The sequence below is a fragment of the Pristiophorus japonicus genome, chromosome 13 (assembly GCF_044704955.1).
Source record: "Pristiophorus japonicus isolate sPriJap1 chromosome 13, sPriJap1.hap1, whole genome shotgun sequence".
NCBI classification, from domain to species: domain Eukaryota; kingdom Metazoa; phylum Chordata; class Chondrichthyes; family Pristiophoridae; genus Pristiophorus; species Pristiophorus japonicus.
The window spans coordinates 107,729,534-107,984,135 of NC_091989.1; the positions used below are offsets into that span (position 1 = coordinate 107,729,534).

At 45.0% G+C, this 254,602-nt stretch overlaps 2 protein-coding genes and 1 pseudogene across 7 annotated transcripts; 2 read left to right on the top strand and 1 right to left on the bottom strand.

Annotated features, from left to right (window-relative positions):
- Positions 1–4,630: 4,630 nt before the first annotated feature.
- On the top strand, positions 4,631–62,031 carry rfwd3 (ring finger and WD repeat domain 3). Of its 5 annotated transcripts, none has more exons than XM_070897848.1 (13): positions 4,631–4,658; positions 5,435–5,780; positions 28,646–28,854; positions 31,328–31,413; positions 44,600–44,827; positions 45,451–45,542; positions 49,516–49,630; positions 55,280–55,508; positions 56,218–56,368; positions 57,667–57,843; positions 58,425–58,639; positions 59,202–59,419; positions 61,529–62,031. In XM_070897848.1, exons 2-13 carry the CDS (start codon positions 5,437–5,439, stop codon positions 61,670–61,672), a joined length of 2,208 nt encoding a protein of 735 aa, XP_070753949.1. In that variant the 5' UTR covers positions 4,631–4,658; positions 5,435–5,436; the 3' UTR covers positions 61,673–62,031. The 5 variants fall into 5 exon arrangements, with proteins under 5 accessions (XP_070753949.1, XP_070753947.1, XP_070753946.1 ...); XM_070897846.1 differs by lacking the exon at positions 4,631–4,658 and adding an exon at positions 4,668–4,709; XM_070897845.1 differs by lacking the exon at positions 4,631–4,658 and adding an exon at positions 4,736–4,960.
- A 31,319-nt stretch (positions 62,032–93,350) lies between these two features.
- On the top strand, positions 93,351–231,232 carry glg1a (golgi glycoprotein 1a). Of its 2 annotated transcripts, XM_070897849.1 has the most exons (27): positions 93,351–93,813; positions 154,506–154,538; positions 155,519–155,605; positions 156,295–156,510; positions 172,495–172,680; positions 187,626–187,697; positions 196,505–196,688; positions 197,707–197,921; positions 198,676–198,797; positions 199,799–199,900; positions 202,046–202,199; positions 206,903–207,040; positions 207,663–207,749; positions 210,690–210,752; positions 210,977–211,090; positions 212,131–212,219; positions 213,194–213,311; positions 214,088–214,180; positions 217,844–217,981; positions 221,243–221,366; positions 222,938–223,080; positions 225,160–225,261; positions 225,391–225,498; positions 228,867–228,987; positions 230,087–230,193; positions 230,808–230,971; positions 231,080–231,232. In XM_070897849.1, exons 1-27 carry the CDS (start codon positions 93,352–93,354, stop codon positions 231,147–231,149), a joined length of 3,612 nt encoding a protein of 1,203 aa, XP_070753950.1. In that variant the 5' UTR covers position 93,351; the 3' UTR covers positions 231,150–231,232. The 2 variants fall into 2 exon arrangements, with proteins under 2 accessions (XP_070753950.1, XP_070753951.1); XM_070897850.1 differs by having other exon boundaries at positions 222,938–223,095; positions 230,808–231,171.
- LOC139279041 (forkhead box protein F1-A-like) lies at positions 142,279–143,222 on the bottom strand (annotated as a pseudogene).
- Positions 231,233–254,602: the final 23,370 nt, after the last annotated feature.

The window sequence follows — 254,602 nt, forward strand, 5'->3', positions numbered from 1 at the left end:
AAGTGGAAATTGAATGGACAGGCTGCAACGAGAAGGCATCATCAAGCCGGTGGAATTCAACGAGTAGGCCAGTCCGAATGTCCCGGTACTTAAAGAGGACGGCACGGTCAGAATTTGTGGGGACTATAAAGTAACAATTAACCGTTTCTCGCTGCAGGACCAGTACCTGCTACCCAAAACAGATGACCTATTTGCGACCCTGGCTGGAGGGAAGACGTTCACCAAGTTGGACCTAACCTCAGAGCTGGAGGAGTCTTCGAAAGGCCTCACTTGCATCAACACGCACAAAGGTCTGTTCATCTATAACAGATGCCCGTTCAGGATTCAGTCGGCCGCGGCAATCTTCCAACGGAACATGGAGAGCCTGCTAAAGTCAGTTCCTCGCACCATGGTTTTCCAGGACGACATACTGGTTACAGGTCGGGACACCATTGAGCACTTGAAGAATCTGGAAGAAGTTCTTAGTCGGTTGGATCACGTGGGACTCAGGTTGAAACGCTCAAAGTGTGTTTTCCTGGCGCAGGAGGTCGAGTTCTTGAGAAGAAGAATCGCAGCAGACGACATCAGACCCACTGACGCCAAGACAGAGGCCACCAAGAACGCGCCGAGACCACAGAACGTGACGGAGCTGCAGTCGTTCCTGGGACTCCTTAACTATTTTGGTAATTTCCTACCTGGGTTAAGCACCCTGCTAGAAACCCTACATGTACTACTGCGCAAGGGAGACGACTGGGTATGGGGGAATTCACAAGAGGCTGCCTTTGAGAAAACCAGAAATCTGTTGTGTTCAAACAAACTGCTTGTCCTGTATAACCCTTGTAAGCGATTAGTGCTAGCTTGCGATGTGTCGTCATACAGGGTCGGGTGTGTGTTACAACAGGCTAACGAATCGGGGATTTTGCAACGGTTTGCTTATGCGTACAGGGGTTTGTCCAAGGCCGAAAGGGCCTACAGCATGATTGAAAAAGCAGCTCTTGCGTGTGTTTATGGGGTAGAAAAAATGCACCAGTACTTGTTTGGCCTCAAGTTTGAGCTTGAAACTGATCACAAGCCGCTCATATCGCTATTCTCTGAGAGAAAAGGGATTAACACCAATGCCTCTGCCCGCATCCAAAGATGGGCATTCACGCTGTCAGCATACAACTATGTAATCCGCCACAGACTGGGCACAGAGAACTGCACTGATGCTCTCAGTCGGCTACCATTGCCCACTACCGGGGTGGAAATGGCACAGCCTGTGGATCTGCTCATGGTAATGGATGCATTTGAAAACGAAAAGTCACCCGTTATGGCCCGCCAGATCAGGACCTGGACCAGCCAGGAGTCTTTACTGTCCTTGGTAAAAATCTGTGTCCTCCATGGGAGCTGGACCAGCGTCCCAGCGGAGATGCAGGAGGCAATTAAGCCGTTCCACAGGCGCAAAGACGAAATGTCCCTGCAGGCGGACTGTCTGTTGTGGGGTAATCGGGTGGTCTTGCCCAAGAAAGGTAGAGATACGTTCATTTGTGAACTGCACAGCACCCACCCAGGCATTGTAATGATGAAAGCCTTAGCAAGATCCCATGTGTGGTGGCCCGGCATCAACTCAGATTTAGAGTTATGCGTGCGCCAGTGCAACACTTGCTCTCAGCTGAGCAATGCACCCAGAGAGGCACCACTAAGTTTGTGGTAGTGGTCCTCCAAACCATGGTCGAGGATCCACGTGGACTATGCGGGCCCATTTCGAGGCAAAATGTTCTTGGTTGTCGTGGATGCTTACTCAAAATGGATTGAATGTGCAATAATGTCTGTAAGCACGTCCACGGCCACCATTTAAAGCCTACAAGTCATGTTTGCCCCGAATGGCCTGCCTGATGTCCTAGTCAGCGACAATGGGCCGTGTTTCACCAGTGCTGAATTCAAGGAATTCATGACCCGCAATGGGATCAAGCACATCACATCTGCCCCGTTCAAGCCTGCATCCAACGGCCAGGCAGAACGGGCAGTTCAGACCATCAAGCAAAGCTTGAAATGCGTATCAGAAGGCTCCCTGCAGACCCGAATGTCCCAAGTGCTGCTCAGCAACCCCACCAGATCCTCTACTCACTCACCAGGGTTCCCCCAGCCGAGCTGCTCATGAAAAGGATGCTCAAAACAAGGCTCCCTCTTGTCCACCCTGATCTCCATGATCATGTGGAGGGCAGGCGGCATCAACAAAGTGTGTACCATGACCGCCCAAATTTGTCACGCGATATTGAGGTCAATAACTCTGTGTTTGTACTCAATTATGGACATGGTCCCAAATGGCTCGCTGGCATGGTCATAGCCAAAGAGGGAAGTAGGGTGTTTCAGGTCAAATTGGCCAATGGACTAACGTGCAAAAAACATATGGACCAAATCAAATTACGGTTCACCAACAGCTACGAACAACCCGAAGAAGACACCACCAACTTTTACCCTCAAACACACACACAAGTGGCAACCGACATCATGGTTGACCACGAAGCCGAACTCAACATTTCCAACAGCCCGAAGAACTAATCAACTCACCCGCACCCGCATTTGTACTAAGGCGATCGACAAGGGAGCGAAAAGCCCCAGATTGGCTCACCTTGTAAATAAGTGTACTATTAACTTTACGAGGGAGTGATGTTATGTATTTAACCCCTTGCAACCTGTATCACACTACCACCAGAGGGCCTACCTGTTGGAGTCCCAGGAGATCCCAGCATCCTTTGGGAGCACTGTATATAAGCAGACCACCTACTTTGGGGTTTTATTAAAAGGAGCTAAGGTCACACTTGCTCATTGTTCACAGTACTCAGTTTCATCCTTTATTATAAGTGCATCAATGATGATGATGATGATGTTTGTGGGAGCTTGCTGTGCGCAAGTTGGCTGCCGTGTTTCCTACATTACAACTGTGATTACACTCCGAAAGTACTTAATTGGCAGCCACGCACTTTGAGACGTCCTGTGGTCGTGAAAGGTGCTATATAAATAGAAGACTTTCTAACTAACACAAAAATAATATATGTGTCTAATTGTATAATTAATTTTGATACAAAAAAATACTTCTTGTGTTGTGTTAGTCCCGTGTCTCTACAGACGACAAACTGATCCTCCTTGGTGACTTCAACGCCAGAGTCAGTAAGGACACTGACCTCTGGGGAGGCGTGATCGGCAGAGAGGGGATAGGTAAGAGCAACTCCAGCGGTACCCTGCTCCTGACAAAATGCCTAGAACACGACCTTGTCATCACCAACACCTTGTTCCGCCAGAGGGACAAGTACAAGGCCTTGTGGCAACACCCTCGCTCCAAGCACTGGCACCTGTTTGACTACGTCATTGTTCGAGCGAGGGATTGCAAGGACATGCGCATCACCTGTGCCATGACAGGAACCGACGACTGACCACGACAGCCGTGGATAACCAAAGAAATAAAGGAGAATATCAAATTAAAAACCAATGCGTATAAGGTGCCCAAGGTTAGTGGGAAACTAGAAGATTGAGAAAATTTTAAACGACAGCAAAGAATGACTAAGAAAGCAATAAAGAAAGGAAAGATTTTAACCTACATATCGATTGGTCAAATCAAATCGCACGGGGTAGCCTGGAGGAGGAATTCATAGAATGCATACGGGATTGTTCCTGACCCTGGTCACCTCACCAGCCACAGCCCTCTCGTCCGACTGCCACCTAAAACCTCGGTCGTGGAGGTACGGATTCCCGAGCAGCGGCTCCTGCAGGACAGCCGCTACTCCAGCCGGTGGAAAGCTGCGCTTGGTGGAGACTTTGTTCCAGACCCTGGTGAGTTCCTTGTAAAAGACAGGCAGCTCCTGGGCGGCGGTTCTGACGCCCCCCAAGCTCACAAACAGGAGCTGCGTGTCGTAGTTGAGGCCTTGCTGCTGGCGGAAGAAATACGTCGCCAGCACACGCCACCTCGGAGGGGGCTCGACGTAAAGGTATCTCTGCAGGGTCTGAAGACGGAAAGTCGCGAGCTGGGCGCTGACACACACCAACGACTGACCGCCCTCCCTAAGCGGGAGACTCAAGACCGCGGCAGAGACCCAGTGCTTCCTGTTGTTCCAGAAGAAGTCCACCAGCTTCTTCTGTATCTTGACGACAAATGCAGAGGGGTCAAAGTGACCAGCCGGTACCACAACATGGCGGCCACCAGCGCTCGACTAGCGCTCGACCCCTGTAGGACAGCACCCGGAGCAGTCCTGTCCAGCGCCCTAGGCGAGCGGCGACCTTCGCCTCCAGCTCTTGCCAGTTCGCCGGCCAGGCTTCCTCGTCGGGGCTAAGGTAGACTCCTTGATAGAGGAGATGGGTCGTGCTCCAGGCAAAAGGCCTGAGCTCCTCCGGCAGGGAGTCCACCCGCCACTGACCCACCAGGAGTCCGGAACATTTCTCCCAGTTGATCCTGGTGGAGGATGCGGGCCGAGTAAATCTCCTGGCACTCACGCATCCTCCGCAGGTCAACGGGATCCTCTCCCGCGAGGAGCACGTCATCGGCGTAAGCCCCGACCCGGCCACCACAGGAGCATCGCAACGATCAGGTGGTGTTGATTGACAGGACAATCTGAAGCCTGATTGGACGCTGAGCTTTGATTGACATGTGAGTTGGTGCGCCCATTGGCTAGCAGTGTGGCGGATGGGCGGCGGCGAGCGGGCCTGTAAGTGGCGCGGATTTTCAGTTGGAAGCTGAACGCAAGGAGGTGGGGGGGGTGAGTTTCGGGTTTGAGGCCTCGTGCTGGGACCGGGACCTTGGTCTGGAGTGGACTGTGAGGCGCGGATCTAGTTGTCACCGCCTCGGCGTTCTCTGGCTTTGCCGACTCGTTGTTACGTAAAGTGTTGTGAGTGCGGCCTGCGGATCCCCGAGCTCGAATTACAGCGGGTCCGGAGCCAGGAGCTTGGGCCTCTCGGCGAGAGCCTGCCCTTATCTACACACGGGAGCGATGGTAACCTGAGACTGCCGGTAAAGGCGGCCGGGTACTGGGCACCAGTTAGGGGGGGAAAGGCTCAGGACTTTCTCTCGGAGTATGACTAAATAAACCGCCTACCAGGGCAGGCCAGAGTCCGTCCTCCCTTCCTTCGCAACCACCCCCCGCCCCCCGCTTTCTTCGACCCCCCCCCTCCGCTTCCTTCGCCCCCCCCCCCCCACCCGCTTCCTTCGCCCCCCCCCCCACCCGCTTCCTTCGCCCCCCCCACCCGGTTTCTCCTCAGCCCTACTAACTGCTATCAGTGTCTCTTACTATGAACCATTCATACCTTTACTTGATCATTTTTTTGATTAATTTGCCCCATCTTCCCCCCTCTTTTTAACTTTGTTGATGTCCTGTATAGTGGGTTTCTCAATTTAAAAAAAACAGGAGTGTTACAATCCTTGTAAATGTTCCACATGTAATGTCACTCCAGGGAACTGGCTGACCTCTGCTCCCTTCTGTCCTAGGAATGGCTCAGGAAGTAATCGATGTGGATATGCTGCCGGAGGAGGAAGTTGTTGCAACACATTCGAGCCTCCAAGACCCAGTGACTGTGCACCCAGGCACTGTCGGTGCACTCAGTGACGAGGAGTCAAGGGGACCCTCTGTAAGTGCGGCCCCTCCAAGTGCTCACAGCGGCGGGCTGGAAGCGGCGTTACTAACTGAGGAACTTCAAAGACTGCAAGGCGCACTGAGAACCGTGGCCCAGCACTTCTCACTTGGGCAGAGACCTGGGCACCAGCGCAGGCAGTTGAGGTGGAACGGCCGCCGTCAGCCGGGCGCAAGTGCTTCCCAGAGATCGGCATCATCCAGGTAACCTATGAACCTATACTAAGTGACAAAGGAGTTGAAAATCCAGTTGCTATGATGTGATTTATCTAATGTTGAGCATCAGATTCACATTAATTGCTTTTACTTCAATGCTCCTTTGGCTGTGTGAATCCACCGATGTTCTGAACTCTCGATCCACTACTGCACTTGGTAGTACTGCAGAATTAGAGCATACAGCCCTTGAGTCTGCTCCGATATTCTAAGAGGTCATACCTGATCTTTGACCTCAACTCTATTTTCTCGCCTGAGTTGACCTGGCTGAATGGGCTACTGAGCTGTAAATATGTCTGATTTTGGAATCCCTAGGAATTTGCCTCCAGATCATTGTATGGATAGTTGACGAGATCTGGATGCCACAGGTTGATGTATTTTTGTCTATACTGCTCAGAAACTTGCTGTCTCTATCACCCTTCTGTGTCACACAGGTTCAACCCAGCAACTCCTGCCATCAACAACATTTGGGACAAGCAGTCTTAAGGGTGGAATTAGTCATTCTGAACAACACAGTGAACTCTAGCATTTAAAATGACTCTTCTGTCCAGGCTGGGTTGTGTGTAGATTAGAACCATCCATCTATGTTCAACCAGCAGGTTAGAGGGTGAAAAATCGTAATTCGATACTTGTGAAACCAATATTGTAACTGGGACTACAATGGTGGTTAATATTACTAACCCACTTGCTTTGCTTTTGAGTGTTTTTCCTCAGTAAGTTGTTGTGGAAATGGAATGCACTGCCTAATATGGTGGTGGAAGCACATTCAATAGTAACTTTCAAAAGAGAATGAGATAAATACTTGAAACGGAAAAAATTGCAGGACTATGTGGAAAGAGCAGGGGAGTGGGACTAAGTGGATAGGTTTCAAAGAGCTGGCACAGGCACAATGGACCGAATTTCCTCCTCCTGTACTATGATTCTAGTGAACTCTAATAGGTTGGAGTGGAAGGGGAAACTTGTGCAAAATGGGTGGGGGGGGGGGGCAAAGGAGAGCGAGGGAATGTTTTTGAAATATCGGTAGTAACAGCGCTGGAATGTAAAAATGATATTTAATAGTAAAAGCTGGAAATACTCAGTGACAGAAAACGGATTCGTATTTAGTTTGGGACCCTTCCTCAGAACTCTGCCAGATATGAAGGGCCTCGCCTGAAACATAAGCTTGACCTCTGTCAATTACTGATGGAGCCGCTATGTATTTCCAGCATTCTCATTATTACTTTAATCACCATGCACATTAACCATGTGGCATCCTCCAGCTCCTCTGTGGGAGTATCTGTAGGGGTAAAAGGAAGGTTCTCTCCCTCGGGGTGGACTACCTGATGTAGATAATCGATACCTCGCCCTTTGCCCTCTGTTTAACGACCACGGAAGTAAACAAACGAAACCTCAAGTTTAATCGGCTTTATTTCGAGCAATGCAAGGGAGGGTTCGGTCGTGGAACCTTCCAACTACATGAGGTTTCGGGTATAATTTATACAGGCTTTGGAGAGGAGCTACCCTCCTACAAAATCATCGATAGGTCTATTGCTATCAGCCGAGTTACATTGATTTGTCGAATCATATCAGACTGGTTGAGTGGTATATGCAACTGTCCATCTCCCATCATTGTGTCGTTCCATTATTTTTCCTCTGCCACAGTCTGCATGTCGCCTAAAGTAACTGTTCTCAAAATACTGGCTTTCTTATCTCTTCCTCAGAGACTTGTGTGTGTTACTAAGGTTAAGGATACAGTTTTAATGCATTATAAGTGTGCTGTACTACATAAGCAAGTGTTACATACATAGGCAATTTCTCAGACCGCCCCTAATACGGATTAGTTCACCACCTTCAGTAATGTGTTCTGACCACCTTTTCAGTCTGCTCTTTTTCCTGCTATAATTTGTCCCTTACAATTCCCCCCTTGGCTGTATGTCCAAGATAGGCCATTTCCCAATTAATTCCACATAGGTGAGCTTCCAGGGTTGTCCTTTCGCTTGGGTAGCGCTACTTCCCGAGCTGCAGGACCTATCTGTTGGCTTTCCATCAAGATTATACTAAATAAGTCCGTTCTGCCAGACTGTCTAATTTCCCTTTATTCAATGTTTTAACTATAGTACGGGCTAGGGCCTGCCTCTTACATTGGTTACACTTCTTTACAGGATAATACTAGCAAGATGAGTTCCCTTGCACTACAACCAGTACATTGAGTCCAGCATAGTTCATGTATAAGTCCTTTCTAGCCAACATTTTCTCGGTGTGCGAATTATGCCCCGTCTGGGGTATCCTCTGTTTCTTCTATCTTTCCTCCACTTGGGGTCTTCACTATTCTGCCGAATTTCTGCCCTGCCTGGGGTATGCTCTATGTTGTCGAACGGTGTCCAATTCAGTCGAGTTTGTTCCTCTTTCAGTTCGAGTATCGGTTTTCCTTGCGGCCTAATGGCCTTCGCATAACCTCCTCGGGTAATGTCCATCATCGTCCTGTCGATGGTTTCCTCCTTTAGTTCAGGGGTTATAATAAACCCGTTTATATCTGTCTCATCAAGTGGAGTAAAGCAGAAGTCAATATCCATAATGGTGTATGAGGTGTTCCTTTCTTCATTTCAGTTGCTGTGGTGCTCACACATCAATCTCCATTTCCTCATGGAACAGCGATAATTTAGTAGTCCTCTGTTAGGGGGGGGTGATACTCAAGGTGCACCTGTCCACTTGGTCATATCCACAGTCATCTTTGATCATTCGTAGTGGACCTCGACATAAAGCAACTTGGTTATTTGTATAACAATCATCTATGCTGAGACTCTTAGTACTGTTCTCTTCAGTTACATTTCTGGATTGTCATGGTACCGCACGCGAGTTTCTCCTACATTTCTCTCCAAAAATCCTTGTAAGGTTCGTGTTAGGGCGTCAGCTCGATCATATATAGTGTGTCCCGCCGCATATCCCACACCTGCTATTTCTAGTATCCCTCTTTTTTTTCCCCGATCCTGCTTTTTACCTGACCCTCTTTCCACATTAAACTTCATGGTTTTTGATTCAGGGCCTTTAAGTGCCCACAGGGTCAGATTTTTATACAGGCTTATAGTGTTTAACCTGCAGAAGTTGGGGGATGGTTAAATTTGATAAATTTAGGAATACAGTAATTATTTGCTAGCGTACCCCGAAGTGTATCTTCTTGGTCTGCCATATCAATCCCCCTTTTGTCCCAGCGTTCATAGTTGGACACGTTTGTGGCGCTGGGGGTGTGGTGATCGGAGCCCTGGTAGTGCTCACTGTTGCTAAAGTAATGGGTGGGGCCATGTTGGTGGGTCTGTCTCTGGAGGTATCCCTCCACCACCATTCATAGATGTTGAGTGAAACCTGCACCCCTTTCCCCTGGGGGCAGTATCTTTGTCCTTCCTGATTATAAAACACACCGTGGTCTTACTGGTCTGTATTACTGGCCCATCCCCAATGTTGTTTCGTTTCCTTGTTACGTTGTTTTATGGCCATTATTTAAGTCTACTGTTGCTCCGTCCATCACCATCAGTGTTTTTGATTCTTTATTACACTAATGTCGCCAGAGTCCCTGTAATACAGGCCTTGCCGTTCCTCAGTCTGATGTTCTTGATATGAGGCTGCGTTACCTTACGTTGTTTCCACGAGCACTAGTCCTGTATATATAAAAAAAAACCAATATTTCTCGGTCGTCGGCGGTTAGTTAGTGACCATGCTTTTTTAACTGGGTCCAGTGTTTCCACTTGCCGATACTCCTTTATAACTATGCAGGCGCACATGTCCCTTGCCATCCTCACCATCACATGATTGGTCCCTTTGGGGTGTTTGGACCTTCTGTCCTTGATTACTTGCTGATCTCTAGCCTGTGCTTTTAAGTCATGTAACTGCATAGAGAGTTCCATCACAAACCCCCTGTCTTTATAAGGTCCTTCGTCCTTGCTTCCTGTAACCAGGACTTCTGGCATTCTCATTGCCCTTCCAGTCATTAGCTCAAAGAGTGCCATTCCTGTCGTCCGAGCTTCATCAGTACTCTGGGTAACATCTCTACCCACCCTTTTCCAGGTTCCTCGATTGTTTTAGCTAGGGCTGTTTTTACGGTCCTTTTCATTCGTTCCACCAATCCGGAGGATTCCGAATGGTATGGGATATGGAACCTTTGCCTAATCCTGAGTAAAGCGCAGGCCTGTTTCATCACCTTCCCTGTAAAGTGGATACCTTGATCTGAGTCCAGCTGTAGTGGCATTCCTCATCGGGGTATTTTGCGCATGTCATGCACCTTCTACAGTGTACCTCTATATCTCTACTTATTCCCTTCCACCACCAGCATCTGGACATCGAACTTGCCTGTATGGACATACCTGTGGTATAAATTTAATAGGCTCCCCGGATGCATTCCGGGGCCACCACATTCCCATCTTTCCTCCATATCCTGTTGAACCCTTGTTGGGCCCCTCTCTGTTTCCACCCCTCCTTTTCCTGTGGAGTAGCTTCTCCCTGTACCTTAAGCATCTCTACTTCCTCAGGCCCGATTGTACATGCTCTGACCTGGGCTTCCCCGGCCAGTGTACCTGTCTCCGCCACCCGCTTGGCTGCTTCGTCTGCCCATGCATTTTTATGTGTGCTTTGACCTTTATGGACATACTCCTGGGGTAGGAGGGAGGCGTCCACTAATTTTTTAACAATCTCCTCATGTTTAATCGGCCCTCCTCCTGAGGTCACATATCCCCATCTGCTCTAGGCTATCATATAATCATGCACTACTCCAAAAGCATATTGACGGTCTGTATAAATGTTTACTCTTTTTCCCCTAGCCAGCCTCAGAGCCTCAGTGAGAGCCACTAATTCAGCCACTTGAGCTGATCGACCCCCCCCCCCCCACTCCTACCGTCCTTCCCTTTTGACCTGTCCACTGCTATCTACCACTGCCCATCCAGTCGTGGTGTCCCGTTGATCGATCTACATATACATCCATGTCTGCCTCCTCAAGCAGGGTTTCACTCGCCTGACTACTTCCCTCGTCTTCTCCTATTGGGCTACACTGATGCTACTCTCCCTGCGTAATGACCTGCAAGGTTGTTGCAGTGGTCTTTTTTGTTACCGTCCCGTTTGGAGGGGAAGAGTATTGCTTCCCACCTTGCCCTTCGTGCGTTGGATACCGTTTTTAGCCTTCCTATGTTAAGCAATTCTACTAAGGTATGCTGGGTATGTGTCCCGACATTACTATGCCACTGGCTTATGCCTGTCCCCATGTAATAATCTTTACTGTGATGGGTATAGATGTGGAAGGGCTTATTCTGGTCGGGTAATCCCAAGGCTGGAGCACTTGAGAGGTTGTTTTAACCTTACAACCACAATTTCCTGATCTCGACATTTCTGCAGTAGTTGAATAGCCCTAGTACCTGCCTGACCCCTTTCACGGTTCCTGGCCTGGGTATTGATCGAATTGCTTCCTTTCTGTCCTTAGGCATCTGTCTCTTCCCTTGTGATATTATGTATTCCTAGATATGTTACTTCGCTGCTCCTCACCTGCACCTTCCTAGAATTTATTTTTAATCCTGCACTCTGTAGAGCCCCTAATATTGTAGTTAAAACTAGTACGTATTGTTTTGTACTGGAGGCAATAAGTATATCAGCCACATACTGCAAAAGGGTGTGCACTTCTTTGCCAGTTGGGGGGGCCTCGCCCTCCTACGCCGCCTCCCTTATTGCAACTAAAACATATCGGGAGCTGTGCAGGGTGTGTCTCCTCCCCCTTCGTCTCTGCTGCTATTTTTGCTATCTTCTCCCTTTGTTCTGACTTTAACTCCTCTACGTGTTCTGCCCATCCCAAAGTTTCATCATAGTTATCCCCTATCTTAAATCCTAACTTAATTATCTTTTGATGTGCTCTCCTAGTCCATCTTTAAACATTTTCAAGAATGCTGCATCATTTTTGTCGGTCATCCGCCCAGAGTGGACTTTGTAGTTAATTCGTTTTTGTTCCCCGTACTCCCCTACCCTTTCGCCTGTCTTTGAGTCGCATTCAATATTCTATTCCAATTGGTTCTAATTGGTCCCCAGCTTACATCCCGTATTTGAGGAATTCCAATCTTAGCTTCTAACTCTTGAATTTGTTTTTTGAGTATCTATTTATTTTATCTGTCCTCTGTAACAGGCGAGTATTATTACATAGGCTTGTTCTGTTTAATTCTTATTCTGACTATCCCACCGAGTCTTTTGGCTGCCATCCTTCCCAAATTAATAATATGCAGTATAAAACAGCTGTCACTGGAAAGGGTTGACTCCTTTTACAGGTTTGTAAGAAGGCCTGATATCATTTCGTGACTTCGTGTAACTTTTTAAACCTTTCCCGATACCAAAATTTTTTTCCTAAGCCTTTGTGCCTTCAAAACTTGCTTAGAAATTAGGAATCTGCTAAAACAGCAGAAATCATTAGTAAAGCTGTCATCGGGAAAGTAGCATTTTAGATTAAACTCCAATTGTTTCTAAACTTCCAATTTAAGTACTTAGCAAAGATTTAAAAAAAAAATTGATTTAAAACGTGACCACACATTTTTAATCGCTATTTTGTTTACTGAAATCCAATTCAAAATAAAGTACTGGCAACTGTGGCTTATTTTCCTTAGCTCTGTTTTGATTATGATTTACAATCAGGGAAACTGCCACACTTTATACATTTTCACACAAGCTATATACATTCCAGCATTTTGTTTTTAAGGTCCTGTTCACTGAGCAAATCTTGTGTTTTATTTCTCTTGGCACAAAAGCTTTCATGCCAGTTCCATCTTTTTTAAGAATTCAAAATTCAGCAACATTTTCGAATTCCCAGTTTTTTTTCTTTGCTGAGTTTGCATAGCTTAGATCTTTTCCCCTCGTTATTTTCAAACGCTCTCCTGCTTGTTTAGACTGTTCGGGACTTTTTCTCTAAGCACCATCCATTTAAATTTTTTCTTTACTGCAATGAAACTTTCTCGTAATTTAAAATCATTATCAACATAGCGTCTTTTATCTCTTTTCCAATAATCACACTTTGAAACAAAGCCGAGATTTCACTGAAAATTTGGCTTTCATTGGTTAATTACCCTCCAATCAAACCAATATCTTTTTTCACAGCCAATATTAATTAGTATCTCTTTCCTAATTAGTCGTTCAATTTGTTTTCCTTTTTAGCAGTCTAGTTTCAAGGTTGCGTCTTTATCTTTTGATTAAAAACAAGCTGTCCTTTGAGAATTCAACAGTCAAGCTTCCACGTGAATACTTTCACTTAAAGACAGACATTCACACCATCTTATCCTAAAGGGTTGATGGTGGATAGGCAATGGCAAACATTTAAAGATCACATAGATGAACTTCAGCAATTGTACATCCCTGTCTGGAGTAAAAATAAAACGGGGAAAGTGGCTCAACCGTGGCTAACAAGGGAAAGTAAGGATAGTGTTAAATCCAAGGAAGAAGCATATAAATTGGCCAGAAAAAGCAGCAAACCTGAGGACTGGGATTCAGCAGAGAAGGACAAAGGGTTTAATTTAAGAGGGGGAAAATAGAGTACGAGAAGCAGCTTGCCGGGAACATAAAACTGACTGCAAAAGCTTCGATAGATATGTGAAGAGAAAAGGATGAGTGAAGACAAATGTAGGTCCCTTGCAGTCGGATTCAGGTGAATTTATAATGGGGAACAAAGAAATGGCAGACCAATTGAACAAATACTTTGGTTCTGTCTTCCTGAAGGAAGACACAAATAACCTTCCGGAAGTACTAGGGGACCGAGAGTCTAGTGAGAAGGAGGAACTGAAGGATATCCTTATTAGGCGGGAAATTGTGTTAGGGAAATTGATGGGATTGAAGGCCGATAACTCCCCCGGGGCCTGATAGTCTGCATCCCAGAGTACTTAAGGAAGTGGCCCTAGAAATAGTGGATGCATTGGTGATCATTTTCCAACTGTCTATCGACTGGATCAATTCCTATGGACTGGAGGATAGCGAATGTGACACCACTTTTTAAAAAGGGAGGGAGAGAGAAAGCGGGTAATTATAGACCGGTTAGCCTGACATCAGTGGTGGGGAAAATGTTGGAATCAATTAAAGGTGAAATAGCTGCGCATTTGGAAAGCAATGACAGGATCGGTCCAAGTCAGCATAGATTTATAAAGGGGAAATCGTGCTTGACAAATCTTCTAGAATTTTTTGAGGATGTAACTAGTAGAGTGGACAAGGGAGAACCAGTAGATGTGGTGTATTTGGACTTTCAAAAGGTTTTTGACAAGGTCCCACACACGAGATTGGTGTGCAAAATCAAAGTACATTGCATTGGGGGTAATATACTGACGTGGATAGAGAACTGGTTAGCAGACAGGAAGCAGAGAGTCGGGATAAATGGGTCCTTTTCAGAATGGCAGGCAGTGACTAGTGGATTGCTGCAGGGCTCAGTGCTGGGACCCCAGCTCTTTACAATATACATCAATGATTTGGATGAAGGAATTGAGTGTAATATCTCCAAGTTTACAGATGACACTAAACTGGGTGGCGGTGTGAGCGGTGAGGGGGAAGCTATGAGGCTGCAGAGTTACTTGGACAGGTTAGGTGAGTGGGCAAATGCATGGCAGATGCAGTATAATGTGGATAAATGTGAGGTTATCCACTTTGGTGGCAAAAATGCAAAGACAGAATATTATCTGAATGGTGGCAGATTAGGACAAGGGGAGGTGCAGCCAGACCTGGGTGTAATGGTTCATCAGTCATTGAAAGTTGGCATACAGGTACAGCAGGCGGCAAAGAAGGCAAATGGCACGTTGGCCTTCATAGCTAGGGGATTTGAGTATAGGAGCAGGGGAAGGTCTTACTGCAGTTGTACAGGGCCTTGGTGAGGCCTCACGTGGATTATTGTGTTCAGTTTTGGTCTCCTAATCTGAGGAAGGATGTTCTTGCTATTGAGGGAGTTCAGCGAAGGTTCACCAGACTGATTCCCGGGATGGCAGGACTGACATACGAGGAAAGACTGGATGAACTGGGCCTTTATACATTGGAGTTTAGAAGGATGAGAGGGGATCTCATAGAAATATACAAGATTCTGAAGGGACGGGACAGGTTAGATGCGGGTAGATTGTTCCCGATGTTGAAGTCCAGAACCAGGGGACGCAATCTTAGGATAAGGGGTAGGCCATTTAGAACGGATGAGAAACTTCTTCACTCAGAGTTGTTAAACTGTGGAATTCCCTGCTGCAGAGTGTTGTTGATGCCAGTTCATTGTATATATTCAAGAGGGAGTTAGATATGGCCCTTGCGGCTAAGGGGATCAAGGGGTATGGAGAGAAAGCAGGAAAGGGGTACTGAGGAAATGATCAGCCATGATCTTATTGAATTGTGGTGCAGGCTCGAAGGGCCGAATGGCCTACTCCTGCACCTATTTTTTATGTTTTTCAGCAACTTAATCGCAAACACTTTTTCGTCTGGGTACCCTTTTCGTCTCCTTTACCAGATTCCGTGTACTGTTTCCAAGCCTTTTCCCTGTTAGCTCTTATACCCGGGACCCTTTTTGATTCATATCTCAGAGACCACCCCCCCCCCCCCCCCCATTGGTCTTCATTTTATCCCACTGGCCAGTTTTCCTCAACATCCTGGGTTCCCACCCCTCTTTTTAGATTGAATTCCTTTTTCAGGAAATACACCTATCCCCAACCTTGATTTTCGCCTTTCCGTGGTTCGCTATAACTTCTATAGATTACCCCCTTCTAATTCTTATACAGATTACCTCCTTCCCCGTCAATGCTACAGCTGCAGGTGGTACAACAACATACTCGCTGCCATTGCTAGCTGTCACATCATCCAGGTCGGAGGGTCTGCACCCTGCTCGCAGCGCCAATTGTAGCAGTAAAAGGAAGGCTTCTCTTCTTCGGGGTGGACTCCCTGATACAGATAATCGACACCTCGCCCTTTGCCCTCTATAATGACCACGAAAGTAAACAAACAAAACCTCAGGTTTAACCGGCTTTATTTCGAGCAACGCAAGGGAGGGTTCGGTCATGGAACCTTCAAAAATACATGAGCTTCGGGTATAATTTATACAGGCTTTGGAGAGGAGCTTACCCTCCTACAAAGTCAATAGGTCTATTGCTATCAGTGGAGTTACATTGATTTGTCGACTCTTATCAGACTGGCTGAGTGGTATATGCAACTGTCCATCTCCCATCATTGTGTTGTTCCATTATTTTCCCTCTGCCACAGCCTGCATGTCGCCTAAAGTAACTGTTCTCAAAATACTGGCTTTCTTATCTCTTCCTCAGAGACGTCTAATCAAAATTGTAACTGCTGACTATGTGTTACTAAGGTTAAGGATACAGTTTTAATGCATTATAAGTGTGCTATATCTATATAAGTGCTACATACACGGGCAATTTCTCAGATGTCCCTAATATTGATTAGTTCACCACCTTCAGCATTGTGTTCTGACCACCTTTTCAGTCTGCTCTTTTGCCTGCTATAATTTATCCCTTACAGTGTCCCAGTCACATTGCATACTTTGCAGCAACAATTCAGTGCTGGGTGTTCGCTCCCTTGTGATGGCAGTGTAGACTGAGGATACTTTGATAGATTTGGATCACACATGCTGTTGGGTGGTGCTGTGTCTTCTGCAGCAGGCAGAACTGTTCTTTGCCAGCATTGGAAACAAAATCTTTTGCTCCATTCTAATTTCCCCATTTCTGGTCCGTTTGTTTCACTTTTGTTACTGTAAATGGCAACTTTGTGTTGTGCCGATTCTTGGCTTTGCGTTATCGGCAGATCTGGGAACTTTCCTGCATCTGTGAAGTAGATGATGCATCTGTCTTGTTTGCATATGTTATTGTTGAGTCGGTATCTGGAACTGGTATGATTTTCCATGAATGTTTTGATAGTGCCTACTCCTGCTGTATTTAAGTGTTCGAGAATGATTTATTGATACTATTGCATCTCGATGGAGTTGCTCAGGAATTGATATGGATTGTGACCATGATCTCTGTCCTGTTATTGGAGATAGACAGTGTTGTACTTTGGGAGAGTGTGATGGCAGGACACGGTCGTGTCGCAGTGATTTGTGTCTTCCAATGGGAGGGAATAGGGGGCCAGGATTGAGAGGATGAGATGTATCTGTCCCACCCCGCATTTGATGGTATTCCTGTTCTTGCGGTGGATGTGGAAGCATGGATCTAACTGGGACTCTGGTGCACAGGAGCTGCTGACATGCGTGCTGGTGAGAGAAATTATGGATTAGCTCTTTGGATGGAGTGAGGGTAGTGGGGGTGGAAAAGATTTGAGGAGGGGCACAAAAATGAGGGAGGGAAAGAGGGAATTTGAGTTTGGAGCAGCATGGGCCTCCAGTTGAGTAGGAGTATGCAGTTATCACATCTTAAAGAGAGCTCTGAATATATTCAAAACAGTAATGTGGCTTTAGCAAAAAAAAATTATTACAGCTTGTGAGAATTTGGAGCTTTTTGGACATTTTGAATAGAAACATAGAAAATAGGTGCAGGAGTAGGCCATTCGGCCCTTCTAGCCTGCACCGCCATTCAATGAGTTCATGGCTGAACATGCAACTTCAGTACCCCATTCCTGCTTTCTCACCATACCCCTTGATCCTTTTAGTAGTAAGGACTACATCTAACTCTTTTTTGAATATATTTAGTGAATTGGCCTCAACAACTTTCTGTGGTAGTGAATTCCACAGGTTCACCACTCTCTGGGTGAAGAAGTTCCTCCTCATCTCGGTCCTAAATGGCTTACCCCTTATCCTTAGACTGTGACCCCTGGTTCTGGACTTCCCCAACATTGGGGACATTCTTCCTGCATCTGACCTGTCTGAACCCATCAGAATTTTAAACGTTTCTATGAGGTCCCCTCTCATTTTTCTGAACTCCAGTGAATACAAGCTCAGTTGATCCAGTCTTTCTTGATAGGTCAGTCCCGCCATCCCGGGAATCAGTCTGGTGAACCTTCGCTGCACTCCCTCAATAGCAAGAATGTCCTTCCTCAGGTTAGGAGACCAAAACTGTACACAATACTCCAGGTGTGGCCTCACCAATGTCCTGTACAACTGTAGCAACACCTCCCTGCCCCTGTACTCAAATCCCCTCGCTATGAAGGCCAACATGCCATTTGCTTTCTTAACCACCTGCTGTACCTGCATGCCAACCTTCAATGACTGATGTACCATGACACCCAGGTCTCGTTGCACCTCCCCTTTTCCTAATCTGTCACCATTCAGATAATAGTCTGTCTCTCTGTTTTTACCACCAAAGTGAATAACCTCACATTTATCCACATTATACTTCATCTGCCATGCATTTGCCCACTCACCTAACTTATCCAAGTCGCTCTGCAGCCTCATAGCATCCTCCTCGCAGCTCACAATGCCACCTAACTTAGTGTCATCTGCAAATTTGGAGATACTACATTTAATCCCCTCGTCTAAATCATTAATGTACAGTGTAAACAGCTGGGGCCTTAGCACAGAATCTTGCGGTACCCCACTAGTCACCGCCTGCCATTCTGAAAAGTGCCCATTTACTCCTACTCTTTGCTTCCTGTCTGACAACCAGTTCTCAATCCATGTCAGCACACTATCCCCAATCCCATGTGCTTTAACTTTGCACATTAATCTTTTGTGTGGGACCTTGTCGAAAGCCTTCTGAAAGTCCAAATATACCACATCAACTGGTTCTCCCTTGTCCACTTTACTGGAAACATCCTCAAAAAATTCTAGAAGATTTGTCAAGCATGATTTCCCTTTCACAAATCCATGTTGACTTGGACCTATCATGTCACCTCTTTCCAAATGTGCTGCTATGACATCCTTAATAATTGATTCCATCATTTTACCCACTACCGATGTCAGGCTTACTGGTCTATAATTCCGTTTTCTCTCCCTCCTTTTTTAAAAAGTGGGGTTACATTGGCTACCCTCCACTCGATAGGAACTGATCCAGAGTCAATGGAATGTTGGAAAATGACTGTCAATGCATCCGCTATTTCCAAGGCCGCCACCTTAAGTACTCTGGGATGCAGTCCATCAGGCCCTGGGGATTTATCGGCCTTCAATCCCATTAATTTCCCCAACACAATTTTCCGACTAATAAGGATTTCCCTCAGTTCCTCCTCCTTACTAGACCCTCTGACCCCTCTTATATCCGGAAGGTTGTTAGTGTCCTCCTTAGTGAATACCGAACCAAAGTACTTGTTCAATTGGTCTGCCATTTCTTTGTTCCCCGTTATGACTTCCCCTGATTCTGACTGCAGGGGACCTACGTTTGTCTTTACTAACCTTTTTCTCTTTACATATCTATAGAAACTTTTGCAATCCGTCTTAATGTTCCCTGCAAGCTTCTTCTCATACTCCATTTTCCCTGCCCTAATCAAATAAACCATCAGCAGGCTGGGGTCAGTACGTGGAAGTGTGATTGGTGGATGAAAGTAACAAGTTGCATTTATATAGCGCCTTCAACATAGTAAAACTTACCAAGGGCTTCACAGGAGCGCTATCAGATAAAATTTTACACCAGGCCACATGAGATGGTAGGACAGATGATCAAAAACTTGATCAGAGATTTACGTTTTAAGGAGAAGCGAGAGGCTTTGGCTTCACTCTCCTGAGTCAGAAGGTTGTGGGTTCAAGTCTCACTCCAGAGACTTGACCACAAAAATCTAGGCTGACACTTCAGTGGAGTACTGTGCTGTCGGAGGTGCTGTCTTTCAGATGAGACATTAAATTGCTCCCTCAGGTGGATGTAAAACATCCCATAGCACTATTTTGAAGAAGAGCTGGCGAGTTATCCCCGGTGTCCTGGCCAATGTTTATCCCTCAATCAATATCAATAAAAAACAAATTATATGGTCATTACCACATTGCTGTTTGTGGGAGCATGCTGTGCACAAATTGGTTGCGGCGTTTCCTACATTACAACAGTGATTGCTGCTGTAAAGCATTTTGGGACATCCTGAGGTGCTATATAAATGCAAGTCTTTACTTTTTAAGGGGAGGAATTCCAGAGATTTGGGCCTAGGCAGCTGAATACACGATTGCCAATGGTGGAACTCAGAAAATCAGGGATGCACGAGACCAGGATATGAGTGCAGAAATCTTGGCGGGTTGGAGGGGTTTACTGAGATGTGGTGAACTGAGGCCATGGAGGGGTTTGAACAAGAAAAGCAGAATTTTAAAATCGAGGTGTTGCTGGACCAGAAGCCAAAGTAGATCAGCGAGTGCCCGGGTGGTGAATGGGAGTTGGTGTAAGTTAGGTTATGGACAGCAGAGTTTTGGATGAGCTCAAGTTTATGGAGAGTGGAAGATGGGAGGCCAGCCAGAAGTGCATTGGAATAGTCGAGTCTAGAGGACAAGGGTGAGGGTGTCAGCAGCGGGGCTAGGGGGCAGGGATGCACCAGTGCAAGGTTGGGGAGGTACTCAGCACGTTTTCTTAATAGCTGGTGCATGAATGTTGCACGGTGGTGAGAGAAATTCTAAGGTGAAATGGTATGGGAGCAGTGGGAATTATTAAATAATGCAAAGTAGGAATCTAATCCAGAGTCGCTGTATTGAGTGTTTTTGTGGGATTGATTATTTGAATGTGATTGGTTCCCAGTGATCCTCCAGTAACGCTCGAGTACTACGTCACATGGACATGCTTTCACAAAGACACGCGATTTTTAATATATGCGTGTGTTGTGTTACATCGTGGCTGACTGTAGGGGTGTGCATCTTTATAGGGCAGTGGGCTGGATTCTTATGATGCAACTAGCGAGTGCAGTGTCTGATAAAGGATGCACCTTCCTGATAAACTTGGTGTGAGCGTGAAATAGAAACTGCTTTTCTCATGTATTGTACGTGCGCACCCTTCGCTCGGGTCGCTTTGCCCTTTTTAACTCTTTGTCTCCCTTTCTTAATCCTGTTTTTGTGTCTCTGCGGTTGTGTGCGGTGCGGCACAGCAGGACTCGAGAGTGGATAAATTATAAAGACGGACAGACATGCATTTCAGTAGAGCCTTTCATGACTTCAGGACGTCCCAAAGTGCTTTTGAAGTGTTATAATGTAGGATGGTTTAACGACTCATAGAATCATAGAATGGTTTCAGTACAGAAGGAGGCCTTTTGGCCTGTCGAGCCTGTGCCGGCTCTCTGCAAGAGGACCTCAGCTAGTCCCACTCCCCTGCCCTTTCCCCATAGCCCTGCAAATTTTTTTCCTTTGGGTGCTTATCCAATCCCTTTTAAAAGCCATGATTGAATCTGCCTCCACCACCCTTTTCAGGCAGTGAATTCGAGATCCTAACTACTCACTGTGTACAAAAGTTTTTCCTCGTGTAACCTTTGGTACTTCTGCCAATCACATTAAATTTGTGTCCTCTGATTCTTGACCTTTCTGCCAATGGGAAGAGTTTCTCTCTATCTACTCTGTCCAGACCCCTCATGATTTTGAACACCTCTATCAAATCTCCTCTCAACCTTCTCTGCTCTAAGGAGAACAACCCCAACTTCTCCAGTCTATCCACATAGCTGAAGTCCCTCATTCCTGGAACCATTCTTGTACATTTTTTCTGCACCCTCTCTAAGGCCTTCACATCCTTCCTAAAATGAGGTGCCCAGAATTTGACACAATACTCTCGTTGATGCCAAATCAGTATTTTATAAAGGTTCATCATAACTTCTTTGCTTTTGTACTCTGTGCCTCTAGTTATAAACCCCAGGAACTCGTGTGCTTTTTTTAACCGCTTTCTCAACCTGCCCTGCCACCTTCAACAATTTGTGCACATATACCCCCAGGTCTCTCTGTTCATGCACTCCCTTTAGAATTGTACCCTTTTGTTTATATTGCCTATCCTCCCATCTTTCTACCAAAATGAATCTTTTGCACTTCTCTGCATTAAATTTAATCTGTCTCGTGTCCGCCCATTTCACCAGCCTGTCTATGTCCTCTTGAGGTTGATCACTACCCTCCTCACTGTTCACTATACTTCCAAGTTTGTGTCATTTGCAAATTTTGAAATTGTGCCCTGTACACCTTAATATATATCCAGAAAAGCAGTGATCCTAGTACCGACCCCTCGGGAACACCACTGTGAACCCTCCTCCAGTCCGAAAAACAACAGTTTCACCACTACTCTCTGTTTCCTGCCACTTAACCAATTTCGTATCCAGGCTGCCATTGTCCCTTTTATTCCATGGGCTTCAACTTTGCTGACAAGCCTATTTTGTGGCACTTAAACACCTTTTGGAAGTCCATGTACATTACATCAACCGCATTGCCCTCATCAACCCTCTGTTACCGCATCAAAAAAGTTAGTTAAACATAATTTGCCTTTATCAAATCCGTGCTGGCTTTTCTTAATTAATCCACATTTGTCCAAGTGACTATTAACTTTGTTCCTGATTATCGTTTCTAAAAGCTTCCCCATCACCGAGGTTAAACTGACTGGCCTGTAGTTGCTTGCACCCTTTTTTGAACAAGGGTGTAACATTTGCAATTCTCCAGTCCTTTGGCCACCAGCCCCAAATCTAAAGAGGATTGGCAGATTATGTCCAGTACCTCCGCAATTTCCACCTTTTATTTCCCTCGGCATCTAGGATGCATCCCATCCAGTCTTGCTGACTTATCTATTTTAAGTACAGCCTGCCTTTCTAGTACCGCCTCATCAATTTTTATCCCATCCAGTGTCTCAACTATCTCCTCTTTCACTGACTGGCAGCATCATCTTCCTTGGTAAAGATAGATGCATAGTGCTGATTTAGTACTTCAGCCATGCTCTCTGCCTCCATGCGTAGGTCTCCATTTTGACCCCGCTTGGCCCTACCCCCTCCTGCTACTTTTACTATTTATATGCCTATCGAATATTTTTTTGATTCCCTTTTATGTTCCCTGCCAATCTGTTCTCATACTCTTTCTTTGCACCTCTTATTTCCTTTTTCACTTCCCCTCTGAGCTTTCTATATTCAGCCTGGTTCTCGCTTCAATTCTCATCTGAAAGACGGCACTTCCGAACAGTGCAGCACTCCCTCAGCACTGGAGTGTCAGCATAGATGCTGTACTCAAGTCCCTTATGTATAAGCGCCAACTGCCAGAACTTGGATTTTTATTGCAACTTGTATTGTGGGGAAAAACCTCAGTGTTGTAAGGTTGAGGGAGAACAAATGAAAGAGAAAATGAGTAAATAATAGACACCAAGCCACGCAGGGAGAGGGGAACAAAAGGGTTGGCCCAAAATATAAGTTTTGAGACGGTATTTAAAGGTGGAGAGAGAAATCATAGAAATTTACAGCATGGAAGGAGGCCATTTCGGCCCATCGTGTCTGCGCCGGCCGACCAAGAGCTATCCAGCCAAATCCCACTTTCTAGCTCTTGGTCTGTAGCCCTGTGCACTTTAAGTGCACATCCAAGTATTTTTTTTAATGCGATGGGGGTTTCTGCCTCTACCACACATTCAGGCAGTATGTTCCAGATCCTCACCACCCTCTGGGTGAAGATGTAAATTCCTGGATTCTTTTACCTCAATCTGGTTCAGTAAAATTACTGAGTCGAATACCTCTTGTGCTTTGAATAAAGCAGTCTTTATTTTACCGGCCGGTAAGACCTATCAGACAGAAGATATACTCTCTCGATAGAGCGTACACACTCCCTACGGATAAGTGAAGTTACATCGTAAAGCGACAACAGTTATACATTCTCGGCAAAAGATAACAAGATAGGGCTAGAGTGACATCCTAGTTCAACCTATCTCTTTTGGTCCCTCTTTCCCTTTGTCCACTCATAAGCCGACCTAAGTATGGTCTGATTTTAAACAAAGACCTTCTGTTAATGTTTCAGGTTAATAACATGATTTAATAAGACCTTGAGGTTTTTCTGCAAGCTGTGGGTTTTGTTTCAATATGTGTTAGTGTTGTAACATTTCGCAGTCTCGAGTCCGAGATGTCATGGCTATTCCTCCATGAATTGTTTGTTAGCTTATACTGTCCCTATACAATTCCCACGTTCTCAACTTCAATCTCTCTATACATTTTAAACATTCACATTGATATTTCCCCTCATATCTCCTCTAAACCTCCCCCAGTTACTTTAAATCTATGCCCCCTTGGTTGTTGACCCCTCTGCCAAGGGAAGCAGGTCCTTCCTATCCACTCTATCTAGGCCCTTCATAATTTTATACATCTCAATCAAGTCTCCCCTCAGCCTCCTCTGTTCCAAAGAAAACAGACCCAGCATCTCCGATCTTTCCTCATAGCCAAAATTCTCCAGTCCAGGTAACATTCTTGTAAATCTCTTCTGCACCCTTTCCAGTGCAATCACATCTTTCCTGTAATGTGACCAGAACTGCACACAGTACTCCAGCTGCGGCCTAACCAGTGTTTTATACAGTTCAAACATAAACTCCTTGCTTCTTGTATTCTATGGCTCGACTAATAAAGGCAAGTATTCCATATGCCGCCTTAATCTCCTTATCGACCTGGCCTGCTACATTTAGGGATCTGTGGACATGCACTCCGAGGTCCCTTTGTTCCTTTAAACAGTACCACACTGAAAAGTGTAATGTGTAATCCCTTGCCTTGTTAGACCTCTAAGTGCATTACCTCACACTTATAGAAACGTAGGAAATAGGTGCAGGAGTAGGCCATTCGGCCTTCGAGCCTGCACCACCATTCAATATGATCATGGCTGATCATGCAACTTCAGTACCCCATTCCTGCTTTCTCTCCATATCCCTTGATCCCTTTAGCCGTAAGGGCCACATCTAACTCCATTTTGAATATATCTAACGAATTGGCCGCAACAACTTTCTGTGGTAGAGAATTCCACAGGTTCACAATTCCGAGTGAAGGAGTTTCTCCTCATCTCCTTCCTAAATGGCTTACCCCTTATCCTTAGACTGTGACCCCTGGTTCTGGACTTCCCCAACATCAGGAACATTCTTCCTGCATCTAACCTGTCCAATCCCGTCAGAATTTTATGTGTTTTTATGAGATCCCCTCTCATTCATCTAAATTCCAGTGAATATAAGCATAGTCGATCCAGTCTTTCTTCATATGTCAGTCCTGCCATCCCAGGAATCAGTCTGGTGAATCTTCACTGCACTCCCTCAATAGCAAGAATGTCCTTCCTCAAATTAGGAGACCAAAACTGTACACAATATTCAAGGTGTGGCCTCACCAAGGCCCTGTACAACTGCAGCAAGACCTCCTTGCTCCTATACTCAAATCCTCGCTATGACGGTCAACATGCCATTTACCGTCTTCACTGCCTGCTGTACCTGAATGCCAACATTCAGTGACTGATTTACCATGACTCCCAGGTCTCGTTGCACCTCCCCTTTTCCTAATCTGTCACCATTCAGATACTATTCTGCCTCCGTTTTTGCCATCAAAGTGGATAACCTCACATTTATCCACATTATACTGCATTTGCCCAGTCGCCTAACCTGTCCAAGTCACCCTGCAGCCTCTTAGCATCGTCCTCACAGCTCACACTGCCAACTAGCTTAGTGTCATCTGCAAACTTGGAGATATTACATTCAATTCCTTTGTCCAAATCATTAATGTATATTGTAAATAGCTGGGGGCCCAGCACTGAACCTTGCGGTACACCACTAGTTACTGCCTGCCATTCGGGAAAAGGACCCGTTTATTCCAACTCTTTGCTCCCTATCTGCCAACCAGTTCTCTATCCACGTCAATACATGACCCCCAATACCATGTGCTTTAATTTTGCACACTAATCTCTTGTGTGGGACCTTGTCAAAAGCCTTTTGAAAGTCCAAATACACCACATCCACTGGTTCTCTCTTGTCCACATTATTAGTTAAATCCTCAAAAAATTCTAGAAGATTTGTCAAGCATGATTTCCTTTTCATAAATCCATGCTGTTTTGGACCGATCCTGTCACTGCTTTCCAAATGCGCTGCTATTACGTCTTTAATAATTGATTCCAACATTTTCCCCACTACCGATGTCAGGCTAACTGGTCCATAATTCCCTGTTTTCTCTCCCTCCTTTTTTTAAAAAGTGGGCTTACATTAGCTACCCTCCAATCCATAGGAACTGATCCAGAGTCATTAGAATGTTGGAAAATGACCACCTATGTGTCCACTATTTCTGGGGCCACTTCCTTAAATATGCTGGAATGCAGCCTATCAGGCCCTGGGGATTTATCGGCCTTCAATCCTATCAATTTCCCTAACACAATTTACTGACTAATAAGGATTTCCTTCAGTTTCTCCTTCTCGCGAGACCCTCGGTCCCCTAGTCTTTCTGGAAGGTTATTTGTGTCTTCCTTAGTGAAGGCAGAACCAAAGTATTTGTTCAACTGGTCTGCCATTTCTTTGTTCCCCATTATAAATTCACCTGATTCTGACTGCAAGGCACCAACATTTGTCTTCACTAATCTTTTTCTCTTCACATATCTATAGAAGCTTTTGCAGTCAGTTTTTATGTTCCCTGCAAGCTTCCTCTCATACTCTACTTCCCCCTCCTAATTAAACCCTGTGTCCTCCTCTGCTGAATTCTAAATTTCTCCCTGTCATCAAGGTTGCTGCTTTTTCTGGCCAATTTATATGCCTCTTCCTTGGATTTAACACTATCCCTAATTTCTCTTGTTAGCCACGGTTGAGTCACTTTTCCCCGTTTTATTTTTACGCCAGACAGGGATGTACAATTGTTGAAGTTCATCCATGTGATCTTTGAATGTCTGCCATTGCCTATCCACCGTCAACCCTTTTAGTATCATTTGCCAGTTTATCCTAGCCAATTCACGTCTCAGACCATCGAAGTTACCTTTCTTTAAGTTCAGGACCCTACTGAATTAACTATGTCACTCTCTATCTTAATGAAGAATTCTACTATATTCTGGTCACTCTTCCCAAAGGGGCTTCGCACAACAAGATTGCTAATTAATCTCCTCTCATTACACAAGACTCAATTCAGTCTTGTCCAGATTGAATTCCACTTGCCACAGTTCTGCCCATCTGACCAGTACATTGATATCTTCCTGCAATCTGCAACAACTTCATTATCAACCACACAGCCTATTTTAGTGTCATCTGCTTACTTAATCATACCCTCAACATTCAAGTCCAAGTCATTGATATATACCACAAAAAGCAAGGTACTGAACCCTGCGGAACCCCACTGTATACTGCCTTCCAGTCACAAAAACACCTATCAACCATTACCCTTCCTGCCTCTGAGCCAATTTTGGATCCAACTTGCCACTTTGCCCTGGATTTTACTTTTGGGACCAGTCTGTCACGGACTTTTATCAAAAGCTTTGCTAAAATCCATATACACTACGTCATACGCACTGCCCTCATCAACCCTCCTGGTTACCTCCTTGAAAAATTCAATCCAGTAAGTCAGACAAGACCTTCCCTTAACACATCCATGCTGACTGTCCTTGATTAATCCATGACTTTAAAAATTAAGATTTATCCTCATCTTCAGGATTTTTTCCAATAATTTTCCCACCACTGAGGTTAGGTTGACTGGCTTGTAATTACTCGGTCTATCCCTTTCTTCCTTTTTAAACAAAGGTACAACGTTAGCAGGCATCTGGCTCCACACCTGTAGCCAGGGAGAACTGGAAAATGATGGTCAGAGCCTCTGCTATTTCCTCTTTTGCTTCTCTTAGCCTGGGATACATTTTATCTGGACCTGGGAATTTATCCACTTTCAAAGCTGCTAAGCCCGTAACACTTCCTCTCTCTCTGTTTATCTCAATATTTCACACACCTCCTCCCTCATTGCAAAGTCTGCATTGCCCCTCTGTGAAAAAAGATGCAAAGTATTCATTAAGAATCATACCCACATCTTCTGCCTCCACACACAAATTTCCTTTGTGATCTCTAATAGCCCCCACTCTTTCTCTCATTATCCTCTTGCTCTTAATGTTTAGGAGGCATTTAGGAAGGAAATTCTAAATGTGTCGGTCATCGCAGCTGTCGATCTACCAGCAGTGGTGGTAGAAAGGTGGAGGGCAATTCACACAAGGACAAGAATGTACGGCTGGAAAAGGTTGCAGAGATAGGTTTGGCTGAGGCTGTGAAGAGATTTGAAGATGAAAATATTCAAACTGGTGCACTGGGGAAACAGGGTGTCAATGTAGATCAGCAGAGATGGAGCAGTGGGCATACTGGACAGCCTGCTAGTAGCTGAGGTTTGAACAAGTTGGAGTGAATGGGAGGCTGGCAAGGAGGACATTGGAGAAATTGAGTCTCGAGGTAACACCAGCCTGGAGAAGGGTTTTGGGGTAGTGAGGCTGAGTTTGACGATTAATAGGTTGTTGTGGGGTTTGAAGTTCCCTTTGCAGTTAAACAGTATGCCAAGGCTGCTTGGTCTGATGGGCCTGAACATGTGGCCAGGAAGGAGTCTCATCTGTACCGAGAGAGTGGAGTTTAAGGCGGCGGCATTGATCATGCTTTTGCTACTGTCCATTTCGAGGAAATTGTAGCTAATCCCAGCAGATGGGGCCTTGGGCGACAGGTAGAAGGAACGGCACTGGGACACCGATGGCTGGGCATGTTAGAATGTTCATGGCGCTGCTCTATACTGGGTTGGTTGTCTTGTTGCTTGCACCCTGGGGTTCAGTTTTTGTGAGCCTGGTAATCAATTGTTCCAAGGTAGGCTATCCCCACACGTAGAGAGAGAGTTGCATGTCAGTGCATTGCACTCCTGCTCACAAGAGTGCCTGTGTATCTTTTTAAGCTTCCAACTGTCAGCGAAGCCCTTTCTCAAAAAAATGGAGCTGCACTGATTTTTAATAAGAGTGGGAAGCTGGTCGGATTTGCCCCACCCCCCACTCTGGGCATGTGGGTTGGACATTTCCTCCTGCCTGCATCCGGTGAGCGTGGAATGTAATTTACATGCAACCCTCCTACTTGCAGGTCTGGAGCTCTGGACAACTACTTCCGGGTTAACCGGCAGCAGCGCTCGGTATCGGTCAGATTAGCAGCCGAATATGGAGAAGGCGAGATGAGCAGTGAAGATTCCAGCACCGATCTGAGCACTGATTTCAGTGATACCGAGGAGAGCGGCAGCAGCACAGAGATCGAGGATGATTATGAGGGCGACCAGTCTGCAGCAGCTTCGTCAGGTGGGTTAGAGAGCTTCAGTGAGGTGTCATTAACACCGATCGTTTCACTTTATTGTTTGCAGGATAAACCCCAATGAATTAAACCTACTTTTATCTTTGTTGGTGGTGGGGGTGGGGGGGGTGTCAAATCCCTCAAACTTTCTTCTGTGTTTGCATTCTCTCTGACAAGCTGGTTCCCAGGCTCAGAAATTGTGCAAGAGTAGCCTAGGTACAACTTTACCTCTGATTTTCTTTTTCCCCAGCGGCTGGAGGACATCTGGGTCGGAGAAGTGTGAATGAGGTGCTGCAGCTGGTCTCGATGTTCCCAGAACGCACCACCTTGCAAGTGTAGCAACAGGCTCAATGTCATGTCTGCTGCACAGGGTACAATTGTTTTCCAAACTGGGAGAGTCTGCCGAATGTCTATATTTAACATCTTGTTTATGAATGAATGGGCATTAAATTTATGCTTTAAAAATGCCATTTACTTTAATCTATTTGAACTGTTATGTGCAGGATCGTACCTGTGGCACCACGAGAGCATGAAAAACAATTCAAGCACGCTTAAAAGCCATTTGGTTCATAAGAAATAGGAGTAGGCCTCCTGGCCCCTTGAGCTGTTCCGCCATTTAATAAGATTGTGGCTGATCTGATCATGGATTCAGCTCCACTTCCCTGCCTGCTTCCCATAACCCTTTATTCCCTTTATCATCAAAATGGAACACGCCCAACCTAGCATCCAACTCCAATTTGATTGCTCTAAAGTCATCTTTCCAATATCTAATTCAATAAATTGTTTCAAACTTTTAGCATCCTTTTTAAGTCAAGATTTTTTTTTAAATTAACTCTAATTTGTTTTTCAATATTTATGCCCTTTAGTCCTCCCGATATATCCTGATTTATCTTGCACTAATATTCTGGTTTCATTGTGTACTATATAATATTTCACATACCTTGATGAGATTCCCTGTAGCCACCTTCTCTTTAGGCTATAGCTTGTGCCATATCTATCTTGTAACTGTTTTCCACTGGGAATGATTCTCTGCTCTGCACCCTTTCCAATACCTGCATGTTCTTTTTGAAATATGATGACACAGTATTCCCAAGTGAGGCCTGAACTGCATGCAAGCCTCAGTATTCCCTCTGTAGACTTGTACATCCCAACTTTCTAATTGTTTTTTTAATTGCTTCTTCACCTGGTCTTGACATTGAAAGTGATGCGTCTACAAAGACCCAGGAGTAATTAAGTCTACCTACCAATGCTAATTCTGTCCCCTTCATGTTATGCCGATGTTCCCTATATTTCTTCCAGTTTATGTTCATTAACAGTGAATCTATTGGAAAAAGTTACTTTGTTTTCTGTGAACTGCTTCGAGACAGCCTGAGGATGTTAAAGGTGCTGAATACATGCAAGTTCGGTTATTTGTCTTTCAATATCTAATGTTTTACCTTTTCACTGATAATTTGTATTTACTATTTGTAAGTGAGCTAGATTCTTAAAATAATTACAGCATCCTCTAGCTATTGCTCTCCAGATTTTAGTTTTGTCTGTAAATGTAACAACCTTACAATTGGTTTCTGCATCTTGGCCATTGATGTAGCTGAGAAACACTAATTCCTGTAGTGCTTCACTCAGCCCCATCCATCAATCTGACCTTACCCCCCCCCCCCCCCCAATGGGGTCTTTTCTTTGGAATTTTTAAAATCCAATGTCTTGTTTCAGTCAGGTTCCCTTCGCTTCAGCTGCAAATGTATTTGTCATATATGTGTGCTGGTGCCATTACTTTGCCTTGTGTTGCTTGCACCAGATCCATTTACACTCGAAGCTGAAACAGGGACATTTGATGCCTTTAAAGATGAGCGAAACTCCAAAACATTATTATTTGATTGTGACAGTTAAATTGAACTAACCCTCTGCCCCCTCCCCAATTTATTTGGAGAATTGCTTTTAAAGTTGCAGTTAGATCTTTTGAAGTTAGATCTTTTAGTGACCTTGAAGCCATCAAATTTTCGTAACAACCCACTGGTCCGCATGTGTCCTGTATGGAAGGAAACCTGTCATCCTTGTCTGGTCTGGCCTATCTGTGACATCAGTCCCACATCAATGTGGTTGACTCTTAATTGCCCCCTGAAGTGGCTGAGCAAGGCACTCAGTTGTATTAGGGCAAATAGGGATGGGCAATAAATGCCGGTCTTGCCAGCGATGCCCACATCCCGAGAATGAATGTTTATAATATTTCCATGCTGATACCTTGGAGCGCATGTTTTTTGTAGTGGAGTGGATTCTGAAGGTGTGCCCACATTCACTCCCGTTTTCATGAAAGCAAGTGGTGTTTGTTCAGTCTTTTAATAACGAACGGTGCTGAAACTTGCAGAATGGGTGCAAGCACATTTTTATTTCTGTGTCCATTCATAACCCGAACTGTTGAAGCTGTCACTTCCTTGTACACTCGAAGATTTGCCATAAGTTGCTGTCTTTCCTTTGCTTTTGCAGCTCCTGTTAGTGCACCAGTGCCAGTTGACCCCACACCAGCCCAGAGTGTCGAGGATGAAGACGCACAGGCTGCACGTCCTGAGCAGGTCGGGCATTTGAAACATTGTAACAGTCTTCTCCCGCTAACCCCCTCAAGTCTATGCTGAGCTCTCTCTAACTCATTTTGATCTGGTTGAAAGTTGGCCTTATCCTAGATTGTTGAGGGTTCAGTGGCAATTGACTGGAAGTAACTGATAGGAAACGAGCATCCCTGAGGCAAAGAAAAGGAGAGATTGATAGATTTTTGTTGGGAAGGGATATGGTACCAAAGTGGGTAAATGAAGTTAAGATGCAATTAAGCCATGCTCTAATTGAATGACAACACGCTCAAGGGGCTGAATGGTCTACTCCTATTCCGATGTTCCGAGATTGAATTCTTTGATAGGACTGCGTGAGATACGAGGTTGATTCTGATCAGTATGTGCTCTCTCTCTTTGATGTATTGATACTCAACAGTTATCTCAGTGTGTGTAGAATGAATGGTGGCTCAAAAATGCAGCTCATTGGCATTCCAGTGTTTTCAATTAGCCCACCAATATTTAGTGGACTGAAAAAAAAGGGTAGGTTGAATGAGCAGCTCTTTGTGGAGTGGCTGACGAGGTCTGGGTATTTTTTGTGTGCGTGTGAACTGAAAGAAGGCAAGGGCGGGGTGGGGGAAGAGAGAATTTAATTGTGGGGAGGCAAGGCAGTGAAAAATAAACTGATGAAGCTGGTAACTCACGAATCTAAAGGTGTTGGCCGTGGCTCAGTGGTAGCTTTCATGCCTCTGACACACAAGATTGTGGGTTCAAGTCCCACTCCAGAGACTTGAGCACAAATATCTAGTTCAAGGGCGAGTAGGCATTGTCTATAGCTGGGCATTTTACTTTTAAGTGCATTCACTGCTATCCACTTGGTTTATATCTCTCATTATACATGCCAGCATCCTTAAATCTTGAGCTAAAATGGTTTGTATGTAATATTGGACACATTGATAAAAGCAGAGGTGGCAAGAATATAAGAATTACGAGTAGGCCATTCGGTGAGATCATGGCTGGTCTTCTACCTCAACTCCACTTTCCTGCACTATCCCCATATCCCTTGATTCCCTTAATATCAAAAAATCTATTGATCTCCATCTTGGATATACTCTGGGGTAGAGAATTCCAGAGATTCACCACCTTCTGAGTGAAGCAGTTTCTCCATCTCAGTCCTAAATGGCCAACCCTTTATTCTGAGTCTGACCCCTGGTTCCAGATTCATCATGCATGGATTACTCTAAGCTTTTGGTCGATAAATTGTTGACATAGGATTTATCATCATCATCATCATAGGCAGTCCCTCGGAATTGAGGAAGACTTGCTTCCACTCCTGAAGTGAAAACTTTGGTGGCTGTACAGTCAAATACGAGAGCCACAGACTCTGACACCGGTGGGACAGACAGTCGTTGAGGGAAGGGGTGGGTGGGACTGGTTTGCCGCACATTCTTTCCGCTGCCTGTGCTTGATTTCTGCACGCTCTCGGAGTTGAGACTCCAGGTGCTCAGCGCCCTCCCGGATGCACTTTCTCCACTTAGGGCGGTCTTTGGCCAGGGACTCCCAGGTGTCAGTGGGGATGTCGCACTTTATCAGGGAGGCTTTGAGGGTGTCCTTGTAACATTTCCGCTGCCCACCTTTGGCTTGTTTACCGTGAAGGAACTCCGCCTAGAGCACTTGCTTTGGGAGTCTCTTGTCTGGCATGCGAACTATGTGGCCTGCCCAGCAGAGCTGATCGAGTGTGGTCGGTGCTTCAATGCTGGGGATGTTGGCCTGGACGAGGACACTGATTTTGGTGCGCCTGTCCTTCCAGGGGATTTGTAGAATCTTGCAGTGACATCGATGGTGATCTATCTCCAGCGACTTGAGGTGTCTAATGTAAATAGTCCATGCCTCTGAGCCATACAGGAGGGCGGGTATTACTACAGCCCTGTAGACCATGAGCTTGGTGGTAGGTTTGAGGGCCTAGTCTTTGAGCACTCTTTTCCTCAGGCGACCGAAAGCTACAATGGCGCACTGGAGGCGATGTTGAATCTCCTCATCAATGTCTGCTTTTGTTAAGAGACTCCCGAGGAATGGGAAATGGTCCATGTTGTCGAGGGCCGTGTCGTGGATCTTGATGACTGGGGGGCAGTGCTGTGTGGCAAGGACAGGCTTGTGGAGGAGCTTTGTCTTACGGATGTTTAGTGTAAGGCCCATGCTTTCGTATGCCTCAATAAATACGTCGACTAAACCCTGGAGTTCAACCTCAATGTGTTCAGATGCAGGCGTCGTCCGCGTACTGTAGCTCAACGTCAGATCTTGGACCTGGCCTGGAGGCGGCGAAGGTTAAACAGCTTCCCACTGGTTCTGTAGTTTAATTCCACTCCAGCAGGGAGCTTGTTGACTGAGTTGGAGCATGGCAGCGAGGAAGATTGAGAAGAGGGTTGGAGCGATGACGCAGGACAGGCCGGAACGCCGCACCGCCATAGTTGCCTGGGAACTTTGACGCTTTGACATCGACATCACCGCCCTAAGCAAAAACCGGCGGGCAGGAGAAGGCCAGCTCAAGGAACAAGGTGGAGGTTACTCCTTTTTCTGGAAAGGAAAACCAGAGGAAGAACGCCGCCTTCACCATCAAAAATGAGCTGGAGGTTGTGGAGTTAACGAACGCCTCATGACTCTTCGACTCACCCTATCCCGGAACCAATGCGCCACAGTCAACAGTTCATACGCCCCTACACTCGATGCAACGGATGAGACCAAAGAGGGTTTTTATTCCAATCTCGAAACATCCCTGTCCCGCGTCGGCAAACTGATCCTCCTAGGTAACTTCAACGCCAGGTTGCCCTACCCCCTCTGGGGAGGCGTGATTGGCAGAGGGGGTAGGGCAAGCCAACTCCAGCGGTAACCTACTCCTGACAAAATGTCGAACATGAACTTTTCATCACCAATACCCTGTTCTGCCAGAAGGACAAATACAAGGCATTGTGGCAACACCCTTGCTCCAAACACCTGCTCGACTATGTCATCGTCCAAGCCAGGGATCGCAAGGATATGCGCATCACCCGCACATGGCAGGAGCTGACGACTGCTGGACGACCACCGCCTAATCCGATCCATCATCGACATTAACATAGCCCCAAAGCAGAGGGGACTACAGAAGCAGTGCCGCAAAAAAGTCAATGTCGGGGCACTTAAAGACCCAGCTAAGAGAGCCCTATACAGCCAGTGCCTCACAGCTAACCTGGCGTGCCTTGATACTGAATGCCCACAGCGCTTGGTCTACCCTCCATATCCAGTGCCTACTGTCGAAATCTCGGCTCTCAATTTAACTAAAAAAATATGAAACTCTGACACAAACAGCTTGGTAGATGTCCCTTTAATAGATTTACTTGCTGCAAGGAAAAGTTTCACTAAGTCAAAGGTTCAGTGAAGACTTCCACAGAGGTACAAAATCACATTATCTTTATACAGGAGAACAAACAAAGAAATTATGGTTCCATCACGTGTATCAGTTCTGCCCTTGCGATCAGCAAATACAGATAAGGAGTTCTTCAATCACTTAATTAACATTACATCCTTGTTTTAATTCTTTACATATCTATACAGCCTTTATCCAATACTTCTAAGGTTTAGCACAGCGACAGTTACTAGTGGGGAGTATAATTCTAACAGGACATTCTGTTAGGGAGGGTAAATTCACGGTTCCTTCGCTCACACAGATGGCTCCTGCCTTTCTTTAATTAGCTATCAGTCAAGGTTAGTATGTTTATGCAGAAACAGGCTGTCTGCTGCAGGGGCTTCTGGGAGAACCGAGACTCCATTTTGTTTTATTACAAAAGGGTACATTTAACAAAGTGTAACTTCTAAAAGTAAATTTCAACATTCCCCCCTTTTGTCCTTTACAAGGGCAACTTAATCCATTCTAATCTTGCATAGTCTTTCTATTTCCATTTCCACACAAGATCCTTGAGTAGTTGTTGCTACCATAACCCTAGCAGTGGCCTCGATTGGTAACACTGTTTTTCCCAACCTGACGCAGCAACACTTAACTAATACAAACAAAAGGTATAGGGCAAAGGTTTTCAGCAAGAACATGATCAAACCCTGTACCAAGGATTTTCCCAGGGATCCCAGCCATCCGGATACCCAATTCCACGAGGTGGTACCTCCCTGACCAATAGTTTGTTTGTACTCTCGCCCTCTTCCTAATATATTCAGCTAGATTGCTGATCTCTTCTGAATTATCCGGGATATACGTACAGCATTATTCACCAATTAACGTGCATGTCCCTCCCTCCTTGGCTGGGAGATAATCTAGGGCCATACGATTTTGGAGAGCCACCGTTCGAATGGCTACCATTTTGTCATTTACCCTTTTCGAAGGCCTGGGAAGTTGTGTTGGCTACTGATTCTACTAAATTAGCCAGTTCCCGTAATTGCCATTTGTTCGATGCTATTCCATAGGATGGTATCATTACCTCGACTATTTCATTTAACCATGTCAAATCCCGTTTAAATCTATGACTTCCATAGAGTCTTTGTTGTCCTAATAAAGGGTATCACATATCCTAAATAACAGGACCCCGTCCAGTTGGCTGATAACCATGGGTAGGCTTTATGGCCACAAATAAAGTAAGTGCAATTATAGGACGTCAGTCTCTGGTCCTTCCGTGCCATCCATACTCGAGTGGTCTCCCCGTCCCACCTTTTACCTGAGGTTTTATTAAGGACCATAGTTCAGTTAAAGGTTGCTATCTATCTTCCGTCCACGTGAATTGTCATGGCTTGCCATTTAGTCATTTAGGGACACTTGCTGTGTCCCACTTCTGGTCCTTCAGTTTCATCACTTACTAAGCATATTATACCTTCAGGATTTCCTTTCCCACGGTATTACTTAGGAAGGGGGCTGACGGCTATTACTATAATTTGGCTGATACCATCCCTGGAAGGTTGTAAGATTATATCCTGCTGACCTCCATTCTGTTAGATCCTTTGTTTCTGACACCTTGGTTAGGTTTGTCCTATTTTGCACTATTAACCACTCTGTCATTTCTGATTCATTAAAGGGGATGGATCTTAGGGGACAGGTCCCCTAAGATCCGGAGTGGACAGGTCCATGGGAACATATCCAACAGTCAGACAAGTTTCTTTCTTGAGCATACTTATGACTCCGTGCCATAAAAACATTTTCCTGTAGTTCCTTTTGTTTGTGTTTCCGTACCCCTGGTTCTGTCAATGACACAAGGCACAATCCTGTTGAGCACAGCACTATCAGTCCCCATAGTCTATACAGTTCCTTATTCATTCCTCCTTGTCTGGTGCCCTTTTGCAATGGAATGCATGGATCCATGTTGGTCTTTTATCTTGATTGCAGTATTAGTTGTCAGCAAGACCTGGTATGGTCCTTCAAATCTCGGTTGTAGGCTGCTTTTTCTTTTAAAAATTTTGATGTAAATGAATTGTCCGGGCTCCAGATTATGACACTTCCCTTCTGTTGGTTCGACTTGGGCTTCTTTTACCTGTGAATGAAAGCTGGAAATACATTTGGTTAGTGCAATACAATAATTCAACATATTTTCTTCCATTTTATGGATATCCATTTGTTTTACAGTAAACCGTGCAGTAAAAGCTAGTCATTTGGGACGTCCCATAACTATCTAATGCGGTGACAGGCCTGCTGTTCTGTTAGTTGTAGATCGCATTACCATCAAGGCTAAGGACAGCAGTTCTACCCATTTTAGTCCAGTGTCATTGCATAATTTCGCCAGCTTATTTTTAAGCATTCCATTATATCTTTCAACAAGTCCAGCTGATTGTGGATGACAACTGCAATGAAAACGTTGGTTGATCTGTAATGCTTTATACATTTCTTTTATAACAGTTCCCGTAAAATGTGACCTATTGTCACTAGAAAGCTTAGCTGGAATTCCGAAGCGTGGTACGATTTCTTTTAACACAAATTTAGCGACAGTAGTGGCATCGGCCTTTTTACATGGAAAGGCTTCAATCCATCTAGAGAACACATCTACAATAACTAATACATACTTAAATCCCATACACATAGGTAATTCAATAAAATCCATTTGTAAATGTACAAAAGGCCCCATTGGATTTGGGTGGGAGGCAGATTCTACCTTTTCCGTTTTACCTGGATTCATTGTCTGACAGGTAACACAATTTTCACAGATTTGTTTTGCAATTGCCGAAATACCTGGTGCATACCAAGTTGCCAAAATATAATCTGCCATCCCCCCCTTTGTATTATTTGTATTTATTGTTGGATTACAAAATGTCAAATATGGTAATAGTTTTTTTTTTAAATTGAACTTCTCATTTATGCTTATAGTGATTCACAGATCACAGAATGCAAAGTACTTGTTTTATAATTGTGTACCCAACTTCAAAGCTGAACATCAAGAACTCCAATCTTTTGCTCTGTAACTGATTTTATGATAGTGTCTCATAAATTACAACCTTTTAAGCTATAGCTTCTGGCACAGCAGTTGTGTAATTTTATTAAAAGGCTTCCAAACCCAAGATTTTTTCCAATACACTCAAAATGTTTATCAAGGACAATCACCTGAAATATCTCAAAATCCCAATTCAAATATTGTCCGCCAATCTTTTATTTAAAAATCATCTAACCGAGCTAGAAGCTTTCGCGTCAAGGTTTTACACACAGGAAATTGGGAGCGTACTCCCCCAGCCTGCAGCCTCGAGAGACCCACATAGGCTTTTTTTTTTTAAAAAAGGTATTACAGCTTCCCTTCCCCGTTCTTTTTATGTCTTTCAACCCAATGTAATCAATGATTGTGTGTCTTTTTTCGATAAGTAAGTGAGCGTGTCAAATAGATTCTCCTTTTTTTTTAAACCCAACGGGACCATGTCTTTTATCTTTTGCTCAACAAACCTATCCTTTGTGCATTTCCTAGCTCCGTAACTTCTCATCCGAATAAATCCACGCCTGCATTTCTAACTTAAAATGTAATTCAATAAGGCTGTCACTTTCTTAAACTTCCCACATACAGGACAACACTACGGAGGGTTAAAAAAAACCTTCACTCTGTTTGGAAAAAGTGGGCGGAGCTAGAACAAACAGACAGCTCCACCACCCTTCCAAACAGGCTATTGGACACATGAAAAATCCATTCCGCAGTCAAAAAAAAAATCTCACAAGCACTCATTCAAAGACAGACACACTCTCAAAAGTCTCTCTTCATTCAACAAAGTTTATTGTTTGGCCAGCTCTATTTTTGGATCCATACTTCACTATCAGGTTCTTTTTTTTTCCTTTTCTTACACATTGATTTACTTCCTCTGTTAATTTTACGTGGGCTCGAAAAAATCGGAACCGAGGCCTTTTTTTAAAAAAAAATTAAAATTTTTGACCTTGTTCTATCTGGGTCTCTGTCTATAATTCATTCCTCTAAGATAAATGAACCATCGGGTGGAAATTACCTGTTTTCACCCTTAGTCTACTTTACCCATTTTGTTTTAGGTGATCAATTGAAGACTGACAATTCTGGAGCATAAAATGGGCTGGTGTGCCCTTTGGTGGTGTTTTACTTGCTCCGGCACCCATTCTGGATGATTTAAGATTTTTCACAATTTCTGATCTCTCAATCTTTTTGGTCAATGAGTTCTCCAAGCCCACTTCTCCTGGCCGTTACATGGCCTAAAAAGGCTCTTAATTCGGGCTCAGTCTGGGTGTTTGAGATATGCTGACATGAACCGTAGTTGATCAATCAGTTACTGTTTCTTTTCTCAATCAATTTTTGTTTTTCCGAATCACAATTTTCCCTAGTGACTCTTCCCGTTTCGTTAATTGCAATATCGCACAACAGTACTGAACACAACAGTATAACAAGAACAATTAAGACAAACAACATCCACGCGGGTATACAAATCATAGCCTTAAACTCTATCTAAACATATAGTCAATTCTCAGTCTGCGTTGTACGCCACTACAGACTGAGTCCTTAACTTATCTAAAATGGTCCTATCCCATAAGGACTCTCTTAACGTCTAGTCCTATCCCACAAGGACCCTGATCCTATCCCACAAGGACCTCCTCTTTCGATCGATAGCACTCTTTTTACCTTAAACTAATGAAGATCTCCCCGGGCTGTTTCCAGATCGGATATTTTCAGGATCAGATCCCTTCTGCCTACAAGCTGAGAAGGAAATGATTATAAAAATAACTTTAGCTCTTAAATGTCAAGTCTCGTAGATCGCAGTACCTCCACTGTGGATAACAAATTACATATGCGATTCAACAGTAAAGAGACCCTTTGCGAGCAAAAGGCTCATCTTATTCTGGCCAGTTAAGCCCTTCACTGAAGAGGCACTATTTCCGCATCCATTCACTCACAGAATAGAGGGTAAGCGATCTCGGTGGAACCTCCAAGAAGTAACTGTCGAAATCTCGCCTCTCAATTTAACTAAAAAATATGAAACTCTGACACAAACAGCTCGGTAGATGTCCCTTTAATAGATTTACTTGCTGCAAGGAAAAGTCTCACTAAGTCAAAGGCTCAGCGAAGACTTCCACAGAGGTACAAAATCACTATCTTTATACAGGAGAACAAACAAAGAAATTATGGTTCCATCACGTGTATCAGTTCTGCCCTTGCGGTCAGCAAATATAGATAAGGAGTTCTTCAATCATTTAATTAACATTACATCCTTGTTTTAATTATCTACATATCTATACACCCTTTATCTAATACTTCTAAGGTTTAGCACAGCAACAGTTACTAGTGGGGAGTATAATTCTAACAGGACGTTATTTAGAAACATAGAAACTAGGTGCAGGAGTAGGTCATTCGGCCCTTCTAGCCTGCACCGCCATTCAATGAGTTCATGGCTGAACATGCAACTTCAGTACCCCATTCCTGCTTTCTCACCATACCCCTTGATTCCCCTAGTAGTAAGGACTTCATCTAACTCCTTTTTGAATATATTTAGTGAATTGGCCTCAACAACTTTCTGTGGTAGAGAATTCCACAGGTTCACCACTCTCTGGGTGAAGAAATTCCTCCTCATCTCGGTCCTAAATGGCTTCCCCTTATCCTTAGACTGTGTCCCCTGGTTCTGGACTTCCCCAACATTGGGAACATTCTTCCTGCATCTAACCTGTCTAACCCCGTCAGAATTTTAAACGTTTCTATGAGGTCCCCTCTCATTCTTCTGAACTCCAGTGAATACAAGCCCAGTTGATCCAGTCTTTCTTGATAGATCAGTCCCGCCATCCCGGGAATCAGTCTGGTGAACCTTCGCTGCACTCCCTCAATAGCAAGAATGTCCTTCCTCAGGTTAGGAGACCAAAACTGTACACAATACTCCAGGTGTGGCCTCACCAAGGCCCTGTACAATTGTAGCAACACCTCCCTGCCACTGTACTCAAATCCCCTCGCTATGAAGGCCAACATGCCATTTGCTTTCTTAACCGCCTGCTGTACCTGCATGCCAACCTTCAGTGACTGATGTACCATGACACCCAGGTCTCTTTGCACCTCCCCTTTTCCTAATCTGTCACCATTCAGATAATAGTCTGTCTCTCTGTTTTTACCACCAAAGTGGATAACCTCACATTTATCCACATTATACTTCATCTGCCATGCATTTGCCCACTCACCTAACCTATCCAAGTCGCTCTGCAGCCTCATAGCATCCTCCTCGCAGCTCACACTGCCACCCAACTTAGTGTCATCCGCAAATTTGGAGATACTACATTTAATCCCCTCGTCTAAATCATTAATGTACAGTGTAAACAGCTGGGGCCCCAGCACAGAACCTTGTGGTACCCCACTAGTCACTGCCTGCCATTCTGAAAAGTCCCCATTTACTCCTACTCTTTGCTTCCTGTCTGACAACCAGTTCTCAATCCACTTCAGCACACTACCCCCAATCCCATGTGCTTTAACTTTGCACATTAATCTCTTGTGTGGGACCTTGTCGAAAGCCTTCTGAAAGTCCAAATATACCACATCAACTGGTTCTCCCTTGTCCACTCTACTGGAAACATCCTCAAAAAATTCCAGAAGATTTGTCAAGCATGATTTCCCTTTCACAAATCCACGCTGACTTGGACCTATCATATTACCTCTTTCCAAATGCACTGCTATGACATCCTTAATAACTGATTCCATCATTTTACCCACTACCGATGTCAGGCTGACCGGTCTATAATTCCCTGTTTTCTCTCTCCCTCCTTTTTTAAAAAGTGGGGTTACATTGGCTACCCTCCACTCCATAGGAACTGATCCAGAGTCAATGGAATGTTGGAAAATGACTGTCAATGCATCTACTATTTCCAAGGCCACCTCCTTAAGTACTCTGGGATGCAGTCTATCAGGCCCTGGGGATTTATCGGCCTTCAATCCCATCAATTTCCCCAACACAATTTCCCGACTAATAAGGATTTCCCTCAGTTCCTCCTCCTTACTAGACCCTCCGACCTCTTTTATATCCGGAAAGTTGTTTGTGTCCTCCTCAGTGAATACCGAACCAAAGTACTTGTTCAATTGGTCCGCCATTTCTTTGTTCCCCGTTATGACTTCCCGTGATTCTGACTGCAGGGGACCTACGTTTGTCTTTACTAACCTTTTTCTCTTTACATATCTATAGAAACTTTTGCAATCTTTCTTAATGTTCCCTGCAAGCTTCTTCTCATACTCCATTTTCCCTGCCCTAATCAAACCCTTTGTCCTCCTCTGCTGAGTTCTAAATTTCTCCCAGTCCCCGGGTTCGCTGCTATTTCTGGCCAATTTGTATGCCACTTCCTTGGCTTTAATGCTATCCCTGATTTCCCTTGATCGCCACGGTTGAGCCACCTTCCCTTTTTTATTTTTACGCCAGACAGGAATGTACAATTGTTATAGTTCATCCATGCGGTCTCTAAATGTCTGCCATTGCCCATCCACAGTCAACCCCTTCAGTATCATTCGCCAATCTATCCTAGCCAATTCACGCCTCATACCTTCAAAGTTACCCTTCTTTAAGTTCTGGACCATGGTCTCTGAATTAACTGTTTCATTCTCCATCCTAATGCAGAATTCCACCATATTATGGTCACTCTTCCCCAAGGGGCCTCGCACAACGAGATTGCTAATTAATCCTCTCTCATTACACAACACCCAGTCTAAGATGGCCTCCCCTCTAGTTGGTTCCTCGACATATTGGTCTAAAAAAACCATCCCTTATGCACTCCAGGAAATCCTTCTCCTGGAGGATTCTGTTAGGGAGGGTAAATTCAAGGATCCTTCGCTCACACAGATAGCTAATTAAAGAAAGGCAGGAGCCATCAGTCAAGGTTAGTATGTTTATGCAGAAACAGGCTGTCTGCTGCAGGGGCTTCTGGGAGAACAGAGACTCCATTTTGTTTTATTACAAAAGGGTATATTTAACAAAGTGTAACTTCTAAAAGTAAATTTCCACACTACTAAGAGACACTTGGTCACTCAATCAGAAAACTGGTTTGATGAGCATGGTCAGGAGATCCAAGAACTAATAGATCGCAAGCGCAGAGCATTTCTGAGCCTCAAGCAACAACCCAACTCGAGAGCAGCAAAGCAACACTACAGGCGGCTCAAGGATGAGGTGCAACAAAAAACCCGGGACCTAAAGAACAGGTGGTGGATGGAGAAAGCACAGGAGACACAACAACTGGCCGATGCCCATGATGTGCAAGGATTCTTCATCGCAGTCAAGGCCACCTACGGTCCAAACTCCCAAGGCCCCACTCCACTGCTGGCCAAGAACGAGGAAACACTCAGCAAGAACACCGAGGCAGTCAGGGCCCACTGGAAGGAGCACTTCGAAGATCTCCTCAATCGCGACTCTACTCTAGTGTTCTCGACTCCATCCCGCAGCATGCGACCCGCCACTACCTCAGTGAAACCCTAACGTTGCACGAGATAGGAAAAGCCATATGACAGCTCAAGAACAACAAGGCTACGGGAGCGGATGGAATCCCTGCTGAGGCGCTAAAGTATGGCAGAGAGGCACTGTTGACATGGATACATGACCTCATCTCTTTCATCTGGAGGGAGGAGAGCATGCCGGAAGATCTGAGATGTAGTGATCGTGACCATCTTTTTTTTTTAAAAAAAGGGGGACAAGTCTAACTGCGGCAATTACAGGGGAATCTCCCTGCTATCAGCCACTGGGAAAGTTGTCGCTAGAGTCCTCCTCAACCGTCTTCTCCCTGTGGCCGAGGAGCTCCTCCCGGAGTCACAGTGTGGATTTCGTCCCCTACGGGACACAACGGACATGATCTTTGCAGCGCGACAGCTGCAGGAAAAATGCAGGGAGCTGCGCCAGTCCTTATACATGGCCTTTTTCGACCTTACAAAGGCCTTTGACACTGTCAACCGTGAGGGTCTATGGAGCGTCTTCCATTTCAGATGCCCTCAAAAGTTTGTCAACATCCTTCGCCTGCTCCACGACGACATGCAGGCAGTGATCCTTATCAACGGATCCATTACAGACCCAATCCACGTCCGGACCAGGGTCAAACAGGGCTGCGTCATCGCTCCAACCCTCTTCTCAATCTTTCTCGCTGCCATGCTCCACCTCACAGTAACTGTTGTAATGAACGCTCCTGAAGATTAAACATCAGGATATGGTTACTGCTGTGATGCGTCGGTCACCTTTGCTTACTTTGCACATATCAAAAGTTAATGGGGTGACCCAATATAGTCAATTGTTTAAAAAAAAAAAGTAGTTAAGAACAGAAAGTGAGCCCCTGGGGTCTGTTTAGAACTGATCTGTTCCTTCTCCTTAGGCGGTCCCTCGAATCGATCTGTTTAGGTTTACACTTGTTGTAACTTGAGTGAAAACTTCAACTCGCTCAATCTGTTTCGAGCTGTGGACTAATGTTGTGAGTGGTACCTGCTGAAACAAGGTCTTGAAGCGGCTATTGCTATTAATCCCCCTGCATTCCAGTGGCAACATCAGACTTCCTGTTGTAACTCCAGGACTGTCCAGAGAAGCATGGAAGGCGAGACAGTTTCGAACATGGAAAAGCCCTTGTGTTAGAGGTGGGAGGTTTAAGGATATTTGCACATGTAATGAGCCATCAATAAACTTACCCAATGAGTGCTGCATCTATAATTAAAATATTAGGAAGGTATTCCCCTACATTGTGCATCACGTACCGTACAAGAGAAAAATAGGTCTGTAATGGGGGTTCAGTTGGGTCTATGTGACTAACGGAATGCTTTACCTTTAGGGAAGCCCAGCCTCGCACTCAGAAGACACAGCAAATGTGAAAGAAGATGCACCAAGCGCAAAGGCCACCAACGCAGCCTCCGATGATGAAGGGGATACGTGCTCAATCTGTTTCGAGCCGTGGACTAATGCAGGAGAGCACCGTCTTGCTGCTCTGCGGTGTGGCCATCTCTTTGGGTTTACTTGCATCGATCGGTGGCTGAGGGGACAAGGAGGAAAATGTCCGCAGGTAAACTGGCAGCACGGTTTTGGGGGCGAGAATCAATAATTCACATTTTTTGTTTGTGTTTCACTAACGAGAGCTGCCCGAGTGACTTGAACTAAATGAGGTTGGTCGGGAGTTGGTTAAAAACTTTTTGTTCTGATGGGTTTCACTGCATTTCAGCCGGGACGGTGAATTTATGGAGTGGTCAGTGACACTTGAAACATGGTCTGAAGGCCACTCGTGCTCGCCTGCAGCCACCAACAAACCTGCCGCTCCACTTAATTCAGAGCCCACCAACTGTGGGAGGTTGCAGGAGAGAATATTTTGAGGGAAAAGGGATTCTGAGTTTTGATTTTGTTTTTATGGTGTGAGTGGCCTTTGATGTATGTATTCATAGTTCCCTGAAACACAAATCCAAGTTCACCCTGAGATCTGGAAACAGCAGTGGTCACCATGCCAGTGTCATTGTCAGTGTTGGGAATGGAGAAGTGGCAAAGGAGATTTATAGAGAAATGATGGGGGGGAGAGACACAAGAGTTTGTGAATTCTCCCCTGTCAAATTAAAAGGTTGAATGAAAATTGAAACTGTTTTATAACTGACTGAACAAAACCTGTGCTGGAAGCCTGTCTGTGTTTGGCTTTTGCAGTGTAATAAGAAAGCTAAGCGGTCAGATGTGGTGTTGCTGTATGCCCGAGCACTGAAAGCTGTGGATACCAGTGAACAGGAGCGATTGAAGAGGTATACACTAATTACATGCCAATACTTGTGACTCTAATTTCTTGTTTCTCACTTTCAAAAAACAAAACACTGCCTTACTTCAGTGGAGGGAGTTCTATGCACCATTTAGGTTACAAAGCTGCAATGGGGACGTGCTCACATTGCAGAGAGTCCAAGGAAGCTCAATAAGAATGATTGAGAAAGGTTATTAAAGTTTAATATCTGCAGCCTAGATGTGGGCACCGTAGTGTAGTGATTATGTAACTGGACTACTAATCCAGAGAATGAGTTCAAATCCCATCATGGCGGTTTGATAATTTGAATATTCGAAAAATGGTATCCATTTAAAAATGACCATGAAGCTGTTAAATTGTCACATAAAGTCAACCTGCCGTCCTGTCTACGTGTGACTCCAGCAATTGACTCTTAGCTGCTCTCTGAAGTGGCCAAGCAAACCACTCAGTTATTACCACATTTCCTGTGTGCCAATTACTGTATATTAGATTGTGTGTGTGTGTTTTGTTTTCTCCCTCTCTTTCTGCCCCCCCCCCCCAGCCCCGGTGTTTGTGTTTCTGTAGTTGTACAGGAAATAGATGCTGGCCTTACCAACGTCGCCCACATCCTGAGAATAAATTTAAAATAAAGCCAAGAGAGAAGATGGTTAAGGGGCCACCTCATAGCATGCAAAATATGAAATGGCTCAAATAAAGGAAATCAGTGAATATATTGGGGACCGGAATTTGCTGGAGCCAGTGTTTCAGGCCATTTCCTCCAGGAAGGTGATCGATGCCTGGGCTTCTGCTGATGTTATGCTGACAGCTAGCATGCACTTGCACAACCAATAGGGTTGCAGAAGACTTCTGCTTTAAGCAACCTAGGAAGCTCAACATAGAAACATAGAAAATATGTGCAGGAATAGGCCATTCGGCCCTTCGAGCCTGCACCACCATTGGATAAGATCATGGCTGGTCATTCCCTCAGTACCCCTTTCCTGCTTTCTCCCCAACCACTTGATCCCCTTAGCCGTAAGGGCCATATCTAACTCCCTCTTGAATATATCCAATGAACTGGCATCAACAACTCTCTGCGGCAGGGAATTCCACAGGTTAACAACTCTGAGTGAAGAGGTTTCTCCTCATCTCAGTCCTAAATGGCCTACCCCTTATCCTAAGACTCTGTCCCCTGATTCTGGACTTCCCCAACATCGGGAACATTCTTCCCGCATCTAACCTATCCCGTCCCGTCAGAATCTTGTATGTTTCTATGAGATCCCCCCTCATCCTTCTAAACTCCAATGTATAAAGGCCCAGTTGATCCAAAGTCTCCTCATATGTCAGTCCGGCCATCCTGGGAATCAGTCTGGTGAACCTTCGCTGCACTCCCTCAATAGCAAGAATGTCCTTCCTCAGATTAGGAGACCAAAATTGAACACAATATTCCAGGTGAGGCCTCAACAAGGCCCTGTACAACTGCAGTAAGACCTCCCTGCTCCTATACTCAAATCCCCTAGTTATGAAGACCAACATACCATTTGCCTTCTTTACCGCCTGCTGCACCTGTATGCCAACTTTCAATGACTGATGTACCATGACACCCAGGTCTCATTGCACCTCCCCTTTTCCTAATCTGCCACCATTCAGATAATCTGTCTTCGTGTTTTTGCCCCCAAAGTGGATAACCTCCTATTTATCCACATTATACTGTATCTGCCATGCATTTGCCCACTCACCTAACCTGTCTAAGTCACCCTACAGCCTCTTAGTATCCCCCTCACAGCTCTCACCGCCACCCAATTTAGTGTCATCTGCAAACTTGGCGATATTACACTCAATTCCTTTTCTAAATCATTAAATGTATATTGTAAAGATCTGGGTCCCAGCACTGAGCCCTGCGGCATCCCACTAGTCACTGCCTGTCATTCTGAAAAGGACCCGTTTATCCCGACTCTCTGCTTCCTGTCTGCCAACCAGTTCCCTATCCATGTCAGTACATTACCCCCAATACCATGTGCTTTGATCTTGTGTGGGACCTTGTCAAAAGCCTTTTGAAAGCACATCCACTGGTTGTCCCTTGTCCACTATACTAGTTACATCCTCAAAAAAATTCCAGAAGATTTGTCAAGCATGATATCTCCTTCATAAATCTATGCTGACTTGGACCGATCCTGTCACTGCTTTCCAAATGCGCTGCTATATCATCCTTAATAATTGATTCCAACATTTTCCCCACCACTGATGTTAATGAGGCCTCAAAGCCCCAACCTTCTCCAGCTTCCCTGGGGTTTCCTAGGTTGCTTAAAACAGAAGTTTTCTGCAACCCCATTGGTTGTGCAAGTGCATGCTAGCTGTCAGCATAACTGCAGCCGAGGCCCAGGCACCGGTCACCTTCCTGGAGGAAATGGCCTGAAACACTGGCTCCAGCAAATTCCGGTCCACTTAAATCTTGGCTGTATTGTCGAGAAGCCCTAACGGAAAAAAAGAAAGACTTGTATTTATGTAGCGCCTTTCACAACCAGGAGACATCTCAAAGTGCTTTACAGCCAATGAAGTACTTTTGGAGTGTAGTCACTGTTGTAATGTGGGAAACGCGGCAGCCAATTTGCACACAGCAAGCACCCGCAAACAGTAATGTGATAATGACCAGATAATCAGTTTTTTTGTTATGTTGATTGAAGGATAGATAATTGGCAAGGACACCGGGAATCACTCCCCCCTGCTCTTTGAAATAGTGCCGTGGGATTTTTTGCGTCCACTTGAGAAGGCAGATGGGGCTTCGGTTTAATGTCTCAACTGAAAGACGGCACCTCCGACAGTGCAGAACTCCCTCAGCACTGCACTAGAGTGTCAGCCTAAATTCACGTGCTCAAGTTTCTGGAGTGGGACTTGAACCCACAACCTTCTGACTCTGAGGCGATTGTGCTACCCACTGAGCCACACCAACACCTGGTGTGAAACAAAGTGTGTCCCTATAGGGAGTGAGGGGGAATGCTTCACCTCTAGCTACTCTCCCACAAGCTCAGAATGGAATGAAAATAAGACCATTCAGAAAGCTCTCGTCACTTTCTCCTTTTCCTTTTTACTGCGATCTTGCAAATATTTTCTAAAACGGCTTCTTCCTCTCCTGCCCTCCCAACATATTGGAAAGAAAGGGGGAAACGTACTGAAATCAGGAAAGATTAATTCTAATTTAACTCTTGGCTTTTTAGTCGGAATGCTGCTGTAAAGTATTGTGGCACTTTTCTCTCCATCCCAAACCATGCATAATGCTGGCCTGAGAATGTGGCTATAATCTGTTTCCAAGTCTCTGGCAATGTTACTCTGAATCTGACTCCTATGGGTGTTACATTGTGGAGAGGGAGACTCCTTCTTTTTCTTCTCTCTGTTCTTTCCTGCATGGGGTAAGAGTCTGCCCTCCATTCGCCACCTTCCTTGCAGTGGCCAAACTATGTTGGGTACCGAAGCTAGTCACTTGAGTCAAATAGTTGTGGATTCAAGACGGCCCCCCCCCCCCCCCGGGACTTGAGCTCACAATCCATGCTGACACTCAGGAGGGTGCTGCATGGTGTCCTGTTTGATGAGATGGTAAACCGTTGCAAGTCAATGTAAAATATCCCATTGTACTATTTCAAAGAAGGGCTGGTGCGTTCTTCCCGGGATCCTAGCCAATATTTATCCCTCGACTAACATCCCTAGAACAGATGAAATGGTCATTATCACATTGCTGTTTGTGGGAGCTTACTGTGCGCACATTGGCTGCCATTTTTCCGATATTAGTGACTACTTCAATAAGTACTTCATTGACCGGAAAGCACCTTGGGATGCGCTATATAAATGAGTTATTTCTTACTGAGTACAAAATATTGAACGGGTATTATATTGAGTGAGGTCTGCCGATTCCCTCGCAGTTCCTGTACCGTGTTTTCCATTTTTCACTTTGGGATTTCATTGAATTTTGTCCCTTTGCCTTCACTTCTCTCCTCCTTTCTCCTGGGCAGTGATCTGGAGAAGGAGCAGATGTTGCGCCGGAAGGCAGAGCTGGAATCTGCGCAGTGTCGTCTCCAGCTGCAGTTCTTGACTGACGAGTGCACCAAGTTACGTAAACAGCTGCAGGTAAGGATCAATCTACTGCAAATCCGCATCAATAAATGCAGAAAACTGGCTCTTTACAATTGGATTTTGTGTGTGTTTTCTATTTTTCAAATAGTGTAACTGTACATTGTGTCTGTACCTGTGCATGCCAATTGCTGTATATGGATTCTGTGTATATATTTCCCATTTGTACTTCTATATTTGTACAATAATCACCTGGTTGTAATGGTCAATCCGTCTTTGCCAGCACTGAAACCCATGTAAGAACATAAGAAATAGGAGTAGGCGTAGGCCATTTGGCCCCTCGAGCCTTCTCCGCCATTTAATACGATCATAGTTGATCTGATCATGGACTCAGCTCCACTTCCCTACCCGCTCCCCATAACTCCTTATCCCCTTATCGATTAAGAAACTGTCTATCTCTGTCTTAAATTTATTCAATGTCCCAGCTTCCACAGCTCTCTGAAGCAGCGAATTCCGCAGATTTACAACCCTCAGAAGAAATTTCTCCTCATCTCAGTTTTAAATGGGCAGCCCCTTATTCTAAGATTATGCCCCCTAGTTCTAGTCTCCGTTATCAGTGGAAACATCCTCTCTGCATCCTCTCTTGTCAAGCCCTCTCATGATCTTATGTTTCGATAAGATCACCTTTCATTCTTCTGAATTCCAATGAGTAGAGGCCCAACCTACTCAACCTTTCTTCATAAGTCAACCCCCTCATCTCTGGAATCAACCTAGTGAACCTTCTCTGAACTGCCCTCCAAAGCAAATATATCCTTCCTTAAATATAGAAACCAAAACTGTACGCAGTATTTCAGGTGTGGCCTCACCAATACCCTACATAACTGTAGCAAGACTTCCCTGCTTTTATACTCCATCCCCTTTACAGTAAAGGCCAAAATTCCATTGGCCTTCCTGATCACTTGCTGTACCTGCATACTATCATTTTGTGTTTCATCCACAAGTACCCCCAGGTAATGCAATTTTTCTCCATTTAAATAATAACTTGCTCTTTGATTTTTTTTTTTCTGCCAAAGTGCATGACCTCACACTTTCTAACATTATACTCCATCTGCCAAATTTTTGCCCACTCACTGAGCCTGTCCATGTCCTTTTGCTGATTTTTTTTGTGTCCTCCTCACACATTGCTTTTCCTCCCATCTTTGTATCGTCAGCAAACTTGGCTACGTTACACTCGGTCCCTTCTTCCAAGTCGTTAATATAGATTTTAAATAGTTGGGGTCCCAGCACTGATCCCTGTGGCACCCCACTACTGTTACTGATTGCCAACCCGAGAATGATCCATTTATCCCGACTCTCTGTATTATGTTAGTTTGCCAGTCCTCTCTCCATGCTAATATATTACCCCCAACCCTGTGAACTTTTATCTTGTGCAGTAACCATTTATATGGCACCTTGTCAAATACCTTCTGGAAGTCCAAATACACCACATCCACTGGTTCCCCTTTATCTACAGGCAGCGGAAAGAGCGTGCAGCAAACCAGTCCCACCCACCCCTTCCCTCAACGACTATCTGTCCCACCTGTGACAGAGACTGTGGTTCTCGTGTTGAACTGTGTAGCCACCTAAGAACTCATGCTAAGAGTGGAAGGAAGTCTTACTCGATTCCGAGGGACTGCCTATGATGATGATGATGATTTATCCACCCTGTTCGTTGCATCCTCAGAACTCCAGCAAATTTGTCAAACATGACTTCCCCTTAATAATTCCATGCTGACTGCCTGACCAAATTATGCTTTTCCAAATGTCCTGCTATTGCTTCTTTAATAATGGACTCCACCATTTTTCCAACCACAGATGTTAGGCTAACTGGTCTATTGTTTCCTGCTTTTTGTCTGCTTCCTTTTTTAAGTAGGGGTGTTACATTTGCAGTTTTCCAATCTGCTGGGACCTCCCCAGAATCCAGGGAATTTTGGTCAATTACAATCAATGCATCCACTATTCCTGCCGCTACTTCTCAAGACCCGAGGATGCAAGCCATCAGGTCCCGAGGATTTATCCGCCTTTAGTCTCATTATCTTACTGAGTACCACCTCCTTAGTGATTGTGATTGTGTTAAGTTCCTCCCTCCCCTCCCCCCCCATAGCTCCTTGACTATCCACTGTTGGAATATTGTTAGTGTCCTCTACTGTAAAGACTGATACAAAATATTTGTTCAGAGTTTCTGCCATCTCCATGTTCCCCATTACTAATTCCCCGGTCTCGTCCTCTAAGAAACCAACATTTACTTTAGCCACTCTTTTCCTTTTTATATACCTGTAGAAACTCTTGCTATCTGTTTTTATATTTTGTGCTAGTTTACTTTCATAGTCTATCTTCCCTTTCTTAATCATTTTTTTAGTCATTCTTTGCTGGTTTTTAAAAGCTTCCCAATCTTCTGTCCTCCCACTAGTGTTGGCCACTTTGTATGCCCTTGTTTTTAATTGGATACTGTCCTTTATTTCTTTAGTTAGCCACGGATGGCTCTCTTTTCTCTGTGATTCTGTATCTGTGTAGTTGTGTTTCTCAACTGTAGGGTTCAATATTATACTTCTAATCTTGCACTTATTGAGTAAGAAACCTTCATATCTAGATAACTGCTGCGCTTAACAGTGAGCTACAATTAGAGGCACACTACTTTTAATCTGCTCGTGTATATAAAGCCAAGACTGGCATCGTCTAACTGATGCTTCAGGCTATTCTGTATGCCAGGTGTTTTCTGATCGCTCTGTATGGTTCCGCTGAGTGCTGCTCTCCTAACACTCTGCTGTGTAATACAGGGACTCGGTGCAAATCTGTGGGATCGACTCCCATGTTTACTTTGTAGGAACATGCAACCTTAACCCAGCAGCAGATGGTTCGCAGCAAGCTCGGCTCTACATTCTTAATGCAGCTACGGTTCGCTTTTACTCCTGTACTATAAAAGTACCTTTTAGATTTGCTGCAGAATCCCAATGCTCCCCCTTCCCCTCCCCCCATTTGTCTGCCTGAGCCTCAATCCTTGCTTCCCTCCACCAGCACAAGTAGAGGAAGTTTGGGCGAAATGTCTGCTACCTGGTGAGGTTTGCTATGTGGAGAATGCGTTGGATGTAAACAACTGGTTGGTGTTGCATTCAACAAGTGCCCCTCGTCAGCAGTTGAATGTCAGTACTCACGTGTTGAATCAGACTCTGACATATCGATCAGTCAGAAATAATGATTGAATTTTTTGTTAAACTCCATCATACGAGATGCACTGAACATTGAATTCATAGGTGTGTGAGTGTTGTATGCATGTGTATATCTATGTATTAAATTCGATCTGTGGATGTAGTTCTCTCTGTATTAAATTGTCTCTGGATGTAGCGATACTGAATTGTCCCCGTGGGTGGTGCTCTCTTTTTGAATTGGCTGTACAGGTGTATACCAATGAAAGAGTACGAAAAGGCCACCATACCCGCCCCATCCAGATTCAGTGCCAGCACCTGCAGCATTTACTTTTCCCCCGCGCTGCACAATCTTCAGGGGGAGGAAAAAAAATAGGGAACCTATGGCCAGTTCATAAAATAGTCGGGGTAAATTCCCCCTAAGGTAATGGAGCAGGCTGCAGGAGAGCGCGGTCGCCCATTACTACTCAATGGCCCCAATTTTGCGGTCAGTGGAGAAGGGATACCACTGATCTGGGGGGGGAAACTGTGTACACAACTTTAGCAGGCTCTAGAGCGCAGATTTCCTCTTTGACGTCCGTTTGAATTTGGTGTCTTCTACGTGTTATCTGTGGCATCAACAGTGCAAGCAGCAGGTAGGCTGGTCAACCAATCAGATTGAACAATTCTCACAGACAGCAAAGCAGGGAATATAAATCACATTTAAATCATTGCGCAGAAAGCGAAATAAAGAGTGGAGCATACACATGGGATTATGGGAGAAATGCAAATATCAGAACAAAGACCGTCATAAAATATAACTCGTTATTTTATTAAAAGTCTGCAATTTTTAAATGTTCTGAGGAAGGAGACTCCACACTTGTAAAATTTATTTTTTAGGGCCAAAAAGGTTGTTCAGTAACTCTGACTTAGTACGCCAATGTTATCAGTTTTACACAGTAATAACGGCAAGTGCCAACAGCCTTGCCATTATTATTACCGCAAATTATAGGCCATAATCCCAGCTAACTTGAAGTTTACACTCTAACTGGCGATGGCATCCTCTCAGTAGTTTGTTCTCGCCTGTTTTGCTGGTCTGTACCATGGGGTGATGTCTAGCTGCAGACAGAGCACTTTACCCTAACACTGCCTAACTATTTTAAATGTGTACTCTCTAGTTTTACCATTCCTGTCCATCTCGACCTATTCAACTAGACTGTATCCAAACCAATCCAATCCCTTCATTTAAAACAAGCTTCCATCGTCCCCTTATTCTATGATTCTCTAAAGTAAATAACACTAAGGCTGGTATCTTTCAGGTTGCCCTGCTCGGCACATCTAGATGCTCTGTATCCTTTGCCATGCCTGGGGACTGAGACTAGACACAATACTCAGTTGTAGATGTATCAAAGCCTTGCGTAGCCTCAGTAAACGCTCTTTGTATCAATTCATCCTAAAACTTTTTTCCTGTAGCCACGTTACACTGCCTTTATAAAAACCAGGAATGATCCCTTCGCGCTTGATCTGTTACTTTAAATGGTATTCCTGCATGGTGTAAACATGGCTGCAGTCTCCCCATCCCAAATGCTGCACTAAAGGACAGTCACATTTGAGTCCACTTATCTAAACTGACCTGAAATCTGTTGATTTTGGTCTAAATTACTAACCCTGTGTACGTTTTCTGTAAATGTCGAGTTGATAAATGATTGTTTCTCTTCCCCCCCCCCCCCCCCCGCCATCAAATTATTATTCAAAATCATAACAGCAGTGGTCCCAAACACTGAGCTTTCTGGAACTCAACTCATGGCCATACAAATGAGAGCAGGAAGGAAGTGATCAAAGCTGCGATAGAGAAATTAAAATCTCTGTGTGTAGCTCTACATTAAATTCCCTGTGTTTGTTATAGCTCTATGTATTAAATGCCCTGTGTGTGTGTGTAGCTCTATGTATTAAATGCCGTGTGTGTGTGTAGCTCTATGTATTAAATGCCCTGTGTGTGTGTAGCTCTATGTATTAAATGCCGTGTGTGTGTAGCTATGTTTTGAATTCAATGTGTGAGAAGGATTGGAACTAATCCAGGTAGAGACAAAGAACTTGCAAGTAACATTGAGGCAATAATTGAGAATCATTTAAACCACAAATGGGCTGGAGGGCAGAGACAACAGGATTTCAAATGAATCTGCGCATAAACTAGAAGATAGCAGCTGGTGTGTCGAGTTTCCTCCACATGTAGCTGTATTTTGATTTTTTTGTCACTGTATCTTGAGTCCACTTATCTAAACTGACCTGAAATCTGTTGATTTTGGTCTAAATTACTAACCCTGTGTACGTTTTCTGTGTGTGTATTGGATTCCCTGTGTCTATGTATTTAAAGTTGCATATTAAATCCTGTGTACATATGTATAGCCATATACTGAATAGCCTTTGAATATTGCTATATGTTGGATTCCCTCTGACTGACTATATTGGACTGTGTGTATGTATGTAGTTGTATATTTGGACCCTTTGCGAATATGATGCTGAATTTTCTGTGTTGCTACTGCAGGAGCTGAGATGTCTAATCGCCAAGCACGGTCCAAGTGCTTCGCAAGGCCCCTCCAGTTCCCATAATTCCCTTACTGGTCACTCCAGCTTCAGTCAAAGCCAGTGCAAGTACCAATTTGAGAAAGGGATCATGGTTTCACAGAGTGGGAACTGTCGCGTCATGGCGTACTGCGCTTCGATGAGCTGTCTCGTTGTGTCCCAACCTTCTCCCCAAACAACTCTCCTACCTGGTAAGCTTCAGAGGGGTTTCTACAAAACCACTAAAGTGTTGACCATTATGTACATTACAGTTCACAAAAATCAATCTCCTCGCTACTTTATCATTAAATATCTCACTTTAATTTTTACTCATTAATTTCCCCTAATTTGAGGCTTCTGTTTTCTGTACCAGTCCCCTCTCCCTGCCTTGATCTCTTCCCTGCTGCTTTCGGTGTTCTTGGTCCTTTCTTCCCTCAGCATTGAGATTCTGAACTATGTAGATCTTGCTGTATGATGGATGATCTGTGTGTAAGGGTATCAGTATATTACAAAACCTTAACTGAAGATTGTAATTGGATCTTTAAGTGGAGTGTATATGTTGTGATACGCAAGGTATCGCAATTGTGTGGGACAGGCTCGATGGACCAGATAGTCTTTACCTGTCCGTCATTATTCGTATGTTTGTATCTTTACACCCAGCTCATAATGGTCCTGTGTACAGAAGATCTGTGTCCTTGTTGTACTTTCCAGACATAATCATAATATTTATTCAAAGCATTTCTCCTCAATAATTTGAGCACTTTCTGCAGTTTAACTCCAGAAATTAGCCTATTTTAGACACCAGCTTTGTGTTTAATGGCAGGAAGAAGCCGAGTGTGTGTAATTCACGTTGCAAATTAAGGTAATTCCTAACTGATCAATTTTTGCCACCCGGGCTCACTTTGTTTGTCTGGTACACAGGGTGTGGCGTGAAGAAGATCAGTGGGGTGAACTTCCGCAGCACCCAGTACGTCCCGATCCATTCCAAACAGATCCGAGGCCTGGCGTTCAGTGACCGCTCAGACAGTGTCCTCCTGTCTGCATCGCTGGACAACACCATCAAATTAACCAGGTAAATGGGTATCGAGCTGCAGTGGCCATTGTGGCACGGAGGAGAGGAATCGAACCATTGACGGCGCAGTTTGTACTGTGTAGCCATCCAGACAAATGAACAAGGCTCTTTGTTGGGCAGTGCCTATTAACTCCTTTTAGGAGTTGAGGAACACGGCAACATCAAACCTATTCAGATATGTTGCCCTGAGGTTCTCCTTTTTTCTACATGTCTCCTGGCTGCCTGGGGTCGGAGGGAGTGGGGGAGAAATAGGACCCTCTGCACACTTGTGATTTGACTAAATCAATTGGTTTGGACTTGCTGTTTTCACCAACAATAAAAGTTACCACTTTCAGCTTCCAGGACCCCTCTCTATTCCATCTCCATGCTCTGGCACAGATGGGGTTGCGCATGGCCTGCTCCCTGGATGTTTTTTTCCCCCTCACCAATTTTTCTCCTCTTGAAGGTGTTGACTCCTTGCTGGAGTCTGGTTCTATGGGCAGCCATCACTCGCCAGTACCTCACCTATGTGGCTGCTATGTATATGTGAGCCTCGACAGTCAGTCAGATTATTTGACTGCCAACGAATCACAGCTAAGCATGGTCCTCACCCACACATGCACTTCTGTAAGGAGTTGCTGGTAATTAGGAGCAGGATCCCTGGTTGCTCCTTTCCCTCCCAGGTCAGTATGGCAGGTAAGTGGTTATGGTGCTGGACTTGCAGTCCAGAGGTTGAGTTCAAATCACACCATGGCAAGATGCGACATTGAATTCAATAAATCTGGTAATGTGTGGGCACCCCAAAAATGGACACAAAAGCTGCCAGATTGTTGGACAGTAATGAGCCAGTGGTTTTTTACATCAGTAAGAGATGCCTGCTCTGGCCAACATGTGACTCCAGTGTCCCATTCTACATGATTGTAATGTCCTCTGAAGTGTCTTAACAAGAAGTTGCAAAAAAAAACAATCCCTAGAAGGCCCACCACTCTCTTCTTGACTTGGGAAGGTATTATTGGCGCTTCTCATCCCAAGAAGAAATTGTAACTCGGGGCTGCTCATGCCAATTGTAGTGCCCCAGTTTGAAACTGGCCAGGGCTCAAAGCCAAGTACTTCCTGGTCTTTACGATCCTGCTACTCACTGGCTATACTCACTAAGGAAAGCAGTCCAGAATTACAGCTATGTCTCACCAACTGAATTGAATTGTTTTGTGGCAAAAGTGCCAGACCCCCAGCAGCATTCCCAAGATGTTTTCCATTCCTCACCCTGTACTTGGCTTAAGCTGCCTGCAAAATGACCCTGTTAATTGCTATCTCTGCAGTCTGATTGCCAACACCGTCGTGCAGACGTACAATACTGGTCGCCCTGTCTGGAGCTGCTGCTGGTGTTCTGATGACACAAACTACATCTATGCTGGGTTGATAAATGGGTCCATCCTGATCTACGACATGAGGGACACCACCACACACGTTCAGGAGCTGCCGCCACAAGGTTCCAGGTGTGTGTTTTCAGTCCATTGTGGGGTTTTACATTTTACTGGCGTGCTTGACCAGCTCCCCGGGCGGCAGCAGCAGGCACACAGAGGTCTGGATCTCTCAGGAGCTGATGGTGTGGGGCTTCTTCTAATGGGCTGGGTGGGAAGTCCCACCTGCAATTTGCTCAAATATCCAGTTGTGTAACTCTGCTTTTTTTTAAACTGTCTGAAGGCTGGATTAAAGGATATATATGGTGTATTGTACAGTGATTGATGGGGTCAGGGATTGGAAGGTGGAAGAGACTAGGGCACCTGTACCTTTGAATAACTATTCACAGACGTCACATGACTGACACACATTGTATCCTAGAAAAATTGTCCCTCACATCTGTTCTATTTTTCTTAGGATCTGCCTCAGTTATTACTCCTTAGAGAGTTTTCTGATCTATGTATAACAACTACTGGCTGCATTAATAGTTGTGATTCTCTCTCTTGCCCTCTTCCTCTCTTAATGCAATGCTGGATGTAAATAGATTTTAATTCTCTCTCGTGAATGGTACAGATTATAACACTTTTTTCCCCCACTTGTACATTTAAATGTTTAGGTGTCCAGTGACGTCACTGTCCTACCTCCCACGTATGGCGTCAACAGCATTTCCTTGTGGTGGTCTGGTGGCTGGTACTCTGGAGGGGGGCTGCTTCTGGGAGCAGAAATCCACAGACACGTACAAGGCACACCTACTGCCCCTGGAGGTTGGGAGCTGCACAGATATACAGATCGAACCCACGATGCGACACTGCCTCGTTACGTACAGGCCAGGTAGATGGAGCAGCGTTTGGGAGGGGAGGGGGGCGGCTGCTATTGAGTGCCTAATGGAACAATGTGGGCAGTCTGACTTGGCTTGCAAATCCAAGTGACCGATCAGAGTGGCTGCAAAACTGTGGCTCCAGTTTGAAAAGATTAAGGGCAAAGTTTCACCGCCTCCTCTTGGAAAAGGTTGTGCGTAACCAAATCATACAGACCAGACGGCCTGGGCTCAATTCCCAATCTGTACGATGTTACCGGATTCTATCCAGGGTGTACTAGGCTGGCACGATTGGCTTCAGTGCCCTTGGGTGAGGAAGGGTAGAACCAGGCTGGGTTGCATAATCGTGAAAGCTGTCCAGTCACCTTTGATCAGGCTCCACATGGCTTGCCAACACTCTGTGTCTAGGCTCACGCACGAACATTGGCCACTTTCCTGGTCTTGCAGGGCTGCTGGGGATTGGGGAGTTGGATCTCGGCAAACGTCCTTGCCTGTAGGAGGGGAGAAGTTTGTCTGTTCAGAATTAAAAACCATTTCCAGTCTTGAATGCAATATTAATGTTTTTTTTTAAAAAAGGTAAAACCCACAGTTCTTTACGGTGTGTGGTGATGGAGCTGTCAAGTAGTCCCTGCCCGGAGTCACTCGAGAGCCTCATCTGCACATGTTACCCAGTGCAGACGTTCAATGCGGGCCCCACGTGTAAACTGCTAACCAAAAATGCCATTTTCACCAGTCCGGAGAAGGACGGCAGTGTTCTGGTGTGTGCTGGGGACGAGGCGACCAACAGCGCTATGGTAAGCGATGGAGATTCTTTATAACCTACAACTGTGTCATCGGCTGCATTTTGGATATCGACTTTATCCTGTCTTCCTTGAGGTTCTTTACTCAGTCTTGCTCCAGGAGTGCAGCATGACTGCTGCTTAGGTTAATGGGGACAAATGTTGCATTAAGTTCTAATGTATTTAGTGCACAAATCTGGTAAAATGATTGAAGTAAAATTGTCCCAAAGATAGGAGAATACACCACTGTGCAGCGTTGTTAACATTTGGTTTTCTCGACGTGTAATGTCCCAGGAGGAAAGGGCAGGTAATCGATTAGATTCTGCAACCAAGCCGGTGGGATGCACCAGCATGGGACCCCCAGCTAATTTTCCTGAAACTTGAATGGGTAGTGATTGCTAATGAGCCTGTGCCCTACTGCGGTGCACTGCAGGATGCCTGTCTGCTTCGCGGCACTTGATTGTCAGCAGCTTTAGTTTACTGGCGCGGTACAGCTGCCGTGAAGACTGGTGTGTCTTCGGGCTGCACTACAGATAATGCCTACTCATGGTGCCTTTATGAATACAGGTGTTCAGGGTTCACAGATTCTGCACTACACCTGTGAGTGCAGTGCATGCTGAGTGGCTTGTTGTGCATCATCTGTCTGTGACTTGATTCTGACTGCGTTGATGCCCATTTTACTGGTTTCTGGTTTGTGCTTTTGGATGTGCATCTGAGTTCAAGCCACATGGTGGCAGCAGGTATCCTCATTTGTGTTGAAGTTTCTGTTGTGCCCAATGATGATGTGGCTATGAAATGAGTACCCTAGTCGTGGGTAGCAGTGTCCAGGGTGTGTGGTACCTTCATCCTCTAATTATAACTGGAGTTCCAGACTCCAGAGCTGAACCCAATTTAAAACATTAGTCAAAGCTGTTTTGCTTCGATCAACTTGACTTGAACTCAGACTTTGCGTCATGGAAAAGTGAATCCATTTCATTTCCACTCCATTTGCTGCCACATGCAGTTTAGCGAAGGAGTCTGGCTAGTTTGATATATTTTTTTCCCTAAGGTTAGCTAAAGGTGACCTTTAACCTATGACCAAGAGGCACGGGGCATATGTGTGGGGGTTGTGCTATTGCATGGAGGACAGCTGTATGTGCAAGGTGGAAAGTGTGGGGGGTAGGAGAGGAGAAATGAGGGCTAATGCTGGATGAACAGAAGGCTGCTTTGTGAACATGTGGGTGGGAGGAGGAATAAGGGATTGTGTGAAGGGTGCGTGTCTGGGCACAGTCTCGTGTCCCGTATGTCGGCCTTTCTGTTTCAAAAATAAAATGCTGGATATGCACAACAGAGATCTCGGCATCTGTAAAAGGAAACAAAGGGGTCATCTATGGACCACACACCCTTATTGGAACATCTGAATGTGTTAACTCACTTTCCTCTTTACAGCTGATGACAAGCCTGCTGTGCTTTTCCAACGTTAATTTTTATTTTAGTTCCTGGTATGTGTGGGTTTTTTTTTGTCGTCCATCATGGCTCAGTGGGTAGCACACTCACCTTAGACAGAAGATTGTTGTTTCAAGTCCCACTCTAGGGACTTAAGCACAAAAAATCTAGGCTGACACTCCAGTGCAGTGCTGAGGGAGCACTGCTCTGTCGGAGATGCTATCTTTCGGATGAGACGTTAAACCAAGGTCCAGTCTGCGCTCTCAGATGGACATAAAAGATCCTGTGGCACTATTTCAAAGAAGTGAAGAGATTTTATCCCCAGTGTCCTGGCCCTCAATCAGCAGATTATCTGATCATTATCTCAATGCTGTCTATGGGAGCCTGCTGTGCGCAAATTGGCTGCCGTGTTTCCTAAATTACAACAGTGACTATACTTCAGAAAAAGTACTTAATTGGCCGTAAAGCGCTTTGAGATGTCCGGTGGTCATGAAAGGCGCTATATAAATTGAAGTCTTTTTTTTACCTCTCTCCTCTTTGCAATGTACCACAATCATGGGGGTTTTGGAGGTGGGGTTATTGGTGGATGAAGCAATTAAAGACACATGCACTGATTGTTTGATGATCTACGGTAAGCCTCTGTTCAGTTTCCATCTGAAGGTGCCCAGCCTTGTAACCTTTTCTGTTGTCTTGTGGCAGGTGTGGAATGCAGGGAGCGGCTCCCTCATCCAGAAGCTTCAAGCAGACCAGCCAGTACTGGATATCTGCCCCTTCGAGGTGAATCACACCAGTTTCCTGGGAACCTTGACGGAAAAAATGGTCAAGATCTACAAGTGGGCCTGATGGTGCCTCTGTTCAAGCGCTTGCTGTCACGGACTCACGAGAATTGGAAACCTGTGGCTCGAATCTGGTGCTGATGTCGTAGATGAATTGCTGCACTGCACCTGGGTGGGAAACAGCACATTTTACACAGGCCCAGCTGTCCCCACATGTGCAGCTTGATTGATGTGACTGATCTATCCGAGCTGCCTCCTGGTAATCCATCAATTTTCCCTTCTATTGTAAACCACGGCCTTTATTTAAATGTAATGATTAGTTACCTGGCATTTCCAAATGTTTGCTGGTTTCTGACTAATGCTACTGCTGTTTCATATTTGTGACATTTCCAGCAAGATTGTCTTTGAATAAAAGCCTTATTTCTATGTCTCTTTTTTCTTATTTTTCCTCTTGTAGATCCTCGCGTGGCATTCCCTAGTGTTCTTTGCCTCTATTAATGCCTATCTGTTATCCATTGTCAGGAGACCCCTGAGTGGTCTGCAGTGACACCTCCACCCCAGTGTATATCTTTTCCCTTTCCTCTATTTGGGGGTGTCTAGGACCTGAGCTGCTAATCTCCCCTTTACTGACTCTTTCAATAGGCCGACATAGAGCGAGCTCAGAGTGTGAGCAATGACTCTGATGAACATTGTGTAATACTCCTGTGGGCTGGCCCACTGCACTGTCACTTGAAGCCACCCTTTTTTTAAAAAAAAAATCTCACCCGTACAGATCTGTGGTCTACGGGGTGATGGAGGAGAGAGGGTTCCAGCCAGGGAACTGCAGCAAATCTGCAGAGGGACAGCGAGGTCGCACGGTATACTGCGTAATGCCTTAACCTCTTAATTTATGTGGGGTGGAAAAATTGAATGACTTGATTTTTGGTTGTCTATTTTGATTGGGTAATGAGATTTGCATAGAGAAACACAGGTTTTATCTAGCTGTACAAGACCATAATGTCTCATTCAATAATTCTATGGTTGAGGGAGGAAGTCCATGACTGAGTGTATGCACCCAGGAAGGTTACCAGACTCGAAGGACCAAAACCGGCTGGTCTAATTCAATGCAGAAAGCATTGCCCTCGGGGTCGCTGGTGAGTGCTGTGAAAGCCGATACCTGGAGCTGTACTAATTGTGTACCTGAATGGGAAGTATGTATCTGCTGCTCATGTGCAATTCAAACTTTCATAGTGTACATAAGTGTTGTTTTATTACTATTAAATTGAAATAAAGAAATTAACAAAGTGAAATCTTTATTCTTTGTCCACCCACCAGCTGCATATTAAGTGTTGGCTAAACATTAGTAGCACCTCTGTATTGGAGCCTGTAATGTGAACAAGATCCATGTTGTGCCCGAGTTGTCAGCTGGGTGTTCTGACTATTGTCACTTTCCACTTGGGGGCCAACTGAGCTTTGGCGAACTAGGGTTGAAGTTTTCCAATTGCCCACGGCAACCAAATACCAGTCATATTTTCAATATTGGAAACTCTTGACTTTTTTTTCCTGTGAATTTTATGTTAATTAAAGGAAGAGCTCATCTGAGATGCATTTCCATGATTGGCCGAACTGTTGTTACTATTGTGGCTCACATGTGAATAATGGCCATGTGGGCAAGGTACTGAAGGTTGGAAAATTGGGATTAAATGAAGGCAATATTTGGGGTTATGGGGCAGGTTCTAGGGAGGATTACAAAGGAGGTAACACCAGGAACATTCTCTGAGGTTAGCCAAGTGGCCTTGTTCCTGATTATTCACAGGATTGCACAGAATTTATAGCACAGAAAAAGGCTATTTGGCCCAACTGGTCTATGGTGGTGTTTATGCTCCAATTAACCTTATCAGCTTTTCCTTCTATTCTTTTCTCCCTCCTGTACTTATCTCATTGAATTCATCTATGCAATTTGCCTCAACCACTCCTTGTGGTGACTAGTTCCGCATTCTAACCACTTTCTGGGTAAAGATGTTTCTCCTGAATTCTCTAGGATTTATTAGTGAACATCTTACATTTATGGCCCCTCATTTTGGATTTCCCACAAGTGGAAACATCCTCCCTGTCTACCTCATCAAGCTCCTTAATTTGAGGACTTCTATTGGGTCACCCCTCAGCTGTTTTCTACAGGAAAGAGTCCCAGCCTGTTGAGTCTTTGCTGATGGGTATCACTTCTCAGTTCTGGTATCATCCTTGTAAATATTTTTTGCACCTTCTCCAGTGCCTCTCTCAATTTTATAATATGAAGACCAGAACTGTGCACAGGTACTGTATCTAAGCATTACTGCTGATGATGGAGCAGAGTCTATAGGGAACAGCAGTAAGTATGCAGGGGCATTAGGAGGTACTTGTTCGGATAGGGTCGAGTTTTAGACAAGTAGGGATTTTTAAATGAGAATTTTGTGGAGTTGATTCATTGACAAAAAGAAAGACTTGCATTTACATAGTGCCTTTCACAGCCTAAGGACATCCCAAAGGGCTTCGCAGTCAATGAATTATTTTTGAAGTGTAGTCACTGTTGTAATGTAGGAAACGTGGCTGCCAATTTGTGACCAGATAATCTGTGATGTTGATTGAGGGATATAAATATTGGCCAGGACACCGGGGATAACTCCCCTGCTCCTCTTCGAAATCGTGCTGTGGGATCTTTTGCTTCCATCTGGGAGCAGACGGGACCTCTATTTAACGTCTCATCTGAAAGACAACACCTTCGACAGTGCAGCACTCCCTCAGCATTGCACTGGATTGTCAGCCTCGATTTTTGTGCTCAAGTCCGTGGAGTGGGACTTGAACCCACAATCTTCTGACTCTGGTGAGTGTGCTACCCACTGAGCCACAGCTGACAGATGACAAAAAACACAAATACCAGGAATTAAAATAAAAATGAATGTTGGAAATGCACAGCAGGTTGTCATCAGCTGTAAAGAGGAAAGGCGAGTTAACACATCAGATGTCCCAGCAAGTGAGTGTGATCCATAGATGGTCCCATCATTTCCTTTTGCAGATGCTGAGAGACCTGCTCTGCATATCCAGTTTTATTTGAAATAGAAAAGCTGCTTACCTGCATACGGGGCACCACAAGACTGTGCTCAGTCACGCACCCTTCACACAATCCCTTATTGCTCCTCCCACCCACATGTTCACAAAGCAGCCTTCTGTTCACCCGCCAGTGCTCTCATTTCCCCTCCCCTACCAAGAGATTTGGTGGGAATCTGACAATATTCTGGAGATGGAGGGGTAGTATTTTGGCAGTGGACCAGATGTGGGGTCATCAGTCCAATGTGGGGTTAAATAGGCTACCTGAATGGGGCGGGGCGGGGGCAATGGAGAGTCCAAGCCAAAAACTATTGGAAGATGAAAAGGGATGACGAGTTTTGTTAATTTTGAGACACAGGAAATTCCAACTAATGTAGAACATTGTCGGTCCGGCTGCTGGAAAGTACAGCAGCAATCTTTTGAGCTTACTGTGGAATGGTGAGTTATTAATGGAAAAGCTTGGAAGGGATCGTAAGCTGAGCACTTACTGGGACTTTAAATACCCTCCCAAATCCAAGGTCAGTCTGTCCCAAGTGTTTACAATTTCTTGCAAGCTGTACATAGCAGAATTGGAGCGCTGTAACACAGACCAGTCGCACAATGCTAAGACCTGGAGGAGGTCAGGCACTGCAGCTGTATGTTGACTCATTTGAAGCTGGTCAGCAGTACTCAAACACTGGCTGGGAGTTTTCACCGATAATTATATTGAGCCAGAGCACAATACCCAAGCTGCCACTGTGTTTTCAGGTGATCAGATTAGAGTCAGAGGAGCAAATTCTATTTTATGTCAGTGCTAAATGCAGCCTTCAGGAGCCTCCTCAATCTTCTTGACCTTATAGGTGAAAGCTTCCAGCCACTGTTCCAGTACTGCTGACTGGCTTAGAATGAATCAAATGACAGTTGCAGTGCCCTCCTGCCTTCAGGTCTCATTATTGTGACTGACAAAGGTAAACTATCTCTTCTCGACCTGTCTGCAGCCTTTGACACGGTTGACCATTCCATCCTCTTCCAACGCCTCTTCACTACTGTCCAGCTGGGTGAGACTGCACTTGGCTGGTTCCATTTTTATCTGTCTCATAGTAGCCAGAAAATCACCTGTAATGGCTTCTCCTCCCACTCCTGCATTGTTATCTTTGGTGTCGCCCAAGGTTCTATTCTTGGCCCCCTCCTATTTCTCATCTACATGTTGCCACTTGGCAACATCAGCCAAAAACCCAGCGTCAGTTTCCACATGTACGCAGAGGACACCTCTCCACCACTTCTCTTGACCCCTCTGCGATCTCTCAATTCTCAAACTGCTTGTCCAACATCCCGTGCTGGATGAGCAGCAATTTTCTCCAATAAATATTGTTTTTGATCCCCGCCACAAACTGCGTTCCCTAGCCGCCGATGCCATCCCCCTCCCTAGCATCTGTCTGAGGCTGAACCAGACTGTTCGCAACCTTGGTGTCATATTTGACCCTGAATTGAGCTTCCGGCCACACATGCGTGGCATAACTAAAACTGCCTATTTACACCTCTGTAACATCGCCCGTCTCCGCCCTTGCCTCAGCTCTTCTGCTGTTGAAGCCCTCATCAATGCCTTTAAAACCTTTAGACGACTTTTCCAGCGCACTCCTCGGGTAGAATGTGGGATGCTAACTATGTAAACTTGAGGTGATTCAAAACTCAGCAGCCCATGTCCTAACTCGCACCAAGTCCCGCCCACCCATCACCCCTATGCTCGCTGACCTACATTGGCTTCCGGTTAAGCAGCATCTCGATTTCAAAATTCTCATCCTTATTTTTAAATCCCTTCATGGCCTTGCCCCTCCCTATATTTGTAATCTCCTCCAGCCCCACAACCCCCCGCGATGTCTGCGCTCCTCTAATTCTGTACTCTTGAGCATCCCTGATAATCATTAACCTCTCATCCCTGATCATTAACCTCTCTCTTTCTCTCCCTACCTACCTCTCCCTCCCTACCTACCTCTCTTTCTTCCTTTAAGACACTCCTTAAAACCTACCTCTGGTCATCTTTTGGTCATCTGCCGTAATTTCTTGTATGGCTCGCTGTAAAATGTATTTGTTTTAAACACTCCCGTGAAGCATCTTGGGATGTTTCACTATGTTAAAGGCGCTATATAAATACAAGTTATAGTACTCCAGGTAGATCAACAGTTAGAGGAGGGTAATTACCTTCATGTGCAGCAACCGGTCCTGTCAAAAGGGAGCGTTGATAACTAGTCATGTGTCCCATTTTCATCAATGGGTTGCATGTCATCATATATCAAATTAAGCACATGTCACATTGACCAGCCGCGTTTACAGGAGCAGCATGGATGTATGTGAAAGCCAAAATCTCTCGAGTGAGAAGAAGCTGAATGGTTCAACTTGTTCTCCCTGGGGCGAAGCCAATAGAGACGAGATATGAATCATGTCCTTGAAATGCTAAAATGCATGAATACCAACTGCTGAGCAAGTTGTAGAATTGAACGATCAAAAGAATTAGAAGACATTACTGCAGAATTGAAGAGGCTCAATCCAATGGCCTATATATTTTCCCCAGAGCAGTAGTTCCATTTGATTTTTTGTACAGCTTCAAACCCCTTTGACTAATCCCCTGTAACTGTTCATAGTTCCCTGTAAATCCAATCCCATTCATACTTCCAATTGCATATTGTTACTGTGTCCCATTGTCCCTCCCTGTTCCTACAATCCTACAACAGCAAATCCTCCTTGTACCTTATCTCTTGTAGCTTATATTTTGATTTCCTGCCCTGTACTTCATCCACCACCCCCACCTCAGCAGTTGTATCCCATTTGTGCTTCTCTCTCCTGTGACGACTCCACCTATGGCTCGTTTCTGCTCGACAATGGCCGTTCCCCACTTGTGCCTCCCTTTTGTCTGCACTGCATTAATTCCTCCCTTGTGTTGTTCTCATGTTCCCCTCCGCCCCCAACCTTTGCCCATATCTCTCTCACTGCCGAATCATAGAAATTTACAGCACAGAAGGAGGCCATTTCAGCCCATTGTGTCCACGCCAGCCAACAAGGAGTTATCCAGCCTAATCCCATTTTCCAGTTCTTGGTCCGCAACCCTGTAGGTTGTGGCACTTCAAGTGCACATACAAGTACTTTTTAAATGTGTGAGAGTTTCTTCCTCTACCATCCTTTCAGCTAGTGAGTTCCAGACCCCCACAACCCTCTCGGTGAAATAATTTCCCCTTAACTCCTGTCTAAACCTTCGACCAATTACTTTAAATCCATGGCCCCAGGTTGTTGACCCCTCTGCTAAGGGATATAGGTCTTCCCTATCCACTCTATCCAGACCCCTCATAATTTTATACACCTCAATAAGGCCTCCTCTGTTCCAAAGAAGACAAACGCAGCCTATCCAATCTTTTTGCATAGCTAAGATTCTCCAGTCCAGGCAACATCCTGTAAATCTCCTCTGTACCCTCTAGTGCAATCACATCTTTCCTGTAATGTGGCCAGAACTGCATGCAGTAATCTAGCTGTGGCCTAATCAGTGTTTTATACAATTCAAGCAAAACCTCCCGACTCTTGTATGGATGTTAGATGAAGACTGTGATGCTCCACAACAGGCTGTCTGGAATTTCATGCGAGAAATGGTTCCTTGGGCAAGGCACTAGAGGGCAACTTGTGCTTGTAGGACAGTATCTCAGTAAAGAGTCTCCGCCTTCAGGAGCTATAGAATCATAGAAGCATACAACAGAGAGGGAGGCCATTCGGCTCATCAAGGTAAGGATGATATTCAGAACGTTAAAGGGTGGGAAGAATTTACAATGGAATTTACCTGAATGACCCACTGGGAAAGAGATTGTTTGGAAGGAACTCCAAGTCTGCAATGGCAGATGGAGTTCAATGTGGGCAACAATTATGGGGTCATCCACTTTGGACCCAAGAAAGATAAATTGGAGTATTTTCTAAATGGTGAGAAACCAGGAACTGCAGAGGAGCAAAGAGATTTGGGAGTCCAAGTACATAACATAAGAACATAAGAATTAGGAACAGGAGTAGGCCATCTCGCCCCTCGAGCCTGCTCCGCCATTCAATAAGATCATGGCTGATCTGGCCGTGGACTCAGCTCCACTTACCCGCCCGCTCCCCGTAACCCTTAATTCCCTTATTGGTTAAAAATCTATCTGAATGTATTCAAGTCACAGATAATGAGCTAGCCTCAACTGCTTCCTTGGGCAGAGAATTCCACAGATTCACAACCCTCTGGGAGAAGAAATTCCTTCTCAACTCGGTTTTAAATTGGCTCCCCCGTATTTTGAGGCTGTGCCCCCTAGTTCTAGTCTCCCTGACTAGTGGAAACAACCTCTCTGCCTCTATCTTGTCTATCCCTTTCATTATTTTAAATGTTTCTATCAGATCACCCCTCATCCTTCTGAACTCCAACGAGTAAAGACCCAGTCTACTCAATCTATCATCGTAAGGTAACCCCCTCATCTCCGAATCAGCCTAGTGAATCGTCTCTGTACCCCCTCCAAAGCCAGTATATCCTTCCTTAAGTAAGGTGACTAAAACTGCACGTAGTACTCCAGGTGCGGCTTTACCAATACCCTATACAGTTGCAGCAGGACCTCCCTGCTTTTGTACTCCATCCCTCTCGCAATGAAGGCCAACATTCCATTCGCCTTCCTGATTACCTGCTGCACCTGCAAACTAACTTTTTGGGATTCGTGCACAAGGACCCCCAGGTCTCTCTGCACCTCAGCATGTTGTAATTTCTCCCCATTCAAATAATATTCCCTTTTACTGTTTTTTTCCCCCAAGGTGGATGACCTCACACTTTCCGACATTGTATTCCATCTGCCAAACTTTTGCCCATTCGCTTTACCTATCCAAATCTCTTTGCAGCCTCTCTGTGTCCTCTACACAACCCGCTTTCCCACTAATCTGTGTCATCTGCAAATTTTGTTACACTACACTCTGTCCCCTCTTCCAAGTCATCTATGTATATTGTAAACAGTTATGGTCCCAGCACCGATCCCTGTGGCACACCACTAACCACCGAAAAGAACCCATTTATCCCGACTCTCTGCTTTCTGTTCGTCAGCCAATTCTCTAGCCATGCTAATACATTTCCTCTGACTCCGCGTACCTCTATCTTCTGCAGTAACCTTTTGTGTGGCACCTTATCGAATGCATAATTTAAAGCCATAGATAGGTACAAAAACAATCAGAGAAGCTAATGGAATGCTGGCCTTTATCTCAAGGGGGGTTGGAATACAAAAATGAGGAAGTTATGCTCAGACCTTATCTGGAATACTGCACTCAGTTATGGGCACAGACAGAATATATTGGCCTTGGAGAGGGTGCAGCGCAGATTCACCAGAATGATTCCGCAGCTTAGAGGGTTAAATTACCAGGGTAGGTTGTATAAACCTGTCTTGTATTCCTTGAGTATAGAAGATTGAGGGGTGATCTGATCAAGGTGTTTAAACTGTTAAAAGGATAGGATAGATATAACGAACGATTTCCTCTGATGGGGAAATCAAAAACAAGGGAACATAATCTTAAAGTTAGAGCCAGGCCTTTCAGGAGCAAAATCAGGAAGTACGTTCCACACACACGATGGGAGAAATCTATCTCTCGCCCCCAAAAGGCTGTGGATGCTGGGACAATTGGAGCTTTCAAGACAGATAGGTAGATCTCCTCTCTCGGATACTGTGCCCTCCCAAATCCCCACCCCAATCCTTCATTACACTTCGACCTTCCTACTCTCCTGCCACTGTCCCAGGCTTGACTCCTCTTAAGTAAGCTGACAACTTCCCTCTGTACCTATCTTGGCATCCTATGAAGGGTCCATCAAGGTACTCATCACTCCCTCCTTATGAGCAGCAACCCCAACTGTCCCATCCTACTCTCTTGCCGACCTTCCCGTCCAGCGTGCTCACATGGGGCTAATCTTGCCAATCTCCTTCCCATCCAATTTAATCCCACAACACTGACCCAATGGGCACTGGCAGTGGGGCAGCCATCATCGACCCTCTTATCTCAGGTCGGGGCTATAAGAGCTGGAGCAACCCGAGAATCATCATGGTACCCCCTGATCTAGGAGAAAATGCCATCGTCAGGCCGGGGCTATAAGAACTGGAGCTATCCACCGCAGGGAGCAGTGCAAGCCGTTCCAGAAGTGCGACGGCTTCAAGAAGAGTGACAGGACTGACATCACTAGAATCCAGGTCACGGATTGGAGCATAGGTGGGATCATCGGCGGGATTGGGACCCAGGTGCAGGAGGAGAGGCGGCGAGAGATTATGGCAGAGGAGCGGTGAAAGATTGGGATGCAGGCGTGGTGTGATCGGGGCTGAGGAGAGAGTTTGGGGAGGTGGGGGCGTGGCCCAGGACCAGAGGAGTCGAGCAGCAGTTGGGTTGTGGCCCAGGAGTGGTGGGATCGAGGAGCGGCAAGGTCGGAGTCGAGGAGCGGTGAGGTCGAGGACCAGGAGCGTCGGAGTCGAGGAGTGGTGGGGTCCAGGACCAGGCGTGTCGGAGTCGAGGAGTGGTGGGGTCCAGGACCAGGAGCGTCGGAGTTGAGGAGCGGTGAGGTCGAGGACCAGGAGCGTCGGAGTCGAGGAGTGGTGGAGTCCAGGACCAGGCGTGTCGGAGTCGAGGAGTGGTGGGGTCCAGGACCAGGCGTGTCGGAGTTGAGGAGCGGTGAGGTCCAGGACTAGGAGCGTCGGAGTCGAAGAGCGGTGAGGTCGAGGACCAGGAGCGTCGGAGTCGAGGAGCGGTGGGATCTAGGACCAGGCGTGTCGGAGTCGAGGAGCGGTGGGGTCCAGGACCAGACTTGTCGGAGTCGAGGAGCGGTGGGGTCCAGGACCAGGCGTGTCGGAGTCGAGGAGTGGTGGGGTCCAGGACCAGGCGTGTCGGAGTCGAGGAGTGGTGGGGTCCAGGACCAGGAGCGTCGGAGTCGAGGAGTGGTGGGGTCCAGGACCAGGCGTGTCGGAGTCGAGGAGCGGTGGGGTCCAGGACCAGGCGTGTCGGAGTCGAGGAGCGGTGGGGTCCAGGACCAGGAGCGTCGGAGTCGAGGAGTGGTGGGGTCCAGGACCAGGCGTGTCAGAGTCGAGGAGTGGTGGGGTCCAGGACCAGGCGTGTCGGAGTCGAGGAGCGGTGGGGTCCAGGACCAGGCGTGTCGGAGTCGAGGAGTGGTGGGGTCTAGGACCAGGCGTGTCGGAGTCGAGGAGTGGTGGGGTCCAGGACCAGGCGTGTCGGAGTCGAGGAGTGGTGGAGTCCAGGACCAGGCGTGTCGGAGTCGAGGAGCGGTGGGGTCCAGGACCAGGAGCGTCGGAGTCGAGGAGCGGTGGGGTCTAGGACCAGGCGTGTCGGAGTCGAGGAGTGGTGGGGTCTAGGACCAGGCGTGTCGGAGTCGAGGAGTGGTGGGGTCCAGGACCAGGAGCGTCGGAGTCGAGGAGCGGTGGGGTCCAGGACCAGGCGTGTCGGAGTCGAGGAGCGGTGGGGTCCAGGACCAGGAGCGTCGGAGTCGAGGAGCGGTGGGGTCTAGGACCAGGCGTGTCGGAGTCGAGGAGTGGTGGGGTCCAGGACCAGGCGTGTCGGAGTCGAGGAGTGGTGGGGTCCAGGACTAGGAGCGTCGGAGTCGAAGAGCGGTGAGGTCGAGGACCAGGAGCGTCGGAGTCGAGGAGCGGTGGGATCTAGGACCAGGCGTGTCGGAGTCGAGGAGTGGTGGGGTCCAGGACCAGGCGTGTCGGAGTCGAGGAGTGGTGGGGTCCAGGACCAGGCGTGTCGGAGTCGAGGAGCGGTGGGGTCCAGGACCAGACTTGTCGGAGTCGAGGAGCGGTGGGGTCCAGGACCAGGCGTGTCGGAGTCGAGGAGTGGTGGGGTCCAGGACCAGGCGTGTCGGAGTCGAGGAGTGGTGGGGTCCAGGACCAGGAGCGTCGGAGTCGAGGAGTGGTGGGGTCCAGGACCAGGCGTGTCGGAGTCGAGGAGCGGTGGGGTCCAGGACCAGGCGTGTCGGAGTCGAGGAGCGGTGGGGTCCAGGACCAGGAGCGTCGGAGTCGAGGAGTGGTGGGGTCCAGGACCAGGCGTGTCAGAGTCGAGGAGTGGTGGGGTCCAGGACCAGGCGTGTCGGAGTCGAGGAGCGGTGGGGTCCAGGACCAGGCGTGTCGGAGTCGAGGAGTGGTGGGGTCTAGGACCAGGCGTGTCGGAGTCGAGGAGTGGTGGGGTCCAGGACCAGGCGTGTCGGAGTCGAGGAGTGGTGGAGTCCAGGACCAGGCGTGTCGGAGTCGAGGAGCGGTGGGGTCCAGGACCAGGAGCGTCGGAGTCGAGGAGCGGTGGGGTCTAGGACCAGGCGTGTCGGAGTCGAGGAGTGGTGGGGTCTAGGACCAGGCGTGTCGGAGTCGAGGAGTGGTGGGGTCCAGGACCAGGAGCGTCGGAGTCGAGGAGCGGTGGGGTCCAGGACCAGGCGTGTCGGAGTCGAGGAGCGGTGGGGTCCAGGACCAGGAGCGTCGGAGTCGAGGAGCGGTGGGGTCTAGGACCAGGCGTGTCGGAGTCGAGGAGTGGTGGGGTCCAGGACCAGGCGTGTCGGAGTCGAGGAGTGGTGGGGTCCAGGACCAGGAGCGTCGGAGTCGAGGAGCGGTGGGGTCCAGGACCAGGCGTGTCGGAGTCGAGGAGTGGTGGGGTCCAGGACCAGGCGTGTCGGAGTCGAGGAGCGGTGGGGTCCAGGACCAGGCGTGTCGGAGTCGAGGAGCGGTGGGGTCCAGGACCAGGCGTGTCGGAGTCGAGGAGTGGTGGGGTCGAGGACCAGGCGTGTCGGAGTCGAGGAGTGGTGGGGTCTAGGACCATGCGTGTCGGAGTCGAGGAGTGGTGGGGTCCAGGACCAGGAGCGTCGGAGTCGAGGAGTGGTGGGGTCCAGAACCAGGCTTGTCGGAGTCGAGGAGCGGTGGGGTCCAGGACCAGGAGCGTCAGGGTCGAGGAGCGGTGGGGTCCAGGACCAGGAGCGTCGGAGTCGAGGAGCGGTGGGGTCCAGGACCAGGCGTGTCGGAGTCGAGGAGTGGTGGGGTCTAGGACCAGGCGTGTCGGAGTCGAGGAGTGGTGGGGTCCAGGACCAGGAGCGTCAGGGTCGAGGAGCGGTGGGGTCCAGGACCAGGAGCGTCGGAGTCGAGGAGCGGTGGGGTCCAGGACCAGGCGTGTCGGAGTCGAGGAGTGGTGGGGTCCAGGACCAGGAGCGTCGGAGTCGAGGAGCGGTGGGGTCCAGGACCAGGAGCGTCGGAGTCGAGGAGCGGTGGGGTCCAGGACCAGGCTTGTCGGAGTCGAGGAGCGGTGGGATCCAGGACCAGGCGTGTCGGAGTCGAGGAGCGGTGGGGTCCAGGACCAGGAGCGTCGGAGTCGAGGAGCGGTGGGGTCCAGGACCAGGCTTGTCGGAGTCGAGGAGAGGCAAGGTCGGAGTTGAGGAACCCAGCCGTGAGGCAGAGGCCCAGGAGCGGCGCAATGCAACATATAGCAACAGCGGGGTCGGGGCCCAGGGAAGGTGTAGCACGGGCCAGCCCATACTGCAATCTATGAATAGTAGGAGTATGTCTGCGTACGAGGTCTGTGCAGCAGAGCTTGGTCTCCAGTCATCTTGGTTAACCCTTGCCACTGGACCAAGACCTTGCTGTCAAGCCCATGTGGTAGCTGGTGTGTAATTGCCACTCCACGTTAAAATAATTCATGCACAGGTATCTTCCACCCTTCAGGATGTAGTTCGTGAAACACCTGTGAACTCATCCCTTTTTGGTGTGGAAGTGGGTCATCCTCGACACGAGGGACTGCCTAATGCTATACTATACCGGCCCTCTCCGCATCTCCCTCCAGAATGTCCGTTTGCTTGCGAACAAGGCCCATGCCATCCATGAGCTTATCGTGGATGATTGCATCGACATCATGGCGCTAACGGAAACTTGGTTGAGGGGTGATGACACCTCACCCTTAAATGAAGCCTCCCCACCTGGCTATACCTTCCACCCCTTGCCCCGCTCAGTCCGTTGTGGTGGTGGTGTGGCTCTCATCAGCAAATCATACCTTGGTCTGTCCCCCTACTCCTCCGGCACTTTCTCCTCCTTTGAGCCTCTCGCCCTATTCCTTCCCCCTCGCCTCTCATTTAAAATGCTCATTCTCCAACGCCCACCCAAGTACCATAAACATTTTATTACCGATATTTCTTCTCTGCTTTCCTCCCTCTTCCTCTGCACTGAACGGCTTCTCATCCTCGGTGATTTCAACCTCCATCTCAATTCATCATGCTCTCTCTCCTCTGAGTTCACTATTTTCCTGTCCACCCTTAATCTCTCCCTCCACGTAAACTCCCCAACCTATATTCACGGCCAGCCCCTCGATCTTGCCATCTCTCATGGCCTCGCTACTCCTATCGTGTCAATCGCAGATAAGGCTATCTCTGACCACTTCCTCGTATCGCTCTCCACCCATATCCCCCTTCCACCACTCTCCCCCGGCCTCCCCCACTACCCTACCTCCTTCTGTGTCTGCCCCTGGAAAAAACTCTCTCCCGACTCCCTTACAACCGCACATGAACTCCCAACTGTCCAGCCTTTGGCCCTCCATTCACTACGACATTTCTGCAGCTACCGATCTGCTCAATCACACCCTCACCACCACCTTTGATGCCCTAGTCCCTGTTAAAACAATTACTCTCTCTCACACTGGTCGTTCCCCCTGGTACGGCCCTCATCTTTGCTCCCTTAAGTCCAAGAGACGCAGACTTGAATGGATATGGTGAACAACTGGTTTAGCCATTCACTGCCAGATATGGCTGGACCACATAAAGCAAAATAATTCTGGAATGCAAAGATAAATCCCGGCTTCTATTCTCCACTGCTAACCGTCTTCTTAAACACCTCACAACTGTCTCCACCCTCTAACAAAATGTGAGGAGCTCATGGACTTCTGTGTCTCTGAGATTGCGACCATCCGTTCAGCTGCCTCTGCTACTTCCCTTCCTTCACCTAACCCACCGGGCCAAACTTTCTCTAAGGGTCCCCTTGCCCTAGTCCTGACCTCGCATCTTTCTCCAGTTTCTCCCTTTATGACCCATCTGAGCTCATCCTGTCCATGAGACCCACTTCCTGCTCCCTTGACCCTAGTCCCAGAAAACTGCTGACCACCCAACTTCTTTTCTGGCTTCCATATTAACTGATATTGTTAACAGTTCTCTCTCCTCAGGTACTGTCCCCCATCCCTCAAGTCTGCTGTCATCATGCCTCTCCTCAAAAAAACAACTCTTGACTCCTCCATCCTTGCAAATTACCATCCCATCTCCAACCTCCCTTTCCTGTCCAAAGTCCTTGAACGTGTTGTCGCCTCCAAAATCCATGCACATCTTTCCTGCAACTCCATGTTCGAATCCCTCCAATCAAGGATCCTTGGCCCCCTCCTATTTCTCATCTACATGTTGCCCCTTGGCGACATCATCCGAAAACACAGCGTCAGTTTCCACATGTACGCCGATGACACCCAGCTCTACCTCACTATCACTTCTCTCAACCCCTCCATGGTCTCTAAATTGTCAGACTGCTTGTCCGACATCCAGTACTGGATGATCAGAAATTTTCTCCAATTGAATATTGGAAAGACTGAAGCCATTGTTTTCGGTCTCCACCACAAACTCCGTTCCCTAGCCACTGACTCCATCTCTCACCCCAACTTCTGTATGAAGCTGAACCAGACTATTCGCAACCTTTGTGTCATATTTGACCCTGAAAAGAGCTTTCGACCACATATCCGCAGCATAACTAAGACAGCCTATTTCTACTTCCGTAACACCGCCCGTCTCCGCCCTTGCCTCAGCTCATCTGCTGCTGAAGCCCTCATCCATGCCTTTGTTACCTCTAGACTTGACTATTCCAACGCATTCCTGGCTCGCCTCCCATATTCTACCCTACGTAAATGAGAGATGATCCAGAACTTGGTTGCCCGTGTCCTAACTCGCACCAAGTCCCGCTCACCCATCACCCTTGTGCTCGCTGACCTGCATTGGCTCCCGGTTAAGCAACACCTTGATTTCAAAATTCTTATCCTTGTTTTCAAATCCGTCCATGGCCTCACCTCTCCCTATCCAGCCCCACAAGCGTCCGCCCCCCTGAGATATCTGCGCTCCCCAAATTATACTCTCTTGAGCATCCCAAATTATAATCGCTCAATCATTGGAGGCTGTGCCTTCTGTTGCTTAGGCCCTAAGCTCTGGAATTTCCTGCCTAAACCTCTCCGCCGCTCTACCTCTCTTTCCTCCTTTAAGACGCTCCTTAAAACCTACCTCTTTGACCAAGCTTTTGGTCACCTGCCCTAATTTCTCCTTATGTGGCACAGTGTCAAATCTTTTGCCTCATTATCCTTTTGTGAAGCACCTTGGTACGTTTTACTACATTAAAAATGCTATATAATTACAAGTTGTTGTTGGGTAGGGTATCAAGAGATTATGGATAGGGTATTAAGGCACTAAATGGAGTTGAGGTACAGATCAGCCATAATCTAATTGAATGGCAGAGCAGGCTCGTGGGCTGAATAGACTATGATCCTGTTCCTATGATCTGACTTCATAAAATCTGTTGTGTAGATTCCAAACAGTTTGTGCAGAGAATTTTTTAAAAGAAAAGCAAAGGTGTTGGAAATCTAAAATTAAAATAGAAATTTCTGTCAATGCAATATAGGTCAGAAAGCATCTGTAAAGAACAAAGACAAATTCATGTCAGATGAAGGGTACAACTCCGCAAGGCCAACTTGTCTTTTCTTTTTATGGGTGCTGACTGAATTGACAGAATTTTCGGTTCTGATCCAGTAACTATCTCAATCATAAAAGATCAGGAGGGATTCTGGGTTTGATCCCTGTTCCGTGCTGGGTTCACTGATCTGAGCTGGGATGGAAGTAGGGGTGCTCCAATTTTCCATAGTATCTCCAGGCTAGAGGCGGGGTTGTGGGGGTGGGGGGATTTGCTACTGTCTCTTCCCCTCCCCCCTCCCCCCATTGCTATCCAGCGACCTCTACTGCAAATGCACGGTGTGAAAGTCAGATGAGGACAGATTTAAACCAAGCTGTGAGGCTTCTTCCACCATCGACAGTCAATTAGCCTCACTGTCAAATCTCACTAGGGTGAGGTATTAAAGGGTGATCTGTGCTTGTAGAATAGTACCTTAGCAACTTACTTGGGGGAGGAAGGGGGGGAAATTGGCAAGGAAAAGAATGTTTTTTTTTGAAAAACTGATCTCGACTTAAAAGAATAACGCCAACTGCGAGCTAATTAAATTTTAACCCGGGCCTGGAGATTAAATCAAAGAAAACTCAGAAATGATGTCAAAAGAATGATGTTTTAACGAGATAAAACTGGAAATGAACAGCAGGCCAATCAGGACCTGTAAGCAAGAGTGGTCAGTGTTCCAGGTGGGAGCCTTTGTGAGAACTCGGAGTGCCTCACACAGCGTGACAGTACACCAATGCACTGCTGCAGCATTCATTAGTGTGAAAAACTACCAATGCCAAAAGCCTGAAATCAAAACAGAAAATGCTGCGATTACACAGCAGGCCAGCCGATGCCTGAAAGAGAAAACGGGTCTGCTTTGGATCCCAGTTTTGAGATACGAGAGTGAAAGAGTAAGGTAAGGTGTCCGCCGTGGCTCAGTTGGCAGCACTCTCACTCTTTGAGTCAGAAGGTTTGTGGGCTCAAGCCCCACTCCAGAGATGTGAGCACGTGATCTAGGCTGACACTCCAGTGCAGTGTCGGAGGTGCCGGCTTTCGGATGAGATGTTAAACCAAGGCCCCGTCTGCCCTCTTGGGTGGACATAAAATATCCCATGGCACTATTTTGAAGAGCAGGAGTGTTCTCCCAGGTGTGCTGGCCAATATTTATCTCTCAATCAACAGCACTAAAAAAGAGATTATTTGGTCATTATGGTATTGCTGTTTGTGGGACTTTGCTGTGCACAATTGTCTGACGCGTTTCCTACATTACAGCATGACTACACTTCAAAATTACTTCATTGGCTGTAAAGCGCTTTAGAATGTCCTGAAGTCGTGAAAGGTGTAAGTCTTTTTAATGATGAAGGAGGTAAACTTCGCCATTGGAAATTTTTGATTAATGGGCTGAAATAAAAGACGATAAAGCGCAAGGGAAAAGCAGTAAGCAGTGTAAATCGAGAGTGAGACAGACACGAGAGCATTGAGGAGAGAGGGAGATGGACAGTTGGCGAGTCAGGCAAAGCATTAACAGAAGAATGGGCAGTAACACTGAGCAAATTATTGATAGAGGCACAAACAATGAAGATCCAAGATAAAAAAGAGAGAGAAATCCAGATACACATTAAGGAGCTTAGATACAGTACAGCGTCTAAAGAGTAAGAGAAGTACAGAGGTGGAGAAACGGAAAGCAAGAAACTGGAGAATTCAGAGAGAGGAGTGAGATGAACATTAAGACAATGTAAAGGATTGGGAAAAAAAAGATGGACAGTTAGATAGCAAGATCAGAGGTAATGAGATATGGCAAGGAGACAACAAAAAGAAAAAAAGAACCGACTTGCATTTAAATAGTGTCTTATTACTTCACTCAGAAATGTCTCAGAAATATTTATATAGATGAACCAATTTGAAGTGTAGTTGCTATTATGTAGGCAAATACAGCAGTCATTTTGAGCATATCAAGATCCCACAAAAAAGCAATGAATCTGTTTTATTTTTAGTGATGATGGCTGAGGGAGAAATGTTGGCCAAGTCAACTCTCTTCTCTGAAAAGTGTTACGCGATCTGGAGCATCATCTGAACAGACAGATAAGGTCTCGGTTTAACATTTCATCTAACAGTACAGCCTAGATTATGGGTTCAAGATCTGGAGTGGGACCAACAAAAGCAGAGAGATGGAGAGTAAGGTAACAAGAGAAGACTTCAAGGGAGAAGAGAATGCTCAGTAAAAGATTTAGACAACAATAAAGAGCAGTAGAACCTACTTATCCTGCACCTGCTATACCAGGGTCACACGCATTTGTACTCCATCTGAGTGCAACACACACACTCTACCTGCTGCTCTCATCCTCTAGAACACCCATGCCTTTTTTTCCAATCAAGTCAGCATACTTTCACAGGAGATGGATTTTTTTTAAACATACCATCGGTCTTATTAATTTACCCAGAATTCTTAACTGGGAGAGATGTCATGGCAACCCAGAAGGCCTAAATATACATATTGCGACCACAGAGGAGACCACAATGGAGAGAACACTGTGGGAGAAAGTGTGACAAATGTAATAAAAGGATTGTTTTCAATGCCTGAGTTCAGTTTCCCTTTCAAACTGCAACAACTCATCTCACCGTCTCTGCTACTTTCACTGACTGAATTCTCCCATTTGACAGTCGGCAGTGTTATTCTCACAGTCTATTACTCATGTTACTTCTATTTTCTTTTTGTGGACACCTCCTCGTGACCTCAAGGCTACCTCTTGTCACCAAAGTGCACTCGAAGGTCACAGCCAGTGCAGACATTCACTTCAGAGCCTCAGGTGGCAGACTAAGGGAAAGCCATTAAGTTTGTGGGTCAAAGATTCACTGATTAAATGTCATGCTCGACCATTAAATGAAACCAGGCTTCTGACCCAGTTCCCAGCAGCTGCTGATGTTTGTACTGTTATACTGATGTCAGTTTTTGGTATATATGAGCTTTCCTATATCTGATCCCAACGAGGATTAATAATATCCCTCCCCTTCACATACTGTATTGAAATCCTGCCAATAAAAGGCACTGTCTGAATTACCTGGAATACCATTCACTCTTGTGTCCAGTATCTGGTTATTGCCTTTGAAGCACTGTGATCGAGTCCGAGGCTGACACACCAGCCAGTGCTCACAGCAGAGGAGGGGCTTGAATATGTTGTGCAAAATCATGGAATGATACATCATAGAAGGAATCCATTCAGCCCATCATGCCTGTGCTGGCTCTTTGAAAGAACTATCCCAATTAATCCCACTCCCCTGCTCTTTCCCCCATAGACTTGCAAATCTTTCCTTTTCAAGTATTTATCCAGTTCCCTTTGGAAAGTTAGCGGTGAATCTGCTGTTACCATTCTTTCAGGCAGTGTATTCCAGATCATAACTCACTACATGAAAACATTCTCTCCCCTGGTTCTTTTACCAATTATCTTCAATCTGTGTCCTCTGGTTACCGATCCTTCTGCCACTGGAAACAGTTGCTCCTTACTTACTATCAAAACCATTCATGATTTTGAACACCTCTATCAAATATCCACTTAACCTTCTCTGGTCTGAGGAGAACAATCCCAGCTTCTCCAGTCTCTCTACGTAACTGAAGTCATTCATCCCTGATACCATTCTAGCAAATCTATTCTGCACCCTTTCTAAGGCCTTGACATCCTTCATAAAGTGTGGTGCTGAGAATTGGACACAATACTCCAGCTGAGGCCTAACCAGTGTTTTATAAAGATTTAGCATAACTTCCTTACTTTTGTACTCTATGGGGTCAGTATTAACCTGCTGCTGATCACTACCTCACCTCGCTGCTGGAATTAGCCGAGCTCTCAACCTCCAACCTCTGCCCTATCCGTGACCCCAACCCCCAACCTCCGATCTCTGCCTTGCCCTGTGACCCCACCCCCACCAACCCCAACCTCCCACCTCTGCCCTGCCCTGTGGCACCAGCCTCTAATGTTTCCCTTGCCTTTGCCGGGCTCCGACACACTTTAACCCCCAATATTTCCCAATTGCCTCCCTCGCCTCCAACAACATGTGTGAGGAGCTCATAGACCATCTGAGTGGGAACACTCCCCTGGTTCAATTCTTATCTATCCAGTTGTAGTCAGAGAATCACTTGAAATGGCTTCTCTTCCTGCTCCCGCACCGTTAATTCTGGAGTCTCTCAAGGATCTATCCTTGGCTCCCTCCTATTTCTCATCTACATGCTGCCCCTCCGCAACATCATCTGAAAACACAACATCAGGTTTCACATGTATACTGACGATACCCAGCTTTACCTCACCACCCCCTTCACTGTCTGATTTGTCACACTGTCTGACATCCAGTACTAGATGAGCAGAAATTTCCTCCAAATAAATATTGGGAAGACGAAGCCATTGTCTTCAGTCCCCGCCACAAACTCCGTTCCTTACCTACTGACTCCATCCTTCTCCCTGGTCATTGTCTGAGGCTGAACCGGGCTGTTCACAATCTTGGCCTCCTATTTAACCCTGAGCTGAGCTTCCGACTACACATCCACTCCATCACGAAGACTGCTTGTTTCCACCTCCATAACATCACCAATCTCCGCCCCTGCTTCAGCTCATCTGGTGTTGAACCCTCATCCATGCCTTTGTTACCTCCAGACCTGACTATTCCAATGCTCTCCTGGCTGGCCTCCAATCTTCCACCCTCCATAAACTGGAATTCATCCAAAGCTCGGCTGCCCATGTCCTAACTTGCACTATGTCCCGCTCACCCATCACCCCTGTGCTCGCTACTGGTCCAACAATGCCTCAATTTTTAAAATCTCATCCTTATTTTCGAATCTCTCCATGGCCTCAGCCCTCCCTATCTCTGTAACCTCCTCCAGGCCTACAACCCTTCGAGATATCTGCGCTCCTCTAATTCTGCCCCCCTGAGCAACCCTGATTATAACCGTTCTACCATTGGTGGCCGTGCCTTCAGCTGCCCAGGCCCCAAACTTTGGAATTCTCTCCCTACAACAACAACTTGTATTTATATAGTGCTTTTAACGTAGTAAAACGTCTCAAGGCACTTCGCAGGAGTGTTATAAGACAAAAACCGAGCCACATAAGGAGAAATTAGGGCAGGTATCCAAAAACATGATCAAAGAGGTAGGTTTTAATTAGGGTCTTAAAGAAGGAAAGAGAGACGGAGAGGTTTAGGCAGGGAATTCCAAAACTTAGGGTCTAGGCAACAGAAGGCCTCTCTGCCTCTCTACCTCCCTCTCCTCCAATAAGATGCTCCTTAAAACCTACCTCTTCGACCAAGCTTTTGATCACCTATGTGCCTCGATGTCAAATTTTGTTCGATAATGCTCCTGTGAAACACCTTGAGATGTTTTACTATGTTAAAGGCACTATATAAATGCAAGTTGTTATAAACATGTCCTGCCATCTTCAAAGTAAAGAAAAAAAAGACCTACATTTATATAGTGCCTTTCACAACCTCAGGATGGTGCCACCAAGATCATCAACTGTGTCTGGTCCATTTACGGAGCCTTGTCGACAATCTGGAAAAGCTGCTGGTCCAGATGGTATTTACCCAGAACTCATAGAAGAACTGGGGCCCAAAGCGAAGAAATGGTTGACATAAGAACACAAGAACATAAGAAATAGGAGCAGGAGTAGGCCATTTGGCCCCTCGAGCCTGCTCCACCATTCAATAAGATCAATAAGCTCCACTTCCCTGCCCGCTCCCCATAATCCTTTATTTCCTTATCGCTCAAAAATCTGTCTATCTCCGCCTCAAATATATTCAATGACCCAGCTCCACAGCTCTCTGGGGCAGAGAATTCCATAGATTTACAACCCTCTGCGAGAAGAAATTCCTCCTCATCTCAGTTTTAAATGGGCAGCCCCTTATTCTAAGACTAGTTTTAGTTCTTCTCCAAGGTATTGGCAACTGGTAAAATTCCATCTATTTGGAGGGAGTCTAAAATAATTGCTCTCCTGAAGCAGGGGAAGAATGCTTGTGAAACCTCCAGCTAACGCCCGATCTCCTTACTTTGCACTAGTTATAAAGTGCTGGAGAGGCTACTACTCTACAGACTAGCCCCCATCATCGAGCCGACCATTCCTAAGGAGCAAGCGGGTTTCCGGAGTGGCTGTAACTGCTGTGATCAAGTGGTAGCTTTAACATCGCACATCGAAGCAGGCGTCCAGCGCCACTCGTGGACCGGTCAGTGCCATAAGACACAGTGTGGAAGCATGGACTGCTTTTCAAACTCTCCACCATTTTATCCTGCAGAATAACGATCCAACTCCTCAACTCCATGCTTAGCAACCGACGCTTCCGTGTGTACTCTGGCACCCAGAAGAGCAGATATAGGACACAGGGTTCTGTCCTGGCACCCATATTATTCAACGTTTACATCAGTGAGCTGCCCAAAACAGAGTCCCGCAAGTTCATATACAATGATGACATTAGTTTGGCCACGCAAAACATGAATCTATCCATCACCGGACCAGTAATTTAGAGGATGGAGGCTTACTTCTGCTGATGGCGACTCTGGTCAAACCCGCAAAAGACCGTCACCTCGACATTCCACCTCAACACCCATCAAGCAAACCAAGTTTTGAAAGTCTCCTTTTGTGGTGCAGAGGTAAACCAGGCCAAAAAGTCCCTCCTATTTAGGAGTCACGTTCGAGCGTACCCTGTCGTAGCGACAGCAGCGGCAGAAACTTGGGAAGAAAGTGTAGGGTCAACTTGATCTGGAAACTCGCTGGATCCACATGGGGAGCAGATGCTCAATCCCTCCGTACGGCAGCACTCTACAGTGAAATACTGCTCTCCAGCATTGCTATCAAGTCTGCATGTTAAATTTGTTGATGTCTTGCTGCATTCCACTATTAGAATAATCACCGGTACACTTTTATCAACATCAACACCTTGGCTGCCTGTGCTTGCAGACATCGCACACGGACCCCATGAAGTCTCATGGCATCAGGCCAAACATGGACAAGGAAACCACCTACTGATTACTACCTATTGCTCTCCCTCAGCTGATGAATCAGTACTTCTCCATGTTGAACATCACTACCACAACCGCACCCCTAGCAAGCTGTTAAAATACAGCTACAATACTGGCATCTACCCGGCAATGTGGAAAACTGCCCAGTTATGTCCTGTCCACAAAAACAGGACAAATCCAATCCAGCCAATTACCGTCCCATCAGTCTACTCTCAATCATCAGAAAAATGATGGAAGGTGTTTGTAATGTATTTGTTTCATGGGTTCTTTGCTTAAGAATTCATAGCAACACATTGCTATTAAGAACTAATTGGTTTATTAGCAAAGGTTTAACAATTAAAAAAGGAGGGAGAGAGAAAACATGGAATTATAGACCGGTCAGCCTGACATCGGTAGTGGGTAAAATGATGGAATCAATTATTAAGGATGTCATAGCAGTGCATTTGGAAAGAGGTGACATGATAGGTCCAAGTCAGCATGGATTTGTGAAAGGGAAATCATGCTTGACAAATCTTCTGGAATTTTTTGAGGATGTTTCCAGTAAAGTGGACAAGGGAGAATCAGTTGATATGGTATATTTGGACTTTCAGAAGGCGTTCGACAAGGTCCCACACAAGAGATTGATGTGCAAAGTTAGAGCACATGGGATTGGGGGTAGTGTGCTGACATGGATTGAGAACTGGTTGTCAGACAGGAAGCAAAGAGTAGGAGTAAATGGGTACTTTTCAGAATGGCAGGCAGTGACTAGTGGGGTACCGCAAGGTTCTGTGCTGGGGCCCCAGCTGTTTACACTGTACATTAATGATTTAGATGAGGGGATTAAATGTAGTATCTCCAAATTTGCGGATGACACTAAGTTGGGTGGCAGTGTGAGCTGCGAGGAGGATGCTGTGAGGCTGCAGAGCGACTTGGATAGGTTAGGTGAGTGGGCAAATGCATGGCAGATGAAGTATAATGTGGATAAATGTGAGGTTATCCACTTTGGTGGTAAAAACAGAGAGACAGACTATTATCTAAATGGTGACAGATTAGGAAAAGGGGAGGTGCAAAGAGACCTGGGTGTCATGGTACATCAGTCATTGAAGGTTGGCATGCAGGTGCAGCAGGCGGTTAAGAAAGCAAATGGCATGTTGGCCTTCATAGCAAGGGGATTTGAGTACAGGGGCAGGGAGGTGTTGCTACAGTTGTACCGGGCCTTAGTGAGGCCTCACCTGGAATATTGTGTTCAGTTTTGGTCTCCTAATCTGAGGAAGGATGTTCTTGCTATTGTGGGAGTGCTGCGAAGGTTCACCAGACTGATTCCAGGGATGGCTGGACAATCATATGAGGAGAGACTGGATCAACTGGGCCTTTATTCACTGGAGTTTAGAAGGATGAGAGGGGATCTCATAGAAACGTATAAGATTCTGACGGGACTGGACAGGTTAGATGCGGGAAGAATGTTCCCGATGTTGGGGAAGTCCAGAACCAGGGGACATAGTCTTAGGATAAGGGGTAGGCCATTTAGGACTGAGATGAGGAGAAACTTCTTCACTCAGAGAGTTGTTAACCTGTGGAATTCCCTGCCGCAGAGAGTTGTTGATGCCAGTTCATTGGATATATTCAAGAGGGAGTTAGATATGGCTCTTACAGCTAAGGGTATGGAGAGAAAGCAGGAGAGGGATACTGAGGGAGTGATCAACCATGATCTTATTGAATGGCGGTGCAGGCTCGAAGAGCCGAATGGCCTACTCCTGCACCTATTTTCTATGTTTCTATATTTCTATGAAGTCAATGTGAATCGTAAGGAAAACTCTCCACTGGCAGGAGCCATACCTAGCAAAAAAAAAGGTAGTTGTTGGAGGCCAATCATCTCATCGCTGCAGGAGTTCCCCAGGCACTGTCCAAGCCCAACCATCTTTAGCTACTTCATCAATGACCCTCCCTTCAACATAAGGTCAGAAGTGGGAATGTTCACTGATGATTGCACAGTGTTCCATTCCACTCGCAACTTCTCAGATAATGAAGCAGTCTATGCCCGCATACAACAAGACCTGACCAAGAGTCAGGGTTGAGCTGATAAGTGGCAAGTAACATTCATGCCACGCAAGTGCCAGGCATGACTATCTCCATCGAACCACCGCCCCTTGACATTCAATGGCATTACCATCGCCATATCCCCTAACATCAACATCCTGTGGTTCACCATTGACCAGAAACTTAACTGGACCAGCCACATAAATACTGTGGCAAAAAGAGAAGGTCTGAGACCGGGTATTCTGCAGCGAGTGTCTCACCTCCTGAATCCCCAAAGCGTTTCCACCGTCTCTAAAAGGCACAAGTCAGGAGTGTGATGGAATACTCTCCACTTGCCTAGATGAGTGCAGCTCCAACAACACTCAAGAAGCTCGACACTATCCAGGACAAAGCAGCCCACTTGATTGGCACCCCATCCACCACCTTATACACTCACTCCCTCCACCACCAGCGCACTGTAGCTGCACCTTGTACCATCTTCAAGATGCACTGCAGCAACTCGCCAAAGCTTCTTCGACAGCACCTCCCAAACCCACGATCTCTACCGCCTAGAAGGAGAAGGGCAGCATGCGCATGGGAACACCATCACCTCCAAGTTCCCCTCCAGGTCACGCACCATCCTGACTTGGAAATATATCGCTGTTCCTTCATAGTCGCTGGGTTAAAATCCTGGAATTCCCTCCCGAAAAGCACTACTTGATTACCTTCACCACATGGACTACAGCGGTTCAAGGCAGCAGCTCACCACCACTTTCTCAAGGGTAATTAGGGATGGACAATAAATGCTGACCTTGCCAGCGATGCCCACATCCCACGAACGAATATAAAAAAACCCACCTAAGCCGTGAATATGCATTCTCCAGAGAATACAACTGCTACACCAGCAAAGACATGCCGATCCAGGCCGACTTGAACAACCTATCATCAACCTGTCTCAAATCTGGGTGGCCATTTTGGACCGTCATTGAAGTCCTTCAGTGATCTCCCCTCAACCTTGATGACTGATGGCAAAATGCTTGGAAGAACTGTGACATAAGGAATGGATTCCTTATAGGACCCCAAAGTACAACCTGAAGGATTAAATCTTCCTCGCAAACAGTGAACAACTATCAAGTACCTTAGAACTGGTCATGTTAGATGCTGCCACCTTCTCCACACATGGAAGATTAAAGCATTGCCATCATGCGACTGTGAAGCTCCTAATCAGATCCTAGAGCACATCATTGAGCATTGCCCTCAGAGGAAATTTGCAGGCATTCTACCATATATCAACGCTGTTACATAGGAAGCTTTGGCCTGGATATCTGACTTAGATATTGACATTTGATTTGCTTTGCTACTACCATACGAAAGAAGTTGTAATGTAGGAAACAAAGCAGCCAATTTGCACACAGGAAGGTCCCATAAGCAACAATGAGATAAATGACCAGATAATCTGTTTTAGTGATGTTGATTGAGGGATGAATATTGACCAGGACACCAGGTGAACTCCCCTGCTCTTTTTCGATATAGTGTTGTGGGATCTTTTACTTTCATCTGAGAGGGCAGATGGGACCTTGATTTAACAACTCATCTGAAAGATCGCACCTCTGACAGTGCAGCACTCCCTCAGCACAAACAATTGTGTGTGTGAACCTTAGTTTTCTCTATCCCTGAACATCTTTTAAATTTATACCATTCAGTTCACTGTTGTGTATGGTTACTGTCTTTGAAGTACTGCAATTAAGTTCCAGGCTAACACACCATCCAGTGCTCACAGCAGAGGAGAGGTTCAAATATGTTGGGCCAAATCTTTTCTCCCCTCAAGGTGCTGACCCATTCTGGATGTGGTTGTATTGAGGCCATGGGGAGATTGTCCTATGAGGAAAGATTGAGTAGACTAGGCCTATATTCTCTCGAGTTTAGAAGAAGGAGAGGTGATCTCATTGAAAAATACAAAATTCTTCCAGGGCTTGACAGGGTAGATGCAGGGAGGATGATTCCTCTGGCTGGGAGTCTTGAACCAGAGGTCACAGTCTCAGAATAAGGGGTTGGCTATTTCGAACTGAGATGAGGAGAAACGTCTTCACTCAGAGGGTGGTGAATCTTTGGAATTCTCTACCCCAGAGGGCTGTGGAGGCTCAGTCATTGAATATATTAAAGACAGAGAGCGATAGATTTTTGGATAGTGAGGGAATCAAAGGATATGGGGATAGTGCAGGAAAGTGGAATTGAGGTAGAAGATCAGCCATGATCTCATTGAATGGTAGAGCAAGCTTGAGGGGCTGAATGGCCTTAATTCTTATGTTCTTATGTGTGAGCTGAGACTGATGAGAAGGTCATTCCCCATTGGAGCATCACATCCATGCCTAATTCTACTCCTACCTGCTGTCTACACATGTATTTTCCAGCAAGAGTCCACCGGTAGTGTTCAGGAGAGGAAACGCTGGCTGACCTTCCCCTCCCTAGCCGACAGGGCACTGAGGCAATTGTACTGCCCCCTACCTCACTGCAACCTGGGGTGAGACCAGCTGAGAAGAGATTGTTGATACAATCTGAGACCCACTGTTCTGAGCGGCCCAGTACCCTGTCACCAAGCCATTTGGGGGAGCATCTGGACCAGCCTGCACCTGTTCCTCCTGCCTCGCAACAGAGCCTCGACCTTGATGGTGAACACCTGACTGCTTCCACTGGCTACAAAGCTGCTTGATTAAACTTTACTGGCCCCCCAGAAGAAACACGTTCACACAGTTTGCAGCCATGAGAAGAGAACGATTTTACAGGTAAGACTATCTCCACTGGTTATCTTAGGTTGTTCCAGTCAGGTCTGTGTTGTAACAAAGCTTCTTGTACATAGCAGTACATCCCGTGGGCTCCGCATCTATTGTAAAACTCAATAATATTCAACAACCTGAATGAACATAATATGGAAGTCTGATTTACACACAGATACTATGAGTACCACACTGTGCAACTACCTCCAATCTTGGCACAAAAATACAATTGTTCATGTTCAGTTGTTCAACATTTTGTTTTTTTATTTCACTGACTGTTGTGTATTGTACCATCCAATAACACAAAGTTTTGTACTCGGTTAACCTTGATAATATGACACATTTCTTTCTGGCAAGGGTTTTGGCTGAATAAGCAAGGGTATTGTGAATATTTGTGAGTATTTGTGAAAGGTATAACGTCAGTTTGGAGGACGAACGGAGTATCACTTGGACTCCTGTTGTTTCTAATCTACATTTAATGACCTTGGTATTGAAACCAAGTGTTACTTTGCTGATGACACTAAAATAGGGAAAGCAGCAGACATAGAGCTCAGTTAAAGATCTGCAGAAGGATTTAGATGGGCAACGTCATTTGGCAAACAAACGCTAAAATGCAATCTGACATTGATAAATATAAAGTGCTATGCACCCATTGAAAAATATTGAGCATCGATGAATGGGCATGAGTGACTTAGAAAGAGACCTGGGAATGAGATGAGATGAATCATTTTCAATGTCTGGGCAATGTGGCTAAACAATTTAATAAAGTAAACTGAAGGCTACAATACAACTACTTGCATTTACAGTGTCTTTAACCAACTCAAGTGTCCCAAGGCACTTCACAAGAATGTTATCGGACAAAATTTGACACCGAGCCAAAGAGGACGTGTGAGGACATGTGACCAGGAGCTTGGTTTTAAGGTGTGTCTTACAGGAGGAAAGAGAGGTAGAGAAACAAAGAGGTTTGGGGAGGAAATCCCAGAACGTAGAGCCTAGATGGCTGAAGGCATGGCCCCCCCATGGTGGAGCAAAGGGAATAGACAGAAAAGTAGAGTACAAATCTCCATAAGTTATGCTAACTTTTACAATGAAGTGTTCCATTCTGGTCACTGCTACGATTTGGGCAAACTCTCAATACTTTTACTGTGCCCATTATAAAGGCCAGCTTCCACAGATGAGCCCATGTTCGCTATGATCTGAAATGTGATATTACGCGTGAAGTTATCTGAAATAGCGTACCCCGTATAACTCTGGCTACAAATCACATGTCAGGTATATTAAGAAATAAAGTTAGTAAGGGCAAACGTCAAATGACAGCAGAAAAATAAATCACAGTGTATCATGTAACTTACAGACTCTATTGAAGGAAGTGTGAGAAAATTGGCAAAATGGAGTGCTGTAGGCTAGTGTCCAATAATAGCCACTAGTCATCTGTGGCTAACTCTTCTTCTTATTGATAATCGCCAATTTAAAGTTCAGCATGTGCCCCCTTTTTAAAGGGGCACAACCAATAAAGACTGTAAATAAACAAAAATTTTAAAGGAACTGTAACAAATTAAATTAGAATTTTATAACCGGTTGTCATGAAGCACTCCAGTCCTTCCAGTGCTCACGGTCGCAGAAGGCTTCGAGCGTACCGGTGGACACCGCATGGTCCATCTCCAGGGACACTCTGGCACGAACGTAGCCGTGGAAGAGAGGCAGACAGTCGGGCTGAATGACCCTCTCGCCTGCCTGCTGCCTGAACCTGTTGATGGCCACTTTGGCCAGGCCTAGGAGCAATCCTGTGAGGAGGTCCCCTGTCCTGCCCATTCCCCCCCTCCCCCTGCACCGGGTGACCAAAGATCAGGAGTGTGGAACTGAAGTGCAGCCAAAAATTGAGGAGCAGCCCCTTCATTTGTGCAAGAGGGACTTCAACCTCTCACACTCAACATAAACGTGAAAGATGGAATCCTCCAGGCCGCAGAAAATGCAGGCAGCCTGGGAGTCCGTGAACTGACTTAAAACCTTATTGCATGGGACTGCTCCATGCAACACCCTCCAGGCCAAGTCCCCAATAAATAAAGGGTGAACTCCCACGTACAGAGCCCTCCATTGGGGACCCCCCGTCTCCTCCAAATGGGCCACAAGTGGCTAATTGGGAATTCAGATGTGGCTAATTGCATGTTTGATTAGCAAATAAAACTGGTTAATAGTCACCGTCTCGGGACATATTCGCATGTGTATCCATGTGTCCTTTAACCTTTTTTGTGTGTTCATTAGTAAAATGCTAAGATGAAAAGCAGAGTCTGCGAGTGTTTTTTGATTGTTGTGAGTGCTTTACTTCCTTGGTTACTGAATGGTGGTAGATGTTTGTAAAGAAAAAATATACATGTGAATTATATTTACCTGTATTGTGTGAGTGTATGTAAGGTGTTTCCGACTGAAATAAGTGCATTTTGTAAAAATGGTGCCACCGTAGCCACAGCTACTGTGGGCCACTGTTTATAATTGCCATGGTGAGGTATGTGGAACAAGTGAAAAGGTTGACGTTAATCTGCAGGTATCATGTGATGGATTACTTGATTTTTAGATTTAATTTGTCTGCAAAATGACATTGCCTATCTGGTTCAACATTATTCCACCCATAAATAAATCCAGGGCCATCATGATATTTTGATTGTCCCATGGTGAACGTTAAAAAACCCATGACATTATTCACCATTCCTCCCTTAACCAATACCAGCAAAGCAAATTATGAATCTTATTGCTGTGTGTGAGATCTTGCTATGCAGAAAATTTGCCTGCCCCATTTACCGAACTATCATTAAGTGAAGTGCTTGGAGATGTTTCAGCATTACATAAGAGGCTAACTTTATGCAAGTGTCATATTATCCAACCTACCAATGTGTGAAGGAGACAATCATTCAGTTACCAGCATTGAATATTCTATTGTAATTTGTAAATAATTACAAAATATTTAGCTTTTAACAAATTAACATTTTGGGATTACAGTCTCTTAATTCAAAGCAGCTTAATTCAAATTGTCTGATAGTTTAAATTGTTATTTAGCACTAAATGTTATTTATGTTGTTTAATGTAAATTATTGGATAATTAATCTTTTAGGACAAAAATTATCAAATGTAGTAAATCAAAGGTAACTTCTTTACTCAGAGAATGGTGAGAATATGGAAATAACTACTGCATGGAGTGTTTGAGATGATTAGGATAGATGCATTTAAGAGGAAGCTAGATAAGTTGGGCCGAATGGCCTGTTTCTGTCCTGTAGACTCGATGCAAGTACATGAGGGAGAAAGGAATCGAAGGATATGCTGATAGGGTGAGCTGAAGTAGGATGGGATGAGGCTCATGTGGAGCATAAACACCAGCATAGACCAGCTGGGCCAAATGGCCCGTTTCTGGGCTGTAAATTCGATTACAAAAGCAAAATACTGCAGATGCTAGAATCTGAAATAAAAACAAAAATTGCTGGAAATTTCAGCGGGTCAGGCAGCATCTGTGGGGAGAGAAACAAAGTTAACGTTTCAGGTCGATGACCCTTTGTCAGAACTAGCGAATGTTCGAAATGAACAGATTCTTAAGGAGCAATGAAAGGGCGGGGGCGGTAGGAAAGAACAAAAGAGGTCTGTGATAGGGTGGAAGCCAGGAGAGATTAGAGAGACAAAAGGAATGATGGGCCGACTTGAGATAGTAATGGCAGAAGTTAGAAAAAGCTTAGTCTAAATGGGGTGTGAATGGCAGAATAATTACCAGATGCTAAGGAAAACAGATTTTTTTTACATAAGATCAGGGGGGAGGGTTAAAAAAAGGAGGAAAGGGAGCAAAATATGGGCAGAGGTTATGGTCTAAAATTGTTGAACTCGATGTTGAGTCCAGAAGGCTGTAAAGTGCCTAAACGAAAGATGAGGTGCTGTTCCTCGAGCTTGCGTTGAGCTTCATTGGAACAGTGTAGGAGGCCGAGGACGGAGATGTCGGAGTGGGAGTGGAGTGGGGAACTAAAGTGTAAATTCTATGTAGTTCTTACAACCCAAACCTCTCAAGCCACGATCCAACTCCATCCCCACCTCCCCCCATATTGGACTGGTAACTATATCATGACCAGCAGGGGGCAGTGTCCGAGACGTATGACACCTGGATGGACGTGGACGATGTTGAGAACGTGTTGACGTCACGGAGCCGCACGTTATAAAAGGGCGGAGAGGCTGCGGCTGCCACTACAAGATGGCGGCTTGTGGACGTGGGAGTTCAGTGCTAGCGGCGGTGAGCCGGCGGCGGTGGCCGCGGGCCTCGCATTGTCTGCTGGCGGCCGCCCTTACTTTACTCCTCCCGAGCCTCTGCGCCATGCAGCCGCCGCCAGACCGCGATCGCGCCCGGGACACACCCCCCTTGAATCACCGAGGCCAACAGGAGATAGAGGCGGTTGGCCAGGGCCGGCCTCAGTTCCAGGGCCCGCCTCAAGTTCAGCCTCAGGGCCCGGTTCCGGCTCAGCCCCGGCTCCCTTTCCAGGCTCAGCCCCAGGGCCCGGGCCAGCCCCGTGCTCCGGGCCAGTTCCAGGCCCCGCGCAAGAACATCTGGCGGATTTCCGAGGACCCGATGTGTCACGAAGACGTGGCCCGGGTCTGCCCCAAGCACACCTGGCAAAACAACTTCGCGGTGCTCGAGTGTCTACAAGACGTGCGGGAGGTAAGCGGCGGCATCGGGGATCGACTGACTGACGGAGGGAGGGCTGGCATGGGCAGCGCACTTCAATCAGCCCCGCAACTGGCGTTTAGCGGTGGAGGCATTCACTGGCTGTTGATCCTTGCACCTGAGTGGCTAGAATGGGAGGAATGGCCTGGCAGTCGGCCTCCGCTTCTGGGGGGGTGGTTGCCGGACACTGCTCCTGGGGCCGAATGGAGGATCGGACTGGCTGACAGTCATTGCTCCTGATTGGGGAGTGAAACATCAGGTGTTGCTGTTGATCACTGCTCCTTGAAGGAGGGGGTTGAGAGGACAGGGAGACCTATAGGCTGCCTGCTCTGAGCCGGGGAGTGGGGGGACACTGGTAATATTGGCTGCCGGCTGATTGCCTCCAGAGTGGCCAGTTAGCCTGACTCCTGAGTGAGCAGTTGTGGTGGGTGGGGTGTTGCTGTGCGCCGTGAAGAATACGTGGAGCGTGTCAGCTGCTGGCCACTGCTGCAGGTCAAAGGGTCTGCCCAGTACTTGAGGACTTTTGAGTGTCTGTCTTTGTCCTCCTGAGGTTTGGCAGTTTAAAGTATAGCCACGTGTAACTGGGACTCCTGGTTGTGGCACCTAGCCAAATTCAAATCAATTACTCAGCCCAAGCCTTTCTGTTGGAAATATCCATGGCAATGTTTACCAATATGGTGTAATCACTGGTCCTCGAGAGAATGGAGGTTTAAACATTTTTTTTTAAAGTAATTCCTCATGCAGAAATTGAGGTATGTGTCCAGCACTACCCAATATGCTATATAGTGATGGTCACCATGTATCCAGAGGGACACCTTGTGTAGATTCAGGTCTGCAAGTGTTAAATGCATTTTTTCTTTGACTGTTGTATGCTCTAGATAATACAGGAATTATTATTCTGATAATTTGTCCTAGAACTAATTCCTCTTAATGCCACTACGTCCTCCATCAGTTATTCAAAATGCTCTAGATATGGTGGCATTAGGAAGGAGCAGATTACTCTTCCTCTTGCTATGTTGAGATTTGAAATGCTTGATTTGTATTTGTCAAAACACATGATTGTCTAATGAGCTGGGATGCCTCGTTTGGGAGAATGTTGAAAGCAAGCTGAGCAGAGCCCTTGCTTGTTAATACAACAAGAATAATGACAATGCCTTGTAAGTGACATTTGACATTGTGATTGTGTGATTGAAGAGCTGGAGAAGTGTTGGCACTGGTTTAGGACTAGTATAAATGAATCTCTGGAATTGGTTTCTTGCAGGAGGCTTTAGTCATTTATTGTCCCCAGCACTGGGATCCAATGACTTTGCATATTGTGAAGAGATGTGCCCTCTGTTATCAGGAAAACATAATAAAGGTAAAACCAGATCTAAAAGCTCATTTATCTGAGCCAAAAAGGAAGGGACTGGATGGAATTTCACAATAATCAATATTGCATTGCTTTGAAGTGCAAGCAGACCTGATCAAAGTTCCCCATTCTGATGGGGTGTTTGTGGGGGGAATGTCTATGTAGGTGTGTGTTTGATCATGGGACATGGGCAAAACCTGCTTGTAAGCTACCATTAGCTGGGCTCTTCTACTGAGCTGCTGGTGCAGAATGTGCCTCTATCTTGCTGTATGCTGACAAATTTTACACACTTGTGTGTAATTCAGTGACTGTAGCTTGTATTTTAGTGTGCAACTGCGAACATTTTAAAACTGGTCTTACAGCAGCAGGGCTTAACTGTTCTACTGAAATGTAAGTGGAAGTAAAATGAATCGGTCATAAATGCAACACTAGGTGTATTTTTAGGCACTCTTATTTGGGAGGGGTGTGATGCTCCTGCTGCAGGCGAAGCATTCCAGATGAATTTCACTGATGCAGCTCCTGGGCCCATTTTATTTTGTAGCTCTTCAGTATGGAGGTTGGTACTACCACAAGTAAAGGTCTTTCTATTGACCCTTGGAAACACACACATGTAATAAACAGAGAATCATAGAATGGTTACAACACAGAAGGAGGCCATTTGGCCATTGAGCCCGTACCTGCTCTCTAAGAGCAATTCAGCTACTATTTATCCACTTCCCTTTAGAAAGCCATGATTGACTGCCTCCCACCACACTTTCAGGCAGTGCATTCCAGATCATAAGCACTCTCTGTATAAAAAAAAAAGGAAGCTTTTCCTCATTGACAAAAAAAACCAAAGGTGACAATCACCTTTAAGTCTGTGTCCTGGTTCTTGACCCTTCCGCCAATGGGAACAGTTTCGGGTTAACACGGCCATTAAAAAAAAAATGGGCACTAGGGTTTATTTCTAGAGGGACAGAATGGAAAAGTAGTGAAGTTATGCTCAACTTGTATCGAACCTTGGTTAGACCACACTAGAGTACTGCTTACAATACTAGTTGCCATATTATAAAAAAGGTTAGAGGCACCGAAGAGGGTGCAGAGAAGATTTACAAGGATGTTACCAGAAATACGAGGGTATACCCATCAGGAAAGAATGAACAAGCTGGGTCTCTTTTCACTTGAAGGGAGAGGGCTAAGGGGTGATCAGATTGAGGTCTTCAGTATTGTGAATGGTTTCAGAGAGACTCAATATAAGATAGTCACCAAGGGATTGGATGGAGAGTTGAGGAGAGACTTCTTTGCCGGAGAGTGGTGGGGATCGCTATCATGGGGAGTGGTTGAGCAGACCGTATGGATGCATTAAGGGGAGGCTAGATAAGCATCTGAGGAAGGAGGGAATAGACGGTTATGCTGACAGAGTTAGATGAAGAAAGACTGGAAGAGGCTCGAGTGGAGCAGAAACAGTGGCATAGGCTGGTTGGGCCGAATGGCTTGTATCTGATGTAAACCTAGCTACTCTTTTTAGACGCCTCCGGAAGTGCTTGGAAATTGTAGCACTCCACACAAATCTCATCTCAGACCTAACTACCTAGGAATTGCAGTATCTGGAGTTCAGGTTCAGATTTGTGCTATTTTCTGATAACTGTGATAGTATATTCTGTGATAAGGATTCCCTCTATCCTATATGCCACATCCTGAGAGTCAGTCTCTGAGTGATTACTCTGACATGCTGAGTTTTGATATTGAATCTACGGTTGCTAAATTCCAGAGATTGCATTATAGGGTTTTTGACCTGGTTGCTCAGATTCGAATATTCTTGGATTAGGTGCTGGAGTGGCTCATGATTCTCATGCGTGAGTGTGATAGTTGGATGGAGGAACTGGTGCAGCAGCAGACTATTGGAACAAGATGGAGGAGGACTCTCCTACACTGGATGATACCTCTTTAATCAGACCAGAAGCCCAGCTGAAGGCTGGTTTCCCATGTAAGCAGAACTGTGATTTGTCATCCCAGCCCTATTAGAATTGCTTACTGCAGCAGTGTAGTCACTTAGAAGATCAGTGATGCGTTGGTAAGAGTTTTGAGTTGAACAGCTTTTTTAATGAAGTTGTTTCTGAGCTGCAGATGTCCATTCTCTTTTTACTGCATACTAATTGTAAAGCTCTGCAGATAGGGTTGTTGATTTGGGCTGTCGGTGTAGTTGTTTAATTGGTTCCCACATGGAGTGTTGGCTGCTTATTTCTGTTAAGCGGAATGAGCACGATTGCTCCAGATAGACTTTCTATTTCTGTGCATTGAGCAGTAATCTTGTGCTGTAAATGAAGGCCAGCATGTGCACTTGGCTACTCAATTGATCTTGAATAACTGGGTCTGCAGTTGAGCAGTTTCTATTCTACAAGGGCAGGGTGCACGAGAGAAAGGATATCAGCGTTCTGACATTGCAGTGTAAAAATTGCTTGCTCAGTGACGGTAAAATGTTTTTCTTGTTCCTTTTCTCACTTGTTCCTTGCCCTCTGGGCTGCCATCCCCTGGAGTCATTGACTCCTTGCTTGGGCACAGTTGCACTGGTGTATCTTGCTTCTCTGCCCCAAATGGCTGTTATTCACATTATATTCCTGACTGTTGGCAGGCTATTTTGATGATGAGCATCACGGGTAAGCCCAATGCCGTCTGAGAACCTCTGTCGGGCATCTTCATATGATCAGGAGCAGGAACCCGGGCTGATTTTGCGTCCTTTAACCCAAGGATGCTATGTGGAATTTGAATTAATTTTGATTTCCATTTACTCGTGCATATTCTGTGTAAACATAGACTTGGTGCACTGTGTTCATTGCATAGAACTAGTGGAATAACACAGTATCAGAATGAGGAGTGACAAATTACCATAAAGAAGTGGAGAGACACTCCAAAAATAAACCAGACAAAAGCAAGCTCAGTGATACCACAGGGTGGAGGAAGCGGAGGGATTGCGGAAGATGGTTTGAGTCTGTCATTTCTCGAGCGGATGTAACTGCTCCTAAATTGCTGCTACTCTTTTAATGGTTGCAACATCACAAATATAACCTACAACTCCAAGTGTTCTTTCTGGTTTTCTGTATTGTGCCTCCTTGTTTTGTCCCTGCACCCACTTGTGTTTAACCACTTCTTATGGTGCCTATTGCCCATTCCCATCCTGTGATCTGTTTTATTCCAATTTATTTGCTTAATGTTGGAAATTTAAAGTGAATCCTCTTGTGGTTGGTTGACCTCTTTGGTGTTTTGAATGACTCTCTCAATGTCACTTTTGAAGATTCCTCCCTTTACTATCTGATTCCTTTCATGAGATTTGAAGTGTTGGCCTCCACTTGCTATTCCCTGACTGCTCTCTTGTTGTTGGTACCTTACTCAACTGGTCATTCTGTGTGGGAGCTGGCACAATAAGCAGTGGTAGACTATTCAACTGGAGGGGGTCAGGGCGCAATACAGCGTAGCTCAATGTTGACACCAGATGTACAGATATGCACATTGTCCAGTAGGGCAATGATCAGGTGTGAGATTTCCTCCTCAATCTGGAACAGCTGTACCCTCCCCACCCAGAACCCTAGGTTTGTAGGGATGCAAGCCAGGGGCTTTGATTTATTCTGTTCAGTCATTGCTGTTAACATGCAGCAGGGTAGGGGTGCTGGTTTATAGGTTAAATGTTATTTGACCAGTCTGTTGAAAATAAATCTAAAGTTGGTGTCAATACGTTCTAAAGGTGCTGCAATATTTCTGTTTTATCCTGTGCATTAGCTGAATTTGTAAATATAACTAGTGAATTTTCTTCAGGGAACTGAAATATTCCTGAATTTGCTGGTTTGTCAGGAACTGGGATTTTCCCAGTTTTGGTTTAGTGGAAGCTGAAGTTTCAGATTGTGATTTTGGGTTGACTGATGTCTCATCCTCTCCATTACTATAATTCTTTTCCTGGATTCTCATGACACTTCTGTAACAAATAGTTGCATTGACTTGTTGTATATGCTAACTGTTTGTATTTGACCTGTAACTGGCATTTCCTCAGATTAACAGAAAAAGCATCAGAAAAATTTGTCTGAATTTGTATTCTTTCCAGGGTTTTTCTGATTTACAGGCAGCATCTGTGGAAACAGTCAATGCTTTGAGCTCATGCCCTTTTCAGAACTGTTCGACTGTTCTTTCCACAGAAGCTGGCTGATCTGTTTCTCCAGTTTTATTCCAGATTTCCAGCATTTGCATGTTTTTTGTTCTGTATTACGTTCAGTGAAAGCTTGGTCCCACCAGGCTGTGTAAATGCAGTGGTCACTTTTTTTTAAACAGTGATCATTTACCCTGGCACTAATTGTGATACTTCAGGAAACTATAACACCCTATGATCGATCTTTTAGAATCTGTACTGTTGTGAGCTCAGTGACAACCACTGAGATTGACAGAAATGAGACAGGGCCAGCACTGGTGCTTGCCTGAGTAATAACTTTGTGCAGGAGTATCAACCTCTGAATCCACATTTTAGTGCAGTGCTCAGCAGAATCCAGATGGATGCTGGGAGATATACCTACTTTCTAAATTCAACAGATGATCTGGGTTTAAGGAATGTTGATCAATACCATATTCATTTTCAGTTAAAGTTGTATCTTACATTGACTTTACTTTAAGTGCATTTCTTCAATATTTTGGGGATGGGCCAAATGACACATAAATGTTGTTAATAATTGAGTTTGCCCTCGACAAGCGAAGTTCATAAATCTTGCACAATTTAAAAAAAATCCTGGGAGTAGATGCCTAAGATTCTGTTGCAGCCAGAGGAAGGGCCTGATTTTAGCATCAAAGCTGGACAAGTGGCACAAACTGTGTCCCAAACATTACCGCCTTGCTCATAAACCCTGCACTTTGTGTTTTACCTGTTTGTGGCTGATTGAAACAAGCAAGTCGGCAGCAAGAAAGAAGCATAAACTTAGCAGCACTGCTGTCACTATGGTAGTAGTAGAGGCCCCGACCTGCGAGAGACCATCAGTGGCAGGTCGGGGCTCCATAAAAGGAGCGGCGGCCTTGGGCAGCGTGGAGGCCACTGCAAGGTACAGCACGAGCTGGTGCAGGAGGGCAACAGCAGCGAAGAGTGAAGTCAGCAAGGTCCAGGTCGGTGATTGGCACGTGGGCAGGTGCAGCAGAAGAGACGAGATCGGGGCGAAGGAGCTGAGAGAGACTGTGGAGGGATATGATCGGGGCCCAGGCGAGACATGAGTTAGGGGCCCGGGGCAGCACGGGCCAGCCCACAGTGTGCGCACTGGGTCCGTGCAGCAGAGCAGGTCTCCAGTTGTCTTGGGTAATTCTTGCCACTGGACCAAGACCTAGCTCTGTCAAGCCTGTGTGGTGGCTGGTGTGCAACGGCCACCACACGTTTTTTAAAAAAAAATCCAAGCACAGGCATCTTCCACCCTTGAGGATGTAGTTCAGGTTCTTCTTTCGAAACGCCTGTGAACTCATCCTTTTTTTGGCGTGGAAGCAAGTCATCCTCGTTTCAAGGAACCGCCTATGATGATGAGTTTAACAATTAAGTGTTGGGCAATGCCTCCATTTAATAAGTCAAATAGTATAATGTTTGTGGTCCCTGAGGGGGAAGTGTCCTTGAGCAGTTCAGTATGTTGCGTGTTTAGATGTCCCAACAGCTCGACCCAATATTTTGTGGCTTCTGTCAGTATGTGCAACAAAAGAATCTGCCAACTGTCACACCTTCCCTAGAATAACATTGAATTGGCCCAGTTGGTAGTGCCATTGCCTCTGGGTCTTAAAGTAGACCGTTTAAGCAACCATTACAGGATTTCAGCTCATTAGACTGATCCTATAATATTGACAAGTGTGTCCTTTTTGAATCAGGTGCTAAACAGAGGTCCTATCTGTTCAGGCAGTGTAATCTGAAGATGAGCAGTGAGTTCTTCCGGTGTTGTTTCTCAGCACCAGAAACTGGTTGATCATTACTGTTTGTGGAATGTTGCTGGCAGAGTGTAGATAACAGCATTTCAAAGGTAATTCATTGCATGATGTGTTTTGAGATGTTTCACTAATTAGCTGCTGTATAAATATTAAATCTATTTTGTTGTTTGGGTCAAAATTAGTTGCTTTTCTTCCCACACCTTTTCTTCCCCACCCCCCCAAAAAAAAATTGCATTATGTTTCATCTTTCACAGCCCCTACAAGTGCTAACATTATGGGTAGCTTATTGGCCTCAGCCATGATCTAGTTTCTTTGCATTGGATCTTTCTCTCTTTTGGGACATGATTTGCTTAGGGCAGTCCTTGGATTTTCATTTTAGCTCCATTTCGGCCACTTCAATTTGCACAGATAGAGGCCGATTCATTCTCTGGATTAGCTGATTAGTACTACACCAGTTGATGCAGCTATTCAAGAGGGCTATTGTGGGATTTTTTTTTTAACTTCAAACCTAGAAGCAGCTGGTACCTTCTAACACGAGGACTCTGGAATGGGTGCCTCATTTCTTAATTATGCATATTGCTGGTATTTTTTAACTAGTCGGACAATCCTCATGGAAATTTCACAATCTATCTTTTGAAAGGCGAGTGAAATCCTAGCATGTCATTTACTTGGATTTGTACTTTCAGTTGGAATTATGTACAGCTATTGCATAAGTTTACAAAATTCCAAATTGCTGGCCAGAAGTATACTCCCAAATTTTATTGCCCTGATTTGTCCTCACCTCTGACTCCATCCTCTTGTTAGAACATTTTCTATTTTGGATATTTTTCTGACATCTGGTTATTCTGGTGCCCTTACTGAAATGGCTTCCTGTTTACTCCTCCACACATTTGTCCTTTGCACTTGGCTTGGTTTGCATTCAATGTCACTGCAGTATTGTGCAGGCTGGAGCACGTCAGCATTGTTGGTAATTCTGTTTGTACTGTTTTGAATGCCATATTGTTTGGAATGCTTGCGGACTTTGATTTTGCCTGTCTGCTGTTAGGATGATCTATTTTATAGTACATTCACTGGCTTCAGTCCCTCTTTATTACAGTCTGAGGGCGAGGGAGCTGTTGCTGTCAGTCTGATTCATGCATGGCTTTGGGCAAGTTGTTTCAGTTGGTTAGAGCCCCTGATTGAAGGAGATGTGCCCTTGTCCCTGATGAGTTTTCCATTATGAAAGCTCCTTCATGCACTTGGATTCTCTTGTTTTGTGGAGGAAATTCTGGGATTCTAGAACCATCTGCTCATATATAGGGGATGGGTTATTGCTATTAAGCCATCTGGACCAGGGAGTTTGCAAGTTCAGTCTCTGATGGGTATTGTTATCTGGTCTGAACTGGGCCAGTGGTGAGGCTATGACGATTGATCTTTGCCTGCCTGCATTAGGGAGGGAAAACCCCTCTGGGGGTGGGGGGTGGCGGGGGTTTACAGTACTATTTTCTGTCACATAACATTTGCTGGATAGTATATGTGTTTGGATGTGAGAATGATAGGCTTGTTTATTATACCCTTCTGTAGTGCCCATGGAATTATATCGAAGCATGAGTCACACGTAGGCAGAGGAATTGTAAAGGATTAAACTGGGCACAGTGTAACTAATGTTAAAAGGACACTAGGTGTAATGTATGCTTGAGTTGCCTGTGAACTGTATGTTGAAGCTGGGGATAGTCTGTATGTGCACACATTGATGTGTGAGGGAGGAACAACCAATTGATCTTGCTAGATGGTGCTTCTGGAATTTCAGGGGTCAGGGCACATTTATCAGACATCCTGCTTTGTAGTCAGGCTTGAGGAACCTTCTCTTGCAGCATGCAACCTGGACCTGGTGGGATGGCCTCTGCTGTCCCGATGTTTCACTTCCACTCCAGTGCACCACAAAGTCTCATCACTGGAAAATGTTTTGAAAGTGGCAGTATAAAATCATCTTGGAAAAAGTCAGTCTGGGGGTAAAAATTAGGTTTGTTGCTGTCTGACAGGATAGGCAGCTCGCCTACAAGTGTTTTATCCTTTCAAATGTAATTGCAAACATTTGTTAGCATCTTGAGAGCTGTAATGGGTGTGAATGCTCCTAAAGTGCAAATTCTGAGTGCAGTTATGTAGCTTTCAGATTGATTCTTGGGGACTGTTGCAGCAGCTAATGACTATATAGGGCTTTGTGCTGCATTTACCAATAGAAGCTATTTGAGATGAGATTGCTCAGGCAGCCTGATTATGTATGCTCACCTCATTGTGCTAACTATTGCATGTCTACGTAGCAACTAATTGGATTCTAACCCTCTGATGTCTGGCATGGGAAAGGGGCAGGCTGTTCAACTCTTTTCATTGAAGGCAAATATGGCAGTAATGTAGGAAATTGCGCTCACCCAGTGTGCCGCTCATCAGGACCTACACTATCTGGGCTGTGAACTTCAGAAATGAACAAACCCCAAGTTAAAGGAATGAGTCTTGATGTAGTAATGTGAGGTGCTGCAATGACAGGACCTGGGAAGTCTTGTATGGGACAATGGATACAGAGCGAGTCACAGGCTTTTGTCAAGAAGTTTAGATGATCGGGTCAAAGGTTGACTGCAGAAGCAGCTTATAATGGATATAACTCGAGTGTTTGCTACTGCTTTGAACTGGGGCTCGAGGAATATTTCTTGTCAAATGCACGAGCTTTATTTTGTTTTGCAAATTATGTCTTTAATGAGTTTGGGTGGTTTTGGAAGTGCAACTTTGTAACCAGTATTTAAGTGGTTTATTCAATTGTTTGCACATATATAATCTATACTAGTTCTGCTGCAATACTGGGAATCAGAGGATATGGGCTGTTAGGAAGTGAATCTTCTGTGCATTAGTTATGGTAGATGAGACAATATGGTTTGTGGAAGCTGGCTGTTTTGTTTGTAAGGATTGAGGAATGTGGGAGTTGGGGTATTGAGTTGTAGAGATGGTGAGAATTAGTAAGGAATCTATTGAGTTTTGTGATATTTGGTGTATTGTAGTAAATGGGAAGGAAGCATCAGTGAGTAGTTGAGGGATGCAGAAAGTAATGGAGTAGTGAGTATTACGGGGGTTGGAGTGGTGAGAAATCTGAACTTGTGTACTGTTAGAATTTGGAGGGAAAAAGGACTGACTGACAGGAATTGAAAGAAAAACAGAGAGCAGACCTTTGCAATGGGGAAGAGGCCTTTAAAAGTACAATGTGGAGTAAGGGGGAGGGCGAATTGTAGTGGGAAGGAAATGGGGCTTTTAAAAATGAGATTAGGAAATAAAGAAATTTACAGCATAACAGGGCCATTTAATAAATTAAAAAGAAAGACTGAGGGAAAACAAGGTGAAGGGCTGAAATGGTGGTGTGATTGCAGCCATGTCTGGCAGTAAGGTGAAGTAGGCTTCTTAGGTAGCAGAGGTAAGGGAGAGAAAGGAACCAAATAAAAACAAGAAGCAAAGCAGTGGTCTTCAGCTGTTCAAGCAGTGGAAACTGAGTATAATGGTGATATGGAAACACAGGTGCTTCTGTGGCAACAGGAGGGATGAATAAAATAAGTTAATTTAACACCAAAAAGGGCTCTGATCAAACAAATGTATTGACCATTTAATGCAACAGGCCTCTTGAAAAGGAATGCCAATTAACATGCAGCCGACTTTGTTGGAAATGGCGACCGATTAAAAGCAGTGCACAACCAGGCAGGGCATGCTTCACTTGAATTAGTTCATTACATCTTCAATAAAACTGACCTTTCAATTTGATTTGAAATATAAAATTTGCTGTTGCCCCTTAATACAAAGAATGTATCTAGAATCTGCAAGAAGAATATTTCTAGTCAAATTTTCAGGCATTATTTTGTTTTTGCAAGTACTATAGTGTTTTTGATGAGTTTGGGTGGTTTTGGAAGAACAACTTTGTAATGGGTATCCAGGTGGTTTGGAGATTACAGTTTGTATAATTCTTTTCTCACATAATCTGCACTAGTACGGCTGTAACACTGCTCAAAGAAGCAGCAGAAAAGGATTAAATCTAGAAAAACAGCTTTAAAAATGGTTTGTACTATGTCAGGAAAGCTAGCTCAAGTACTTGGATGCATGTGGAAAGACCAAGGAGGGGGTTGGTTACATGAGAATATATCAGAAATAACCATATAATTTTTTTTAAAGGCTTAAGAGAATTAAAAATAAACCTTTTAAAGACTTAGAAGTATGAGTTCCAGACCTGACAAACATGACTGCAACAAGTGTGGGCTGTTCCAAGATTTTTAATATATTATTCGATAGATATAGTGGTGGTAAAGAATGATGTAGTTGAGGCCAAAGACAGTCTGGTTCGAATTAAGGAAAAATAGAGGAGCTGTTTTGCTTCTGGGTGTATACCATAGGCCACCAAATGGTGGGAAGGAGATGGAGCAGCAAATTTGCAGGCAATTTACAGAAAGATGCAAGTACTAGAGTTGTGATAATGGGGGAGTTCAGTTATCCCAAAATAGACTGGGATAGTCAGTGTAAAGGGCAAAGAGGAGGAGGAGTTCCTGAAATGTGTACAAGAGAACTCTCTCGCTATGTGTTTCCAGCCCAATAAGGAATGAAGCAGTACTGGATCTAGTTCTGGGGAATGAAATGGGGCAGGTAAGAGCATTTAGTGAACAGTGATCATAATATCTATTTTAGGTTTAACTTCAGTAAGTTGAAAAATAATCTGGTTCAGGTGGAATTAAATCAAAAAATGAGTAGGCAAAACAGTAATTGGAAAAATGGGAGGCCTTCAAAGAGGAAATGATTTGCATACAGAGTAGACATGTTCCCATGGGGCTTTCTGGATGCCTAAAGATAGAGGTTAAAATGAGACAGAAAAAGGAGGCTTATGACAATTTGTTTTCAAATCCCTCCAGACTTAGCCTCGCCCCTCCCTAGCTCTGCAACCCTCTGAAATCTCTGTGCTCCTCCAATTCTGGCCTCTTGAAAATCCCCTATTTTAATCGTTGCACCATTGGCTGTGCTTTCAGCTGCTAGGCCCTAAACTCTGGAACTCCCTTGCTAAACCTCTCCACCTCACTTCCTTTGAAACGCTCCTTAAAACCTACCTCCTTTCTGTCCTAATGTGTCAAATTTTGTTTGATTACGCTCCTGTGAAGTGCCTTGGGACATATAAATTACATTAAAGGTGTTGTATAAATGCAAGTTCTTGTTGATACATTAGAGAACCAAGCTGAATTTAGAAGGTGCAGAGGTGATTTAAAAAAGTGAATGAGGGGCAGAGAGTATGAAAAATGATTAGTGGCTAACATATAAGGGAACCTAAAAGGGTTTTATAAACACACATAGTAAAAGGGTAGGCAAAACAAGAGTGGGGCTGATTAGGGACCAAAAAGGAGAGCTTTTTGTGGAGATGGAGGGTATGGCTGAGGTACTAAATGAGTACTATACATCTGTTTTCACCAGTGCAGAGGATGCTGCCAATGTACCAGTAAAGGAGGTGGCAGGAGCAATATTGGATAAGATAAATAGATAGAGGAGGTACTTAAAAGATCGGCAGTCCTCAAAGTAGATAAGTCATCCAGTCTGAATGGGACGCATCTTCGGTTATTGAGGGAAGTAAGGGTGGAAATTGCTTGGCTCTGGCCACAATCTTCCAATCCTCCTTGGATGTGGGAGTGGTGCTGGAGGACTGCAAATGTTTCAAGCACCCTTTTTAAAGGAAATAGGTGGGGGGATAAACCCAGCAACTACAGGCCAGTCAGCTTGACATGGGCAGTGGGAAACTTTGAGACAATAATCTGGGACAAAATTTAATTGGTATTTGAAAATGTATGGGCTAATGAAAGTCAGCACTGATTTGTTGAAAGTAAATCCTGTTTGACTAACTTGATCGAGTTCTTTGAAGTAACTGAAAGGGTTGATGAGGGTAATGATGGTTGATGTGTATGTGGACTTTCAAAAGGTGTTGTACAAAGTACAGTACCACAATAGACATGTTAGCAAAATTAAAGCCCATGGGATTAAAGGTACAGTGGAAGCATGAGTACAAAATTGGCTGAAACAGAAAGCAGAGTAGTGGTGAACAGATGTTTTTCAGACTGGAGGGAAATTTCTAGTCGTGCCCCTTAGATATTGGTATTAGGACTACTGGTCTTTTGACGTATATTAATGACCTGGACTTGGGTATACAGGGCACAATTTCAAAGTTTGCAGAAGATACAAAAATTGGAATTGTAATAAAAAATGAGGAGGATAGTAACAGACTGCAGGAGGATATAAAGACTGGTGAAATGGACAGTCACATGGCATATGACATGTAACAGAAGTGTGAAGAGATGCATTTTGGCAGGAAGAATGAGGAGAGGCAATATGAACTAAATGACATAGAATGTACAGCTCAAACAGGCCATTGGGTCCAACTGGTCCATGCCAGTCTTTATGCTCCACACTATCTCCTCCCACCCTGAGAAAGCAGACGTGGCCTCAGTTTAATGTCACATCTGAAAGATGTCACCTCTGACAGGGCAACAGTCTCTCGGTACTGTACTGGAGTGTCAGCCTAGACGTCTAAGCTCAAGTCCCGAGAGTCGGGCTTGAATCCACAACCTTCTGACTCAGGCGAGGGTGCTGCCCACTGAGCCGCTGGCTGGTATGTATGGGTGTGCGCGCGCGCGTGTCTGGTATGGGTGTGCGCGCGCGCGTGTCTGGTATGGGTGTGCGCGCGCGCGTGTCTGGTATGGGTGTGCGCGCGCGCGTGTCTGGTATGGGTGTGCGCGCGCGCGTGTCTGGTATGGGTGTGCGCGCGCGCGTGTCTGGTATGGGTGTGCGCGCGCGCGCGTGTCTGGTATGGGTGTGCGCGCGCGCGCGTGTCTGGTATGGGTGTGCGCGCGCGCGCGTGTCTGGTATGGGTGTGCGCGCGCGCGCGTGTCTGGTATGGGTGTGCGCGCGCGTCTGGTATGGGTGCGCGCGCGTCTGGTATGGGTGTGCGCGCGCGCGCGCGTCTGGTATGGGTGTGCGCGCGCGTCTGGTATGGGTGTGCGCGCGCGTCTGGTATGGGTGTGCGCGCGCGTCTGGTATGGGTGCGCGCGCGTCTGGTATGGGTGTGCGCGCGCGTCTGGTATGGGTGTGCGCGCGCGCGTCTGGTATGGGTGTGCGCGCGCGTCTGGTATGGGTGTGCGCGCGCGCGTCTGGTATGGGTGTGCGCGCGCGCGCGCGTCTGGTATGGGTGTGCGCGCGCGCGCGCGTCTGGTATGGGTGTGCGCGCGCGCGCGCGTCTGGTATGGGTGTGTGCGCGCGTCTGGTATGGGTGTGTGCGCGCGTCTGGTATGGGTGTGTGCGCGCGTCTGGTATGGGTGTGTGCGCGCGTCTGGTATGGGTGCGCGCGCGCGCGTCTGGTATGGGTGCGCGCGCGCGCGTCTGGTATGGGTGCGCGCGCGCGCGTCTGGTATGGGTGCGCGCGCGCGCGTCTGGTATGGGTGCGCGCGCGCGCGTCTGGTATGGGTGCGCGCGCGCGCGTCTGGTATGGGTGCGCGCGCGCGCGTCTGGTATGGGTGCGCGCGCGCGCGTCTGGTATGGGTGCGCGCGCGCGCGTCTGGTATGGGTGCGCGCGCGCGCGTCTGGTATGGGTGCGCGCGCGCGCGTCTGGTATGGGTGTGCGCGCGCGCGCGCGTCTGGTATGGGTGTGCGCGCGCGCGCGCGTCTGGTATGGGTGTGCGCGCGCGCGTCTGGTATGGGTGTGCGCGCGCGCGCGCGTCTGGTATGGGTGTGCGCGCGCGCGCGCGTCTGGTATGGGTGTGCGCGCGCGCGCGCGTCTGGTATGGGTGTGCGCGCGCGCGCGTCTGGTATGGGTGTGCGCGCGCGCGTCTGGTATGGGTGTGCGCGCGCGCGCGTCTGGTATGGGTGTGCGCGCGCGCGCGTCTGGTATGGGTGTGCGCGCGCGCGCGTCTGGTATGGGTGTGCGCGCGCGCGCGTCTGGTATGGGTGCGCGCTCGCGCGTCTGGTATGGGTGCGCGCGCGCTCGCGTGTCTGGTATGGGTGCGCGCGCGCGCGCTCGCGTGGTGTCTGGTGTGTGTTCATACCTGGTCTGTACTGAGTTAGCTGGTCTCAAGCAGGGCTGCAGTTTGCCTGGACCTTCCAGGATCGGGCAGGGAAAATCAGCCAGCTTTCTGACCCCTGCTGCAAAATGCTCAGGTGGGTGTTGAGACAGGACAGGATTGGACTTAACTTCTTGGCTTGAGATACTGAAGGGTTCCCATGGAACTGTACCCCAGCAAGGAGTCATGTTCAGGAGCGGAGGGTAGAAAGCAAGCGGAATGACTAAAACTAACATTTCAGCTGAAGCTAAGTGAATTCCAGCCTCAAACTCGCCTGTTAGAACACATCCTGAACAATTTCATGATTTGGAAGTGCAGTCTCTACTTTTACCATCAGCTGAGTGCACTGAATGTAAGCAGTTGACAATGATACAGGTGATAAATCCTAAAATAAGTCAACAGAGACACACAGCTGACAGGGTCACATAGCAAGTACTGAGGGACTGGGGTTGTTCTGGACAGCAGCTCTGGTAAATGAGCCATTCAGGATATATTGCACAAAGAGAACAATCATTTCAGGGAGTGTGATACAGCCTGTGCTTGAATCAAACAGCTCAGATAGGAGAGGGTCATCCCAAAGTGAAACTCACAGCCAATACTTTTCATGTAGCCACTGTTGTAATGCAGGAAACACGACAGTTAATTTACCTGGTTGCTGAATAATGTCAGCGGATTATGTCACCGAGGTGCTGCTTGTATAGTGAGTGAATCAAGGATATATACTTGGGGCATTCCTGAGGTGACAATGCCAAGAGAAGTGGGCTTGAGGAGATGATTAGAGATGGAGAAGAAGAGTCTTGGGTTGCCCTTCAGGATGATTTTGGAATAGTAGGAAGTTTTAGCAGAAGAAAATAAGACAGGGTAAAGCACAATATCATTCAGCCAGATATGGCAATTTACTGCAAGGCCAGTTTTGCACTTGAGTTTGTGTCTTTCTGATGTATGGCGATGATGGTGGGGTCTGTACTGGTGCAAGCTAGGTTTCTCAATTAAGAAAAATTACTCTGTTTGGATTGGGCTTAGCTGTGCTTCCCATCACAGATACAATTCTAAACGTGGTGCAGGAACAGTGACCTGGGGGTGTATGTACACAAATCTGTAAAGGTGGCAGTCCCCTGTATCATTCTATAATTCTCTGTGGACGTCATTGTGAGAATCTTGTGGTTCCAGACCGGGGTCAAACAAGGCTGCGTCATCGCCCCAACCCTCTTCTTAATCTTTCTCGCCGCCATGCTCCGACTCAGTCAACAAGCTCCCCGCTGGAGTGGAACTAAACTACAGAACCAGTGGGAACCTGTGTCGTCTCCAGGCCAGATCCAAGACCACCCCAACCTCTGTTGTCGAGCTACAGTAAGCGGACGACGCCTGCGTCTGCGCACGTACAGAGGCTGCACTCCAGGACATAGTCGACGTATTTACTGAGGTGTGCGAAAGCATAGGCCTTATGCTAAACATCTGTGACAAAGGTCCTCCACCAGCCTGTCCTCACCGGACAGCACTGCCCCCTTAGTCATCAAGATCCACGGCACAGCCCTGGACACCATGGACCAGTTCCCATATCTCTGGGGCCTCCTAACAACAAGAGCAGGCATCAACGACGAGGTCCAACACTGCCTCCAGTGTGCCAGTGCAGCCTTTGGCTACCTGAGGAAAAGAGTGTTTGTAGACCAGACTCTCAAAACTGCCACCAAGCTCATGGTCTACAGGGTTGTAGTAATACCTTCCCTCCTGTATGGCTCAGAGGCATAGACCATGTACTGTAGACAGCGAGTTGCTGGAGAAATATCACCAACGATGTCTCCAAGATACTACAAAACCCCTGGGAGGACACCAACGTAGTGTCCTCATCAGGCTAACATCCCCAGCATTGAAGCACTGACCACACTCTATTAGCTCTGCAGGGCAGGCCACATAGTCTGCATGTCAGACACGAGACTCCCAAAGCAAGTGCTCTCCTCTGTGCTCCCTCACGGCAAATGAGCCAAAGGTGGGCAGCTACAAGGAAACGCTACAAGGACACCCTCAAAGTCTCCCTGATAAAGTGCGACATCCCCACTGACACCTGGAAGTCCCTGGCCCAAGACTGCCCTAAGTGGAGGAAGTGCATCCGAGATGGCGCTGAGCACTTCGAGTCTCAGTGCCGAGAGCATGCAGAAATCAAGCGCAGGCAGCGGAAAGAGCGTGCGGCAAACCAATCCCACCCACCCCTTCCCTCAACGACTATCTGTCCCACCTGTGACAGTCTGTGGCTCTCGTATTGGACTGTTCAGCCACCAAAGAACTCACTTCAGGAGTGGAAGCAAATCTTCCTCAATTCCGAGGGCCTGCCTATGATAATGAAACTACTTGAATTGTACTGATGTGGTTTGAATCACTTGCATTTGTGCCTTGTAGCTGTTGTGTAGTTTTTCCAGTTATTTTAAGTTTATTGAGGTACTGCAAGGTTCGGTGCTGGGACCCCAGCTATTTACAATATACATTAAAGATTTAGACGAAGGAATTGAATACAATATATCCAAGTTTGCAGATGACACTAAGCTGGGTCGCAGTGGAAACTGAGGAGGATGCTAAGAGGCTGCAGGGTGACTTGGACAGGTTAGTTAAGTAGGCAAATGTATGGCAGATGCAGTATAATGTGGATAAATGTGAGGTTATCCACTTTGGTGGCAAAAACAGGAAGGCAGAATATTATCTGAACGGTGACAGACTAGGAAAAGGGGAGGTGCAACGAGACCTGGGTGTCATGGTACATCAGTCATTGAAAGTTGGCATGCAGGTACAGCAGGCGGTGAAGAAGGCAAATGGCATGTTGGCCTTGATAGTGAGAGGATTTGAGTATTGGAGCAGGGAGGTCTTACTGCAGTTGTACAGGGCCTTGGTGAGGCCACACCTTGAATATTGTGTACAGTTTTGGTCTCCTAATCTGAGGAAGGACATTCTTGCTATTGAGGGAGTGCAGCGAAGGTTCACCAGACTGATTCCTGGGATGGCTGGATTGACATATGAAGAAAGACTGGATCAACTAGGCTTATATTCACTGGCATTTAGAAGAATGAGGAGATCTCATAGAAACATAGAAAATTCTGATGGGATTGGACAGGTTAGATGGAAGAATGTTCCTGATGTTGGGGAAGTCCAGAACCAGGGGTCACAGTCTAAGGATAAGGGGTAAGCCATTTAGGATCGAGCTGAGGAGAAACTTCTTCACTCAGAATTGTGAATCTGTGGAATTCTCTACTACAGAAAGTTGTTGAGGCCAGTTCGTTAGATATATTCAAAAGGGAGTTAGATGTGGCCCTTACAGCTAAAGAGATCAAGGGGTATGGAGAGAAAGCAGGAATGGGGTACTGAAGTTGCAAAAATGATCAGCCATGATCGTATTGAATGGTGGTGCAGGCTCAAAGGGCCGAATGGCCTACTCCTACACCTATTTTGTATGTTTCAATGATATGATCTGGTTTCCATCAGCTCTACTTCAACTGGTCTGATGAGGGAGAATCAATTGACCCAAGAAATGCTGGGTAGATTGATCACTGGCTGGTCTCAATTTTTAAAAAAGCATATGGGATCCTTGGCTTTATTAAGAGGAATAGAGTACAAAAGCAAGCAAGTTATGCTAAACCTCTAACATTGGTTAGGCCTCAGCTGGACTATTCAATTCTGGGCACCACAATTTAGGAAGGATGTTAAGGCCTTGGTGAGGGTGCAGAAGAGATTTACTGCAATGGTACCAGGGATGAGACGACAGTCATGTGAATAGATTGGAGAAGCTGTTGTTCTCCTTGGAGCAGAGGAGATTTGATAGATGTGTTCAAAATCATGAAGGGTTTAGAGTGAATAAGGAGAAACTGTTTCCAGTGGCAGAAGGGTCATTATCCGGAGGACACAGATTGAAGATGATTGGCAAAAGAACCAGAGGCAACATGAGGAAACTTTTTAAAAAAAACATAGCGAGTTGCGCCTGAAAGGGTGGAGGAAGCAAATTCAACAGTAACAGCTGTGTTAGCTGTGGCTCTGTCGGTAGCACCCTCATCTGAGTTAGAAGGCTGTGGGTTCAGTCCCACTCCAGGAACTTGAGCACATAATATGTAGGCTGACACTCCAGTGCAGTGCTGAGGGAGCATTGCATTGTCGGAGGTGCCATCTTTCAGATGAGATGCTAAACCGAGGCCCTATCTGCTCCCTCAGGTGGATGTAAAAGATCCCATGGCACTATCTCGAAGAAGAGCAGGGGAGTTCTCCCCAGTCTCCTGGCCCATATTTATCCCGCAAATTGGCTGCCACATTTCCCACATTACAGCAGTGACTACACTCCAAAAATACTTCATTGGCTGTAAAGTGCTTTGAGATATCGGTGGTCGTGAAAGGTGCTATATAAATGTAAGTCTTTAACATTCAAAAGAGAATTGGATAAATACTTGAAAGGAAAACAATTACAAGGTTCTGGGAAAGGCTAATTCGATAAATCTACCAAACACCTGGTCCAGGCACGATGGACCCAACGGTGGCCTCCTGTGCTACATCATTCTATAATTCTCTGTGGACGTCATTGTGAGAATCTTGTGGTTTCACTGACTCTATAAACTACTTGAACTGTACAGATGTGGTTTGAATCACTTGCATTTGTGCCTTGTAGCTGTTGTGTAGTTATTCCAGTTATTTTAAGTTTATTGATATGATCTGGTTTCCTTCAGCTCTACTTCAACTGGTCTGAGGAGGGAGAATCAATTGACCCAATAATTGCTGGGTTGATTGATAACTGTGGCTGGTCTCCTATCAGTTGATTAGAAATTATTTCCTGCATTCCTTTCTAGTAAATGTGGATTTTCTGTTTAGGTGAATTATTTAATTGAATAATAAAGGAAAACAATGCCACTAGAGGGTCATTTGTTTTTTATTTGGTTAAAGTATTCACGCTGTTGCTTATCAGCTGTGGCTCGTGACTAAGGTTGATTAATGCTGTGTATCAGGAGTTGACTATTTAGTTTCTACGAGTATTGTATTGCCCAGAGATTCTTTCTTTGTGCTAGGTTGTTGCTGGGTCTGTTTGTCATTGCTCATTCTCTTGCTTGAATTATAAAAAAAAAGCTAATTCTCTTGCAGCAGATTCATCAACCAATCAGACCACATTCCTGCTGGCTTGTTGACTGGATCTATTGTATTGGGGCAGTATCCAAAACGGATAAGGTATTATCCTTCCTGTTACCTCTGCTGTGGTTATGCCTGTACCAACTTACATGGGGAACAATGAAGAAATGAGAGATGATTGATTAGAAAACATGCATGACACATGATTTGTTATGCTTGCGGAATTCATTCGGGATACTGAGTTGATCAGTTTTCCCCACTAGTTGAGTCCTTGAGTTTGTAACGTTACAAACAAGAATGTACATTCAGTACAAATTTGTGAGGGGCACTGGACACGGTGTAGGATTGTGTGCTGTTTCCTAATACACACCTATCCCTTCAGTTTGTCATACATAGTCTGTTTAACCCCTTTGGATGGTCTTGTGCAAAGAAAAGGGCATAAGTTGGAAATTCCTTGTGTTTTTACAAATGTCTGACTGCACATCATAGAATGATACTGCACAGAAGGAGGCAATTTGTAGAGATCATTTATTCCCCTGCTCTTTCCCCTTAGCCCTGCAATTTTTTCCCCTTAATGTGTTTATCCAGTTCCCTTTGGAAAGTTGCTATTTAATCTGTTCTACCATTCTTTCAAGCAATGCATTCCAGATCATAACATAAGAAATAGGAGCAGGTGTAGGCCACCTGGCCCCTTGAGCCTGCTTCGCCATTCAATAAGCTCAAATCTGTCTATCTCTGCATTAAATGACCCAGCCTCCACAGCTCTCTGGGACAGAAAATTCCATTGATTTACAATCCTCTGAGAAGAAAATCCTCCTCATCTCAGTTTTAAATGGGCGGCCCCTTATTCTGAGACTGTGCCCCCTAGTTTTAGTTTTCCCTTTGAGTGGAATATTCTCTCTGCGTCCACCTTGTGGAGCCCCCTTATTATGTTTTGATAAGATCACCTCTCATTCATCTGAACTCCCAATGTGTATAGGCCCAACCTACTCGACCCATCTTCATAAGTCAACACCCTCATCTCCGGAATCAACCTAGTGAACCTTCTCTGAACTGCCTCTAATGCAAGTATATCCTTCCTTTAAATACGGAGACCAAAACTGTACGCAGTACTCCAGGTGTGGCCATGCCAATACCCTGTGCAGTTGTAGCAGGACTTCTCTGCTTTTATACTCCATCCCCTTTGCAATAAAGGCCAACATTCCATTTGCCTTCCTGATTACTTGCTGTACCTGCATACTCACTTTTTATGTTTCATGCACAAGGGCCCCCAGGTCTCTCTGTACTGCAGAATGTTGCAATTTTTCTCCATTTCAATTATAATTTGCTTTTCTATTATTTCTGCCAAAGTGGATAACCCCACATTATACTCCCATCTGCCAAATTTTTGCCCACTCACTTAGCCTGTCTATATCCCTTTGCAGATTTTGTGTCCTCCTTATAATTTGCTTTCCCACCCATCTTTGTATCATCAGCAAACTTGGTTACATTACACTTGGTCCCTTTATCCAGGTCATTAACATAGATTGTAAATAGTTGAGGCCCCAGCACCAATCCCTGTGGCATCCCACTAGTTACAGTTTGCCAACCGGAAAATGACCCATTTATCCCGACTTTGTTTTCTGTTAGTTAGCCAATCCTCTCTCCATGCTAGTATATTACCCCAATCCCATGAGCTTTTATCTTGCGCAGTAACCTTTTATGTGTCATCTTATCGAATGCCTTCTGGTAATCCAAATACACCACATCCACTGGTTCCCCCTTATCCACTCTGCTCGTTACATCCTCAAAGAACTCCAGCAAATTTGTCAAAATATTTCCCTTTCATAAAACCATGCTGACTCTGCTTGATTGAATTATGCTTCTCCAAATTCTTCCTTAATAATGGACTCCAGCATTTTTCCAACAGGTCTATAGTTTCCTGCTTTTGTCTGCCTCCTTTTTTAAATAGGGGTGTTACATTACATAACTTGCTGCATAAATGTTTTTCCCTCGTGTCACCTCTGGATCTTTGAAATGGTCCTGTCTTGAGATTGTATTGCTGTAATGTGACTATTTGTGGGTAGTGTTGGAGCTACAGTTTCAAGATGACAGAGGCGGAATGTGATATGCCAGCGAGACACTTGTTCAAAATACCAAACACAGGCACACCATCCAAGTGCATTGTGCCACATCTATTGACCGTTTTCGATAAAGGCTGGATAAAGATTGTTGCAGTATTGATATCGTGTGTGAACTATCTTTTGGCCCATAACTTTGTATCACCCAAGCGTGCACTAAAGACTCCATTGTTCTGGCTAGTTGCCCTTCTGACCATTGTAATTTACTGTTGGGGAATGTGTTTGCTCAGTGGAAGAAACATGGACAAATTTCATGCCTTGTTCCTTGCGATGGCTCAGTCCTTTGGTTGAGGATCCAAACCCTACAGGTGAAGGAGAGGTGAGTTGTAGATTGTTTTTCTCCCTTCCCCCTCAATAGCATACTGTAAGTTATGTCTGTTAAAATCTGATTGGCATAACTTCTGTGAAAATGGTAAATTAGGAATGACTAATATTTTCTGTTAAAAATTTCCACCAGATTGCTGTTTTTGAGTTCACACAAATCTGGCGTGAAATTCTTCTGTAGGTTACATAATGGCCCTTTTTAAAGTGCCTGTCGGTCTCTGCTGCATTGATCAAAATTCAGGCAGTTGGTGCAATTTCAGAGCAGTATGGATCCACATGGTGTGACTCCATGCTGGATTTCTAGTTGAGATTGGGAAATAATCTTGGCGTGGGCTGCACTCATCTGTAAACATCAAATATTTGCAGTTGATTTATTGTTTTCATCCCCCCCCATGGTCATGACTAAATGACCATGTCTTGACCAAATAAAAAGCGCTCACTCTCCTAAAGAGGCTCCTTGCAAACTTTCTACTGCCAGGATTAACCTGCGGGCTGCAGAATTTACTCACGCTGAAGGTTAAACTAAACAGTCCTGTAAGTGGAACGCATTACAGACATCTGCACTAAAATAAAAATGGATTATTATATCTTGTTAATAAAGGTGGGATAGCGTTGTGTTGGGGTCGTCTTTTCCTATAACATTTCAGATTTATTAGCAGTTGAGCCCCTTTTGATTGGACCTTTTCAGAATACCAATCCCACTGTCTACCTAAGGCAAAATACTGTGGATGCTGGAACTACTCAGTAGGTCAGGCAGCACCTGTAGTGAGCGTAACAGTTAACGTTTCAAGTCGATGACCTTTCATCAGACATTTCTATCATTTTCAGGTTAAGTTTTTAAGGAGTACAGAGGCAGGGAAAATGGGCAGGCTGGGAAAGAACAAAAGGAAGGTCTGTGATCGGGCGGAGGGCAGGAGAGATTCAATGATAAAAGGGATGATGGTGCAAGTTTAAAGGAGGTGGTAATGAGGCGAGTAAAGAAAGAAAAGATGAGTTTAGAGGAGCTGTAACGGCAGCATCATTACCAGCACCTGCTGTCTGCGGAAAAAAAATGGGAACCGTGGCTATGATCTAAAATTGTTGAACTCGATGTTGAGTCCGGAAGGTTGTAAAGTGCCTAATAGAATGATGAGGTGCTGTTCCGAGAGTTGTTGTTGAGTTTTATTGGAACAGCTGAGGGTGGAGTGGGGCGGAGAATTAAAATGGCAAGCGACCGGTAGCTCCGGATCATGCTTGCAGACTGAATGGATGTGTTCAGCAAAGCGATCATCCAAACTGCATTTGGTCTCTCCAATGTAGAGGAAACCGCATATTGAGCGCCGAATACAGTATACTGAATTGTAAGATGCACAAATAAATTGCTATTACATCTGGAAAGAGTGTTTTGGGCCTTAGATGGTGTGAAGGGAGGAGTTTTAAGGGCAGGTGTCGTATCCCCAGGGCTTGCATGGTAAGATGCTGTAGGAAGGGAGCCGGTATTAGGGGTGATGGAAGAGTGGACCAGGGTGTTGAGGTTATGGTTTCCCATTCTGATGAAAGATTACTGACCTGAAACGTTAACTGATTCTCTGTCCACAGATGCTGCCTGACCTGAGTATTTCCAGCATTTTCTGTTTATATTCTACTGTCTACCTAAACAGGGCCTTAATTTAAAGTCTAATCTGAAGAATGGACCTCATTCATAGGATGTGCAGAACGCTGAATGTTTAATGGTCCTGGCATTATATCATCAATTGTCTTTTTTTTTTAAAAACCATGCTCATTTAGATAGGTGAGTAATAATTGGATGTAACCTTGTGTAAGGAGAGTCTGATGGCTGTCACTGGTTTTGTTTGTGATTTTGAATGTTCCACATACATATAATTATTATGTAAATACTTAATTTGAATTGCATGTTAATGGTTCAGTTTTGATGCCTTCTTGTGTAGTTAAAGTCTGTTTCATGTCCATGTAAGCAATGGTGTAATCTCCTCCAACCCTCCCAGATCTCTCTGCTACTCCAATTCTGGCTCCTTGAGCATCCCTGATTGTAATCGCTCCACTATTGGTGTTGTGCCTTCAGCTGTCAAGGCCCCAAGTTCTGGAATTCTGCCCCCACTAACTCCTCCGCATCTCTCTCCTTTAAGAAGCTCCTTAAAACCTACCTGTTTCATCTGCTGTAATAGCTCCTTATGTGGCTTATTTAATCAAATTTTATTTGACAACACTCCTGTGAAGCATCCTGGGACATTTTACTATGTTAAAGGTGCTATATAAAGACCCTGATCGGCATTTATAGAAAGGTGCAACAGTACAGGTAGAGACACAACTGTCACTCATCAGCATGCACAGAGGCTGCCTCTTGCTGACAAGCTGAGTGTCCTCTATTCACGTTACACTTTTGGGGGCAGTGATCAGACCAACAGGAAATCGTTAATGATTTCCTTTCTGTCTGAGCAAATGCTATGTGCGAGGTGTTGATTTTATAGCAGCCCAGGGCTGAATTCTCGTGTGTTTACGCTGCTTTGTGTGCATTCAGAACGTGTCATCATTGGCAGTCCCTCGAAATCTAGAAAGACTTGCTTCCACTCTAAAAGTGAATTCTCAGGTGACTGTACAGTCCAATACGGGAATTACAGTCTCTCTCACAGATGGGACAGACAGTGGTTGAAGGAAAGGGTGGGTGGGGTGTCTGGTTTGCCGCACGCTCCTTCTGCTGCCTGCGCTTGTTTTCTGCATGCTCTCGGCGACGAGACTCTGTGCTCCTCCTGGATGCTCTTCCTCCACTTAGGGCGGTCTTTGGCCAGGGATTCCTAGGTGCTGGTGGGGATGTTGCACTTTATCAAGGAGGCTTTGAGGGTGTCCTTGAAACGTTTCCTCTGCCTATTTGGGGATCGCCTGCTGTGTAGGAGTTCCGAGTAGAGCGCTTGCTTTGGGAGTCTTGTGTCGGGCATGCAGACAATGTAGTCCGCATAACGGAACTGGTCGAGTGTGGTCAGTGCTTCGATGTTGGCCTGATCGAGAATGCTGACGATGGTGTGCCTGTCCTCCCAGGGGATTTGCATGATCTTGCAGAGGCATCGTTGGTGGTATTTCTCCAGCGATTTGAGGTGTCTGTTGTATATGGTCCACATCTCTGAGCCATACAGGAGGGCGGGTATCACTACAGCCCTGTAGACCAGAAGCTTGGTGCTAGATTTCCTTGCCATCCCCATGTGTTGGAATTATTTGAAGTCAGTCAGTACATTCATGATACATTCATAATATTTTGTAATCTCCTTGTGGCTTAGTGGAGTAAAGGCATTGCATGGTGTGGTACTGCACTGTAAGGCTACAGATTGTAACCCCTGGCCTACGCTGTGACAGATGTTTGACACTACGTGGTGGTCTTAGAAACCAGTTCCAACTCACACTGGGACTCTAAGTAGAACTTTTTGAAAGCCTTGCCCAGTGCCAGTGAATCATATCCGTGAGCATTGGTGTTCTATTCAACCGTACAGTGGTTAGCATCACAGCTGAGCTCGATCTTGTCCCTCACTGACTTCCACAGTTACATTTCCAGCAGGACTAGCCAACAGGAGCAGGACCGCAGGCCACTTTTCTCTTCCTTAGCCCAGGGACATAGGTCAGTTTTCTGTACCTAGCCAGGCTCTGCTAGGTTTCTGCCATGTTGATCTTATGCAGAGACTGGATACTGAAGGTGGAGCCCTGAGCACTTTGGCTTTGGGCTCTCTTGGATTGAAGTCCTGGCTTCAATTATCAACGTGATAACTTGCACTGGGAAAATTTTCTGAGAAGCAGCTTGTATTCTCAAGGCTGAATACACGAGTATTAGCCATGTTAATGTCAGCAAAGGATTTTAAAATTGTGAACTTAAACCTTTCAAAGTTATTTCTGCAAAAAGCAGTTTAACGTCTGGTTAAGGAGAAAAAGTATAAATGCCACTGTTTGGAGCTCTGCCAATTTCACAAACTTTTTATTGGTGCACAGATGGTAGATTTCAATGTTTGTGTAATGGCAAGTCTTCAGTGCAAAGTGGTTTGAGACTGTAAAGAGTCTCAAATCAATGTCTGCACGACCACATTTCTGTCACCAGGGTTTGCATTTATAGAATCATAGAAAATTATGACAGAAGGAGGCCATTCGGCCCATCGTATCTGTGCTGGTGATACGCTGTAGTCGCCCATGCATTTGCGCTCTACTCTTAACTGTTTAATTTGTGATCACTCCGCCATTGAGCTGTAGCTGCTCACACTCGGTTGGCTAATTGGATCAGTGGCTGGTGCTCATTGAGATGGAAAGTGTGGCTCTGGTGCCCATGTACTAGGGAGGGGTTGAAAAATACCAGTTGAGCGTGTCTAGTTCTCAAACCTCCAGAATACCAACCTAATAAAAAAAAAATAGATGGGCTTCCTGCTGTGAATCAGTATCCAGTGACACCTGCCAGAAGCATGGTTATTGAACAAGGAAAGAATTGGGCTCAATTGTGAGCCATTATTGAGTAGTCTACCAATATTTTCTCCAGGCTCAATAGTACAGAATGGTTGCTTGAGTGAGATGCTGGTGCCTGTGGAATGAAACCCAAACACAAGTCAGCACCTCCAAAAGAGAAGGAAAAATAATGAAAAGAAGTCCAGTCGGATGTTGGAGTCCAGTTAGTGCTGCAGGTCACTGGTTCTCACTCCCAATCTCCTCCCCTAAACTCATATTTTTCAAGTTTCCTTTTGATCTCCCTTCGTAATCTCTCCAAACTCATCTTATCCATAAGACCCACTTCTTGCTCTCCTGACCCTATTCCCATTAAACTGCTGACCACCCAATTCCTTTTCTGACTCCCATATTAGCCGACATTGTTAACTGTTCTCTGTACTTGGGTACTGTTCCCCTCTTCTTCAAATCTGCTGACATCACCCCTATCCTCAAAAACCAATCCTTGACCCCACTTTGCTTGCTAGCTATCGCTCCATTTCCAACCTTCCTTTCCTGTCCAAAGTACTTAAACGTGTTGTTGCCTCCCAAATTTGTAATCATCTTTCCATGAATTCAATGTTTGAATCCCTTCAATCTGGCTTTTGCCCCTGCCACAATACCAAACCTGCTCTCAAAGTCACAAATGACATCCTTGTGACTGACAAAGGGAAACAATCCCTCCTCGTCCTTCTGGATCTGTGCAGCCTCGGACACAGTTGACCATTCCATCCTCTTCCAGAGCCTCTCCACCAATGTCCAGCGAGGTGGGACTGCATTCACCTGGTTCCATTCTTATCTATCTAATCGTAGCCAGAAAATCTCCAGCAATGGCTTCTCTTCCCACTCCTGCATCATTACCTCTGGTGTCCCCCAAGGATCTGTCCTTTGCCCCCTCTTATTTCTCATCTACATGTTGACCCATGGTGATATTATCCGAAAACACAGCGTCAGTTTCCATATGTACGGTGACAACACCCAGCTCTACCTCCACCACTTCTCTCAACCCCTGCTTGGTATCTAAATTGTCAGATTGCTTGTCCGCCATCCAGTATTGGGTGAGCAGAAATTTTCTCCAATTAAGTATTTGAAAGACCAAAGCTATTATCTTTGGTCCCTGCCACAAATTTTGTTTCCTAACCACTGACTCCATCCCTCTCCCTAGCATCAATCTGAGGGTGAACAAGATTGTTCGCAACCTAGGTGTCTTATTCGAACCTGAAATGAGTTTCCAGACACATATCCGCGGCCTAACTAAAACTGCCTTTTTCCACCTCCGTAACATTGCCCGCCTCCGCCCCTGCCTCAGCTCTTCTGTTGAAACCCTCATTCATGCCTTTTGTTGTCCCTGGACTTGACTACTCCAACTCACTCCTGGCTGGCCTCCCGCATTCTACACTATGTAAACTTGAGGCCATCCTAAACTCAGCAGCTTGTGTACTAACCCGCATCAAGTCAAGATCACCCATCACCCCTATGCTTTCTGACCTACATTGGCTCCCAGTTAAACAACGCCTCGATTTTCAAAATTATCATCCTTGTTTACAAATTACTCCATGGCCTTGCCCCTCCCTATCTCTGTAATCTTTTTCAGCCTCATAATCCTACAAGATGTCTGCGCTCCTCAAATTCTGGCCTCTTGAACATCCCTCATTATAACTGCTCAACCATTAGCTGCCTGGGCCCGAAGCTCTAGAACTCCCTCCCTAAACCTCTATGCCTCTCTACCTCTTTCCTCCTTTAAGATGCTCGTTAAAACCTATCTCTTTAAACAAGCTTTTGATCATGTGCCTTAATTTCTTCTGTGGCTCGATGTCAAATTGATCTGTTTGTCTAACACTGGTGAAGCGCCTTGGGACGCTTTACTACGTTAAAGGTGCTATATAAATAAAAGTTGTTTATATTTAAAAAAAAAACAAGCTGGCATCATCTATTGTTTGTTCCACAGCTGTCTTTTGTAGACCAAGCTTATCCTCAGACAAGGTTTAGTTAATAAACTATTTTTATTCAACTCATATGTGCTGATGACGAGAGATGTCCAGTGACTACACTTCAAAAGTACTTCATTGGCTGTAAAGCACTTGGGAACGTCCCCAGGTTGTGAAAGGCGCAATATAAATGCAAGTCTTTCTTGCTGGAGATGAACTTTTTGTGGTCGGAAGTACTGTTGAGATCGGATAGAGCATGGTTAGCTTCTTGTACATTGCCACAGGAAGTTGGCGTTGCTGTAATCTAGAAACCCCCCCCCCCCCTCTCTCGATATGTGTGAATTCTTTCTTATCTGACCCAGTCATGCAAACGACTTGACTGTAATCAGTCATGGATCAAAAATTTGCTACTAGCCTGTGCCCACAAATAACTGAGATGGGACTGCCTAAACTTTACTGGACCACTGCAGCTGGTATCCTGTTGGTCTAAAGTCCATTTGATTGGCCCACTTATGTAATCCTGGTTGTATTTACTCCAAGCCACTTGTTAGAGCAGCAGATGTGCGAATACTGAAATGGATGTGGGGCCAGCATATGCTGATATCAGCCAGCTTGTGCTGTGGCATAAAGTTGCAGTGCCATTGAGGGTTCTGATAGATTTGAAAAGGTTGCCTTTGACGTTGTGCATTCAGGGCAAGTACATCTATGCATTTTAGTGATAGTAAAAGTTCTTTTGCTCATCGGACCCCTTTTAAAGAGGGCATTACTAAGAATTGTGATAAATATTTTCTCTGATTTGTTTTTATATAACATTTTTGTTGTGATATTCCAACTTGGGTGTGTAACTAGAAGGATAGGATGCAATACTTGCATTTATATAGCATTTTTCACAACCTCTGGATATCCCAAAGCACTTTGCACCAAAAAAGTACTTAATTGGCTGTAATTACTGTTGTAATATAGGGAAATGCAACAGTCAATTTGCACACGGCAAAGTCAAACAGCAGAAATAATGACCAGATAATCTTTTTTTAATGTTGGTTGAGGAATCAATCTTGGCTATGACAGAATTTTAAAAAATCCTCCCATGCTCCTCTTTGAATAGTTCCAAAGGATCTTTTATGACCACCTAAGGGGAGGCCTCTGTTACATCTCATAAGACAACACTTTTGACAGTGCAGCACTCCCTCAGTAGTGTACCAAGGTGTCAGCCTAGATTGTGTGCTCTAGTCTCAAGTGGGACTTGAACCCACAGACTTCTGACTCCGAGAAGAGAATGCTACCACTGAGCCACAGTTGACACCGATTGGTGTACTTCCCAGCTTTGATTCTTGCTCTATACTGAATCAGCTGATCTCAGCCAGTTGGCCTTAATTTCCCTAAACTGTTCCGAGGGAAAGAAAAAAATCAGCCATGGTTCCTAATCAGTGACCTGCTGGAAAATAAGTTTGATTGAATGCCCACTGATTGGTCTTGGATTCGAATAGTCAGGCACAATAAGTCTCTGTTTGCAAATGAAAAGCAGGCTTTAGGGTGAGGTACCGGTGCACTCCCGATTTTCCTAGATTCCCTACACCAGTATAAGTAAACGCACCACCAGTGAAGGGGAGAAAAAGCAATGACTTGACAATTGGTGTAGCAACTTGGGTGGGCTATGACTACTAACTTAGCTTCCTCACTGTCTCCTTCAAATCAGTACCTCAATTATGTTAAATTTGTGCTGATCACCTTGAAAGTAAACGGCAATTCTGTGCAGTTATGTAACAAGTAACCCAAAGAATGCTGAACAAACTAACTCCATACAGCTAAGCAAAACAAATTAGACTGCCACTCTTGACTGTTTGCTGGTAATTGTCTTGGTCAGATTGGTAGGGAGGGGCTCGCTTCTGAATCTGAGATATTTAGTGTTAGACACTGATCCTATATTGTGGGGCACAATTGGTATCTGAATGCAGCTGTGTGCCTGTCCCTGGTGTTGCTGTAATATCCTTGCAGCATGCTATAATTACCCAGGCTGGTGTATGAAATTATTGGCTGGATTAAGTAATGTTAATGCACCCTATGCTATGGAAGTATTTGAAGAAGAAATGTTTATCTAACACACATGGGTTGGAATCTGCCCCTTTTTGTTGCAGAGTTGATTCCACAGCACCAGTTCAACCTTTTTTATTTATTTATGCATGGGATGAGGGCATCGCTGGCAAGGCCAGTATTTATTGCCCATGCTTAATTGTTCTTGAGAAGGTGATGTGAGCTGTCACCTTGAACTGCTGCAGATTATGGGATGAAGGTACTCCCACAGTGCTGTTGGGTAGGGAGTTCCCAGCTTTACAAAATTGAGATTTAACTCTGATCTTTTATTCTCTAAATGGACATATGTCAAAGTTGATGGCAATACTGGCTGAATTGCATGTGATGCTGAGGCTTCACAGGAGTAGTTTTGATGCAGGAATGTGTTCCCTGGAGATCTCGGCACTGAACTCTATTCTTGCGCAGATTGATAATTTTAATGTCCCAGTGTTCAGAACAGTGTCTTCTAGGAACTTTGGGCTTTTCACATTTGCAGAGGTATTAATAGCTAATGCAACTTGTAATTGTTTAAAAGATTCCATTTAAGCTGGTTCTGAATGGTAGCATATGTTCAGTGGCTGTGAAGTGTGAGCTGATTCATAGCAAAGTACAGCAACTTTCTGTAGGATCCAAATGAACACCGACTGCTGGGGGATTGAAAATGTTGGTGCTTGCTGCATGAGAAAGCCTGCCAATTCACTGCTTCAGTCTGCATTTGGCTCTGAATAAGCATTTCTACTGTATTCTGTGGATATGGGCAACTAAATGAACAGTTCTGCAGTTACATTGAGAGTATCCTATATCCTGAGAGCCCTCTTGGGGGTTTGCATTCGCTCCTCAACAGAGATGGGATTATCCATGAAATAGAAGCCGAGGATGAATCCAAACTGGGCAAAATCAAATTTGTAAAATTTGTTCCCGGGATGTGGGAGTCACTGGTCAGGCCAGCATTTATTGCCCATCCCGAATTGGCCTTGAGGAAGTGGTGGTGAGCTGCCTCTTGAACCGCTGCAGTCCGTGTGGCGAAGATGATCCCACAGTGCTGTTGGGGAGGAAGTTCCAGGATTTTTATTTTGATGAAGGAACGGTGATATATTTCTAAGTAAGGATGGTGTGTAACTTGGAGGGTACTTGCAGGTAATGGTGTTCCCAGGCGCGTGCTGCCCTTGTCCTCCTAAGTGGGTTTGGAAGGTGCTATCAAAGAAGCCATGGGTTGCTGCAGTGCATCTTGTAGATGGTACACATTGCAGCCGCGGTACGCCGGTGATTGAGGAATTGAATGTGGAATGTTTAATGTGGTGGATGGAGTGCCGATCAAGTGGGCCGCTTTGCCTGGATGGTATTAAGTGTCTTGGAGCTGCATTCATCTAAGCAAGTTGAGGGTATTCCATCACACTCCTGACTTGTGCCTTGTAGATGGTGGAAAGACTTTGGGGAGTCAGGAGATGAGACGCTCGCTGCAGAATACCCAACCTCTGACCTGCTCTTGTAGCCACGGTATTTCTGTGGTTGGTCCAGTCTTTGGTCAATGGTGACCCCCAGGATGTTGATGGTGGAGGATTTGGTGATAGTAATGCCATTGAATGTCATGGTTTGATGGTTCGACACTCTTGTTTGCGATAGTTATTATATATCTAGAGTACAAGGGGGCAGAAGTTATGCTGCAGCTGTATAAAACCCTGGTTAGACCACATCTGGAGTACTGTGAGCAGTTCTGGGCAAAACACTTCGGGAAGGATACATTGGCTGTGGAGTGGGTGCAGCATAGCTTTACCAGAATGATACCCAGACTTCAAAGGTTAAGTTACGAGGAGAGATTACACAAATTATGGTTATGTTCTCTCAAATTTAGAAGATTAAGGGGTGATCTGCTCAAAGTTTTCAGAATATTAAGGGGAACAGATAGGGTAGATAGCGAGAAACTATTTCCGATGTGGGGGGGGGGGGGTGGGGGGGCAGACCTTTGAGTGGCTCTTTTGCCCATGTTTGGACCAAGGCTGTAACAAGGTCTGGAGCAGAGTGGTCCTGGCAGAACCCAAACTGAGCATCGGTAAGCAGGTTATTAGTGAGTGAGTGCCACTTCATAGCACTATTAACACTTTCCATCACTTTGTTGACAATTGAGAGTGGACTGATGGGGTGGTAATTGGCCGGATTGGATTTGTCCTGCTTTTTGTAGATGGGACATACCTGGACAGTTTTCCAAATAGTCGAGCAGATGTCAGTGTTGTAGCTGTACTGGAACAGCTTTACTAGAGGCACGGCTAGTTCTGGAGCACAAGTCTTCAGGACGACAACCGGGATGTTGTCGGGGCCCATAGCCGTTGCCGTATTCAGCACGTTCAGCTGTTCACGTGGAGTGAATTGAATTGGCTGAAGACTGGCTTCTGTGACGGTGGGAACCTCAGGAGGATCATCTACTTGGCACTTCTGGCTGAAGATGGTTGCAAACGTTTCAGCTTTTTGCATTCGCGTGCTGGGTTCTGCCATCATTGAGTATGGGGATATTCATGGAGCCTACTCCTCCCGTTAGTTAAATTGTCCACCACTTCACGACTGGATGTGGCAGGACTGCAGAGCTTTGATCTGATCTGTTGATTGTGGGCTCGCTCAGCTCTGTCTATAGCACGCTGCTTTTGCTGTTTAGCATGCATGTAGTCCTGTTAGTTTCCCCAAGTTGACACCTTATTTTTAGGTACGCCTGGTGTTGCTCCTGGCATGCTCTTCTGCACTCTGCATCGAAGCAGAGTTGGCCCCTTGTCTTGATGGTAATGGTTGTCGAAATCTCGATTCTCAATTTAACTAAAAAAGTGAAACTCAGACATAAACAGCTCGGTAGATGTCCCTTTAATTTACTTGCTGCAAGGAAAAGCCTTGCTGAGTCAAAGGCTCTGCGAAGACTTCCACAGAGGTTCAAAATCACTATCTTTATACAGAAGAACAAACAAAGAAATTATGGTTCCATCACGTGTATCAGTTCTGCCCTTGCGGTCAGCAAATACAGATAGAGTTCTTCAATCACTTAATTAACATTGCATTCGTTTAATTCTCTGTCTATACAAGCTTTATCTGGAACTTCTAAAATTTATCATTGCGACAGTTACTGCTGGGGAGTATAATCCCATAACAAATGGATGCTCTTTCTGTTAGGGAGGGTACGCTCACAGTTCCCTTGCTCACACAGATAGTTCCCAAGCTTCTAAATTAGTTGGCTATCAATCCAGGTTAACATGTTTATACAGAGGCAGGCTGTCTGCTGTAGGGACTTCTGGGAGAATTGAGATTCCATTTTGTTTTATTACAAAAGGGTACATTTAACAGAAAATGTAACTTTAAAAATAAATTTCCACATTCCCTCTTTTTGTCCTTTACAAGGACAACTTAATCCATTCTAATCTTGTCTGTCTTTTTCATTTCCACACAAGAACCTTCGGTAGCTGTTGCTACCATAACCCTAGCAGTGGTCTCTGTGTAATATTATTTCTCCCAACCTGGCGCAGCAGCACTTAACTAATACAAACAAAAGGTATAAGGCAAAGATTATCAGCAAGAACATGATCAAACCCTGTACCCAAGGATTTTCCCAGGGATCCCAGCCATTTGGATACCCAATTCCACAAGATGGTACTTCCCTGACCAGTAGTTTGTTTGTACTCTCACCCTCTTCCTAATATATTCAGCTAGATTGCTGATCTCTTCTGAATTATCCAGGATGTACGTACAGCATTCTTCACCAATTAACGCTCATGTCCCTCCCTCCTTGGCTAGAAGATAATCTAGGGCCATACGATTTTGGAGAGCCACCATTTCGTCATTTACCCGTTCGAAGGCCTGGGAAGTTGTGTTGGCTACTGATTCTACTAAATTAGCCAGTTCCCGTAATTGCCATTTGTTCGATGCTATTCCATAGGATGGTATTATTACCTTGACTAATTCATTTAACCATATCAAATCTCGTTTAGATCTATGGCTTCCATTGGCATCCCTTAGAGTCTTTGTTCTAATAAAGGGTATCACATATCCTAAATAACAGGACCCTGTCCAGTTGGCTGGTAACCATGGGTAGGCTTTATGGCCACAAATAAAGTAAGTGCAATTATAGGACGTCAGTCTCTGGTCCTTCCGTGCCATCCATACTCGAGTGGTCGCCCCGTCCCACCTTTTACCTGAGGTTTTATTAAGGACCATAGTCCAGCTATCTTTCTCCCGTCAACATGATTTGTCGTGGCTTGCCATTTAATCACTTGGGGACACTTGCTGCGTCCCACTTCTGGTCCTTCAATTTCATCACTTGCTAAACATATTATACCTTCAGGATTTCCTTTCCTGGGAGTAATACTTAGGAAGGGTGGCTGACGGTTATTACTATAATTTGGCTGGTACTATCCCTGGAAGGTTGTAAGATTATATCCTGCTGACCTCCATTCTGTTATATCCTTTGTTTCTGACACCTTAGTTAAGTTTGTCCTATTTTGCACTATTAACCATTCTGCCATTTCTGATTCATTAGAGGGGACGGATCTTGGGGGAATACCCCCTTTGGAGTGGACAGGTCCATGGGGACATATCCAATAGTCAGACAAGTTCCTTTCTTGAGCATACTTATGACTCAGTGCCATAATACATTTTCCTGTCGTTCTCTTTTTGTGTTTCCGTACCCCTGGTTCTGTCAATGACACAAGGCACAACCCTGTTGAGCACAGCACTATCAGTCCCCATAGTCCATACAGTTCCTTATTCATTCCTCCTTGTCGGGTGCCCTTTTGCAATGGAATGCATGGATCCATGTTGGTCTTTTATCTTTATTGCAGTATTAGTTGTCAGCAAGACCTGGTATGGTCCTTCAAATCTCGGTTGTAGGCTGCTTTTTCTTTTAAAGACTTTGACACAAACAAAATGTCCAGGCTCCAGATTATGACACTTCCCTTCTGGTTCGACCTGTGCTTCTTTTATCTGTGAATGAAAGCTGGAAATACATTTGGTTGGTGCAATACAATAATTCAACATATTTTCTTCCATTTTATGGATGTCCATTTGTTTTGCCGTAAACAGAGCAGTAAAAGATAGTCGCTGGGGACGTCTCACAACTATCTCATGCGGTGACAAGCCTGTTGTTCTGTTAGTTGCAGATCGCATTATCATCAAGGCTAGGGGCAGCAGTTCTACCCATTTTTGTCCAGTGTCATTGCATAATTTCGCCAGCTTATTTTTAAGCATTCCATTATATCTTTCGACAAGTCCAGCTGATTGTGGATGATAACTGCAATGAAAACGTTGGTTGATCTGTAATGCTTTATACATTTCTTTTATAACAGTTCCTGTAAAATGTGACCATTGTCACTAGAAAGCTTTGTCGGAATTCCGAAGCGCGGTACGATTTTTTTTTAACACAAATTTAGCGACAGTAGTGGCATCGGCCTTTTTACATGGAAAGGCTTCAATCCATCTAGAGGACACATCTACAATAACTAATACATACTTAAATCCCATACACATAGGTAATTCAATAAAATCCATTTGTAAATGTACAAAAGGCCCCATTGGATTTGGGTGGGAGGCAGATTCTACCTTTTCCGTTTTACCTGGATTCATTGTCTGACAGGTACACAATTTTCACAGATTTGTTTTGCAACTGCCGAAATACCTGGTGCATACCAAGTTGCCAAAATATAATCTGCCCCCCCTTTTTTTAGTATTTGTATTTATCGTTGGATTACAAAATGTCAAATATGGTAATACTGTTTTTTTTAAAATCGGACTTCTCATTTATGCTTATAGTGATTCACAGATCACAGAATGCAAAGTACTTATTTTATAATTGTGTGCCCAACTTCAAAGCTGAACATCAAGAACTCCAATCTTTTGCTCTGTAACTTCAATTTATGATAGTGTCTCATAAATTACAGCCTTTTAAGCTATAGCTTCTGGCACAGCAATTGTGTAATTTTATTAAAAGGCTTCCAAACCCAAGATTTTTTTTTTCCCCAATACACCCAAAATGTTTGTCAAGGAGAACCACTTGAAATATCTCAAATTCCAATTTAAATATTTTACTGCCAATTTTTTTTCGATTTAAAAATCTCTTTATTGAACTAGAAACTTTCGCGTCAAGGTTTTACACAAAGGAAAATGGAAGAGTACTTTCCCAGCCTGCAGCCTCAAGTGCCCCACACAGGCTTTTTTTAAAAAAAGGCATTACAACTTCTCTTCTCCATTCTTTATCTCACTCCTAGACTAAATTTATTGTCTTTCAACTCAATGCAATTAATGATTTCGACAAGTAAGTGAGCATGTCAAATAAATTCTCTTTTTTTTAAAGCGCCGGGACCATGCATTTTTTATCTTATTGCTCAACAAACCTATATCCTTTGGGCATTTCCTATCTCCGTAACTTATCATCTGAATAAATCCACATGTGCATTTCTAACTTCAAACTTCCTACATACAGGACAACACTACAAAGGGTTTAAAAAATTTTTTTCACTGTCTGCTAAAACTGGTGGAGCTAAAACAAACACACAGCTTCACCACTTTTCCAAACAGGCTTTCATTCATTCCGCAGTCAAAAATTTTACACAGCACTCAAAGACATTCACAAAAGTCTCTCTTCATTCAACAAAGTTTATTGTTTGGCCGGCTCTATTTTTGGATCCATATACATGATTGATTTACTTTCTCTGTTAATTTTACGTGGGCTCGGAGAATCTGAACCCAGGCTTTTTCTATTTCTTTCTTTTTACCTCTTCAACCTGTCTCTATAAGACACTCCTCTAGGCATGTTATCCTTTCTAAATTAAATGAACCATCGGGTGAAAATGGCCTGTTTGCACCCTTAGCCCACTTTACCCAATTTTTTTAGGTGGTCAATTGAAGACTGACCACAATTCTGGTGCATAAAATAGGCTGGTGTGCCCTTTGGTGGTGGTTTATTTGCTCTGACACCCATTCTGGATGATTAAGATTTTTTCACACTTTCTGATCTCTCAATCCTTTCGGTCAATGAGTTCTCTGCGCCCACTTCTCCTGGCCGTCACGTGGCCTGAAAAGGCTCTTAATTCGGGCTCAGTCTGGGTGTTTGAGATATTTTGACACGAACCAATCATAGTTGATCAATCAGTTACTGTTTCTTTTCTCAATCAAATTTTGCTTTTCCGAATCACAATTTTCCCAAGTGACCGTTCCCGTTTCGTTAATTGCAATGTCACACAAGTACTGAACACAACAGTATAACAAGGACAATTAAGACAAACCACATCCACGTGGGTATACAAATCATAACCGTAAACTCTATCTAAACATATAGTCAATTCTCAATCTGCGTTTTACGCCACTACAGCCGGAGTCCTTAATTTATGTAAAATATCTCTTCCCTTGACGCCGTACACTTGTACTGCCACGCTTCGGGTCAATATCTGGTTCTCTCTTTCAAGGACTCTGATCCTCTCTTTCAAGGATCACCTTTTTCGATCAACAGTGCTCTTTTACCTTATACTAATGAAGATCTCCCTGGGCTGTTTCCAGATCGGATATTTTTCAGGATCAGATCCCTTCTGCCTTCAAGCCGAGAAGGAAATAATAAAAAATAACTTTAGCTCTTCAATGTCGAGTCTCGTAGATCGCAGTACCTCCACTGTGGACAACAGATTACATATGCGATTCAACAGTAAAGAGACCCTTTGCGAGCAAAAGGCTCACCTTATTCTGGCCAGTTAAGCCCTTCACTGAAGAGGCACTATGTCCGCATCCGTTCACTCACAGAATAGAGGGTAAGCAATCTCTGTGGAACCTCCAAGAAACTCTCGAAATCTCGACTCTCAATTTAACTAAAAAAGTGAAACTCATAGACATAAACAGCTCGGTAGATGTCCCTTTAATTTACTTGCTGCAAGGAAAAGCCTTGCTGAGTCAAAGGCTCTGCGAAGACTTCCACAGAAGTTCAAAATCACATTGTTTGTTCTTCTGTATAAAGATAAAGAAATTATGGTTCCCTCACGTGTATCAATTCTGCCCCTGTGGTCAGCAAATGCCGATAAGGAGTTCTTCAATCACTTAACATTACATTCGTTTAATTCTCTACATATCTATACAAACTTTATCTGGAACTTCTAAGATTTATCATTGGGACAGTTACTGCTAGGGAGTATAATCCCAAAACAAATGGATGCTCTTTCTGTTCGGGAGGGTATGCTCAAGGTTCCCTCGCTCACACAGATGGTTCCCAAACTTCTAAATTAGTTGGCTATCAATTAAGGTTAACATGTTTATACAGAGGCAGGTTGTCTGGGAGAATTGAGATTCCATTTTGTTTTATTACAAAAGGGTACATTTAACAGAAAATGTAACTTTAAAAGTAAATTTCCACATGGTAGAGAGGAATATACCAGGCCATGAGGTTACAGATTGCGGTGGAGTATAATTCTGGTGCTGCTGATGGCCCACAGCACCTCACGCATGGCCAGTTTTGAGCTGCTAGATCCGTTCTGAATCTATCCCATTTAAGACTGTGGTAGTGCCACACAACACGATGGATGATGTCCTCAGTGTGAAGGCGAGTCTGTCTCCATAAGGATTGCAATGATCACTGCTACCAATGCTGTCCTGGACAGATGCATCTGCGACAGGTAGATTGGTGAGGATTAGGTCAAATAGGCCGCCAGACTCTGCCTGCACAAAGGAAAAACCATGTCCTTCAGGACTTAGCCAGCTCGGTTAGTAGTAGTGCTACCAAGCCACTCTTGGTGAAAAACATTGAAGTCCCCGACTCAGAGTATATTCTGTGCCCTTGCTACCTTCAGTGCTGCTTCCACGTGGTGTTCAACATGGAGGAGCACTGATTCATCAGCTGAGGAGGGAGGTAGGTGGTAATTAGCAGGAGGTTTGCTTGACCTGAAGTCAAGAGACTTAATGGGGTCTGGATAATGCTGAGGACTCCCAGGGCCATACCCTCCTGACTGTACACCACTGTGTTGCCACCTCTGGTGGGTCTGGCCTGTCGGTGGGACAGGACAATACCCAAGGATGGTGATGGAGGCATCTGGGACATTGGCTGCAAGGTATGATTCTGTGAGCATGGCTATGTCAGGTGTTGCTTGACTAGTCTGTGGGACAGCTCTCCCAATTTTGGCACAAATTCCCAGATGTTAGTGAGGGGGACTTTGCAGGGTCGACTGGGCTGGGTGTGCTGTGGTCGTGCCCGAAGTCTGTGCTGAGATTGATGTCAGGTGGACCATCGGTTGTTTTATTGTTTCCTGTAGTGCTTTGTTACAACTGAGTGACTTGCTCGACCATTTCAGAAGGAAGTTAAATTTCAGAAGGCAGTTAAGAGTCAACCACATTGCTGTGGGTCTGGAGTCACATGTAGGCCAGACCACATAAGGACGGCAGATTTCCGTCCCTAAAGGACATTAGTGAACCAGTTAGGTTTTTACAACAATCGAATACTTTCATGGTCACCATTACTGATGCTAGCTTTTTAAAATTCCAGATTTATTTAATTAACTGAATTTAAATTCCCTAGTTGCCATGATGAGATTTGAATTCTTCTCTGGATCATTAGTCTAAGCCTCTAGATTGCTAGTCCAGTAACATAAGCATGAAGCTACTGTTCTTATAAAACTTGAGATTTGGGAAGACTGCCAACATGATGCCCATTTTCAAAAAGGGCAGCAATGGAGACATTGGCAACCACAGAACCATTAGACTTGCTTCAATCCTGTGTAAGATAATGGAATTGATTATCAGGTGTAAACTTGTGGATTCTTTGTACAATAATCAAGTAAACCGTCATGGATTTAGAAGGGGAAGCTGTTCGCTGACCAGCTTCCTCCTGCAATGACTGAGGAAATTGCATCCCAAGTGGACTGTGAAAAGCTCTGACATATTTTACCTAGACTTCCAAAAAGCATTTCACACAGTTTCTCTCAAAACACCTTGAGATGAGCTCCAAGCTCTGCTTGCCTCCCTTTGCTCTCGAGATCTCCCCTTTCGATCCAAACAAGCTTCTCATGGGCCTTATCCCCTGGATGAGCAAAGTCTGACTGCATGCGCAGAAGAACACACAAGTTCATGTAGCTAATCACTTTGTTTTGAATACCTCTCTTAAATTTCCCTTAACCTTCTCTGTTCTAAGGAGAACAACCCTAGCTTCTCTAGTCTATCCACATAACTCAAGTCCCTCATCCCTGGAATCATTCTTGTAAATCCTTTCTGCACTCTTTCTTAGGCCTTCACATCCTTCCTAAATTGTGGTGCCCCAAATTGGGGACACTTCCTGTTGAGGCCAAATCAGTGTTTTATAAAGTTTCATCATAACTTCCTTGCTTTTGTACTCTCTGCCTCTCTTTATGAAGCCCAGTGTCCTGTATGCTTTTTTAATCGCTTTCTCAATCTGCCCTGCCACTCAACGATTGGTGCACATATACTGACAGGTGTCTCTGTTCATACACTCCCTTTAGGATCGTACCCTTTAGTTTATATTGCATGTGTAATAAAGGACTAATTAGCAATCTTGTCGTGCGAGGCCCCTTGGGGAAGAGTGATCATAATATGGTAGAATTCTTTAAGATGGAGAGTGACACAGATAACCTTCCGGAAATACTAGGGGACCGAGGGTCTAGTGAGAAGGAGGAACTGAAGGAAATCCTTATTGGATGGGAAATTGTGTTGGGGAAACTGATGGGATTGAAGACCAATAAATCCCTGGGGCCTGATAGTCTGCATCCCAGAGTACTTAAGGAAGTGGCCCTAGAAATAGTGGATGCATTGGTGATCATTTTCCAACAGTCTATTGACTCTGGATCAGTTCCTATGGACTGGAGGGTAGCTAATGTAACACCACTTTTTAAAAAAGGGAGAGAAAACGGGTAATTATAGACTGGTTAGCCTGACATTGGTAGTGGGGAAAATGGAATCAATTATTGAAGATGAAATAGCGCATTTGGAAAACAGTGACTATCGATCCTAGTCAACATGGATTTATGAAAGGGAAATCATGCTTGATACATCTAGAATTTTTTGAGGATGTAACTAGTAGAGTGGACAGGGGAGAACCAGTGGATGTGGTGTATTTGGACTTTCAAAGGGCTTTTGACAAGGTCCCACACAAGAGATTGGTGTGCAAAATCAAAGCACATGGTATTGGGGGTAATGTACTGACGTGGATAGAGAACTGGTTGGCAGACAGGAAACAGGAAGTTGGGATAAACTGGTACTTTTCAGAATGGCAGGCAGTGACTAGTGGGACCCCAGCTATTTACATTATACATCAATGATTTGGAGGAAGGAATTGAGTGTAATATCTCCAAGTTTGCAGATGACATTAAGCTGGGTGGCGGTGCGAGCTGTGAGGAGGATGCTAAGAGGCTGCAGGGTGACTTGGACAGGTTAGGTGAGTGGGCAAATGCATGGCAGATGCAGTATAATGTGGATAAATGTGAGATTATCCACTTTGGTGGCAAAAACAGGAAGGCAGAATATTATCTGAATGGCGGCAGATTAGGAAACTGGGAGGTGCAACGAGACCTGGGTGTCATGGTACATCAGTCATTGAAAGTTGGCATGCAGGTACAGCAGGTGGTGAAGAAGGCAAATGGTATGTTGGCCTTCATAGCTATGGGATTTGAGTATAGGAGCAGGAAGGTCTTACTGCAGTTGTACAGGGCCTTGGTGAGGCTTCACCTGCAATATTGTGTTCAGTTTTGGTCTCCTAATCTGAGGAAGGACGTCCTTGCTATTGAGGGAGTGTAGCAAAGGTTTCCTGGGATGGCAGGACTGACATATGAGGAGAGACTGGATCGACTGGGCCTGTATTCACTGGAGTTTAGAAGGATGAGAGGGGATCTCTTGGGGAAACACAAAATTCTGACGGGACTGGACAGGTTAGATGCGGGAAGAATGTTCCCGATGTTGGAAGTCCAGAACCAGGGGACACAGTCTAAGGATAAGGGGTAAACCATTTAGAACTGAGATGAGGAGAAACTATTTCACTGAGTTGTTAACCTGTCGAATTCTCTACCAGTTCGTTGGATATATTCGAGTGGGAGTTAGATATGGCCCTTACGGCTAAAGGGATCAAGGGGTATGGAGAGAAAGCATCTTGTTGAATGGTGGTGCAGGCTCGAAGGGCCGAATGGCCTACTCCTGCACCTATTTTCTATATCTCCATGTTCTTCCTAACAAAATGTATCACTTAAATTTCATCTACCCATCACTGTTCACTATACTTCCAAATTTTGAAATTGTGCCCTGTACACCCATGTCCAAGTCATTAATATATATCATGAAAAGCTGTGGTCCCAGAACCAACCCCTGGGGAACACCAATGTATACCTTCCTCTAGTCGGAAAAACAACCGTTCACCACTACTCTGTTTCCTGTCACTTAGTGAGTTTCGTATCCATGCTGCCACTGTCCCTTTTATTCCATGAGCTTCAACTTTGCTGGCAAGCCTATTATGTGGCACTTTATCAAACTCCTTTTGGAAGTCCATATATACCACATTGCCTTCATCAACCCTCTGTTGCCTTAACAAAAAACTTGATCAAGTTCGTTAAACATGATTTGCCTTTAACAAATCCGTGCTGGCTTTCCTTAATTAATCCACACTTGTCTAAGTAACTTAATTTCGTCCCTGATTATCATTTCTAAAAGCTTCCCCACTACTGAGGTTAAATGGACTGCCTGTAGTTGCTGGGTTTTTCCTAAAAGGTTATGGGGAGTGGGCAGGGAAGTGAAGCGGAGCCAATGCTCAGATCTTATTAAATGACACAACTGGCTTGAGGGGCCAGGTGGCCTACTCCTGCTCCAATTATGTTCTTGCTGCTTTTTTGAACAAGGGTGTAACATTTGTAATTCTCCAGTTCTCTGGCACCACCTCTGTATCCAAGGAAAATTGGAAGATTATGGAGAGTACCTCTGCAACTTCCTTCTTAACCTCCCTCAGCATCCAAGGATGCATCCGATCTGGTCCACTTATCAACTTCAGTACAGCCAGCCTTTCTAGTACTGCCTCTTTTTTAATCAATTTTAATCATCCAGTATCTCCACTACCACCTCTTTCACTAACTTTGGTAGCAAATCGAAGGAAGTTGTACTCAAACTGTACAGTGTTCTGGTCATACCATATCTTGAGTACGATGTCCCATTCTAGTCACTGAGACACAAGGTAAGCAAACATTCAAGTGCTGGGGGCAGTGCAGAGACAAGGTATTTGGCTCATCCCTAGCATTAAAGGTTTGAGTTGGGAGGAAAACTGGAGGCATTTGAGTTTTTCAATCTTAAAAGAACACATCTGAGAGGTGATCTTCTTTATGTATGTAAAATAGTGATCTGTATGGAAAAGGTAAGACTAGAAAATAAAATTAAATTGTAAGAGTAGAACCTGGTGCTACAGGTTCAAAATGGTAAATGGCAAATTTAGGACTGCTAATAGGAAGTTCTTCATGCAGAATGATCAATACAGGCATGATGGGCTGTATCATTCTGATTCTATAACTTGAGAGATTGGTCAAATGGAAATAAAGCCGTTCTTCTATCTCCATGCCAACTTCAATGTGGCTGTAGGAATTTACAATGGTAAATTAGAGATTTTAAGACCATTCTTTATTCCCACAGACTTGTGCACTGTTGACTTTGGCCTATGCAGTACTTATGAGTACAATGTTCAATTGTGGAGTTTTGTAAATGTACGTCATCAGTTCACTGGAGTATGTCAAAGCTCTTGAGTTTCTGAATTCCATCTTTGTAGTTTTACAGCTCGGTGTTGGTGCTTACAGGGCATTTTAAGCCATGTGTATTCTATGAAGCAAAACTGAGGCAGTTGGAAATGTTCGGGTAGATAATGAGGTAATGACCAGAGCAAGAGAACTATTCACAACACTGACCACACAAAGTTCATACATTTAGTTATTACAGGAACTACTACATGAAGTACTTGGCCATAGTGGCAAGTTGCTGCAAAATCTAAGGCTGCTTACTTATCCTGCAGAGTGAGCGGATGATTACTGCTAATTTGTTGAGATGTTTGGAAAACCTGGCTTGTTGAACTGTGGCAGCTTTATTCCAGGTCTTGTCCCTTAACAGTTGAAGTGTGATCCCAGAGTCTGAACTTGGTTACAGGCAAACTTGAAAGCAGCGCCCATATTGTTGAGTTGCTAAAGGAGCTACAGCAAATGGAGAAGTTGGCTTTCAGTTGTCGTCGAGCTCCCTCAATGTTGATGTTTAGGGCCTCCTGTTGCTCGACTCTTTCTAAAGCAGGGTGAGGAGTGTACTATTAAAGCAGTCCTTCATATTCACTTTTCTATAGCTGAATTCAGATTTTCAAATGTTTTAACAGATCATTATACTGTACATATTAGTTTTTATCCAGTTTTAAAAAGAATTAATGAGCACTCCTGGTTAAAGTTTATTCAGTGGTACAGTGGTGGTATATTCACATGCAAGTTTTTTTCTTTCTCCTACTTAGGACTAACTGTTTTTACCACCCTTCCTGTAGATATTGACTCATTGCTGAGATCAGGTTCCATGGGCACCTTTCAACCCCCTTGCTTAAGTTGGCATTATTCATGTGTGAACTGTGGCAGTGACTGACAGGTTTCTGGATTGATCATCTCAGCTGAGCCAATCCTGTCCTGAAGTGCACTTCCAGCAAGGGTTGTTGGCTGTGAAGCGGACACTGTAACCCTGACTGCTTTTTCTGCTCCTTGCTCCCTTACCTAGGACAGCAAAGCCCTGCTGTAGTATCAGTGATCTTATCTGGTCTGTATGGCTCGCCTACTTGCCCACTAAGACACTGAAGGACACACTGATTAATTTTTTTACGGGAAGCTGAGTTTTTAGTATGTGAAAAGCTCTGTCCCTTCCCCTCCTGAACATGCCTTCTGTAGACCTGTTCCCACACCTGTCATTGCTGCTCTGTTCACTGCTGGTTAGCACATGACTATTCTTGTGACGCCATGCCTCCAGTTTTCACTAGGGTTCTACACATTAGTCTCCCAGTGCGCCAGTCTTAAATGACTTGCCTGTAGGACTCGGCCATGCAGTACCAATCTAACTAATGGTTGTAGCAGTTTTCCACATTCCCAGAGAGGTTGGATCTCAAAATATTTGGTACGAGCCTTGTTTCAGAACTGCCTTGACCCTCGGGCAGCTAGCTTATGTTGTGTAGTGATATTACTAGTGTAGTGATATTACTCTTAATTACCTTGGCCACTGTGCTGGAACTGCTTAGCTGTCCCTTGGCCTGTAGAATGCAACCGATATGGTAGCAAAAGAATAGCTACATAGCAGAAAGGAGTGGTTCTTTTTGGTGCGTAGGATTCAACTGATGAACCTATGTAGCTGTTGACTTCATGTGTTTCATAAACTTTTGATCAGCATTTGCAATTCTCATCATCATAGGCAGTCCCTCGAGTCGAGGATGACTTGCATCCACTTGCCAAAAAGTTCACGGGTGTTTCAATGAAGGTCCTAATGTTCCAGGTCCCGAATTAAATCTTGAAGGGTGGGAGATGCCTGTGTGAGGATTTTTTTTTACTTGTGGTGGCCGTTGCACACCAGCCACCACATGGGCTTGACAGAGCTAGGTCTTGGTCCAGCGGCAAGGATGACTGGAGACCATCTCTGTGGCTTGGACCTAGTGCGCATACATCGCAGTGTGGGCTGGTTTGTGCTGCTTCTGGGCCCCGAACTCATGCCTTTCCTTGGCCCCAATCACGTCCCTCTACAATCTCTCGCCGCTCCTTTGCCCCGACCTCGCCGCTCCTGCAATACCTGCCCACGCTCCACTCTGCGACCTGGATCTTGGTGACGTCCAATCCAGTCACCCTCTTCGTTGCCATTGCTCTCCTGCTCCAGCACGTGCTGCTCCCTGGAGTGGTATGCCGCCATGCTGCTCCTTCCGCTCCTCGGCCTGTTCCGATGGTGCTCGCAGGTTGGGGGCTGTGCAGATCTAGTGTCACTACGGTCAACAAGCTGCAAAGGGTAGCTAGCACAGAGCCCAAGAGTCGATTGCATGTGGGTTAGCTTGGGTTCTGAAAATGGATCATTGACCTGAAATGTTAACCCTACCTTCCCCTCTACAGATGCTTCCTGACCTGTGTTTGCAGTGTTTTCTGTGTTTTATTATTAATGAGTTTGCAATAATTCTTGGCGGGAATAAGGTCTTTGTAGATGTGATAATTACTTTGTACCTTGTGAATAAGATGGTATCACACCTCAATCCAAAAATCTTGGGATTGTCTAAATTGGCTTGTAGTTCTATAATCTGGATCTTGCGAGACCAAGCATGCAGCACTGACTCCCGTTTCATTCTGACAGTGGGTTTAAGGCTACTTTGAGCCAATTGAATAAGTGACTTTGTTTGAACTGTTGTATTACTGTACGTTGCACAACTTGAATATGAAAACAGTCTTTGGATCATCAAAGTGTGCTCTTGTAAATCAAAAGATGTAGAGGATGAATGTACTATATTTCAGCCCATTGCACGGTTATGCAATAAACTTGTTATTGATTGCTTTAATGAATGCTGTCATCTCCCAGCACTGCTTTAAACAGCCCTGTACTAGTGCAGTGAGGACACAATGAAAATATTGTGTAATTTCTGACCTTCCCATCGGAATGACCAAATACAAGTCGTTTTGTATCCATGTGGCACAAAGTCACTGTAGCTTACTGTCATTTGCAGAATTTGAACGTTATAATATTTACATTGTCATTCAAGGAAGTAGTTTGTCCTCTGTTTTGTAACTGTTAGTTATTTATTGCAAAGATTGTAGTTTAAAGATTTTAGATTGTCTGGGAAGGTTGTTTGAGATTTTACAAAACTTTGTGCAACAGCGCCATAGGTTTCATTGCATTTCATTCAGTCATCAAGATTTCAGTTTGGTTTCTGCCACTTGAAATCACTATTAAAACCACAGTGGCATATGTATAAAGTTTAAAACAGAACCTTCAGGCTTTAAAAATGAACTCAATCTGCGGAGAAGATGTACAGGTTGAACCTCTCTAATCCGGCACCCTCGGGACCTGGCCTGTGCCGGACAAGAGAATTTGGCTGACCACGGGAGGTCATGCCAACCCCAGACTTAAAAATCCCACAGTCAGCAAAGTTTTAGAATTGCTTCCTACAAAAGCTATTTTTGCTAATCTGTAACTAGTATCATGGGCTCCGTACCCTGTATATCTGCTGCGTCGTGGCTATTTTGATGTAACTAGGATTGATCTAGGGAGTGTGCTAGCAGGTTGGAAGTGGGATTCTCTGACTGGTTGCATGGCGAGAGGGGCTGCTGTTTGATGTAAGGAGCCCTGTTGTTCAGTGCGGAAGCCGAAGGAGCCCATGCTGAAGCTGAGGTAATGTACATGGAGTGTGACTCCATCATCCCACCGCCTGTCAGCAAGGGAGATGTAGGAAGTGAGCTCTCGACGTGTTGGAATAGTCCCTGACTGAAGATCCTGTACAGCTTCCCATATAGTGACCATTGTTGGCTGAGAGGTGGTGATATGATGATGGGAGACAGAACCCATGCTGTCAACATTGCTGGGCAAATGTCCATTCATCACGCTCATGCTACTTTCTATAGAAAGGCTCTTGGGGGCACAGGAGATGGATCCTCTTGACCCCTTGGAATTTTTAGATCTCTGGGATGTGGTTGAACTCCACTCTGTTCATCATGCTGTGCATGGGCTTAAGGGCTTGGCATTTCCTGCAAAAGCCCCTCGGTCGATGCCTGAAGGAGCCCTTCTCAAACATGAACTCACTGGCCAGGTCAATGGTCCACTAATGGCCTTTGCCAGATCTGCCCACGCCCTTGGGCTGTTTGATAAAGTACTTGTTCAAGGAGAGGTTGTGACGCATGGAGTTCTTCCAGCCTTGGTAGGAGCCTTGGGTGGGGGGTGGGGGGGGGGGGGGGGAGGAAAGGGAAGCAGCGTTGGAGGGACTGGTAGATCGAGCTGAGAGTCAATCGCTTGGTGGGAGAGCTTTGGATAGCCATCACAATCAGGGCTATAAGGATTACGGTGGCTTTTCTGGGCGCCATATGCCAGCGTTTGTTTTCTTAGTTTTTGTAGTGGTGGTGGCTGATTCCATCAGAGGTCTGACAATGCTGCTGACAATAACCCGGCCGGGTTTAAATAAACACTAAGATCCCCTCACCTCACACCTGGTCGGGCCCTCACCTCCTCTCTGACCCGGCAGTGCTCCTGCCTGCTCTGCAGTGCCTCGTTCTATTCCTATGATCTCGACCCCATTTTCAGGCATGATGGCTGTGAAGCAGTTCCTGTGGACATGGGGAAATGATTCGCTAATTTCATGTAAGAAAGGATTTCTATCTGGCCTCCAAGTCCAACATCTAAAAGGTGAGCAGCAGCTCGGTGGGTGTTGTTGGGAGGGGGCAGCAAAGATGTCACTGGTCCCTGAGGGCCGCTCACTGGTGTTTGTGCCCCAGATCTGTGGCAGATTTCAGCCTGTTTTTCTTTGGTTGATGTCTGTGCCGTTTGGAGGAATCTGCTTTTGTGGGCACCCAAGTGCTTTATCATGTATAGGGATTTGTGTAAATACAGCAATCGGCCTCTCCCTGTTGTCTTAATATCCATACACTTAAATGACTCAACTTGATGAACACAGGACACAGCGCAGGTTGTGACCTCCACCTCCCGGCCGGGAATGTTGCTGGACCCAGAGTGCCAGATTTGAGGGGTTCAACCTGTATTGGAAAGGCTGGCTGTACTTAAAGTAGATAAATCACCAGGAGCGGATGGGATGCATCCTAGGATACCGAGGAAATTGAGGGCGGAAATCATGGAGGTACCGGCCATAATGTTCCAATCCTCCATCGTTATGGGGGTGGTGCCAGAGGACTGGAGAATTGCAAATGTTACAACATTGTTCCAAAAAAGTGTGTAAAGATAAACCCAGCAACTACAGGCCAGTCAGTTTAACCTCGGTAGTGGGGAAGCTTTTAGAAACCGTAATTGGAGACAAAATTTAAGTCACTTGGATAGGGGTGGATTAATTAAGGAAAGCCGGCACGGATTTCTTCAAGGCAAATTGAGTTTTTTTTGATAAGGTAACGGGGTTGATGAGGGTAATGCGGTTGATGTCGTGTACATGGATTTCCAAAAGGCGTTCGACAAAGTGCCACATAATAGGCTTGCCAGCAAAGTTGAAGCCCATGGAATAAAAGGGACAGTGGCAGCCTGCATTCGAAATTGGCTAAGTGACAGGAAACGGTAAATTTGCAGATGACGCAAAACTTTGAAGTATAGTGAACAGTGAGGAGGAGACTTTAGGAAGACATAGACTGGCTGGTGAAATGGGCAGACATGTGGCAGATGAAATTTAACACAGAAAAGTGTGAAGTGATGCATTTTGGTAGGAAGAATGAAGAGGACAAATAAACTAAATGGTAAATTTTAAAGGGTGTGCACGAAGAGAGAAACCTGGGGGTATGTGTGTATAAATCGTTGAAGGTGGCAGGGCTGGTTGAGAAAGCAGTTAAAAAGGCTTGCAGAATCCTAGGCTTCATAAATAGAGGTATAGAGTACAAAAGTGTGGAAATTATGATGAACCTGTATACAATATTGGTTTGGCCCCAACTGGAGTATCGTGTCCAATTCTGGGCACCACATTTTAGGAAGGATGTGAAGATCTTGGAGAAGGTGCAAAAAAGATTTACGAGATGATTCCAGGAATGAGGGATTTCAGTTATGTTGATAGACTGGAGAAGCTGGGGATAGAATCATAGAAATTTACAGTACGGAAGTAGATCATTTCGGCCCATCGTGTCCGCGCCAGCCTACTTCCACTTTCCAGCTCTTGGTCCGTACCCCTGTAGGTTAAGGCACTTTAAGTGCACATCCAAGTATTTTTTTAAATGTGGTGAGCATTTCTGCCTCTACCACCCTCTCAGGCAGAGTTCCAGACCCCCATCATCCTCTCCTATCTCCTAAATCTCCCTCCAATTACTTTAAATTTACGCTCCCTGGTTCTTGACCTGTCTGCCAAGGGAAACATGTCCTTCCGATCCACTCTATCCAGGCCCTTCATAATTTTATACATCTCAATCAGGCCTCTCCTCAGCTTCCTCTGTTCCAAAGAAAACAGACCCAGCATCTCTAATCTTTCTTCATAGCCAAAATTCTCCAGTCCAGGCAACATTCTTGTAAATCTCCTCGGCAACCTTTGCAGTGTAATCACAACTTTCCTGTAATGTGATGACCAAAACTGCACACGGTACTCCAGCTGCGGCCTAAGCAGTGTTTTATACAGTTCAAGCTCCTTGCTCTTGTATTCCATGCCTCAACTAATAAAGGCAAGTATTCCATATGCCACCTTAACCACCTTATCTATCTGGCCGCCTACTTTCAGGGATCTGTGGACCTGCTCTCCAAGGTCCCTTTGTTCCTTTAGTTTCGTACCATTTAATGTGTATTCCCTTGCCTTAGACCTCCCCGAATGCATTACCTCACACTTAGCCGGATTGAATTCCATTCGCCATTGTTCTGCCCACCTGACCAGTACATTGATATCTTCCTGCAGTCCGCAGCTTGCTTTCTTCATTATCAACCACACAGCCTATTTTAGTGTCCTCTGCAAACTTAATCATACTCTCAATATTCATGTCCAAGTCATTGATATATACCACAAAAAGCAAGGGACCCAGCACTGAGTCCTGCGGAACCCCACTGGATACAGTTTTCTAGTCACAAACACCCATCAACCATCACCCTTTGCTTCCTGCCTCTCAGCCAATTTTGGATCCAATTTGTCATGGGCCCCATGGGCTTTTACTTTTGTGACCGGCCTGCCATGTGGGATCTTATCAAAAGCTTTGTTAAAATCCATATACACTTCTTCATATGCACTATGGGTTGTTCTCCTTGGAACAGAGAAGATTGAGAGGAGATTTGTTAGGTGTTCAAAATCATGAGTGGCTGGACAGAGTAGATAGAAAGAAATTTTCCCATTGGCAGAAGGGTCGAGAACCAGAGCAAACAGATTTACGGTGATTGACAAAAGAACTGAAGGTGACGCAAGAAAAAAGTTTTTTACGAGGCGAGTGGTTAAGATCTGGAATGCACTGCCTGAAAGGGTGGTGGAGGCATACTCAATTTTAGGTCAGGCTGTATCTGGAGCAAGGAAGAGTTAACATTTCAGGTCAATGACCTTTCATCAGAATGAAATGAAAGGTCATAAAAGGGTTCTCAAGAAAGGTCTTTGGCCTGAAACGCTATCTCTCTCTCTCTCTCTCTCTCTCTCTCTCTCTCTCTCTCTCTCTCTCTCTCTCTCTCTCTCTCTCTCCTCAGATGCTGCCTAACCCGCTGAGTGTTTCCAGCATTTTCTGTTTCAATTTTAGTAGTTGATACAGAATTGGTTCATTAATTTGGATCTGTTCAATCTATTTGGTGGCTTCCCCATCCTAGCTTTCCAGAGAGTGACTGGGATAGGAAAGAATCAATCACCCACTTAATTTGGGAAGTGTGTTGTGTGAGATGTCTGCCAATCAGAATGACTATTTCACAATGGCAGCCCTGTTTGATGACGTGACTAAGCTGCACATCTGAATAGAATATACAAGATAGGTCTTGGGATTTGAACAGATTTTCAGTGGGCACCTGAAGAAGGATTAGGTAATTTGATTCTGGTTATGGTATTGGCCTACCTACAGTCCAATATAACTGAATTAGCAAATCCAGAACACATCGAGGCCACTAGCTATTGGGGATGGAAAGGATTGCAATGGTGGAGGGAGCACGGATATACAATGTGTAGAATTTAATTTGTCCTTCATATTGCTGATTAGTGGTGTCTGAAGAGTAAGTTGGCAATATGTAAGGATTAGTAAATCTCCACACCTTTTTAAAGTGAAATTGTTTTTGGACTGATTCTTTATCCAGTAATTATGAAAGACTGTTGAATTTAATTGCCTGCATTTTGTGATCCATGGCGGATGAATGGCACCAATCGTTCATTATACTTGCTTTCGATGGGCTTTTGCACTGGAAATCCATTTTAGTGTAGCTCCTTTTACAGGGGATCTGGGACCTCTATAAACCAGACAAGCAACTGTGTCTCTCCTGAACCAATATCAGATTGAAGAATTCTTAATAAGCAGTGCAGAGTCAAAACCAGGAAGAGTAAGTTAGAATAGTTAATTCAGTGCCAAATCATGTGCAGAAAGTGAAATAAAGAGGGAGGAAAAGAACGATGGAATTTAGAGAGCGATAAGGAACAAAGAAAAAGCAAAAGAAATTACATTTAAAACAAAATCTCCCAACAATTAAAATCTGGATGAGACCCATACTTGTAAAACTTAATTTTCAATACCTGAGTGGTTGTTTGGCAGTAATTAAGGCTTATCACAGCATTAAAAATGTGCTTGCTCTAGAGTGGACAAGCCGTAACTTTTTCTAATTTATTGGGTATCTAGTGGGTAAATACCGCAACTTCATGCATCCACGTGTTTGAATGCTGAGTCTCGGCGAGTAGTGCCGCATCTGGAAGAGCAGGGCAGATTGGACTGCAGCTTCCTAATTTCCATGTTTAACTGCGCATGTGAGGTTGCTGGAAGTTGCTGTTCAATTTACTCTAACTGAGCGCTGATATAGCCTCACCTTGGGCCCAAGTTTCCACATGATTTGCGCCTGAATTTTAGGAGCAACTGGTGGAGAACGGGCTATCTTAGAAATTGCAATTCTCCACTTTTTTTTCTGCAGTTCTAGTCAGGTAGAAGTTCTACTTTGGAACAGAATTTTTTCTTCAAAAGGGGGGCGTGTCTGGCCACTGACGCCTGATTTGAAAGTTTCCACAGTGAAAACGTACTCCAAACTAAAGTAGAATGGAGCCGGTGAAGATTTTTGTAGAACTGAAAAAACCTGTTCTACACATTAAAAAATCAGGCGCAGGTTACAAATTAGGCGTCCAGAATGAGGTGGAGAAAGCCGTTCGTGCCCCTGAGCGGGAGGGGAGGGGGGGGGGGGGGGGGGGGGGGGAGGAGAAGGGAAAGCGAAAGCGGTTTGTTGCCGCGGAGGAGAGGGAGGGGAAGGAGACAGCGGCTTGTTGCCGTGCAGGGGAGGGAGGGGAAGGAAACAGCGGCTTGTTGCCGTGGAGGGAGGGGAAGGAGACAGCGGCTTGTTGCCGTGGAGGGGAGGGAGGGGAAGGAAACAACGGCTTGTTGCCATGGAGAGAGGGGAGGGAGGCGACGGAGACAGCGGCTTGTTGCCGCGCACAGGAGGGGAGGGAGGGGAAGGAGAACGGCGGCTTGTTGCCGCGCAGGGGAGGGGAAGGAGACAGCGGATTGTTGCCGCGCAGTGGAGGGGAAGGAAACAGCGGCTTGTTGCCGTGGAGAGAGGGGAAGGAGACAGCGGCTTGTTGCCGTGGAGAGAGGGGAAGGAGACAGCGGCTTGTTGCCGTGCAGGGGAGGGAGGGGAAGGAAACAGCGGCTTGTTGCCGTGGAGAGGGGGGAAGGAGACAGCGGCTTGTTGCCGTGCAGGGAGGGGAAGGAGACAGCGGCTTGTTGCCGTGGAGAGAGGGGAGGGAGGGGAAGGAGACAGCGGCTTGTTGCCGCGCACGGGAGGGGAGGGAGGGGAAGGAGACAGTGAGAAGGCTGCAAGTGCTGATGGCAATGTGATTTTATTAAAAAATGTTCAAAAATTAAACAGCTACAAAGAACTACAAAAATGGCCGAGTGCCAATGTTTTTTTTCACACTGAGCATGTGCGAACGCTCCAACGCGCACACGCAGCGTTGCCGGCAGGAAAAAAACTAATTTAAATAGTACCTGCCCCCTCCCACTTACAAAATCGGCGCGAGTGTAGGCTCCGCCCCCCTGGGCACCGCGCCAAACAGACAAGGAGCTGCAGAACGCTCGAATAGCGCGTTTTTTTTCTGGCGCCGTTTTAGGCGTGAAAAACGGGCGCCCAGCTCAGGGGTGCCCGTTTTTTATCCTGTGGAAACTTTGGGCCCCTTATTTTTACTGCATTTTGGCCTTTGTCTTTCCAACTCAATTCACAAAGCCTCAACCGGGTGTGTTTATAGGACAGATAGAACGGGCTATGGAAAATTGGCACAAGTCCTTGTGACTCCACATGGCAACACAGTCCAGATCAGCAGATGAGTCCACAGTGAGCCTGGAATACTGGAAAGGAAAGATAGAGGCATCTAGTGACAACATTCCTGCTACATCACAGCCCAGCAGAGCAAATCCAAGCTGATAGTAAAAATGACTTGGAAGCATAATGAATTTACAGTACAGAAACAGCCATTTGTTCTAACTAGTCTATGCTGGTGTTTACACTTCACACAGGCCTCCTCCCTCATCTATACATCAGGCCTCCCTTTAAATGTGTTAATGCTATCTGCCTCTAACATGCTATGCGCCAGCGAGTTCCACATTCTCATCACTGAATAAAGAATCTCCTAAGTTCTTTATTTGGTTTGTTAGTTATCTTATTTATGCCTCCTTGTTCTGGACTCTCCTATAGGTAGAACGTTTCTCCACATCCTTGGCTAACATTAGCCCCCCTCATACTTGTGAAGCATCATACACTCTGGCTTCCTGTGTTGAGTTTCAAGTTCATCTGATGGTTCAGCTCATCATTGATCAATGTCTTCTACCTCAAAACCAAAACTAATATTGGGAATTTCCATCTTGAAAATTGTTTATTAAAGGAATATGGAAAACTGGGTAGCACTGGAATGCATGAGATAATTGGTGATTAAGAAGCTGGCATGAATTCAGCTGCTTCAGATTGTAGCTGAGCTGTAGAGACCTGTAAATGTGTATATGTGGGTGAGGATTGGGGCTGGCTTGGCTGTGATGCCAGCTGAGGTTGAACAGCTTGCCAATATACACAATGCCCATTTTGACATGGCGCTGTTGGGCAGTTGGTGCCTATGAAAGCAGATCCCAAGAAGTTGACACCCTCACTTAGAGGGAAAGGGGAATAAATGGCTGAAAAATGACAAAGACAAATCTTTGGGATTGATATCATTGTCTTGAGATGAAAGACAAGCTGTCCATTCAAGTGTCCTTTTCGATAGATCTGTGGGGTGGGTTTAGCTTTAAAGCTTTTGTGTATTGTGCATGCAGATACTTGTATTTGATATAAACTTCAATGTGCTATTTTTATTTTGATGAATTGTGTGACCTGTGCTGCTTAATTACGCAACAGACTCATTGAATTAATCAGTAGAATTTCCTGTTGGCTGCATTTCTAGTAAGTTGTTAAAGATTGACCAATAAGTACTGCGTTCTTTCTTCCGTGGCTGCATTTCTGAAGTAGACCCATATGCTATTGATTGCACTGAGCATATGATATCAATCCAGATGAATCAGCAACTTGTTTTGCTCATTGTTTGGGTTTAAAATGCTCATTAGTGTATGTCGGATCAATTTTGTACTAGATTGGTGAATTGTTTCAATATATATCTTGTGTTAAAAATGGTGAGTGGTCTCGGCATTCCAGAAGTACTATGTCTTTAGGTAACACTAATCGTAACATTGTGATACTGCGTATAGTGGGGCTTGTGACTGACTGTCGCATAGCGTTAGTCAACTGATCGTTTATCTGTATTCGCCATGTAATACCTTTCATTCATTCCCATGTGATGCTGGACTAATGTATTTACTGTAGCATGGTGGACATCTTTGTAAAGCTAAATAAAGAATACATAATCTGAAATAACTCCCAAGCCAGATATCCATTTCTAGCAGAAGAAAATCTAAGCCTGTATTGACAATGGTAAATCAGCAAGTAGGTTTGACACTATTCTGCCTTAAATGCCACCTGACTACTTCACTGTATCCATGACTGCTGCTTAAGCAGAAACTCAACCTGACTGCCTCCAGGAACAGTGATCACTCTGGTGTGGAAAGGTAGTTAACAGCTGACAGGAGAAATCAACAAGGTGACCATAGCCGTTGAGTGAATAGTCTGGCACTGCACTAATCCTCCTACAGCAAAACGACATCATGAATTGGGAAATTCCTCCTACAGCAAAACAGCTGTATGATCGGAACCCCACTGCAGCACCCTTCCCCTTCCCCCCCACCCCAAGCCCAATGGAGCATACTTTGACAATTGTGCCATCACACCCTCCTTCCCGCACCAATTTGAAAAGTAATTGAACAATAGCTGCTTGGAATCTGCCAGACCCATCAATTGAGCTTAAATGGACCGACCTCTTGCCATATTTTGGCTGTGACTTTGTGAACTGAGTGTCGGATTGATTACTAGTTCACCACAGCACTACAATAACTTTGGTTCAGATCTTTTGAGTCGTGAATAATTGAAACAAGTCTCATCTATTCCAATGAAACACTTTAATAGCTAATAGTAAAATACAGACAAGCAAACACACAAGCCTCACACCTTGTGTCCTGTATTGCCCATTTAAACAGAGGTGATCAGTCTCCGCTCTGGTGTCCTGCTTCAAGTTCCTAACTTGAGGCCCCTGCTTCTCGAGGTGTGCTCCAAGGTTCTCTTTGGTTGACTAGCCTTTTCTTTCTCCTTTTTATATCATTCTTAGACTTGGTCTACATGTCCCAACCTGCCCATGGGGTGACACATGAGGCCAGTCTTCCAGAACATCTTGTGGTAGTCACAAGGCATCTCGGGTTTTCTTTGACCTGATTATGCATCCTATGATTCGATGAAGGTTGACGGCCTTCAACTTTCCGTTTGTTTGCTTTTGATAGTGTGATTATTGCGACTGGTTCCGTTGTGACTTGTCCTGCATATGCGGCATGTCTTGACCCTATAGTGGCTGCAGTATTTTCCACACCCTCCCAACCCTATCTAGCATCAAACAGATGAAGTAGACGAGGCAGCTCCTTCACGGCCTTGGGAAATAATTTTAAAAACTGTTCTCTCTACTTTTGTAGTCTTCATGACCTTCAGATCCATACTGTCCTCTTGGCCAGGGATTAAAGTATGATTGAGCGATGAGGATGTTTCTGGGATGTTAATCCCAGCCCGTTTAATTGGGTTACAGATGTTCTGAAAGAACTTGCTTGATGGGTCAAATGGCACCATCTCACTTGTTCCCTTTGACAGGTGAAAGATAGGCTGACTGTTTAGTAAGAGTCAAATCATGCAATACTTATCGTAAAAGCATTCCTTTGATTTTCTGGTTTTCAGTTGCTAGTATCAAGCACTTCTGTTTATCAGTAAATAGTGTTGCCCTTTGTGGAGCTTCCTTTCTTTATTGGGATAACATTTGATGAAAGCTTTTTTTATTTGAAATGTTTGAATATCAATATTGTTAAAACACGTCTGACCAGCATCACAGCTTTAACTGTCACGCCAACAGCTGGTGACAAATCCTTAGCTTCAAGCAGTGTGTCAGTGGAAGCAGATACACTATTAAAGTTTTGCCGATGACTGCCCTACTTATCACTCTTGAGGCGTGTTTCTCTTCTCACCGAGCAGTTCTAGTTCAGCCTGCATGTGTCTGGGCAACTGCTGCACATAGTTTAATATAAAAATTCAGCATCTGGGACACAGCCAACACTAAATATCCCAGATCTGATCCAAAAGGTATGCATCAGAGAAGGTGGATATCCAGTTATTTTGATCATTATTGCTGTAATGCAGTAAAAGTTGTTCCCAGAAGCCTGTTGATGTGTTGCTGTTGCTCTTTGCTTAATCTGTTTAACCAGGGTAACTCCATTGGGCTGTTATAGTTTGCATCTGCATGGCGCTGTGGCTGGAGCAGTTGCAGCAGGAATTTATTTGCACAGATTTTTTTTTTTACAAGCCTACTTCTAGATGTCTGAATTGTAACTACAGATGGGATGAAGTTCCATCAAACCGGGCACTCACTGCTAATCTTTGCTTTCATTAAACCTGCAGGCCAGGAGCTCCTGCTTACAGTTGACATTTAGCATACCCTTTAAAAATTGAAAGACACTATAATGTATGCACCTGTGAGTATGCTTGCAGGGTTGTAGAGCTGTGGCATTGAGTGGCTTAGCCAGTCACATGATCATAAAATGCCATAAAACCCCAGTCAGTGGAGTCTCGGTCCTCCACGATGAGGCATGCAGTTGTGAGTCTAGTGGATGAACTGGTAATGTGCAGTGTGATTGTTTTACTGTTGTTAATAAACTGACTAGTTCTTAACAGCAATGTGTTGTTACGAATTCTTAAGCAAAGACATTAGACACCCACTAAAAGTTAATGTTTTGGAGGTCCATTTATTTGTTATATATTTAACACAGCAGCACCCTATTAATCAACCTATTTTTAAAAGGGCCACAGTCTAAAAAGAATCCTGCTTTCATTTAAACTGAGATCTACAGTATTCCAGATGTCGAGTTTCCCAATTGCAGTGACTCATTCCTGTTGTCATTCCTGCTGCTCCCATGGAGGGATGGGCAAGACTCGAGATTAATGATATAATATGTAAACATTGCACTAGTTTTGAGAAGTATTTTTTCTCAAAGTTTCCGCTCAAACTATTTGTATTTTGCTGAACGTAAAATCTGGCATGAACCAGCACAATCGGGCAGTGTTTTAGAATGTAATTTTAAAACACATAATTTTGCATTAAAAAAAAAATCAGTGATATGAGTGTGGTAACTTAGTGCAGTTTTATTAATACAGCTGAAAATGGGTTTAACAACAAAAAAAACATTTTTTATCAGTGTCTGTTCCACCACCTGTGAGTAAACCATATTTAAATAGCTGAAAATGACACAAAAAACCACAATAATTTGCTAGTTTCATTGGTGTACAGCAGCCAGCTTCTTTGTAAATTTAAAAAAAGCTTTTAAAAGGTGCCTATTATTGTCCTTGCACCTTTTTTAAAAAAAAGTGTTCCCCTCGAAGGCACGCAAACAAAACAATTAGTGGAAATGCACCATGGTGATTATTCAGTCTGGGGCGTGGCCAGTTTTGTAATCGGGACTGGCTTCTCGTGAGATGTTTTTTAAAACTAACTCAAAAGATCGCGGAAGCTCCATTTGCACTGGATGTAACTATCTTTTGTGCTAGTTTGGCTGATACCTGGCCAATTGCGCTGGAACCCAACTCCTGCCCAAGCTCTTCTTGAAAACTAATCTCATTAGTAATATGCTTTGTGATGAGCGTTCCAATTTGTAGCATTGGGTTTTGTAACGTGCATGGTTCTGTAGACAACTGCATAATGTTTGTGAAAGCTGTTCTAACTTGTAAATTTATACAGCAAAGAGGAAATGAGTTAACATCTGATTTAGGAGAGCAGTTTCTCAGAAAATGTGATTACTAACCCAGCAACTTTGCCCAAGTTCACAGTGTGGAATTCTTCTTGGGGTGTGCATGTTTAATAACTTCTGATTGGCTGATGTATTTAGCAACTGTTGGTAATGTTTATTCTCTTTCTTTACAGGTAGATGACGAAATTTCCTCTGACTGCAACCATGTGAGTAAACAAACTAGTATATTCTGTGCTGCAGGCCCTTGCTCATCCATGTCTAAACTTATGCAAGGTTCTATTGATTTAAGATTGCTATATTATTGTCTTCTTCATCAACTGTTTAATCCTTCCTATTACATTGGGAGGTGATATCGGGAGCCATACTGGTGCGCACGCACAACCATTACTCATCGCCATAGTAATTTAAATGTATGTCCGTCCAATTGCTCAGTTGGTAAATGCAACATTCAACTGAGCCAGTCAGATCAGCAGATCCCAGGTTTATTTCCCATATAAGTTGATCTCAGCCAGTGGAACGATGTGGACACTGCCGGAAAGGGAAAAGCAGTCGGCATTCCCACTCCCGATCATTACCCAGCGACATCTGGTTCAGATAATGCTTGGCGTGGATAGGATTGGGCTCCGTCGTGGTGCCCCACTGTAAGATAGCCAACATTCACCCGATGGGCTCATAGCCAAAGAACAGCCTCTTGTATGAAATAGAGGCAGGCAACCAGGTGAGACATTTGAAGATGATTGGGGTCTGTAGAATTGTATTACCTTGTGTATCTGGGTGAGGTCCTGGAGGGTGACTTTGATGAACTATCTGATGATTCCTTCAGTAGAGGAAAAAGAAAATTGATGGGGAGGAAAGGAATTCTTTAAACTTTCAATTGTACAGTAAATTCAAATTGGAAAGTTATTCACTGACGACTCTGGGGGGCCCCCCTCTGGGCCATTCTCTTCCCCCCCTACCCTCTGGCCCTCTTGCCCTTTAAGCCTCCCCCTCTGGCCTTTTAGACCCCCTCTCTGTGCGTCCCCCTGGTTGAGATACTGATTTTCTTGCTGACATTTTCTGTTGATGGATATCTGGTATTGCACAGGATTTGTTTTAATGATGTAGGACAACTATTTACTTACCTGATACCAGTACTTCTAATGAAATTATTTATCTCAGATCCTCATTTATTCAATCTCTCTTTCAGCTATTGTGGAACTACAAATTTAACCTGACGACAGATCCTAAATTCGAAGCTGCAGCAGGCGAAGTTTGCAAAACTACCCTAGGCGAAGTAAGTAAAGTGTGTCAATCTAGAGTAGCCAATCTCTGCTGCATGATGGATGGAACAAAAATATAGACACTGGCAACATTTTCATACTGAGAATAAAGCACTTTTTAAAACCCAGCTTTCAATATTATCCCTTAGTCTGCTACTCATGGGTTTCTACTGTGGGTTCAAGAATTTCCAGGATTTTGCTAGGTCAAAGCAGTTGTCTAATTTTGCATCTACAGCTTCCCTGCTAATGGGCTTAATTCAGTTATATAGATGAATAAAATTCCTGAAGCCAGTTAGTTCTAACCTTGGGAAGCAGGCTTTGAGTTTCACTCCAGATTTTTCTGTAAATTGTTGTTTCAGCTGTAAGGAAACCAAAGGCTTGACTTCTACCCTCCGAGTCTAGGTGTTGGCCAGTTGTGATCCATCCACAAGATCCACTGTGGCAGTGTGTACCAATAAACAAGATGCACTGCAGCAACTCGCCATGGCTTCTTCGACAGCACCTCCCAAACCCGTGACCTCTAGCACGTAGAAGATCAAGGGCAGCAGGTGCATGGGAACACCATCACCTGCAAGTGATGGGGAAAGCTGCAGCTGGGACCTTTACAGTGATGTCAAGAAACAGAAATGCAAGAGATTTGCTGGATAATGCAACAATATTTATAGTTGTGTTCTCCTCATAATCCCTCCTTTCTCTTATGCAGGTGAAGGAGTGTGCCGATCAGGAGCCAGGGAAAGGCTACATTATTTCCTGCTTGATTGAGCATCGTGCAAACATTACTGAATACCAGTGTCGCCAGTTCATTACCAAAATGACAGCCATCATTTTCAGTGATTACCAACTCATCTGTGGCTTCGTGGACAGTTGCAAGAGCGACATCAATCAGCTTAAATGCGGCAGCATTCGACCTGGCGAAAAGGTACCGCCCTACCTCTGTGGCTAGGAGCGCTAGCCAAGGAGCAGGCTGCAATTGTGGATTGCGGTGCTGACTTTGCAGATTGGGGTTGTCTAGGCTTCATGAAACTGTGGATTGTAAACTGTTACAGCAAGAAAATGCTGAGGCTAAACCATGAACTGTTGGACCAATTTATTCAGGATGAGCTTATTTGTGATTTTCCATTTGTTTGTGTGTGTGTGTTTTTGAAGCTATTTTGAGCTGGAGTATGAAATGTTCTTTGGTATCCAGGCACTAAAAGGTTGAGTGCAGTTTGATCTTTAGTGCCGTCTCCTCTGTTGTCTCTTGGCCTGCAGCTGTTTAATGTAAGGCATCATCAGCCTGTCATTAGGAGCCATAGTGCAGGGAATATGAATGGCAGTAAAATATGCATCTGATGCTACACTTCAGATTGGATTTTCAGTTCTTCCTTTGGATTTACGCCACTTTTTTTTAACCATCTCTGGAGTGAGTTATTGGGCCCAAGTTTCGGGCTGCGCCTAGAACGACACGGCCCCGACCTGGACGCCCATTTTCGCGCCACAAAGTGCGCCTAAAAAAATCTTCCAGATTCTCCGGCTCCCTGCTGGTCCTCTTGGGCCGGGCGCGGTGCAGCATGAGCTGTAGGGGGCGGAGCTAGGTCCCTGCGCTGAAAACAGTGCCGGGACCTCTGCACATGCGCGCTACAGTGGGCGCGCATGTGCAGTAGCTCCAGGCGCCCAAAACTCTGTGGGAGGGGCCCGAAGCACGCAGCCCCTAGCCCTGGCCGAATGGTCTCACTGGGGCTGCGTGCATAAGGCTCCTCCCACGCCCAGCTCCTGCTTCCTCCCGACCCGACCTGACACCGACCCCCCCACCCGACCTGACCTCCCTCCCCCCGCCCCCGACACGAACCGACCCGCTCTCCCTCCCCCGCCCGGACCTGACCCTGACCCTGACCCGACCCAACGCCACCTACCTGTAAATCTGGTGCTGGGGACCGGGTCCTGCCCAAAGTCTTGGGCCCAGCCCGTTCAGCCTCTTCCTCCCTCCCCCTCCTTCCCCTCCTCCTCCTCCTCCTCCTCCTCCTCCTCCTCCTCCTCTAGATATAATTTTGTTTGCTTTTATTGATGTTTATCATTTATTATGGACGATGGCTCTTTATTTGTAAAACCGAAGTCCCCCCCCCCCCCCCCCCCCCCAAATTCCCTACGCCTGATTTGTAACCTACGCCTGATTTTCTAAAGTGTAGACAAGGTTTTTTCGAGCGTACAAAAATCTTCACGTACTCCATTCTAAGTTAGTTTGGAGTCAGTTTTCACTGACGAAACTTTGAAAACAGGCGTAATTGGCTGGACACGCCCCCTTTTGAAAAGAAAATTCTGTTTAAAGTGAAACTGTTCCAACTGACTAGAACTGGAGCAAACTAAATGCCGAGAATTTGAATTTCTAAGATACTCCATTCTACACCAGTTGCTCCAAAAAATCAGGAGCAACTGAGGCCGAAACTTGGGCCCATTGAGAGCACAGGAGGGCATTTACCTTGAATCAATAAACACCCAGCAACCGAGACCCCTGTCTTAGCTGGGACATGACATCCGGCAGATAAGTTCGTCAGTCACGCTGGTGGAATGTGGAGGAATATTGATTAGCTTTAGGTTTCGTTTGATGCTAGTGTTGATCATTGTCTTTCAAGTTTACTTCTGCTCTCTCAAGCTTTTTATTTGACCTAAAGGGGTTGTATCTTAAGGAAACAATTTGGCACATTCCTTTGGGGAGAGAGCGAAGCTATTTGCATCGGTATAAGCACATGATATATTTTGATTTAAGGTGATAAAGCTCAAACTTCTAACGGACATTTTTTTAAATGCTAGATACATTTACGAGGAAGCTAGATAAGCACGTGAGGGAGAAATGAATAGAAAGATATGCTGATGGGGTTGGACGAAGAGGGGTGGGAGGAGCCTTGTGTAGCGTATAAACACCAGCACAGACCAGTTGGGCTAAATGGTCTGTTACTGTGCCATAAATTCTATGTCATTCTGTGATAGTGTGCCTTTGGCAGACATTTTTCAATTTATTTCGAAGCACTTGTTTCAGAAAATGATGCTCCTTTAATGGTACAGTGAATTGTTTGGCCATATAGCATTTCCTTAATTTGAGTAATTTTGAGGGTACAAGTTGAACTTCTCTGGTCTGGGACACACTGGTGCGGAAACGTCGGTGGTTCGACATTAGGTTGCGGAACTGCTGCTTTGCGTGGGTGGCATCCTGGTTTCCCGCACTTCTGGGAAATCAAAGGATTTTAAGGCATGATGAGGTAGAAAGCCCAGGAGAGCAGTGAGCGGTGACCACTCTACAGGTACCGGTAAGCCTAGGCTAGGCGTACGCTTATGTAGGGTGTATCGGTACAGTCATATACTGACCTCCCGTGGTTCGGAAAATTCTCTGTTTCAGCTGCGATCAGGTCCCAAGGGTGCAGGAGGACCAGAGATTCATCCTGTAGTATCCTTACCCTATTTTCTCACACCATATCCCCAGATTGCTGCCTGTGCACTGTAGTTGAGCAGGTGGTGGATCTGCTTCCAGGACTCTGAGTGTTGCTGTGTAATTGGCTGTTAGGAGGCATGCACGAATATCTGAGGTGTGACTGCTGTGGTTAAGTGTCTGACCATGGCTAGGTTCTTCCTCATGGTGAAGTGATTGGGGAATGCATATGCAATTACTTGTGCTCTGTGGGCATACTGCCTCTTCTGTTTAGGTCTCTTAAATAGTTTGCATTTACAAATCTAAGTAGAACCAGGTACCTAGCTGCCTGACTTTAAAAAGGAGGCACTCCAGGGATGGGTGAAGGTGCTGGGTATAGTGCTACACAGATGATATTGTAATAAAGGAACTGCAATAATCATGGGCGATTTTAACCTTCATATTAATTGGACAAAGCAAATTGGCCTGGGCAGCCTCAAGTAAGAGTTCATAGTGTATCCGGGATAGTTTCCTTGAACAGTACGTTGCGAACCAACCAGAGAGCAGGCTATCTGAGATCTGCGACTGTGTAATGAGACAGGATTAATAAATGATCTCTTAGTAAAGGAGCCTTAGGAGTGAGTGACCATAACTTGGTTGAATTTCAAATTCTGTTGGAGGGTGAGAAAGTTGGATCTCAAACCAGGGTCTTAAGCTGAAATAAAGGAGACTACAAAGGTATGAGGGCAGAGTTGGCTAAAGTGGACCAGGAAAATAGATGAAAGTATGGGACGGTTGATGAGCCGTGGCAGACATTTAAGGAGATATTTAATAAATCGCAACATAAATATATCCCAATGAGAAGGAAAGACCATCCGTGGCTAACTAAAGAAATAAAGGGCAGTATCCAATTTAAAAACCAGGGCATACAAATTGGCCAACACTAGTGGGAGGACAGAAGATAGGGAAGCTTTTAAAAGCCAGCAAAGAATGACACAAAAAATGATTAAGAAAGGGAAGATAGATTATGAAAGTAAACTAGCACAAAATATAAAAACAGTAAGAGTTTCTATAGGTACATAAAAAGGAAAAGAGTGGATAAAGTAAATGTTCATCCTCTAGAGGATGAGACTGAGAAATTAATAATGGAGAACATGGAAATGACAGAGATGTTGATCAAATATTTTGTATCGGTCTTCACGGTAGAAGACACAAAACATCCCAATAGTGGATAATCAAGGGGCTATAAGGAGGGAGGAACTTAATACAACCACTATCACTAATGAAGTAGTACTCGGTAAAATAATTGGACTAAAGGTGGACAAGTCCCCTGGACCTGATGGCTTGCGCCCTAAGGTCTTAAAAGAAGTGGCTGCAGAGATAGTGGATGCATTGGTTGTAATCTACCAAAATTCCCTGGATTCTGGTGCGGTCCCAGTGGATTGGAAAACTGCAAATTTTTTTTTAAAAAGGAGGCAGACAAAAAGCAGGAAACTATAGACCAGTTAGCCGAACATCTGTCATTGGGAAAATGCTGGAATCCATTATTAAGGAAGCCGTAGCGGGACATTTGGAAAAGCATAATTCAATCAAGCAGAGTCAGCATGACCTTTATGAAAGGGAAATCATATGTCACAAATTTGCTGGAATTCTTTGAGGATGTAATGAGTAGGGTGGATAAGCAGGAACCAGTGGATGTGGTGTATTTGGATTTCCAGAAGGGATTTGATAAGGTGCCACATAAAAGGTTACTGCACAAGTTAAAAGTTCACTGGGTTGGGGGTAATATATTAGCATGGATAGAGGATTGGCTAACAGAAAACAGAGTCGGGATAAATGGGTTATTTTCTGATTGGCGTCACTAGTGGGGTGCCGCAGGGATCGGTGCTGGGTCCTCGACTATTTACAATCTATATTAATGACTTGGATGAAGGGACTGCGTGTAATGTAGCCAAGTTTGCTGATACAAAGATGGGTGGGAAAGCAAACTGCGAGGAGGGCACAAAATCTGCAAAGATATAGACAAGTGGGCAAAAATCTGACATGCAGTATAATGTGGGAAAATGTGAGGTTATCCCCTTTGGCAGAAAAAATAGTAAAGCAAACTACGATTTAAAGGCAGAAAAATTGGCAAGTATTGCAATAGAGGGACCTGGGGCTCCTTGTGCATGAAACATAAAAGTGAGTGTGCAAGTAATCAGGAAGGCAAATGGAATGTTGGCCTTTATTGCAAGGGGGATAGAGTATAAAAGCCGAGAAGTCCTGCTTCAACTGTACAAGGTATTAGTGGGGCCACACGTAGAATACTGCGTGCAGTTTTAGTCTCCATATTTAAGGAAAGATATACTTGCATTGGAGGCTGTTCAGAGAAGGTTCACTAGGTTATGAAGATAGGTTGGGTTTATAACATTGGTGTTCAGAAGAATGAGAGGTGATCTTATCAAAACATATAAGATAATGAGGGGACTTGACACGGTCGATGCAGAAAGGATATTTCCACTCATAGGGGAAACTAAAACTAGGGGACATAGTCTCAATAAGGGACCACCCATTTAAAACTGAGATGAGGAGAAATTTCTTCTCTCGGAGGGCTATAAATCTATGGAATTCTCTGCTCCAGATTGCTGTGGGGACTGAGTCATTGAATATATTTAAGACGGAGATGGACAGATTTTTGAGCGATAAGGAAGTAAAAGGTTGTGGGCAGGGAAGTAGAACTGAGTCCATGATCAGATCAGCCATGATCTTATTGAATGGTGGTGCAGACTCAATGAGCCAAATGGCCTAGTCCTGCTCCTATTGTGTTCTTATGCTGCATTTTATAAAATGGATGCCTTTTATGCAAAGTCTGCTGCTTGGTATTCAGTAAAGCTATTATTTTTCAGATTGCAGACACTTTGGATTTAAAAAAAAAATTTATTTGAGTGGTGGTCGCCAACCGTCAATATGTGTAAATTGATCAGTATTTTGCGGGGTTGGGTGTTCAATTGGACCAAGAAGGAAGCCATGTGGCAAATATGTAAGCCATTGCTGGCTGATGCCATTTTAGGACTTTGCAATTGTAATTATTATTCCCTTTTTGTCAGAATGCGTGATGTTTTTATACCTAGAGTTCAGCAAAAGAAAAAAAAATGAAATATAATTTAAAATTTCATCCTTTGATATTCCTGGGTTCCCAAATATATTTGACTGAATCTGTTGTGTTCCTAACACAGATGAGACTGCATACAGGGAGGTTAAAGTAACAGTGACCTCAGTCTTTATTAAGACACTCCAGAGTGAGGAACAGGCCTTAGGGGCCGGCTTATATACTGTGTGCTCCCAAGGGATGCTGGGATCCCTTGGGACTTCAGGGGATGCGCTCCCTGGTGGCAGAATATGGGAATTCATGTTTACAGAAACACAACATCACTCCGCGCCCCCCCCCCCCCCCCCCAAAGTCAAAGTGAAAACTATTTACAAGGTGAGGCGGCTGAGAGCTTTTCTTTCCCTGGTGGACCACCTCGGTACAAATGTCTGTTCTGGTGTGTTGGCTGTACCCTTGCTGGGCTGGCATATTGTTAGCCCTGCAGGGCAGCTGGGTGAGCCTGGCCTTGTTGGGCGTGATGGGTTCAATTTCCTGGTCCGGGGTGGTGTCGTTGATCCTTTGGGTGTGTTGTGGGCTCTCAAAAGGTGGTGTCTGCTGTGGGTTGTTCAGGGCCGTTTGTGAACCGCAGCCTCGTTTGGTCCAGGTGCTTTCTGCAAATTTGTCCATTTTCTAGTTTGACTACAAACACCCTACTCCCTTCTTTAGCTATCACCGTGCCCGCGATCCACTTGAGATCATGTCCATAGTTTAGCACATAGTGTCATTCAGATCAATTTCCCGTGACAGTGGCGCGACCATCGTTTACATTTTGTTGCTGCCACCTGCTCTCTACCTGATCATGCAGGTTGGGGTGAACCAGAGAGAGTCTGGTTTTGAGTGTCCTTTTCATGAGTAGCTCAGCCGGGGGCAACCCTGTGAGCGAGTGGGGTCTCGTGCGGTAGCTGAGCAGTACTCAGGACAGGCAAGTTTGGAGTGAGCCTTCTGTGACTCGTTTAAGGCTCTGTTTGATTTTGTACTGCCCGCTCTGCCTGCCCATTGGAGGCTGGTTTAAATGGGGCTGAGGTGACATGTTTGATCCCATTGCAGGTCATGAATTCTTTAAATTTGGCACTGGTGAAACATGGCCTGTTGTCACTGACCAGTATGTCAGGCAGGCCGTGGGTGGCAAACATGTCCCTCAGGCTTTCAATGGTGGCGGTGCTTCCCGACATTATTTCACATTCAATCCATTTTGAAAAAGCATCCACCACCACCAGGAACATTTTACCGAGAAACGGGCCCGCATAGTCGACATGGATCCTCGACCATGGTCTGGAGGGCTAGGACCACAAACTTTAATGGTGCCTCTCTGGACGCGTTGCTCAACTGAGCGTACACGCTGCATTGCCGTATACAGGACTCTTGTCAGAGTCGCTACCGGGCCACCACACATGGGATCTGGCTATTGCTTTCATCATTACTATACCCGGGTGTGTGCTGTGGAGATCCGAGATGAATGTCTCCCTGCCCTTTTTGGGTAGCACTATGCGGTTACCCCACAACAGGCAGTCTGCTTGAATGGACAGCTCGTCCTTTTGCCGCTGGAACGGCTTGATTAGCTCTTGCAATTCAACGGGGATGCTGGCCCAGCTCCCATGCAGTACAAAGTTTTTTTTTTTAACAAGGGACAGCAGAGGATCTTGGCTGGTCCAAGTCCTAATTTGGCAGGCCGTGACAGGTGATTTATCATTTTCAAATGCTTCCATGACAATCAACAAGTCAGCGGGCTGCGCCACCATCAACAGGTTTGCAGGCTGCGCCATTTCCATCCCCGTGGTGGGCAATGGTAGCCAACTGAGAGCATCCGCACAGTTCTTGGTGCCTGGCCTGTGGCGGATGGTATAGTTATACGCTGATAGCGCGAGTGCCCACCATTGTATACGGGCTGAGGCATTAGTATTTATCCCCTTGTTTTCAGCGAACGGGCGTATGAGGGACTTGTGATCGGTTTCCAGCTCAAATTTGAGATCAAACAGGTACTGATGCATTTTCTTTACCCTGAACACACGCTAATGCCTCTTTCTCAATCATGCTGTAGGCCCTCTCGGCTTTAGACAAGCTCCTGGAGGCATAGGCGACAGGTTGCAACTTCCCCGCATCGTTAGCTTGTTGTAACACACACCCGACTCCATAAGACGACGCATCAGATGTTAGCACGAGTCTTTTACACGTGTTATACAATACAAGCAGCTTGTTAGAACATAAAATGTTTCTGGCTTTCTCAAAAGCAATTACATGTTTTTTTTTTTTTTCCCCATACCCAGTTCTCACCTTTACGCAGTAACACATGTAGGAGCTCTAAGAGGGTGCTTAACCCCGGTAGGAAGTTAGCGAAATAGTTGAGTCCCAGGAACGACCGCAGTTCCATGACGTTCTGTGGCCTGGGCGCGTTCCTGATAGCCTCTGTCTTGGCGTCTGTGGGCCAAATGCCGACGGCCATGATCTTTTTCCCCAAAAACTCCACTTCTTTTGCCATGAAGACACATTTCGACCTCTTCAGCTGCAGCCCTACGCGATCCAGTCGCTGGAGGACCTCTTCCAGGTTTTGTAGGTGCTCGACGATGTTCCGACCCGTGACCAATATGTCGTCCTGAAAAACCACCGTGCGTGGTACCGACTTGAGTAGGCTCTCCATGTTTCTCTGGAAGATCGCTGTAGCTGACCGAATTCCAAACAGGCATCTGTTGTAGATGAACAGTCCCTTGTGCGTGTCGATGCAGGTGAGGCCCTCCAGCTCCTGCGTCATGTAGGCTAGAGTCAGGTCGAGCTTGGTGAACGTCTTGCCTCCTGCCAACGTCGCAAATAGTTCGTCTGCCTTAGGTAGCAGGTATTGGTCCTGTAGCGAGAAACGATTAATAGTTACTTTATAATCGCCGCAAATCCTGACTGTGCCATCACTTTTGAGTACTGGAATAATCAGGCTGGCCCACTCGCTGAATTCCACTGGGGAGAAGATGCCCTCGCGTTGCAGCCTGTCCAGCTCTATTTCCCCACTTTCCCTCATCATGTGAGGTATGGGTTGTGCCTCTGGGACCAAGTCGATCCGCACCTTCGCCCCGGAAAAGTTTCCAATGCTTGGCTCAAAAAGGGAAGGAAATTTGTTCAGAACCTGGGTACAGGAGGCCTCATCGACATGTTATAGCGCTCGGATGTCATCCCAGTTCCAGCGTATTTTGCCCAGCCAGCTCCTTCCAAGTAGTGTGGGCCATTGCCCGGGACAATCCAGAGTGGCAGTTCGTGCACTGTGCCCTCGTAGGTGACTTTGACCATGGCGCTGCCCAGGACAGTGATGAGCTCTTTGGTATACGTTCTCAGTTTCGTGTGGATGGGACTCACGGCTGGTCTGAGTACCTTGTTGCACCATAGTCTCTCAAACATCTTTTTACTCATGATGGATTGGCTAGCGCCAGTGTCCAGTTCCATGGCTACGGGTAAGCCATTCAATTTTACGTTTAGTATTATAGGTGGACATTTCATCGAAAATGTGTGCACCCCGTGTACTTCAACATCTGCCTCCTCTCCGGCTCGAAATTGCTTTGATCCACCATGGACCGATCTTCCTCTGCCACGTGGTGGTTAGCAGGTTTTGCAGAGCTTGCAGCTCGTTTGCAAGCTTGGAGGTGCCCCATTGTTCCACAGCTCTTGCATACATACCCTTTGAAGCGGCATGAATAGACTGAATGGAAGCCTCCACAACGCCAACAAGGTGTGAATTGTCTTGCATATTCATCCTTTATTGTGGACTCTGAGTCATCTGGGTCACCTGGGGCCTGCTGGCAGTTGCAGACTCGTGGTTTCTGCCCTGTACATTTCTGCTCGCAAACACAGTTCCAGTAAATTTATGAACATTGCTAGCACTTGTGTGCTGAGAGATTTGTTTGGTGTTATCACTAGTGGACATAAACGCCTGTGCTATCGCAATGGCCTTGCTGAGGGTCGGTGTCTCTACAGTCAAATGTTTTCGTAGGATGGTCTTGTGACCAATGCCCAGTATAAAAAAAGTTTGAGCATTTGCTCCAGGTAGCCATCAAACTCATTGTCCTGCAAGTCACCTTAACATAGCTTGCCACTTCCTGACCTCCAGATCGCTGGCACGTGTAGAACCGATATATCATCATCAGCACGCTCTCCCTTGGGTTAAGATGCTCCTGAACCAGTGTACACAGCTCCTCATACGACTTATCTGTGGGTGTCACCAGAGGCAGAAGATTCATCATGAGGCTGTCGGTCGGTGCTCCGCAGACAGTGAGGAGGACCGCTTTCCTTTTTGCAGCGCTTCCTTCTCCGTCCAGCTCATTGGCTACAAAGTACTGGTCTAGCCGTTCGACATAGGCTTTCCCAGTCCTCACCCTCTGAGAACTTCTCCAGGATGCCCACAGTTTGCTGCATCTTTGCGTTGGATTTGTATACTCGTCGCCAGTTATTGTGTTCCTAACACAGATGAGACTGCACACAGGGAGGTTAAAGTAACAGTGACCTCAGTCTTTATTAAGACAGGCCTTAGGGGGCCGGCTTATATACAGTGCTCCCAAGGGATGCTGGGATCCCTTGGGACTTCAGGGGATGCGCTCCCTGGCGGCGGAACATGGGAGTGCATGCTTTACAGATACACAACAGAATCAGCAAGCTATGTGATTTGCGATCTGTTCGAAGTAGTGATTGTCCAGCAGACAAATGAGTGCAATGCATCCATTAGTAGTTTTTTTTGGCTGTGTAAATAAAAAATAAATTGTGTACATATTCTACTCTAGTGTTGGAAAGCTCCTGGAATCTGATCTGAGTGTTGAATACTCATTAGAATTTTGAGCCACAATGCAATTCCTTGCCATTCCACAGATCAGTATTGCCAACAATAGCCTGTGGAGCCATGTGATCTGTGCTTTGAGTTGTCGGGGACCCCTTTCTCCCCTCTAATTGTGTCTTATCACTTATTTTTTAATTTGCATTTCAAAATGTGTTCTCTTTGCACCATCCTACCAGTGTGTCCTGATTATATCCAGTTAAAAGAGCAGTTGGGATTGTTTCCAGTTTTCCATTGGGAAATACCAACTGCGTTCTGAAACTCGGTGCATTAATTAGTGAGATACCCTTTGGAACCACAGCTACACAGCAATTGGTGCAAACCTAATTATGGCCCATTACAGCAACTGATGAACTGCAAGTGGTTTTAATTGCTTGCTCGGATGTCGAATCTAATTCCTACTGTACAACATCAAGATGAAGCGGGAGGCTATCCCATTAATACTTTAACTTCTAATCAGCAGTTTGGTACTGAGCAAGAAAATTAAATAGGACTGCAGTGGCGCCAATATATCTGAAAGCTGATGGATTAGAGACCTTTGAACTTTTAATGCAAGCTCCCCGTTCACACTCCAGAACACATCTCCAAGACCTGGGTGAAGATTTGATTAGCTCCAGGTTTCTGCCTGTGGTTGTTTGAGCTGACATCCAGGGGTATTCAATATTCAGAAAGGATAGACAGAAAGGAAAAGGAGGTGGGGTAGTGTTGCTGGTTAAAGAGGAGATTAACGCAATAGTAAGGAAGGACATTAGCTTTGATGATGTGGAATCTGTATGGGTATAGCTGCGGAACACCAAAGGGCAGAAAACGCTAGTGGGAGTTGTGTACAGACCACCAAAACAATAGTAGTGAGGTTGGAGATGGCATCAAACAGGAGATTAGAGATGCGTGCCATAAAGGTACAGCAGTTATTATGGGTGTGACTTTCTACATACAGATTGAGCTAACCAAACTGGTAGCAATATGGTGGAGGAGGATTTCCTGGCGTGAATAAGGGATGGTTTTCTAGACCAATATATCGAGGAACCAACTAGAGAGCAGGCCATCCTAGACTGGGTGTTGTGTAACAAGTGAGGAATAATTAGCAATCTTGTTGTGCGAGGCCCTTTGGGGAAAAGTGGCCATAATATGGTAGAATTCTTTATTAAATGGAGAGTGATTCAGAGACTAGGGTCCTGAACTTAAAGAAAGGTAACTTTGATAGTATGAGACATGAATTGGCTAGGATAGACTGGCGAATGATACTAAAAGGGTTGACGGTGGATAGGCAATGGCAGACATTTAAAGATCACATGGATGAACTTCAACAATTGTACATCTCTGACTGGAGTAAAAATAAAACTGGGAAGGTGGCTCAACTGTGGTTAACAAGGGAAATTAGGGAAATCCAAGGAAGAGGCATATAAATTGTCCAGAAAAAGCAGCAAACCTGACAACTGGGAGAAATTTAGAATTCAGCAGAGGAGGACAAAGGGTTTAATCAAGAGGGGGAAAATACAGTATGAGAGTAAGCTTGCAGGGAACTTAAAAACTGACTGTAAAAGCTTTTATAGATATGTGAAGAGAAAAAGATTAGTGAAGACAAATGTAGGTCCCTTGCAGTCAGAATCAGGTGAATTTATAATGGGGAACAAAGAAATGGCAGACCAATTGAACAAATAGTTTGGTTCTGCCTTCACGAAGGAAGACACAAATAACCTTCCGGAAATACTAGGGGACCGAGGGTCTAGCGAGAAGGAGGAACTGAAGGAAATCCTTATTAGTCAGTAAATTGTGTTGGGGAAATTGATAGGATTGAAGGCCGATAAGTCCCCAGGGTTTGATAGTCTGCATCCCAGAGTACTTAAGGAAGTGACCCTAGAAATAGTGGATGCATTGGTGATAATTTTCCAACATTCTATATACTCTGGATCAGTTCCTAAGGATTGGAGGGTAGCTAATGTAACCCCACTTTTTAAAAAAGGAGGGAGAGAAAACAGGAAATTTTCGACCGGTTAGTCTGATCAGTTGTGGGGAAAATGTTAGAAACAATTATTAAAGATGTAATAGCAGCGCATTTGGGAAGCGGTGACAGGATCGGTCCAAGTCAGCATGGATTTATGAAAGGGAAATCATGCTTGACAAATCTTCTAGAATGTTTTGAGGATGTAACTAGTAGAGTGGACAGGGGAGAACCAGTGGATGTGGTGTATTTGGACTTTCAAAAGGATTTTGACAAGGTTCCACACGAGAATAGTGTGCTTGAACTGGTTGGCGGACAGGAAGCAGAGTAGGAATAAACGGTTCCTTTTCAGAATGGCAAGCAGTGACTAGTGGGGTACCGCAAGGTTCAGTGCTGGAACCCCAGCTATTTACAATATACATTAATGATTTAGACAAAGGAATTGAATGTAAAATCTCCAAGTTTGCAGATGACACTAAGCTGGGTGGCCGTGTGAGCTGTGAGGAGGATGCTAAGACGCTGCAGGGTGACTTGGACAGGTTAGGTGAGTGGGCAAATGCATGGCAGATGCAGTATAATGTAGATAAATGTGAGGTTATCCACTTTGGTGGCAAAAACAGGAAGGCAGAATATTATCTGAACGGTGACCGATTAGGAAAAGGAGAGGTGCAACGAGACCTGGGTGTCATTGAAAGTTGCCATGCAGGTACAGCAGGCGGTGAAGAAGGCAAATGGCATGTTGGCCTTCATGGAGAGAGGATTTGAGTATAGGAGCAGGGTGGTCTTACTGCAGTTGTACAGGGCCTTGGTGAGGCCACACCTTGAATACTGTGAACAGTTTTGGTCTCGATCTGAGGAAGGACATTCTTGCTATTGAGGGAGTATAGTGAAGGTTTACCAAACTGATTCACGGAATGGCAGGACTGACATATGAAGAAAGACTGGATCGACTGGGCTAATATTCACTGGAATTTAGAAGAATGAGAGGGGATTTCATAGAAACATATAAGATTCTGACGGGTTTGAACAGGTTAGATGCAGGAAGAATGTTTGCGATGTTGGGGAAGTCCAGGACCAGGGGTCACAGTCTAAGGATAAGGGGTAAGCCTTTTAGGAAGGAGATGAGGAAAAACTTCTTCACTCAGAATTCTGAACCTGTGGAATTCTCTACCACAAAAAGCTGTTGAGGCCAGTTCGTTAGATATTCAAAAGAGAGTTAGATGTTCCCCTTACGGCTAAAGGGATCAAGGGATATGGAGAGAAAGCAGGAATGGGGTACTCTAGTTTCATGATCAGCCATGATCATATTGAATGGTGGTGCAGGCTCGAAGGGCCGAATGGCCTACTACACCTATTTTCTATGTTTCTGTTTCTTGGGAAACATCAGGTGACTGTCATTTCTACCCCAAATTCTACATTGTATATTATTGCTTGTTTGGTATCTTCAGGATTATATGTACTTTGGGGTATATGAATGAAGGATAGAGAAAGAAACCCTGAAGAGAGTAAGGTTGTAACTTCATTTTGTTATTTATGGCATGAATGTTTTTCCAGGGTCCAGAAGCCCACCGTCAGTGAAATGATTTGGCTGAACCCTGCTCCATTGGCCATTCTTTGACCGACTGTAGTAAATACCCATCCATTGACCTGGGCTGTGATGTTGCCTTCACCTAAGCAAGTTGGTCTGAATGTCAACCGAAGTCACCTTTTTATAAGGCAATTTGCCTGCTTCTCTGAACTGCTGTTTAAGCATTGTCCTATTGAGGGCACGCACATCAAAATAGCATCAACTGAGTGTTGGCAGCTACTTCCAGAATGCTTGGGACAGGCCCAGCCAGCATTCAGGAGGAGCCAGGTTGTCAACTTTTCTGCTCACTTTTTTAAAAAAAAGTTCAGTCCTGTTGTGTATTTCTCAACCTTCTGCTTCCCCTGCTTTGCTCAAGAAGTAGAGGAGAAAAAAGGAAAGTGATAGAGAAGGAAGGAGCGGAAAGGGAGAGAAAGATGCAAGTAAGGGAGGAGAAAGAGGATAACAGTAAAAGGAAAACAATGAAGAAAATTAGACATTTCTTGCAGGCTTGTCACTACTGGTATCCTTAGCTAAAGGGGCGTGAGAGGCTGAGCTTTTGTTTTTGATGGGCTCAGCCCAAGGAAAGTCGGAGGGAGCTCTGGTTTAAATACTATTGTTCAAATTTATTGTTGGTAGTGACAATTGGCTTGAGCAAGCCTTGCTTGAAGGCAGTTGGGTGTGCCTTTGGTTTCCCTCGCATTTGTTTTTAGTGGGTGCAGCATATATGTGTAATCATTCTTGAAATTTAGTTACTCATGCTGTGTCCAATAGCATTGCTGTCCCTGATGGTGCAACACCACTAAAGGCATTTGTGATATCTGCTTCCTCCAAATTAAATTATTTTCCATATTGGCAACTGTTTCTGGGCACAGCTGCAGAGTAAGCACTGCGTCTGCAGTTTTATCAAAAGATAGCATGGAGACAGTCAAATATATATCCATTTATTTTTGCAATGTTTAGTTTTCAGTCAGAAAACAAACTGTACACCACTTAACTGTCGTCACTGGGCTTCAGAACTAAATAGATCTCATTTATCCTCCAGTGTAATTTATGTTCCTCCCCCACTTTTCTTGGGAGTGAGAATTCCAGCTGATGTTTGTTCTCTATCCTTACTTTCCATTCTCTGCGTTCACTTGGGGTGGGGGGAGCAATTTAGTGCACTCGATACAGACCGAGGCTTGAACTGAACACTTCCTGGTCTATACGGTTCCGTTCCAGCACGAGTAACTAAATAATTTAAAGAATGATCTCACATACAGGCTGCAACTACCAAAAATAAATGCAGGGAGGGAAACCAAAGGCACACCTCTTCAAGCTCAAGCCAATTGTCACTGCCAACAATAAATTTGAATCAGGGCTCCCTCCAACTTTCCTTGTCTGAGCCTATCAAAAACAAAAACTCTGCCTCACGTCCCTCTCGCTAAGGATACCAGCAGTGGCAAGTATTCTTACTGACTCACATGGGCAGCACCAAAATATGTCAAACTTATGGTGCACAAATCTATTAATATCACATTGGTGCAGAGGCTAAGGGTGAATCTAAAATTGAACTTATTGAGTGAAGGAGTTCACAAAACTGCCTGAAGTGAGATTCTTAATTTCAGTCTCAACAAATAAGACTTATCTTCATGGAGAAACCCACCAGGGAATACTCCATTTTCAGATCTTCAGTCATGTTCCCCATGTGACTCAAGCTCACTAGCCTTATTGGGGTCTCTTTTGACCATATCTTTGTTTCTTTTTCCACTGGAAGCTGTGCAACTACCAAAAATAAATGTGAGGAGGGAATGGAAATGCAAATGGCTTTTTAAACCATTTATTGTTTTTGATAATTTAGTTCTATTCTTACCTGGATTCATAGTTTATTTTCAGTCAATTGAAAGGAATATACCTACTGCTGTCTAACATCATACAGGGATGATTAATGTTTGCTCATGCACTGGGAAGTTGGGTGTTTAGTTGGGAGCAGCACAAAGGTGCTTGTGGCATTTAGCTGTTCAGTTAGCTAGGGCAGATTGGCTGTATTGGAGAGGTATGGGACATCTAGCTGTTGGCACATTTCTAAACTGTTTGTTCTCTCAAAACAGGATGTACATTCACAGGGAGAGGTGGTATCCTGTTTGGAAAAGGCTTTGGTGAATGAAGACAAACTGATTTCTGAAAACTGCAAGAAGGCAATCCTGCGTGTCGCTGAGCTCTCCTCCGATGACTTCCATCTGGACAGGCACCTGTATTTTTCCTGCCGAGATGATCGGGAGCGCTTCTGTGAAGATGTAAGTTGGTGTATCCATTTTGTATATTGGTGCCGTTGCTTACTGACTGAAATGAAAATCTGAGTCGAGGACAATGTTCAGTAATATATTTTCTACCTGTTGCAGAGTTTACTGCAGTGGAGGGTTTGAAGTGGGGGGAGGGAGGGAAGAACAAACCAGAGGAGAGCAAGAATTTCAAGTTCCTGTGAGCCGTAACCATTTTCTTTGTTTGCTTTAGCATTGATTGCCCAAATGAAATGTGAAGCTTAACCCAGGGATGAAAGCCCAACTTTGGGAATGTTTTCGATGTTACCCAGCGTTCTAGGATGTTTGAAGGGATCATGAACATGAAGGAGTAGCATGTTAAAACAATGATTCTTTTCGCATCATCCATACCCTGTAGGAGTGCAATTTACTTGGTAAACTCTGGAATCCATGTGCTGAGCACAGATGTAAAAATGGTGTAAATAGTGTCCGATTTCCATGCCATACAAAGTGGCAGTTTGTTTATTCTGCCCCCCCCCCCCCCCCCCGGCCACTCCAATCTAAGGATGCTTTGCCAACAGGAGTAGCTTAAATAAATGGGACAGAGTTTATCTGGGTTTTTGTTTTTGGGAAAAAAATTTCTCTTACTGAGTTATTGGTTCCTGAACAAGTGATTGCTTTTCTTTTTGCAATCTAGGGGTCGCGTCAGTAATTAATTGGGAATGTTTTTTGGTGGTTTTTTTCTGTTTTTTTTCTCTCCACGGAAGTCTCTGTTGGGGCACTCCCAGGCCGTCTGTTTGGCTCGGGATTTTCAGTGGCTCAGTCAGCCTAGCACCCTAAAAGGTGTGGAAAGCCTCCCATAGCACTGCATTGCAAACTCCGGGCCCAGTTGGTGAATTTTGCAGCTGGAGACGCAAACCATTTGCCGCCGCAAAATTTACCACTCCACAACAGAGGCGCAAGCAAATTTCCACCCCTTTGTGCCATTCACACCTAGCCCTTTACATGCATTGCAGAGCAGGCCGGATGATGGAGTGTGATTTTGCAGCCCAGCGATTGGGGGAAAAAAACTAGGGATATGGTCACTTGAAGATAATGTGAGCTCACTGCAGGTACAGGATAGTAATATCTTTTTATATAAATATATATATATATATATTACTTGTAGCTTTTCCAAAGTCTATAGCTCTTTTAACCTAACTCACCCAGTGAGAATGGGGTCATTTTCGGGTCAGGCACCCGACTTCCATTCTGTTAGATTTTACGCTCCATTGACTTTAATGGAGCTGAAAATCGTGTGGGATATGAGTTGAGCACTGACTAGCCCAGCCTGTTCTTGGCAAGTGGGTTCGGTTAAAATCAGGGCTTCTATGTGGGATGGAGAAATAAAGTGAAGGGGGCCAAAAAAAAGACAGGCCCAAATCTGTGATTTAGATGAGGGGACCAAATGTAATACATCCAAGTTTGCTGATGATGCAAAGCTAGGTGTGAATGTAAATTATGAGGGGTATGCAGGGAGACTTCAAGGGGATATAGACAGACCAAGTGAGTGGGCAAGAACTTGGCAAATGGAATATAATGTGGAGAAATGTGAAGCTATCACTTTGGTAGGAAAAATAGAAAAGCAGAGTATTTCTTAAATGGTGAGAGATTGGGAAATGTTGGTGTTCAGAGGGACCTGGGTATCCTTGTACACGAATCACTGAAAGTTAACATGCAGGTATGGCAAGCAATTAATAAAGCAAATGGTATGTTGGCCTTTATTACAAGAGGATTTGAGTATGAGTAAAGACATCATACTGCAATTATATAGGGCCCTGGTGAGACCACACCTGGAGTATTGTGTACAGTTTTGGTCTCCTTATCTAAGGAAGGATATACTTGCCATTGAGAGGGAGTGCAACGAATGGATTGTGGGGGGTGGGGGGGGAAGGAGGAGAATTGTCCTATGAGGAGAGATTGAGTAGACGAGGCCGATACACTCGAGTTTAGAAGAATGAGAGGTGATCTCATTGAACCGTACAAAATTCTTACAGGGCTTGACAGGGTAGATGCAGGAAGGATGTTTTGTCTGGCTGAGTCGTCCAGAACCAGGGGGTCACAGTCTCAGAACACGGTCGGCCATTTAGGGCTAAAATGAGGAGAAATTTCTTCACTCGGTGGTGAATCTCTGGAATTGACTACCCCAGAGGGCTGTGGAGACTCCATCTTTGAGTATATTCAGGACAGAGATGAATAGATTTTTGGATATTAAGGCAATCGAGGGATATGGGGATAGTGCAGGAATATAGATGAGGTAGATCAGTCATGAAATTGAATGGCGGAGCAGGCTTGAGGGGCCGAATGGCCTACTCCTAATATGTTCTTATGAGCCTCCAGAAAAAACATGTGGCTGTCCTCTTCCAAACAAATACGCAAAAGAATAGCTCTAGGTCATATGGTAACAAAGCAACCAAGCCTGTGTTTCTCAGATAAATAGTGTAAATAAGGCAGGCAAAATTAATGAAGAGCAACAACATTCAAGGGTTAATGCGCACACCTTTCCTTGGCGCAATCACAACATTTTACAACTGTTCTTCCCATTGTGCTTGTGCAGGGTCTCAAAGAGCTTATCCATTTATTCCAATGTCCCTGCCCTTTCACTGTACCCTTTAAATAAATTCTTATTTAACAGGTTTGCAAGTGAGAACAAATTGGGACAATGGTATGATTTCTGGGACTTTATATGTGCAAAAATAGTAGATCTTCTATCTGCAGCATCCAGATATTTCTGTGGAAGCGTAGCTATATATGCCTGCGATGTAAAGACAATATATAGTCATAGAATAAAGGATGCCCTACCACATAAGCAATTAACTTTTAGGAGACTGCATGTCTCTTCAGGCAGGGGACAATGTGACCTACCTGATCAGCTTTGAAAGTAAACACCTGTAATAATTAGGACTTGGGGAGTTGTGTGGGAATATGATCATATCTGGAGTTTATAGACTTTTCAGTGGTCTGATGTTTGTCCTTGGAATTGCAGGCACCTTAATCTTCAGAGGCATTCTGAAGGAGCTTAAAATGCTATTGTGACTAGCTTCAAAACTGGAAAGTGGCCTTCTATGTAGAAAATGCATAAACTGTACAGCACAGAAGCAGGCCATTTGGCCCAACTGGTTCATGCTGGTGTTTATGCTCCACACAGGTGGGGGCTAGCGGTGGGGTGAGGTGCGGGCTGGGGCTGGAGAAGGGGGGGTGGCTGGAGATGGAGAGGTTTGGGGGGGGGGGGTGTGTGGTTTGCTGGAAATGGGGTGAGGTGGGAGGGGATGGGGCTGGAGTTAGGGTGGTGGGGGGGCTGGAAATGGGGTGGGGAGGGGCCCCTTGAAATGGGGGAGAGTGGCCAGGAGTGTGTTGGAAGTCTAGTCTAGATGTAACAGGCATGGATGAGGGCTTCAGCAGCGGATGAGCTGAGACACGGGTGGAGATGGGCGAAGTTACATCAGAACATAAGTAGGCCATACGGCCCCTCGAGCTTGCTCCGCCATTCAATAAGGTCATGGCTGATCTGATCATGAACTCAGGTCCACTTCCCTGCCCGCTCCCCAAATCCCCTTATCCCTTCATCATTTAAGAAACTGTCTATTTCTGTCTTAAATTTATTCAATGTCCCAGCTTCCACAGCTCTGAGGCAGCAAATTCCACAAATTTACAACCCTCAGAAATTTCTCCTCATCTCAGTTTTAAATGGGCGACCCCTTATTCTAAGATCATGCCCTCTAGTTCTAGTCTCCCCCATCAGTGGAAACATCCTCTCTGCATCCACCCTGTCAAGCCCCCTCATAATCTTAGACGTTTCGATAAGATCACCTCTCATTCTTCTGAATTCCAATGAGTAGAGGCCCAACCTATTCAACCTTTCCTCATCTCTGGAATCATCCTAGTGACCCTTCTCTGAACTGCCTCCAAAGCAAGTATATCCTTTCGTAAATATGGAAACCAAAACTGCACGCAGGTGTGGCCTCACCAATACTTTATATAGCTGTAGCAAGATTTTCCTGCTTTTATACTCCATCCCCTTTGCAATAAAGGCCAAGATACCATTGGCCTTCCTGATCACTTGCTGTACCTGCATACTATCCTTTTGTGTTTCATGCACAAGTACCCCCAGGTCCCGTTGTACTGCGGCACTTTGCAATCTTTCTCCATTTAAATAATAACTTGCTCTTTGATTTTTTTTTCCTGTCAAAGTGCATGACCTCATACTTTCTGACATTATCTCTATCTGCCAAATTTTTTGCCCACTCACTTAGCCTGTCTGTCCTTTTGCAGAATCTTTGTGTCACATTTGGTTTTCCTCCCATCTTTGTATCGTCAGCAAACTTGGCTACGTTACCCTTCTTCCAAGTTGTTAATATAGATTGTAAATAGTTGGGGTCCCAGCATTGATCCCTGCAGCACCCCACTAGTGAACCATTTATCCCGACTCTCTGTTCTGTTAGCCAATTCCTCTATCCATGCTAATATATTACCCCCGACCCCATGAACTTTTATCTTGTGCAGTGACCTTTTTTGTGGCACCTTGCAAATACCTTCTGGAAATCCAAATACACCACATCCACTGGTTCCTTTATCTACCATGTCTGTTACATCAAAGAATTCCAGCAAATTTGTCAAACATGACTTCCCCTTCTTAAATCCATGCTGACTCTGCCTGACCGAATTTTGCTTTTCCAAATGTCCTGCGACTACTTTAATAATGGACTCCAATATTTTCCCAACCACAGATGTTGGGCTAACTGGTCTATAGTTTCCTGCTTTTTGTCTGCCTCCTTTTTTAAATAGTGGTGTTACATTTGCAGTTTTCCAATCTGCTGGAACCTCCCCAGAATCCAGGGAATTTAACATCCACAATCCCTGCTGCTACTTTTAAGAACCGAGAATGCAAGCCATCAGGTCAAGGGGATTTATCTGCCTTTAGTCCCGTTATCTTACTGAGTACCACCTCCTTAATGTGATTGTGTTAAGTTCCCTTCCCGCCTCCCCCCACCCTCCCATAGCCCCTAGACTATCCACTGTTGGAATATTGTTAGTGTCCTCTACTGTAAAGACTGATAATATTTGTTCAGAGTTTCTGTCATCTCCATGTTCCCCATTACTAATTCCCTGGTCTGTCTTGTACGTGACCAACATTTACTGTAGCCACCCTTTTACTTTTTACATACCTATAGAAACTCTTGCTTATCTGTTTTTATATTTCATGCTAGTTTACTTTCATAGTCTATCTTCCCTTTCTTAATCATTTTTTTTAGTCGTTCTTTACTGGCTTTTCAAAGCTTCCCAGTTTTCTGTCCTCTCACTAGTTTTACGCCCTCCTTATTCCTCCTCACTGGAATATATTTTTCTTGAGTGTTGTGAAATATCTCCTTAAATGTACACCACTGTTCATCAACCGTCCTACACTTGAATCTATTTTCTCAATCCACTTTACCCAACTCTGCCCTCATACCTTCATAGTCTCCTTTATTTAAGCTTAGTACGCTAGTTAGAGATCCAACTTTCTCACCTTCCATCTGAATTTGAAATTCAATCATTTTATGATCACTCATTCCGAGGGGATCCTTTACTCGGAGATTATTTATTAATCCTGTCTCATTATACAGGAACAGATCTAAGATATCCTGCCCCCTGGTTGGTTCCGTTACATACTGCTCAAGGAACCCGTCCCTTACACACTCTATGAACTCTTCCTCAAGGCTACCCTGACCAATTTGATTTGTCCAATCAATATGGAGGTTAAAATCACCCATGATTATTGCTGTTCCCTCTTTATAAGCCCCCACTATTTCTAGGTTTATGTTGCGACCAATAGAGTTGCTACTGTTCGGGGATCTATAGACTATGCCCACCAGTGACTTTTTCCCCTTATTGTTCCTTATCTCCACCCAAACTGTTTCAACACCCTTATCAGTTGAGCCAATGTTGTTTCTTACCATTGCAGTGGTTCCATCCTTTATTAATAGAACTACCCCACCTCCTTTTCCTTTCTGTCTGAACTTCCAGATTGTCAAGTACCCCTGAATATTTAATTCCCAGTCCTGGTCACCTTGCAACCACGTATCTGTAATGGCTATCAGATCATACCCATTTGTCTCAATTTGTGCTCTCAACTCATCTATTTTGTTACAAATGCTATGTGCATTTAGACAAAGTGCCTTTAAGTTGTTTTACCCTTTTTTCTTGTTTCCTCTCTCCTTCAAACTCACTTTCTTTATTTTTGCTTTCTAATTCCAGCTTTACTCCCCTCCCTACTGAATCTATTTTCAGGTTCCCATCCCCCTGCCAAGCTAATTTAAACCCTCCCCAACAGCACTAGCAACCCCCCCCCCCCCCCAGTGTGAGGATATTGGTCCTGGCTCTGTTGAGGTGCAACCCTTCTGGCTTGTACAGGTCTCACCTCTCCCAAAAGCGGTCCCAATGCCTCAAGAAACTAAATCCCTCCGGCCTGCACCATCTCTCCAGCCACGTATTCATCTGCTCTATCCACCTATTTCTATACTCACTAGCTCGTGGCACTGGGAGTCATCTGGAGATTACTACTTTTTTGAGGTCCTGCTTTTTGATTTCTCTCCGAGCTTCCTAAACTCTGCCTGCAGGACCTCATCCCTCTTACTACCTATGTCATTGGTACCGATGTGGGCCAAGACCTCTGGCTGTTCACCCTTCTCCCCCAGAGTGCCCTGCAGCCACTCAGTAACATCCTTGACCCTGGCACCAGGGAGGAAACATACCATCCTGGAGTCACGTCTGTGGCTGCAGAAACGCCTGTCTGCTCCCCTGACTTTGTAGCTCTTACATTTCCCCCCCCCTGGTGCAGCTGAGCCACCCATAGTGCCATGGACTTGACTCTGGCTGCACTCCCCAGAGCCACCATCGCCCCCACCGGTACTCCGAACAGCTGGGGAGTGAGGTGGACTTGAGGTACTGCTGCACTACCTGCCTAGTCCTCCTCCTTCTGTCTGGCGGTCGCCCACTCCCTCTGCTTGCACACTCTTGCGGAAGTGGAAATGGGAGGTCTTAGTTATGCTGCAGATCTGTGGTCGAAAGCTCATTTCAGGGTTAAACATGACACCAAGGTTGAGAACAGTGTGGTTTAGCCTCAGACAAATGAAGGAAGGAGTCAGTGGCTAGGGAATGGTGTTGCACTCTAACGTACACACAACCGGCGCTATTAAAATTCAAACAGCCTGCATTTATATAGTTCCTTTATAAAAACATAAGATAAGAACACAAGAATTAGGAGCAGGAGTTGGCCATACGGCCCTTCAAGCTTGCTCCACCATTTGATAAGATCATGGCTGATCTTTGACCTCAACTCCACTTTCCCATACGATCCCCTCTTCCCTTGATTCCCCTAAACTCCAAAAATATATATCGGCCTTCAATGATTGAGCATCCACAACCCTTTTGACCCTTTGAGGTAGAGAATTCCAAAGTTTCACAACCCTCAGTGAAGAAATTCCTCCTCATCTCAGTCTTAAATGGCTGACCCCTTTGAAATAAAAGATTTGAGAACCAGCTGTATCTAATGGAATTGATTTTTAATGTAACGAATTTAGTCTGGGTCTTGCTTTCTTTGAAGAACTAAAATTAGATGCAGTATTTCCAATTAAATTCCATTATGGTCAGAGTGCTCCAAGGTTGATCATTCAAGTCGTTGAATCCCAAGGGTTACCTACATGAATTGTTCATAACTACTTTTGTGTTAACTGTTGTTCTCAGCAGTGTTACATCTGAGCGATAACTGGGTATCTCAAGTGCCTCCTTGGCCCTGCTTTTGTTTCCACACACTTATTTTCCTTCCTGATGTTGCAACTTAACTGATCTGCAGTTTGTTTCAATTGTTTATCTTTGACGATTTGCCTTTGGACTCTGCACAATTGTGCAATCACAAGCTCCAGTCTCTGAAGGGATTCATGCTTCTAACCATGCCAGAATATAGCTTCAATGTTCAGTAACTTAATTTTCAGGGGAGGGAAGTGAATTTCAAATAACAGATTTTTATAATGTCAAGATGTTGAGGCAAGCCTGCATTTGGAAATGGGAGAGAAGAGGGAAATATCAATCATTGAAGAGGTGCTTTCACTACCGACAGCACGCGGGACTGTTGTGTAGTTAACTGGTAGATGGCAAATTTTGTTTCTAGTGCTAACCCTGCAATCTAATAGAAACATAGAAAATAGGTGCCGGAGTAGGCCCTTCGAGCCTACACCGCCATTCAATAAGATCATGGCTGATCATCACCCCAGTACCCCTTTCCTGCTTTCTCTCCGTACCCATTGATCCCTTTAGACATAAGGGCCATATCTAACTCCCTCTTGATTATATCCAACAAACTGGCATCAACAACTCTCTGCGGTAGAGAATTCCACAGGTTAACAACTCTGAGTGAAGAAGTTTCTTCTCATCTCAGTCCTAAATGGCTTACCCCTTATCCTTAGACTGTGTCCCCTGGTTCTGGACTTCCCCAACATTGGGAACATTCTTCCTGCATCTAACCTGTCCAGTCCCGTCAGAATTTTGGATGTTTCTGAGATCCCCTCTCATTCTTCTAAACTCTAGTGAATAAAGATCCAGTCTCTCCTCATGTCAGTCCTGCCATCCCAGGAATCAGCCTGGTGAAACTTTGCTGCACTCCCTCAATAGCAAGAACATCCTTCCTCAGATTAGGTGACTAAAACTGAACACAATATTCCAGATGAGGCCTCACCAAGGCCCTGTACAACTGCAGTAAGACCTCCCTGCTCCTATACTCAAACCCTCTAGCTCTGAAGGCCAACATGTCTTTTGCCGCCTTCGCAACCTGCTGTACCTGCATGCCAACTTTTAATGACTGATGTACCATGACACCCAGGTCTCGTGCACCTTTCCTTTTCCTAATCTGCCGCTATTCAGATGATGATCTGCCCTCGTGTTTTTGCCACCAAAGTGGATAACCTCTCATTTATCCACATTATACTGCATCTGCCATGCATTTGCCAACTCACCTAACTTGTCCAAGTCAACCTGCAGCCTCTCAGCATCCTCCTCACAGCGCTCACTGCCACTCAGCTTAGTGTCATCTGCAAACTTGGAGATATTACGCTCAATTCCTTCATCTAAATCATTGATGTATATTGTAAATAGCTGGGGTCCCAGCACTGAGCCCTGCGGCACCCCACTAGTCACTGCCTGCCATTCTTAAAAGGACCCGTTTATCACAACTCTCTGCTTCCTGTCTGCCAACCAGTTCTCTATCCATGTCAATACATTGCCCCCAATACCATGTGCATTAATTTTGCACACCAACCTCTTGTGTGGGACTTTGTCAAAAGCCTTTTGAAAGTCCAAATACACCACATCCACTGGTTCTCCCCTGTACACTCTACTAGTTACATCCTCAAAAAATTCTAGATTTGTCAAGCATGATTTCCCTTTCATAAATTCATGCTGACTTGGATCGATCCGGCCACTGCTTTCCAAATGCGCTGCTATTTCATCTTTAATAATTGGTTCCAACATTTTCCCCACAACTGATATCAGGCTATAATTTCCCCATTTTCTCTCCCTGCTTTTTAAAAAAAGTGGTGATACATTAGCTACCTCCAGTCCATAGGAACTGATCCAGAGTTGATAGACTGCTGGAAAATGGTTACCAATGCATCCACTATTTCTATGGCCACTTCCTTAAGTACTCTGGGATGCAGACTATCAGGCCCTGGGGATTTATCGGCCTTCAATCCTAACAATTTCCCTAGCACAATTTCCTGACCAATAAGGATTTCCTTCAGTTTCTCCTTCTCACTAGATCCTCTGTCCCTTAGTATTTCCGGAAGGTTATTTGTGTCTTCCTTTGAAGACAGAACCAAAATATTTGTTCAATTGGTCTGCCATTTCTTTGTTCCCCAATCTGATTCTGACTGCAAGGGACCTACATTTGTCTTCACTAATCTTTTTCTCTTCACATATCTATAGAAGCTTTTGCAGTCAGTTTTTATGTTTCCAACAAACTTCCTCCCGTACTTTATTTTCCCCTTCCGAATTATACGCATTGTCCTCCTCTGCTGAATTCTAAATTTCTCAGTCCTCAGGTTTGCTTCTTTTTCTGGACAATCTATATGCCTCTTCCTTAGATTTAACACTATCCTTAATTTTCCTTGTTCGCCACGGTTGAGCCACCTTTCCCGTTTTATTTTTACTCCAGACAGGGATGTCCAATTGTTGAAGTTCATCCATGTGATCTTTAAATGTTTGCCATTGCCTATCCACCGTCAACCCTTTAAGTATTGTTCGCCAGTCTATTCTAGCCAGTTCACATCTCATACCATCGAAGATACCTTTAAGTTCAGGACCCTAGTCTCTGAATTAACTGTGTCAATCTCCATCTTAAAGAATTCTACCATATTATGATCACTCTTTCCCAAGGGGCCTCGCACAACAAGATTGCTAATTAGTCCTTTCTCGTTACACATCACCCATTCTAGAATGGCCAGCCCTCTAGTTGGTTCCTTGACAATTGGTCTAGAAAACCATCCCTAATACACTCCAGGAAATCTTCCTCCACCGTATTGCTACCAATTTGGTTAGCCCAATCTATGGGCCCAAGTTTCCACAAGAAAAAAAACGGGCGCCCCTCCGAACTGGGCACCCGTTTTTCACGCCTAAAACGGCGCCTAAAAAAATCCTCTGTATTCTCCACCGACTTACAGGTCCTGTGGCACTCGGCGCAGCCGGCACGAGCTGTGGGGGGGGGGCGGAGCCAGGTCCCTGCGCTGAAAACAGTGCCGGGACCTCTGCACATGCACACTACAGTCGGCACGCAAGTGCAGTAGCTCCAGGCGCCGAACTGTGTGGGAGGGGCCCGAAGCACGCAGCCCCTAGCCCTGGCCCAATGGCCTCACTGGGGCTGCATGAATGAGGCTCCTCCCACGGCCAGCTCCTGCTCCCCGCCCGACCAGACATTCGCTCACCCCCCGCCAACCAGACCCGACTCGACACCCGCTCTTCCCCCCCCCCCCCCCCGACCCGAGACCCGCTCCCCCCCTGACCCGACGCCCGCTCCCCCCTCCCGACCCGACGCCCCCCCCCCCGGCCCGACGCCCGCTCCCCCCCCCCCCCCGGACCCGACGCCCGCTCTCCCCCCCCCCCCCCCCCCCGACCCGACGCCCGCTCCTACCCCCCCCGACCCGACGCCCGCTCCTACCCCCCCGGCCCGACGCCCGCTCCGACGCCCGCTCCCCCCCCCCCCGACCCGACGCCCGCTCCCCAAACTACTTTAGTTTGGAGTACATTTTCACTGTGGAAACTTTCAAATCAGACGTCAGTGGCCAGACACGCCCCCTTTTGAAGAGAAAATTCTGTTCTAAACTAGAACTGTTCTACCTAACTAGAACTGCAGAAAAAAAAATGTGGAGAATTGCGATTTCTAAAATAGTCCGTTCTCCACCAGTTGCTCCTAAAAATCAGGCGCAAATCATGTGGAAACTTGGGCCCTATATGTTGATTAAAGTCGCCCAGGATAACTGCTGTACCCTTATTGCATGCATCCCTAATTTCTTGTTTGATGCTGTCCCCAACCCCTCTACTACTGTTTGGTGGTCTGTGCACAACACACTCATGTTTTCTGCCTTTGGTATTCTGCAGCTCTACCCATACAGGTTCCACATCATCCAACCTAATGTTCTTCCTTACTATTGTGTTAATTTCCTCTTTAACCAGTAACGCTACCCCACCTCCTTTTCCTTTCTGCTTAGCCTTCCTGAATGTTGAATACCCCTGGATGTTGAGTTCCCAGCCTTGGTCACCCTGGAGCCATGTCTCCGTAATGCCAATTATATCATTTTTGTTAATAGCTGCCTGCACAGTTAATTCGTCCACCTTTATTACGAAATACTCCTTGCATTGAAGCACAGAGCCTTCAGGCTTGTCTTTTTAACACACTTTGCCCCTTTAGAATTTTGCTGTAATGTGGCCCTTTTTGATTTTTGCCTTGGGTTTCTCTGCCCTCCACTTTTACTTTTTCTTCTTTCTATCTTTTGCTTCTGCCCCCATTCTATTTCCCTCTGTCTCCCTGCATAGGTTTTCATCACCCTGCCATATTAGTTTAACCCCTCCCAAACAGCACTAGCAAACACTCCCCCTGGGACATTGGTTCCAGTCCTGCCTAGGTGCAGACCGTCTGGTTTGTACTGGTCCCATCTCCCCCAGAACTGGCTCCAATGTCCCAAGAATTTGAATCCCTCCCCCTTGCACCATTCCTCTAGCCACATATTCATCTGACCTATCCTGCAATTCCTGCTCTGACTAGCACGTGGCACTGGTAGCAATCCTGAGATTACTACCTTTTGAGGTCCTACATTTTAATTTAACTCCTAGCTCCCTAAATTCAGCTTATAGGACCTCATGCCACTTTATACCTATATCGTTGGTACCTATATGCACCATGACAACTTGCTGTTCACCCTCCCCCTCCAAAATATCCTGCAGCCGCTCCGAGAAATCCTTGACCCTTGCACCAGGGAGGCAACATACCATCCTGGAGTCTCGATTGCGGCTACAGAAACTTCTATCTATTCCCCTTACAGCAAAATCCCCTACCACTATAGCTCTACCACTCTTTTTCCTGCCCTCCTGTGCAGCAGAGTCGCCCACGGTGCCATGAACTTGGCTGCTGCTGCCCTACCTTGATGAGTCATCCCCCCCCCCCCCCCCCCAAACAGCACCCAAGGCAGTGTACCTTGTTTGGAGGGGGTGACCACAGGGGACCCCTGCAATACCTTCCTTCCACTGCCCTTCTTGATGGTCACCCATTCCCTATCTAACTGAGTAACCTTTAGCTGCGGTGTGACCAACTCACTAAACGTGTGCTATTCACGACATCCTCAGCATCACGGATGCTCCAGAGTGAATCCATACGTAGCTCAGACCACATTGTGGCACTAGTCAGGGTACACTTCCTGCACATTTAGTCGTCCGGGGCACTAGAAGCGCCCTGAGTTCCCACATAGCACAGGAGGAGCATGACACTGGTCTGGGCTCTCCTGCCATGACTTAACCCTTAAATTAACTTAATTTGGCAACAATGCCAAAGGTTACCTACTGATAAAGGAAAAGAAAAGAAAAACTACTCACCAATCACTTACCCCCTTGGCAGTGTCGTCGCCCTTTGATTTCTTTTTGCTTCTTTTTTGCCTTCTCTCCCTGCACCAGCTAGACTCTTCGATGACTCACCCCGCTGCCCTCCGACTGTTGGGCCTTTATAGGCCTCCCCGAATCCTGGGTTACTGTATTAATTATGCGTTCCTGATTACGGAGGAAAACTCCCATTGTACATGAAGTAGTCCAACTATTCTATCAACAAATTTCGAAAGCCGTTTTCCAAAGCATTGTATAAGCCGTGTTTTTTTTGTGCCATTCCTTGGTATCTTTGTCTTGAGGGGAAACGGGCCAGGCAGACTTCTGAGACCGCTAGGTGTTAAGTGCTTGGGTGGGAGGGAGAAGAACAGTGGCTTCATTTTTATTTTCATTGTGTGGCGGATTCTCCACTCGGTCTCCCCTGATGACCTGTACAGGATCGCTGTGTGGAATAATATGTAGGTTCCTTTGATGCTGTGTTGATCATTCAACCTGGGTGCCTGCCATCGAAAATTTAAGTACTTTCTCGCTGGTGGGTTAAGCCCGTAGTTAAGACCAACTCAGAAATATCAACATGGCGGGCGGTGGGGTGGGTGGATCTGACGATTTCTGGTAACACTGTTGAAGCTGAAGCAGAATCTATATTTTGGGCTCAAGTTTCGGCCTGAGTTTCTCTTTTTTTTTGGAGCAACTAGTTTAGAATGGAGCATCTTACAAATTGCAATTCTCGGCTTTTAGTTTGCTCCAGTTCTAGTCAGTTAGAACAGTTTCATTTTAGAACAGATTTTTTTTTTAAAAAGGGGGCGTGCCCGGCAACTTACGCTTGTTTTGCAAGTTTAGGCAGCAAAAACTTACTCCAAACTAACTTAGAATGGAGTAAGTGTAGATTTTTTTACGCTCAGCAAAAGCTTGCCTACATTTGAAAATCAGGCGTATGGAACGAAAGATGGGGGAGGGGGGTATACAAACATTAAACAGTTCACTTTTACAAATAGTCATCAATAATAAATGATAAATAAAATAAATCAATCCAAATAAATAAATAAAAAATAATGTTTTAAAATTAAAAATCTCTAACCTCACCTACTGCAGCACGAGGGAGGGGATGGGGGGGAAGAGGGAAGAGGGGAGGGGGGAGAATAAGGGAAAAGAAGAATAAGGGGGGAGGGAAGAGAAGAAGCCGGGCCTGCCGAGGACTTCGAGCGGGGCCCACACGCAGCCGACGCCGGCTGACAGGAGTTTTTCGGGCGGGGCCCACCCCCAGTGAGAGGCCGGGCCCCGCTGCTGAGGTAAGCTGCGCAGGCCACTCTGCCCGGGATAGGGGCGACGTCTCTTCGGCCTGGGATAAGGTCGTCACCCCAGAGACAGGATGACTGCAGTTACTGCGCACGCGCGCAGCCTCCACTGCGGCACTGTAGCTCAGCCCCCTGCTGCGCAGCACCGAGGTGGAATTGGGCCTGCAGCTATCTGAGAATTGCGAGGTAAGTATTCGGCGCAATTTTTGTTCTACAAATTGGGTGGTCCTCTCCAATGTGTGCCGTTCTAGCGGACGGCAGAAATTTGACCCCTATAAAAGTGTCCTTTGACTTGACCCCTATAAAAGTGTCCTTTGACTTGATTCTTAAGCAACTAGACCAATGTAACAACAACTTGCATTTGTATAGCATTAGAAACAAAATGGATTCTAACACTAGGAGTCCTGCATGTTTGTCAATTTTGGTTTCTTGGCTTCATCCTGTAAATGGTATTTGGCTTTAAGTTGCATCTGTTTGGTGCTATTTTCCAACACCACTTACTGACAGCCATTAATCTTTTTGTTTGCTCCATAGATTCAGGGTGGCGAGGGCCGAGTGTATAAGTGCCTTTTCAACCACAAGTTTGAAGATGCCATGAGTGATAAGGTAAGTGGCCAATTACCTCACTGCGATCTCATCCGCTTATGTCCTGTTGTATCTTTATCTCATTTGAAATGGTAAATTTGCCAAATATCGTTCCTTTTTTGGTGCAAGTTTCCAGTTGCTGGTTCAATGTGTTCCATTAGCCAGTTCCCTCTGATGTTTCATTGCCGTAAGCGCAACCACTCTTTCCACACTCAATTAGTCCAACTTAGACATTCCCATTTATTTAGTATTACTGTACTTATAATACTTGGATTTGAATTGTAACATTCAGGAACTGAATATGTGCCTAGTTGATCTTTTCAATCCTTCCACAATGGCGTTCTTTCCTGTTTCAATAGAGTATTGTACTTTGAAGGTTAATATTTGTTTTGTATTTTCATTAAGTGTCTGTTACTCGTACTAACCACCTGGGCTCCTCAGCACTCACCTGCAGGTTAAATGTTCACCTGTGCAGCTGACTGAACAATACCTATGACTTTGTGACCTTGTGTTGTACACTCCTGTGTATATATAAATCCGCCTACCTACATGTGTAAACCTATGGATTAGAATGTACTGCTCCCAAGAATTATTTTCATTGTTCCTTGGACAAAATTGAGCAAGGATGGTGCTCCTTCCAAAATGCAGCAAATTTAGTTTGCTGAGTTTAGCATGCTGTACATTCCTTGTTACTTTTCACAGGAAATGCTTTTGGATCTTTGTGTCACCTGTGTGCTGCCTGGAACAAAGAGTGAGGAGTCTGGGATTCATTACCTAATCCTGCCGTAACCAGTCTCCAAGGCACCAAGATGTTACCCGCAGCTCCTGTGCAATAATCAATGTCCACAATAGTGATTCATAAATTGGGCCGAGGATGGCCAATCCCTACCCCTATATAACCCAGTAAGAGCTAAAGGGATGATTGACCTATTAAATCTGCAGCTGTTCATTTGATAGTTGAGCAGCTCCAAATTATCCTTATGTAGAGATGATCCCTGCAAGCTCCTGGTTCTGGAGCTTCAAAGCACAACTGCATCTTAACACTCTTCTCCATTGTTGCAGCTACTGATAGTTAAGAATTTTGTGCATTAATTTTCCCTTGTGACAAGTTTTTGGTGGCATTTGTGAGAATGTCAGATGTGAAGCACTCTTAAAGCACTTGCAGTCTCCTGTAATCCTGGACTTGTCCAGAATGTTCACCCACTTGCTTATAAGTTGCCAAAACTCACTCTGGATAACTGAATGTATTTATTTTTTGATGCTTGTTTAGGTAATTCATTCATGCAAGTGAATATGTATTTCTCTACTGTGTGCTGAAAGACGGGGAGAGTTCTCTGTAGGAATAAAATCTACCGTCCCAAAATCTAAATTCATGGTTGGTAATGTAGCAACCACTGAGTTACAGAAAGATTAAATTCATGCCGTTCTAAATGTGGCCAAGCTATTAAGGAAATGAAAAGCAGATGGGTTTTGTTTGTAATGTGTCTGTTAAATGGCATAGCTGCTGCTTGCAGCTTTACATGTGCCACGTTTTAGATGCTGGAAGTCATATTAGCAGTGCTCTTCCACAGTGTGCATTGCATAAGCACAACCTCTCCAGACTGTAGAATTTAACTGAGTGCATGGTTAAGGAGCACCAAAACTTCAACAAAATGGCAGACACAATGCAGCCTGGAATTTTTCAGATATATCATTTTAAATTGTTAGTGCAGACATGCATGTTGAGGCTTGATTTAAAGCTGGATAATCCCATCTACTTTGCTGTTCTGATGCCCAATATAATCCAGATTTAAACTGATGATTTCTCGTTACTGTTATTATTGTTCTCCCTCCGTTCATTCTGATCCCTGGAAGTGTATGAGCAGAAGTGAAGAGGCAGTAACCTAGCATTCCCTTTTGCACTTCATATTTATTCAGTTACAGAACAAATTCAGACCCTCCAATCACTCAACATTTGTCTTATCAGTTGCTGGTACAAATGTTCACATTGTGCTCTGGCTCATAAGAACATAAGCAATAGGAGCAGGAGTAGGCCATATAGCCCCTCGAGTCTGCTCCGCCATTTAATACGATCATTACTGATCCGATCATGGACTCTGGTCCACTTCCCTGCTCGCTCCCCATAACCCCTTAATCCCTTATCGGTTAAGATGTTCCAGCTTCCACAACACTGAGGCAGCGAATTCCACAGATTTACAAACCTGAGAAGAAATTCTTCCTCATCTCTGCTTTAAATAGGCAGCCCCTTATTCTAAGATCATGCACCCTAGTTCTAATCTCACCTATCAGTGGAAACATCCTCTCTGCATCCACCTTGTCAAGCCCCCTCAATCTTATATGTTTCGATAAGATCACCTCTCATTCTTCTAAATTCCAATGAGTTGAAGCCCAACCCCCTCAACCTTTCCTCATAAATTAACCCCCTCATCCCTGGAATCAGCCGAGTGAATCTTCTCTGAACTGCCTCCAAAGCAAGTATATCGTTTCGTAAATATGGAAACCAAAACTGTACACAGTATTCCATGTGTGGCCTCACCAATACCCTGTATAACTGTAGCAAGACTTCCTTGCTTTTATACTCCATCCCCTTTGCAATAAAGCCCAAGATTCCATTGGCCTTCCTGATCACTTGCTGTACCTGCATACTAACCTTTTGTGTTTCATGCACAAGTACCCCCAGGTCCTGCTGTACTGCGGCACTTTGCAATTTTTCTCCATTTAAATAATAACTTGCTCTTTGATTTTTTTTTTCTGCCAACTGCATGGCCTCACACTTTTCAACATTATACTCCATCTGCTCACTCACTTAGCCCGGCTTATGTCCTTTTGCAGATTTTGTGTCCTCCTCACATTTGTTTTTTTCTCCCATCTTTGTATCATCAGGAAACTTGGCTACGTTACACTGTCTCTTTTTCCAAGTCGTTAATATAGAAAGTAAATAGTTGGGGTCCCAGCACTGATCCCTGCAGCACCCCACTAGTTACGGATTGCCAACCTGAGAATGAACCATTTATCCCGACTCTCTGTCAGTTAGCTAATCCTCTATCCATGCTAATATATTGCCCCCAACCCAGTGAACTTTATCTTGTGCAGTAACCTTTTATGCGGCACCTTGTCAAATGCCTTCTGGAAGTCCAAATGCACCACATCCACTGGTTCCCCCTTATCCACCCTGTTCATTACATCCTCAAAGAATTCCAGCAAATTTGTCAAACATGACTTCCCCTTCATAAATCCATGCTGACTCTGCTTGACCGAATGATGCTTATCCAAATGTGCTGCTATTGCTTTTTTAATAATGGACTCCGACATTTTCCCAACCACGATATTGGGTTAACTGGTCTATAGTTTCCTGCTTTTTGTCTGCCTCCTTTTTTTAAATAGGGGTGTTACATTTGCAGTTTTCCAATCTGTTGGGACCTCCCCAGAATCCAGGGAATTTTGGTAAATTACAACCAATGCATCCACTATCCCTGCCGCTACTTCTCAAGACCCTAGGATGCAAGCCATCAGGTCCAGGGGATTTATCTGCCTTTAGTCCCATTATCTTACTGAGTATCACCTCCTAAATGATTGATTGTGTTAAGTTTCCCCCCCCCCCCCCCCATAGCCCCTTGACTATCCCCTGTGGGCATATTGTTGGTGTCCTTCACCATAAAGACTGATACAAAATATTTGTTCAGAGTTTCTGCCATCTCCATGGCTCAGCTGCAATTTGTTTGCATTCAAACTTGCCTCATTGACTGGCATTTATTCCATGCAGGTAACTAATATCTCAGGAGGCCGTTCTGTTATGGGATGTGTTTACAGTGAATTTGCTGATTTACTTAGTGTGCATGAGGGTACTTGTGTTTGTTTTTGAGGCACACATTCTTGACGTGAATGACATTTCTGAATGCTGAACAGTCTGAGATCTGCGACAGTTTTAATTCTTAAATTTGGGTCAGTGCATTAATAATCTAATAAATTAATACCCCTACAGAGATGGGACTTTGTGACCTGCTGCCGAATTTACCGTATTCATTTGTAAATTGCGGTTAATTGGAAAATTACATCCCTAACTGTTACATGCCCTGAAATTTTCAGTCCTGGGAAGGACTGTTACTGCCCGTTTACAGCGCCCATTTGTCAAAATCGAATGGCCACCACTTTGGGCTCAACTGGCTGCCCCGACATAGATTCGGCCCGGTAGGTCTTGCAGCGATGTGGGTCACCGCCGTGATTGACCAACTCTCGTGGCGGTGTGGGGCTTGCGGCAGTAGTGACGTGGTAAAAGTGCGCACTGCTGCTGCTCCGTCAGCTTCTAGGGCCGGTGTCGAGTGGCGGAGATCTTGGAACCGTAAGAGCAGAGAGGGAGAAGAAGATAAGATCCAAACCTGAGGATGGGTCGGAAGCTCCCCAGAGTCCTCTAAGTAACAGCAGCTGAATCGGGATACCGAGAAGTCCGGTAAGAGATCATCAGGGTGAGATCCCGGAGCCAGCTCCATATTGCTCAGCAACAAGTCCAGGAGCCTCTTCAATGGACCGGAGGAGTTCAGCACAAAATCCGCACTCTGGGAGGGAGGGAACGATCATCCCATCCTCTGTCACCGAGCTACAGTACACAGACGATGCTTGTGTCTGCGCACACTCGGAGGCCAAACTCCAAGTCATCGTCAACACCTTCACCGAGGCGTACGAAAGGATGGTCCTCCACCAATCTGACCCCGCCACACAGCACTGCCCCCTGGTTATCAAGATCTATGGTGAGGCCTTGGACAAGGTGGACCATTTTCCATATCTCGGGAGCCTACTGTCAGCAAGGGCAGACATCGATGACATCCAACACCGCCTTCAGTGTGCCAGTGCAGCCTTCGGTCGCTTGAGGAAGAGAGTTTTTGAAGACCAGAGCTTCAAATCTGGCACCAAGCTTGTGGTCTAGAGGGCAGTTGTAATTCCCGCCCTCCTGTATGGCTCAGAGACGTGGACTATTTCCAGCAGATACCTCAAAGCACTGGAGAAGTACCACCAATACTGCCTCCGTGAGATCCTGCAAATCCATTGGGAGGACAGACACACCAACATCCGTGTTCTCGCTCAAGCCAACATTCCCAGCATCAAAGCACTGACCACGCTCGATCAGCTCCACTGGGCGGGCCACGTCGTCTGCATGCCTGGCATGAGACTCCCATAGCAAGCGCTCTTCTTGGAACCTCGACACAGCAAGCAAACCCCAGGTGGGCAGAGGAAACGCTTCAAGGTCACCCTCAAAGCCTCCTTGATAAAATGCAACATCCCCTCCGGCACCTGGGAATCACTGGCCCAAGACCACCCAAAGTGGAGGAAGAGCATCTGGGAAGGTGCTGAGCACCTCGAGTCTCATTGCCGAGAGCATGCAGAAACCAAGCTCAGACGCAGAAGGAGCGTGCAGCAACCCAGGCTCCCCAACCACCCTTTCCTTCAACCACTGTCTGCCTCACCTGTGACAGAGACTGTAGGTACCGCATTGGACTGTTCAGCCACCTACGAATTTGCTTTTGAGAGTGGAAGCAAGTCATCCTCGACTTCAAGGGACTGTTTATTATGATCTTGCATATAGCTAACCTGCGATTTCGCCTCAGTCTCCCTGTGGCTGCCTCATGGGTCTGGGAAGGCTATTGTGAACCCTGTGTGGAATCTGCAGATGTCCTTCTAGGATGCTCTCGTGCAGCTTTGAGCCTGGAAGGGCCGACTGGAGACTGGCTGTCACCTTCCTGGCAGGGTTCAGTCTGGCTTGGCTCGGGCGAGGCCATGCGTGGAGACACTGGCTGAGTGACCGGTCTCGGGCCAGGAATGCTGCGAGCCAGAGGGAGCACATCATCCGTATCCTGGCCTGAGGAGCCTGAATAACTCGCCAGGAATGGCACAATACCACCACCACCAATCTGGAGGAGCTCTGGTCAGAGCTGTGGTGCCACACCCGAAGATCCCCTGGGACCCAGCCGCGAAAGCAACACAGGTCTTGGAGCATCCAGCTGAGACTGCATGCGAGCAGCCACAGTCTGAAAGCCACCAGATATGACCGCACTTGGACGCTCTGTCGACTCTTGCAGAGCCACGACCATCCTCCAAAGCAGCTCATTCCCTTGCGACTGTGCTGCAATGGCAGCTGCCAGATCACCCTAAGGGTGAATTTCCTGTGGGAGTAACGCTCCAATTAAGAATGCAAACTTTCAGGTTTGAAGGGCTAGCAATTTTTTTTGGTCCAAAAGCTGAATTTCGATCCAATGGCCGCCGCAAACTTTGCGGCGCTAATCGGGGAAAAAAGGCCTGAACACCACCAGCTTTCTGGCTGCACTGAATTTCGGCCCCATAGTCTCTTGTGAAGCTGATCTCACTCTGGAAATGAGAACTTGGTTGTCTGTATATTTGCGCAGTGTTCTCATTTTTGCAATGTGTAACTGCAAAATGGCAACATCTTTGTTTAAAACCTGTTGGCACACTTGCAACCAGATTCATGTTACTGTGGATTTTGATTTTTTTTTAACGCTGGGAGCAATTTTTAACCAGAGAACTGACGGTTTCTATGTTTTGGTCCTTTTCATTCTCATTCTTTAATTGCCCTCTGTTACTGTGTCCTTTAATGACCTGCTGCTCTCTCTCATGCCTTGGATAATTCACGTGCACGACAGGGTCACCAGAAGCAGGCAGAAGATAGCTCATTCCTCTTCAGTGCTCAGAAGACCAAGTCGATACCTGTGTTGGGATATACTGACAGTGGTATTGCCCAAACACCTCTGCTCTAAGGATTGCAGGATTTTAGACATTTAGTTACTTTTCTTGATAATTACATCTGATCTACACTGGAGTAAGAGAAGGTGGTCTCAACCGACCTCAGCAGATCAGCCATGATCTTATTGAATGGTGGAGTAGGCTCAAGGGGCCGTATGGCCTACCCTTGCTCCTATTTCTTATGTTCTTAAATTTAGTTGCAGTCCTGTGTATTCTACCCTCGGCTGGGCTGTTGGCTCTCATCACGAGTTGCTAGAGGTTGACTCAGACCTGTTTGTCAGGAGCATGAAATGCAACTGTACTCTCTTGGTTTTAATTCAAATATTCCACCCCCACATCTGCGACAAGGATGCTTACACCACTCATGCATGTGGAGCTCTCCTAGATGTCATCTGATCCTTGCATGCAGGTTCAAACCGATAACTCTAAACTTGTATTAGGCTATGAGAAATCTAGGACTTTCATTTGGGAGCTCAGTACAGATTCACCAAGTCTGCTCCTTCAAATTAATGAGATGTCTGTCCTTGTTGCAGTTGTCTGCAACTAATCTGGTTATGCCATCAAACAAAAAAAAGCTATGCAAGAGGTCAAGTCTTCAGAAAGTGTCCATCAATGGCAAACCGTTATGTGATGGGGCTTCCCTCGTGCCTGGCGGATACAATGCAGCAGTCAGGTACTTGCGAGTGGAGATTGTTTTGCTACTTTGTTATTGGGGATTGAGGTTATGAAATCTTCGCCTTTTAACATACAAGAAATAGTTGATTTTATGGAATTGTACTGCTTAGCAGCAAGAATTTCTTTTTATTAGAGTGGGAGGATATACCATGTAGTTATAAAAATGCAGCAATTCCAGTAATCTCTTCAATGCTGGCTGCTGCTGGAGATCCATCTTGGGTTCTTAACCAGAAGAGAGCCAGTTTGCTGATGTATGTATTGGTTCAGTCAGTCGGTGAGAGTGTGGGCTAGTATCCTTCCCAGTCCTGGATGTTGATTTACACAGTATGACGGTAACTGGTAAATTCACTGCACTAAGTCCCAATTATAGGTTCAGCCTCAACAGCTTGAACTTAGCAAAAGATCTCAAAGGGCTTCATGAAAAGGAGAGAGGGGAACAGACACTGATCAGGAGGAGGACAGGAGTTAGGGGAGGTGACCAAGGGTGTGACGTAAGTGATGAGAGATGTAGCTAGGTGGGAGTAGGTTCAGGAAGAGAGTTGGAGGGCAGTGTTGTGTTGCAGGCTGTCACCTAAAGTGGAATGGGGGGCTTACAGGCCAATTGAAAGGGCAGTGTGAGAGAGTTGGGATGTAATCAGGGTGAGAGGACGTGAGGAAGGGAGGGTGTTAGTGGGAATGTGTGTGTGTGTGTGTGTGTGTGTGTGCTAGGCCCATGCTGCAGAGCCTGGTCTCCAATCGTCTTGGGTCCTCTTGCCATTGTACCAAGACCTTGCTCTGTCAAGCTTGTGTGGTAATTGGTGTGCAATGGCCATTCCACATTAAAAGAATTCACGCACAGGCATCTTCCACCCTCTGGAATAAAGTTAGGGTCCTGGCATCGGTCACCTTAAAACTCCTATTAATATGGAAGGAAGTCATCCTCGACTCCAGGGGACTGCCTAAGAAGGAGAAGGCTAGAGGAGGCTTCAAAAATAGGGAGAGGCAAGCACATGGATTTGTAAATGAGAAGATTTTGATATCAAGGTTGAGGATTTTGAATTCACTTTTTTAACTAATCAGCCATCATATTAAATGGCGGAGCAGGCTTGAGGGGCCGTATGGCCTACTCCTGCTCCTATTTCTTATGTTAATATTTCTGTTTTCACTAAGTGTGAAATCCAGTACAGAAAGGTGAGAGTTTTCTGTATAAAATTAAACTAAGTGTTTAGAGGAGTGTTGTGTGTATTAAATAGAAGTTTGGAGCCTGGGATTTCTCTTAAGCCGTTCCTGCTGCGGGAACCTGGGGTGCCATCCTTCATGCTGTTAGTGAATGTGCTTGTTAAAGGTCAAACTGTTGTGTTTTTAGTGTGATGCTGGAATTGAGGGCTGCTGCAGTACATTGACACTTTCTATTCTCTTTCCAGTGTCGCGAGGCACTCACAACACGACAGAAGCTGATTGCTCAAGATTACAAAGTGAGTTACTCCCTGGCCAAGGCATGCAAAGTTGACCTCAGGAAATATCGGTGCAACGCAGACAACTTGCCACGCGCCCGCGAGGCTCGACTTTCCTACTTGCTGCTGTGCCTGGAATCCTCTGTGCACCGAGGTAGGCGCTCATAATTACTGGCACCAACCCGCAGTCAGGTGTGTAGTCTGAAGCAAGAGCATTGAACATTTCAACTAAATGCTGACGATATCTAGGTTACAATGGAGTTTTAAATCCGAGATCCAATTCATTTAACAAGCTTGATTCTGTACTTTGCCCTGTGAAGGTGAGTGCATCAGAAAGTTGGAGTATTGCATTAATCAGGCTTCATGCTAGCAGAAACCTCGGCAACCTGACTCATTAAGTAGCAAGGGGGAGGGACATTCAGACGTGTCCAAGACTGGATCAGAGAGCTAATGCGGGCCAGATATAGTTTTCTGGAGATCTCTGCTGTTCTGTGATGCAGCCCTGGGCAGTGAATGCATTTGGATATTGCACGTTTGTGGAAGGGTCTGCCATCTTTTTACAAACATCGACACCGAAGAGTGGGGAGAATAGGAGTGGAGTAGGGGCAGGGTCATGGCATGAATTCTGATGTTTTCTTTGCTTGTTGATGGCTGCACACGGGGCAAAAAAAAAAAGGACTTGGATTTACCAAATCAGAGTTGACATTTTAAAATATTACCAAGACAACCCAGTGAAAAATCAGACTGGTTCATAACCAGTCAGGTGAGCAACCCTGAAGTTGTCAAAACATTTGTTAATGTATGTGATATCCCTCGTTCATCATCTTGGACTGTATTGTTGGCATATGGAGAGTAATGCGCATGTCGCCCTATCCAAAATTTGCATCTCGCAACCAAATTTCAGTGCTGTTGCAGAATCCCGGGAGCTTGGCGTGTGCCTGCTCTTTGGCCACAGCAGTAGAGCTCGGCAAAAGTGGGGCTTGGTCACAGTACACGAGCTGCTTTGAGGTTTTACTGATAACACCCCACGGTAGGGGAGCAGCAGGAGGTGATGCTAGCCATGCAATTATAAGAGGGGGTTCTAGGGAGTGGGGCGTGCCTCTAACGATTCCTGCTCGTGCTGCGTTGTATGCAAAAATGCTGATCCACTGTTTATCTCTCGGACTGGACAGGTCGACAGGTGAGCGGCGAGTGCCAGGGAGAAATGTTGGATTATCGCAGAATGCTGATGGAGGATTTCTCACTCAACCCTGAGATAGTCCTTAACTGTCGTACTGAGATCGAACTCCACTGTTCAGGCCTGCACCGGAAGGGCCGGACGTTACACTGCTTGATGAGACTGGGTCGAGGAGACAAGGGCAGTCTGGGGCAGAGCTGCCAGCAGGCAGTGAGTATTTTGATGGGGAGAAAAATCATGGTCTTTTAACCAATAAATTGGGTATTTCATTCACAGCATATCATTTGACAGTGTTGATGCAAGATTGAAAGTGAAGTTGATTATTTCTGCTGAGGGGTGTGACTACACAGCACAGAAAAGCCAGCTTCAAAGGGAGTGTTTCCTGCACACAGAGCAGCTGTTGACAGCTGTGCAGATGTTGTTGGCCTTTGTCAGTGGAAGACGTCACATTGTTCCTAATAAAATTACACAGAAAAACTAAATGTCAGCACAGGAGGGTGTGCTTTTAATGAGACGTTTGATTTTTCAGTAGTGGCTAACCTCATTCTGCGTGTGTGGTGGCTATTCTGGACTCGTTTTTTTTTTATTTTTTTAAAAAAGCCCAAAAACCAAGTGCAGATCTCTGCGTAATGTCAGCAAGCAGCATGCCATCTGCTGCTGAATGGTGAAGTGGATGTTATGATCTGGATACCATAGTCATGCTCTGCAAAACAATGCAGGTTAAAAATGTCACCTTATTTGTACAAAGGCTGCAGCCGGAGGTGTACTGATGTCATTTCACCATCAATAACATGTCGTGCTAACTCAGACAATGGGGTTGGAGGGACTTCAGGGTCAAGGAGCTTGGGAGGATATGGGTTGCTAGGAGGAATTGATTATCACCTCTAAACAGCCCTGTATTGTCTCAGTGACCCGGTTTCTAGTTAGTCTATGCATGTTAATGCCCTTTCTGCTCCCATTCCAGCTGCAGTCCCTAATTCAAGAAACAGACCCTGGTGCAGACTACCGTATTGATCGAGCACTGAATGAAGCCTGTGAGTCAGTCATTCAAACAGCCTGCAAACACATCCGCAATGGAGATCCAATGTAAGTCAGAGAAAGCATGGTGTTTGTCCAATTGTGTGTGAAACAGAGAGAGAGGAATTGCTGCTCTAATCTTGGGTGTGTAGCGTCTGTGCATGAGATACTAGACTCTGGCTCCTCCTGTATATTATGTCTATGCTTTTGACTGCAGCAAACTTTTGGAATCTCTAATCCAGATAAAAGTATACAAGGCATAATAAAATTAGAGCTGGGCTATTTAGGAGTGAATTCTGGAAGCACTTTTTCCCCAAAAGGCTATAGGTGCTGGATCAATTAAAATTTTCAAGAACGAGATCATTTGATTTTTGTTGGATATGTAACAAAGATGGGTAAATGGTGTTGAGGTATAAATTAACCATGATTTCATTGAATAGCGGAACAGGCTTGAGTGGTTGAATGGCATACTCCTGTGCCTAAGTTTTCAACAGCTATGTGGGTCAAGGCATCTTCCAGTGCAGCATTAAGCCACGCAGGCCCAGGGCCCTAGGTTCAATTTCTGACCTATTGAGTCGGCTGACCTCAACCAGGGCACTATTTGGGGTGCCTCAGTACCATGGCCTAGGCAGGGTTACTTTTCCTGTTCACTATCCAATGGCTCCCAATGGAAAGTGTGCATGTTGGCAGAAGATGGTATTGGATTGAACTGTTATTTTCTTTGGAAAGATAACCTACTAACACACGGTCTTGAACTATGTATCAAAGAGCTGCCATTGCCTATGATGCCGTACCCAGCAGGCGTTAATGCCTTTAGAAGACGAGGGGCAATATATTAACACAAGCAAAATGCACTTTATTAAACTGAAAAGCTGCTGGGTACTTGTACAGATTAACACCAGTAACAAGGTGTGATTGTAAATAAAACTTTACTCTCTCTTTCTTGGAGCATGCTGAGGAAAGCTGCTCACTTGATGTAGTTGTGCACTTTGCCAGCGACAACCCTGTGTTTGGGAAATGGATCAACACCAAGCTGTTGTGCTAATGCTTGCCATATTTTCTATTGGCAGGATCCTCTCGTGTCTGATGGAACACTTGTACACGGAAAAGATGGTGGAGGAGTGTGAGCATCGCCTACTTGAGCTGCAGTACTTCATCTCCCGTGACTGGAAGTAAGCATTGCTGTGCCTCGTACCAGTCTGGAAAGTTACGTGTTTAAGTACAATGTAATCACACCATGAGTTGTTAAAACTCAAAACATCAACTGCTAGAAATCTCAGGTCAAAATGAAAAATGCTGTAAATACAAGTGTTATCAGTTGGCATCCGAAAAGGAAAGGTAAAAATTTAAGATGGCCCTTTCGAAAAGGATGGGAAAGACTAGCTACTCCTTTGAGCTTGTCGCCTGATGGCATGGTGTGACCTCTCTACACCATCACCTCCGTGCAGCTCACAACATCCTTGTTTGAGGCAAATTGAGGGGTGGGGTGGGGGCAGAAGGTGTGGAAACTCAGGGAAATTCCTCTGACCTCCGAAGATAAATCAAGCAAGCTCCAGGGGGCAGTGGTGATTGAGACTGTACCCATCTACTTCCATGTGTTTGTCACAAACATCAGGAGGGAAAGGCCGATAACACAAGAGGACGGGGGAGCAGGTACAGATGAAGTATACACTGACCACTTTCACGGAGCCTGTAAATAGGCTCTCTTGCATGTATAGTAGACTGTGAACCCAATCTGTATAATGTAGCAATTTGAACGTGTTTGAAAACGGCTTGTAAATGCTGAATAAAAGGTGACTTCATACAGTGATTAATCCTTACCCCGATTAACAAGCAGGAACTTCGTGCAGTTAATAGAGCAATTCCCTGCCGAATCGACAGCACTGTACAGTTAGTATTCCAGATTTGCTGTTAGTGATTTTTGCATTGACTCCTTGTTTGTTTTTTTTTAAAACATCATAATAGCTTGGAATGTTTCATCGAGTTGAGAATTGGATTGGAACTTTGCTAAATCGCCGGTTCCACTGTTGTGTAATTTTATATTGAGGTGGTCATGCCAGAGGAACAGGGCGATAGGGTTAGAATGACAGCTGAATTATGTCCATTACAATGTGACATGAAGCAAGACCATAATTTCATCATTTTGAGCAAGTCTTCTGCTTTCCCATGCTCCTATCAAATGCTGACTTGTGTTGAAGATGCCAGGAACTATTAGAGAGGGACGCTTAATTCCAGTAAATTACACAAACCACATGTTAAGCTCACCCCTGTAAAATGTGGGTGTATGGGTCACTCCTTGGAATACTGATGTCACTGAGATTTCAGTGAAATGTAATGATAGACGTGTGTGACGTGTTTGTACTTGAATGCAGCTACAATGTCCAGCAATTCAGTTAGATCTTATCCTTCTAAACTTGGGTTATGACGGCATTTTGATGGAGTTGGGTAATTTCTCAAAGCGTTTCACCAAAGTACAGTTATGTTACGTGGTCCGATTTGGCAGCCATTCTACAGGGTCCCATAAACAGTAAATCTGCATTTTGATGGTGTTTGAAGGAGGAATGATGGCGAAGGCACGAGGACAGCTCTGCTCCCCACCAGATAGTGAACCACTTGAACAGGCAAGCAAACTTCAGTTGAAGGGTGCAGCTATAAAGTGTGGCCTGCCCTCTGTTCATTGAAGTGTAACAAATTAACAGAAGAAAGTTCTTTTCGGCCAATTGTTTTGGGGAATACTGCCCGAGATTATCAGACTCGAGCGCTGTTGTGATTTTAAACCCATGACCTCCTGACCAAAGAAGCGAATGCGCTGCTAACTGGTGAATGCAAGTCTTGTCAGTGGTCATGGGAGCAGCTTGAGGCAAAATCAAGTATGAAACAATATTTAATTATTTTGTAGTGTAACTTTTTCTCCCCTCCGACCCCACCCATGATTTTATGCCATCAAGATAATAATTAAGTTAGTGAAAGTATCCTCCTCGCCAAAAAAAAGTTCTCAAATTAATGCTTTAATAACGCATCTCAAACTGCATCAGATTTTTCATTCGGCCAGTTTCCGTTTTTGGCAGTAACCTTCGTGAATGAAGTTTTGTTGCAAAATCTGTTAGTTTATCTGTTTATTTCCCCCTCTTTGCAGAGTGCCTTCTAAGTTAAAGGTGCTATATATTAATGCAAGCTGTTCTGGTTGTAATCGGTCACTTCATAAATGATCCAGGTGCCGTTGGGGAGTGAGTGGCGAGCAACTTTATTGGGCATCTTGACGTAAAATGGGATTGTCGAGTCTTTTAACAAAATCTTCTCATGGTGTCCTTCCTCAGACTGGATCTCGTTCTTTATCGCAAGTGCCAGGGTGATGCTTCCAGGCTGTGTCACACCCAGGGTTGGAATCAAACCAGTGAGATGCTGCCCCCTGGAGCAGTGTTTTCTTGCCTGTATCGTCATGCTTATCGTACAGAGGAACAAGGACGCAGGGTGAGACTGACGCCTCGTCCATTTCAGTGTGACATTAAGCAGTACTATAGTTTTACTGTTTTGGAGGGGGCTGTTGGGGGTTCTCCATATTTTCCATACACTCCTCAAGGTGCTGACTTGCGCTGAAGGTGCCTACAGCCCAGGGGTCATTCCTTTCTGAACATGGAGTATCGGTAGGCTACTCGATCGTGGCATTACAGCTGAGCTTGGGCTATGTAGACATAATTTTTTGCAAGGTTTGTACACGTTTCGATGCGTTGCACAGGCCGAGCGCTACACAGGGAAACTGAGTCGTGAAAGGTTCAGCATAGGATAATTGGTGTAAACCATGCGCGTAGGGCAATAGTTTCTAAAGCAGCCACCTGTATGAAGCAAGTGATTCTGCCAGGCTCTGACTGAGTAGCCAAATCGTATTTCATCATCTTGCTATGGTTGCACTGACCCCTGCCCCTCCGTATGATACAAAGTTTTAGGGCCCAAGTTTCCACACGTCTAGAACAGCGCAGTCGCGACCTGGACGCCCGTTTTTCGCGCCACAAAGTGCGCCTAAAAAAATCCTCGGTATTCTCCACCTACTTGCAGGTCCTCTGGCCCTCGGCGCAGCCAGCACGAGCTGTGGGGGGGCGGAGTCAGGTCCCTGCGCTGAAAACAGTGCCGGGACCTCTGCACATGCACGCTACAGTGGGCACGCAAGTGCAGTAGCTCCAGGCGCCGAACTGTGGGAGGGACCCGAAGCACGCAGCCCCTAGCCCTGGCTGGCCTCACTGGGGCTGCGTGAATAAGGCTCCTCCCACGGCCAGCTCCGCCACCGCAACCCCCCCCCCCCCCCCCCACCTGACCAGACCCGACACTAGCTCCCCCCCCCCGCCTCCGGACCAGAACCGACACTCGCTCCCCACCCCCCCCCCCCCACCCCCCGACTCGACCCGCGCTCCTGTTCCCGCTCCCCGACTGGACCCTGCCGCGCTCCTGTTCCCGCTCCCCGACTGGACCCTGCCGCGCTCCTGTTCCCGCTCCCCGACTGGACCCTGCCCGCGCTCCTGTTCCCGCTCCCCGACTGGACCCTGCCCGCGCTCCTGTTCCCGCTCCCCGACTGGACCCGACCCGACCCGCGCTCCTGTTCCCGCTCCCCGACTGGACCTGGACCCGCCCCCCCCGACCCGACCCGACTCCCGCTCCCGGACTGGATCCGACCTGATTTCTTTCTTTCCTTCTCTCCTCTCCTTCTCTCCTTCTCTCCTTCTCTCCTTCTCTCCTTCTCTCCTTCTCTCCTTCTCTCCTTCTCTCCTTCTCTCTCTCTCTTTTCTCTCTCTCTCTCTCTCTCTCTCTCCCCCCCCTGAACCGACCCAATGCCACCTACCTGTAAATCTGGTGCTGGGGACGGGCCCTGCCCGAAGTTTCGGGCCGGCCCGTTCAGCCTTCGGTCCCGAAATGGTCTGCCTGAAGCACTTTCACACAGGTAGGAAGATGGTTTATTCAATCTTTTCTTTGCTTATAAATGTTTATTCAGGTTGGATTTATTTGTATAAGTATAAATAAGGATTTATTATAGAATTTAATGACTTCCCTTCTCCCCCCCCCCCCCCCCCCCACCTTGTTCTGGACGCCTAATTTGTAATCTGCGCCTGATTTTTTTTAAATGTGTAGAACAGGTTTTTTCAGTTCTACAAAAATCTTCTCTTGCTCCATTCTACTTTAGTTTGGAGTACGTTTTCACTGTGGAAACTTTCAAATCGGGCGTCAGTGGCCGGACACGCCCCCTTTTGAAGAAAAAATTCTGTTCCAAAGTAGAACTGTTCTACCTGACTAGAACTGCAGAAAAAAAAATGTGGAGAATTGCGATTTCTAAGATAGTCCGTTCTCCACCAGTTGCTCCTAAAAAAATCAGGCGCAAATCATGTGGAAACTTGGGCCCTTAATCTTGGCAAGTTAAGTCATTTCAGTTAAACTGTTCAGCACTGTGCTGCTGAGGATGAACATCTATGTCCACTGATATTTGCCACCTCGTGATTCATCCATTCACACTTGTTAGTTGCATCTTACACTGACATCCATACTGATTTCCGTAGATAAGGTTTTTTTTGAGGGAGGGTCCCCTTTCAGCGGGGCAGTGGTTTTTCTGCGTTCACTTTCTTGGGACAGGTGCTGATTGAGTTCTGGGGTGCAGTTTGGAGGCCCATCCAGTCAGTGCAGTGCTTGCCTGCAATGTGATCACAAAATGGGATATGCTGGTGGTTGCCACTGTTTTAGATCAGACACCATCTTGTCAGGTAAATGAAGATTGAAAGAATAACACAAAGCTGTGTTTTTAATTACTGTGACGTTTACCTGATTTTCCACGACTGGCATTCTTTGTAGATTTGTGCCTACAGGTTGATGGCACGGTATGCATCCACTATGGTTATTGGTAACAGGGAGTGATGCTTTCCAGTGTGACGTGACCGTGCCAGAGCTGGTCAGGTTGAAACAATCTCCAACAGTAAAAGTTGCAAAGTGGCACAGTGCAGGCCCTTCAGCATTGCAAACTTAAATATTTCAATGTGTTAAAGCAAAGTTATAATGCGCAGATGCTTTTCAGTGAGGCCTTCAGTAAAACAACTCCAGATGATCATTATTAATATGAGTGTTTACCCGTTGACTTTTTTTGCACCAATTAGGTTATTGGAATTGGGAAATGGTTTTTCAGTCCTCCTCCAGGACTGATGGCACCTGAAACCTTGCAATAAGCTCATGGGGATACAGTATAGTCGAGTTGTCCCAGTGGAGAGAGAATGTGCATACAGGAAATCCTCTGTCGTCGAACTACAGTAGCAGACGACGCTTGTGTCTGTGCACATTGAGGCTGAACTCCAAGCCAAAGTCAACATCTTCAAGGCGTACGAAAGCATAGGCCTTACACTAAACATCCGTAAGACAACACTCCTCCACCAACCTGACCCTGCCACACAGCACTGCCCCCCGCCCCCGGTCATCAAAATCCACGGCACGGCCTTGGACAACGTGGACCACTTTCCATACCTCGGGAACCGACTTATCAACAAGGGCAGACATCGACGACGAGGTCCAACACTGCCTCCAGTGTGTCAGCGCAGCCTTCGGCTGCCTGAGGATCAGTCCTCAAATCTGGCACCAAGCTTATGGTCTACAGGGCTGTAGTGATACCCGCCCTCCTGTATGGCTGAGACATGGACCATATACAGCAGGACCTCAAATAGATGGAGAAATACCACCAACGAGAACTCCTGCAAATCCGCTGGGAGGATAGACGCACCAACGTCAGTGTTCTCAATCAGGCCAGCATCGAAGCACTGACCACACTCCATCAGCTCCGTTGGGTGGGCCACATTGTCCTCATGCCCGACACAAGACTCCAAAAGCAAGTACTCTACCCAGGTGGGCAGAAGAGAGGTTTCAAGAACACCCTCAAAGCCTCATTGATAAAGTGCAACATCCCCACCAACACCTGGGAATCCCTGACCAAAGACCATCCTAAGTGGAGGAGGAGCACCTGGGAGAGTCTGTCCCACCTATGACAGAGACTGTAATTCCTGTATTGGACTGTATAGTCACCTGAGAACTCATTTTTTTTTAAAGAGTGGAAGCAAGTCTTCTTTGATTTCGAGGGACTGCCAATGATGATGACAGGAAATTAACTAATGTACTGCAGAGTAATAATCTCTACTGCCCCCTTGTGTATTCTTTCAGTATTTGTCATGCATCTTCATAGGAACTTTCTGCATGTCGGGACAGATCTCAACTCTGCTTATTAAAGCTGAAATATGGCTGCTGCATTGTAGTAGATGTACTTAATGGTTACCGTTTCATTTTATAACAAAAAATAAATCCATTGTGTTTAACTAGATGGTAAAAGTTGGGTTTTGTCAGAACACTTGTGTCTTGAGGTTCTCACTTTAAAGATGACATTCTCAGTTCAGTATTACTGACTGTATATTTAAAGTGAGTGCTGTTATCACTGGGTGCTGTGGCTGTGCTTGATGGTGCACGGAGTTAAATTAACCTCCACAGTTCACCAGTCAAACAGAATATTTAAGCGGCCCGCAAAAGAATGTTGTTTTTGTCTCCACATTTTCTCCCTTTCCCTCAGGTCAGGACTTGTGCCAGGATGCAGTTGTACAGGCAGCAGCAGCCCTTTTGCACCTTCCTGACGTGACCATTCTTCTCGTGTGAGGGGCTGTGCTATTTGAGGATGGTTGGGAGATCACAGCTCAGCCCAATTCTGTCCTCTGCTGGCGTTCACGTGCACTTTCCAGCAGAGGCTGACTGGCGATTTACTTGCTGTGGGAACCGCTCTGAGCAATCTTGATTTTAGTACGGTTGTTACTTCTGAGACTCTTCCTTTCAAGGAATCCATTTGTTTATCGGAATGCATCGTGTGTAACTTACTGGAACTAGAACTTTAACATGCTTATTAAATAATGTTACTGGGCACGCAAGAAAGGTTAGCAATGTTTTTGATTGAGTGGTTGAGGAGAATAGCATAGATGCACTTAAGGGGAAGCTAGATAAGTACATGAGGCAGAAAGGAATAGAAGGATCTGTTGAAGTAAGGTGGGAGGAGACTCGTGTGGAGCATAAACAGACATAGTCCTGTTGGGCCGAATGGCCTGTTTCTGTGCTGTAACATTCTATGCATTAGTGCAAAATATTGTTTGAAGGTGACCAGACCGACTTTGTCAATACAGTTATCCAGAGATTGCCGAGCAGAGATTCAGCGAATTCTTCATCAACGAGCTTTGGATGTGAAGTTGGAGCCTGCATTACAAGAACGCTGCATAATCGACCTCGGGAAATGGTGTAGTGAAAAAACAGATCCTGGACAGGTAACACCAGCCTATGTACTCGTCTGCAGTATTACCACAGTATGCCCCAGAGGCTTGTCTGGGAAGGTCAGAAGAAGCATGCTGCTGGGAGATGTATGCGGCTGCAAGAGTAGCATGATAATTGAACTGGCTTCAGTCTGGGTGCTCTGAGGAAGTGCTATATCCACTTGACAAAAGTAGCCGCACTGTCGCTTAACGTTGTTGACCCTCTGTTTCACTTCATGGTTGCTTCACATTTGCCTTGCACATGGAGTTGTGAAGGGTAGCATGCCTTAGACAGCCCAGGGACACGGTAATGTTGCAGTGGGCGTGGATTTCTTCTGTATTTTGTCCAAAATGAGAACTGCTATTTGATATAAAGATTTTGAATAACATAAAGAAATAAGCATTTAGTGAGAATGGGCAGACACTCATTTATACAGTTTATAAAGCACTCTTGTTAAGCCCCTTGTATGTGACTCAATTAGAAAGTGATCCATGTGCAGGCTTCCTGTGGGACTGTTGCAAACCTGTTCCTCAGTGTTGCTTAATATGGACTGGGCACAAGGCCAGTGCTTGTCTCAAATTGATCATTATGTAATGCATTCCTGATCATTGCTGGTTTGCATTGCTGTTTCTATAGGAGCTGGAGTGTCTCCAGGATCATCTTGATGACTTGGCAGTGGAGTGCAGGGAAATTGTGGGTAATCTGACCGAGCTGGAGTCGGAGGTAAGTGAGATCAGCAGCATGTAACTTTGTAAAGTGAGCCAGCAGATTGATCTAATTTTAATGACAGCACCATCCTCCGAGACTTTGTGACTTGCCACAGTCATCATCACATTTACTGATAGGATCAGTGTGTTAAATTGATACTGTTTTGGCTTACTTTGCATATTAGTTATTCACCCACTATCTGTACTGAGCATCGTGATGGTTGCTAATTTCTAGGATCTCCCTTTGACTCTACATTGGACGTGCGCACTCTCGCATCATCTCTCTCTCTCCTTGTTTCGCTCATAACAGTTGCTCATTTCAGGGATGTGCCATTGACTCTGTTGGACTGGCTCTTCCTACCTCCAGAAGCCTTAAGTCCTGAATTCATAATCTGAGAATTGGATTTTCGGCTTATTCAGCTCATCCATTTGAATGGTTTTGTACTGTGGTGCTTAGCTACCCATTCAATGACTTGAGGCCAGCTGTCGCTCCTAAATTGCAGATGTGTCTCTCTGCTTCGATTCCTTCAAAGGGAACATAGCACTTGACCACCAACACCACATGAACTACCCTTGTGATGGAGTGCAATGGTTTGAACCATGTTTTTTTCTGATCTATTACTGTTTTAAAGACCCAATCTGATCTGACTGTCTTTTCTATATTGCGACCTAACACAGTCAGTACATTTTAAAAAGGGAGGAAATTCTAGGGGAATTGCTGCTGATTTTTCAAAGGAAATGATAATCCAAATACAAGAAATTTCTCCAATGTTAAATTGCGTCTTGAACCCTGCTCGGCTGCTCCGCTGGTGTCACTGACTCAGTGGGTCTCTGTATCCCGGAATGGTTCTGTTGTAAACCATGAGGACTGTGACTTGAAGCAGCTGGAGTGCTGCAGGTGCCATACACTGGAGAATGCAGATTCTTCTCCCAGCCTACAGCATGGCTTTATGGTGTCCTACTATGAATCACTTAAATGAAATTATATGAAGGAAGAGAACCCGTTTAAATTTAACAAGTGATATCCCCCTGCCCACCCCGCCCCTCAGACATGCCTTCCCTTTTAAATGTTTGGAATCCTGGCATTGTCTGTGCACACTTACCAGCACTCCAACATCCTATAGATAAAGTGTAGCTTATTCCATTATGTATTTAGTATTAACTTGTTTCATCTGTCCCGTTTGTAATGCATCCCTATCTGTTAATGGAATCTATTAAGGCTAATGGAATACTGGCTTTTATATCTACAAGGGGGTAGAAGTTATCCTCCAGCTATACAAAACCCTGTTTAGAGCACACCTAGAGTACTGCGAGCTGTTCTGGGCACCTTGGGAAGGATATATTGGTCTTGGAGCGAGTGCAGTGTAGGGTTTACCAGAATGATCCCTGGATTCCAGGGATTAAATTACGAGGAGAGATTACACAAACTCTCGTTGTATTCCCTGGAATTTAAAAGGTTAAGGATTTGATGAAGATATCAAGATATTAAGGAAAACAGATAGGGTAGATAAAGAAACTATTTCCACTGGGTTGGGGAGTCTAGGACTAGGTGGCATCATCTTTTTAAAAGAAAATTAGAGCCAGACCCTTTTGGGGGTGATATTAGAAAATACTTCTATACACCGGGTGGTAGAAGTTTTGGAACACTTCCACAAATGGCAATTGATGCTAGATCACTTAATTTTAAATCTGAGATTTGATAGATTTCTGTTAACCAAAGGTATTAAGGAATATGGAGCAAAGATGTATGGAGTTAGGTTGCAGATCAGCCATGATCTCATTGAATGGCAGAACAGGCTCGAAGGGCTGAATGGCCGCCTCCTGTTCCTATGGGGAAACCCATGGATCGTGACTCCACAAACCGTTGCTTTGAATTTTCACCCGCCTCCAGATCACAAGATAGATATGAGTAGGGAAAGCCATTCAGCCTCCCCTCCCCGCCGCACATTATTTAACATCAAGGTTTTTCCTTCCACTACCTTACCCTGGAGTCCGTTCCATGCGTTAATCACTATGCAAGAAGAGATGGTACAAGGCCATTGGTCCCTTAATCATTACTTGCTGCCATACTCCAGTAAGGTGGAGGAATATTGTAAAATTGGAGCTACGATTTGTGACACTGACGTTTCAGTTGTGACTTTTGGTGCTTCACCTTGCTGAGCAGCTGTTCCAAAGTTTACAAAAGATGAAATGAGACTACTGCTCAGTCCTTTGTGCCTGCTCCTTCGAATGAATCGTGTACCCCAACTCGACCTCATGGAGGGAAAGCAGATTGTGGCAGGCACTCTTGGTTCAAACTATTCCCCCATTTTGTATGTATGAGTAAAATAATAGATTATGGTGAGTTTTATGTTTCCTATTGACGTCCCTGGAGCAGATTGACTGAGACAGACCTCACTTGACGAGAAAGTTAACATTTTTCTCTCCATTTTTTTACTTGGAATTAAAAGTATTCCATAGGATTTTCCTTCCCCCTTTTAAGCAGCTCAATAACTGAGCAGAGGGAACCTTCTCCCTGACCCCTGAAGGCAATTGAACAAAAATCTCAGGATGCTAGCATAACATTAGAATTGTGCATGATCGACCCTGGCCAGGTACATTCCACAACATCTCCATGGGAGCTATAAACATGTTGATCTTTGTATTTGATCTTCAGCCCCTTAAGCAGATGGTTCAAAGGAGGCACTGCATCAACTAGTCTGTTGCACATATACTGTAAAGGGAGGCGGCATTTCTTTTAATCTCAAATTTGCCTGATCTTTGTATTTTGTACTGTGCGTCCTGTAGTTCTCATCGCTTGCAAGTTAAATAACCGACTTACACATGGGTCTGTCTCAGCATTTTAGAAACCTGAATCACATCCACTCTACATTCTTTTTGCTGTCTATTAATGCAAGGGAAAAATGACATGAACTGATCTTGTTGTTTTCCTCTGCCCCCACCCCCCACTTTCTAGGATATTCAGATTGAAGCCCTGCTGATGAGAGCCTGTGATCCTGTCGTTCAGACGTACTGTCACGTGAGTAACTGAGGAGTGAGAAGCCAAAAGACTGAAAACGGTCTGCAGCTGACTTTTAAAGAGCCATTATTGGACCCTGTATATATTATGGTGGAAGTAGCAATGTTGTTAAGTTGTGATGGTCCAGTGTCTCCGATGTAGCAGCATAGCGGCAATTGTATTAGTGTCCAGTTCCCTTGCTGCTCATTTTAAACAGTGGTCTCATTGTGTTTCTCCTCTTGCAGGAGTTAGCAGACAATCAAATTGATACCGGGGATCTGATGGAGTGCCTGGTTCAAAATAAACACCAGAAGGAGATGAACGAGAAATGTACTGTTGGAGTCACGCACTTCCAATTGGTAAGAGAAACCATTCTCACTGGGCTGGTTGGAGAGGGAATGGCGGGTGTGAAGTTTTCTGTTTCTAAATGGTCATGTTCATTGCTGTTAAAACTTGTAGCTTGGCAGGTTATTAGTTTCCCTGCGGTGTATATACATTTCAAAAACTTTCCTCTTGCCTAGTTGTCTCAAAATAACGGCTGGTGTGAATTTTCCACTCCCTTGGCAAGGGCTCCGAGCTTGTTGGCTGTCTTGGACTTACTGCTCCAAAGTGCCGCCGTCATTTGGTGAATCTGAATTTGTGTAGTAGTGTGATATCATGACACAAGGTTAAATGTGGACCCAGCCCCCACCATGACATGAACCCTCGGAAGGGCTGGTAGTGTGAAATCTTTTACTTAAATGTATTTGTCATGTACCAGTGTTGTAAATTCCTAGTGCTTTCACCAAATATTTTTTAACTTGAAAATTCTCATCTGCTCCCTTCCATGCAGTCACCAATTTTCCACAATACAAGTGCAGCTGGTTATTGTGTAGTTGGTTTCTGTGAAGTTTGACATGCAAGAAAATAGCTTCTGTATGACAGTGCAATGTGCACCTTCTGTAGTTGTACACAGAGGTAACGTAATCAAATAGAATCACAGTTTGAAAGTGCTGCTTGAATGGTAGCTTTTGTGTTTGGGGTAGATTCTCCAGCACAATGTCAAAGCCAGGATTTCTACAGATGGATTTTCATTTAAAAATGAAACTGCTGGGCAAACACTAATGGTGAGATTTAATTTCAAACCGTGCTGTGATCTCTCACTTGCCCTATCCGTCCCCAAGATCAGAGGAAACGGGCCTTGTTTGCTCAGTCATGCAAAGGATCCTGGGAGGTCAGTTACACAAAAGATCCTGGGAGGTCAGCACTGGCCAATCGTGTAAAGGATCCTGGGAGGTCATTGGTTACTTGCCGAACCGTTCCCATTAATGTCCATTGTAACCCAGCCGGTAACGTTAAAAGCCGAGAAAATCTGACTTTTGTTTTGGTGCACACCTAAACGTGTTTCTTTCTGTTGCAGGTTCAAATGAAAGATTTCCGCTTCTCTTATAAGTTTAAGATGGCGTGTAAAGAAGATGTGTTGAAACTGTGCCCGAACATCAAGAAGAAGTAAGTTCATGCACTTCGAGGACTCTCTGTCCTGTACACTGATTTTGGATTGAACGATCATTTAAAGAGTAATTTATATCCTTTTTTTCTGGTTTCCCAATGGTTCAGTAATTAGCAGAGCCAACAGACCAGGAATGTCCCAAGCCTGATGCCCAGTCTGTGCTTGGTTTACTGATGCCAACTGGTATGACAGTAGGGGCAATGCAGTTGGCCTTTCCATCCTTTTATAAAAAAAAATTAATTCTCTGGATATGAACACCACTGGCACGGTTTATGTTTATTTATCTAACCCTAATCGCTCTGAGAAGGTGGTTGTGAGCCACCTTGAAACGCTGCAGTCTGTGTGGTGAAGATATTCCCACAGTGCTGTTAGGGCGAGTATTCTGGTTGTTTGTAGCAGTTTGATACAACTGTGGCTTGCAAGGTTGATTCAAAGGGCAGTTAAGAGTCAACCATGTTAGTGTGGGACTGGAGTCACATATAGACCAGACCAGGCAAGGAGGGCAGGTGTTCCTCCCTAAAGACATTCGTGAACCAGTTAAGTTTTAGCAGCAATTCTACAGCTTAATTGTCACTTACTGGTACCAGCTATTTATTTCCAGATTTAAAAAATCTGAATTTAAATTCTCTGCTATGGTGAAAATTGAACTCGTGCATTAATCCAGTAACATAACCACGATGCTACCCTGTACACCTCTTGGTTAGGAAGGAAAGATTGGTTAGAATCCCCACTCCAATATGTGGGGAAGTTGGGCAACAATACAGCTCAACTGTGATGTCCCACAGTCAAATAGCTTTCTGGCATTCGCTATTAAAGTGCATACATGATTAATGGCCACTTGGACAAGCTATCAGAGGGTGCTTCTAGAACCATGCACTAGCAAAGGTCTGACTGAGAAAATTGGCAAACAAAAGGCATGGCAGGAACCTTCCATGAAGTAATTCTGGCCCTTATCCCTCACGTTTCTGCGCAGGGTGGATGTTGTGATCTGTTTGAGTACCACAGTTCGGAATGACACGCTTCAGGACAACAAGGAGCAACGTGTCTCCATGAAATGTCGAAAACAGTTGCGTGTGGAAGAACTGGAAATGGTGAGTGCTGCTCAGTGTGTAACTACATTGCTTCTTCCTTGTCTTCCACTGCTAATGAACAGTCTGTTAAATAGGGAACTGGCTTGCATGATAGCCATGTAAATCCACACTTTGTACAAAGATGTATCCTCTAATTACTTCTCTGGTCTTTGACAGGTGGCAACAGAAAGGACCAGATTGATGTGATGAGGCAAATGTACATCTCCCTGTAGCTGGAGTGGCAGTAAATTGTATAGGTTAACTTCTGTTAGCCTTGGACACTTGCCCTGTACAAGATAATGACTGGTTGAGGCAAGTTGCTCACCAGAGTTAGCTTAACCTGTGTGAGCGAATCCAAAGTCTCCTTACCAACTAAGGTTTGAAGTGCAACCTACTGAAGGGGAAGGGTGATGGGAAGCGAGTGTCAAGTAGTACCTCCTTGAACGCTTGCCACTTCCGTTGGGCAGCTGTGAACATGGAAGGACCATTGTAAGAGATGTTGAGGCCCCGTTGGGGCATTACCGTGCTTTGAATTGCAAACTCTCAGCCAAGTTCCTGGCTGTTAAATGCGGGTATTGAGATGGCTTGGAAATTACTTGAAATCTGCTTACGTTGCTATCCTCTTTCAATCTGTCCAAATGAGTATGTCTGAGAAGTTCCAGGGCGTTGACTATAATTTCAGGATTTTTCTTTGGAAAGCAGCACTGGAATAATTTAAAAGGAAAGAGGACCCTTGCTAAGTTTACAAAGAACTTGCCTATATAATATTTGTTCACACTTTTCTCATTTCTCCACAGACTGAGGACATTCGTTTGGAGCCTGAGCTCTACGTATCTTGTAAAACAGATATTGACAAGTACTGTCAGAATGTACCATTTGGGAATGCACAGGTAAGCGACAGAGGACCAGGATCTTAACCTGGGAAATGGTTGAGTTTTGAAGCCACTGAGTAATGGGAGCTATCTTTAGATGTCAGGAGCACAAAATTACCCTGCTTAACCTTGGCAAATGGCTTTGCAGCGCTGCATTCTACACGTTTAGAGGAATTAATTGTTTCTAAAAGTGGTACCTCTTGTAAAACATTAACTTACAATAAGCAAGGTATAGTGAGATGGATTTCTCTTGATTGTTTCTAAAATTACATCGTTATTTAGCCAGCTTGAAGCTGGCTGTGTCAAGTAGGTCCTTCCATCTTGGTAAAAAAAATACATTCTCAGACTGATTTTATTTCTGACAGGCATGTGGTATTGGTTTGTTAATCATTTCAGATCATCCACTTATTTCAAATTCAGCTCCCATTGATTTTTTTTCCTGCCAAAGGGTTGCTGTTTAAGCATATCCTGTGAATTTTAATTTTTGATAAACTTGAAACTCTATGAATTTGTGAGCTGATACTCCTTGCATCCCGTAATCAGATGAGAGCCCATATAATTTGCCTTGGTGCAGCCAGAGATAGGCAATATGAAAAGGTTTGGAGACAGAGTTAAATACTTGCCACAAAATCCAATTGGGCCTTTGTCTCAAAAGCAGTGTAAGCAGAAGTGTCCAACTCGAGGCCTTTCTGCTGTTTTCTATTGTGATCATGTTTGTTGTGACTCTAGGTTTGTTAATGCAGTGTTTGGGATCAGTCTGGGGCCTCCACTCCTCCAACTGTTCAGTTTTTGGACAGATTTCAGCTCCCTCACACCTTTGAGTTGATGAAATGTAGACTTGGTACATCTGTGCAAGCCAATGAGCTTGGAGAAAAATGGAAATTCAGAGCAGTAAGGCTGTAGCTAATGAGGGGCAAGCCTTGTATGTAAGCTGCTGAAAACAAATTAAACCTTCCTTTTTAAATATCAAATTCCAAAAGGAATGATGATTAAAGAATCATTATTCTGAGGATTGATCCATTCAATTCGGATCTGGGAAGTGTTTGAACACCTGCCCAAAAAATCTCCTCGTACTTAGTTGATATTCTCACTGTGATCTTCCCTCGTATAAGTCAAATCGAAACCCAAGCAGCACTTAAAGGTGAATCAATACTAGATGGTCAAGGTGGTCTTTGTGAGGGTATTTCTGCATGTTAGTGGTGCCTACCAGGGGTCATTATCAGGACCACTGCTGTTTGGGATATATTAATGACCTGGACTTGAGTACACAGGGCATAATTTCAAAGTTTGCTGATGACACGAAACTGGGAAGGATAGTAACCGACTTCAGAAGGACATAGATTGGTGTGCAAAATCAAAGCACATGGTATTGGGGGTAATATACTGACGTGGATAGAAAACTGGTTGGCAGACAGGAAGCAGAGAGTCGGGATAAACGGATCCTTTTCAGAATGGCAGGCAGTGATTAGTGGAGTGCCGCAGGGCTCAGCGCTGGGACCCCAGCTCTTTATAATATACATCAATGATTTGGATGAAGGAATTGAGTGTAGTATCTCCAAGTTTGCAGATGACACTAAACTGTGTGGCACTGTGAGGAGGATGCTAAGAGGCTGCAGAGTGATTTGGATAGGTTAGGTGAGTGGGCAAATGCATGGCAGATGCAGTATAATGTGGATAAATGTGAGGTTATCCACTTTGGGGGTAAAAATGTAAAGACAGAATATTATCTGAATCGCGGCAGATTAGGAAAAGGGGAGGTACAACGAGACCTGGATGTCAAAGTTGGCATACAGGTGAAGAAGGCAAATGGTATGTTGGCCTTCATAGCTAGGGGATTTGAGTATCGGAGCAGGGAGGTCTTAACTGCAGTTGTATAGGGCCTTGGTGAGGCCTCACCTGGGATATTGTGTTCAGTTTTGGTCTCCTAATCTGAGGAAGGACGTTCTTGCTATTGAAGGGAGTGCAGCGAAGGTTCACCAGACTGATTCCTGGGATGGCAGGACTGACATATAAGGAGAAACTGGATCAACTGGGCCTTTATTCACTGGAGTTTAGAAGGATGAGAGGGGATTTCATAGAAACATACAAGATTCTGACAGGACAGGTTAGATGCGGGTAGAATGTTCCCGATGTTGGGGAAGTCCAGAACCAGGGGACACGGTCTAAGGATAAGGAGTAAGCCATTTAGGACTGAGATGAGGAGAAACTTCTTCACTCAGAGTTGTTAACCTGTGGAATTCCCGACCGCAGAGAGTTGTTGATGCCAATTCATTGGATATATTCAAGAGGGAGTTGGATATGGCCCTTACGGCTAAGGGGATCAAGGGGTATGGAGAGAAAGCAGGAAGGGGGTACTGAGGGAATGATCAGCCATGATCTTATTGAATGGTGGTGCAGGCTTGAAGGGCTGAATAGCCTATTCCTGCACCTATTTTCTATGTTTCTATAGACAGACTGGTTGAAATGGGCAGACACATGTCAGATGAAATTTAATGCAGAGGAGTGAGATGATACATTTTAGTAGGAAGAATGAGGAGAGCCAATCTAAACTAAATGGTACAATTCTAAAGGGGGTGCAGGAAGAGAAACCGGAGGGAGTGTGTACACAAATCTTTGAAGGTGGCAGGACAAGTTGAGAAGGCTGTTTTTTTGTTTTAAAAGCGCATGGGATTCGTGGCTTTATTAATAGAGGCAAAGAGTATAAAAGCAATGAAGTTATACTAAACTTATAAAATATTGGTTAGGCCCCAGCTTGGAGTATTGTGTTCAATTCTGGGCGCCACACTAGGAAGGATGTCAAGGCCTTGGAGAAGGTGTAGAAGAGATTTACTGGAATGTTACATGGGATGAGGACTTTAGTTATATGGATAGACCGGGGAAGCTGGGTTGTTCTCCTTAGCGCAGAGAATGTTAAGAGATTTGATAGAGGTGCTGAAAATTATGAAGGCTTTTGATACAGTAAATAAGGAGAAACTGTTTCCAGTGGCAGAATGGTCGGTAACCAGAGGACACAGATTTATGGTTGAAGGGCTGGTAGAAACGGATTCAATAGTAACTTTCTAAAAGGAATTGAATAAATACTAGAAGGTAAGAAATTTACAGGGCTGTGGGGAAGGAGTGGAACTAATTGGATGGTGCTACCAAAGAGCTGCCACGATGGACTGAATGGCCTCCTTCTGTGCTTTGATTGCCCTACATCATTTGGTCTTGCTCATACATTACTGCTTTCTCTCATTTGTAAAACACATACAGCTGAGTTTGGGCCCTGTACTTCACCCATGCTCACCTCTAAGCTGCCTTCTCTCCTCTTGCTACCCCATTACCCAAATCTAGCTTGATTCTTTTCCAATTATTTCTAGATTTACTAGTGCTAAATAAATGACCTACTCGGCAACATGTTTAATGTAAAATCTGGTCACTTGCTGTCACTTTATTAGGATGCCTAGACATTACTTTTCTTTATCTCTTAGTTGTTAAATGTAATTTGCACCAAGTATCCATTTTCTATCTACCCATACCCCTGACTCCTAGCTGCATAATTGTGTCCTGGACTCTGGTGTATATTTTTTGTGCAGTTTCAAAAAGTTGTTTCCTAAATCCATATAGTTCTGAGTTAATGAGTGCAGATTCTTTTGGCTTCATCTGACTGGGCAGCTGTGTGTGTGCTCTTCCTCTTAATAGGTGGTTGAGTGTCTAAAAGATGTTAAGAAGTTTCTGTCCAACCGCTGTCATGACAAAATCTTCAAACTGCAGGAAACAGAGATGAGTGACCCTGAGCTGGACTACACCCTCATGAGGGTCTGCAAGCAGATGATTAAGGTAGAAGGACCATGGTTCCGACAAGCTTTCATTCTGGAGACTTCACCAATTATACTCTAAAGACAGCTTTTACTAGAAAGTCCGGCTCGTATATAATGTGACTGATGTTTCTGTTACCACAAAGCGAATTGTGGTTTGGGCATGAGGGGCATTGCTGTGTGCTTGGAGGCAGTTCTTCATTTTATTTTGTGACTGGAGAAATCCACAATTTGTGTTTGGAAATATCTGCCAGTAGCCAGATTTCTTGCTTTGAAGCCACTTTGTATCCCTGCACTGTTGCAGTTGTAGTAATGCAAGTTTGGTGTCTAGGCTAGAACTTAATAATTATTGCACTCGTCCCTCTTACCGCTGTGCTTATCGTTGCTATGTGGGACCTGTTATCATTTAGAAAAAAAATTCCCTTCTGGGGGAAGCAAAGTGTCCGCTGCTGAAATCTGCACCCTGGTACTTTGTGTGATCCAATGTCTACATTTCTTAATGGGTACATTCCCTGATCTTTATCCTGAGGCTGTGTTGTCATTATGGTGAGACAACCCTCCTTTAAATGGGGAGGAGGTTGAGACAAATGTGCAATGATTTATTTTAAGCAACAAAACGTTAGTGTTGTAAAAAGTGTGACTGGACTGGTAGCTCTCAACTCACTGCCGCCAGTGTGATGTACTTTTTGGGTATTTAAGTGTAGCCGACCCTGCACCCCTTATCAATGTCCTGCAGATTTCCTACCCCTGCAGAGCCCTTGTATCTATTAAATTCTGAGTTTTAGATTGTTATTGCCTTCTGAGCCACTCGGTATCAACACACCACACTCTAGTTGAGTTCAGATTCCAAATTAACCAACTGGATTTACTTAGACATTAAACAAGTAAGCCACATAAAGAACAGCACAAGCTCACGGGCGATAATTTATTTTATAACGCACTGTGCTGCTCACCGTGTCAGTAGTCAGTCTCTTTATCAACGCTCGATGTAACATGCTCCAGCATTCGCTTTCAGTTCAATTTCACCCCAGGGCCACCCCGGTTCTCTCGCGTCTCCAGTTTCTCAGGCTAGAAGCTTAATTGCAAGGACTCCATACAGAAAGTCATTAAAATGGCTCTTTTTTTGGGACTGGAGGAATGTATACAGGTGTGTTCCCCAAGAGTCGGTTCTAGGACTACTGCTTTTCTTAATATATATTAATGACTTGGACATGGGTGTACAGGGCACAATTTCAAAATTTGAAGATGGCACAAAACTGAAGTATAGTGAACAGTCAGGAGGAGAGTGATAGACTTCAGGAAGACATAGACAGGCTGGTGAAATGGACGGACATGTGGCAGATGAAATTTAACGCATAAAAATGTAAAATTATGCATTTTGGTCGAAGGAATGAGGAGAGAACATAGGGGCTGAAATTAAGCCTCCAGAATTGGAAACCATTGTAAAGCGACGGCCACGCGGCGGACTCAAATGGTCGCCAATTTGGGGTCGAATGGCCGCCGCTCGCGAAATTCTCCTAATAGTTTTTCCGGCGGTCCCCACTTCCGCCACGCTGCTGCCAAGCCCTTCAAAGTGCGTAATCTAAATTCACCTGGAAAAATCTTCGTCCCACTGTGCGGTGCTCCCGACAGCTTTTTCCTGTTGGTGCACTGTGTTGGAAGTGTGTGCAACATAGCTGTGCGGCGCTCATTCAAGGGGAGAGCGCACTGCCGGGGCTGCCATGTTTTTTTATTAATCGGCTGACTGCTAGGTCGGGCCAACGGTTATGCCCCTGGGTTCGGCCGGGCCGCCAACAGGCAGACCTGAATTTCTACCCCATAAGCTAAATGGTACAATCCTAAAGGAGGCGCATGAACAGAGACCTGGGTGTATATGCAACAATCGTTGAAGGTGGCAGGACAGGTTGAGAAAGCAGTTAGAAAGGCTAGCGGGATCCTGGGCTTCATAAAGATATAGAATACAAAAGTGTGGAAATTATAATGAACCTGTATAAAACACTGGTTCGGCCCCAACTGGAGTACTGTGTCCAATTCTGGGCACCACACTTTAGGAAGAATGTGAAGGCATCAGAGAAGATTTACGAAAATGATTCCAGGAATGAGGGACTTCAGTTTTGTTGAAAGACTGGGTTTGTTCTCCTTGGAGCAGAGAAGATTTCTTAGGAGATTTGAGAGAGGTGTTTGAAATCATGAGGTGTCTAGACAGAGTAGATAGAGAAACTGTTCCCATTGGCAGATGGGTCGAGAACCAGAGGACACAGATTTAAGGTGATTGGCAAAAGAACCAAAAACGTGGCGTGAGAACTTTTTTACGCAGCAGGTGGTTAAGATCTGGAATGCACTGCCTGAAAGGGTGGTGGAGACACTCAATTTTAACTTTCAAAGGGGAGTTGGATAAGTATCTGAAGAAGGAAAATAATTTGTAGGGTTACGAGGAAAGGGCGGGGAATGGGACTAGTGCTGAGAGTCAGCGTGGGCTCGACGGGCAGAATGGCCTTCCATGCTGTAACCATTCTATGAGCTATTTCTAAGTTGAATGATTCACAAGAAGGTGGTGTTTGGATCCCCCCAAATGAAGTCATCCTGGCTTAATGAACACATTAATGCTGTTTGGAAGACAGACAAAAGTCACCACCTGGAAATCAAACATGCTGGGGCTGGGCAGTTTCCCCTGTCTTATACAGAGCATAATGTATGACTTTGTATTCCTACTCTAAGCCAGTTCTGTCTCTGCCTACCCACCCATCCATATGCAGTGACGCCCTGGGGAATGTGTCACATTCAATGTCTAATTGATCGTTTAAGCCTGTGGTTTGAGATTGCGAGAAAAACTGAACCATGAAAGTGGGGATGGTAGGATGCAATTGAACCTAAAGTGAGCAGGATGGCTGCTTTCAGGGAAATGCAGGTACACTGTAGCAAGAGGGAACGGCACGATTAGCATACCCTAAAATTACATCACTGGTGGTAACAAATTGTGAGATGCCATGGATATAAGAAATAGCATTTATTGAATGCTTTCTCCAAAATCTGCTTTTTGTCACTGGTGTTTCAGGAAAAGGTGTCAGATGTCAAAGGCTGAATTTCCCGCCTGCGAAACTGTTTTCTGTGTGGCCAATAAATCCCGTTTTGGCGGTGATTAATATGGTTGTTTATTATTTGGGGAATGTTCAAGCTGCAGCCTCCAGCAACTGTGTATGGGCTAAACAATTTTATTGAAGCAAGGCTTCATAAGAACAAGATTTGAAAGTTTGGCTGCACGTGACTGGTTGTGTGTTTGCAGCGTTACTGTGCCGATGCTGACTCGAAGAATGTGCTGCAGTGCCTGAAGCAGAATAAGAATGCCGAGTTGATGGACCCCAAGTGCAAGCAGATGATCACCAAGCGCCAAATCACGCAGAACACTGGTAAGTGCCACCAAGCCTAGAACATCTGGCAAAATTCATGGGGTTGGAAACCTCCCAGTGAAGGGTCCCTGAAGCCTTGTGTGAAGGGACGAGAAGAACGGACTGACATTGCCAAATCATTGCAGTTTTGTGTGGAATTATGGGCAATTCTGTGCTGTGGGCCCCACCTGTCAGGAATAGCAATTGACGTAGCCTAAATTCATTTCTGTAGGGCATATACAGTCAGCAGAGCGAGGAACTTTTAATCTCGCTGTGCACGGGTGTTCCCAGGAGTGCAGAGCCTAGTCCTCACTACACAGCTTCTAGTCCGCAGGGTTTGCCTCCTCGGAAAGAAAAAAAAACAAAGTAACTGTAGGTGATGAGAGTTGAGCATTGCCTTTTGGATTGCTCCTTCCATGGACAGATCAGTTTTGTGTGATCGCTCAGTATCCAATTCTCCATGTGTGGCAGGGTAATTTAGTGCATATCTATTTAACAAGGCTGTTAATAGTTCTGCAGAGTTGGGCTCTGGGTGCTGTGTTCTCAGATTTAAAAGTGATCTGAGTCCAGATTGTGAATGCTATCAGGTTTTTTTGAAGTGAGTGGAGATATTCATCATCTGTGGTTAACTCTCGTTTTATAAAAAATAGGTTGATATCCTCGGATATTGCTCAACAGAATGCGAGTAAGTGGAGCCCATTAAATAACTCCAGTTAGCCACAGTAGGGCGTCAGAGAAATATTGCAAATGCATTTACTGGTAGTTTGTCCCTGGAGACATAGGAACAGGAGTAGGTCTATCAGCTGCTTGAGTCTGTTTTGCCATTCAGTTAGATCATGGCTGATTTGTATCTTAACTCCATTTACACGCCTTGGTTCGATATCCCTTAAAGCCCTTCCCTAGGTTGCTAGCAATCTCAATTTTGAAATTTTCAATTGACCCAGCCTCAACAGCTTTGTTTGGGAGAGAGTTCCAGATTTCCACTACCCTTTGATGCTTTACATTTAATTTCACGACTCCTTAAAAGTCATGCTGGTCATCAAAGAAAAGGCGTGGTAAGTTATGTCAAGAAACCTTGGATTTAAATACCTGAGAAACTTGGATGTCTTCTTAGTAAATGCAGCTGTGGTAGCCATTAAGGCCACGTAACTTTTTTGGTTTTTAAGGTATTCTTTCTTGGGGGTTTCCTGTGCAGACAATCTCTAGCCAAACTGGCAACCTGCCCCAATGCTGGTGTCAAATCAGCCTAGTTGAGGCAGAGTTATAAGTAGAATATAAGAATTAAGAACAGGAGTAGGCCATCTAGCCCCTCGAGCCTCCAGGTAACTTCACCTTTGTTCCTCTCTATGGGAAAGCACCTGGTCTCTGACACTTAACCATAACAACATAGCTGAGATGATGACTGTGACATGAACCCACATAGTTCTACTCAGCCCACAGTCTCCAGAAGGCGTATCGTATAGCTTCAAAGCCTACTGTGAGCATGGCCATATGACTGAATTCCGCACTGTGACCAGTTTTTCCCCTCTTATTGTGCATTTCTCTGTGTATTATAGTGCTTTTCAATTAAGTTGTGTGTGTGTCTGTTTCAGATTACCGTTTAAATCCAGTCCTGAGGAAAGCCTGCAAGGCTGACATCCCCAAGTTCTGCCAGTCTGTTTTGAATAATGTAAAGGATGGCAAAGAGCTGGAGGGTCAGGTCGTCTCCTGTCTGAAACTGAAATATGCTGACCAGGTACTGACAGGACAGGTGGGCCACGAAGGAGACGGTTTTCCTGAATTACATGTTGGTCATTTCTTGCTCGCTCACTCGCTCACTCACTCACGTGCTCATTGTTACATGCCATAACTAAGCAAATGTATCTGCCTTCAGGCAAGTAATGGTTGTGTTGATTACTGTGGCGGGATTGTTAGCTTCTTGTTACCAGATGTTAAACTGCTCGATGAAATAGAGAAACTGGACGTTTTCAATATTGGGTGAGTTGAGATCTTTTAATCAGTCGCCACATACAAATGGGATTAAACACTGAGGTGCACTCTCCCTTTTGCAAGTTTGCTGCCAAGCAATGTGTACCATCAGGGATGAGAGGTTTAATGATAAGACTAGAGAAACGTGGCTCTCCATTAGAACAAAAAAGGTTATGTGTTCAAAGAAATTAGGTTTTGATAAAGTAAATCAGAAGCAAAACAAATTCCCCACTGGTCAGTAACTAGAAGTCATACCTTTAAGATTATTAAAAGTGAGGGATTAGGACATAGACTGCACAAAAAGAAACATGAAAGGGAATGGGGTGAAGTGGATAACTCAAAGAACCAGCGTAGGCATGATGGGCTGAACGGCCACCTCCTTTGCTGTAAAGTTCTATGATTCTATGCAGTATGAGGGCTTTCCCATCACTTAGTATCAGCTGACTTTATTCTGAAAGTCCACCTCTGCTCTTTTTCTGTCATTTCCAGTTTAGCTAATGTACCAGAAAACAGTGTCATATTTTAGCTTGGCCTTTTCACTTTTTTTTGATTTTGAAACATTCTGAACATTTTATAAACTTTCTACTGAGTTTTCATGTTCTGCTTAAGACTTTTCAGAGCAATATCTTCCCCATTCAGGTCTTTGATATTGACTGTGCTCCTTCTGTCCTTACTTTATTGGAGCACTCAAATTCAAGAATTATAGATCTCACCACAGATCCGTTAGAGCTTTCGATACAAGAGAACGCTGTTCCCATTGTCTAACATTGCACGATTTCCAAAGTGCACAGTACATTCAAACTAGCCTATGTAGTTTGCAATCAGCAGTATAAAATTCGGTAAGATAAGATGACTTACTTAATACTTCAATATAAAACACAAAATGCTTGAAAGCACTCGGGTAGCATCTGTGGAGAAAGAGTTTCTAATGAAAGGTCATCGACCTGAAACGTTGACTCTCGTTTCTCTCTCCACAGCTGCTCCCTGGCCTGCTGGGTGTTTTCCAGCATTTTCTGTTTTTATTTCACATTTCCAGCATCCTCAGTATTTTGCTTTTTATTTAACTTAATGTATGCAGGCACACGTTGGGAGTTCAGCTCACCGGGAGCAAAAGCTGAGTGTTAATTAGAGGCAGGTTTCCCACTGTTTGGCAGATGTTCGGTTGTTTGCAGAGGCTGCATTTAGTGAGTGAGGAAAGCCTCTCGTAGTCTAACGTTTTATGAACGGATGTTCCGAGCAGCGATTAAACAGGAGGAGATCTTTCTGGGTGTTAATGGCTACCTCATCCTCTGGATTAAAAACAAGCTGAGTGCACAGAAGTAGATTTCCAAATCGTTTGACACAACTGCTTATTAACTCAAGATCTGGTGACTGAAGGCAGCTAATGTATTTACAGTGATTGGTGGCTGCTGTAAGTAAGTGGAAGGCCAGTTGGTTTGGATGAATAAGATCCAGTGTATTAAACAGATGGTGTTTCGGGCCTGGATGTTTTTGGAAAGTGGCCAGCTCCACTACACCGTACTGACGCGCCTTTTGGAATTGTGCAGAACAACAGATTTTCTTTCCACTGAGGCTCTGCCTGTGTTTATTGTGTACACCACCTTTCCACCTCTTTACTTGCAGTGAGCAGAATTAAATCCAGGCCGAAAGGGACTGGACTGATTCCACTGATCGACATTTCTTGATTTATTTCTAAGCTATATTTAGAGTCGGCCTAAGCAGTGGCTTGACCTGAGCTATTATGAATCTTCAGATATCCTGTCGAACATGCTGAGAGAACGGATTTAAGAGTAACTTGTGTTCAAGTGACTGAGCTCCATCTAATGACGTTCTCATTTCTTGGCAGCGTTTGTCTTCAGACTGTGAAGATCAGATTCGTGTGATTATCCAGGAATCAGCCTTGGACTACAGGCTGGACCCTCAACTGCAGATACATTGCACTAAAGAGGTGGGTTGGACATGTGATGACGAGGAAAGGGTAGGGGGGTGGGAATAGTGACTGGGCTAAAGGGGCATTGTTGGAGATGGGGAAAATAACTGGAATCATCCTGTGAAGTTTCATTTGCTGTTTTTGCAGATTAACACTCTATGCGCAGAGGAAGCGGCAGCACAGGAGCAGACTGGACAGGTGGAGGAGTGTCTGAAAATCAACTTGCTGAAGATTACAGGAGACGCCTGCAAAAAGGTAAAGACATTTCATACAGGATTGTTGATTTTAAAAGTTAATCATTGAGCTACTTCAAGGAAGAAGGAACAAGGAGGTCTAGGGGTAGATTCACAATTTTAACAAAGCCATTAGAAATGCATGCAACACACTGGGGTACATTTCTAAAGGAATAGAATCATAGAAATTTATAGCACAGTAGGACACCATTCAGCCCATCGTGTGTGTGCCGGCCGAAAAAGAGCTATCCAGCCTAATCCCACTTTCCAGCTCTTGGTCTGTAGCCCTGTAGGTTACGGCACTTCAAGTGCATATTCAAGTACTTTTTAAATGTGATGAGGGTGTCTGCCTCTACCACTCTTTCAAGCAGTGACTCCCAGACCCCCACTGCCTTCTGGGTGAAAAAACTTTTCAACTTCTCTAATCTTTCCACCAATTACTTTAAATCTATGCCCCTGGTTATTGACCTCTCTGCTAAGGGAAATAGGTCCTTCCTATCCACTCTATCTAGACCCCTCATAATTTTGCACCTCAATTAAATCTTCCCTCTACCTCCCCTGCTCCAAGTAAAACAACCCCAGCCTATCCACTCTTTCCTCATAGATAAAATTCTCCAATCCTGGCAACATTCTTGTAAATCTCCTCTGTATCCTCTCTAGTGCAATTACATATTTCCTGTAATATGCTGACCAGAACTGTACACAGTGCTCTACCTGTGGCCTAACTAGTACTTTATACAGTTCTAGCGTAACCACCCTGTTCTTCTATGCCTCGGCTAATAAAAGGAAAGTATCCCGTATGCCGCCTTAACCACTATCTACCTATCCTCCTACCTTCAGGAATCTGTGGACATGCACTCCAAGGTCCCTTTGTTCCTCTACACTTCAGTATTCTACCATATATTATGTATTCACTTGTTTTGTTATCCTTCTCCAAATGCACTACCTCACACTCCTCCCGGATTAAATTCAATTTTCCACTGTTCTGTCCACCTAACCAGTCCTCTTCCTGCAGTCTGCAGCTTTCTTCCTCATTACCAATCACACGGTCAGTTTATGTATCATCTGCAAATTACTTAATCATGCCCCCTAAATTGAAGTCTGAATCCTTGAATATAATACCACAAAAACCAAAGGACCTAATACAGAGCCCTGCAGAACTCCTGGAAACCGCCTTCCAGTCACAAACACCCGTCTAACATTACCCTTTGCTTCCTGCCACTTCCAACTTGTCACTTTCCCTTGGATTACCATGGGCTTTTACTTTTCTGACCAGTCTGCCATGTGAGACCTTGTCAAAAGCCTCGCTAAAATCCATGTAGACTACATCAAATGTGCTATCCTCATCGACCCTCCTCAAAAAGTTTAATCAAGTTAGTCAGACATGATCTTCCCGTAACACATCCATGCTGACTGTTCTTGATTATCACCATCTCTCGTATGGTAGTAGCAAAGCAAATTAAATGTCAATATTCAAATCCGATATCCAGGCCAAAGCTTCTTGTGTAACAGTGTGGATATCTTATAGGCTGCCTGCGAATTTCCTGAGGGCAGTGTTCTCTGATGTGCCCAGGGTCTGATTAGGAGCTTCACAGTCGCATAATGGCAATGCTTTAATCTTCCATGTATGGAGAAGGTGGCAGCATCAACCATGACCGGTTCTAAGGCGGTTGATGGCTGTCCACATTTTGCGAGGAAGGATTGTCCTCTAAGGAATCCATTCCGTATGTCACAGTTCTTCCAAGCATCTCGCCATCAGTCATCAAGGCTGAGGGGAGATCACTGAAGGGCTTTGGCGACGGTCCAAAATGGCCTTCTAGATTTGAGACGGGTTGGTGGTAGATTGTTCAAGTCGGCCTGGATCGGCATGTCTTTGCTGGTGTAGTGGTTGTATTCTCTACACACTGCATGTTCTCGGCTTAGGTGTGGTGGTGCGATGTTTGCAAGTGCGGGCAGCCAAGGTGTTGTAGATAAAAGCGCACCGGTGATAATTCTCAGAGTTCAGCTTGACATCAACGAATTTGACATGCAGTCTTGATAGCCATGCCAGAGAGCAGTAATTCATTGTAAAGTACAGCAGGGCGAGTGCTGCCATATGGAGGGTTTGAGCATCTGCTCCCCATGTGGATCAGGCAAGTTTCTGCATCAAGTTGACCCTACTCTTTAGTTCCTTGCCAAGGTTTTGGAGATGTCGTCTATACGACAGGGTGCTATCGAGCACGACTCTTAAATAGGAGAGTTTTAGGCATGCTTTACCCCCGTCATTGATTAATCCGTGCCTTTCTAAATGACGATTAATACTGTCCCTCAGAATTTTTTCCAATAATTTGCGCAACACTGAGGTTGGGCCGACTGGCCTGTAATTACTCGGTCTATCCATTTCTCCCTAAACAACGGTATAACTTTAGCAGTCCTCCGGCACCACACCTGTCGCCAAGAGGATTGGAAAATGATAGTCAGAATTCAAAAGCAGAAGTTATATTAAACTTGTATAGAACCTTGGTTAGACCATACTTGGAGTACCGTGCACAGTTCTGGTCTCTGTTACAAAAAGGATATAGAAGTACTGGGGAAGATGCAAAAATATTTCAAAAGGTTGATACCAGAACTGAGGTTATAACGATCAGGAAAGACTGAGCAGGCTGAGGGATGACTGAATAGAGGTCTGAGAGGATTCGATGGGATAGATGTAGGAAAAATGTTTCCATATGTGGGCGAGTCTAAAACTAGGAGCCATAACTATAAGATAGTCACCAATAAATCCAATGAGGAATTCAGGAGAAACGTCTTTACCCAAAGAGTGGTTAGAACGTGGAACTCGCTACCACAGGGAGTGGTTGAGCTGAAAAACATAGATGCATTTAAGAGGAAACTAGATAAGTACACGAGAGAGAAAAGAATAGAAGGCTATGTTGATGGGTTAAATGAAGTAAGAGGTGGAGCATAAACCTGTTGGGGTGATTGGCCTGTTTCTGTGTTATACATAGCGTTACATAGTATTTATATCAGGTGGGTTGGGGAGTTGTATATATTGTGATGAACAAGGTATCACAAATTGTGAGAGACAGACTGGATGGACCAGAGTGTCTTTTCCTGTCTGTCATTGTTCACATGTTTGTAATACGATGGAAGGATGTAGCTGCTGATTTCACTTGTTCCTGCTGACACATTATGGCACTGCACCCACCATGTGGGTGATACCAGTGTCCTGTTCACTTTTGGAAGTGATGGATTATGTATTTATTCTTTCCTGGTCTGTACGGCAAATTTCACACTGCATCATTTACTCAGCCAGCAGGAAAGCTCTAGGCTGTGAATCTGTTTCTGGATGTGTCTGGCGAGCAGAGATTGCTTTGGTTTTGTTTAATTGAATTATCCCTTGTCCCGTAGGAGGTGCTGAACATGCTGCAAGAGAGTAAAGCTGACATCTTTGTGGATCCAGTGCTTCATGCAGCCTGTGGCCTAGATATCAAACACCAGTGTGCTTCAATCCTACCTGGCAAGGGACGACGTAAGTGGATTGCACTAGAGTGGTTGGTGAGGAAAGTGGAAGGGAGAAGATTGTTCATATGCTATTCAAATGAATAACCTGGCCAGAATGAGTGTGTGGGAAAATGTCCCATTGCTCAGCACCAACATCCCCCACCATTATAAACTGTCAGCTGTGACTCAGTTGGTAGCACTCTTGCTTCGGAGTTGGAAGGTTGTGGGTTCAAGTCACATCACAGACTCGAGTTCAAAAATCTAGGCTGACACTCCAGGGCGAGTGAAGGGAGTGTTGCACTATCGGAGGTGCTGTTTTTGGATGAGACATTAAAGCGAGGCCTTGTCTGTTCTCCAATGGGCGTTAAAAAAAAAAAAAAAAAAAAAAATCCCATAGTACTATTTTGAAAAAAAGCAGGGGAGTTCTTCTAGTCAATATTTATCCCTCAACCAACCCCAATTTAAAAAAAAAACAGATTAACTGGTCATTATCACATTGTTGCTTGTGGGACCTTGCTGTGTGCAAATTGGCTCAGATTTACAACATTAACAGTAACTACACTTCAAAAGTACTTCATTGATTGTAAAACGCTTTGGGGCATCCTGAGGTTGTGAAAGGGGCTATATAAATGCAAGTCTGTCTTCTATATAAAAAAAATCAAAAAAAGTTAAGTGGGCTTTAATCTATGATCGTGCATTAGCAGTCTCCTCTGTTAATGTGTGTAGGCTTACAAAAGATTTTGCTTAAAAGCTAATTGGTTCTGGCATTTCCAGAGCCAGTGGGAGTCCAGGTTTCCACTTACCTTTGGCAGCTCCAACACAGCAGGACAGGCTCTCACTGCCCCTGCTCTGAGTGTCAGGAACACTGCCTCAGTCTCCTAAATCATTATATTTATAATTTTTTTTTTACTTTTTAAAAAAATAATAATTTCACTTTTTAATCAATTAATTTTTCATTCAGTAACTTTTCTTTTGAATATTTGCAGATAATCCAAGCCCATTATTATTTGAGCAGCAATCTGTTGTAGGGTCTCCTGTGTGAAGTCCGCTGCTTGCCACCAGCTTCCTGTGGTGGGCTCCTGGGAAAGGTTGACAATTATTGAATTGTATTTTTCTTCTTTCCCCAGAAATGTCGTGTTTACTGGAGGCACTGGAAGATAAAACGGTGAGATTGCAGCCAGACTGTAAGAAGAGATTACAAGATCGCCTGGAAATGTGGAGTTATGCAGCCAAGGTAATGCAAGTCGCAGTGTTTGGGGAAGGGATCCTAGGCAGCGTGCCACTGCATCCAACTCGCTTCTGGGGAGCTAGGTATGCATGAACAGTGAAACATTCTCTTTGTAGAGAGGGGCCATGAAGCCCCACAATTGAAATTTCCTTCTTTTCTCTCCACCCTGCTGTGTGTTGCCAGCACTAGATTTTTCTCCACGTGTAAGCAGGAATGGAGCTGGTTAACAACCTTGTGCTTCAGCAAGCCTCGACTTTCACAACTGATTGGCATGTTGGGCATGAGCTTGATTCCTCGCAGTAAATTTCTGATCTGAGCAGCGTTGCCAGGGAGCAAACTGTGTTTTTCGGCAGGGCTGGAAAGGGGGTGTTGGGAGGAGAATAACAGAATTGTAACAAGTCAGCTCACAACATGGGGAATTCAGGATGCGATTTTGCCTCTTTGGTGGATGGTGCATTGCAGGGGGTGGGGTGCGAGGGGAGACCTGTATAACTATTCATGTCCATAAAACCTTTCAGGTGCTCATCAAGCATCTATTGCCTGCCTTTAATGGTGTATAATCTTGCTTTACTTTAGGCTAAAGCCTCTCAGTTAACATAACATTACTGTTTTTCTTGTAGGTTGCCCCTGCAGAGGGATTTGCAGACTTAGCCTATCAAGTTATGACCTCTCCGTCCAAAAATTACCTTATGGGCTTGTTGGCGCTTGGAGTCTGCGTTCTATTTCTACTGGGCATGACCTGTGGCAGGATCACCAAACGAGTGACACGGGAGCTGAAGGATAGGTAGAGCATGGCCCAAGCCTGCCTTTGTACAGCCTCTGTATAGTCTCCTTAAATAAGAGCAGCAGACGCAATCCGATCCTTTACACTTTCTCTCTTTGTTCTGCACAGATTTTACCTGCGGAACAAATGTGCGAGCCAAAAGCTGCTGCTTCTGCTCCAGCAGGACTCCTCTCTTTAGTTTCCTGTAGACTTGGTTCCCATTGTGTATCTGAATCATGTTCACCCAGATCAAACGAGTCTTACTGGTAGCAGTCTCATCCAACAGAGATTCTCACCTGTAGTAAAGGTAACTGCCACAAACGGAATGATTCCAAAGAATTGTATCAGTTCAAGTAGATTGTAGGATGCTTTTAACACATGTCTGCTTCAGCCTCTTTTTTTTTTGGCGACTGTAAATTTCTTGTTTTGTCATTATTTTGGCGACTGTACAAAACACACTTGTCTTGCTCTTTTTGGAGATTATATTCTTTTCATGCTTTTGGTGGTGATGGGGAGGAGGTGGAGACAAGCTGGCTATGGTTTCACCCACTGAAGCCCACATTGTAAATGAAATACTGAGTGTTAGTGGTTTAAAGGGACATATTTGTGCAGAATGTGAGGATTGAGCCACTCTAAGGTGCCTAGAGGTATTGAGGCCAAACGTAACTCGCTGTATATTTGAAATGTTTGGCGTTGCGTAAAATTGTGGTAGCCATTTTCATCTGTATGCTGTGCTTTGATGATTGGGTTACTCGGACTGTCAGCTCCAGTTCGTGGGCTGATAGCACTTCGAGGTCTCAGTTACAGATTTTTTTCATTTTTCAATTGAAGTACAAAAGGTCGTAAAGGAGACCATCCACAAAGCTCAACACCGACGACAGTTTATTCTACAATTATGTTAAAGTTGCATCACTTTTTATGTCCCCCAGTGAGGCTAGAAAATGACCTTTTTACGAATTAAGCCAAGGTTCATTAACGCATATCTGTAATTCTCTACATTGGTGCACTATTATTTCACAGCTACTTTCTGACTATGGTACTCTGGGGCTAAGGCTGACTAGTAGGAAACAAGGCAGCCTGAAATTGTTTAGTTTAATTCTAGAACGAGGTAATTTCATACGAGATGTTTTCACATGCACGCTGTGATATGTTGCTGAATTGTGCAGTCACATTGGTGCATACTAAGGTGGCATAAGGTGAACAGCATTAAACTTTTGCATATCAGTATGTTGTAAGAAATAACGCTGATTTGAAATAAAATATGAGCAGTAAAATTCTGTGGCAGTATTTTTAGCCAGTTTTAAAAATAATGTTCGAACAATTGCCAAACTCTGCTAGTTGTTTGAAGTCCTTTTTTTAAGCTGAGTGTGAACAGCGTGGTCATTAATGCAAGGTTTATTTGCACAAAGTGAACTGGCTGCTTTAATCGATTTCAATCAGTCATTGACAGGATCTCTGTTGGATGCACCTGAGGGTGCTACCAATGACCACCATTCCACTAGACTGTGTTGTAAATCCCATCAATCATAGTCCTCTACACAAATTGCTTCTGAACAACAATCTACAACAATCTAATCAGGAAATGTACATTTTAAATACTGATCTGACTGCTAACAGAAGTATCATGCACATTTATTTTCTCCTTTTTGTGTTGAATCTTCAGCCTTATTTATTGTTTACTAATAAATTCTAGCAGGGTCACAGCCTGTAATTGTCGACTCTTTTCTGTTGCCTTCTGTTTTAAGTTCTCGTGTGGATTTGCCTGGTCACTTTGGTGACTGCCATCATGGTGAGGGGGTGGCCTGCATGTTGCAGACCAGGGATTTTTTTTTTTTAATTTCCTTTGTATTAGGGGTGTTTAAAATTTTTTAATACAGAATATCTGTAGTGAAATTGTGTACAGTGAGACTCCTTGGCGTCGCCCTGCGTGTTGTACAGACAAGACGTGAAAGGTCGTGTGTTGTACTGCTATAGGTGTCGATGTCACGTTGAAGTAAAATTTACAAACTGTAGGGTTTTGTAAATTTTTTTTCTGTGTATAAAATCCGCTTCATGAACGTACAAGGTACTTGTTCCCGATCATGCTGTGTAATTTGAGATGTTAATGAAATCCTAACATACAGGCTCTTTGTTCTGTACAGATGAAATGGCAGAATTTATTAATAAAAATGTCTGCAGGTTTTTAAACTTTGTCCTTTCCTTTTGAGTCCTGTTCATTGCTGCATTTTCTTTGCCCAAGTTGAATCGTAATGGTTTTTGACCAGTTTTCTAAGTAACCTTCCTTGCACTGAAGGGCTGCAAGTGCAAATGATAAGATAAGATAATTACGAATGAGGAAGCCCATTCATCACATCTTAATAATGTAAAAGATAAGCAGGAATTTTAGGAGTCCTGCAATATAATACTTAACATATAAATAAGGTGGTGGTTACTACGATTTCTAAATCTGTGGCAGTAAATTAACAGCAAGACTAATTCTTTTAAAACAATTTGGAATAAGTTTATTAAACATACACACACATGCATGCACATAGCCTATCAGACAAACCAGCAGTAGACGAGTATCCTACGGATTCTATTTAGTTACAAAAGGTACAATGATACAATAATGAGTTACAGATTTATAAAGATGTATACTTCCCTCTGGGTCAGGGCAAAGCACATGGCATTGTTCCTTGCTTCTGGTTCTGTGGCGGGAGCTTTCCTGCTTTGCTGTGTGCTAAGAGGAGAAAAGAGAATGAGCAGGCTTTGGGCTTGACTTTTTATTCTCATGGTCCATTGTCTCAGAAAACCCCAGGATTGGGTCTTGGTTCCAGGGCAGTTCCTTATTGATTTTCCCCCCTCGTGTCTTTCTGGAGGACCAGTGCCATTCCTTGATTAGGCTAATTGCTTTCCAATTAATACCTTTCTAGTTTCAAAGCCATGCTTCCTTTGTTAAGCTCCGCTCAGCCAGAGAAGACATGAATTTGGAAGGTATCCATTTTGTCTTAGTTTAAACTGCAGCCTTTCTGTATAATCTTCACTTTCAACATTTATACATCAATTTTATTATTAATATACACTTATTCTTACAGATGAGGGGTACAGCAAAATAAGGGAGTTACAGGAGGTGGGGGGGGGGGCGCAGGGTATTAGGGCACAGCAGTAGTATAGCTGGGTTATAGAACCAAAGGAAAGCATGAGGAGTTCATCTAGTTCACGGTGATTCTCTCCAGTAATTTTACCTGATCATGCTTTTGACAGTCGCTCCTGAGTTTCAGGTATTCTGGATATTACACAGATCAGAGGATAAATATAAAATAATCTTTGAAACCAACTTGCACCTTTAAAATAATTTTTAATTCTGGTCTGAGGCTATAATGTCTCCTTAAATAGCAATCAAGGATCTGGAGTGTGGTGCTTAATGTTTACCGAGGTCCCGCTGTAGCCTTGATATAACAGCAGTTCATCTCACTCTAAACAGCAAATTACTTGAAGCAAATACATCACTCAAAGTTTAAAATATTATACACCCTGCTGATACTGAAACATAGCGATACTACTTACCTGTCACCTTACAAAACTCTCTGTACACAAGTAACTTTGGTCTTCCCTCCCCAAAACCCAATTCCCAGTTGCTATTTGCTTAAGATTCACGTACTTTGTTCTTCTCCCTCCAGAACGTCCATTCTTTTTCATAAGTTATTTACATCGGAGGTTCCCAAACTTTACTTATTGTGTACTCCCTTCCAAATCTACCAGCTGCCCGTGTACTCTACCAGCATACAAGTTTAATATTTTAACCCCTTTAATGCGGAAACATTGCACAAAATGAACAAATTACAATACACTATTATAATAACCATGGCTTAATAGTACTACTTGCAACCTCATCCATGACACTAATGGCATGTTTAAGCATAGGCGCATAATGTTTGGAGTGATAGGTTTTAATTTGAGTTGTAAGTTGTTTTCTACACTCGGGTGCTGACAATACTTTGATTTCATTCCAGTGAGTGATGATAAATCCACTTTCATACAGGGTAGGTTATAGTAAATGGTATCAAAACCTTGACAGCCCTGTCTGACAATTCGGGGAACTCCACTCGCATTTGGACCCAAAACTTAGCCAATTAGTTTTGTTGGAACTCGATCCTGAGTCTGCCATCAGTAGCGATGTCCTGGACAGAATCTTGTTCTTTATCAACAAATGTTGCAGCAACGGGTACTGCAGAAAAATTTGTAAAAGGGTAGTGAACACAGCTGTTTGCGTTTCCCAATAAGGGAACGTACTTGTGTAATTGCCTCGCCACTTCAGTGAGACGTCGCTTTGATGGCACCTTTAACACTGTCCTGCGACTGTAGTTCATTCGTTGTCAGGAATTCGAGGATGTTTGGGAAAATCTCAATGTTGTTTTCCTCCACAAAGCGAGCCCATAATTCCAGTTTTTTTTAAATCATTGACTTAATTTTGTTCTGGATATTGAAGGTGGTTGCACTCCGCCCTTAAAGCTCATTCAGGTGAGAATATATCTGAGAAGTCGCCCAGCCTTGAGAGCCAGGTCATGCAGACAATTGTGGGTGGTCTGTAACCAATAACTTGACCTCTGAGTGAAGTTGAAAGAAAAGTGTCAAGACCTTGCCACATGACAGTCATCGAACCTCTGTGTGGAGCAATAGATTGATGTGTCCTCTTCCCATCTCATTACACAGAGCGGAAAATACTCTGGAATTCAAGGGTCGAGCTTTTATAAAGTTTACCATCTTCACAGTATTGTGCAGCACCTCCTTCAACTTGGTAGGCTTGCTTTTGACAACTTCCCTATCTATACTGTGTAGTGCACCCACATCGCATTGGGAACATCTGCTCTGATGCGCGTCACTACTCCATTGTGCCTGCCAGTCATTGACTTTGCTCCATCGGTGCAGATGCCAATACATTGTAACCAGATGATATGTTGATTTTATGAAGCTGTCAAGCAACTGGAAAATCTACTCGCCGGCTGTTCTGGTATGCAGCGACTGGCAAAACCAAATGTCTGTATTGCACCTTTAAATGTACTGTGTGTACACCAGAATGTGAGCTAAGCCTGCCACATCGGTCAATTTGTCCAGCTGCAGAGCAAAGTACTGGATGCTAATGTCATGGATCACTAATTGAGTTAGGACATCTTTGGCCATATCATTAATTTGACGTGACACTGTTGTTTGATAATGGCACTAACTGAATTAATTTTTGGGCCTTCTACAAATATAGGGCTTCCCATATCTGCAGCTGCAGGTAGTATTAGTTCCTCTGCTATGCTGAGGTTTTCCTGACTTCGCAGTCTGTAACTCACTAAATATGAGGCTTCAGAGCCTTAACATTATCAGCAACAGCAGAGCACAAACATGTCTTGCTCGCCATTAGCTGAACCAGCGTCCACTTGAAATATTTTGGTGGCTTGTCCTTTTTATAATTTGTTTCCAGGTATTTGCTTGGGAGAAATGGTTTTAGGCTTTTAGTCGACAGGACTTCACCAAATTAACACTGCGGCTGAGGGTGTTCACCGGTTCTAGTCCAAGTAAATCTAATTTCGCTGTGCTTCTATTCATATATACTTTGATACAGATCCTGTTTTGTGCCTGGTGTCAACATTTTGCTTCACAGGCTGAGATTCTCATGTCAGTCGTTGCTGTAATCGTTGGTGAGACAGTAAGTGCAATGGTACTGGCGAGATAAATTTACTTACTTCGCTTCTCGTCATGGATATTTTGTGTGTTCTTAGCACGACCTGTCTTTAGCCATTTTTGACTCTTGCGTCCTGGCAGATAATAATATTGTGCCGTATACAACCAACAAAAAATACAATATAGTTTTGAGTTCAGTTAGAATGGACAGATGTTGGGCAACTGAAACCATGCTGTAGTGTATAGTGATTGGAGGTGAGGGCTCTGTACGTCATCGCATCTGTACATCTTGAAGTAAATTAAACACTTTTTTTTATATAACAAATAAAATCCACCATTAGACAATTTATCCCATATACCCCTCCAATATCTCGTGTACTCCAAGTGTACCACACTTTGGGGGCCCTTGATCATCATGATTATAGCAGATTGACTTTTCTATTGCCTACTTCCAATGGTAGATCAGCAGTTATTTCTGAAGCCATCAATGAGAGAAAAGAGGTTGGTTTTTTTGCCACTATTGAATCTTCAATGCCCAGCACCCAAATCGGTGGTCATTCTGTGGTCTGGGCCTGGCTTTTAAATGGGTCCCTTGGAGTGATGGGATGACAGTGTGTTTAAAATCTGGCTCAGACTGACTGGTTGTGAAGGGTCCTATCCTTTGGACAGTCTTGATCCAGTTCCAAGTGGACGTGTACACACAGCACAGATCTATCCCTAAATGAACACACTGGCAAACTTTGGCAACAGTGTGGCAAGTGTAGGAAATCGGATGTAGGCAGTGCTATTTTGCAGTTGAGACTGCAATGCAGGAGAGTGCTTGGCTCTGTCTGGTTGTGCCATAAGCTGGGAGTACTCTGCTAGTACTGAACACTGGAAGAGTCCAATTCCTTATGATGCATCTTGAACGCATTATTTTTAAATCTCCCTTTGGCCCCAGTACAAATGTGTCCATCTCAATGACTTAAATTTAAAAATTTGGAATGTGTTTGTTTAATGGCTTAAATCAAGTCTCTTGATTTCATCCATCTGAGTTCTGATGAAAGGTCATGGACCTGAAACGTTAACTCCTTTTCACTACATATGCTGCCTGATCTGTGTTTCTAGCATTTTCTGTTTTTATTTGATTTCCATTAGCTTGATTTTTCTGTGATGAACATCACTGACTGACACTGCTGCACTTGCACTCTACTGTCACCGGCAACTGCGCAATGTGCAGAAGGCCGTAATGGCTACATGTGCACCAAAGATGCTAAATTGCGAAGTGCAGGTGACTCCGGGCATGATGGATTATGACGTCAATGAATGACTGTCGAGGCTACGATAAATTGTAATTAAAATTGTAATGAATTTAAAACTCCTACGTAGCTACACTCCATGCAACATCTGCGATTAACGAGAGTTTAAAAAATCCTTAATTTTAACGTTAATTGCAGAAGTAAACTGATTAAGTGACTGGCTATTTGGTAAATTAATAAATAATAATCAAGATTGTTTATCTCTAGGCATGATTCCCTGAGGTGCAGTGTATAAATTGGGCCAGATTTTGCTGTGAAAATAGTGCGCAAATCAGACAGCGACTGCGATCATGCGCAGTTAAGCACAAAGATCCGGATGTGTACTGAGCTGTGCCACTCCTCTCTGATTCTCCATTCAAATGTACTGAATGGCGTGAAGTTCCTGTCCTTGCGTAGATACACACCAAACATGTCAAAAAGAGTCAAGTCAGTCCTGTCTACCCTTTTAATGGTGTAAGACTTAATTACTGCCAAATTACCCCTCTGGCACTGAAAATTAACAAGTGTGGAGTGTCATCCCTTCAGATTTTAATTGTTGGAGATATTTTTTAATTTACTTTTTTCTGTGTCTCATCTCAATCCAATCTTTCCCTTTTTATTTATTTCACTTTATTCCTGATTTGACATTGAATTCACTATTCTAACAGTCACTTCCTAGTTTAGACTGCTCATCAGTGATTCTTCAATCTGATTGGTTGTTTAAGGAGATAAACAGTTGCTTGCCCTGTTCACGTCGGTCCCAGGTGCCCTTTAGAGGGCAAGGTGCCATTTGGATGTTGCATTGACAGCAACTGGCCATGCAAAGCTCCATGAAAAGTTTACGGGTAAGTGTAACCACCGCTTAGCAAAATCTGCCCTGTTGTGGTGATGCTCTCGGGCCACAAACTTTTGGATTGTTTGACTGTGCTACACACAGCATACAAATCTGAAAATATATTAAAAACGCTTGTCAACTTTTCCCACTAAAAATTCCTATTGGTGCTTTTTGGAAGAGATGTTAAGCTGAGCCTCCATCTGCCCAATCGGATGAATGTAAATGATCCTGTGGCACTATTCGAAAATGACTAGGTGCTCCCAGGTATCCTGGCCAATATTTGTCTCAACCAACATCAATAAAACAGATTATTTGGTCATTGCTGTTTCTGGGTAGGTCATGCCTGACGAACCTAATTGAATTTTTTGAAGAGGTGACTGAAGTAGGTGACGGGGATGACTATGGATGTTTGTATGGAATTCCAGAAGACATTTGATAACTTCCCTCATGAGACTGATGGCTAAAGTTGAAGCTCATGGAATTGAAGGCAAATTATTGACCTGGTTCAGAAATTGGCTGAGCGGCAGGGGACAGATAGCAACGATAATGGGCAAGTACTCTAATTAGCAGGATGTGACTAGTGATGCCCTGCAAGGATTGTGTTGGGCCTCAACTATTCATTGTATTTATTAACGACTTAGCTAATGAGCTTGAAAGTCATATGTGCAAGTTTGCAGATGACTCAAAGATATGCAGCATTGTAAGCTATGTAGATGGAAGCATAAAATTAAAGAGCTATTAATAGTTTTAAGTGAATGGACAAAACTGGCAAATGTGAGGTCATCCACTTCGGACCTAAAAAGGATAGAATAGGGTTCTTTCTAAATCGTGAAAAGCTAGAAACGGCTATGTCCAAAAAGACTGGGGGGGGGGGGGGGGTTCATAGATCAATAAAATGTCATGAACACATACAAAAAATAATCAAAAAGGATAATGGAATGCTGGTGTTCATATCTAGAATACCATGGGGTAGAAGTTATGCTACAGCTGTACAAAACCCTAGTTAGAGGACACCTGGAGCACTGAGCAGTTCTGGGCACCACACCATAGGATATTGAAGTGGGGCTTGTGAGCCCCACTGTAATTAAAGGGTTAGAACATGGGTCTCGAAAATAAAATAAACTAATAGATTTTTTTCAGTGGTCAACTCTAGCTAATATGCTGACTTTGCAAAGACTTCCCCCATGCTTTAGCTCACTTGGTCCAAGATTAACATGTTGACTTTGCATGAACAAACCGTGGTAGGAACCACAAGGGGCCGAGGAGGGTAGAAAATTAGAACAAAGGATCAGACATGACTTAACAGGATACCATCCGGCTAGGGCAAGGGTCAATGCAACGATAACAGATTGTGGTCACATCAGTCATTCCTTCTTTGGTTATGGAGGCGATACCTTAATGTTACGCGAGCTAGGCAGAAAACAGGCATGATTATGTGACGCGGAAGGAAATGGACCAGTCACTGTGCGCGCGGATTTTAAACTAATCAAATTGTGCCAACGGAGATCGCACGATGGGAAACATGTATTTTGAATGTATAAAAAGCTGTTGAAACTTGCGTATCATTGGACAGTGACCTGGCTAGACTCATAGGTAATTTTCCCCACTGGTGCAAAATAAAGACTGCTTTCGCTTTCGAACGCAGACTCAGTGTCGAGTGTTTATTTCAAATACTCCAATTGGTGTAGTCGGCAGGATCTCAAGCGGGCGGCGGACACTGGCAAATAGAAGCCATGTCAAAGGCGTGAGTACATTTTAATTACCACACAAGGTTAGGAAAAGGGCAGAAATCTGTCTGGTGTCAGCTGCCTGAGAGATCCGAATCTGCAGGTCTGGCCAAGACTGCAAGTAGTCACTGGAAGATCCCAGGTAAAACAATTGCAATCAGTTATGTAGAAGTGTGTCTGTGTAATGTGATTGATAATTGGTATATGTTGCAAGTATTGGTCTTACTCAGGAAAAGTAAGGAAGGGACATACCACTGGCAACATATAGCCATGGGAAGTGAGAAACTCGAGTGGGGACCAGAGGGATCTCTGACACGGTACCAAGCAAATAAAAATCGAAAACTAATTGAAACAATGATCAAAAAAAATTGGAAACCAGATGATCCACCCGCAGCACAAAGGGAGTGGTGGGAGTCGGAAAAGAAACAGGATAAAGCCCTCATTTTAGTTATGAATTAAGTAGACAGACTAGACTATTGACCGAGAAAGCGGCAAAATAAACAAACAGTAGGTGTGATGGTGACAGCACCTATCAGGACACACGAAAAGGACGACAATATAGAAGGTGGGGGCGAGGTTTAGAGCAGATCTCTTCACCCAGAGGGTAGTAGGGGTCTGGAACTTACTGCCTGAAAAGGTGGTCGAGGCAGAAACCCTCACCACATTTAAAAAAAGGTAATTGGAAGTGTACGGAGATCAGAAATTGAAACTGGTTTAAGGAATAATGTATAGTTATGACTCAATTTAAAAAAAGAGAAAAGGGAAGATTATGTTTTTCTTTACTGTTCTGGTGTTTTTCTCTGGTTTTTAAGTTTTTGGGAAGGCATATTTCTTTCTGTGCTGTGGTTCCTCCCCCTTTTCCCGGTAGCATTGGGAAGTTTAAGATTTGAATTACTGAGGTTAATTAACCTATTAAAAATCAGACTTCTATTATGGCCATGATAAAACTCTGGTTGGTGTAAATTGTGTGAAGAGCCTTTAGTTCCGAACATAAGGCATTTCACATCAATAATTGATATGGTTTAAAAAATTCTGACCAATGTGTAAAAGGATGAAATGTGCAGAGTGGTTTTCCTGAATGTTTGTTTGTTTTAAGTGTAAAAGCAGAGATTTTTAACTGGAAAGGCTGCAAGCTGTGGTATGAAAGTTGACATTGATTGGTATCTGTCAGCTTTTGAAATAAAGGAAGTTAACTTTCACAGGCAGCTGTGATCTCTGTTTTAATTCAGTGGGCGATATCTTTTGAATACTGGAAATGTTCTTAATTTGAAGAGAATATTTGCTCCTGGGGTAGAAGGAATTTTAGGATCATGTTACAAATTAACCCCTTGGGCTCTTAAGCAGAATCACCAGATATTCTATGTTTCTTGTTTTAAGTAGGTGATCATTGGGAAGAAGTGATGTTGTTTTAAAGGGGTTAGTGGATTGTGCCCGAGGGATCGGGAGGGCACACCACCGTAACCGACTACATCTGGTCCCGAGTAAATCTCAGGATTGGGAAGTGGGGGCCAGGTAATGGAACAAAACTATACCAGGGTGGAAATTTTGAACTCCAGTACAAGGGACCGTATAATATCATTGATGAAACTAGTCCCATAGTATATGCAGCCTGGTTACCTAGGAAAATTAAATGGTTTTATATTAACCAGATTAAGTTTTCTTTTCAGTTCAGCAGCAGGTACCGAGACAAGAGGAAAGAGTTATGAAAATGGGGAGCTGGATTCATCCTCTCTAGGGGAATGAGGAAGAAGGGATGCCTTATGGGATACCCCCACCTAATCAGGTACAGTATTCTTCAAATGGAAGTGGACAGGACATGGGAGCTGGAAGAATCCCCTCGGGTCCCAGATCTGGAACTACCTCCTGCCCATAGACATGCCTCGCAAAGTGGTAGGAGATATGTCGTGAATGTTAGAAGTAGTGACGGCCAAGGGAATAGGATAGGGGTACATTTCCAGTGACATCATAATCATACCACTAACTGTCCATTATATCAAGGGGTGCAAGGACAGGAGCGCGGTTGTACAAGCAGTAGAGTTCAAAGGTCTCATCCAAAGGCTCCTCCAATGAATAAACATTTGTGAGAAAAGCGAATTTGTTATCAAGCACATCCCAGGGCCCAACAAATGGGCTAATGGTGATCCCAACTAAGATGATATTGTACCATGATGTGCATCATGAAGTGGTACCTGTAATATTGAATCTGACCAAAGTGGAACTACCTGGGTGTTGCAAGCCTAAAACAGCGCAGCTACATGGGACAATGATCAAAGGATTTTGGCAGAGGGCCAGTACAACCTGCTGAAACTTACGTATTGTTGGACAGTGACCTGGCTAGACCCATAGCAGGTCATTTTCCCCACCGGTGCAAAATAAAGACTGCTTGAATTTTCGAACGCAGACTGGGTGTCAAGTGTTTATTTCAACTACTCCACTTCAATATATTGGCCTTGGAGGGAGTGCAACGTAGATTTAGCAGAATGCACCTTTAACACGATGGGTCAAAATGGCCTCCTTCCGTGCTGTAACTTTCTATAATCTTGGGTTAAATTACAAGGAAAGATTACACAAACTAGACTTGTATTCCCAGGAATTTAGAAGGTTAAGAGGTGACTTGATCAAAGATTTCAAGATATTAAGGGAAACTAATAGGGTAGATGGAGAGAAACCATTTCCACTGGTTGGGGAGTCTAGGACTTGGAGGTATAGTCAAAATTAAAACCAGGCCGTTCAGGAGTGAAATTAGGAAACACTTCTACATACAAAGGGTGGTAGAAGTTTGGGACACTCTTCTGCAAATGGCAATTAATGCTAGGTCAATTAATTTTGAACCTGAGATTGATAGATTTTCGTTAACCAAAGGTATTAAGGGATATGAGGCAAAGGCAGATATATGGAGTTAGGTCGCAGATCAGTCATGGTCCCATTGACTGGCGAACAGGCTCAAAGGGATAAATGGCCTACTCCTGTACCTATGTTCCTAACCTTGCTTTACACATAGTGACTGCTGCATTTTTCTACATTACACTTCATTGGCTGTAAAGTGCTTTGTGCCATCCTGAGGTTGTGAATGATGCTATATAAGTGTACTTCCTTTGATAATGGAATGGAAATGACTTTTGTAAACTATTCATAAGAATTACACCTTTCCAGTAATGGTTCTGTCATGCCTTGGTTTTGCATCCTCGGCCTGCACTGCATAAAAACCCCTATGGTCTAACCAATTCTGCTTACCAAATTGTTATATGTTTTGGTATTAAGGAATTATAACAAAATCAAAGTATTGTATATTTTAAATAGCCTTGATTTAAAAGGCACTGTACGAGTAGGTGGCATTGTCAATGTAATGTTAGAAGATTGAAAACAGTGGCATACCACCATATGACGGCTCAAATGGTACCCTGACTAAACCCCAGCTATTTGTGCCTCAAAGTAAACTGATATTGCCAGCACAGGAAAACACTAAAGGTTGGTGCTGCAGTGATCTATATTCACTCATAATTTTTTTTAAAGTATTTAATGTAAAGTAATTCCCGAAGGAGAGGATGACCAGTGAAGAAAAAGTTATCCAAAGGAAAAACCCCAAAACACATAGACTGAAGAAAGAAAGAAAAATACCAAATAACAATGTGACAAACGGCTGAGAGGCTGGAAGAGGAAGAGAGGTTTTGAAAAGAGCCAAAGACATTCTTCAAAGGCGCTCAGGCCAATTGGTATGCACTTAAGAGTGCTACTGTCCCTTCCCTCTTCCCCCATCTCTGAGGAGCAAGAATTTGGCCCCTCCCCACCAAACAAGATTTTGGCCCTCCCTCACCACGAACAAGATTTTGACCCTATTTCCCCACCCGATCAGATTTAGAGCCCCCTTCTCTTCCATGTCTGGTTGAGAATGTAATGGAAATTCTCCCTCCCCACAAAATAATGAAGAAATAGAAATGAAGAAATAGAAATGGAGCACACTCAACTCCTTGGAGGATGCCAGTGGCAAGTACCAGGAATCCCTGAATCGGCGGCAGAAGTCCCAGCATCTCAGTGAAACGATTGGCAAAGTAAAATGGAAAACAAAACCAAAAGCTTCCCACCCATCACTGAACAGGAATCATGGATTACCCCCTTCACTGAGCAGTAAGTCATGGATTGCATTAATTCCCCCAAACTGGCTCAAATTCCAATTTGTCCACCACAACCCACCTCTCCCAGCTGCATTTCTTGTTCCAATCCAGTAGCCAGCTATCAATCCCTTCCCCTTCATTGGCTGCCCCCACCACTCACTGTATTTCTCCCCAATGGCTGGCTGTTCCTTGCATCGAACCCTCTACTTCATTGATCTGTAATCCCTGCTTCAGCACTTCCTTTTCTCGACCCCTCCCTTTCCTTCTTTCTAATATCCTCCTCTTCTATTATCTTCTCCCTCACCTCACCCTTCCATCCTTTCTCCCGCCCCACATTGGTTTAATCACATCAACCCTCTACATTGGATATACATTGCAGAAACAGGCCATTCGGCTCAAAAAATCCATGCTGGCATTTATGCTCCACTCGAGCCTCCTCCTGTCCTTCCTCGTACCCCTCTATTCCTTTCTCCCTCAGTTGCTTATGTAGGCTCCATTTTAATGCATCTATACCACTCATCTCAACCACTCCCTGTGGTAGTGAGTTCCACATTCTCACCACTCTGGATAAAGAAGTTTTTTATGAATTCCCTATTTGATTTCTTGGTGGCTACCTTTATATTGATTGCCTCCAGTTATGCTGTTCTCTACAACTGGAAACACTCTCTATCTACTCTATCAAAGCCCTTCATAATTTAAAAGACCTCTATTAGATCATCCCCTCAGCCTTCTCTTTTCAAGAGAAAAGAGACCCAGCTTGTTCATCCTTTCCCGGTATACCCTTGTATTTCTGATATCGTCCTTGTAAATCTTTTCTGCAGCCTCTATATTCTTTTTATAATATGGCGACCAGAATTATACTTGGGCAGATAAATTCAAATTGGTCTTGACTATCGGTGCAATGCCACATAGAATGATACAGCACAGAAGGAAGCCATTCAACCCATTGTTCCTGTGCCAGCCGTTGAAAGAGCTATCCAATTAGTCCTGTTCCCCTGCTCTTTCCCCAAAGCCTTGCAAATTTTCACCTTCAAGTAATCATCACATTAGCTTTTGAAAGTCACTACTGAACCTGCTTCCACCACCCTTTCAGGCAATGCATTCCAGATCATAACTGTGTAAAAATATAATTTCCTCATGTTGCCTCTGGGAACCAATTACCTTAAATCTGTGTCCTCTGGTTATCAACCCTTCAGGTACTGGAAACAGTTTTTCCTTATGTTGTATATCTGTAAAGCATGCACTCCAATGTTCCGCCACCAGGGAGCGCATCCCCTGAAGTCCCAAGGGATCCCAACATCTCTTGGGAGCACTGTATATAAGCCGGCCCCGCAGGCCTGTTCCTCACTTTGGAGTGTCTTAATAAAGACTGAGGTCACTGTTACTTTAACCTCCCTGTGTGCAGCCTCATCTGTGTCAGGAACACAACTGGCGACGAGTATACGAATCCAACGCAAAGATACAGCAAACTGGGCATCCTGGAGAAGTTCTCGGAGGGTGAGGACTGGGAAGCCTATGTCGGACGTACTTTGTAGCCAACGAGCTGGACGGAGAAGGAAGCGCTGCAAAAAGGAGAGCAGTCCTCCTCACAGTCTGCGGGGCACCGACCTACAGCCTCATGAAGAATCTTCTGGCTCCGGTGAACCCCACAGATAAGTTGTATGAGGAGCTGTGTACACTGGTTCGGGAGCATCTTAACCCGAGGGAGAGCGTGCTGATGGCGAGGTATCGGTTCTACACGTGCCAGCGGTCTGAAGGTCAGGAAGTGGCGAGCTATGTCGCCGAGCTAAGGCGACTTGCAGGATAATGTGAGTTTGATGGCTACCTGGAGCAAATGCTCAGAGATTTTTTTGTACTGGGCATTGGCCACGAGACCATCCAACAAAAACTTTTCACTGTAGACACACCGTCCCTCAGTAAGGCCATTGCGATAGCACAAGCGTTTATGTCCACCAGTGATAACACAAAACAAATCTCTCCGCACACAAGTGCTAGCAATGTTCATAAAATAACTGGAACTGTGTTTGCGAGCAGAAATGTATTGGGCAGAAACCACGAGTCTGCAACTGCCAGCAGGCCTCAGGTGACCGAGTCCGCAACAAAGGATGAATGCATGGCAATTTACACCTTGTTGACGTGGTGGAGGCTTCCATTCAGCCTATTCATACTGCTTCAAAGGGTATGTTTGCTAGAGCTGTGGAACAATGGGGCACCTCCAATGAGCTGCAAGCTCTGCAAAACCTGCTAACCACCACGTGGCAGATCGGTCCATGGTGGATCAAAGCAATTTCAAGGCTCAGAAAGGAGGCAGATGTCGAAGTACATGGGGTGCACACATTATTGACAATGTCCACCTATAATGCTAAATATAAAATTGAATGGCTTACCCGTAGCCATGGAACTGGACACTGGCACTAGCCAATCCATCATGAGTAAAAAGATGAGAGACTGTGGTGCAACAAGGCACTCAGACCAGACCTGAGCCACATCCATACGAATCTGAGAACGTACACCAAAGAGCTTATCACTATCCTGGGCAGCGCCATGGTCAAGGTTACCTATGAGGACACGGTGTACGAACTGCCACTCTGGATTGTCTGGGGCGATGGCCCCACACTGCTTAGAAGGAGCTGGCTGGGCAAAATCCGCTGGAACTGGGATGACATCCAAGCGCTATCACATGTTGATGAGGCCTCATGGACCCAGGTTCTTAACAAATTTCCTTCCCTTTTTGAGCCAGGCATTGGAAACTTTTCCGGGGCGAAGGTGTGGATCCACTTGGTCTCAGAGGCACGATCCATTCACCACAAGGCGCGAACGGTACCTCGCATGATGAGGGAGAGAGTGGAAATCGAGCTGGACAGGCTGCAACGCGAGGGTATCATCTCCCCAGTGGAATTCAGCGAGTGGGCCAGCCCGATTGTTCCAGTACTCAAAAGTGATGGCACGGTCAGAATTTGCGGCGATTATAAAGTAACTATTAATTGTTTCTCGCGACAAGACCAATACCCGCTACCTAAGGCAGACGACCTATTTGCGACGCTGGCAGGAGGAAAGACGTTCACCAAGCTCGACCTGACTTCAGTCTACATGACGCAGGAGTCTTCGAAGGGCCTCACCTGCATCAACGTGCACAAGGGACTGTTCATCTACAACAGATGCCCGTTTGGAATTCAGTCGGCTGCAGCGATCTTCCAGAGAAATATGGAGAGCCTACTCAAATCGGTACCACACACGGTGGTTTTTCAGGACAACATATTGGTCACAGGGCGGGACACCGTCGAGCACCTACAAAACCTGGAGGTGGTCCTCCAGCGACAAGATCACGTAGGGCTGCGGCTGAAGAGGTTGAAATGTGTCTTCATGGCAACAGAAGTGGAGTTTTTGGGGAGAAAGATTGTGGCCAGGCCACAGAATGGAGCTGCGGTCATTCCTGGGACGACTCAACTATTTTGGTAATTTCCTACTGGGGTTAAGCACCTTCTTAGAGCCCCTACATGTGTTATTGAGTAAAGGTGAGAACTGGGTATGGGGAAATAAACAAGTAATCGCTTTTGAGAAAGCCAGAAACATTTTATGCTCCAACAAGCTGCTTGGATTGTATAACCCGTGTAAAAGACTTGTGCTTGCATGTGATGCGTTGTCGTACAGAGTCGGGTGTGTATTACAACAAGCTAATGTTGCAGGGAAGTTGCAACCTGTCGCCTATGCCTCCAGGAGCTTGTCTAAGGCCGAGAGGGCCTACAGCATGATTGAGAAAGAGGCATTAGCATGTGTGTTTGGGGTAAAGAAAATGCATCAGTACCTGTTTGGCCTCAAATTTGAGCTGGAAACCGATCACGAGCCTCTCATATCCCTGTTCGCTGAAAACAAGGGGATAAATATTAATGCCTCAGCGCGAGTGTCCACCTTTCTATGCGGGCTATCAGCCACAGGCCAGGCACCGAGAACTGTGCGGATGCTCTCAATCGGCTACCATTGCCCACCACGGGGATGAAAATGGCGCAGCCTGCAAACTTGTTGATGGTGGCGCAGCCCACAAACTTGTTGATGGTCATGGAAGCATTTGAAAATGATAAATCACCAGTCACGGCCCGCCAGATTAGCACTTGGACCAGCCAAGATCCTCTGCTGTCCCTCCTTAAAAAAAAAACTGTGTACTGCATGGGAGCTGGGCCAGCATCCCCGTTGAAATGCAAGAGATAATCAAGCTGTTCCAGCGACGAAAGGACAAGCTGTCCATTCAGGCAGACTGCCTGTTGTGGGGTAACCGCGTAGTGCTACCCAAAAAGGGCAGGGAGACATTCATCTCGGATCTCCACAGCGCACACCTGGGTATAGTAATAATGAAAGCAATAGCCAGATCCCACGTTGGGTGGCCTGGTATCGACTCTGACTTAGAGTCCTGAGTACGTCAATGCAGCGTGTGTGCTCAGTTGAGCAACGCGCCCAGAGAGGCACCACTAAGTTTGTGGTCCTGGCCCTCCAGACCATGGTCGAGGATCCATGTCGACTATGCAGGCCCGTTTCTTGGTAAAATGTTCCTGGTGGTGGTGGATGCTTTTTCAAAATGGATTGAATGTGAAATAATGTCGGGAAGCACCGCCACCGCCACCATTGAAAGCCTGAGGGCCATGTTTGCCACCCACAGCCTGCCTGACATACTGGTCAGTGACAACGGGCCATGTTTCACCAATAATGAATTTAAAGAATTCATGACCTGCAATGGGATCAAACCTGTCACCTCGGCCCCATTTAAACCAGCCTCCAATGGGCAGGCAGAGCAGGCAGTACAAACAATCAAACAGAGCCTTAAACGAGTCACAGAAGGCTCAGTCCAAACCCGCCTGTCCCGAGTACTGCTCAGCTACCGCATGAGACCGCACTCGCTCACGGGTGCCCCTGGCTGAGCTACTCATGAAAAGGACACTTAAAACCAGACTCTCACTGGTTCACCCCAACCTGCATGATCAGGTAGAGAGCAGGCGGCAGCAACAAAATGTAAACAATGGTCGCACCACTGTGTCACGGGAAATTGATCCGAATGACCCTGTGCATATGCTAAACTACGGACATGGTCCCAAGTGGATTTACGGGCATGGTGATAGCTAAAGAAGGGAGTAGGGTGTTTATTGTCAAACTAGACAATGGATACATTTGCAGAAAGCACCTGGACCAAACGAGGCTGCGGTTCACAGACTGCCCCGAACAACCCACAGCAGACATCACCTTTTTTGAGCCCACAACACACACCCAAAGGATCAACGACACCACCTCGGACCAGGAAATTGAACCCATCACGCCCAACAACCCAGCAAGACCAGGCTCACCCTGCAGCCCTGAAGGGCCAACAACACGCCAGCCCAGCGAGGGGACAGGCAACACACCAGAACAGACATTTGTACAGAGGCGGTCCACCAGGGAAAGAGGCTCCCGACCGCCTCACCTTCTAAATAGTTTTCAATTTGACTTTGTGGGGAGTGATGTGTGTCTGTAAAACATGCACTCCCATGTTCCGCCACCAGGGAGCGCATCCCCTGAAGTCTCAAGGGATCCCAGCATCCCTTGGGAGCACTGTATATAAGCCGGCCCCTAAGGCTTGTTCCTCACTCTGGAGTGTCTTAATAAAGACTGAGGTCACTGTTACTTTAACCTCCCTGTGTGCAGTCTCATCTGTGTTAGGAACACAACACCTTACTCTATCAAAACCATTCATGAGTTTGAACACCTATCAAGTCTCCCCTCAAACTTGATTACTCTAATGGGAACAATCCCACTTTCTCTAGTCTCTCCACGTAACTGAAGTCTTTCATCCCTGGTACCATTCTAGCAAATTTCTTCTGCATCCCTCTAAGACCTTGACATTCTTCCTTAAGTGTGATGTCCAGACACTATGGGCCCAATTTTGGCCAGTCCAGATTTCTGGCGCACTCACCAGAGGTGCGCCGCTTTTGTAGAACTCCAAGGGAGGCAAATATCTTCGGGCCGAGTTTGGCCACTCCCCAGCCTTTCCTCGATGGTGGCATAGCGTGGCAACTGGATTCGGGGGCAGAGCCATGTCCCAGCGCTGAAAACAGCGCCAGGACCTCTGCACATGCGCGCTAGAGTGTGCGCACATGCGCAATAGCTCCTCGCCCTCAGAATCTGAGTGTGTGTGCTGCAGGCTGTTGGAGAGGCTGAAGCGTGCCGTTCCTGTCCCTGGCCGAATAGGCGCTCTCATCGGCGGCCCGCTGCCTTCCTGGGCTGTGTTTTGGTAGGACTTCTATTTTTTATTTGTTATTGATTGATTGCTTATTACTTTGGTCTTGGTGCTTTAGGTGCAGGGTTCCTTCTATTTTTTATTAATTAATTTTGTGCTTTGAAAGTCTTGGTGCGAGATGCAGGTCCTCTCAGCTTCCTTGTATTTTTTATTATTGAATGCTTATTTTTGTGCTTTGTTTAGTGCTTGGTGCTTTAAATGTATTTACCTGCGCTGATTTCTTAACTCTCCAAGGGTTTTCTGTGCAGCCACAAGTGGCCACATACACTGGCCTAAGTTAGTTTAGAGCAACTATGAACTGTCCAAACTGGCTTAAATGGCCAAAAGATGCGTAGGTGGCTGGTAACGTCCCCTTTTGGAAAAAATCCTAACTCACTTACAATGGCGCAAATCAAATGTGCAGAATGGGGATTTTTAAGATGCTCCAGAAAAACCAAGTTGCTCCCAAAAAAACGGAGTAACTCCTGGCCAAATTTGGGCCCAATACTCCAGCTGGGGCCTAATCAGTTTTTTGTAAAGGTTTAGTATAACTTCCTGGTTTTGTACCCTATTCCTCCGTACAAGGCCAAGGATCCCGTATGTTTTTTTAACAGACTTCTCAACTTGGCCTGCTACCTTCAAAGATTTGTGTACATATGTCTACAGGTCTCTCTGTTCCTGCATTTTTTTTAAAATTGTATCATTCAGTTTAGATTGCCTCTTCTCCTCTTCCTCCCAAAATATATCACTTCTCACTTTTCTGCGTTAAATTTCATCTGCCAAGTGTCCGCCCATTTCATCAGTCTATCCTCCTGAAGTCTGCTACCATCCTCATTGTTTACTACATTTCCAAGTTTCATGTCATCTGCAAACTTTGAAAATATGCCCTCTATACCCATGTCCAGGTCATTAATATATATCAAAAAGAGCAGTAGGTCCCAATACCGACTCCTGGAGAATACCCTCCAGTCTGAAATCCTTGTCTGTGCCTTTTTTACTTCTAGACATGACTATTCCAATGCTTTCCTGGCTGGCCTCCTATCTTCCATCCTCCATAAACTTGCTCATCTAAAACTCTGCTGCCTGTATCCTAACTTGCATCAAGTCCTGTTCACTCATCATCATAGGCAGTCCCTCGAAATCGAGGAAGACTTGCTTCCACTCCAAGTGAGTTCTCAGGTGACTGTACAGTCCAATGCGGGAATTATAATCTCTGCCACAGGTGGGGCAGACAGTCATTGAAGGAAAGGGTGGGTGGGGAGCCTGGTTTGCCGCACGCTCCTTCTGTCTGCGCTTGATTTCCAGACGCTCTTGGCGATGAGACTCTGTGCTCTGCGCCCTCCCGGATGCTCTTCCTCCATTTTTGGCAGTCTTGGGCCAGGGATTCCCAGGTGCTGGTGGGGATGTTGCACTTTATCAAGGAGGCTTTGAGGGTGTCCTTGAAATGTTTCCTCTGCCCACCTGGGGCTCGCTTGCCGTGTTGGAGCTCTGAGTAGAGTGCTTGCTTTGGGAGTCTTGTGTCGGGCATGTGGACGATGTGGCCTGTCCAACGGAGCTGTCGAGTGTGGTCAGTGCTTCGATGCTGTGGATGTTGGCCTGAGCGAGAACACTGATGTTAGTGAGCCTATCCTCCCAATGGATTTGCAGGATCTTGTGGAGGCAGCGCTGGTGGTACTTCTCCAGCGCTTTGAGATGTCTGCTGTATATAGTCCATGTCTCTGAGCCATATAGGGCAGGTATTGATACTGCCCTGTAGACCATAAGCTTGGTGCCAGATTTGAGGACCTGGTCTTCACTCTCTTCCTGAGATGACAGGCTGCGCTGGCACACTGGAGGGTTGGACCTCGTCATCAATGTCTGCCCTTGCTGATAGTAGGTTCCCGAGGTATGGAAAATAGTATACGTCCAAGGCCGCGCCGTGGATTTTGATGATCGGGGGGGCAGTGCTGTGTCAATACAGGGTCAGGTTGGTGGAGGACCTTTGTCTTACGGATGTTTAGTGTAAGACCCATGCTTTTGTACGCCTTGGTGAAGGTGTTGACGATGGCTTGGAGTTCGGCCTCTGAGCGTGCGCGGACAGAAGCGTCCGCATACTGTAGTTTGATGATGGAGGATGGGATGACCTTGGATTTAGCCTGGAGGCGACGTAGGTTGAACAGGTTCTCATTGGTTCTATAGTTTCGTTCCACTCCAGTGGGGAGCTTGTAGAGAATGAGATGTAGCATTGCAGCAAGATCGAGAAGAGCCTTGGTGCGATGACGCAGCCCTGCTTGACCCCGGTCCAGACGTGGATTGGGTCTGGTAGATCCGTTGGTCAGGATCACTGCTTGCATGTCATTGTGGAGCAGGCGGAGGATGGTGACAAACTTTAGGGGGACAGCCGAAGCGGAAGACGACGCTCCATAGTCACTGATGGCTGACAGTGTCAAAGGCCTTTGTTAGGTCACTCAACTAGGAAACACCAAGACTGGTTTGACGAGAACAACCAGAAGATCCAGGAGCTAATAAGCTGCAAGCGCAAGGCATTTCTGGAGCAGCAAAGCAACTCTACAGGTGGCTGAAGGCTGAGGTCCAACAAAAAACTCATGACCTAAAGAATAGATGGTGGGTGGAGAAAACACAGGAGATCCAGCAGCTGGCCGACAACCATGACGTGCGAGGAATCTTCAGCGCAGTGAAGACCACCTATGGCCCAAGGACCCGAGGCCCCACCCCACTTCTGGCCAAGAACGGGGAGACACTCATTAAGGATACCGAGGCAGTCAGTGCCCGCTGGAAGGAGCACTTCGACGATCTCCTTAACCGAAACTCTGTCTTTGATGCGAGTGTCCTCGACTCCATCCTGCAGCATGCTTACCTGCCACCATCTCAGCAAAATCCCAGCCCTGCACGAGGTAGAAAAGGCCATCTGTCAGCTCAAGAATAACGAGGCAACAGGAGCAGATGCAATCCCCGCCGAGGCACTAAAGTATGGCGGTGAAGCACTATTGACACGAATTCATGACCTCCTCTCTTATGGAAGGAGGAGAGCATACCAGGAGATCTCAGAGATGCCGTAATCGTGACCATCTTCAAAAAATGGGACAAGTCCAAATGGGAGAAATCTCCCTGCTGTTGGCCACTGGGAAAGTCATCGCAAGAACCCTCCTCAATTGCCTTCTCCCTGTGGCTGAAGAGCTCCTCCCACAATTGCAATGTGGATTCCACCCATGAAGGGGTACAACGGACATGATCTTCACTGCATGACAACTACAAAAAAAATGCAGGGAACAACATCAACCCTGTTCACTCATCACCCTTTTGCTCGCTGACCTACGTTGGCTCCTGGTCCAGCAACATCTCAATTTTAAAATTCTCATCCTCGATTTCAAAGCCCTCGTGCCTCTCCCTGTCTCAGCAACCTCCTCCAGCCCAACAATCCTCCGAGCTGTCAGCGCTCCTCTAATTCTGGCATCTTGCGTATCCCCAATTTTCATCGCTCCACCATTGGCGGTTGTGCCCTCAGCTGCCTAGGCTCTAAGCTCTGGAATTCCCACCTTAAACCCTCTCTTACTCTCCTTTTAAGATGTTCCTCAAAACCTATCTCTGTGGCCAAGCTTCCTATTCAAATATCTCCTTACAGAATTAAATAGAATATACAGCAGAGAAACAGGCCATTTAGCCCAACATTTATGCTTCACTCAAGCTGCCTCCTGTCCTTTCTCATCTAGCTCTATCAGCATAACCCTCTATTCCCTTCTCCCTCAGATGCTTATCCAGCTTCCCCTTTAGTGCATCTATACTATTTACTTCAATTACTCCTTATGGTAGCGAG

Excerpts from the sequence above, each read along its gene's own strand:
- rfwd3 (XM_070897848.1), top strand. The coding sequence starts at position 5,437 with ATGGCTCAGGAAGTAATCGATGTGGATATGCTGCCGGAGGAGGAAGTT. Across the intron at positions 5,781-28,645 it reads CAGAGATCGGCATCATCCAG|GTCTGGAGCTCTGGACAACT; the intron begins GTAACCTATGAA and ends TCCTACTTGCAG. Across the intron at positions 58,640-59,201 it reads CCTCGTTACGTACAGGCCAG|GTAAAACCCACAGTTCTTTA; the intron begins GTAGATGGAGCA and ends TTTTTAAAAAAG.
- glg1a (XM_070897849.1), top strand. The coding sequence starts at position 93,352 with ATGGCGGCTTGTGGACGTGGGAGTTCAGTGCTAGCGGCGGTGAGCCGG. Across the intron at positions 154,539-155,518 it reads TTTCCTCTGACTGCAACCAT|CTATTGTGGAACTACAAATT; the intron begins GTGAGTAAACAA and ends TCTCTCTTTCAG. Across the intron at positions 225,499-228,866 it reads CAGGAGACGCCTGCAAAAAG|GAGGTGCTGAACATGCTGCA; the intron begins GTAAAGACATTT and ends CTTGTCCCGTAG.